The sequence below is a fragment of the Heloderma suspectum genome, chromosome 3 (assembly GCF_057233095.1).
Source record: "Heloderma suspectum isolate Gila_16-S chromosome 3, 16-S_ref, whole genome shotgun sequence".
In the NCBI taxonomy this organism is placed as follows: Eukaryota; Metazoa; Chordata; class Lepidosauria; order Squamata; family Helodermatidae; genus Heloderma; species Heloderma suspectum.
In genome coordinates this window covers 125,474,293-125,762,650 of record NC_139460.1, presented here as the reverse complement: position 1 = coordinate 125,762,650, position 288,358 = coordinate 125,474,293, and the positions used below count along the sequence as shown (strand labels likewise).

Below are 288,358 nucleotides of genomic sequence, written 5' to 3'. Positions count from 1 at the left end.
CAAGAATACTGGAGTGGGTTGCCATTTCCTTCTCCAGTGGACCACATTTTGTCAGAACTCTCCACCATGACCTGTCCATCTTTGGTGGCCCTGCCTGGCATAGCTTATGGCTTCATTGAGTTACGCAAGCCCCTTCGCCACAACAAGGCAGTGATCCATGAAGGGGATTGAAACAATATAGTGGTTCAAATGTCACTGAATTACAGTTCCCAACAGAAAGCAGGGAATTTTTTGTTAGCACATTTGTATTGGCCTTTCCTGGAAGAAGGTCATGTACAGAGGGCTAGTTTTATCCTTTCAAGTACTCCGTGGGGTCAATTAGGCTGAGAGACAGTGACCATCCAGGGGGATTTCATGGCTGAATAGAGATTTGGTTTCCCATATTCAGACCAAAACTCTAGCCAGACACTACATTACACTGGCTCTCGAACCAGTAGAAATTTCATAACATACAATAGCATAAGCAAAGAAACCCTTCAAGCAGGGTTATAATGCCCTAGATGCTTTCATTGAACACTCTAGTCTGTATCTCTGCAGGCTTGTTCACGCATGGTACCTACCATGCAAGTGCCTCATGAGAGCTTGGGAATTGTGCTACAGTAACGACAGGGCAACACACATGGGGTGGACATGCCAGTTATGTAAATCAGTGGTTCCACAGGGAAGTTGTAAATACAGCATCCATTATTTTTGCAATTGCACCCGCTCACAAAATTGCAGTGAGTGTGCAAATCATGGCAGCCCTTATGTTAAGGTGGCCACTTATGAATCTCCAAAGAAGAGGGAGCACATCACAAGAGAGAGAGGACAATATAGGACTGTGATTTGCATATACTAATTTGTATGTACAGATGCAAATTTAGAAGTGATAATTCTACATCTCACCACAGCTGGAAAATTGTGAACAGGTGACCTGCTTGAGTTGCTCACGCTGCTGTTGATGGGCAACCTCAAGGCTCCTCCCTGCTCAGGCTCACCCTTCTGATGGTTCTTTATCTTTAAACCAAACTTGGACTGGACAGCCCTTCAGAAGGAGTGTGCATGGGTCCTCTGGCAGGGGTACCTTAAACCCACCCTCTTCCATAGCCTCCATAGTTACAGGAGTCCACCAGTAAGTGCAGGCAGCTTTTATTTTGTAAGTCTTTTCCTCTGGTTATAGCACTGAGAACAAGCGAACATACAGACTTACAACGCAGGGATTACACCTTCCTCCTCCCCCTGCCCCTTTCCTGGCTTTAAATTACAAAAATGTCCAACTCTCCCCTTTTGCAGTACCAGCCTTTCAGATGGCCATCCTTCATAGTTTTCCTTCACTGGTGGTTGTCCGTTCCTAAGGAAGTCGCTCTTCAGACCGAGCAACAGGTTGGGCTCTTCAGGTGCTCGAAAGATGATAAGCCCCAGCTTTGATATGCCTGAGTTCTTCTTGGTGCTGCCCACTGGGAATTTCCAGGTCTCCCAGCCAAAGAAACCCTGGCTGGTGGTTGCAGGTGAGGCACGCCTCCAGTATCTGCCTTGGCAGAGCAGGTCTATCGGCCCTCTTGTGAGCCACTCTCACCAGCCTGTCTTCCCTTATCTTGCTCTTCCCACCAGCCTCCTTTTCCTGCTCCTTCCCAGGCCTTTATAGCAGCATCTTGATGAGGCCCAGCTGTTGCTCCTGAGGCTTCCCTCTCCCACAGCTGTGCTGTGCTACCCTTATCTGCTCAAGCTATCCCCAGGCAATGCTCCCTTGTAACTTTATACTCTGGCCCAGCTGCCTTCTGGCTCTCTGCCTGGGTGTTTTTGGCAAGAGGAGGAGGATAACTTGGTCCATTGAGTCCTGTTGGACTGTTACAAAGAGACACCTTCAAAATAGAAGCCAGTCCTCTGGCAGCTTTTCAAATAGAGGGCTGTTCTCTGTGAAAGAGGACACATGGCTACCCTACCTTAAGTGTAGGCAGCCACTGCCTCAAATGGTCCTTTGCATGAATACTTCCTTACCGCGACTCCACTGGCATCCCCTGAGCTCCAATATGCTCCGGGGAGGACCACCATTGTGGGAACACGCCCTGAATTCCCTTTAGCATGATGCAAGAGAAGGATCAGTATCATCAACAATTGTTACATGGCCTTCAATAGTTGCAAAGTTATTGACCACATTATCAGTTTCTGATTGGGAGAAGTGACATGTGAGTTATAGCACTGAAAGGTAGGCAGGTGTATACTTCCCAGTATCCCAGTATAAAGGAAACAGCAGGATCTTGAGTTCAAGACAGCAAAATCCTTCATTCAGGAGTGCTAAGGTTTCTCTATGTATGCAATTTGTAAAGTAGAAAAATAAATTTCTATCACTGGAAAATGAACCTGTACCCGTTGGTGGTGAGTAGCAACCAATCTGATTATCACTCTCAGGTTTCCCGATCCCCCCAGCACACATGCTCAAGCAATCTGACACTGGACACCCAATTCAGTGAGATTTCTTTATTGCAGGGAATCCCACGGCAAAAGCTTAATGGTTACACTCTTCAGAAAACAAATAGCTGATGGTCAGTAGCTATAGGCTGTATGTAATTCCAGAACAGTCCAAAGCTAAACACTACTGCCGTCGAGATCCTCAACATGGTTTCTCTGTTGCCATCTCCATGGTTCTGAACACAAGGGAACGGACTCTGGATTCCTGGATACCTAACCCAGACAATCCTTTCACAGGGCTCCAACTAGGGATGGACGAAAGGGACTTACCTCGTCCCGCAGCTTGCTTCGCGGTGGGGGGGAGGCGCTTCGGTTCACCCCCGAAGTTCAGGCGAGGGGGGGGAGGCGCCCTGCCTCACTCGGCCGAAATTCAGGCCGGGGGGGAGGTGCCCCATCCCTCGCCGGCGAAATTCAGGCCAGGTAGGAGCGCCCCGTCTACCCGGCCGCGAAAAAAAAAGTAAAACACACACACACACACACACACCCGTGATAGGTTACGTAACGATTTACGTAGCCTATCACGGCTAGATTTCCAAAGTCAGCCGTGATAGGCTATGTAAATCGTCACGTAGCCTATCACGGGTGACTTTGAAAAAAAAAAAAAGCGCGTACGCAAATGGCGGCTCCCATGGGGACCGCCATTTGCGTTCCTTATTTTGGCACGTCTAGTCTACGTAAAGATTTATGTAGACTACGGCGAAAATAAGGGCAATGCAAATAGCGTTCCCTTATTTTCGCCGTAGTCCACGTAAATCTTTACGTAGACTAGACGTGCCAAAATAAGGAACGCAAATGGCAGCGCCCCATGGGCACCGCCATTTGCGTACGCGCTTCTTTTTTTTTCCCCCAAAGTCACCCGTGATAGGCTACGTGACAATTTACGTAGCCTATCACGGGTGGTTTTTTTTTACTTTACTTTTTTTTTTTTGCAATGGCGGCGGCGGCAGCCGGTCAGGAGACCGGCCGCCGCCCCCGCCCCCGACGAAACGCCGCCGAACCACCGCCGGGACCTGCCGCCGAGAGGGACATTCGCCAAAGGTAAGTCCCATCCCGGGGGGGGCGGGGGGCCGGCGGAGAATTTCCCCAACACTTTTGGGGGGCCGAATGCATCGGCACTCGGCCTCCCGAAGATTCGTGGAGAAATTCTCCGCCAACCCTAGCTCCAACCCTGGACATGGAAAGGGAATGCTTCCTGGAATGAACCCATCAGGCAATCAGGGGATAACTTCTTGAATGGCCTAAACAACCCACACCCATAAAGAGTCCAACGTTGAATTTTTGTTGATAACTGTAGGCCCATCAAGATCAAGGGAAGGGCATACCCACACACGCAAGGAGTTTCAGGCCACCGCTTTTGCATTGGCAACTCCACGCTGCATGAGTTCTGGCAGAGGAAAGTCCAAAAGTCATAGATCAAACCCAGCCTGCCGTACACTGAGCTGACTACAAACACAGACACACAATCCGCAGCAATGAGAGTTCAAGTCTATGAAAAGCCTCACAGTACTTTTCATGGCAAGTCCTTAACAATCCAAAGTTCCAGTCCATGTGCAGAGTGCCTCCAAAAGCCCAGACGATGATAAATCCAAACAGAGAAGGCTTCAGGCAATGAAGACAAGGGAACGATCTACATTGCGCCCGCCATCACAATTAATTCGGTGTCCCGTCGGGTTAAACGCTCTCGCATTAAAACGTGATTATTCACACTCACCCATTTTCCCCGTTGCAGTGCTTCATCGAATGTGCAAGCTTGGTTCACAGTTGAGTGCTGTGCTCTTTTCCTGCATGCGCTTGTCTGATCTTGGATGCTAAGCGGGGTTGGCTCCGGTCAGTAGTTGGATGGGCGACCACCTGGGAATCAGGCTTCCTGCATTGAGCGGGGGGGGGGGGGTGTCCGTTCAAATTAGACTAAGTTTTACCCCCTCCTATCTCCCACTTCACAGCTTCGAAGCTTCAAAGATCATGCCTCAATTAGAAAAAAAAACATCGCAGAGAAGCCCCGATTCTGTGAGGATAACGCCTTAATTTTTTAAAAAAACATCCAGGGCGAGGGATAGGAGGGGATAAAACTTAATCTCATTTGAAGGGATACAACAACCCCCTGCTCAGTGCAGGAAGCCTGATTCCCAGGCAGTCCCCCATCCAAGCAGTGACCGGGACCGACCCCACTTAGCTTCAAGATCAGACAAGTGCGCGCACATCCAGCCCATATGCTTGTTGCTGAGGAAACAGGGGCTGCTGAGGAAGCTATGTGATCGGTAGCTGGAAGAAGAAATGGGGCTGTCGAGAGCTGTGATTGGACAAGAGGGAAATACAAACACCATCGCATATGGACAGGTGGGGGAGGGGACTACGACTGGATATGGCAGCGAATGCGGAAAATCAGAGTACATTAAGGGGAAATACCGGGATATTAGGGTAATGAAAGCAGGAGCACGGAAGTGGGAAATTCTGGTTCCAGTTCAAGGCGGCTACTGCGTAGTGTGAAAGGCGGGAGGTGAAACCTCACTGGAAGCGAAAAAAGGCGGTAAGTGTAGATCCAGCCAAGACGTTCCTAGCGAAGGTGCATCAGCTTAAAAGGGAAGGCATGGACTGTTGGACACCCCCTCCAGATCCCTTGACAGACAAGGGCCTTTCGCCTTTCAGCAAGGCCCCTGTCTAAACAGGGCATAACTGCTCAGCCCTCCAGCAGTGATGCTTCAACCTGGGTGACCCTTCTGCAAACCCCACCCCACCTCTGTCAGGTTCTCATGGACAGCTTCCAGCCTCCCTGCCTGCCAAGGCCAGACCAGCAGGCAGACAGGGAGTTGGGTGACTCCCCCTGGCTCTGCTCTGAGAACACCGACAGAGATAAGCTCACACAGACCCTGACATTCCAGAAACTGAATAGGCCCAAGCCCTTCCAGGCTACTTCTAATCACATCCTGGCTATAACCTACAAGGCCCACTGCAGTACTGAAGCTGGGCCCTGACGTTATCCCCACTCCCATAACGCCTCCTCACCCTAAAAATTTAGTCCCCTGCCCTTACAGTTTCCTGGCTTGGTTGCTCCGAGATTGCTGAAGGGAAGCGACGGTCTAACTAGGGAGCTTGCAAAGACATTGCCAGTGCTTCTGAGCTTTCAATAGGTCTAGCTGAAATTCTAAATCTAGGCTATTTTAAACACTTCCCCACGACTGCATACCTCAAGAACACCAGTAGCGGTGTAGCTCAGGAAGGGTCTTGTAAAACTACATGTCAACTGGGTGAAACTAATAGGGGAAAAGCTAACAGCAACACGATGTCAATGATCTAAGCTTTTCAAAAGGTTCTAATTTACAAGCATTCAGCATATGGCTAGAAACTTTAAAAGGCAGATTTGAGGCAACAAATTAACTTAACAAACAAATCTACTAGTACAAGGTGCGGGTATAACCTTGGAAGCAAGATTTAACAATAACAATGTCCATAAGCAAAAACTGCTATGGCCAGAAGGCCGGGTTCATAACTATAGAAGTCCTGTTGGGTTATCAAGGGTTAGCTGTATTTTGGGGGAGTATACAAACACATTAGAAACAACAAAACAATCTCTTTTGCAAGGAGAAAAGGAGGGCTCGAGGTTGGCTGTCATTCCTAAAGCTGTTCACATATATCTACACACCATACAGGGGGAGAAGTGTTTGCCAAAATCTCTGGTTATTGAATCAGAATGGGCTATGACCCCCTCCCCTTTGCAAAAGTAAACTTAAGAGTTACTGGGCAGTTTTGAACTGCGGGGCTCTTAACAGCAAGGGAACAACAATTGTACTTTTCAACGCTTCTCTAATGAGGACTAAGGAAACTGAGGCTTCACTGAGTGGAAAAACTCTTGGGGCCATCCATCACTAGATGGGCTAGCCAGGGATTCACAACATTTTCTGTATAGCCTGGGATTGCTGGGAGTGTGTGATGTTGCTCAATCTCATACCAGGATCATACTTAACTGACTGGAGGCTGACTGGGGGAGGACAGGAAGCGCTAAAAGCAAGCTCCCCCCCCCCCCGCCGAATAAGCTGCCTCTCCCCCTTGGCGAAAGGTGCTGCTCAGCAAATGAAAGAGGTTTGTTTCCCATCCCTGTCCGGGCTCCCCCTGCTACTGTGCTCTGAAATAAGGCTGCATATTGTGAATCATGAAAGCTACTACTGCGCAATTGTGAAGGCTAGAAACAGTGCTGTAGTGGTTTTATGAATTGGAAAGGCAACTTAGTTACTTCGACTGGAGAAAGCAACAACTGCACATTTCTTTCTTTTTTCTGAAAATACTTTTTATTCTATTTTTTATCTTTATAAATGAAATAAACAGTACCAACAACCTAGTCATTATCTACAGTTTCCAACAATACAGTATTCTTATGCTACGCTATTTGCGTTCCCCTTATTTTCGCCGTAGTCTACGTAAATGTTTACGTAGACTACACGTGCCAAAATAAGGAACGCAAATGGTGGCGCCCATGGGCGTCGCCATTTGCGTATGCGCGGTTGTTGTTGTTTTTTAACTCAGCCGTGATAGGCTACATAAACATTTACGTAGCCTATCACGGTATTTTTTTTAAATCTAGCCATGATAGGCTACGTAAATCTTTACGTAGCCTATCACTTTTTTTGTGTGTTTTTTTAAACTTGGAAATGGCGGCGGCGGCAGCCGGTCAGAAGACCGGCCGCCGCAGCCACCGCCGAACCGCCGCCGAACCGCTGCCGAACTGCCGCCGCCAGGGAGATTCGCCCAAGGTAAGTCCCGTCCTGGGGGGGGGCGGGGGAGCAGACTGTTTCGCCTCCGATTTCGGGGGGCCGAATGCACTGGCATTCAGCCTCCCCAAGATCCGTGGCGAAATTCTCTGACATCCCTACGGTAAAGGCAGCTACGCAAACAGCGGCCACTATGCCATTTGCATGGCTACCTTTACCGTTATAGGCTACGTAAATACTTACATAGCCTATCATGACAAAGAGCAGGGGCACAAATGGCGTAGTGGCCACCATTTGCGCCCCTGCTCTTTGCCGTGATAGGCTACATAAACACTTACATAGCCTATCACGGCAGCCTGAAAGGACGCAAATGGCGGCCGCTACGACAGCTGCCATTTGCAGCCACAGCAGCCGGCCAAGAGACCAGCTGCCACCGCTGGAGCCGCCACTGGAGCCGCCGCCGCTGCTTCCGCATCCGCCCCAGGTAAGCTTCGTCCCGGGGGGATTCCACGGGGTGGCGGGGAGTGGGAGGCCGTTCCACCATGGGTTTCGGGGGGCCAAATGCCAGTGCATTCGGCCTCACTGAAATCCATGGCAGAATTCTCCACCATCCTTAATTGCTGGTAGTTTAAATTTAGAGATGTTGTTTGGAGCTGTTTGTCCTTGTGTCTCCTAATTGCTTAGAAGTTTCAAACAGTGTGCAGTAGTTGACACTCCAGTGTCTGTTCTTAGATTTCAGCCCTTCTGTTTCTTTGCAGAAGCAGCTGTCCTTCCAAGATTTCATCCGGATGGTACTATAAGCTTCCCCTTTTAATTCCAGGGGAAGATAAAAAGGTTTCTCAACCTTTTCCCCACTGTTTGAGATAAGCAACCTGCAGAGCTCTGCAAGTCACTGCTGGTTGCCATGGCTCCAACCGGATGTCCTCCTCCTTGACAAGTCTGAATAAAGTACAGCAGTAGTTTTCACCAGAACTGGAAAAAATATATGATATGCCATGTTGCAAATTGGAGTTAAAAGGGGGATGTGTCAATTTTCGGCACTTTTAAGCTTGCTGTACTATTGGATCGGTTTGAGATTTTGCACAATTGTAGATGTCATTGGGTATATCATGGTTCCCAGGTTTCAAGTTATTCGCTCAATAGGTGTCATTTGTATAAGCAATTGAATTTTGTGGCTTGTAATGGCAGAACCCTTGTTGTGTAACTAAAACAGCAATCCCGTTCCTCTTAATGCGTCAGATAAAAAGGAAGAAGGAGCTAACTCCATTGTGCTTAGGCCACTCAAAAGCTTTTCAGATGTCAGGTTTATCTCCTACACAGACATTTCCTTTGTCCTTGGATGACACCCAAAGTTGCAGCTGGCGTCTGTCTTGTGTAACATTATTTTAAATAACTTTACTGTTGTTCTACAGTGTATCTCTCTTTATGCATATAATGTTGAGGAGGAAGGAAGATCACCTCCTTCTCCTGGCATTTCCTTGTAGACCATGTCAACTGTTGCTCTCTGTTTGTTTTTGCTGCTTAACAAAGGTGTGTTGTGAATTTTGGCCACACTCCTGCTCTGACTGAAATGCTTACGTATGGTGTGGATCAGTGTTTCAGACTGGTTCGCTTAGTGGATGACCTGGGAACAATAACATGCTTCCTGTAGCCTTAATGAAGAAGCCACACATAGGCAGGCCTGATCAGTAAACTGGTTGGGAGGCCACTGGGAGCCCTGTCTAAGATCAGGATATACATACAATAAATATTCTAAAAAATTCCAAACTATCGGAGAGTGTCTCAAAACCTCTAGGTAATCTATTCTAGGTAATATCATACTACCCTTATACAAATCTATGGTGCGACTGTAACCCACTGGTACATTTTTCTTTAAGAATTCTGAGTGGGAATATGTTTCACTCACAACTAAACCCCTTAGCAGGGGAGTTTGAACCAAATAGATATTCGCTTTCTCCAGAAAGCCAACTGCAGAATGAATTGGATTTATCACAGCTCTCCAATGAAAGTGAAGAAACTTCAGCTATGTCAGAGATACCTACAGAAGTGTCTTTAGAAACTCATAGAACAGAAAGAATTAGAACCAAACCCACTAGATTCAAAGATTATGTTCTAGACTCTGCTATTGTTCCACAAGATCAAGATCCTCAGTTAGTAGTGATGCAATGTCAGTATCTTCCAAATTATTGAAGGGAGTACATTTGTGTAACCAATATCTTTACTTTAAGGTATATCTTTTCTTTAAGGATTCTGAGTGGGAATATTCCTGCACATGCTCAGTAAGAGAGTGAGATAGGGAGTGGCCCCCATTTTAGGCAATTACCAAAACTGCACTGTGGAAGAAGCTTGTTTTCTCCTCTCTGTAAGACCCTGAACCTTTGAGACAGGTTAGTAGGGAGGTTTCCTTTTGATTTTTTTTTAAATACTTTTTATTCTGTTTTTTATCTTTATAAATGAAATAAACAGTATTAACAACCTAGTCATTATCTACAGTTTCCAACAATACAGTATTTTTAGGAGGACACAGCAATAATGAACAAGGAAAAAAAAACAGGAGAAGGAAAAGGAAGAAGAAAGCAAGAAAGAAAAAGAAAAAAGTATTAAAAAGTTACTTAAAAGGAATAAATTTAAACTCCATTACACACAAACTTCAAATATCATTCTACTTAAAAGTTATACCTATAACATTACCAATATTACAATTCAGTACAGCACAGATAATCAACCTTACATTTCGATATCATATCATCAGTCTTATAGCAAGGGAGCAAGCCTACAATTCATTTCCAATAACCATATATTGCCCTTCAGTTAACATATAATAGTAAAGCTTAACAATTTAACCAGCCAAAAATATTACTAATCAAAGTCTCATAATAATGATAGTAATAATAATAAAAAGGAAGGAAATTAAAAAGGATAATAATAACAAATCACTAATAAATTTTATGCTATCTATATTTTAGATAGTGTCATTTCTATATCTATATATGAATGTATACATATCTATACACACACAAATAGGAATTTTATTATACAGTATATCATGTCTAATGTAAAAAAAGAGGAAGCAAGAAAAAAGAGAGAGAGAGAGAAAGGGGATATATGTAAACAGTCTTCTGGACTGGTATACTGCCCAGACCTTATAACCCAAACAATTCCGAAGTACAAGAATAATTGAAAAGTTCCCAGCTAATGAGGCTGGGGAAGACGTCTCCCATGCCCTACTTGGAATGCCAGCTAGCCAAGCCTCTGCCATTTCATGATTTAGAAACTTTTTCATGTGGCCTTCAAAAAGAATGCAAAATATAGCAGGATATTTGATATGATATTGCAGATTCATTTGTCTTGCCTGATTTCTCGCCTTGGTAAATTGCCTTCTTTTGTCAGTGATTTCTTTAGTGTAATCCAGAAATAACATAACTTTGTCTCATGTTGGCCCCCAAAAAAGTTTTCCCACTTCTCTTGCCAAGCACAAAATATGATTTTTTGTAGCAACTCTTGCAAATTGAACTATAACAGTGTAGGCAGTCCCTTTGATGCCATGAACTGGACCTGGAACACAGTATGCATGCTCAATATCGAGTAAATAATCAGATGGCAGAGTGAGTAGCTCATGCAGAAATTTATCCAAGAATTTAGACAGACTTATATCAGCAGGCAGATCTTTGATACCAAGGATATGCAGATTCGCTCTACGAGTATATGCCTCCAGTTGGGAAATTCTCGCATACAGGATATTATGAGAGGCATGCATAGCCGTCTCTTGCACATACACCTGGTCTTGGAGAGCATTAACCTTCAATTCCATGTTTTGCAAAGAGCTATTAATTAAATCCACAGTGCCTTGAAGGTTAGTAATAGAATATTGGATTGTATCCAGCCTCTTAGCCTGTTCTGCTAATTGAGAAGACAAAGTTTTTATCAGAGCCAGCAACTCCTCTACATCTCCGGCATCTCTAGAAACCTTTGCCAAAGGAGGGGTTGAGGGAGTTGGCGGTGATCCTGCAGCTTTTTTCCTTCCCCTTGAGGCTGCCATCCTCCTCTTCCATAAAGAAAGCAAGCAAGTATAATTACAAACAGTCACTTCAACAGATTTTGCAGGTCCTCAGATATTGTTGGTATTTTTAATTCATAAATACTTTTGGAGCTCGTCAGCCCTGAAGTGTCCTAATTACATAGGAGTTTCAAGACAGCTTTGAGTAGATGACGCTCCGGAAAACTGACCTTAGAGTCCAGCTCTTTTGCTGCTCCGCAAAAGGAGTTGTTCTTCCAAGATTCCAGATGGTACTCCAGCTTCCCCTTTTAATTCCAGGGGAAGATGGAAAGGTTTTTCAACCTTTTAAAAGCTGTTTGAGGCAACCTGTGGAGCCTCCGCAGGACACTTGCCAGCAAGACATGGCTTCTACCGGAAGTCCTTTGGAATTTTTTTTTAAGTTTCTTTTCTTTTCTTTTTTACAAACACTATGAGTTCCATGTTTGTTTAGGTTCTTTTATATTATATACGGCTGTTTACAAAGTTGTTCCTGTGTTGCTAGATCCAAATCCATTTTGAGATGATTGCTGCAGAGCTGGAGTGAACTGAGTAGAGACTGTTCTCTGCTGTCCTTCTTCGGCCAGCAGAGAAATCAAGCTTCAGAGAGGCATTTTATTTATATTTTTGTTGTGGACTCAAGCTGAAAGACAGAACTTTGGGACGACTGTGCTCTGTTGTATTGTTTTGGTGATAAGTAAATTGTTATGCATGTAAAATTCTTAGAAGTGCATTATTATTTCTTAATAATTAAGAAATTAAAATGATATCTGTTAATTGTACCTGTACAAGGCCGTTGCTGTGAGTCCCTTTAGAGACCCTGAAGAAAAGTGTTACATGACCACACTTAAAATACCGTGTACAATTCTGGTCCCCTCACCTAAATAAGGATATTGTAGAATTGGAAAAAGTGCAGAAAGGGGCAACTAAAATAATCAAGGGGCTGTTTTAATTGTCTGTGAGGGAAGATTATAACAGCTGGGATTGTTTAGCTTGGAGAAAAAGCAAATAATGGGAGACATGATAGAGGGGTACAAATTATGCATAGTGTGGACAAAATGGATAGGGAGATTTTTTTAAAAAAACTTTTTATTCCATTTTTAACTTTATAAATGGAATAAACAATACCAACAACCTAATCAATAACTACAATTTCCCAACAATACAGTATTCTTAAGAGGACACAACAATAATGGAAAAGAAAGAAAAAACAAGGAGGAGAAGGAATAAAAAAAACATGAAAATAATATAAAGGATTATTTAAAGAAATTAAATTTAAACTCCATTACACAGAAATTTCAAATCCCATTCTGCTTAAAAATTATACCTATAACATTGGCAATATTACAATTCAGTACAGCATAAATAATCATCCTAACATTTCAATATCATATCATCAGTCTTATAGCAAGGAAGCAGGCCTACAGTTCATTTCCAGTAACCATATATTGTCCTTCAGCTAACATATGGTAACAAAGCTTAACAATTTAACCAGCCAAAGATCTTACTAACCAGTAATAATGGTAATAATAATTTAAAAAGGAGATTTAAAAGGATACATAATAACAAATCACTAATAAATTTTATAATGTTATATAATAATAAAGCTTAAAATCAACCTCAGAACAATCACTAATATATTTTGTACTAGATATATAAATGAGTGTATACATTGTACAGTATATCATGAAGGATTTAAAGAAAAGAGAAAAAGAGAGAGAAAAATAAGAAAGGGAGGAAAAAAAACATCTCTAGCAATACATGTTTGTAGATTCCAGTTCATGGTGCTGGAACAGAAATCTCACACGATTTTCCATTTAGCCACGCCTCCACCATTTCATGATTTAGAAACTCCTTCATCTGACCTTCAGAAAAAATGCAAAATGTAGCAGGATATTTTAAGTGATATTGTAATTTCATTTGTTTTGCCATATTTTTCGCCTTGGTAAATCAGGCAATTTCTTTTATCAGCAATTTCTTTGATGTAATCCAGAAATAGCATAACTTTATCTTGTTTCCAAAAAAGGCTTCCAGCCTCTCTTGCCAAATGCAGGATATAATTTTTTGTGGAGATTCTTGCAAATTGGACTATAATCGTATAACCAGTCCCTTTGGCATTTGACACACGGAATACCTGCTCAATATCAAATGAATAATCAGATGGCACAGGGAGTATGTCATGCAGGAACTTATCTACAAAAGTAGACAAATTTACATCAGTAGGTAAATATTTAATACCAATAATACATACATTTTCCCTGCACGCTAATGCCTCCAGTTGAGAAATTCTGACAGAATTGCTGAAATAAGCTTGTGATGTAGTTTCATTCCCTGCCAGCCGATCTTGCAACTCGTTAATCTTCGCCTCCATTTTTTGCCAAGAAATGTTAATTAAATCCACAGTCCCTTGCAGGGCAGTGATGGAATTTTGGATGGTATCCAGCCTCTTAGCCTGTTCCGCAAATTGCAAGGAAGTTTTTATCAAAGCAAGTAACTCCTCTGTATCTCCATTTCTCGAAGCCTTTGCCAAGGGACATGTGGGGTGGGTGGGCAGAGATCCTTTTCTTCGCCTTAGTGTAGTCATCCTTCTCTTCAAAGAAATCTTGCAGGTCCTCAACTAGTATTGATATTTCTTAATCCATTCCTCAGATGTTGTTGGCGTTTCTTAATCCAAAAACTACAATGGAGCACGTCAGCCCTAGTTTCTCCTAATTAAATAGGAGGTTCAAATAGCTTTGAGTGATGATTAAGCTCTGGCAGACTAGCCCCGGAGTACAGCCCCCCTGCTACTACGCCAAGAGAGCTGTTCTTCCAAAACCTCATCCAGAGCTGCTCCCACCTCCCCTTTTAATTCCAGGGGAGAGAGAGAAAGGTTTTTCATCCTTTTAAAAAGCTGTTTGAGATAGCGTCCCACGGAGACCCCACGGGAAGCTGCAAGGGTGACATTGGCTCTGACCGGAAGTCGATAGGGAGATATTTTTCTCCCTCTCTCATAATACTAGAACCTGGGGCTCATCCCATGAAGCTGATTGGTGAGAGATTCAGGACAGATGAAAGGAAGTACTTCTTCACACAGTGCATAGTTAAACTATGGATTTTGCTACTACAAGATTTAGTAACAACCACCAGTTTAGATGGCTTCAAAAGGCAATTGGAGAAATTCATGGAGGATAAGGCTATCGATGGTTATTAGCCCTGATAGCTATATGCTACCACCAGTATCAGAGGCAGTATGCCTATGTATACCATTTGCTGGGGAACATAAGCAAGACATTACTGTTGCACTCATGTCCTGCTTGTGGATTTTCTGTGGACAGCTGGTTGGCTCTTCTTGGCTTCTTGTGTTGTGTTCTAGGTGTACAATGTGGGAAGGAGCATCAGTTTCTACACCTTCAGGCCAATAGGATTACTTTTACAATAATGTGTATTTTCTTTCACTAAGGATGACATGCTGTAGACTTGTTCCATATTATGGTATGTGTTGCCTAGTAAGTGATGGGTCATGGAGCTCTGGGAAAATCACACCGTCTATTTCAGTGGGGATTGGAAGACCAGTGGTTGCTGCTATTTATACTTTGATGGGACAAAATATGTGTCAAGACTCAGGCCTTAACCAAGCCAGAATTAGCTGTAACACAGGGCCAAATGAGAAGTGAAGTTAAGCAAATCTTTAGCCCTTGATGAGCTGTTTTAAAACAAAAACATTATGTGTGGGGGCGAACTTTAGAGGCATTTTCTAACTAAAGTTTTGCAAGCTTTTGGACAAGGATTTTTAGACGTGTGTGCTCAGAATTAGATTGAGTTCTAGTTCTTTCCAGGCATGGTTTTTTTATCTCTCTGAGAAAAGAACTATGGAAGCATTCATGTATACTGTGTTGATGGCCTCTGGGCAGTGCCAATTTGCATTCAGAAACCATCTTTGCTCAGTTTGAACTTTTCTGCTCCAGTCAAGGAAATTACTTCATTGGTGTGGTTATCAAGCTAATAAAAGGAGCTTTGGGGGTCATATTCAACAATGAATATTTAAAGGTAGGTGCAAGGCGGTTGGATCATATGACATCTGTATTGTACTGGTTGCACTGGTGGTCAGTGCATTTCTGGGCCCAATTTAAAGTGCTGGTAGCAGCCTTTAAACTTTCACTGATACCAACCTGCCCATACTCTGAGATTAGCATTGGATGCCCTATTTGTGTGCATGCCTGTAAGGGCAATTAGGCTGGTGGACAAGAAGGATGGAGACTTTTCAGTTGTGGCCCCAATTTGTGGAATTCTGCTCCAAGTGATGTCTGCCAGACATGGGTCATTACAGGCATTCAAGCTGGTTCTAAAGACTCACCTGTTTACACCTTGGCCTAAGGCTGGGTTAGGACTCTTCTGGGGCTGTTTTGTATATGGTGCTATTTGGTTTTAGCTATCAATTATTGTTCTGTTATGATTTATGGTTTACAAGTGTACATTGCCCACAGGGTGGGGGATTACCCTATAAGGAAGCCTGTAAATCAAATGAATGAATGAATAGTATTTGGTCCCTGTAATGAGGAGAATGTCTCACAGCCTTCCATTTTGTGTCTTCCTTCCCGCTTAGCATATGTATATGAGTTATACAAAAATCATGGAAATAATGTGAGCAAATTTAGGCTCAGCAAATCCCAAAGGATCATGACAAATGATTGCTTATCCCAGTACAGGATATTCCTCATAGAGTCCCTCAGCATTCCACTCTGTTCTTTCTCCTGGTTCAAAATTTCAATCTACTCAGTGGGGCCATTCAGAGATTTGAAGATTAGTACCAGCTATTTCCAGCTATTAGTACCAGCTATTTCCCATTTGGTCTGGATTCTGTGGTTGTTCATTGTCCAGAATGGACTGGATGCAGGTGAGCTGTTCCACAGTGAATCCTGACACGGCTGATCACTAGGCCCTTGGCTTGGGGAAGGGAGGAAGACAGAGCTAGCTGCCCAATTTGTAGCCTTCGTATGCTCCTGGAACCATTACTCATCTAGGGCAACAGGTCATGGCTGTGTCCAGGAGCTATCAACTCCATCAAATGAGAAACGGATGGCTGTTTTTCTGATTCAGACCTAACAGGTGCCTTCTGTGCTTTCATAGCCTCAAGGGGAAGCCCTAACTACATATGACACTAATAACAAGATTAGAAATCATGTTGGTTTTTAAAAAATTAAATACTAGGCATGGACAGGGGGATGGTCATCAACATTGCAGCCCAGGGAGAGGGGAGGTTTACGTGATCTCAGAAAAATCATGCCCCACATTGCAGTTGGTATAGGGAAAAACCTCCCACTGGTGCCAGGAGGAGATTTTTCCCTAATGCCAGATATTATTAGCACTACAACCCCACACATCTGGTATTTATTATTCTTATTATTGTTATTTTATTTTGTCATGAAATTTTATTTTATTTCAAAATAAAGGCAACAAAATAAAGGCAACAAAAAGAAGCAGCATATGCATACTAATTAATCAAGATAACTAAAGAAAAAAAGGTATTCACTAATTAGAATTTGGAGGGCGCAATCCTATCCGGTAGGTGGCCATGTCCAAACTCGGAGGCCTATCCAATGCAGGGCAGAACCAGCGTGAAGGGGATTTCCCCGTCTGCACTTCAGCCACCCTGCATGCACAGTTTCAGCTGTCTAGCCATGGAAAGGCAGAGCAGGGGGAGCAAATGCCAGCCGATGCATAGGAAGCACTGAAACGGCACTTCCGCCCGCCCCCAGGAACGCCCCGTTTTCACTGCTCCTTGCTCCTCTTATGAGCGCAGCGCACAGGGCCGTTCCGCACTGCCTATGAGGCAGCACGGGAGGGGGTAGAGGTCAGTTCTCAGGGAACTGACCTATCCTATGGCCGTCCAGCCACTGACTAGTGTCCATAGGATTGCGCCCTTAGTCTATAACCAATATGCTTATGGAACATCTACAGTAAAGCACCCTAAGCAGGAGCTCAATATCTAATGAAAGAATAAAAATACAATTTATGTAGCATATAAAAGGAGTGTGTGTGTGTATTTTACTTGTTTATTTTTTTATTTTAAATGACATGATTGTTAACTACATTGTTGGCATCGCATGTACTTAGGCCCGGAGTATAGTGGTCCACTTTCTGTTGTGGGGTAGATGGCTTGCCAGGAGCAGGGGCATCTTACTAGCATTCATGTTATATTTTCATGGAGCCCACACTACCAAGGTGCATAGTCACTCATTACTACTAAGTAATGACTAAGGGGCTCAGGATGGTGGCCTCCTTTGAGAAGGCTCAGATCCCCTACAACGAGGCACAGGACCTTTTGGAAAAAGTAAAGGAAGAATAATGGACAAGATTATTGGACATGGAAATCAGCAGTACAAGAAGTTTGTCTGAATATCCACAGCCTAAAGCATGAGGGTGAGGAAGCCCCATGTTCGGCGCTCTTTAATGCAAGGCCAATTATTCATGCACATGAGAAGCCCAGCATTTCTCTAAAAAAAGGTAGTATCAGTAGGAAAATGGGAGAACCAAAAACTTTCTGGCAGAAAAAAATTGGAACAGTCATCACCTTATTAATCTCGTATTCCCTCTGCTAAGGAAGAAGTGGTTAGTTTCAGCTCTGATCTGTGTATTTTAATTTATTTTGGAAAACACATGTGAGAGTGACTTGAGAAACAATTCCCATAAGGAGCAGTACTAGATCCTATCCGCTCTTTCAGTGTATGCAAGTGCTATACAGAGAAAGACAAATAATTTCTTTTACTTACAGCTCTGCATTTCAACACAACACAGACAACAGAAAACAATTCTCAACTAGCAATTTGCTTCATTCAATTAATGAAGTGCTTATATCCTCCAGAAATTTTGGAGCAAAACCAGAAACTGTGGTTGGCAGACTGACAGAAAGTGTTGGTAAACCCAAGAAAGTTGTACAACATGGGTGGTTAACTCAGCCTAACCCTTAACATTTTCTGCTCTTCTGTTTTGCTGTCTCCTTAAAAGAAAGTCAGCTATGGCTTTCATTAAAGTTACGGTATCCTGTCACAAAGATGTTGCATGTTTGCTATTAAACTAGTACAATGGAGACCCACAACAGAAGTGCTCCTGTTCAGAGCTCCAGCCAGCCTGGAACCAAAGCTTCACATTTTCCATCCTTGCATCCCAAACACCTTCAGCATTCCATGCAGGAGCCCCCAACCTTTTTGGGTTGGTGGGCATGTGTGGAATTTTGTGAATGTCATGGGAGCTTCTCCAAAATGGCTACATTGGGGGGTGGGGCGGTTGGTCCATTCATAAAATGGCTGCCATTGCGGGCATGTCTAGTCACTAAACAATAATTTCCCAGAAGGCAAACTTGTGCAACTGGAAGAAAAGTAACTTGGCCCAGAATCTAAGTACAGGCGAAGGTGCGTTCTGAACTCCGAAACACAAAACTACTACCGAATAAAGATGGTTCTGGAGGGCAACCCTTCACTTTGCAGCCTGCCAGCTTCAAAGTTAAATGATAATAATTTAATAAATCTGATAAAACTTAATAGAAATCTGGATGGGCAGGGAGCTGGTTGGGCACCAGAAGAGGTGTCCATGGGCACCAAAAGAGGTGGCTGTGGGCACACTGGTGGCTGTGGGCACACTGGTGCCCGTGGGCACCATGTTGAGGACCCACATTCCATGGGTCCAGTCCCTACAGCCTTAGACTTCCTAGATTCACACAAGCTCCTCCCAAGCAAGCAACGTCATATGGAGAAATGGTGAGTTCACACACCCCAGTCCAGCCCTGCTGCTGTCACAACCCCCTGGTGTCCATACATTCTGGGAAGGTCTGAAGGGGGAAAGCCAGCTGAACATGAGGGTATCCCTGTGAGTTGTAACCCTGCACAGCCAGACCTGCAGCCCACAGAAACAGCCTGCAAGCATTTGTCAGGCTTCTTCTTTCCTGACCTCCCCCCAGTGCATGTGGGCTGTGCTGGCAGATGATGGGGTAGGACGGGGCAAGCAGACATGGCTCCGCTCTCACTCTCTCCACATGAGGTCACTGGCATGGAAAGAAAAACTTGAACAGTCAGAGCTTGATGCCCTATACCCAGTTCCAGTGAGAATACAATGGGAGAGAGATTTAATATTGGTGGAAGCTCCATGAGGTACAACTGTTGGGTCTAGTGTTTTTTGCAGGCATGTATACATGTTTTTGTGTGACTATGTGATCAGTGTGCTGTATGAGTAAATGCATGTGAGTCTGTGTGTGCGTTTGTGTTAAATGTGTTACCCCTTCATGGATCACTGCCTTGTTGTGGCGAAGGGGCTTGCGTAACTCAGTGAAGCCATAAGCTATGCCGTGCAGGGCCACCCAAGACGGACAGGTCATGGCAGAGAGTTCTGACAAAATGTGGTCCACTGGAGAAGGAAATGGCAACCCACTCCAGTATTCTTGCCAAGAAAACCCCATGGAACGTATCACAAGGCTAAAAGAGATGACGCCGGAAGATGAGCCCCTCAGGTCGGAAGGTGTCCAATATGCTACTGGGGAAGAGCAGAGGGTATTTCCAAGTAGCGCCAGAAAGAGTGAAGCGGCTGGGCCAAACCCGAAAGGACACTCAGCTGTGGATGTGTCTGGCGGTGAAAAGAAAATCCGATGCTGTAAAGAACAATATTGTTTAGGAACCTGGAATGTCAGATCAATGAATCAAGGTAAGCTGGAGGTGGTCAGACATGAGATGGCAAGATTGAACATCGACATCTTGGGAATCAGCGAACTAAAATGGACAGGCATGGGCGAATTTAATTCAGGTGACCATCATATCTACTATTGTGGGCAAGAATCCCTTAGAAGAAATGGAGTAGCACTCATAGTCAACAAAAGGGTGGGAAAAGCAGTACTGGGGTACAATCTTAAAAATGATAGAATGATCTCAGTACGAATCCAAGGCAAACCATTCAACATCACAGTAATTCAAGTCTATGCCCCAACCACTGAGGCCGAAGAAGCTGAGGTTGATCGGTTCTATGAAGACCTATAACACCTTCTAGAACTAACACCAAAAAAAGATGTCCTCTTCATCATAGGGGATTGGAATGCTAAAGTAGGAAGTCAAGAAATCATCGGGATAACAGGCAGGCATGGCCTTGGTGTACAAAATGAAGCTGGACAAAAGCTAATAGAGTTTTGCCAAGAGAACATGCTGATCTTAGCAAACACTCTTTTCCAACAGCACAAGAGGCGACTCTACACATGGACGTCACCAGATGGTCAATATCGAAATCAGATTGATTATGTCCTTTGCAGCCAAAGATGGAGAAGCTCCATACAGTCAGTAAAAACAAGACCGGGAGCTGACTGTGGCTCAGATCATGAGCTGCTTCTTGCAAAATTTCGGCTTAAATTGAAGAACGTCGGGAAAACCACTAAACCTTTCAGGTATGACCTAAATCATATCCCTGATGAATATACAGTGGAGGTGAGGAATAGATTTCAGGGATTAGACCTGATAGACAGAGTGCCTGAGGAACTATGGACGGAGGTCCGTAACATTGTTCAGGAGGCAGCAACGAAATCCGTCCCAAAGAAAAAGAAATGCAAGAAAGCCAACTGGCTGTCTGATGAGGCTTTACAAGTAGCTCACGAAAGAAGGGAAGCGAAAAGCAAAGGAGAAAGGGGAAGATATAGCCAACTGAATGCAGAGTTCCAGAGAATAGCAAGGAGAGACAAGAAGGCCTTCTTAAATGAATAATGCAAAGAAATCGAGGAAAACAACAGAATGGGAAAGACTAGAGATCTCTTCAAGAAAATTGGAGATCTCAAGGGAACGTTTTGTGCAAAGACGGGCATGATAAAGGACAAAGAAGGCAGGGACCTAACAGAAGCAGATGAGATTAAGAAGAGGTGGCAAGAATACACAGAAGAACTATACAGGAAAGATCTGAATGTCCCTGATAGCCATGATAGTGCGGTCACTGAACTTGAGCCGGACATCCTCGAGAGTGAAGTCAAGTGGGCCTTAGGAAGCATTAGTAACAACAAAGCTAGCGGAGATGACAGTATTCCAGCCGAGCTATTTAAAATCCTAAAAGATGATGCTGTTAAAGTGCTGCATTCAATATGCCAACAAATCTGGAACACTCAAGAGTGGCCACAAGACTGGAAAAGGTCAGTTTACATTCCAATTCCAAAGAAGGGCAACGCCAAAGAGTGTTCAAACTACCGCACAATTGCGCTCATTTCACATGCCAGCAAGGTGATGCTCAAAATCCTACAAGCTAGGCTTCAGCAGTATGCGAACCGAGAACTACCGGAAGTACAAGCTGGGTTTCGAAGAGGCAGAGGAACTAGAGATCAAATCGCCAACATTCACTGCATCATGGAGAAAGCAAGAGAATTCCAGAAAAACGTCTATTTCTGCTTCATTGACTACGCTAAAGCCTTTGATTGTGTGGATCACAACAAACTGTGGCAAATTCTGAAAGTGATGGGAGTACCAGACCACCTGACCTGTCTCCTGAGAAACCTGTACGAGGGTCAAGAAGCAACAGTAAGAACCAGACATGGAACAACCGAGTGGTTCAAAATTGGGAAAGGAGTACGACAAGGCTGCATATTGTCACCCTGCTTATTTAACTTATATGCAGAGTACATCATGAGAAATGCCGGGTTGGATGAATCAGAGGTCGGAATTAAGATTGCCGGGAGAATTATCAACAACCTCCGATATGCAGACGATACCACCCTAATGGCAGAAAGCGAAGAGGATCTAAAGAGCCTCTTGTTGAGGGTGAAAGAGGAGAGTGCCAAAGCTGGTTTGAAACTCAACATTAAAAAAACGAAGATCATGGCATCTGGCCCCATCACTTCCTGGCATATAGAAGGGGAAGAAATGGAAGCAGTGACAGATTTTACTTTCTTGGGCTCCAAGATCACCGCAGACGGTGACTGTAGCCATGAAATTAAAAGACGCTTGCTCCTTGGGAGGAAAGCTATGGCAAACCTAGACAGCATAGTAAGAAGCAGAGACATCACCTTGCCGACAAAGGTCCGTCTAATCAAAGCTATGGTTTTCCCAGTAGTAATGTATGGCTGTGAGAGCTGGACTATAAGGAAGGCTGAGTGCCGAAGAATTGATGCTTTCGAACTGTGGTGCTGGAGAAGACTCTTACGAGTCCCCTGGACTGCAAGGAGGTCAAATCAGTCCATCCTAAAGGAAATCAACCCTAAGTGCTCATTGGAAGGACAGATAATGAAGCTGAAGCTCCAATATTTTGGCCACCTAATGCGAAGAGAAAACTCCCTGGAAAAGACCCTGATGCTGGGAAAGACTGAAGGCAAAAGGAGAAGGGGACGGCAGAGGATGAGATGGCTAGATAGCATCACGGATGCAATGAATATGAACTTGAGCACGCTCCGGGAGAGAGTGCAGGACAGGAAGGCCTGGCGTGCTATGGTCTATGGGGTCATGAAGAGTCGGACATGACTGAACAACAACAACAAATGTGAGACGAATATGAATGCGGGTGTGGAAGTAATTGGGTGGTAAATTATGTGTACCTTCAAACAGGTAGAATGGGTAGGTAGTGGGTTAAACAGAGGAAATTCTCACATTGTTCAGTCCTACCCACTGCACAGAGCAGCTTTTCCCAACCTGGTGCCCTCCAAATATTTTGGACTTCAACTCCCATCAACCCTAGCATGGCCAATGGTCAGGAGTTCTGGGAGTTGTCATCCAAAACATCTGGAAGGAACTAGAGGCCTGTCTTCATGGGTGATTTGCTGTGAATTGAGACCGTTTGGAGGTCCTTTGCAGCACATGACATTGTGGCCAGACCACAGCCACCCTGAAGTTTACCTGTGAGGAAGCTGCATTTTTGTCTTGTTTTTCTTTAATTTGGCTCCCCTGTGGTTCAGCTGCTGTGTGCCCATCTCTCCGCTTTAAATTCGGTATGATTGGGCATTCCTAGGAGTGTGTCTTTCACCTGGCCATGACCTAGGTAACTAGAGTAACTAGCCTGCCTTTCCAACTTAACAAAGCACTAAAGCGCTCTTCTGTGCCTTCAGAATAAACACTGTACTTCCTTTTCGCCAGTGGGAGTAACTAGCCTCCATTTTCCAGCCCAGCCCCCTTGAAAGCCTTCTGTGATGCTTCTGTAACTTTGCCTCTCTGATGCTTGTCTTAGTTCACTGCTTCTCTGCACAGAGGGAAAGGGCTGGCTGGAGTTCCTCCCTCTGCTAGCGCTGTTAGTGCTGCTGCTGTCGCCTCTGCTAGCTATCCCCTCTCCTCCCCCTCTGTGCATTCTTTAGTTTCACTGTATCACCGTATGGATACAGTGAAATATCGGGGCTGCAGGCTCCCACTCCTGGCTGTCTCCTCTCGCCAGATAGCTAGTACTTGAAACAGTGCAGCTCCGATTTGCTCAATGGGATAAAGACGCTACAGATTCTCAATGGGGAGAAAGCAAGCAACAGAGGCTGTAGTCCGAGAATGGGTGAAGCAGCTAGATTGCTGTATTTACTCCCTGGAAGTGCGCAACTGAGGTTTTATGATTGGGAACACCAGCTGCAGACTGTCAATGGGTGAAGGGACTAGATCCCTGTATATACTCCCTGGAAAAGGAGAAAGGGGGTGGGAGCTCTGACTCCTTGCCTGTTGGCTGGAATGGGTGAAATTGCCCTGGTGGGGTGCTCTCATGGGGAGCCTTCAGAAGCTGTTGGGGATAATAATGTGGTAGCTGGGGGGAGCCCGGACAGGAGCAGGAAACAAGCCCCTCTCATTGGTTGAGTAGCACCTGCCAGGTTGATGACATTCAGTTCTACTCCCCTGACCCAACCCAGAAGTATGTTGCTTTCAAGCGCCGTGTGACCCTGAAAAGCGGATTTTTAAGGTACAGTACACTCGGCTTTCCTTGCTTCATGTGTCCCTGACGAACCAAAGCCGATTCCATGAAAATCCAGATAATATTCCAACGTTGTCAACGTTATTCCGTTGTCATGAAGTTCCCCCCTAGGTTGGGGAAGGCTGGGATAGAGTACAGCCTCAATATACTCCTATTCAGCCAGAGCTGAGGCCCAAATGACACACATTATAATGACTATGTCTCTTCTGCAAGCCAACATCAATACATCAATCTGTATCTCCCCAATGCCATTGGGTTCAGTGTTTACCTGTCTTGTAAATGGCCACCCATAAAGTGCATGCATGTTGGGGGGGAAAAGAAGTGCAGAACATTATATTTAATTAAAACATCAGTGGGAAAACAGCCAAATATGGGTGTCAACCATGCCCACACACCCATTTTGTCACCTGCAAGTTGGGCTTCAGCCATGCGTTCTGGGACTTTAAAGAACTAAAAGTACCTATCGAATAAAGTATGGAAGTTTATTACAGAAACACATAACAACACAGTACAATAAATTTTAAGGCAAGTCAGGTATACGATTTCAGAAAGAGGTGTTCTACCAAGACCTGCTTCATGTTAGGAATTAAGATTGCAGTACTGTGCACATAGTTGCCCATTGAACACAGTGCGAAGTCCTTCCTAGTAAATGTGCTTACTGCACATATACTGCAGTGAGAATTTAGAGCATATGCATGCATCAGATTGGATTTGGCTTCAAGTGTCAATTCCAGCGTGTTCAAATGTGGCAGGGAGTTATGTCTGGCCACACTATCCAAGCCATGTACAATGCACTGATAATACGAGTCAAGAGAAAAAGCAAAAATGTAACCCAAGCTCCAAAGCACCTTGTGGGGCCTTGTGCCTTTAAGATGAGAATGAGGTAGCATGTAGGGGAATTTTAAGCAAGGATATTTCCTCATATGCACTTCATTATATCCAGAAGGAATCACAGTATAAGCATGCTTGAACATATGCAAACAATCATTGGCAGATGATTTCTGAAACATTTCAATGCTTTTTCTTGGCATGAACTAACAAAAAAGCATGCAAATACTGTGGGAGAACATAATCTCTCTAAGGGTTCATATTTACTGTCTTTCCTTCCAGATTACAAAAGACCTATGACCGCATTCTCCTTGTGCCAGTTTTTTTTTTTTTTAACACACTTATAAATCTAGGCACTTCAACAGATTTAACCCTGAGTTTAACTAATATTAGTTCATTCTAGACTTCGGCTAGAATTCAAAAAGGAAGGCAGAGGAGGAAAGGGGCACAGTTAAGTAAACACACACACACACACACACACACACACATATATATATATATATATATATATATACACACACACACACACAGTCAGGGCCACAAATATTGGAACAAGGATAACTGTTTTGGCAGTTGGCCTCTGTACACCACCACACTGACGTTGAAAGGAAACACACCCAGATGGGAGCGAAGTCAATTCAAGGGGTGTGACAGAAGTGGGGCACTACCCATTCAGGAAGTACAGCCAGTGGCATACGCACACACCCATCCTTGGTGGCTCATAAGTAATGGAACAAATGGCTGACAAGCAGCTGCACGGCCAGGTGTGGCCTGTTTCCTGGATACCCCATGACCAATCAAGCAGATAAAAGGCCTAGAGGTGGTTCTGAGTGTTACATTTGCATTTGGTAGCTGTTCACTGGAACTCCCAATATGAGGTCCAAAGAGGTGTCCATGTGAGTGAAGGAGGCCATCATTAGGCTGAGGAAACAACATAAACCTATCAGAGATAGCAAAAACAGTGGGAGTGGCCAACACAAGTTTGGAACAGCCTGAAAAAGAAGGAATTAACTGGCAAGCTCAGCAACAGCAAAGGCCTGGCAGACCACGGAAGACAACTAAAGTGAATGACCGCAGAGTTCTGCTCATGGTGAAGAGGAACCCTTTCACAACATCTAGCCAGGTCAAGAACGCTCTTACGGAGGTAGGCATGTCATTGTCAACATCTACATTCAAGAGACAGCTTTATGAATGTAAATACAGAGGCTTCACAACAAGGTGCAAACCACTGGTAACGCTCAAGAACCAAAAGGCTAGATTAGCCTTTGCCAGCAAACACCTGAAAAAGCCTGCCCAGTTCTGGAATAAGATTCTTTGGACTGATGAAACCAAGATTAACTTGTACCAGAATGATGGGAAGAGAAAAGTATGGCAAACAAAAGGAACAGCTCATGATCCAAAGCATACCACATCATCTGTCAAACATGGTGGAGGCAGTGTTATGGCATGGGTATGTATGGCTGCCAATGGAACCAGGTCACTGGTGTTTATGAATGACCTGACTGCTGATAAAATCAGCAGGATGAATTATTAAGTGTATAGGGATATACTTCCTGCTCAGATTCAGCCGAATGCTGCCAAACTGATAGGACGCCGCTTCAGACTGCAAATGGATAATGACCCAAAACATACAGCAAAAGCTACCCAAGAGTTTCTCAAGGCAAAGAAGTGGGATGTTCTTCAATGACCAAGTCAGTCACCTGATCTCAACCCAACAGAGCATGCATTTCACTTACTGAAGACAAGACTGAAGGCAGAAAGACCCACAAACAAGCAGCAGCTGAAGGGAGCTGCAGTAAAGGCCTGGCAAAGCATCTCGAGGGAGGACACTCAGCATTTGGTTATGTCCATGGGTTCCAGACTTCAGGCAGTCATTGACTGCAAAGGATTTTCATCCAGTTATTAAAGGTGATCCTTAAATTTGAGATGATGTTGGTTTGTTCCATTACTTATGAGCCACCAACGATGGGGGGGGGGGTGTATGCCACTGGCTGTACTTCCTGAATGGTTAGTGCCCCACTTTTGTCAAGCCCCTTGAATTACAGCTGAAAGTCCTGACTTCGCTCCCATCTGGGTGTGTTTCCTTTCAACTTCAATGTGGTGGTGTGCAAAGGCCAACTGCCAAAACAGTTATCCTTGTTCCAATATTTCTGGCCCTGACTGTATGTATGTATGTGTGTGTATATATCTTGTGTATTAAATTTATATCCCATGTTTCCACTAAAAATAATGATCAAGGTGGCTAACAATACAGATAATACTGAATTATAATTAAAACATAAATATGTATCCCTTAAAAACATAAATTAAAAACACAGCCATTAAACACATCAATTTAAAAAAGAAATGAACAGCACCCACTGGATCAAAACCTACTTCAACAACAAGTTAGTTTAAAAACCAAAAGCCTGTCTAAATAAAAATGTTTTTGCCTGCTGGCAGAAGGGACAGCAGAGATGGAGCTAACCTAGCCTCCCTTGGCAAGGAGTTCGAGAGCCGGGGAGCAGCCACTGAAAAGGCCCTCTCTCACATTCCCATCCCATATGCTTCCATGTGGGCAGGCTCACATGGGAGAATGCGGCATTTCAAATAGCCTGGTCCAAAGTCATGTAGGGCTTTATAGGTCATAACCAGGACTTTGAATTATGCCTAGAAAAAGACCAGTAGCCAGTAGGGCTGTTTTAGCAAGGGGGTCCCGTGCTCCCTACATCCAGGCCTGGTCAACCATCTTGCCACAGCATTCCAGAACAGCTGAAGTTTCTCTGAATACTTTTTGAATCAAAGCATACCCATGAAGAATGAGAGCTTTTCTACACAACGCTGTTAATCTACTGCATCTGTTTTCGGCTTCATCGCAGAATTGAGATCCAAGCGCTACAAGAAGAGCATTTCCTTTCCTGCTTTGCCATTACATAACCTCTAGGTGGCACTGTATTCACTGTGTGAATAGAACAAATATAAAAGTTTTTTAAAAACCCTGTTTTCTTTCACTGTTACAATTTTCACACTTTCCCTGCTCTTAAAAACACACTGAAAGTGCTGTTTAAAAACAGAAGCAAAAACTGGGGGGCCATGACATTATCTAAAGATCCCATCTTTAGACATTTAAAAAACCATGAGTAGGAAATGGCGATTGTATGATAAACACCTTGTGTAGAAAAGCTCTGTGTTACAGTAATCTAAACAGGATGTTTAGACATGTGTTGCCGTGGCCAGATCTGACATCTCCAGGAAAGGGAACAGGGGGCACACTAGGCTTAACTGTGCAAACCCACTCCTGGCCACCACCAAAATGTAGCAGACTAATCAGGGTTGTTTCTCAAAGGATATGCCACATCTAGGTACCTGTTTCTTGTTATGTACCCAGATTCTACATTATGAACCCAGAATTCGTAGAGTCTGCTAGGACTTTTCAGTCAGACCCCTGTGAAAATATTTCTTTGGACTTTCTTACGGTCTGTGTATGCAGGAGGACATACCTTATGGCTATTCAGAGGCCTTCACTGAACTTTGTATTGTTAGCACAGTGGTTTATCTTGTCTTGACACAAAAATAAGGTACCTTTATGCCGTCTTATGAATCCTAACTCCACTATAGTGAGTGTAAGTTTTTTTCCCCCATTTTTCCAAGGCATGCTCATTTATCCACTTTCAGCCTACCCCTCAGACAATAGCATGATGTCATTATTTTAAAACACAGCTATTACTCTCAAATAAAAGCCCCTGAGGGCTGTTCAGACAGCATACACAAACACACACACACGGAAAGAACAATCAGGAGCACGCATGGTGCCTCCCACTCAATCTCCACACATCTGAGGGCAGATTACACAGTGGCCTGTGTTTCTGAAGGGTTGGGATTGGGTGTTCAGCAGCTGCCATAGGCCCCTGTGCAGACACTTTGAATGTGTGGAAGAAGGGAGGCACACAGAGAGGAGCAGAAGCATCAGCAGCAATCCCAACCTCATCCCCTACGCTGCCACCTGACCTACATTCATCTCTAAACCGTTTGGTTACCTGCATAAAGTGTTTGAGTCTTCTGAAAGGAATAGGTGATGGAGATGCATGAGCAATCATAGAATTAGGAATCAGAAAACAAGGAGAAAGCTTGAGACTCGTATCCAAGACCTGCCTTCCACAACTTGATACTTATGGCTGCCAGGGTACCTGTGGAGATGTCCCTCGGCCCCCGCCACATCCTCTGCCCCCAACTAAAAATATAATGAATTAACTTTGGGGGGCAGCCAGGAGTGCTACAAGATAAAAAGCTGCAGCCACAAGCTACTATCTTCATTCCCCCGGAATGCCTCAGCATTCTTAAGCATTCCGGTCAGGCATTTCACTTTACATTTTTTTGTCCACCCACAAAAAAGGCAAAAAAAGTAAAGCGAAATAAAAATGCCCCTACTGTTGCCTGATAAACTTTAAGTGGTGGTGAAGGCGGCGGAAAGTGTAAAGCTGGGAAAAGGAGAATAGAGGTGGGGGGGGCATGATTCTGTGTGAGCGAGACAGTTTTGGGGTGGGTAATACATGTGCCTATGGGTGATGATTGTGGAGGAGAGAAAGACTGGAGGGAGGGAGCTGGCTGGAAGAGATAGACTTCACCCTCTGTGAAATGGATGAACTGTTGGTTCAAAGGAGTGGTTTTGTGTTCTGGGGCTCAGACCCAACCTCTACTGTGTACTTGGGTGGAGGGCATTACTAGTCTCTCGGCCTCACTAGTTTGCCTTCTGGGAAATGGATGTTTTGTGACTAGCTATGCCAAAGTACTTTCAACATTCCAAATGTGCCCATTGGCCCCAAAAGGTTGGGGTCCCCTATCCTAGATTATCTAATCCAAAAATATTGTAAATCAACATTCTAAAAAACTAGGAATATATATCTCTTGTGCAAAGCAGACTAAGGATGTAAGCTTCAAATTAAAGTAAATGGAAAAAAACGTACACTCACTACAGCAGAGTTAGGATTCATAAGGTAGCGTAAAGGCTGTTGAGTCAAGACAAGATAAGCTACAATGTTAATGATACCGTTCATGTCAGTGAAGGCCTCTGAATACTTAAGGTGTACATAGAGAGTAATAAAAATCCAAAGCAGTATTTTTAAAATCCCAAACTCTTTTGCCATCTCTGCTGTGTTTTGTACTCAATTAACCCCATTTCAGATATCTCTGTTTTGTGGCCACTTTATTTAGACAGCAAGAAAGGCAGTTGTTTCTTGTTCTCATTTTAAGCTTATTAATTTTTTGAGGATATTGCCAATAATTTCAAAGGAAGAAAGGATTTAAAGGCAACAGGTAACCATGCAAAATGTGGATAAAAATACAGGTTTTAAAAGACAGGAGACTTTTTCTGAGGAAAGTGTTGATCTTTGCAGTATATCATTTCAAGGAGAAGAATTTTAGAGGGTTAACATTATGATTACAGCTACAGAAGGCAGACCAACTCTAGTAACATGGAGTTTCGGTGGCCCCCATTTTCAATGATCTAAACCGCCTCCTACAAGGCTCTTCAGAGAGTGCAAACTGTTGACACACCAATCCTTTGAAATTCTCATAGTCCAATCGTAACTCCCTAGGGAGCTGCCCCATAAGGCTAACCAGCCCTCCGGTCACTTGGGACCTCAGCACGCTCCTTTGGTCGCACCCCCTCACTCCCAGCTCTTCACAGGCCATCTCAAACAAGGGGAAGAAAGCAGCCACATCTTTCCCCTCCCTGTACGTTGGAAACTGCCTTCTACCAACCTTCACGGGAGGGGGAGGCAGTGGCGGGGCCAGAGCAGGGGCAGCTGCCCGCTCCCTCTCCTGAGTCTCCGTCACCATTAGATAACGGGACATCATCTGCATGTTATGCTCGTACATCCTCTGTATTCCCAGCTCTCGTTGGCGCGCTGTCTCTCCAGCGGGGGTTAAGCTGTCCTCCAACTCCGCCTCACTCCCACTCCCGGGCGAAGGAAGACGGCTGTGCTGCAACCCGATCCTCCTTCCCGGAACTCCTCCAGCTGGCTGCTCCCGCCTCCAGAGGGGCAGCCCTCGCCTCCGCTTCAGCACCCAGCACGAAAGACTCTTCTCCCCTCAGCCCCTCCTGAGCTGAGGTTGCCTCCACCTCCCAGTCATAGGAGATGAAGCCCACCGCCCCAGCAGTCTCCACTCCCAACTCTCGAGCAGTCACGGCTTCTCTAGCATTCTGCATTGTTACCCTAACAACTCAAAATAACAACCCCTGTGTCAGGTTTCCAAACAACCTAATCCCTCTCTTCCCTTCCCTGGGTCAGTGTCGCATCCCAGCACTGCCACCATGTAAAGAAAGACCGGCCCTCTGGGCTCAGTCAGCCCCCCTTGATCCACAGCCCTCCGGTCTCTCAAAGCCAGCTAAGCTTGGCCCGTGAGCACACCCCAACCCCCTCCCTTCCCAGAGGAAGAGACGGGAGCCACTGAGTTTAGCACTGACCCAGGAAAGAAACAGCGGCAATAGTTTTGAGGTAGGTATTTATTTATAAGTAAGGGGCAAGGGAATAAGAGGAGAGGCGAGACAAAGTACAATTTAGAATTTCCCCAAGTATCAACTCCCCATTTGTAACCCAACACAGCCTAAAACAATAAAAGACTACATAACCCTAGTCTACTCACACCTCCAAGTAGGATCCTTAGTTAATGCCAGCGCTCCAACACCTTCCACCTGGACCAGATGGAAACCAAAGGACCAAGAAGAATGGCTGCGGATCTCTTTTTATTCCATTCCAAACCCAGTCCCTCACTCTTTCATCCCCCCTCCCTTCCCTCAGGGAGGATGAGCTGGGGGTTTTCACACCTCCCCAGCTGTGCTGGCCTCTTGGCAGGCCAAGCTGTTTTACAACCTTGGGCCCCTGATAAGGCTTCCATCCTGGTGCCTTCGATCCTGGTATGCCCAGATCTCTTCCTCCCTCCAGGTGGCCTGGCTTGTAAATCGTTTTGCAGGATCTCACTCTCTCCTACCCTAAAACACTAAAACACCATCTAAAACTATGCAAGGTAAAATTAACTCTTTCCTACCACACCAGTGGCCCCATAAGGCCTTCTCCTTGACAATCGGTATGACTGTTTCTATACATACAAGTGTTCCTGGTGTCTGATGACTGACTGATGACGCCTTGCTTGGATGACATGGAGGGGGTTGGTGAAGAGAGGCCTGAACAGCCCTCCAGCCAAGTCTAGTTTTGCTAGTTGACAGGGGTGAGCCACTGCCATGATGTGGGAAAGGCCCCCAAGGGGCATTGTGGCCGTGCTTAGAGTCAAAGTGGCTCCCTCTTTAAAAACAGCGAGGACCACTCGTTTATCCTGTTACATATTGTGATACTCCTAGTGGTTGAGAGTGAGTGTAGTGTTTTTCTAGAGTGCTGGTTTGGGTAATGGAAGCCAAGTTTCCTTATGAAACCCCACCGGTTTCATATTACCTAATCAAACACTTCTTGAGTGGAGGCCATTCAAACATTCAAATGTGAGATTTTGTGAGTCACTGCGTATTGAATAACCAAGTGCTATAAATGCTTGTGGGAACCTTCCTTAAGGGTAAGTCATGGTTTCCTGATCTGTCACTGAAAACATTATGAGGGACTGAAAACAGTCTGCATCTACTCACGTTTTTTAGTCTATAATAAAGGCTTCTCACTTGATACATTTGTTCACTGAAATTCACAGACATATATGAAGATGAATGTATTTTGTAATGGGAGAGCGGCTGGCTGTACAAGATGTACTTTATTTTGTATTTTCTTTGGTTTTTGGTCCAGTCATGGCTGTAAACCATATAATTAAATTGAATTTGGATTTTGTTTTACTGAGTACTTTGAAATTTTGAAAGTAAAATATTCTCAGACAAAATCTGGGGTTTAGATCCAAATTTAGGCACATGATGCAACTGAGCTAGCAGAAGCATACATCTCCTCCCCACAGCAGCCTCTCCAACTCCATGAAAATGGTACACATTCGGCAAGTTCACACATAATGAGGAGCCACCATGGGCAAATTTCCCCGCAGGGCTTCTTGTTGCAGTGCCGGCCCCCATTTTGAAAATTCAAGGGGGGGGACCGTAGCATTGTTACATGCGAACCTGGCCAGGGTGTGTTGTTGGAGTGGTTAACAAGCCACCCAGAGCCCGTGGCCTGTTTTAGGGTTCCAGGTGGCTTGTCAACCACCCCAACAACCCACTCTGGCCAGGTTTGCATGTAACGAGAAGCTATGGTGCACCCCTGCTGTGGCTTGAATTTTCAAAATGGGGGCTGGCATCACAACAAGCCCCATGAGGAAGTTTCCCCATGGTGGCTTCTTGTTACATGCAAACCAGGTCAGGGGACCTTCATGAAGGGGGTGAGCTGTGGTGTGTGGGGAGGAAGGGGTATCTCCCAAAACTGGGCAGAGGCACCTTCTGTGAGCAGACTACTTCCATCAATGGAAGGCAGATCTTGGATCTAACCTCTAATCTTTAAAACTTTTAATGGACTGTTTTAAAGTTTCTGGTGTAAAAAAAGAAGAGAATGGAGCTAGTGTATATAGAATACTCAGCTTTCATGTCAGGATCCTAATTAAGGGTAGCCCAGTTGTCATAAAACAGTAACATCCAGAACTTACTGTTCAAATGAAGCCAACATCCTGGTTGACCTGGACAAGATCTATTAGCATTTGTAGATTCCAAAATGTGATATATTGTATTGTTATATTGGTATTGTTATATTGGTGATCACATCATTTCCTGGAACTAAGACAGTAAGTAGCAAACTGTTGTTTTTCAAAATATTAAACTTTCCTTCCAATTTCCCCCAGAAAGCAAGTAATTAAATGTTACAGCTCTCTTTCATTCCCTATCTACCAACCTCTGGTCTAAACCAAAACAAATTTATCTGTGGAATTAATTATAGTTACTTCTGCCTTTTCCTCTATGCAGAGTGATTAAAAGAATACTTTGAAAATGAAGCAACTCAGACAGAGGTCACCAAACAAATATGGAGAGGTCTGTGGAAAAGTACAGTCAATGTGTGGTCATTATGACATCAATAGCTGGCATGGAAAGAAGACCAGCTTCTTTCTTCTTTTTTTTTAGGCAAAAGCAATCATTGCAAAAGAGATTTTACCTTTTGCCCCTCCAGCAGCTACTTGGAACCTTTTAAAAAGGCTGTTAATATAACCTTTTCAAATAAGTGCGAGAGTTAGAGAAATCTCAGAGCCTCAGAATTCATTATTGTAATATAGCGATAACTATGTATTCAATCTGGTGCACCACATTTGCCATTATCCAAATTTTTAAAAATCATGAGTTCATGAAGACTTTAGACATGTTTTCCTTCAAACCTTAGCTTCCAATGCCACATGAAAAACTGCATTTTGGAATTGAGGAGAGATCCAAAGGCAGATTGTAATATGGCACAGGTTCAACCATCCTCCCACCCCAAAATAACAGTACTTTGCAGGAGATTAAACAGTTCTTGGGATCCTGACCTAAGTTTCCCTACCCCCTTCATTCTGCCTTCATATTTTAAGAAATGGGGCTTATAAGAAACGGCTTCTGGGTAGAGGGCTCCTTCTCAGGGCTCCAGCTAGCCAGCCTTGTCCTTTTTGAGGATACTCTGTTCCCCCTCCCCCTGAAGGAGAGTCAAGTCAACATTCCATGACCATGTCCACTCTGCCTGCTCAGTCATCCTTGGGCTCTTTCTTTAGAAGGTTTTTTTCCCCTTAAAATTTTTGTACTTTCCCAGCTCTTCGGGTTCCCCCAAGCCTGGTTATATGTCCCTGTTGTGCATGGATGGTGCCATTTTGGCTACATCCACACTAGGGGCGTGTTTCCACGCTATCGGCTTCACTTTGTGGTGATGTTTCCCCAATCGCATCTTCTCCTCTTCCAGTTTCCACAGTGCTTAAAGTCCCGGCTTATCATCGCTGTAGCCTGGGGCTCTGTGCGGTTTCCACTGAGCAAATAATTTTCTTGCTGGCTGGGTGGAGTCTGAGTGGAGTCTGGGTTGGGTCTGGTTACATTATCGGTGTTCCCACCTCCTTAGCTGTGTTTTCAGGACAATGGAAGGAGAAGCTAATGGAGGAGTACCAGATTTTTTAAAAGGAATCAGCTTTGCTGTGAAGAGAGGCTTCCCCCCTCTCCCCCCACCCTTTCTCCTTTCCCCTGAAAGTCCAGATGCACCTGCATTTCAGGAACAAGCTGCACTGAGCACAATGGGAGTTACTTCTGAGTAGACCCACATATGCTTGTGCTGGGAAATGGGGGGGAGAACACAAAGAGGGAAACTAGCCCCCATTTTAACCCACAGGACCTCATTGACCACAAGGGGGGTTACTTCTGACAAGACAGTAATGGTTTGTTGTGGGAAAGAAAGCAATACCAGTCCCCATTTTAACGCACAGGATCTCTATAAGGAAGCTGTGAATGAGTTACGTCCTAAGGCAATAGACCAAAACCTCGAGATTGCACTTACTTGCATTTAAGGAATTGGGCTTAAAAGTGTGCCATTTCAATTGAGGAGGAATCTCTGTAAGTTCTGATGTAGGCATTCAAAGGCAAGCCTCGTTAAGCACAATAGGCATTACTTCTGAGGAGACACTAATGGGTTTGTTGTGGGAAAGTGAGTAGTAAACACAAAGACGGAATCCAGCCCTCATTGTAACATGCAGAATAGCTACAATGAAGCTGCAATGTACTTTCTTCCTAAGGCAATTCATCAGAGCCTCGCTTGGTTGCTTAAACACATTTAAGGAATTGGGCTTTATGTGTGCCATTTCAATTGAGGGGGAATCTCAGCCTCATCCACTGCAATGGGAGTTACTTCTGAGGAGACAGTAATGGGTTTGTTGTGGGAAAGAGACTGAAACGAGCCCCCATTTTAACACACAGGATCTCTATATGGAAGCTATGAATGAATTATGTCCTAAGGCAATGGAATGGAGCCTCGAGATCATGCTTAATCGCATGAAAGGATTAAGGAATTGGGTTTTGATATGTGCCGTGTCAATTGAAGGGCTTCTCTGTTATTTCTGTGATCATTGAGAGTGCAAGCCTCATTCAGCACAATGGGAGAAAACGCCCCTTGACTGGGGTCATGGGCTGTGTTCTAGTGCTTATTTTCAATGTTTTAAAAGTTGACCCCTCCTACTCCAAAATGGCAATGAAACTTCCAGAAAACAGGGAGGGAAAGGGTTGAGTCACTGAGGTCAGACACAACCACAAAAGCTGGGCTACACACCCCATGTGCAGGACTATGATACTGGACCCAGTGCAATTGTGGAAACAGGTCGGTAATGGAGCCGTGGTAAGGTGGAAAAGTCGGACTATAAGCAGTCTCAGAAGAAGTGGTTTTTCAGCGATAAAATGTGGGGCTGGTGCTGAATGGCCACGACATCATGGAAACACAGAGACCTCACCGCACAGCCAGGTTGGAGTAAATCGCTGGTGGAAACACAGCCTAGGAGGGTGTGTTGGCTATCACTATATAGGATAAACTGAGAAACACACCCCACCGTGGCCCACCCCCTCTTTGTTTGGCATGGCAATTTCACACAGAGGTAGAATAGACATAGCCTAGCTTACAAAATCATGGGATAACAGACATATTACAACTGAAATTTCTATAACACCTCCAAAAATACTATAGGGCCAAACAGCAAATGATGGTGGCTGACCTATGTTTCATCACATGTGGGTTCTGCTCCAGTAAGATCTACTGCAATTTAAAGAGCCAGGGAGGCATGCAGACAGGGAATGCTTAACACTTAGCTTCCCCTGCCTGCCCTATTTCCTTCCATAGCCCCTCTCTTTGTGTGCTTTTCTTCCAGCTGGGCTAACTTCCAGTATCAGACCCTGGTTGAAGGATAACAGACAAGCAGGGATAAGGTACATAAGGAAGTGGAGGGTTCATCACCCCTACCAGTCTGCTGCTTTCACAGACCTATATTTGAAGACACCAGCCTGTCATTGCCCTGTTTAGTTTGTGCCTAAGAAACAGTAATTTGTGAATACCACCTGTGAAGGGAGGAAGGCGGTTGCCCTAGCTTCCAGCAGTGTAGGCAGAAATCAAAGATTGCTTGGGCTGAACACCAACCCAGCAAGGTAGGCTGGCATCACCCTTTACGTCCAACTTAGCCTGAGCCAGGGGACTCTCAGACTCTACAGGACACCCCTAGCACATAAGAAATAAGGGCACCTTTATTTCAAAGTCCTAGACCTGAAACCTTAAACAGTAGCAATAACCAAGAAGAAAGCTCTGGACTTAGTACTAAGGCTTAATTGGAGTAAGGCACACTCTTGCAATTTTGATAGGTGGTAAGTTCATTTACAAAATGGAAAAGGAAAAGGGACAACCTACAACAAAACACAGCAGTCTTTGGAAACGATAGTTCAGCCAGAAAATAACAAATGCTACCTAAACCTGTCTATATGTACCAAAGCACAGGTCTTCAAATAGGACAGGGTCCAAACTGTGATCATGAGAGTCACAAGCCAAAAGCATGACGGACACAAAACCAAACCAAATGAAGACAAAGGGCAGTTGTAGCCCCCCTTGCTTTATTCTCAAAAGCCTTTGACAAATGTGGTTGAGCCTATTTAGCCAATCGCCAGCTGGCTGAATAGCACTCCGAGGCTTTCTGTGGCGGGGGCAGGGGGAGTCCTCACAGCAGCCCAGCTGAAATCATTCAATCTAATTGGCAAGAGGTCTGCTCCAGCCTTGAAGGGCCTTGAGAACAGAACAGCACAAGATAATGCACAGAAGTGGTTTAACAAGCGTGTGCAGGCCCATCTTCACAAAATGAAGTTTTGACAAGCAGCTAGATCACCAAAAGGAAATGGATTATTTGGCACAGCTTGTTTTAACTAGCACCAAACTTACTACTGAGTTGTGTTAGGCAGCCATCGCAGGTGGTAGATGTCAGGGTACAATTAAAAGGCAACAAATTGGAATTTACTGAGTTTATATCACAGGAAATTGCATTTGAATTTTTCTGCATGAAGCACCAATTTTTGCCCACAAAAAAATGTTCCTTAGGATTGGGCCACAATATATCCCCTGAGAGATCTTCGCTTCTTCCAGCGTGTATACATATACACGCCTCCCACAATCACAGCCGCTAGAACTACAGGAACGGCTGCCAAGTACCAAGACAGATGTTGCTCTGTAAAAGAAAATTAGGTATCAAGCTTTGGACAGCTTACATCAGAAAACAGGGATATTATTTCCTTGACCTCCCTTGTTCCCTCTCCATTTCTGATCAGTGTTAGAAGCATAACTATGCAATGAGGTGTAACTGTTATTCTTGGCCTGTTCCCTCAAACACAGTAGTCCATTCCCAGAAATGTCAGGTTGCATTAAAAATGAGCAACAAGCAGGACCTTTTTTCTCTTCCATTCCTGCAACAAGGAATGTAGTATAAGAAGATAAAATAAGAGCAGTCCTGCTAGATAAGGTCCATCTTTTCCAGTGCCGTGTTTCCAACAGCGGCCAGTCAGATGCTGCCAAGAAGACCTTAGGCCAGCCTTGCCCAAGCTGAAGCCCTCCAGATGTGTTGGGCTGCAACTCAGTCCAACACATCTGGAGGGTGCCAGGTTGGGCAAGGCTGGCTTAAGCGCAGCATGAAGGCTACACTCCCTCTTTGCCCCCAGCATCTAGTATCTCAAGGTCTACTGCCTCTGACAATGTCACTCCCATGGCTCATAGACCCTCTAGGGCTGCCTTTACACTATAGAAAAAACCTGCAGTCCTCCTGTTGTGGAGCCTTTCCACGTTTACAGCAGGCTCCCAGACGGTGACCACGGCATCGCTTCTGACCGGGGAAGCTTTTAATTTTCAAGGTTCCATAGAGATCAATGAAACAGCGCCATCTAGTGGCTGTTTTAATAGCATAACCATCCTACTTAAATAAATAGTTGATTATTTCTGGATCTTTTCAAGATGGAATAACCAGGAAATACCTCTGGAAGTGCCCTGGAGGTTGATGATGTCATGAAAAGGACCCACAAACCTCCGTGAGTGAGCAATCCCAATAGCACGATAAAAGTTCAGTGTGAAGAAGCTATAGATGTTGTTGGACTACAACTCTAATTATCCACAGCCATAGGGTATGCTGGCTGGGGCTGATGGGAGTTGTCGTCAAGCAACATTTCAAGGGCTGCAGGTTCCCCACCCCTGTTTAAACCCTTAAAGACTATTCTAAGCTAGGAGCCCATCTTCTCATCTTGTGGTAGTCAGTTCCATCTGTCCATTATGCACTGTGTGAAATAATAAATGCTTCCTTTCACTGTACCAAATTAACTGGTGAGATAGGTTTCATTAATTGTTGAAGGGGCCATTTTTCCCCTTGCAAAGCTTCGCAAGGAATACTACGTCCTTCCTCAACCTGTTGCCTTCCAGGGGTGTTGGACTACAACTCCCATTGTCCCGAGCCAGCATGAATTCATAGTCTAATGCACCTGGAGGACAACTAGTTGGGGAAGGCTGCTCTACTATTTTTCATGGATTACACAACATAACATTTCTCAAGCTCATCCGTTTCCCTCTCCTCTTCTTATCAATGTTAGAAGCATGACTATATCCAGCAGTGAAGTGTAACTGTTATTCCTGGCCTGGAGATAGTACATATAATCACAAAGAGTATACCACATTTTGTTTTCTGAACTCGGGGTCAATTTAGACATTACTTCTTAAGCATAGTAGTGACTACTGAAAAATGCTAGCCCTTGGTTGGTCTCTAAATCCCATTGAGTGCTGATGTCATGGGTGGCCCAGAAACTCAGTTACTTCTTACCTAGCCTAATGTGAGTGGCCTCAGTGGATGTGTGGCATTGGTTACTGGGAAGAAACCATGTGACCTGGATGGCCCATATGATCGGCACTTTTGTAGATTACCAGTGTGGCATGGTGCCCAACTAAAGGGAAACACAGCTGACATAACACAAAGGCCTAACAGCTGGCATAACGCAGAGGTAATGCACAAATGGGCTCTTGGCAACATTAGTTGACTTCACACATGCATGTCCATCTCTCCCCTTCCCTTGTGAGAAGGCCAGGAGGGAAATGTAATAAATAAACAAGTCCATTATCATGGTGAGAAATCAAGCAATGAACTAGCCTAGTCTATTCTTCAGTCTTAATTTCCCATTTGCAAAATGGGAATATTCATGGTCACTCTCACAGGGTAGCTAGAAGGATTAAGGAAGTAAGGATGATAGACTACATGGTAGAAATATTACAGAGTAATAATGCCCCAAAATATTCTCCTTTGCAATGGTCTTATAGCGACTGTGTACAATCAACCTCGGATTGACAATGCCAATAGCATTCTGCTGAGCTAAACCACACAGTAACAATTAGGGCAACCATTCATGCACACAGACAGGTACCTTCTTGCTTGACTTGTGTCGCATGTACTTGATGACCACGACTATTCTGGGCAACACATCTGAAATCTGTATTGAAATCTTCTTCTTTGACAGAGTCAAAAATCAGTGGCACCTCAATATAATTGTCGTCATTTTCTACAAGTTTCCTAAGATGAGAAATAGCCATTTATAGGTGCACGTATATTTTAAGCGATGAAATTTCCAGAACACTGTCACTCCTACAAATTTAGTTTTATCAGTTTAGCACTGTGTGATTGTGGGGTGGTGGTGGTGGAATTCAACCATGTCTGCAGGAATTTTACAGCACATGAGAGTAAATTCATTTCACTGTAGCAAATTAATCTGTTTTAGTTAATATTTTGTGTTCAAAATAGAAAGAAAAATGGATTTGACAGAATCTCAGGGGTGAACCAATGTGGTGGAGTGGATAGAGGGTCAGACTAGGAAGATGCAGGTTCACATTCCCATCAAGCATGAAGCTTAGTGGGATGACCTTGGGACAGTCACTGTCGCTCTGCCAAATCTAGCTTGCAGGGCTGTTGAGAGGGTAACAGTGAGGGCAGGGGCATTATTGTATATGGCCCACCTGGGCATGGGCCCCGGATCTTGTGAGCTGTCCTAATTGCCATTTTTTTACATTTTCCCATTGACTTGCATTGGAAAACAAAAACGGCCATAACTTTTTTAGTTTGTAGGATAAACTTATGACATTTGGAGTCTTGGTAGCCCCCATGGAGCTGATTGAATGTGCCAAATTTCAAGCAGTTAGCTCCATTGACTTTTGTGCTAGTCATAGGTAAAATTTGCTATTTTCAAGAAAATCTGTCAAAGCAAAGAGCTATAATTTTTTGTGTGCTTCCATTTACATGCATGGAATTTGGGGACCTTACAGCCCCCATAGAATTTACTGAGCCTGCCAAATTTCAGACAGTTAGGCCTAGTGGCTTTTGTGCTAGCCGCAGGTAAAATTTGCTTTTTTCAAGAAAATGTGTCAAAGCAAAGAGCTATAATTTCTTTGTTCTTCCACATAAGTGTATGAAACTTGGAAACCTGCCAGCCCCATGGAGCTGATGGAATCTGCCAAATTTCAGGCAGTTATGTCCAGTGCTAGTCACAGGTAAAGTTTGCTATTTTCAAGGAAATGTGTAAAAGCAAAGAGCTATATTTTTTTTTGTGCTTCCACATACGTGCATGGAATTTGGGGACCTGGCAGCCCCTATAGAGATGACTGAGCCTGCCAAAGTTCAGACAGTTAGGTCTAGTGGCTTTTGTGTTAGCCACAGGTAAAATTTGCTTTTTCTAAGAAAATCTGTCAAAGTAAAGAGCTATATTTTTTTTGTGCTTCCACATAAATTCATGGAATTTGGGGACCTATCAGGCCCTATGGAGCTGACTGAACCTACCAAATTTCAGACAGTTAGGTCCAGTGGCTTTTGCGCTAGCCATGTGTAAAGTTTCCTTTTCTCAAAGTCTAAAACAAAAAGTAAAAACGGTTGAGTCACCCAGGGGATTAGAGATCCTAATCAGAAGGTGTTTAAGGTGACCATTAGGAGGTCACAATCCCTAATCTCTGGTGTGGGGTTTGGGTGCAAAAAACCTCTCTCCCCCTACTTTTCTTTTCTGCTCTTACATGCCCACTGTTGGGAGCTTGCCTGCAATGAAATTTTGAAGAGGGAGAAGGAAGGGAAGAAAGAGCTCCATGTGAAATACTGGTATTTCACACAGCACCTGATTTTACTGCCCCAAACTGGAAGCTTTGGCTTCTGCAGAAGTTTAGTAGTTCAGTACAGCAAAGGATCCAATCAGCCTCCACAAACTTTTTTCTCTCCCTTCACTTTAATTTCTCCTAAATAGCTGTAAGACTCAAATAATCCCAAAGGGAGGGTTAGGACTATGTGGCGTCATGATCGAGAAATTGCTAGGGCTTTTAAATAGGTTCTATGGTTTTTAAAAAGCTAGAAAAAGCCCTCTGCCACCTCACCTCATAAAGTTAATCTAAGAACGTGCAATCCTTACAAACCCTCCACAGCCTCCTAAATTCCTCTGAAGTACTACCTCTCTGAAAGGAGCCACTTAGCTTAGGGAATTCTCTCTAACCCCCACCCCCACCCTGCATTTCCAGTCACCATTCTTCTTTTCTTCATCCCTCCCTTATCCTGTTCTTTCTTTCTCTTCTTTATTCCACCCAGAGCATATCTTGGGGAATTCTTAAAAAGAATTATCTTCAGTGGGCAAGAGAAGTTCTGAACTGTATTTGACTCTTTACAAACAGACAAGAGGGTTGGGTTTTCTCCTCCTCCTTGCTCAAGTCTTTAAGAAGAGTGGGTTCTGGTTGCAAAGAAACATATCTGGGGCTGTCTTGTTTGTCAGTTGCCATTATCCAGCAAGAGGAAGGGCTGTAGCTCAGTGGTAGAGCACATGCTTGGCATGCAGAAGGTCCTGGGTTCAATCCCCAGCATCTCCAGCTAGGGCTAGGAAAGAATCCTGCCTGCAACCCTGGAAAGCTGCTGCTGCCAGTCACCATCAGCAATTCTGGGCTAGATGGGCCCAGGCTCTGACTCAATATGAGGCAGCTTCCTGTGTTCCTATGAACAGAAAGCTTTAATTAAAAAACAGGAGTTTTTGGTTTGTTTTATAAGTGGCTGGGAGATAAATATTGCTCATTTATGCAATCCTGTCTATGCCTACTGAGAAGTCCCATTATGTTTACCGAGGCTTACCCCCAGGAAATTGTGCATAGGATTCCAGCAGAAGTTACTTTTGCAGAGAAGTTTGCACTTTGATGTTCTGCATGTTTACTCAGGAATAAGTCCTGAGTTGTGAGCATGGTACTGCAAGCTTAACACAGTGCCTACCCAATTCCATCTAATGAATTGACTACCCTTTCAGCTCAGTCCTATGCATGTTTTGTTATTTGTGGGTTGGGGGGGGGGGCGTGCATGAACTCTAGCTTCAGTGGTGAGGGAAAGGCACTTAGTACACGCTCAGAGTTTCTCCATGACTTAGCCCTAGTTTTGAAAACACACCCATTGGCTGTATCCTGGTGAAGTCTTGGCACAAATGAAGTTATGGGGAGGAAGATACAATGAGAGCTTGTGCATCACAAGGAGGAGGTAGAGAGGAGTTGCACAAAACAAAATATCTGTTTTTATGAAGAGTTGCTGGAGGATGGTAGGATGAGGAGGGATGGTTGCATGGAGGGGAATAGAATTGGTAGGGGGAGAATGTAAGTGCTCAGTGGTGAAAGAAAAACATTCTGCACATGCTCAGAGGCATTCTATATTTAAGAACATAAGAAGAGCCGTACTGTATCAGACCAAGGTCCATCTAGTCCAGCATTCTGTTCACACAGTGGCCAACCAGATGCCCATAGGAAACTCACAAACAGGACATGAGTGCAATAGCACCTTCCCAGCCATGTTCCTCTGCTGCTAACATTGGTGAAATGTAAATAAATTCTAGTAATTCTAAATTTGCATGCATGTATATCCTTCAGAATCTGCAGGTTTCTTGCCTGGAGGATACCTCTAATTACCTGTGCATTTTCATACAAATTTACCCACAAACTATTGGGGAAGGGGTGAATGGAAGGGAAAGCAAATCCCTCCCTCCTCCCAAGTGGAGAACTCCCCTTCCACATGTATCCTTCTGAAACTTTGCTGGTTTCTTACTTAGGTACGCCTCTAGGCTGTCTGTACTTTTCAGAACAACAGTCCACAAGGAACATAGGAAGATAGGTATGTCCACTTTTGGAGACCTCGAAATGTCAAGGCCACCCTTGCAACAAAATCCTCATGGCTAACATTCTGAAATTTGGAGACATGATCTCCTCTGATGGGACAATGAATCCTGAAATTTGTATCCAATTCTTCCAAGGAATTAAAATGTTATTGGCAGTTCCCTTTAAAAGAAAATCAAAATATGAACCCTGCACCTATTTTTCTGACATTGGGCAGGTGTAATCCCCTTCTAGGGGGGCTGCTATGCCTGAAATTATCATCCAGTTCTGACCAAGAGAAAAAAAGTTGCAGTTTTTTTCTAATTTCCCATGGAAGTCAACAGGAAGCATATAGACTCAATTTCCAAACCTTGACTCAGGTTTGGTGCTGAGCTGAAGTGGTCCGAATACAAATTGGCCAGAGCAGAAGAGGGATGTTTTCCAAAATGCTGAATCGGGGTCTGAGGTGAAGTGGGGGGGTCACTGCACACTTCTTATGTACGTATGTATGTAATCTATACACACACGCAAGCACACTGCATGCACACCACACACACACACACACATATTAGACGTGTGCTTAAACCTGTCTCTCTGTATCTGTGTGTGTATATGTGTATATATATATATGTATATATGTATATGTATGTGTATATATATATATATATGCAAATTTGTGTTATGGGCCTGAGCCCCAGATCTTTTAAGAACCTAGTAACACCCCTGATTGAGAGTGGTGGAGAAACTTGCAGGTGGACCTGAGCTCCTTGGAGAAAGGGCATAATATGGAGCTCTGTGCAGGGAACCCTCCCCACCCAACTGCCTTGGAGGCTGCTTTGGGGTTACTGAGGCAGGCCTGGGATGCTTTGAGTCCAACCCAACCTGCTTTGGGCTCCAGGGCCAAAGTGGGATTTGGATAGCTGAACTGGGCTCTCCCCCTCCCAACCCCCCGATGTGCCACACAAGCCCCCTGTTCCTTACTTGGAGCCTTGGGACGTGTGCCGTCAGCATCTTCAAGAGAGACGTGATTTTGTCGACTTCCTCTATTTCTGGAAATGATATCCTGTGCAAATGACAGCCTTGCAGATTCCATCTCTGGAAACAGAGGAAGGCTGAATCTACACAGAGCACTTATACCGTTACCATACCATTATCATAACTATTGGTACACATGACACCAATGGGCACCAACAGTTACGATAATGGTATAACTGCTATGTGTAGATTCATCCGAAGTTGCAATGGCAACTCCCTCGAAGAGGCCAGTGGCTGCAGGCACATGTCCTGAGGGTACAAGGTACAGAGCCGGGGCATGCAGCTGAGCGGAGGGGCGGCTGGGCATGTGGCTGGGCGGCTGAGCTTCTGGAGCGCACCAAGGTGCTCTAGCATGACCCGACCCACTTCGGGTTGCTTTGGGCCGATCCTGACCCACTTTAGTTGCGGTCTGAAGCACCCTGCTTTGGCTTGGAATTTGGGTCTGGAGCCAAAGTAGTGCACAGCACTGATGTGATGGTGATGAATCATAATATTAAAAAACAGCTTTTTGAACTTCATATTGCAAAGCAGTCAATGTTTTAAAAAAAGGGAAGGCAACATATGACCCAAAGTATCAATTGCCTTGAATACCTTCAGGTATCCTGGGCACCACTGAACTCAATGGGTGGTTCAGGTGGTTAGCATTTGAACAGAAGCCACCTGTATACTCAAATGAAACCAGGGGCTGTATGCTACATACTCTTTTTACTTGGATAGCATTGCAACATATGCCATATTCAACCTACTATAAATATTGGTATAAGAGCATAGCCTTAGGATGATGGGGCTTGGTGAGGGTGAGGGTTAGTGTAGTAGGAGGCTGCTAAATCCCAAGAACTTCCCACTATGCAGAGTGGATCAGACCAAAGGACTATCTAGTCCATAGTAAGCCCACAAGCTGGGCATGAATGCAACAACACTGCTCATATTCTCCAGATTACTGCCTCTTATACTGGAGATAGCATATATCCATCAGTAACCCTTAATAGCCTTATCTGCCATGTTTTTGCTGCTCCGCGCTCCTCTTCTGAGCGCGGGGCGTGGGGACATTCCGAGCTGCCTATGAGGCAGCACGTGCGGGTGGGGAGGTCAGATCTCAGGGAACCGACCTCGGAGCATGGGCTCCAAGGTTGGTTCCCGGAGACTGACGTATCCTATGGCCATCTAGTTGCTGACTAGAGGCCATAAGATTACGCTCTTAAATATACATCCAGATTATCCCCCCAGTGTGTGGACAGGTCAGCCCTACATAGGGTGAGAGTAGACATGATGTCAGCAGTGCCATTTGTCTGACCATGTGCTTGTCCCCAATCTAGTGTAAAGTGGAGAGCTGAGGTTTGATTTTTAGAGCATTAGAAGATTAGATTTTCTCTAATCTTCTTTTAAAGCCATCCACATTGTGATACATCTTGTGATAGCAAATTACACAGTAGCTATGTGCTTTGTGAAGAGGTACTTCCTTTTATCTGTCCTCAGTCTCCCATTATTCAGCTTGATGGGATGACCCTGGCTTACTTCCTTAGAAACCTTCCCCTCCTGTGACACTTTTTTCCTCACCTGAGCTTCAATACTAGAGGTGAGCTCAACTAATTGAAAATAGGGTGGAGGGAGAGGCTACAGAGAGGTACCAGACAACCTTTTTGCTCTAAAAATCAAACCTCAGCTCTCCACTTTACACTAGATTGGGGACAAGCACATGGTCAGACAAATGGCACTGCTGACATCATGTCTACTCTCACCCTATGTAGGGCTGACCTGTCCACACACTGGGGGGATAATCTGGATGTATATTTAAGAGCGCAATCTCATGGCCTCTAGTCAGCAACTAGATGGCCATAGGATACGTCAGTCTCCGGGAACCAACCTTGGAGCCCATGCTCCGAGGTCGGTTCCCTGAGATCTGACCTCCCCACCCACACGTGCTGCCTCATAGGCAGCTCGGAATGTCCCCACGCCCCGCGCTCAGAAGAGGAGCGCGGAGCAGCAAAAACGGGGCATTCTGGGGTGGGGAAGGCGGAAATGCCGGTACGACACATCCAACGTGTCTCCTGGCAGCCACTTCCCCTGCTCCACCTTCCCATGGCTAGACAGCTGAAATCGGCCATCTAGCTGCAAATGGGGATGATCCCCTCCATGCTTCTCCTGCCCTGCATTGGATAGGCAGTTGCATCCGAGTTCAGTGCTCCCTAAAGCACTGTCAAACAACAGTACTTTTCAAGGTGGTATGACAAATACCACATTTTCCTTATTCTTTCCAAATGAGCTTTGCCGCCATACGTCATTGAAGTAAAGGGTGTACCTGCCTGATAGAAGAGACAGCCGAAGCTGATGACTTTTAGGTTTCTTCTAAAGATACTAATTTTAGGGGCAGGGTGGAATAACATGACATTTCAACAATACTTACTGAGTTTCTCCTTCAGAAACTCTGCCCTTTCGATAAGTCGCACTAATATGACTGTTGTTGGCTAGCCACCAGACATCAGTGTAGGAATGGCTGCTTGCTTCAACAAACACTTTACATGGGATGGTCAGGCGAGAACCTATTTTAAAATGAAATAAAGAGATAAACACACACAAACTGAAGGGTGTGTTGCGCAGTAATGAATATCACCAGTCCTTAATTCTTAAGACGTTTCCAGGTGAACTGTAATTCATTCTTCTTTGTACTGGCATTCTACAGCCAGAATGAAGTAGGCATGGAGTAACTTTAATTCAAGTAAAATCCACAATTGGGCAATACCTTTATTAGGACCAGCCAAAATGCCACAAAAGTGTACAAGCTCTTGAGTTTGGATTTTAGATTTTCTTTCTTTCTTCAGGGATCACAGAGACCATTTTTGGTGGCGTTTTAAAATTCAGCTGGGTATTTTATTTTTATTTCATGTGTTTTGTCCTAACTGTTACTTGTCCAGGTGCCTTGGGAAGGGTGTATGTTAGAAACTGAACTAAATGAGCGATTAATTCTACCCACTGAATCAATGAGCCATCAGTTTAACTGCTTTCAGCTAAACAGCAATGTATGCAATTCTACACAGCTTACATTGGAGTAGTCCTATTAGATTCAGGGTGGTTAAAGACTTGTAAAGGGGTCTATGTTTCCCCTCTTCCAACTGGGGATCTAGATGAGCAGCTGTGAGTATGGTATAGGGTTGACACCCAAGGTGACTGACTAGTCAAATATTGTCAAATATTCCATGAAGCCAACAATGTACCTGGCAGATCACCTTTTTAAATTTCACTGTGGTGCCAATTATGATCAAAGGCAGGACCAAGGGCTCTTTACCCCTAGCTTGCAGCAGTCAGGGGACAGCCATGTCAGTCTAGCAAAGCTTCTCCTATTGACCACTTACTTACTATAACTGCAGGCATCTCCCAAAAGGGACAGAAACACAAGCAATCATCAACAGCAAAGGTCATTGCCTAGGACCACCCATGACTCCATCTTGTGTGCTCCAAGCATCAGGGAGCAACCCAATGTGTGATCTGGCTGACTGTTCCATTACTATGCTTTATGTCCATCTTATTTTAATTTCTTTTTGCAGTGTAGGCTGGTGACTCCAATGTCAGTGGGGAGGTGAATCCACTCTGGGTTCTATTCAGAACTCCTTTAGAGTTCTGAGTGGTTCTGACTGAAATCCATAGTGAATTCAATACCTCACTGACATTGAAGTCACCAGCCTCCACTGTCTTTTGGTTCTCCCCCCCTTTCCTGGTGTTCTTAAATAAAAATCAAAAAAGAGAACTGTTTAGTGAATTGTTCACATTTATAGACATTTATTTCTTTATTACATTTATATGCCGCCCTTTTTCCTCCTTAAGGAACCCAAGGCAGCATACATAATCCTCTCCTCTCCATTTTATCCTCACAACAAAAACCCTGTGAGGTGCGTTGGGCTGAGAGTCTGTGACTGGCCCAAAGTCACCCAGTGAGCTTCCGTGGCTGAGCCTTACCTAATGTAATTAGAAGTTATTGTAGTCCTATGTGAACCAGTGAACTTTTCAAACTGGTTAACTGCTATTGTGCAACAGTGAAAATAACTAATTTGTTTTTTCCTATTAGTGTATCAAACCTGTTAATTATTAAAATATATTCGTATTGTTATAATAAAATCAGTGGTTTAATATTATTTGACTGATCAATTGACCAGTTCTGTTTTGATCGGTCAAATGCCCATTCCTAGTATAGAACTGGGGTTAATAGAAAAGAATGGCACTACTCAAGAGCAGTTGCACAAACACCCACCACACTCCCCAGGTGTATCAGTAGTACCGCATGGTTAAGGGAATCAAAGCACGCAAAGATCTAACTGGATCAGTAAAATGCCCCCTCCCCATGATCTCTAGACAAAGGTTGCAGATCAAACACACAGGCCTAATGGTCATGCTGGCTGAGAATGATGGGAATTGTAGTCCAACACATCTGTAAGGCGCCCGGTTGGGGTAGGCTGACTGAGGACAAAACACAGATTGGCAAGTGCCCAAAGAGGCCATGTTTCTGACGGGCACCGTAAGCTTGAAAGCAAACACTTGTTCAGCCAGCTTATTCAATAAGAAGAATTAGAGGAAAGAGCTGGGAAAACCAGCATCCAGATTTGAGCAGCTTCTGGAGTTGTGCTTACTCAGCCGTTATACAGTTAAAGTAATGGGGCTGAGATTATTTATCTGAACCCGCTCTCCCTTTGGTTTAACCACATCCTCCTTGAGTCAAACCTGCATTCCAGCACTCCAGAACCGTCAGGCGGTGTGGTAGCATGCGTGTGGCAATGTTTTACTGCTGCACAGCCATCTCTATGACATCAGCCTAATCTCACTGACAAACACAACAGCGGCAGGAGACAGGTCTCTTAAAAGGGCATCAAATGCAAGACGTTCGTCCCATAGGAAGGCCAAGATTCAATCAAAATATTTCATTTATGCCCAAACCTTCAAACACCACACTCGGCCCCCGCTGCCACTTGTCACTGGTGCAAACATGTCAGCAACATCACCTCCCCAACACCACTTTTGCCACTGAAGCAAATGTGCAGAACTGGAATCTGAACACAGCGGACCCTTTGCTAAGTGCCCCATCTAGTTCTTGCGAAAGGAAGAGGCGGAAATGCTGATCTAAGTGGAAGAGGAGGGGAAAGAGAAAAAGGGCATCTCTACACCAGCCTAAAATCCTGCATTTAAAATGGGGCTTTCCGCTTCCGTTTTAAATGCAGGATCACCACTGACTCCCTTTACACACACGTCCTTTCCCCCCTTCCCCTCGCCCCCCTTCTCCCCCTATCTGAGTCTTCCACTATCTTCCATTGATCTCGCTCCTCTTCTTGCCACTTTTCCTCTTTTCACGGAGGAAACTGAAGCGGAACACAACAGGGTAATTTGATAGCTCATTATCTGCCACCTATTTAAAAATGGAACAAAGGGCATTTAATGCAGGAGGGTCACAGCAGGGTCACGGCATCATGTAAAGAGCCTGCAAACTTCTCTGAAGGAGCAATCTCAGTCGCAGGATAAAAGCTCCATGTGATGAAGCCCAAAGCCTCATAGCATGAGGGGCCCAGATTTAATTCATCTTGCCCTGTATTTCTACATAGGCAGTGGCTGGTTCTACTAACTATGTTCCTGTTCTCAGGGCCATGGTGTCCATGCCCAAATCCAGATCTAGGGCCCCCAGCTTGTGGTCCCAAAGATCAATGATGGAAGAAACGGGAGCGTTCTTGACAGAAGGACAGCTGCCAGTACACAGGGAAACCAGGGATGGCTACAGTAAAGCAACCCGCTTCAGGTGGCATAGGGAGGCGGGTAGGAGAAGGCAGGAACTGGTATCTAAATGGTGCAGCATGGCCTATAAAATGTTGGCCCAAGAGGGGAGGGGGGCACACAATTTGGCCTCTGCTTCAAACAACAAAATGTCTTGGGCTGTCACTGCAAACAATTCTGGGAATTATACTTTGGTGACAAGTTTCTAAGAATTCAGTTATTTAAATATTTAAAATTATTTCTAAGCCATCTTTAAGTGTGGGAACCTCTCTAGAAAGAGTTCCCTAACGTCACCACTGCCTCCCCTCTACAGTTTCAACAGATCCCTGGACAGAGAGAATTACAGCCAAACGACATGTTCTGTTATTTCTGTGAGTCTTTGTTCCAGCTGTTTTAAAATGCAAAGAAATCATAGGCAGTGTTGACATTGAGGAGCAGACTAGCAGGAAGACTGCTTAACTGTTTTCTTGCCAAAAGTTCATCTAGTCAAAATCACCCCAAGCTGATTTTCTGCCCAAATGACTGGCAGAGAGTTCACACACCCCTGCCTCTCCAGCCCTTTGCTCAGCCTTGAAGCCAGCTATAGCTATTTTGCATTAAATGAAGAAACATTAGAAAAAAGAATAGTGGAATGATGCATTCCATGTAAGTCTGGCCCTTAATGTAAAAACAGTTCAAGGCTTTATTGTGGATATTCTCTTAATGTACTGCAGGTAGTATTAATTCTGCCATGATTATAGTGAAGCCGCTTCAACCATTATTAATTGTAATTGTGGTTGAAATTAATCCTAGAGTTTACTTGCAAAAGTGTAAACTGAGTTTTACTGGATAGTTTATTTACTGGATAAATTATTTAATTTAATGGATTGTCTCATTAAATTCTAATTCTGTATTCTGAACCTGGAAAAAGAATGAGTTTATATTAAGTTAATCATTACCATGACTTTGCTTCCAGAAAACCTCTTGAATAAATTTAAACCTCTTGACCTTACCGAGAACTGCTAATGTAATCGTTTGATTTGGATAAACGATTACAGGGATGCTTTTCTTCTTTTGGCCTAGGGAGAATTCACAGTGAAGAAATTGTAGGGAATCGTTAGATTTCTGAAACAAACAATATGTTAGCATCACAACACACACATTTTCCATTCTTTTTTCTTTTTTTTTTACTACCAGAGGAGTAGTGACCTCTTCAAGAGGACAAGACATAGTTAAAAATGAGCAGTCACACTATGGGGTTCTATCCAATGTTAGGCTAATGGAAATGGCACAAGTGGTGGCATTGTTCACTAGCAGTTGTGAAAGCACTAACACAAGCAACACCTCGCCTCCTTGAAGTTGCACCCATTTGTGCAATGTATGCCCTTGGGTCAATCACACACACTCACACCCTAACCTACCTCACAGGGGTATTGTGAGGAAAAATGGGGAGGAGAACCATATACAGAGCAGCATCCAATTGGACTCTACCGCTAATGTAAATTACATTGCACTAGTGTAAGGGACCTCTAGCACAGCTCCAATAGCATTAGCTGGCATGACGAGATTCCCCAATGTAATTTAGGTTAGCACTCATGTCTGCTGGATACTGCCCACAGTGTATATTATGGATTATGTTATACACCATCCTGTGCTACTTAGAGGAAAGGCCAGATATAAATATAATAAAAAACATATATTATGATTACATTTTTCATATATTTTATCTTCTGCCAACATTCACAAGTAAATCTGGCAATGAATGAAGAAATTTTACTCTAAAAGCATGCCCAAGTAATACAAGAGATAGCTAGGAGAGGAAAGAAAGAAAGAAAGAAAGAAAGAAAGAAGCCTGATCTGAGTGTTTGAAACATATAACAAAGTGCCATTATAGATCTCTTGCACGATTTGTGTCTGTGTGTGAACATGGGATAGAAAATGAAACATGTGCTGTGATGCTGAATTTCATATCAAGGTGAAAACTCTATGGTTACAAAATAATGAAAGAGAGCAATCCTATTGCAGCCAAATTATATGCTAGACACCTGCTGAACAAACTGGAGGATTGAGCCTTCATAAATAACATCCTTATAGAAGAACAAGCTGGTTTTCGAGTGGGTTATTCAACAATGGACCACTGTTTTGTACTAGACCACCTGGTTAATAAGTACAAAAATCTAAAAACATCAAAATTGTACGTAGCATTTATTGATTTCAAAGCAGCTTTTGACTCAATTAATAGAAACAGGTTATGGGCAAAACTGGCAGACTTAAATTTAGATTGACGTCTCTTGATTCTGTTACAACTGTTGCATGAAAACTCAAACATTCAGGTGAGATTTTCTACTGCTGGACACATGACGGATAATATTGCAGTATCTGGAGGAGTTAAACAGGGGTGTGTCTTGGCCCCTCTTCTCTTCAATCGATTTGTAAATGATATAGCTTTTAATTTGACTGGTGATTTCTATTTCCCAGTAAAATTAGAAGAAAGGGAATTGTCCTTTCTTCTTTATGCTGATGATCTGATTCTCATTTCATATACCCAAATAGGTTTAAGGAGATTACTATCAGCATTGGCTGAATATTCCCATAAAAACCCACTATCTATAAATTATGAGAAAACCAAAGTCATGGTCTTTGGACATAGATCCCCATTACACAAATGGAGAATAAACACCCACCCTATTGAGCAAGTATCCTCGTATCGCTATCTGGGTGTTCTTTTTTCAGCTTCAGGAGGCTGGAATGCTCATTTCAAATCCTTGAAATTAAAGACAAACCAACAACTAAACAGTTTACTAAAGTTTTGGCATACAAGGGGAGGTTACCAAATCCACCCAATGTTAATTTTGTTGAAATCAAAACTTATCCCTCAGTTTGTATATGGAGGAGAGCTATGGGCTTTGAAGTCTTCCTATAATATGGAAATGTTTCAAAACAAATTGCTGAGAACAATTCTAGGTTTGACAAGGTGTATTCCTGCTTCATTTTTACTTTCAGAAACTGGTGTAATATCAGTTAAATATATCATGGTCATCAGGGCCTTTAATTATTGGCTTAAGATTTTTTTCTCTCCTTCAACTAGATTTCCTAAACTGTGCCTTTTAGAACAAATGAGAGTTAACCTATCAAACACATTATCCTGGTTTCAGAAATTAATTTATTACATTAATTATTATGGTTTTTCCTTTAAATATTTTACCACTTTGAATGTTGCCCATAGCAAAGAGGTTTTTAAGGAGAGGGTTTATAGTGTTTCTATCCAAACGGATCTCTGTTGAGTGTCTAGTAATAAGATAGCACCTTGGTTTGCAAAGACCAAGCTTAAATTTGAATGTGAACACTATCTGACTTTAATTACAAACCCTTGTTTTAGATCCGCTCTCACACGATTGAAGATGGAGCAAATGCAAGACTCCCTATGCCTCGAGACTCTGCCCTTGCCGTACTGGCAAAGTGGAAGATCTGCCTCATTACTTATTCTACTGCCCTATTTATTCCCAAATTCATTCTAAATATTTGCATTGTTTTCTTGAAAAAAAGTCCAGCTGGTCCGATTTAGACAGAATACACTTTTTGTTTACTTCCAAAGAAAGACAGTCTTATCGGCATTGGCCAATTTTGCTCTCACGGCCCAATCGCATAGAGCTAATTTTATGACCTTGCAGGAAATTAAAAATTAATAGGATTTGTTTGATTTCTTTTATGTATGTTTTATCTTTGTTATTATTTTGCTTGTTGTAACCTCTGGTTGAAACAATAAAAGCTTTGATTGATTGATTGATTGATTGAGAGCGATCCTATGGCCGCTAGTCAGGGGCTAAGCGGCCACAGGATATCTGGGTTTTTGGGAACCGACCTTGGAGCCCACGCGCCAAGGTCTGTTCCCGGAGAACCAACCTTCCCCCCCTTCCACGCTGCCTCGCAGGCAGCACAGAACAGCTCCATGCTCCGCACTCACACGAGGCGCGTGGAGCGGCCAAAACGGGGCGTTCCAGGGGTGTTCTGGGGCAGGGAGGGCAGAAATGCCAGTATAACACTTCCTGTGTGCTGTCTGGCAGCCTCCTCCCCTGCTCTGCCCTCCTGCAGCTAGACAGACGAAATCGGCTGTCTAGCCGCAAATGCAGGGCAGGAGAAACACAGAGGGAACGATCCCCTCCATGCTTCTCCTGCCCTGCACTGGAAAGGCCGTTGCCTCGGAGTTCAAATGCAGCCGCCTTTCTGCATAGGATTGCACCCTTAATTAGCAGAGAGCTAAATAATAAGATGACTATCAAATCTATTATTTTCACAGTGGAAACATAACCTTGACACAGCTACAAGATTAAGAGCACAAAAGAAGATCTTGTAAAATATTGGGAGAATACAGGCAATGATTTAGCAAATGGTAACTTACCAGTTGTGTGCATGCAACAACTTGGTAAGCAAGTCATCCGTATTATCTTGGCAAGTGCTGAGAATAATTTTACCACACCCTTGTTTTACCAGATTTCTGATCGAGTACAGAATTGTGGTAAAATATTCTCCTCTTCCTTGGCAGCATAGTGCAGAGTACCATGAACTGCTTGCCAAGTGGTTACTTACAGCCACCACCAGAGTAAGCTACTAATTGTTGTCTGTAGACATTTATTACTGCACATTGGATCCGATGTACATTCACATTTTATACCAACACTCACGTACATATCTTACCAATATACCTTATGATGCAAAACCTGACTGGAGTATGTTATAATACCAGTCAAGAGTCTTACTGTGACTTCAAGCGACAAAGAGCCTTGTGGCACCTTAAAGACTAACACATTTACTATGGCATAACCTATTGTGGACCTATGCCATCGTAAATGAGGTAATCTTTAAGGTGCCACAAAACTAGTGTTTTTGTTATAACAGACTAACATGGCTACCCCTCTGGAAATTGTAGCTGTGTGTTGCTTCATATTATGTGTGGTATTTCAATTTCATTTTATTAACCTGCACATTTTGTATCTGATGTTATCTTACAGAGCAGCGCTCCCTGCACTGATAAAGTGGATGAGCTGTATGTGGACTGGACACCCATTAGGCCCATCTGGGGAGGTCGGACATGGGAGGGGTCTCTGCCTTCCCTTCTCTTTGAAAAAAATAGTGGGGTGCTGAAACGACCCCCACCTCCCCCAAACACCGCAAAAGGCCAAGGAGAAGGTTTGTACATATGGTAGCCTTCAGCCACCAGGACTAGTAGGGCTTTGAGCAGCTGACACAAGTAGTCTTCTACTCGCTTCCTTTCAGCTGGGAAGGCTTGTAGTGCCCCACCCCAAGGATCCTTTAAGAGGTGAGGCAAACTGCCCCTTCACCACTGAAAGGATAACAGGAACCAGGGCTGGGCTCTCTTTCCAACTTTCAGATGTTCCCACACTGTCTGCAAGGAATTTTAAAACTGGTTATTTTTAAAAATGCTGTTTACTTTACTGGATCTGAAAAGACATGAAACACACTACCACCATCTGCTGGCCAGTGTTGTACTGACAGGCCGATTAACAGAGCCCCGTTTATTTATCAGTGCGGCAGGCACAGCTATTTGTACACACTTTAAAAGGGAGACAGTGGGACAGAGGTCTTTGTCTACCTTCCTTGTCCACTACTAATTAAATATTATATCTTCCAAGCTGTTTGAAGCCATTTCCCGGGGGTCTCTTATGGGATAAATTATTCAGTGAGAGGCTTTTAAAGCACAACCGTTCTACTTCTGGGAATGGCTGGGAATTCCCAACACTGCTATGGACTATTAGCCAGCAATTATAGGTCTCTGTGAAACTATTTCAGGCTGTTATCTGAAGAAAGTAGCTGGAATGTTGTGCTGAGTAAGCTCATAGCTTTGGCAGTTGACAGCTGTAATGCTGAGAAACTTAAAGAGTAGGAGGGTGTATCTGTTCTCAACTCACTGCCAGAACACATTCTAGGGAAACTATAGTCAGCGATGTGCATATCCCACACATCTGCAGTTGCACCACAGAGGTGCAAGGCTTAGTAACTGGCATACAATTCTGGCCACATTTCCATTCCTTTTTAATATATCAAGTTTCTAGTCCTTAAGTTCCAAAATCTGTGATCGCTGACTGGTGAGCTCTTAAAAGACTAAGCTGGGGCAAGATTGAGCAAGGCTTCCAGTGGTCATGGTGGTGCCACTTGGGTGTCTTGCACAGGTCCCATCCAGCCATCCAGCCATAACTAGCAGAAAAAGAATATATTATCATAGAATCATAGAACAGTAGGGTTGGAAGGGGCCTACAAGACCATCAGGCCCTGTTACGCAAAGTTAACATAAAAAGCTGCGCTGAACCAAGTCAGACCATAGATCTATCTAGCTCAGTATAGTCTACACTGAGAGGCAACATTTCCCCAGAGTTTCAGAGAGGAATCTTTCTTGTCCCTATCTACTTCTGTATACAAAGTTTGTGCTCGTCACTGAGCTACACCCCCTTCCTGTATTCACAATACGCATAATTTTGCATAACTTTTTTTTCCTTTTTTTGCAACAATATGCACATTTTGCATCAACTTATCCTGGTGGACAACTCAAGTTACCTTCATACAGAATTTGGAATTTGCTTTTAAAGAAAAAAAAAAAGCAGAGTGAACACAGTACTGTTAATAGCGATGTACTTCAACACCTTCAGTAATAAACACAGTCTCATTACCAAGTGCCTGTAGCTGAATGGTCCTGGTGATGTTATATTCTGCCTTTTCATGCTCAAAGGTCATTTGGCAAGTATAGTAGCCTGAATCGTCCAGTGACACGGACCTGATAATGAGGTAATTTGTGTTGTTCAAAGCTACAAACTTTTTATTGTCTACATCCAGAGGTGTAGAGTCCTAAAATATAATAAATAAAACAAAATTAAAATAAAATAAAATAAAATAAATAGAGACAGCAAGCAAATACTTAAATATGGCAGCAGCCTTGCTTCAGTGCCATAAAGCCTTGGTTTTTGCGCTAACAGAGAATTCTACCTTGATTTCTGGCTACTTAAATATGACCGTACTGGTTTAACATCCAGCGATGCAGAGCTGATAGACTGAACCTCCTTCAGCTGCACAGAAGCTCAGAGCTTGAAATCCAAAACACAGAACACGAAGGTATTCATTTCCTAACTACCAAGGGACGCTTCCAAAGTATTGTATCAGTCACACCTATCCTACTTTTAGCTCAAGAATCCTCATCAGGCCACCATGTTAATAATAATCATAGACTTGGGTCTCTACATGGTGTCTGTGGGAACCAATGTTTCTCTCTTGGTGTCCACCAGGCTCGCTGCCCCGCCTGATTTTTATTTTGTTTTTAAGGATTTCTTTGATTTCTTAAAAAACTGGGAGGACTGCATGCATGCCGCAATGCACTGCCCTCCAGCACCATCTTTATTTGAGTTCAGATGAGTGGTTTTTTGTTTGGAGCTCAGACCCCACTGCTGCCTTGTACCTCAGTTCTTGGGCACATAACGTTTCCTTTAATCTCACCTGTTTTCCTACTGGGAATTTTTTTTTGGGGGGGGGCAGCCATGCCCAATGTGTTAGCCATATTATGAATGGGCAAGCCTCCTATGGCAACCATTGTGTGAGAGTGCCCAAGACACTCTCTCGAAATTCCAAATGTTTCCAGTGACCCATAAAGGCTGGGGACCCCTGATCTGATCCTTAAGCTTCCTAGAACTAGGCAACTTGGTCCTATGCAGAATTAGGCAAATCCAAGCAAAGGTGCCCATTTAATTTGATGGGCTTAAACACACCTAACTCTGCATGGGATCAGTCGGAGGTAGCAAACCTGTGTGCAGTTATGGTTGCATAAAATATTCTGCCTTTAATTCCTACTGTTATTTATTTATTTATTATTTATATCTAATGATGAAGGCAGTATACAAAATGTAATTTTAAAAAATCCTAATCTATAATAATAAAAGAGGATGCCTGCTTCTCTGTCCATCAGCACCATAGCACCAAGACCGTGAAACCTCGGCACCTGAAACTTGGCAGATATACTAAGGGGCCCCTAGGGGTGTGCACCTTGGGGTCATTTTGTTTTTAGAACACCTTAATTAATTTCAGTTAATTTAATTGTATCCATGTGGGGGTAGGCTTATAACTCTGTCCCTTGGCCTACGAATTTCCCCTGACTTCCAGCCGTAAGGACTACAATCTTCAGTACATCTTCAGCCACCAAGGGCAGACCTCCCTAATGAGTACGTAGTTTTGCAGTCCATGCAGTTGGAAGCCAGGGGAGGTTCGTAGGCCAAGGGACAGAGTTCTAAGCCTACTCCCTCGTCCCTGCTGTGGGACAACCCCCCTCAGGGGAATAGAGTGGACAGACCCCTCTCTGGCCCCATCTCCATGGCACCGCTTTGGCCCCACCCCACCCTGTCACAACTGCACAGCAATGCGTCTTCAAATCACCATGCACTGCGATACACTCACGTTGTACTGCGTGCTTCCCTAAGAGACTTGCTGTGCCCTTTTTGTTTTGCCATTACACTGAAATGCGCAGCTGTGCAGTCGTGTGGGGGTGCGACACTTCAGTGGCTGTTTTGTATTTGAGGGGCTCCTCCGTGTCTTTCTGACCATGAGTATTTTGTGCTTCTTCATTTCTGCAGCATCAGTTTGTCAGTTCCCCAGCTCGAGACTCTCGCGATGGTTCACACTCAAAACCGTGAGCGCTACATGCCTAGCCATCGCTCCGAAATGGTGGCCAGAGCAATGTTGTTCCTCCCCCAACCCCCCCCCCCCAGCCCCTGGGTACTGAGTCCAGAAGCAACCGCTGTGAAGATACAAAGCTGCAAAAAGGTGCGAAAGTGTGATTAAATAGATGAAAACGCCCCTCTGTAACTGCACAGCTGTGAAGGGATGGGGGAGCAAAGGGGCGTCACAGAGTGACACAGGCATTACACATGCCTACCACCCACCCACTGTAAGATGCAAAGTCAGTTCGGGGAAGGAACGGATGGCCCGCAACTGTGGGGAAACCTGCAGCACCCCCAAAAAATCGCAGTAGAACGACTCCTTGGAACTCCGCTTTTTCCAGGCGAGAACCACAGATGGCTGTGAAGTCGCGGCTGCATCATCTATCACAAGGGACCTTGCCTCGCACCCGCCCCGGTATAAATACCGCTCTGGTATTTTACCGGAGTAAAAGCCCGGTATAGGTGGGGCCTCTCAGGGAGCTACGGGGTTGCTCCACAGCGAGGGCCATGCTTAGGAGGGCCAGTGGGCATGGCTTCACTCAGACAGGGCGGGCACAAGGTGTCCAACTCTGACAGCTGTGAAAGCTTGCTTGAGGCCTTTGCTGTATCGAACTGAGGGCTGCTCCGACCTGTGTGGAGCCAGTTGCATTTGCTAGTGGGGTATGCAAGGAAAAAACAAGAGCGCCAGCAACATTGTGCAGATTATATTTCTATAGCAGAGCTGAGGAATCCGCTTCTCACAACTGACTGCTCCTGCTCAAAAGCCATGAAGAAATTAGTAATCATTAATACCTTATACCATCTGAGCACATAGCCTGTATCCTTTTGTATGAAATTGCCCAGGTCAGGACAAACAAGCTTCCCAGAACTGAATGCGAAGGCCTTCTGAAGATAGGAAATAACATGGGCAGAACTTTTCTCAACAACTGTCAGATGAACAGACGCATCAGCACAGTATGAGGAATTCCTGCAGGCAGAGGGCAAAATGGGGGTGGTGGGAGCATTCAAACACAAAAAGGGGGAACTGATCAATTTATCATTGCTTTTTATTAACCATATTTAACCATCTTAAATCAAATTAAATAGGAATACTAGACACTAGACTGTAAAATACGTTGGGCTGCATCCCGTGGTGGCTTTGTCTTTGAGTTTTTCTACACATGGCTGTTAATCACTGTATCTACTTTCGGTTCACACAAAGAGCTTTTCCTTTTCTACTTTTCTGCTACACAGTCTCTAGGTGGTGCTGTGCTATAGCAGAATATCAGAATGACATAAGTAGGAAAACACTTTTCCGTTTGCTTTCAGAAATAATACTCCATTTTCCCCACTCTGAAAAAAAGCGGCAGGGGAAGCGCTCTTAAAAAACAGAAGTAAACCTGGAAGATCACTACACTGTTTAAGGAACCAATTAACAACCATAAGTAAGGAATCATGCGTGCACAATAAATGCCTCGTGTAGAAAAGCTCTTTGTGCAAAGCATAAAACTCTGCTCACGCAGGTCAGGGCATCCAATTTTCACTGAATCCATCTCACTTGCCCTCTGTCTTTCCCCCACAAAAGCTGCTGCTTAGGGTTGGGGGACACACACACCCCATATGGCACAGAGGGTTGCTGTAGATATGGGGAGGAGGAAAGGGGAGTCAGTGAAAACATCAGGTGCCCCAACATGTACAGACGGAAGCACGTTCCACCAAGGCAAAACCATAATTAGATCCAACCCTATGGTTTGAATCCAGTTTTATTTATCAAGGCATAACTCACTTAATCCCCATTGATTTCAATGGTTTTACTCAAAATGTGACTAAGTTTGGATCTAACACAATGTATGTATTTTAGAAAACCCAGGGTGCGTCCAGAGGAGGCTTGTAACATGCCATCGTCCTGCCTCATTCACAGAATTTTATGGGGGCTCCAGAGGATGTAGTCTTCCACACATAACCCTCCCGTGTTTTGACACTGTTCCTTTCATATTTTTTTTCTTTACTACAGAAAATTTGTTAATGAAAAAAAGATGGCACCATGCCTTTTGAGTGGTAGCTCTAGCAACCCTCCGTCTGGAAGCACTCCCAGTCATTTAAAATATTTTATCTGTGAAAAAGATGAAACCAAGAGCTCTAGTTACAGGAAATATGATATTTGACCCATGGTAGAATCATGGGGTTCCTTTTTTGGTGTACATTTGGAGCAGTCCCAAATTTGTAAAATGACTGAAAGGGTACTAGAGATGAGAAGTGATACGGTTTTTTAAAAGACGTTTCCTAGTTTTAAAGCCACAGTAATAGTGCAATCCTACGCATGTCTACCTGGAAGTAAGCCCAACTAAGTTCAAGAACACTTACTCTCAAGTAAGTGAGAGTATACACGCTCTCAAGTAAGTGTGTATAGGATTGCAGCCTAAGAAGTACTGCACTGGAAAATAATAAGCATTCATTAATGTGTGTGAAAGTATCATAACATTTTGAAATATATACCGGAAATTACTTCTCTACGCTACTAGTTTATATTCGTTTACACCAATTAAACTGTCATGATTTCTCCCAAAGAACCCTAGGAACTGAATTTTGGTAAGAGTGCTGAAATTTTTCTCTCCTTAGAAGCCTTGAAAGAACTTCCCAGGTTGCCCTATTAAGCTAGCTTGAGTTTGTGATGTAGTTATTGTCCTCTATGTACCGAAGACCAGGGCCAAAGGAGTATTTTTCCTGCTCATTACTACTCTGGAATGATTTGCATGGATTAATAGGGGCTTCCAAGTATAGCTTTTTCACATGTATTTGTCCATGAGATTAATGGACAAAATATTATAACACACATGAAGTTATTTCAAAATTGGCCTCAATAGGTTGACTGTTTCCACCTAAAGTTTCATTCATATCTGCTTTGCAATAAGCGGCAATCCTCTCACCACCGATGATTGAAGCTCCCCTGAGTTCTGAAAGGAAGTCTTGCATGCTGTTCCTGACGCAGGTTTCGCTGAGCTCAATGAAGTAACTTTTGACATCGTTCAGTGCATTACAAGACCACAGGCTGATCACGTCCGTGTTTGTCTGTACAGCAGCCTTTGCAATATCCGCTCTAGGGACTGTTTTCTGATCCTGCAATACTGCTAGAATATTGCAGAGAGGATACTGGCAGCAGGGCTTTCTTCACTACCAAGGTACCTTCCCCAACTGGATTACAACTCCCATCAGCCCCAGCCAGCATGTAGTCCAAAATATCTGGAGGGCACCAGGTTGGGGAAGACTGTGGTAAAGATTATTTACAGGGGGATACGTTTTCCATTTCTCAGTAAGGCTATATTATAATGACCTCTTGAAAGCACTGGATGATGTAAATCCAAGCAGCTTAAGCATCACTCATTCAGCCTTCATTCTTCCTAACTGGTGGAGTAAATGTGGTGGAAATTCCTGGTGGGAATTTAGACACTTTTAGAGCCTTTCTATATGAGGCCTCTATTGTGCACTTGGGAGTCCTCACTCACTGTAGTTTGCAGGTGCTTTACATGACATCCTCCTCCTCCAGCGCCTCTCCCGTGCTTTGCAACCATTTTAGTGTGTTTTTTTCCTACCGAGGAAAGTCTGGTCTATGGCAGCACGGAACCCATGTATTTGTGCAATTCTGCCAAACCACAGCACCACCTGATGGTGGTGTAATGGAACATATAGAAAGACAGAGAAACAACCCCCCCCCCCGGGAGAAAATATGTGTAAAGGAGCAGATCTTAATCCCACAAAGAATCTGGAAGCAGAGGCTTTGGCAAAGTTGCAGATTAAAGGCCTCGTACAGAAAAGCCTTTAGCCTTGGAGTGCTGCAAGGACTAGGGCAGCTCCAGACACTTAACAAGCAGCAACAATGGAACCACACGTGGCCAGCGCCTGAGACAGGGTCCCAGTTCTAGGCAAACATCCTGAACTGCCCCATGGGCAGCTGAGGGGTGCTGCTGCTGAAATCCCCATACTCTCACTGCTCACAACTGACTGGTCCTGCTCAAAAGCTGTTGTGGCCAAACCCCACCACTTGCTGCAGTCTATTGCCCAGAATTTGGGGGACCTGCTTTTTTATTACACACAGTACAGGCACTAAGGGCGCAATCCTATGCAGATAGGCGGCCGCCTCCGAACTCGGAGGTGACCGCCTATCCAATGCAGGGCAGGAGACACACAGAGGGGATCATTCCCTCCGTCGTGCTCCTCCTGCCCTGCATTTTCAGCTAGACAGCCACTTTCAGCCGTCTAACCACGGGAGGTCAGAGCAGTGGAGGAGGCTGCCGTACGACACATAGGATGTGTCGTACAGGCATTTCCACCCTCCCTGCCCCGGAACGCCCCTTTTTGGCCGTTCTGCACTCCTCCTGCGAGTGTGGAGCACAGGGCTTCTCTGCGCTGCCTACAAGGTAGCGCAGAAGGAGGGGAAGGTCGGTTCTCCTGGAACCGACTTTGGAATGCGGGCTACGAGGTTGGTTTCCAGAAAGCAAGATATCCTATGGCTGTCTAGCCGCTGACTAGCGGCTATAGGATTGCTCCCTCCGACTACTATTTGAAGAGGAACATTCATGTGGAGTGGGCAGGGGAAGATCATGTGTGGGGAAGAGATCCTCTTTACCTTCCTAATTTCCCACTAAAAATCACTAAATTATTTAGTTTTATTTATTATTATTTATTACTGCATTGATATCCTGCCTTTCTTTGAAGGAGCTCAAGGCAGAACACATGATTCTCTCTCCCTTCCTCCACCATTTTATCCTCACAACAACCCTGTGAGGTAGGTTAGTCTGAGAAAGTGTGACTGGTCCGTGGTCACCAAATGAGCTTAATGGCTGACTGGGGATTTGAACCTGAGCCTCCCCAGTCCTGGGCCAACACTCTTAACCGTTATGTCACACTGGCTCTCTGTTTTACCACCCCCCGGGGGGAAAGATACAGGTACCCATATAGTGTAGTCCTGCTATTACAGTAGCCTTCTCCAACCTGGTGACCTAGATGTGTTCAACTACAACCCCCATCATCCCCAGCCACAGGCTGCACCTCCTTCAGGGCCAGTGATGAGTAGAAAGTAGCCACATGATCCAGAAGACTCAATCAATGCATTTAAGAATGATATAATCTGATATAGAGCTTTTCTACACGAAGCTGTATCGGCTGTATCTACCTTTGATTTCATCACAGAATTGACATCAGAGCACTAAATGAAGAGGGTTTCCTTTCCTGCATTCCTGCTACATAATCTCTAGGTGGCACTGTGGTATAGCAGAATAGGCCAAATATACAAGAGGAAATTGTGCTTTCTTTAACTTTCACAATTAAATGCTGCATTTTCCCTGGGGGATTATCATGGGAGCTGAAGTCCAACATATCTGCAGGGCAACTGGGTGGGGAAGTCTGCCCTGGAGTGTATCTCAATCTGTTGTCATTGTTTACTTAAAACCACAGCATGCTGGGAGAGGAGCTTTAATTCTCCCCTCCCCAGCTGTGACTCCTCCCCTGGTACAGCAGTTGGTGACAGGAAAAAAACTATCATTGCTGCCAGTGGGATCTTTTTTACTATAACTAACTGCTACATGGGGGAGTGCAGGGATTTGGGGGTCAGTCACAGCTGGGGAAGGAAGAATTAAATCTGTCCTGCCAGTGTGCTACAGCCCCAATCCGGACTGTCCTCCTGTACTTACTTCTGAGGTCTTTTTTTTAAAAAAAACACCCAACAGATAGTCTGATATACTACATTTTTAATGTAACATGTAGTTTGACCATCAGTCTCAACAGAACCGGAGTGAACTATTAGTTAATCTCATGTAAGTGGGTGAACATGGCCTCAGATACAGTTCAGCAAAGTGGACCATATGTTTAGTCTCTGCTGTATAAGGAGATTTACCTCCCAAGACGCTACTTCTCTGATAATAGTTGATAAAACAGAGCTATCATGTCAGACACATTACCAGGAATTCAATCGATCTTTTAAACTTGGCTTTATAAATGGTTATGTTTTCTAAGGTTGTTTTCAATGTTTTACTACTGTTTTGCTATGTTCTTTATTTGGTTATGGTTTTTCATTTCTGAACTTTTTGTAAGCTGGTTTGAGAAAGGTGGTGTAGAAATACAATCAATCAGTTCAATAGGTCTCCAGAGACTCTTGCAGAAGATCAGTCACATGCCTACCTTCGAGTGCAGATATACTGTCCAGAGTCCTCAAGAGAGGCTGGTAAAAACCAGAGAGCATCACCTTGTGAGAATATCTTTTCTCCTCTGTATCCTTCAGGGATAAGTGTTGCTGAACCATTTTTGTACCAGGTGAGGTTATGGGGCAGATTGAAACCATCTGTGTGTCTGTATCTGAAAGGAGGACATTTTAGGACCACAGGTTCTCCTGTCAGAGCAAAGGTAGGCCTGAAATGCAGGGTGCGATCTTGGCAGTTATCTACACAAAAACAGAATGACTTTGTATTAAAGAGAAGGAGGAGGAGGAGGAGGAGAAGACACAAGGAACAGAGAAGAAAGAACACTGGCATGTTCTAACCCAGGATTTTGCCCAGCTGATTATAGTTTTCACCTGTACTTTCCATGTTCTGGATTCGGAAGGCAGAAGTGTCCAAGGTATTAGCACTGAAAATATACAGGAATCTGGGCACCATGTTCCACAGAAAACAGGAAAGAGAAAAATGATGAATGGCATACTGAAACCTGCAAATGAGAAGAAGGGTGTCATGTTCTCAACTAGTGGCAACCAACCTTCTTGGCAAGTGTGCCACAACACACAAGTATGAGACAGTGTCACTCTTGTGAGCATGGAAGTATGTATGCAGTACCACTCACACTCTAAGCCTTGGACCTGGTTTGCCTCTAGTCTACTGAGCCAGGGAGATCACAGAATCATAGAACAGTAGGGTTGGAAGGGGCCAAAACATCGAGTCCAACCCCCTGCTCAATGCAGGAATCCAAGTCAGAGCATTGCTGACAGATGGCTGTCCAGCCTCGGTGATGATGGGCTTCTTGCTGTCCAGGCTTAACTCAAGGCACTCGTGATGATCTACAATGCCTTAAATGGCCTGGGCTGAATATTTCAATGGGATTGTAACATCCGTTATGTTCCAGTGCCATCATTTTTAAGATTGACACAAAATGCCCTTTTAGGTTTCCCATCTGTGTGCCAAGTCATGACTGCTAGAGTAAGCAGAGAGGTCCTTTCAATGGCTGCATATCAACTGTGCAATACCTTCCACTGGTGACTCATCAAAGCATCTTCCAGAAGTGGTATCAGACATACTTGTTCAAGCTGGCTTTTGGTTCCCCATGACAGGGAGGACTGGGGTGTTTTATAATTGGAGTTTTATTATTTTAACTTGTTACCCCATCCCCAAAGTCAGGGGTGGGCACCTTGTGGCCATACAAATGTTTTGGCCCATAACTCCTGTCAGTTCTAGCCAGCATAGCCAATGATGAAGGAGCATGGCAGTTCTAGGGCAAAACATCTGGAGGGCCACAAGTTGCTCACCATGTACTTAGAATAGGACAGGTTATAATAAAACAATCTGAATTAGTTCAGCTATTTTGACATGAACCGTATTACTAATACAATGAAAGTTCCAAGTCCTCTCAACATGGGGAACTTGGAATTTGCAAGGTTCTATCTGATGAAGAGGGGTGTGGGAATGTGTATCTGTATTTACCACCCTTTGCCATATATTTATATTATTTTTTATCTTAAAAGTCCTGTGACCTCCTGAACTCAGTTGACCTAAAGCCAGATGTTTCTGGTCTTGCTTGCCGAGAGGCTTCCAAAACACTGGCTTTTAAATTTGTCAACACAAAAGATCCTGTTACCCATGCAGTCAAAGTTATTCTCGCAGTTGTTATGAACAAGACCAAAGCTTTCCTTAGATCATGCACCACTTAAAACTATGTTTGGGGAAAGACAAAGAGGATCAGGGTCTATTTCTCTAAAACTAGTCTTTCAGCAAGTTAAAAGGTTATTCAGCATTTCTTGCTCACGAAAATGCTTCTTGCTACCTAACTGTGTTTTCCTAAACTCTGCAAGGAAGAACCTGCTAAAGGATGTATGAATTAGATTCGTTGTTACCTAATTTTTAGCTGCCTGAGCAAGCCCCTGTGCATCAGCTTTAACAGGAGGTTCTTCGGTGGATTCAGTTTTCACGTTCAGCTGTGACTCAAATAATTTGCGCACATGCGCGTGTGGAGTGGGCAGATGCCATCGAGGAGACTGGCTGTGCTGCTGTGCTCCAGGAACCTCAGCTGCCTGGTAGGCTGCTGCACAGGACCACATGAAAGCGATGGCAGCCCTTGGGAGTTGCTGACAAGGCCCAATAAACTGGGCGATGGCATCCGCAATGAATACGCAGGAGCCAAGACCGTCCCATTTGAAGAGGAGCTGTTCTGCTGCACATTACTGGGCATGCCAAAGGGGGCGGCAGAAGATGGAGGCTTGGAGCAGACAAGGGCTTGATGGCTACTGTGCTTTCCTAGCTGCCTGTGCTTCTGAACCATCTTCATTTATACAGGTTCATCAGGCGGGAGAAGAAATCAGCATGTGAACAAGCAAAACAAGACTGTGTGGCTATCTTCAGAGAGACTTTCGGTTTAGTGGCTGGTTTTGTCCTTTATATATGTTATTAATGAGGCATTTAATAAATGAAGGAAAAACAACAAGAAGATTTTATAGCTATCTTCATATAGATTTTAAGTAACTTTACTGGCTGGTTGCTATTGTTGTTCTTTCATTTCATTTATTAAATGTCTCATAAATAAATGGTACAAAACATAACACAAAAAATACAAATACAATCCCAATGAAAACAACCAGCAATATAAAACTAATAAGCATGCCAATACAACTAAAACATTGTTGTTGTTCAGAAAATTGTTTTCTAAGCCAAAGCGAGCCTAATGCTGGTCCTATTCAGTAGCAATTGCACATTATCTTGTTCCTGTTCAGTCTTTTGGAAGCATGGAGACCTCTCCAGCCTCAGTGGCACCTATCCTGTCTCCCACCAAGGCCACTGTTGCTCCTGCTGTTTCAAGGAGGGGACTTCTTTTTGTTCAAGGGTGCACGTGTCTCAGCACCTGTATACACAGTGAGCATTAGTGGAACTGCCATGGCTTTCCCAGCTTCTGCAGTGAGTCCAGAGAAACTTCATGAAACTGACAAGTGCAGGTGTAGAATAGTCTTTGTCAGTTTCACTGATATTCTTTCAAAAAGATGAACAGCAGCAGTAGCTGGGCCCAGACAGGTGGGATTATACATATTCACCGACAACATAGCCAACTGTCTCAGGTGAGTTAACAGTGCTACAATCACTTCCCTCCTAAAAGCCATGGAAGGCGGGATATAGATATTTATAAATAGATATTTAAACCCAGTGTATAAACCCTTGAAAAAAAAAACTGAGAAGACAACAAGGAAACCATGAAAATGCAATAGTTTGGGATGAATGTCCTCTGGATTATCAGGAATAAAATGCATTAGTGAATGGTTATAATGCCAGAGAAAAGAGCTAATGTGGAAGCACACAAGGAGCTGAGCTTGCTTGAGTGAAAACGCAGTGTGCAAATCTCATGCAGATGTACAACTGGAATTACACAGACTTTTGCTAAAATAAATACTTAGTAGTCCCCCATCCACATGCATAATAGCAATTCTGTGCTCCTAATCGGCACCCAAAAATTCACTGCAATCTTTTAACTTCAGAGGTGACCTTGATCCATCAGTCAGGAAGCCTGGAAATGGAACATTTACATCTCTGCTTGCAATAGCAAACTTGACGTTTTTTTCTCTGTCATGTGCATTCATTCCATCAATCAATTTAGGTGAAGCTACAATTTGAAAGAGGAACCAGCACTCAGGGATTTTTTGACCTCTTAAAATGGACAAAAACAAATAATTCTATCCAACGCTGAAAATTCCTAATGTCCTACATGAACAAAACAAAACTAAAATACTAGTGGAGACTTCCATTCCTTGGCTTAGATCAGAATTTAGAGTCATATCGATTTTAACATAGTTCCATGAAGGCTTCAGCATACTTATCATTATAGTTGTTAAATAGTGCAAGAAGCCATCAGCCAACATTCTCCTGGTCCTTACTTGATTTCTCTAAAAAGATGGCTAAACATTTGAACAGTCCATCAAACTTCCCATCATTCATTACTCAAGCTATCTCCACAAAGTTGCATTCAACTAATCCAAAAATCACATTTTCCCATGCCCACTTACCTGTACGTTCTCATTATTTTGTCTTGGAATTTTTCAAAGATCTGTAAAGTAACCTTGTGTTGTAATGGAAGTGGGTATCAGTAGATGGTTTTATATGGAACTCAGAAAACCCAATGGAAATTTTCCCAGATTGCCCAATCAAGTTTGTTCAGAAGAAGAAAAATGTGAAGAATGCCTTATCCAGGTTCTGTGGCTATTGGGGGGAAATCAATATGGACCATGTGCAAGTGTACTGCTCAGAACAAGGGGAAATGACTGCTAATATATATGTGACTGCAGTTCCTTTTTGTGACGCTGCTAGTTTCCAGTGCGGGAAATAATTTGCAACTAACCTCAGACAACTGAGTGGCTTTGCTATTGTCAATCAGGATTTCAATGAAGTTGAAGATACTCTCATTTGCAGGGCTGTCAAACAGTTAAAGAATGTACCAAGGTCTCAACAGAATGGTTGTAAATAAATGCCTGAAAATGTGCAATGCAAATTTTTGTCTGCAAAATGTTTGTTATGTAACCCGATACATAAACATTCCATACCTAAGCCCTCATAGAAAGCCATCTTCAAGCCCTGGAAGAGAAGAAAGAGCAAATGTGAACTCCCGCCCTATTCAAAAGGGTCATAAACGGTCTGCAGTGTGAACCAGAATTGAGAAATAAGTTTCAGTTTAAGGGGTTTGAGAAAGAGGATTCAGCTTAAAACTTTCCAAGGAAATAAATGTCATTAGACCCCAAATGACTCATAGGCCTTTGAAGTGTAAATGCCTGGAGCAATTGCACTGACAGAATAAAGACATTTTATAACGTTTTTCTCGCCACTTATGTTTCTGCAAATCATGTGGGAATTGTGCAGCTGATTAAACATCTTGTTTGCTTTGTCACGAGCAGTGACTACCTCTGGCACTTCTCTCTCATAAGCAATTGCTGTCATTGGCTGTTTTCTCATGGGATTGTTGGCACTAAGCTTTAGGACTGATAAGCAGTGTCAGACTTGGGAGAGGCCTCCAAGACCATCGAGTCCAACCTCCTGCTCAGTGCAAGAAGTCTGATTCCCAAGCGGTCTCCCATCCAAGTACTAACCAGGGATGGCCCTACTTAGCTTCCGAGATCAGACGCATCCAGCCCTTGTCCTTCAAGCAAAAAGGGGAATGAACAGGCACACATCTGGAAGGGGGAAGAAGCAAGGCCATGAGCATCAGCCTGCTCATCATCCATGGTACTATAGTACCTCTGGCAAACACAACAGGGAGAGCTGGCTCTGGGGGGCTGGCTCTAGAGGAGAGCAGGGTAAGAGGACTGAGCCCAATACAATACTACCAGTATGAGCCAGCCCCCAGTCAACCACTCCCGTTTTAAACAGAGGCAGGGTGGATGTGGGGTATTCAAAGTACAACAGGCAGAGGTGAAGAATCCCATTGAAATGCATTGTGTTGCTATTTATGGCGGGGCAGGACATGCAAATAGCTTAGTACCATGCAATGTCTCCCATGACCACCAAAGGCACTATAGGCAAGTTCCATTAATCAGCAGCAGGGGGAGTGCACAGGCTTAGGCCCGTGCAGCAAAATGGCAGATAGTGCATGAAAGGGATGCCATGCTTCGGACTTCCGAATCTGAATCGGTGCACAGGCCTAATTTTTATCAGCTTAGGCTACTTCACCAGCTGTGTCCTATCTGAAGAAGTTTGACTGTGTGATGTGCAGGGTAGACTGTTGTAATATGCTCCACATGGAATTGCATTTAAAAGTGGTTTTGGAAGCTTCGACTGGTGCAGAATGTGATCACCCAAGTATTGGTAAGGGCCAGGTAACCATAGCATGCAACACCTTTACTGCTCCATCAGCACCGGTTCCCAGTTCACTTCCTGGCCCAATTCAACGTGCTGATTTTAATCTTTAAAGCCTTAAACAGCTTGAAGTCAATTTAGTCAAAGGATCACCTTCACCTATATTAACCTGCCTGCATGTTAAGATCTGCAACTGAGGACCTTTGTACATGCCCATCAGTCAGAAAAACTAAGTTGGTGGGCACAAGGGAAAAGGCTTTTACACACTGGTAGTCCAACAGTTGTGGAATACACTTCCAACTAGGATTCAGCAGGTTCCATCTTTACAGGCATTTAGGAAGTCCTTAAAGACTCATTTATTTACCATGAGAGTGCAGTTTTTTGGATTGCTGATTGGTTTTAACTGCTGGTTAGTTTCATTGTATTTCTACTAGTTTTTAGTAACTTTGGGCTAGATGTTTTAAATGTATTTGTTTTAACATTGGATTCTCGAATGTTTTTATTGTATTTAAGTTTGTGATTTTAATATTTTTTTGCGGCAGCTGCCTTGAGAAGATTTTACCCATAAAGCAACATATAAAGCTGTTAAATAAAATACTCCATTATACAAAAACTGCCAGTGTTTTTATATATGGAACATACTTAATGTTGGTGTCACAGACTAGAAGTAGAGACTCATGTTTAGGTACCAAAAACACTTAATTCTAATCTTCCTATGCCATTTTTATTTTGCAGGAAAAAAAACTTGAGCACCGGAATTCTTCTTCCTGTTACTGTTATTTCCTGGCAGTTTTCCCCAGGTCGAAGTCCTCAGTGTGCTTGGTGAATGCATTGCAGAAGCCATCGATTGCACATTCATACACTGTAAGGGGGTTGGGTGAATTGGCCTAAAGCCTAAAAGGGAAAATATTAAGGAAAGGAAAGGATCTGTGAAGGATCCAAAAGATCCAAAAGTAAACCACACGAGGTATAGCTAGAGGAAATAAGATTGCAGCCTGGAAACATAAGGAAGGGGGGAACCCTCAAAGCTTGGTGACTTATGAAAGCTCTAAAGGTTTGTAGATCTTAATATTCAAAGCATGTTCAAAGTCCACTTTCCTATTTCCCAAAATAGGCATTAAAAAGCTGGAAAATAAGAAGATCCCTGCTAGATCTAACCAAGCCTCCATCTATGCAAATATCCTGTTTCAAACAGTGACCATATGCTTCCACAAGCAGGACACAAAGCCATTGTCTCTCCACTGTATGGTGCCTCTGGACAAAGAAAAACCCACAGCTTTAAGAGCTGGGATTGGGATGGTGAAGCTTTTGTTTTGTAGTCCAAAAGGCAGTGAAGGCAGTGGAACATAAAGTGATGCTGGCTTACTACTTCTGTCTATAATAATTTATCCAAGACTTCACAATGTGCAAAGCACATCACATCTATTATCTCTGTGGTTTCTCACAACATGTAAAGTAGGCCAGGATTTATTGCAGGTGAAGGACTGGGAAAAAATGGTTTGCCTGAGGCCATCCAGTGGGTACATGGACAAGGTGAAATTTGAACCAGCCACTACACTGCATCAGCTTTCACTATTCCATTCCACTTACACCCAGAATGCAATTATTTCCTCTGATCTACTCCCCACTGCCAATTCTTTGGTCTCTACTTGCACAAGGAAGAAAGTCCTTCTGCTGCCATTAGGCATCTTCTGTCACTTGACATAGCGTTGTACAATGGCCAAGATGCCTAATGAGAGAATTCAAATAAGGCTATCCATAGCTGCTAGTCATGATGGCTACCAGGGCTGGCCCAAGGCATTTTGTTGTCTGAGAAGAGCAAGACGGCACCCTCTCCCATTCCACGTACAAAACGTGGCTTGAATGGCAGTTGCATCTTACTTCAATTCTGGGGATGGGGCAGCATCTTCCACTGCCCCTGAAAGCAGTAGACTAGCTTAGGGGTTTCAGGGCAGGCCACATGACCCACAGCTCTTTCCTCCAACACCTTACTGTCACCTCGTAGCATCTGCCACCTGAGGTACCTCACTCTGCCTAATGGTAGGGCTGGCCCTGATGGTTACACATTGCATCCAGGATCAGAGGAAGCATAGCTCTGAACACCAGTTGCTGGGGAACAGCAGCAGGAGAAGGCTACTGACCTCATGCCTGCTTATGGACTTTCCACAAGCATCTGATTGGCCTCTGTGACAAACAGGATGTTGTCCTAGATAGGCTTTTGATGATCCAACACAGTACTTATGTTCTTGAACTCAAAGATACTATATTGGTAAGGCAGGACGTAGACATATTGCTAAAGCACGTGGGAAAGGAAGATCTGTGAGAAATTTGCAAGGAACTGCAAAGAGATTATGTCTTAACCATACAGAGAACTTGATGTGGAGTGCCTCATTTTTTATGGTCCCTTACAGTTCAGTGCTGAAGGGGGCTAGAAGGACGACATTGTCATTACCCTTCTTCAACAGTATCAGACATAGCTTTCTGCTCACTGATAATAGGAAACTACCTGTAGACTCACATCATTGAAATACCATCTTCCTTTTGTGCAATGCTTTCCACTCTTGGGGGTTTGAATGCTTGTTAGGTAGATCATTGTGAGACATCAGCTGCTAGACCGAATGTACTGTAGGCATCACTACATGATGTTCCAAACTTTTGCCAGGCTTTCCACTGGGTTAGAAGCTTTCCATTTCTGCTCCTGTGGCATGGAATTGCATCATTGCCTGAAGTAGATGCTCTGTCCACTCAGCTAGAACCCACTCACACCTCATGCCTTCAGCCTCTGATATTTGCCTTGTTATTTGCCCAGTTCGTTTAGATTTGACAGTGTTTCTGGTGCAGGCAGGTGACCAGTCCATTCGAATTATATCTTGCATTTCTAGCATCTCTCTTCTCTTCATGTGCAAGCAGGTTCTCTCTTGGGAATCTTTTGGAAACCCTGAAACTTGTACACTCTCTAAACATGCCTTACCCATAAGTGATACCAGAAATAGTGTCCCCAGTGAACTTTTAGAAGTCCCCAAAGTGATTCCTTCATGCATAAACAAGTTCTACCATGTGGTATTTTTAGAGTAAAATGAGGAGAAAAGGATGTTCAATTCTGCTAGATTGGGCTGGTAAAGAACTAAGTTTCCCACAGGATCTTTCTGTCTCTTTTCTTGGGTAACGTTCTGTGCAGCTGGATTCACTGGAAAACGCTTGGGCTTGCATGCTATGCAGCTTGACAACCTCTTTCGTCCCAGAGGACAAGCACTCTTGGCAGATCACAGAATTCCTTCATTATTAGAATGGACTTGGCCCTTCCTTTAAAGATTGGGTTCACACAAAGAGCAGCATAGGGACAGGCTACTTCTCAGATGCTTTCCCATATAACAAGCAGTTTATGTGAAAAACTTGCCCAGCTCTTGCTTCACACAGTCACATACCCTTGTTAGGAGGGTTTGCCGTAACAGGATGTACATTTCTGGAACCATACACTACACAGTTTCCAAGTTGAGTAGCATCGATGCTCCATCTCTGGGAGAGCCTCTTCCTCGACCAGGTTTTCTCCACTTGGTGCCCTCCAAATGTTTTGGACTTCAATCCCCATCAGTTCCAGTCACTGTGACCAATGCTTAGGAATCTTGGGAGCTATAGTCCAAAACATCTGGAAGACACCAGGTTGGGGACATCTGTCCTATATGAACTCTCACACATGTTATCCAGTGAAGGTCTGCTCCAAGTACTCGTTGTCATCTGTGGTTTGTTAATATCCAGCTAACAGCAGAGCCTTTTCTGTTGTGGTGCCTTCTTTACAGAAGATGGAATCTATTCTTGTCTTGAAGGGGCAAGTGAGACTCTGCCTACTCTCTAGGTACTTGGGGCAGAAGAATCACCATCTCTTTCAAAGATTTATAGGCCACTCCTTTCAGGAAAACCCCTGTGGTTATACTATATGGTTCAATATTTTATCTTATTGTTTTATTTTATGGTTATCGGTCATTTGCTGCTCTCAGGTTTATGGATGCTGAGAATCTGGATAAAATGTAAACAGAGTGAGTTCCTTGAGAATGCCTGTGAATATTTTCAACATTCTGAGAAAGTGATGAGCTCAGCAGGTCCTCCATTCCTTTCATGACTTGTGCAGTTGCAGACCTCTCATCCTTCCTTCTCCCTTTCCAAACCCATGTAATCAGGATGAAACTGATTACCTGGATTCATCTCAGAGACCCAGTGTAGTATAGTGGTTGGGGTACCGGACTGAAATGTGGGAGATCCGACTTCAAATCCCCACTCGGCATGAAGCTCACTGGGCGACTTTGGGCCAGTCACTGACTCGTAGCCCAACTTACCTCACAGGGTTGTTATGATAAAAATGGAGAGGAGGAAGAAGATAATGTAAGGTGCCTTGGGTTCCTTGCAAGAGGGAAAAGGCAGCAGGATGTAAATGTAATCATAAAAATAATTAAAAATTAAATAATGGGTTCAACCCTGGGTAAGAGACAAAACATTGCTGTGGTAGCACTGGTGCTGGAGCAAGCGACCCAGTGCCCTCCAGATGTTCTGGACTACAACTCCCATAAGCCCTACTTAACATGGCCAATGGTCAGGGATTATGGGCATTGTATTCTAAAACATCTGAAGGGCACCAGGCTGCCTACCGCTGTACAAGTGGATGGCCTTCACTGGGAGGTGGACAGGGAGTGCATGTCTGTGTTGATCCCCCTGGGCTTCTCAGTACCTTGAGATACCATCAGCTATAGCATGCCCTGAAGCACTTGCCAGATTTGAAAGTGTGTGGTTCTACTTGCCGGTGGTTCCACTTCTCCATGCCAAGTAAGTTCCAGGAGGTGATCATGGAGGACTGGTGAAAGTGTGCTACAAGGCTCTGCATAAAGCAACTGAGGGAGCCCGCAGGAGCTTCTGAAGCTGCCAGTGTTCCAATAAATACCCAACTATCATTTCTGGTATCACCCAAGTACCATTTCCTCAGAAGCTGAGGCCATGGAGTCCCTGCATAGGTGTCAGATCAGACCCAGCTAATACAGTACAGCTCAATCCAGACAGAACAGAAATGTTGCTGTTGGTGGGCCTGATAATTTGAGAGTAGGTGGGCAGCCTATTCTAGATAGACTGCAGTAGTAGTAGGTTCAAAGCTTGGAGATACTCCTCGACTTTGCATTACTGATTGATAATTGGATGGCAGCCTTGTCAAGGACAGCCTTTTCCCAGTTACTTCTTGAGCACCACCAGCTGCACCCTTTCTGACAAGATAAAAACCTGCCCTCTGTCATTCATGCCCTGGCAATCTCTAGATTGGATTACTGCAGTGCGCTTTATGTGCGAGACTGGAAATTACTGCTAGGGAGAATGCAAGCACACCTCAATGTAAAGGTCCCTAGAATACAGAAATGTGAATGAAAATGGTCCTGCTATTTTGTGATGTTATTTTAGTGATGTCTTTTGGATGTATTTTTAAATATTTAAAATTGTATTGTATGTATTTTTGTACTGCGTTTTATGCTTTGTAAGCCACTTTGAGGTCATTACTAGGAGCAGGGTAGAATTTTATTTTATTTTTTTTAAGTGTGAGCTCTGACTTATTGGTGTGTTTCCTATCTGTCATCTCTATAGACTTATGATCCACCAACAGCCTCTCTCACCTTCCAGTTGATGATGAATCTATAGGCTTCCAATATCTTCACCACTGGTTGTATATGCAGAGATCTGAGTCACCAAAGTCAATCTCACAAGAGGATGTTACCAAAGACACAACAGGGCAAGGACGACTACAGCCTTGGAGAAGATGCTTGAGGCTAATACACAAGATAAATGGGAAGGACCTGGTAACAAAGCAGAGGCACTGCTCGTGAACTGGGTGAAACAGAATATAAACGTAGGCCTTGCGGCCAACAACTGGCCCCTGCTGACAGCTCCAGTGATCAAATGGTCCTTGAACTGCTAGAAAACCACATGGCAACTGAGAGCAGTTAGGTCTGAGAGTGCCCTATCCTCATTCTTTTTGGTCACTGTCATCAAATAGAGCATGCCCTGCATCCACACTGGGGCAAGGACAGCAGTTCTATAGCCCCTGTGTCTTGGAGATGCCGAACAGCTGCCATTAGCTTGTGTTTCTGCACATTCTTGATCTGGGAGAAATTGTGTTCTTTCACCAACGTGCATTGCTGAACCGTGGTCAATACCCCTTGGTCATTGTGACTGAGAACCTGTCTGGCATTGACAGATTCTCACTAACACAAAGCAAAGCAAAGGCATCTGCTTTTGTCTCCTCCCAACTCACAGTATGGACTTAGTACACAGGGATTTGAAGCTAGTTGGCAGAAGGGGGCAAGAACAGATGTTCTTGCAGCAGGACTGTTGATTTCCATTTGTTCTTTTCTTAAAACATCTTGCTAAAGACACTGATACGTGTGTGTGTGTGTGTGTGTGTGTGAGAGAGAGAGAGAGAGAGAGAGAGAGAGAGAGAGAGAGAGAGAGAGAGATGAAATTGACATATAGAAAGATGAAGCCAGAATCTAGCGATTAACTTGAAATTATATATACTAACATGTAGGATGCTGGCATGCAATTCCTGATAAAAGAAATGTCACACTGCAAGATATTTAGGCTAGGCAACATGTTTTATTCATTCAAAGGGGAAAATCAGTCTTCTTTCTGGGGCAGGGTGGAACCTACTAGTATCAATTGATACTGGTCCTCAGCCACATTATCTACTGTTAACAAAATTGTCTTTTACTGCAGTTCCACCAACCATCTGGGGTGTCTGGTGCTGAAACATCTGCCTGGTTTTCACTCTGTACTTAATTCTCAGTACGGCTACTCTGAGAAGATTAAAGAAGCACTTTGGAGTACATTGCTTGACTGAGTGTTCTGTATGTTCATGTTGGCTCAAGCTCCACAAGATCAGGAAATGAGAAGCGAAGGCTGATGCCTTAACAGACGTGCCCTGTGATCAGTGGTGATGTTGTGCAATGTCACAAACTGTGCTTGCTTAGTTACAACATACCCTCCATGCACCCACACTTTCCCCAGGTCTTTCAGGCCCAAATCCAAATGGGGAGGATGGAATGCCTGGGACAAGTGAAGATGCACCACAGGCGCTGTATTGCCTTACCAAGCATCCAAACCTCACTGTATTGCTCGAGAAACCCTCCTGTGAGCCCCTGCTTGCTTGTTCGTAAGCAAGCACAATTTGTGACATTGCAGAAAATTGTTACTGATCACAGGGCACATCTTTAAGGCTCCAGCCTTAGCTTCCAATTTCCTGGCTTTGTGGCGCTTGAACCAACATGAGATAGTCTTAACTCTGGTCTTAAATTGTCAGGCTTTTTAATAACTGAATTTCCCTGGTTTTGAAAAAGGACATTATTACATTGTTCTGTAAAAAAAACAACAACCCCTAAATAAACATAAATCATTAACTGGGTAGATGTGTAGAAATGAAGAGATACGTCCCAGTGTGTTCAGAAAGGCTTCTTCTCAGGAAGTAGACACAGGATTCCAGCACAGCTTTTTCTTTTCCCTCCCTCTGTTCATCCGTGATCTGTTAGGCAGCTTTAAAATTTCTTTTTCACTGAAAAGTAAGTGCATGGGACCTAATATAGATCAGGACCCTAGAGTGGTGGTTTGAGGCCCTTTGCCCTATGCCTGCAATTTACATTACAACTGGATGCCTTTTTGGTAATGTAAATTGTGAGCAGGGGCTGAGCCAGATTTGGACCTGGGGGGGGCAGTGAATGTCCCCTTAGCTACCCCCCACACACACACACACAATGATCTCAGTCTGTACAGTAATGTGTAGCCTGACCTTGTGAGATCACATTCCTAACAAAAGGAAAAGGCATTGTCCACACAGAATACAGCAGCAACATAAGCCCTATCCAGCCATTCTGAAAGTGGTTATGGCAAACACATGAGAGGGACTGCACTAGCCCCACCCACTCCTCACCTGTTTCTGTTGCCCTGTACTTGTGGTGGGCAACTTTCTGAAGAGGAAAGCCTCCAATTTCTGTGGAGACTTTCCACACAATTGAGAATGCTGGATAGTCAATTAGACCATGGATGCCAGGTTTCAAGCTATTAGCTCAACAGGTGTCATTTTTAAAAGCAGTAAGAATTTTCAGTCTTATAATGCTGGAATCCCCTTTAATAATACTTTTCCAGCACATGCCACTCTAAAAGATAACTGAACTCAGCCTTCCATTCCCCAAGGAAGAGTAATCTATTTATTGGCCCGGTTGGAGTCCACGAGGAAAGAGCCTTTAGTGTGGTGGCCCCCTTCCTGTGGAATTCCTGCCTTTAGAGGTCAGGCCGGCGCCAACATTGTGTTCCTTCTGGCAGCTCCTGAAGATGTTATTTCGAGAGGCCTTCCTTGCGTGACCAGCCACGGTTTATTAAATTCCATCTTATTGGGATTTGTCTTTTTTTAAAAAATGTTTTAACTCTTTTAACCTGGGGTTTTATTCTTTGTTCACCGCTCCAAAATCTTCTGATGTGGAGCGGTATATAAATATTGCAAATAAATAAACAATCTATTTAATTTAGTTTAAAATCCAAAATGGGAGATTTTAAGGGCAAGTCTGGTTTCTTTATGAACACAGTAAACTCCTATATACCAGGCCAGACCATTAGCCTAGTACTGTTGACTCTGTATGGCAGTGTGTCTCCAGGGGCTCTGGCACAGATCTTTCCCTGGTCTGCTACCTGATACTTCAAGCTGGAGGTGCCAAGAACTGAATCAAGGGCCTTCTGCATGCTAGGGAGGTGCTCTGCTACTGAGCTATGGTCCCTCCCCTTTCACTCCTTCATGAGGACTGTTCACTGTGCAATGCAGAAGTGATGGCATCCTAAGCATTAGGAGGTTTTCAGTGACTTAAGTTTCATATTTCATATATTTACACACTCTGATACAGTTACATCTATGAGGAAACAATGTAAGGATACTAGTGCTGTGCTGCAAAATGGTTCCACATGTTTTAATTCAATTTGATAGAAAAATAAACTGCTTTCAAAAAGAAATTCCAGTGAGAAGAAATTTTGGGAGAAATTCTCAAGGAAGGGGTGTTCAAGGTTCTTGTGAGTACCTTACTTATGACGTGTCTGAGATGGGTGTGCATGTCCTGTCTTTCATTGTACAATATCTCTTGGTTGTCTGCAGCCCCCCTAGCTTCCCACAATTCAGTTAAAGACCAGAGGAAGATGTCATGAGGTAACTACTCCCCTATCTGGCTTTTTCAGATCAAGAAATTTGGGAAGCAGAGGCAGCTGCAGAGTGATGGAGAGTTATGTAACAGAAAGGAAAAAAAAACATACACAGCACCCTCAGCCACCTCACAGTGACAAGGTATCTCAAAAACACCAGCAAAAGAAATTCATAATAAATTCTAAAGTGCCCTGAGAATGAGGCAGAAAAACAGAAGCCTTTTTCATGGTGAAAGAAAATGTTTGGTAAACTGGATGGCAGATTTTGGCACAGCACTAGCTGCAACCCTTCCCTGAGCTGGACACAACACTGCCCCAAACCACAGCTAGTAGCGAGTCTCACCTCTGAGAAACTGCTGCTGGGAGAATTTTCCTCCCCTACAGAAATTCAGTGAAATGGTCCCAATTTCTCTGCTCACAAATAAGAGTGGATAATTTCAAGAGGCCATTTGTGCACGGCTATGCAGGATATATAATCTGTATAGGACTTATGCATGTCCCTGACAAAAAGAATTAGAGGATTTATCTGCAATATACTTCACAACTACAGCGATCACATTGTTACCATGGCTATCATATGATGTCATCCCATGTAAATTCAAAAAGTTGGATGAAGCTTAAGATAAGCAAAGCGGGTGCTTCCACAGCTCTAAGCAGCATGTTTTCTTCACACGAAATAGACCTAGTTAAGTCCCTAGTTAACTTAAGTCCCATTCATTTCAACGGGTCAGTTCTAAACAGGACTTAGGTTGGATTTTACCCGTAAGATTCACTTTGGTCCTTTCTTCCAGTTGCTGCAACGCAAGCCTTAGCTAGTTTACTCTGAAGTCTTACCTAAACTGGTAGGATTTACTCTCAAGCGAACAGTATTGGCACCTCAATTTTTGTTTTAGCAAACAGTTGTACTTGTGATCGGCTCAGTGGACCCACACAGGAAAAAGCTCCAAATGGTTTTATACTTGCAAGAAGATTGTTATTGTTTTCATATAATGTCCCCTATAAGTTTACCTATATTTTGCTAGTCTATCCCTATCAGGTAATTCATAGGTCCCCTCCTTTCCAGTTAACACCAGAACATCCTCATGCAGCACATAGTAAAACTACGGAATTCACTTGCACAACATGTGGAGATGGCCACCAATTTGGATGGCTTAGAAGGGGATTGGACAAATTCATGGAGGAAAAGGCTATCAATGGCTACTAGTCCCGACGGCTATATACTACTTCCAGTATCAGAGGCAGTACGCCTACGTACAGCAGTTGCTGGGGACCAGTGGGAGGGTGCTGTTGCACTCATGTCCTGCTTATGAGTTTCCAGCGGGCAGCTGGTTGTCCACTGTGAGAATAGAATACTGGACTGGATGGACCCTTGCTCTGATCTAGCATGACTCTTCTTATGTTCTCACGTTATATCCGTTCTTTAAGGCAAACTAGCTATAATAACTCGCTGGGAATTCTGACAGCAGTGGGTAGAGCAAAAAGCTTCTTTCCTTGCAGAGTATGGACTTCCAACAGGAGTTTCAAAACCCCTAACATGTTGAAATGGAACAACATGTCTAAGCTGTGGATTTGCTGTTACTCAGATGATTAAGAAATAGCACTTTTACACAATCTTATAACCAATTTCCCACCGTAAAGACAGTATCATCCACAGTGGATGGGTTCTTACAGGAAAAGAAAACTGCTATAGTTGCTAAAATAAAGTGCTGCTTACGGAAATCAGAAAGGCCTACAGACCATCACTTTAGGTTTTATCAGCACCTGAAAATGGGTAGATATACCAAGAAACTCAAATCTCAAAAATAATGACAATAAAAAATTCAAAAATAGTGAAAATACAATACAAAGTCAAGGGCAAGGCTCTAGGTACACTGCACAGAAAAAGTGTGGAATATGAGAAGGGCAGAATTTAGCTTCATAAGCAGAGCAAACTTATGGGGAGTGGGGAGGAACTGTGGTGGAGGTACTGCTTTCTCCAGTGCCCTGTCAGCTCATCCCAGCATGACAAAAGGTGTCAGGGCTTTCTCCCTTTCTCTTCCTTACTATTGACTCCAATGGGAGGGCTGTGAACTATGCCAGCTCCAGGGCTGGCGCAGTTCTTCCCCCATTACTGGGGCATGATGGGGCACAGGAAGACTTTGGATCCTGCAATGCCCAACCTATCCCATCATGATCACAGAATGCCATTTTGTGCTCTCTGATATTAGGGCGGAGAAGCAACAGCTGCAGACCTTTCTGCAGGGTCATGGAGGTGGCTTGTGAAGTTGGATCACCCTTTCTGAGGGCGGACTCCCCTCCCCCCCAGAAGGGAGATCCAAAAAATCCCTTCCAGGGACCGTAGGATTACAGCCTTACATTCAACTTTCACTATGCAAAAAAGCAAGCTGTTAAGCATTTGGACTGATAAAATATGCTCAACCATCTGCTGAAATCTCATAAACCAGAGATACGGATGAGTAAGGTTCAGTGGTTGGGACCAGGACTTTAGCAGTTCCTGTGTTCCTTCCATGATCAATTATTGAAGAATTATGCAAGAAATAATGTGCATAATGTATTATACAGCTGGCCATCCTCAGCTTTTCTTGGTGCAAAAGAATATATATTTTAGTACCAAGACACGCAGCCTTTGTCAAGAGTTCTAGGAAACTGCACCGCCACATCGCAGGAATACAATACAGAGAATCTTGTAGCTCAGACACAACTGTCAAACACTCAGTCACCCACTTTTAGTTTTTAGAAAAGCAAAGACAAGACGTAACACATGACTGTTTCTTCTGAAGAATTAAAAAAGCCAGAGTCTTGCTCAGGGCTTTCCATTAAGGGACAAGGTCTATTCAAGGCACAGAGCTCTTGGGTCTCTATCATGACATGAAGTGTACTCTGGTTGTATTTGTATTGTAAATTTTATGACTAGGTTTTATGCTTTTTTAGGCAAGATAACTTGTGCAAAGAGAGAAGAATCCTAGAGATATTTTGGAACTTGTACATCTTGCCACAGAAAGGTAAGAAGCAGATGGAAGTGTTATACATAAACTCTAGGGATGGCGGAGAATTTCTCCCCGAAACTTCGGGGGGCCGAGCACCAACGTGTTCGGCCCCCCGAACAAGTTTCGGGGAGAAATCCTCCGCACCCCCCCGGGACGGGACTTACCTTCGCCGAATGTCCCTCCCGGCGGCGGGTCTGGACGGCGGTTTGGCGGGTGTTCGAGCGGGGCGGGAGCGGCAGCCGGTCGAAAGACCGGCTGCCGCCGCCACCATTGCAATGAAAGAAAAAAAAAACAAAAACGCCCCGATAGGCTACGTGACGATTCACGTAGCCTATCATGGCTAGATCTGCAAAGTCAGCCGTGATAGGCTACGTCAATCGTCACGTAGCCTATCACGGGTGACTTTAAAAAAAAAAAGGGCGTACGCTAATGGCGGCCCCCATAGGGAGCCGCCATTCCCGTTCCTTATTTGGTCGCTGTAGTCTACGTAAAGATTTACGTAGACTACAGCGACTAAATAAGGAACGCGAATGGCGGCTCCCTATGGGGGCCGCCATTAGCGTACGCGCTTTTTTTTTTTTTTAAGTCACCTGTGATAGGCTACGTGACGATTGACATAGCCTATCACGGCTGACTTTGCAGATCTAGCCGTGATAGGCTACGTGAATCGTCACGTAGCCTATCAGGGGGCGTTGTTTTTTTTTAAAAAAGACTTTCGTGTTCGCGGCCGGGCGAGGCGGGAAGCCTCCCCCCCGGCCTGAATTTCAGCCGGGCGAGGCGGGAAGCCTCCCCCCCCCGGCCTGAACTTTGCGGGGGGAGCAGCGAAGCACCTCCCCCCCACCGCGAACATCCTTCGAGGACAGGTAAGTGACTTTCGTCCTCCCCTAATAAACTCCCTTACTTGCTTCAATCGGCTGGGGCCCCCTCCTGGTTATGCCAGTGTTTGGAGAGGTGCATTTCATCCCCTTGAACTCAGGTGCCAACATAGTTATTCTTTTGGTGCCTCTTGAAAACTCATTTCTGTAGTCAGGCCTTTGCTGGTGTTTAATCCCAGTGGCTAGTAGCTTATTTTAACTTGCTCTGAATCATGGCTGTGTTACATTATCTTAATGTCTTGTTTTATTTTAATTTTGTATGTTTTAAAATCTAAAGCTTAAAATCTAAAAGGTTAAAACTTAAATTTTCAGTTGTTTAGTTGTTCTTGTTTGTTGTACACTGACTTAGGACATGTCTGAGCAGAATATTCTGGTCTGTAAATAAACACACTGCATGAGAGAACAAACATTACGTAGATTTTATGTTTACTTGCTCCACTGCTGTTATTTGTTTCCATTGCAGAGTTTTGAACAAAATTACAAACCTTTTGTACAGGGAGTAGCTTTGCTTATGAAATACAGTTTTGTTATACAAACAGATCAATATGTTGTGTATAATTATGGTAGATTCCTGTATGATTTTTTATTTTTAAGTAACAGTATTTTCAAGACCCAATACCAAATTCTAGATCTTTAAAATCACCTATTAGCCCTCTTTCATGACTGTAACACATATATTCTGGATAGTCATATGGTTTCTTTAAAGGGTCACATTAAGTCTTAGGAGTAGACTACAACCTAACGAAGTATCAAGAGTGGCAGGCAGATATATTTTATTTATTTTAAACATTTTATACCGCTCTTCATTCTCTTGAAGTTGGAGGCTTATGGAACAGCGGCAGCTAGGTGTTACATAAGCTTTCAGATATCCATCAACAAGTGTTTTCTTCTATTGATACATTGGTGGATTTCCAAGCTGGTATGTGCTCTGGCAGAAGCAGTCAACTGGGTGGCTACCATGTTTGTACACTGCATTTTACTCATGGAGTTGTTTTGGCAGGGAATACAACAGATGTCATTTGTGCTATTTGCAACTAACATGCAGTGCACAGTTATGATGAACTTGGTTATGATTACACCATACCCTTTGACGTTCAACTAATTTATACTTTAATCCCTTCATTTTGTTTAAGTGTTTGTACCAGTCTTCATTCTGTATTGTTCTATTATCTTAGTTTGCATCATTTCACTTCATTCCACCCCCTGCTACCCCAACATTTTCTAAATAAAATGGCACTCTTTCATCAAAGCATTAGGATGAAAATTTGCTGCTTGTGAGCTCTAGTATAGTATTGCTCTTGCTTTTTACTAAGGCTATATGAACAGGATGGATAAATGACAATTTACACATGTACACCATTATGCTGATACCCATTTATAGGGAATATGCTACAAAAGGAAGTTAAGCAGTGGGCAGGATACAAGGTATGCAAGATAGGGCTTGCACTAGGTAAATAATTCAATGTGCCCTATAGTGATCACAAGTTGCTAAAAATAAATTCAGAATTACAGGGTTAATGAAGACAAGACACACAATGAGATGTAAACAGTGTAAGTTAAATGGTGAACACACCCTACTAGTCCAATTTGCAACCGACCCTACTGCAATATTTGGTGTTGGGACAGACAGTACATTCGATTCACTCTAAGGCAGGCTGTTGCACATTGCTTCAGCAGAGCTAAACATCCCTTCCCTATTGTGTCTGCATCTATCTGCACTGTGTGTGCATTTCACCAACAGTAAAATATAATTTCACTCATGGGCTTCCATGTCACTGCTGTTTCCTTCACTATGATTTTGAAGACTCCACTAAAGAAAAAAAAAGTTACCCAAAATACTTTCCACATACACATAGGTGTCATTTTTTACTTTATTTAAGGAAAAATGGGGTGGGGGACAGTAATTTTATAATACACAAAAGACAAATTAGACAGCACTGCAAAAAGGCTGAGTGTTTCATTGCCACCAGTCTGCTTTGCAGCTCTACAATTAGTAATTTTACTGTAATTTTGTCATTTGAATTATTGTTTAAGCATCTTTATAGTTGGCAGAGTTTGGGATTATTAAAAAAAATCACAAAAATGTGTACTGCTACTACTATGAAAAACCTAAACCCCACAAAATCACTTCGAAATAAACCATAAATATGTGATGCACATTAGTGTAACAAAACCATTTTTGTAAACATTTTCTCCAACATAACATGTGCATACGATAAAAATAAAGTCACTGCAGTCATACAGTTAGAATTACTTTGACTTAAGATACAGAAAATTATTACTTAAAGCTTAAAACTAAACTAAGAGTATTTTTATGCTTACCAACAGCACTGCTTTAAAAATGGACTTCAACATTTTATATGTAGTGGTTTTATAATACTGATTTGACTTGTAAAGTTAGCCACCTTGGCACTTGTGTGGAGTTTGGGGCAGCAAAACAGCAGTCCCACTGAATTAGTCATTCCCCCTATTCCCCTTTTGTGTTGTACAGAACTTCATCAGCATATACTGACCTAGGAGAATTCCTCCATATGACAACATTCCTACATTTATGAACAGTAGTCTTTTTTAAAAAATAAAATGTAACAAGGTGGCATGAGAGGAGGGGACAAGCAATAAATCAGTTTCAACCACACCGTGCCATCATGTTTTCCCAAAGGCACCTGGCCAATCAGGTCTAGTAAACTATGCTACAGTGCCAGTGCAAGAGACACCCTCACTGTCCGTGTCTGCACTGGTCTTCTGACTCCTGTTCATTTTCTGCGGTATGAAGCAGAGTTGCTGTTTTGGCTGTTTGCTAACAGGTACACAGAGAAGTGAAACCCACCTGCAACCTTAGCCCTGACATTCAGTGCTACCCAAAAGCCAAGCAATTTTTAAAAACAGAGAGACTTCAAAAGGTTTTCTGCCAGCAATTATAAGCTGCTCTTATTTGTTTTATACAAGCTTACTTTTGGGAGAAAAACCTTCTTGCTCTTCCAAAGAAAGCCTTTAGCAAAGAAAAAAAGTTGGTCAAAGAAAAGAACAGCACTTTGACTGGTGCGAAAAGAGCAGTTAATTGAGCAGGAGGCTCATTCAACTGGTGCTGTCCAACACAAAGCAAGTCATGTGATCAACCTCACTTGACCTACTGAAGCATCTTGATTGAAGAATCACATTTAAATCCCTACCTGTCATGCCATGAAAAAGGTAACCCCAGCAGAAGATATAGCCTATGAAACACTGGAATCCAGTTCACTGACTGAACAGTGAGCTTAAGGCAGCTGTCAACAAAAGTACCCCAGAGAGAGAGTAAAAAAAGTGTTTAAAAAACCATAATGATTGAATCATGACACTGTGCATTATTACATCACCAACAAATAATTACACACTCAAGTTTTCTCAAGTAATAAACACATGTAGCCTTTAAACCAAGTATTAGTCTTGAGACATTTATTACAAAGGCCAAAAACTTACTGATAAAACAAAACTGAGGTGTCTGTTTTTTTCCTTTAGGAAGGTGGGGCAGGGGGAAAGAAAAAGAGAGCCAAGAGTTTGGGTTTTTACATTGAAACACAAGTATAAGCTGCTCTAAAGAATGAATAAGCAGTATTAACTACATTCTTAAAATAGTTTTAGTGCATTGCATTCTTAGAAAAGGAAAACATCACTTCCCCAAAGGTTTCCTACAACATTTAACAAGTTATAGAAATAGCCTAGTTCTTTGTTACTTGCCTGTTACTAAGCCCCCCATGTTAAGAGCAAAACCTTCTGAATTTTAGACTAAATTCCTTTAATTTCCATTCATGATGAAACTGGTAAAAAATAAAGTGAAAAGCTTGCTTTCAAAAATTTAAAAAATGGACGATCTAAGTCACTGTGTCACTTCCATAAATCTAATTCAACCATCTCAAATGACTGCTGGTCTCTCCTGCTGAAACCTGATACAAAATTAACAGTCACACCTTTATTCTGCAAGTTTTGGTATTACAATTAATCTGACATTTGTTCTCCTAAAAAAAAGTATAAACCTAAACCACCTCTTTTATTGTATGCATTAGAAACAATGAGGTAGGCATAAAAACAAAACACGCTTGGAATTTTCTTTCCTCCAAAGGCTGCATGAGCAGATTGGTAGTAAGAGTTGTTGCACATTATAGGTTTAAACAAAAATTAAACCTTTAACTGAGGCAGTGCTAACACTGATATTACCAAGTTCTGGCCTAATGAAGAATCATTATAGAAAAATGAATAATTGTTTGTTTAGTTTTTAAAAAAACAAACAAAACCATCCACATATGGTTTTTAGGCAAAACTTGGTACACAGGGAAAAAAACGACTAAACTCTTGGCCAGGCCAAAACTAAAAGTCCCCCCACCTCCCTTAAACCACTGTGCCTTTCACATTTTATAAATATTAACTTTTAAAACCTGCATCTTCCTCTTTGCCCACATATTGTCACATTAAAAAAAGAAAAGAAAAAGAAATGTCAATTAAATACATTGTTAATATTACTATATTAGATTTGCCCTCTGCTTCAGCAACACTGGCTCCGCCTATGTCACCCTCCTGCCACCTTCTTATACCTGCCTCCTTTCAAAAATATGTTTCTGATCAGTCTCTTCCTTTTTTCACTAGGAAATCTGGAGCTGGGGAAGGGGAGGTGGAAAAGGAGAGAGACCTGATTCTTTCTCTAGTGGGATCCCAAATCAGATAGCACCTGATGGCAATATCTTTACAGCACCAGCTGAATATTGCAGCCTCAGTTTAAAAACAAAAAGAACCCAACACCAGTGATGGCTGCACACGCAATGGCATGTAGTACTGCATCACGGCAGGTCTGTACTCCAGTTTCAAATGATTCCAAGTTATGAAGACTCCAGACGACAGCCATCCCTTGCCAAACTATATCACTTCTACCAACTCAGAAGAGAAGTCCTGCCTAAGGTCATGAAATAAACTTGGCTGCTTCCTCCAGACCGTACAGAGGCAAAGAAAACCTGTGAAGCAAGAGACAAAGAGAAAAACAAACTAATTTGCTAATGAAGCTAGGTGGTAAACAAAGGCAAAAGTAGTACAGTTGGGAGGGACATCAGAGTAGAGGACAATAAAGAAGAATACAACATACAAAACGTTAGAGTAAAAGCAAATCGATCAATAAAACAGTGGTTGGAATTTACCCATCAGTCAGGAAATGCTAGCCTGAAAAGAAAAGCCTTCAGCAAACACCACCAACAAAGTAATATATGTGCATGCCTGATCTCAGTTGGAAGGGCATTCCACAGGGTGAGCTGCCACACTGAAGGCCCTACTCCCAATGGCTTCCAAGCAGATCTCCAAGCCATGTGGGATCACCAGGACTGCCTCTTCAGAAGGCCTCAGTGATTGAGCAGGAGAAGGGAGAAGGTGTGTCCTCATGTTCTTTGATGCTAAGAAAAACTTTTCTGCTCTGCTGCTCATAAAGAGAACAAGGCCACTCATTCTTCAGGGCTTTCAGGTATCTGATCCTTGTGCCCATCCCTGCACACAGGAGGACTGCTGGATTAGGCTGAACAGATTTTGGATTGATCACCTCAAAGGCAAAACTGAATGTAAAGTGGGAGAAAAATATATCCTACCTTGTCATTACGTTCACATAGAAACTTGAGTCTTTGTGCCCTTTTGTGCATAAATACACCATCCAAGTGTCCTGTTTCTACTGATCGTATCTCAATAGCTTTTTCTCCCCAGCCCATAATTTGATTGGATCGAATATATGCTTTACAATCAAAACAAAAAGATTAATCATCATCATCATATACTGCAACATAAAGAAAAGTTGTGTATTTCATCTTAAAATACAGCTTTTTAAATCATAGTATTTCTCACAAAACAATAAAATCAAGTAAAACTCATCTGCAAGACAGAATTAAATATTTTAATCTTTGTTGACACTGCAAGAATTAAGCTTTCAGTTGATTACAACTTATTTTCCCAACAGAAAAAATGTATTTGAATTTTAAAATTCCAAGTACAAACAGCACAATCCTATGCATGCCTTCTCAGAAGTAAGTCTCACGGTTCAGTGGAATTTACTCCCAAGTAAGGGTGTATAGGATTCGTGCCTAAGAATTGGTTTCCTCAGCCAATACACTCAAGACACCATAAAGGAAAGAAACTCTTACAATGATTTATAAATCTGAATTAGTAAAACTATTTAAAGCATCTGTTTGGATAACAGCTATCTTGAAATTTATTATTTTTATTATATGCTGATACTGGAGCTAATACACCAAATATGCATGGACATTTTGCCTATCTGAAATATTACTGAAAATTTTATGGCTGCAGTTCTGCATCCAGCTGTTGTTGTTGTTGTTTTCCTGTTGAAGTCCATGGCCCAGTTTGGATGTCACAAAAAGCCAGGGTTCTGTGGGAATGCTGGTTTATTGTGCTTGAGGCACGTGCCAGTGCATGCTGCCCTACTGCTCTAGCATGGCTCCTCCTGCAAACAGGAGTGGCAAAACAAACCGTGGATTGTTACATGTGAACTGAGAACTCTGGCTTCTCTCTCTGCAGACAAGCCACAGTCATAAGCCACAGTTTGCTGTTGGCTTATGACTCTGGCTTGTCTGGGGAGAGACAAGCCAAAGTTCCTCATTCTCCCATGATAAACAAACCATGGATAGATGGCCTCTGGTTTACTTTGCTGCTCTTGCTTGCAGGAGCAGCCAAATGGGAGCAACTGGGTTACATCCGGACTAGGCCAACAAATTTAAGTAAAGAAAATTGGACAAAGGACTGCAGCATATGATTCTGATATACAGAGTTACTTTGCAAGAGGATTTTTAAGCTCCCTGAATTTGAGGAAGTTATTAAAAGCAGGACAGGACACAGATGCCAAAGTGCGATTGTTAACACGGCTCTCCAGATAGGGGTCTGTGCTCTCCTAAAAACCCATCTGCAAGAGAGCACCTTAAAATTACAAACAATATAATTTTAGCCTAGCCATAAACTCACTCCATGGCTTTAAGACAAGCTGCCTCCCAGTCCAACCACTGGGAGTGATAACAATACTGGTCTACCAAACAGAGTAGTCAAACAGGCTTCTGAGAAGCACATAAAATATATAAACAGTAAGAATTGTTATTGTTGTTATAATTACAGGAGGATTCTGGAATATATACAATCAATTTATATTTCAGAATCCCCCTGTAATTGTAACAACAACTCTCACTGTTGATATACTTCATGAGCTTCTCAGAAGCCCTTTTGACTACTCTGTTTGGTAGACCAGCATTACTATCACAATATTATGGTCAGGCATGATGGACAATTGACAAGGTATTTCACCATTGTACTGCTCTATTTAATAGCTGAGGTGACTGAATTCCATATAAAAAACAAAATAGAAGAAACCCCTCTCTCTATTTGGCCACCTCACTTTCCTAACACTATAACAATTTATAAATCTTAGCATACATACCCACTGATGTAGGCATTTCTCCCCACTGCAAAACTACATCTTTGGTGATCCTTCCATATGTATTAACATATACTCCTTCATCCTCATAGCAAACAAGCAGCTCCATCCCATCTGTGTTTGGTAGAATGATGATTGCATGGGGCTGGATGCTACTCTGGATCTGCAAACACACATATATCCAAGAACTCTGAGATTATTCGGTTACTTCCCATATTAGCTTGCATATTCCACAAATTTGACAAAAGCTTCTAAGAAAAAGAATGGGATGGCACACATACTTTTTGCTGTGCAATGGCCTTAAGTGTGCCACATAGGAAAGAGAGAGATCACGCACTCAACAGAAACATAAAGATAGGAACTTAAGGATAAATCGCCTTCAAATAGGAATAAGATTTGAACATGCATTATTATTAGTTTATTGGAAACATTTATATACCGGTCTCCATCCTACTAGGATTTCAAGCAGGAGTACCTTACTCTTTATAAAACAGCACAGGCCAGGACACAAGAGAATAAAAAAGCTGGATTCTTACATGTGTTGGGAGGTAAATATCATATACCGATCCCGAGTCCACGTCAACTGCATGAAATCCAGCACAGGAGCCGTAGATCACCTTCAGTCTCTGGCCTTCTTCTACAGTAAGATCCACTAATAATGGCTTATGTACCAAGTCTCCAAATGACTGCAGCACAGTAATAAAAAATAAAATATTTAGCACACTAAACTGAGGGGGGGGGGAGAGAGAGAGAGAGAGAGAGACATATATGCCCCTCCCTACCCCTCTCTCTGTCGGTCTCTGTCTGTCTGTCTCATGCGCACGCACGCACGCGCGCACGCGCACACACACACAATTCTGTTGTGCTTGTTCTTCTATTAATGCAATTTCTCTCATGTAAAAAATGCTGGAAGCAGAAATGACTTCATTCAAAGTTCAAATGAACTGTCCATGTCTCCTTTACTGGATCAGGACCTAATGGATCCCAGCAGGATCAATGAAATTCTATGCTGTGGTTTGTTTGCTTTTAAAAATGGAATCACAGTTTTCCACAATATTCAGGACTCCTAGAATAAGCCTTAACTCAAAATATCCTAAGTCAGTTTCCCATACAAGTTGATAAATCAGCATAATCTCACCATAGCTTTTACATATTTCTACTCAGGGGAAAGCAAACCAAGACAAAACTATGATGGGCTTCAGGAAAAAAATGGTGGCTCAAACAAGCTCTCTCCTCCTCCAATTTAAGATGGGGCAGGGAGGCTAAGGCCGAGGGAGTAGAGGCAGATAGCATTTTAAGGCAGCATACCAGTACAAAAACACCTCCCCAGAAACAAAAGGAATCTTAGCTCTAGAATAGTATATGGTTGATTTGGGCTTTTTATTGCCTCCTGGTTTATGCCCTTCCTCTAGAACACCACATATCACCTAGGGCTGGTTCACATGATCAACAGTCCACTGGTGCGCACGGGCGGCCATTCTGAATATTCAAGCTGTGGCTTGTCGTGTTCTCTGAACCTGGATGGTGGGGGTTATGCAAGGGTTAAACAACCTTCACATAATCCATGGTCTGTTCTGCTTGCACAACCCCTACCGCCTGGGTTCAGAAAGCACAAGAAGGTTCGAATATTCAAAAAATGCCTAGCACGTGCCACAGCCAACCATGGTTTGTTTATGGCTGCAGTGATCGTGTGAACCAGGTCAGAATTTAAATTCTCAACAATCAGATCACACTCAAGTTTGAACACAGGCAACAGCTAAACACTCATGGCCACACGGAGCCCCCATGCAGCCCAGACTTGTAAATATGCACCCTTACCTTAAATGCCATAAATTTGTGATATGGTTTTGGTGCCCAGGCATAGACTTCCACAGAACTCTTCAGAGCAATTACTAAGAATTTGATTCTTTCATATTTTACTAAAATATAAAAAAAGGCAGTGAATGTAACATTTATATTACAGAACAAATTACAAGACAAAAATATACCAGTGTCTTTCAACTGCTATAAAATCACCATCACTGAAACAATAATGCATATTGATATATAACATATCCTTATGAGATAGAATACCCAATATTCAACTATTGAGTTAGCATGTGATCTATTCCAACAAAATTACAAACTGTTGCCATCCCTCAGAAAAGTAGATTTTACAGGTAATTCCCCATTTTCTTTTCCTTAAATAAGATACCTCATGTCAAATTTACAATTAATTCAAATACGCATTAACGCTTATATTTCAGTGTGTACGTGCATTAATTCCAACACCAATCAGAACATCGCTAGTACAAAGTCTTAGTATTAAGGATTACCATTTCTATCTCTGAAAGTTTTTTTAGGCATAGGAGGAAGAAGGCTGGTTATTTGACAACAACTAGAAATGGGGATGGGTAGAAAAAGAAAAACAAATTGAAAAAAGGTTATAAAGGATTCAGCCAAAGTATTGGTTTTAAGTTAAAAACGCTCAAAATCCTACAAGATAGGCTTCAGCAGTATGTGAACCGAGAACTACCGGAAGTACAAGCTGGGTTCCAAAGAGGCAGAGGAACTAGAGATCGAATTGCCAACATTCGCTGGATCATGGAGAAAGCAAGAGAATTCCAGAAAAACGTCTATTTCTGCTTCATTGACTACACTAAAGCCTTTGATTGTGTGGATCACAACAAACTCTGGAAAATGCTTAAAGAGATGGGAGCACCAGACCACCTTACCTGTCTCCTGAGAAACCTGTACGAGGGTCAAGAAGCAACAGTAAGAACCAGACATGGAACAACCGATTGGTTCAAAATTGGGAAAGGAGTACGACACGGCTGTATATTGTCGCCCTGCTTATTTAATTTATATGCAGAGTACATCATGAGAAATGCCGGGTTGGATGAATCACAGGTCAGAATTAAGATTGCCAGGAGAATTTATCAACAACCTCAGATACGCAGACGATACCACCCTAATGGCAGAAAGCGAAGAGGATCTAAAGAGGTGAAAGTGGAGAGCGCAAAAGCTGGTTTGAAACTCAACATTAAAAAAACGAAGCTCATGGCATCTGGCCCCATCATTTCCTGGCATATAGAAGGGGAAGAAATGGAAGCAGTGACAGATTTTATTTTCTTGGGCTCCAAGATCACCACAGACGGTGCCTGTAGCCATGAAATTAAAAGACGCTTGCTCCTTGGGAGGAAAGCTATGGCAAACCTAGACAGCATAGTAAGAAGCAGAGACATCACCTTGCCCACAAAGATTCATATAATCAAAGCTATGGTTTTCCCAGTAGCAACGTATGGCTGTGAGAGCTGGACTATAAGGAAGGCTGAGCGCCGAAGGATTGATGCCTTCGAACTGTGGTGCTGGAGAAGACTCTTACGAGTCCCCTGAACTGCGAGGAGGTCAAATCAGTCCATCCTAAAGGAAATCAACCCGGAGTGCTCATTGGAAGGACAGATACTGAAGATGAAGCTCAAATATTTTGGCTGCCTAATGCGAAGAGAAATGTCACTGGAAAAGACCCTGATGCTGGGAAAGATTGAAGGCAAAAGGAGAAGGGGACGGCAGAGGATGAGATGGCTAGATAGCATCACCGATGCAATGAATATGAACTTGAGCACACTCCGGGAGAGAGCGGAGGACAGGAAGGCCTGGCGTGCTATGGCCCATGGGGTCACGAAGAGTCGGACACGACTTAACGACTGAACAACAACAAAACCAGACCAAAATGGAAGGGCATCTTTTCTTTGCAAAATTCCAATTTGAATAAGAGCCTGCTGCAGAAGCAATGGCTCCCCCAAGTTGTGTTTGTATATCTATCCACAGCATTGTTCCCCAACCTGGTGCCCTCCAGATGTGTTGGACTAACTCCTAATATCTCCCAATCAGCCATGCAGAGTGCACCAGATGTGGGGATGGCTGCTCTGCAGGATGAGAGTCTCCTATCATTTTCTTCAAAAACTACCTACCGCAACTCGGCTCATGTGGTTCTTCTGACCCAAATAATCTCAACCATGTTTGGATCCGCTCAAAAACAATCTGAAGAACAGAACCTTATTTCTCTCTACACTTGGAACTAGATCTGAGAGCATGCTCAGAAATGCAATGATGCCAAGGCAAGGGGAAAATATGTGCATCTTCCCCAGCCTACACATGTTCCTGTTCACATGTGTCTCGACAAAAATAAAAGCAACAGAAGAATACACTCATCCTCAAAGATATAAATACAGGGGCAGACATTTATTTATGCCATGTAATTAGTACATGAGGCAAGACCAAAAGCTAAGCAGATTCGATTTGAACAAACATATATTTTAAACAGACTTCTCTATTACATAATTGCGTCTCCAGTGACTTTCACAATGTCAAAGTAACAATCAGTTACTTACCAACTTTATAGTGTACACAACCTTCCAAGTCACCTACAGTTGTCCAGCCTTGTTTCTTTTCTACCTCAGGGTCATTGTGAAGGATTTTGTTTCTTAACCATGACAGGTAATAAACTCTCAATTTGTTTTTCTTACCTAAAAACAAAAGGTTTGTTAAGAACAGGCAATAAGGCGAACTAATAATACAGCTGTTCAACAAAAAATAGCCACAAATTCAAACCATTTTTTCAAAGGCATAACTTTCCTTCTAGTGATTATTACTGCCTGTTATGTACAAAAAGCTATACCTGAAGGAAATAAGATGGACCCGGTTATGCCTCATGTTGAGTTGGTTCATGGTTTGTGTTCATTATGCCTTGTGATTTTTTTTTCCACACGCTCATCCTGCCAATCTAGACTCAGGGCCGGTTCAGGTGCAATGATCCCAGCTTAATAACCATAGTTTATTAAACTGGGAATGACTGTCATGCTCCCCTTCCCCCTTCCTCACACTTTAATCGTGGTTTCATATCCTGGCTATTAAGCCAGGATTAAACTACAGTTCCCTGTTTTCAATGTAATAGGGAAGTGTGGTTTAAAACAAACAATGACTGAAGTGCTGAAGTTGGATGAGGGAAGGGAAGGATAAGAGTGAGCATATGGTCCTGGTGCTCATTCCTGGCTTAATGTTTATTAAGCCAGGACCATTACATCAGAACCGAATCTTAGTTGCTTCCTGGTTTAGCTTGATTTGAAGCTGATTTCTAAACCTGTTTAGGAGGTAAAATGCACACCTTAGTTTGTCGGTTTGGATGCATTGGCAAACTATAGTTTGCCTGCACCAGGAAGTAATTAATTGCCTTTGGGTCAGAAGAAATCATGCAAGCACAGGGCTCATTCCCCACATTCAGACCACAGTTTGCGTACTTTATGTGGGAACTGACCCAATGACCCAGTTTGCACAAAATGGCAGATTATGGTGGGTTAATTAATTAACCCGCGGTTAGCCACAGTCCATGTGTGTGGGGTCGCAGCCACTATTTTGAATATGCTAGCCCCAGTCAAGCCAATTGGGGGTTGCACCATATCATCACAATTTGCAACAGAGGTTAAGCAAAGGTTGTTCAACCCTCAAATAATCCATGATGACTGAGTTCAGATGACACGCACACACACCCCCGATTAGGGTTTGCACAATCAAAATGGTGGCCACATGCACTACAGCTCATCCTGGGTTAAACAACCCAGGATGTGTTGGCCATGTCATGCAAACCAGCCCATCATTTGCATTCATCTCATAACCCTTCAGGATAATTCACACATTGAGGTAGTACTGGAACCAATGCTAAATGGTTCTGTCCCAGGCCACTGTACTTCTTCTCACAAATGTACTTCTTCAGCATTATTAAAAGTAAGTCTTTTTCTGAAACAAACAGTCATACTTTCCAGCATGTGATTCTTTGCAACCACATGACACACCCAAAGAAACTTCCTGTAAGCAATAAATTATATTTGTTTGTTTGAACAGGGAAGATACACACACGCGCGCGCGCACGTGAAGTACAGGCTGAAGGGGCAGAATTGCAGCTTGAGATCGATAGGCATATGGTCAAGGAACACCGAATTATTTTGAATGAGTTCAAATCACCAGGGTCAGCTGAACTGCATCCTAGAGTGATAAAGGAACTGGCAGAAGAACTCTCAGAACTGCTGTCTATTCTCTTTGAGAAATCATGGAGGACGGGGGAAGTGCCAGATGACTGGAGGAGGGCTCATGTTGTCCCTATCTTCAAAAAGGGTAAAAAGGGGGAACCTGGGAACTACAGACCAGTCAGTCTGACATCAATCCCTGGGAAAATCCTGGAGCAGATGATAAAGCAATCCATCTGTAAGCACCTTGAAAACAAGGCAGTGATTACTCAAAGCCAATATGGATTTGACAAGAACAAATCCTGCCAGATGAATCTGATCTCATTTTTTGATCAAGTAACCTCCTGTCAGGGTGGAAACTGAGCCCAGAGAGCCCCAGAGCAGTTCTGATTCTGAGGAACAACAATCCGTGGGAGAGGAGCCAGCTCATCCCTCACAGGTTCAGCACCTGGCAGAGATTCCTCCTGCCAGCATTCCTGAGATAGATAGTGACCCTGGTAGTGAGGGAGTGCAGGAGGGGGGCTTCTTAGATGCTTAACGCAGAACCAAAGAGTGACGAGCGATGGAGGGTGCGGAAAGGAGGCGTAGCGCCCGTTTGGCACGCAAGCAACGGCTGCCTCCCATGGACCCAAGTGAAAGAGAGAGGATCTCTCCTAGCCCATAAGTTCTGGGTCTTCAAGTGACTCTCTTTCAAACAGGGATCAGCTGCCTACTTGAAGCTTAGGCCACTCTGCTGTTCCTACCTTTAGTCGCTGGTGATTAGCATCTGAAAGAGTCATTAAATTGTAAAAGGATTAAACCTTTGAAAAGAAATCCTTTCGTTTGTGTCTTGAGTTGGCTATTGGAATCTACTGAGAGAGGCCGCCAAGGCACTCCGGACACCTCCCTTGTGGACTGTGGGAATGCTGTAGACATCATATACCTCGACTTCAGCAAAGCTTTCGACAAAGTGCCCCATGATATCCTGATGAACAAACTAGCTCAAAGTGGGCTAGATGAAACAACGATCAGGTGGATCCACAGTTGGCTGTAGAATCAGACTCAAATTGTGCTTATCAATGGGATCTTCTCAAACTGGGGAGAGGTAATGAGTGGGGTACTGCAGGGCTCAGTCCTGGGCCCAGCACTCTTCAACATTTTTATTAATGACTTGGAGGAGGGAATGCAGATCAGATTTGCAGATGACACAAAATTGGGCAGGATAGCTAATACTTTGGAAGACAGAAACAAAATTCAAAGTGATCTTGATAGACTGGAGTGCTGGGCAGAAAACAACAGAATGACATTTAATAGGGATAAATGCCAAGTTCTGCACTTAGGAAAAAGAAACCAAATGCACAGTTACAAGATGGGGGATATGTGGCTCAACAACACTACAAGCGAGAAGGATCTTGGAATTGTTGTCGATCACAAGATGAATATGAGCCAACAATGTGATGTGGCTGCAAAAAAGGCTAATGCCATTTTGGGCTGCATAAATAGAAGCATAGCTTCCAAATCCCAGGAAGTACTAGTTAGGCCTCATCTGGAGTACTGTATCCAGTTCTGGGCACCACACTTTAAGAAGGATGCAGACAAACTGGAGAGGGTTCAGAGGGGGGCAACAAAGATGATCAGGGGACTGGAAACAAAGCCCTATGAAGAGGGACTGAAAGAACTGGGCATGTTTAGCCTTGAGAAGAGAAGACTGAGGGGAGATATGATAGCACTCTTCAAGTGCTTGAAAGGTTGTCACAGAGAGGAAGGCCAGGATCTCTTCTTGGTCATCCCAGAGTGCAGGACATGGAATAATGGGCTCAAGTGACAGGAAGCCAGATTCCAGCTGAACATCAGGAAAAACGTCCTGACTGTTAGAGCAATACAACAATGGTACCAATTACCTAGGGAGGTGGTGGGCTCTCCCACACTGGAGGCATTCAAGACGAGGCTGGACAGCCATCTGTCAGGGATGCTCTGACTTGGATTCCTGCATTCAGCAGGGAGTTGAACTCGGTGGCCTTGTAGGCCCCTTCCAACCCTACTATTCTAGGATTCTAGGATACACTCTAGCATGTTCCTCTTTACTCACTTTTTTTCTCAACTTAATATCCCCAAATGTTTTTATAGGCTGTTTATAGAATTGTTTAATCTGTAACAAAGAAACTATACTTTCACAAAAGCTCCTCCAGAGAACATACTAATTTTAACATGAAGGAGTTAGCTTCAGGCAAATGCTCAGGAATTAGCAGAACTACAGAAAGAGCATTTTCCTATGAAGTATCATTTAACTCTTTAAAATCATGCCTTTGTTGTTAAAAGCTCTCTTATGATCTCTCATAAGGCTTACAGGCATGGAACAACTCTTTAAGGTGTGCCTCACTAGAGGATTACCCAATTAAAGGGTTAACCTAACGTGCTTCAAAAGAGGAAACAATATTCAAGGAGGAAGCAACTAGATGGGGCAAGGAGTCCAGGACTTCCAGTGACGCAATTACAAATAAAAGATAACACACACGTTTTAACCACAGACTTGCGCCATACACTACATTATGCTAAATTAAAAAAAAAAATTACAAGGTCAAATGGCATTTTCTTCATTACGCCTGTTATGACAGAATTATGCCAGTGACATAATTCAAACGATGTTCCCGTGCATCTGTGCCTGAGGACGTACTACGTATCATTAAAAATTTCTACTGATAATGGTAAGACTACAGCAATAAGAAAGAGCCACACGTCAATTGTAATGATGACCCTGATCACAAATCTTAATGAACGCAGGGCAGTATCCAGTACTGTTGCTGCACTCACGCTGTTTTTACTGCACCAACAGGACCCACCAGTGCAACAGGAAGCTAGCGCTTCCTAAAGCAACCCCAGAAACAAGCAAAAATGCTTGTCCCTGGAACAGGACAGCTCTCTTCTACAAGCTCCGCTGACCTGCCCTGTTCTGGAAACAAGCATTTCGGTTCGTTTCCTTCAGGATCAGCTGGCTACCCGTTGGTCTAGTGGTGTGTACCTGAGAGTGTACCTGTAGTGTGTACCTGTAGTGGTGTGCATTGGATACTGCCAATGTTGGCATAATCCTTCCTTCCTGCATCCTTGCCTTCTCTCACATATTGCTCTGCATGTGGAATTCCCCTACATGCTGTTCTTTCTCCCCCTTCAGCTCTTCTGCTGTGCACATGGATCTGTGCAGGCACACAGGACAGGATAATCTCCTAAACTATTAACTCCAGTATTTTAGAATCAATTATGTGTTTCTCATTACGTTATATCAGTTTTTAAATGTGTTGTTTAAACATTATCACCTTGTATTCCAATATTATGCTTAAAACATAAGGAAACAATTAAATGAATTAAGAAAATATTTAACACTGCTTGTACAAGGTGTGGGCAAGACCCAGCCTTTATGTGTGGGAGTCGCTGCACCTTGCTCTTGAATAAGCAAATAGGGGCTGGATCATTTACTTAGTAGATTTCTGTTCTATAAAAACAGGTGGTTGTTAAGGGCAAAATAGATAATTAGATCAGTTCTCTTAGACAAACGAGTGACACATTCCCATAAACGTGCATACACCACACAGTGCATTGTGCACAATAATTAGCTAATCAAACAGAATATCACAGTAGACCAAGGGAACTGTTGGTGAATGCAAACATTATCACAGAATCACAGAAGACTAGGGTTGGAAGGAGCCTACAAGGCCATCGAGTCCAACCCCCTGATCAATTCAGGAATCGAAGTCAGAGCATCCCTGACAGATGGCTGTCCAGCCTCATCTTGAATGCCTCCAGCGTGGGAGAGCCCACCACCTCCCTGGGTCATTGGTTCCACTGTCATATTGCTCTAACAGTCTGGATGTTTTTCCTGATGTTCAGCCAGAATTTGGCTTCTTGTAACTTGAGCCCATTATTCCATGTCCTGCATTCTGGGATGATCGAGAAGAGATCCTGGCCTTCCTTTCTGTGACAACTTTTCAAGTACTTGAAGAGCGCTATCATATCTCCCCTCAGTCTTCTCTTCTCAAGGCTAAACATGCCCAGTTCTTTCAGTCTCTCCTCATAGGGCTTTGTTTCCAGTCCCCTGATCATCTTTGTTGCCTTCCTCTGAACCCTCTTCAGCTTGTCTGTATCCTTCTTAAAGCGCGATGCCCAAAACTGGACACAGTACTCCAGATGAGGCCTAACCAGGGCTGGGTAGAGGGAAACTAGTCGTTCCAAATTAGCTGTGATGTGCAGCACTAGTGACAATATAATTAACTTCAGTATCATTTTGTTTTAAGGGATGTGGTGAGTAGCCCACACAAGACATTACGTAGGAACATATAACAAAGTATTGACAATCCCAGCAGTATTCCAGTTCAGTGCATCACATATATGGCAGTATATGGTAGAAAATGTGGATCATGATACCAGAAGGAGGGAAGAAAATAATACGTTCCATGGAATGGATGTAATTGCGGCTATTAAACCAGAGGTCAAGCATTATAAGGAAGTGTCACAGGTACATGTTACACTAGAATAGGGACAGGCAACCCACTCCCCTCCAGATGGTTTTGACTACAACTCCCATAATCCCTGATCACTGGATATGCTGTCTGGGACTGATGCAAGTTGTAGTCCAAAGCATCTGGAAAACATCAGGTTGTCTACCCTTGCCTTAGAGGATGTGACTGCACTTGGCTCTATTGCTACAAGCTCCTTCAAAGGACCTCAAAATGGACTGAATTTCATGTTCTATCAGGAATAATCACACCACGCACAATAACCCCATTTGGAAACTGAACCTGCTATGGAAATTCTCATGGCCGTTATGTTTTCCAAGACCTGCATGATCTGACATGATGCAAACCATACCACACCCTGGCAAGTCTTTCATATTTCATAGAGATTGATATGAATGCTACAGATAGGATGTGTGTGAGGCCTATGCTATTTCTGGGGTGTAAAAAAACTAAGCATCGCTTTATGTCCCCAATGATTATTTTTTTAAAATATTGATATACTGCAATTCACTACCAAATCACAGGACAGTGTACAAAATTCATTAAAGCAACAATTAAATTAAAATAAAATACAAAAATAAAAATAAACAAACTTAGCTTCTGACCAAACTCGATTATGGAAAGCTGAGCTAACTGTACACAGCAAGCCTGAAAATACTGAACTATGCTAAATTGTATTATGCCTAGACAGCGTCCACACAGGGTAAGTTTTTTTTAGATCCACTGGCCATTTGATGCTTGGATCTGAACTACAGGAAGTCCTTGAACTGGTTTATGCTAATAGTGTTGTGCATATGTTAAGAGGTTAGGCCATAGTAGGAACAGTAAAATCATCTCTTGATAGGATTACATAACTATGGTGCAGGTGAATGCATCTGTTCCAGTCATGAGTTGGAATGCACAGCCATTGACCAGGTTTGGACAACATGCCACAGCTTGGGTTAACTCATGACGAGCTATGGCGCCCACAGGTGCCAGATTGCATATATAACCCTGCTCAGGGATTGTTGTGTCATGTGAACCCAATGAGGATGGCTTATGCAAGGGTTAAACAACCCATGCTCACCAGGTTCACACTACACATGGGATTCAACCTGGATCCAAAAAAGCAAATGGATCTCTATGTACCTATGTAGTTCCTACCTTCACAGGATTATCTGCATTAAGTGTCACAATTAGATCTGCTCTCTGTAACGTGGGCTGTGAAAAGAGTGGCCAAGGCAACTGTAGAAATGGGACTACCATGCACAGTGGCACATGGATACTGTTCTGGTGTCAGCCATTCTCAGTTCACCAGCCCTTCCCAAATCAACTGGTCAGGTGTAATGCAAACCAGTATAAAGGAAGGTAATAGGAATTGGCCTGCAAAAGAGAAGGGAGTGGGTGAACCCGTAAGCCCATTCCCAAACTCCTAACTCTACGTGAAGAGATCAGGAGCTCATCCTGAATTACTTCTGCATTGGCTTAATGCAGGGGAAGACTTGGGTAACAGAAAAAGAGAAATAAAATCTATACAATGTATGTTACAGACTCAAGAGTTAATATAACCAATGTGTTTTTGATGCAAGGAAAAGGGGAAAGCATTAGTAAAAGGAGAGAAGTATAAAGTAATGGTGCAAGTAATTTTGTTATTTGAAGAAAGATCGAAATATAAGAGAACTTGTATTTACCCGATATTGTCACCAAGACATTCAGACCTTCAAGTACATCCATTTGCTGGAACCTTCTTCGATTTATTAGTGGATATACCTTCCCTTGGCCACTCCTGTCCAGCAGCATCAGGCCACTCTCTGTCCCCACTAACAAATTAACCCCTAGGACGAATAAGACTAAGTCAGAACACAAACATTTCTTTGATCAGGCAGAGGATTTCTTAATCTACCAGTTCTGCAGATATCTCCAGTTTTATGGCAAACTCAAAACCTTTTCACACAACAGGATGTGAAAATGCAAATGGAACATGGGATAGAAATTATGCACTAACATTCCAAAAATGCCCTTAAATTAGACTTTACTTGCCTGGATATGCTATTTCTATGCCTGCAACATAAAAATCTCATCCTGAAATTTCATGCAAACTATTGCCAATAGGAAATCTTTACTATTGTGTAAGTTGGCCCACAGATTTACCTTATGTAAATTTCATGCATAGATTAGGTTGGATCCAAACTTAGAGCAGACCCATTGAAATAGCTAAATCAGTCACAACTAACTTAAATCCAATGGATTTGAATGGGTCTCCTTTACCAATCCATTGAACCTTTGCCCAGTGAACATACTGGGCAGTATCCAATACTGCTCGCTCTTTCTCTTGCGCCCACCACGAACATTACAGGAAGCTAGCGCTTCTGAAAATAACCCTGGAAAGGAGCTGAAATGCTCATTTCAGGACAAGTCAGCGGAGCTCCCTTATGCAAGCTCCGCCACCCACCACTGTTCCAGAAACGAGTGTTTGGGGTAGTTTCCTATTATTTTTGGAAGTGCTAGGTAGCTTCCTGTTGCACTAGCAGTGGGCCTACTAGTGCAGGGGCAGTGTTAGATACTGCCCAATGTACCTAGCATACCAATTTGGTAGCCATTTCCAAGAATCACTGATCTCAAATTCCCAATAGATTTTTTATATATATAACAAGCATAAATTTGTAACTTTTTGACAAATATAGGAATGAACTAGCAACCAGTGTTGGATTCTATACCCCATAAGGCAGCACATAAGATCTCAGAATTGAATCTCTTCTTATATTTGCGGATCTCCGGGGTGTCACTCTGTGGCCGTGTATTTGTAGGGTTCACATTAACAACTGATCCTTTCCTGGTTGGATCCTGCCTTATTGCCTCTGACCTCATTGCTTCACTAGGGAATCCTACTGCAGGGGGATTGGGAGTGGGAGAAAGACAGAGAGTAAACAAAGTGATCTTTTATTACATATGCATATGCACACCATGTTACAGAGAAAGATCAGATACTAAATATGTAGATTTTTTCATTTACATAAAAATGTAAATTGAAAGATAAAATAAAAGCAAACTCAGGATAAACATGGGAACTTTTCAAAGTATTTTATCAAATGGCTTAAGTTACTATACGGCTTATTCACTGCTGTTTATATTACTTACCAACAGAAGTCACAGTTGTTCCACTAGATGGAGATATCTGTAGTAATCTGGGGTCTATAAAAGGTGTAAAGGAGGAGGAAGATTTGTGTTTCTGCAGTGTGTTACTAGCGGACTGAGTCTGCAATGTAAATTTCAGATTCATTAATGATCATAATATAAACAAATAAGATATTTAAAAACAAAAACATCATTCCAGATGCTACTGCACAGCACTGTTTTCAGAAGCCTTCTCGTCCCCTTCCCCAAGTGCTACCTACACATAAGTAGCATGACCGACATCTTAAAATACGCTAATTTTCTAAGCACTCCTATGAATGTTTAGTCCTGTATCTAGCCTTTATTTAGATGTTTACAGAATGTTTTCAAGGAATGTGTACTAAAACCAGCATAAAACAAGGATGAATCTCCTCTTGCTAAAATATGAGGCACCTATACCATAAACACTTCATTCTTACCTGTCATAGATCTGGTTCTCATGCAACAAATAACCCACAGCTTGTTAACCATGGGATGTTTGAAAGCATGTGGAAGCAAGTGAGCTGGCTCTCAGCCACTCACCCGCCTCTGTTGTACTAAATAACTCAGGGATGTCCCATCCCTGGGTTGCTCTCTGTGATTTGCAAAGCCAGAACTCTGGGTTGTTGAGGGAGAAACAACCCAGAGTTTTAACCCAAGAACAAACCATGGGTTCAAACTATGAGTTGATTTTCCCTCAAAACCCAGAGTTCCGGGTTCACACATCACAGAGAACATCCCTGGGTGTTTAGTGCAGCAGAAATGGGTGAGCGGGTGGGAGACAACATACTTCCACAGTCCTGTGCGCTCCCAGACAACCTATGGTTTGTTAAATGCTGGTTGTCCATTGCATGCGAACCGAGTCATAGTCTGTTTTCCAACATCCCACTATAATACTCCTTGCTTTGTTGTTGCTGTGTGTCTTGTACACACAGCTGCTGCCCAACCGGGGAATATGATTTCCAAGTGCAACAAAATTTGAGTGATTATGAATCAGGCGCTCAGTTCTACATTTGATACTGGGTTTTTTGCATCCGATCAATTTTGGGATGATTCTTACTCTCATCATTCTCCCTTTTTTAAACTGAGCCTCTTGCCAGAAAGCTGCAGCAGTTTCTTCCACCATCATTTCTCATGGGAAAATATTAAACCTGTGTCAAACAAGGGTGCTTATTAGGGGGAAAGGTGTAAACAATGATATGAAGGCATCAGTTCATCTTGTAGTTAAAAACACTAAACATGAAAAACACGTACAAAGGAGAAAAGTGAAATGATGAAGCTGTTAAAAAGGGGAAGTGGTATGACTTTAAAAATTCCTTGCCAGACCATGTGAGTTAAGTGTCATAGGGACAACACTGCACATTAAAGCAGAATGACAGGGGTTAAAATAAGTATGTGACATATAAAGTTTTTACAGACAAAAAAGGGATGAATTTATGTTCTTTTAAACTTGTTTTATGCCTTTTTCATACAATTGAGTGCTGGCTCAGTTCTGTCCTCTACAGAAACTCTATTGCTGGAGAACCTTTACTGCCAAATATACTGGTAGTTCCTCACACAAGAATTTTGCTTCCACGAAGTTCTACTACTCTATTACTCTACTATAAGCACTGTGTTGATTTTTAAAACATGTTCTTTAGAACAAAGGAACAGGTGGACTTTGACTTTTACGTACAATAGTACCCTCAATAAAGGACATCACTTACCTATTTTTATACCTATTTGGAAAATACTGCCTTGGCTAAAATTCTATATCCTTCTATGATAGAATTCTTGCTATCTATATATTCTATTACACTTCACATGATCAAATCTTTCCTAATTTGAAAGATAGTCTACTGCATTAACATTTGTTAATTGTACCCCAAATACCACAATTATGGGGAAATGAAGACAACACCATCACCATGACTTTAGTTTTGTTCTAAAATATGTAGCATGTAAGAGGCGCTTAATTGTATTTTTCTTTCAAGGTGCACCTATAGAGAGGCTGTGGTTTATAAAATTGTCTCTTCCTTCCAATGTTGGAATCTGAGGGTGAAGACATAACTCAGAATGAATTCTCATGCTGCAGCTTGAGTCTGGTTTCACAAGTGAAGTGACAGCTATGCCTATCAGCAAACTAAATACTGACTCAGCTGTCAGTTTTGCCCTGCCCCATTACTTCAGGTGGCCTGTCCACTAATTTTTTAAACATCCCATGAATATTCATGCAATTAGCCGTTAAGTTGTCACTAAAGTTTTCTCTTTTTTAGAATGTGAAACTGCTCCAGGGATGGGGTAAAATTTCCTGGTGAACTAGCCAATCAATGCTGTGCATAGCTAGCTTCTTGTAGGACCATTTTATTTTTAAGAGCTCAATCCTGGAAAGAGTAGGTACATCTGAACTGAATGCTGCTAGGGCATTTCCAAAACAGCCCCACTGCTGTTGGATAAGGATTCAGTTTGAGTCATGTTTTGTGCTCGCTCCTGTTAATCAATAAGAGGTTCTGAAAATGAAAATCTACCTGTATTAAATTTTGCAATCCTTAATTTGTTATGTAAGTGCAAACTGTTCCTCTTTAAGATATATTATCTTTACAAGAATTCATTTAGAGGAGCTCAGCACATGCTCTTTCCTACCACCAGATGGGACTCTTCAAGCGTGTTACCAGTCTGCAAACTGAAAGAATAGTGATGCTATGGAAAAACCGCCTCTCATTTTACAGATGCCTTTCAGAGCGGTAATGTTAAAAACTAAGACAGTTGTCTTTTTGTCCAACATTCCAAACTAAACAATAAAAACAAACCTAATAATGCAGAGCGCAGTTTTCCTAAAAATTAATTTCTTATTCCTTGTACCCATCAAGAAATTCTGAAAAGCAGCTCCTTGCGGTAAGGCTGGAGAAAGCTTCCTTTCTAATACAGTGCACCATTTCCCCAAAGCAAGGGCCCTCTACATGCATAGTTACTCAGCACTATGCTAAACCAGGCATTATTGTTATTATTAATTTGAAAAAGCCAGATTACCCTAAGATGACTTTTCAAAGTATACATTCTCCCCAAAATAGCGTTTAAACAAATACCGATAAAGCAATCAGTTTAGCTTATACAAAAGCCATGCAATTAATGACTTGTAAAAAGCAAGAACAGTAAACTGGCAAGTCTGAGGTAAAACTGCGCTAGAGTTAAGGGATTTGGTACATAAGAGCTGAAATGTGTTATTCTGGGGGAGTGAGGGGGTAAGTGACAGGAAGAAGAGCAGCAGAGGGGACACTGGCTGGAGCTCCTCTGGAAACTAGCTATTAGGCAATACGTCTATAACCCTATGAAAGCAGCCAGCTGTGGTGCAAGACATACCTCATTAGTAGTTAGCTTGTCCTGGGGTGTCTGTGGGGACATGGTGGGTGTCGGCTGGCTGGAGGATGGGGAGGAGGAGGTGGAGGAAGTGGAGGAGGAATGGCTTTGCTGTAAGAGATCTGGCAAGAGGTGAATGCGACCGGCAAAGCCATTGCTCTCATGATGGCTGGCACGCTTTGTGTCAACTGTACTCTGCAGAAAAAACAGGCACACTTGTCTTGCTCAAGTGCTGCGTAAAAGTCTATTTCCCTAGCAAACTGATTGACTTTTAATGTTTCAACCCAATGCATTAATCAATGACGCCTTGATGCCTGAGTTACAAAGGCAGGCAGTGGTGAAAAGAACAGCCACACGCTACAAGAATTGGGCTTACGATATTTGGGTTCTCTGGCAAAACCAGCTTTGTTACCAGCAAAACTAAGTTCCCACTGGTCAAATATACATGATTGCATCAACTTACATGCTCCCAATGGCTCTTCTTCCTATCCTGTTTGCATTTAGTTCTGGGTATTAGACATGATCCAATAAAGTGCTTGAAATGTCTGGTGAATGTCCTAATTTAGCTATTTGTACAATATGCATGACATCTTAATAAAACCTAGGGGCCCAATTATGGAACTGATGTTCAACTGCCCAATTAGTAACTGTAATTGGGAAACTTCATATCCTATGAACTGCTGCAATTAACAGATCAGCAAGTTCAAGACAGGGGAAACATTATTGCAACAGTTCTGTGCATAGCATTTCAAACAGAAAGACTGTGACCTTAAAGATAAGCAAGCTTGGCCTCACAACTTGCCTGGAAGAATGACTTCTTGGGAAATCTATTTAAGCTGTTCTGAACTGGTCAAAGGGGCAGCGTGGTGTAAGTGTAGTTGGTTTAAAACAAACTAGATGATCCTTTCTTCCACTGTCTCCAGCACTGTCTTCCACAATTATCTTTTACCTTCTCTTAAGATCCCAACAGAGGAACAAAAACATAGACAACAACAGAGATTTCTTCACAGTGCCTGCTGCAAGAGCGACAGCTCTTTAACCCTCATTCTGGACACAGACTAAAATAAACTCTGCGCAGTGCTTCAAAGTGTCACTCCAATGCATGCAACACACAGTGGAAACAATGTGTGGAAACTATTACTCCCTTTGCATTCTCCAAATGTCTGCTCCTTCACAAGAGGCTACCATCTGTGTCTGTAACTCCTGCAACTGGTATTATGTAGGAAAAGAGCATGAGAGAACGAGCGAGTTAATGAGGAGGGAGCACATTACATATTACAAGAATGCATTACCTGTCGGACAATTAAAGTGCCCTCCTTGGAAGGAGTCATAGCAGGCTCACTCTCCACATCATCATGCACAATCATGGTTTTCACTGACTCCGTTTCCCCATTGCTGAGGTTTAGAGTGGATCTGTTTGTCAAGAAAGATATTTTGATTACACACTAATTTTCTTCAAAATCCACAACAATAATAAAACAATACCTGTATGGAATTGTTTTAATAGAAGCAGAAACAGTTGCAGAAAAGGTCAACTGAAATGATCAAGGGGCTGGAGCATCTTCTCTACAAAATTATGCATGGTGTGGAGAAAATGGATATTTCTCTTCCTCTCCCAAAATACTAGAAACTGGGGTTATCCCATGAAGCTGACTGGTAGGAGATTCAGGACAGATTAAAGGAAGTGCTTCTTCACACACCACATAGTTAAGCTATGGAATTTGCTACCACAGGATGTAGTGATGGCCACCAATTTAGATAGCTTTAAAGGGGGGTTGGACAAATTCCTGGAGGAAAAGGCTATCAATGGCTACTAGTATTGATGGCTATGTGCTACCTCCAGTACCAGACTGAGGGAGCCTATGTAAACCAGTTGCTGGGGAACATGGGTGGGAGAGTGCTGTTGCACTCGTGTACTGCTTATGGGTTCCCAGTCGACAGCTGGTTGGCCACTGTGTGAACAGAATGCTGAACTAGATGGACCCTTGGTCTGATCCAGCAGGGCTCTTCTTACGTTCTTATGCACTAGGATGAGACTACCATAGGAGAACAGAAGCTACAAGCCGTTAATTCTGGAGAACCTTTATTTGCAAACAGCGATTCACCTAGATGCTGGTGGCGAGTAAGGAATGCCTCCAGATGACCAGGCAGGGAAGCTTTTGTGAGCTTAGTTGGTTCTTTTCTCTTTCAAGACTAATAACCTCAGCAGACATATTTGCAAGAAAGTGATAAATTTTAGAACTTTTTAGTGCTTTGAAAATGTGCATTTTTCAATCACTATTTATTCACCTTACTCTACTACCATCTTTCAGTGTTTTATTCTATATTCATTATCCAATATTACGGGGGGGGGGGGGGGAGTCAGTCCTGTATGCTTTGGGATCCTAGAATTAGAAAAGAATCCAAAGGTGTAGAAAAACCTTCAAGGAAAGACATTTATTCAACAATCTGTTGAAGAAACACAATTAATGTCTGGAATGCCCTTCATCTCCTTCATGTTTAATCTATATTACATTCTTGTCATTTAAATCAATCACTTATCCTATGCTCAAGGCTAAGCAAATCTTCTTCATATTCTCAGAAATTTTAAAATTGTCAGAATATCCTTCATCTTTTCTGTAAGCATGTTAAGTTGCTTAGAAGCTCTTTACTGTCATCCTCATACTTACCCCTGAATCCTTTCCAATTTGTTAAACACTTCTCTCAAACTAGTTTTGAGGACTGAACATCGTAATGGAGTTCTTGCTAGAAAGGGGAGAAAGTGAAACTGACTTGAAAACAAAAAAAATCATCCTTCTGTAAACTTGCTGGGGATGATGGGAATTCCAGTCCAACACTAAGTAGGAAGGCTGCATTAATACATCACACCAGGAAGAAAGGGGGAAAAACAACTAACACTGCTCTAGCATCTTCTGGTCCAGAAGTAGATTCATCAACTTCTTCTTGCTCCATGTCATCATCATCTTCATCTGTTGTCCCCGACTCTTCACTGGATGATGAATAATCTGTCACTTTATGGGGAGGTCGCACATCCTCCACTGCCCGCAATTCCTTTGCCAAAGCAGTTAAATCCTAGGAGGAGGAAAAAGCATAAAATAATGACAACTGCAGAAAGGAGAGCCAGTGTGGTGTAGTGGCTAGAGCGTTGGACTGGGAGTCGGGAGATTCTAGTCCCCACTCAGCCATGGAAGCTCACTGGGTGACTTTGGGCCAGTCACAGACTCTCAGCCCAACCCACCTCACAGGGTTGTTGTTGAGGATAAAATGGAGGAGGGGGAGGATTATGTATGCCGCCTTGGGTTCCTTAAGGAGAAAAAAAGGTGGGATATAAATGAAATGGATGAATGAATGAATGAATGATTGAATGGGATGCAAGTAGATGGACAACATTCCAACATCAGCAACATGTTTCAAGAACAGAATTCATTTAAGTTAACTGATGCTTTTGCTTCAAGGTGTGTACTATTATTTTAGAAAATATAAATAATAATAATATAGGTACTACTTTGGCGGGCACAGAATAAAACTTGTTTGCATCTTAGTATTTCCACCTGTTATTCCAAAACTCAATTCCAACAAAAGTATCACACTTCTCTTAAAAAATAGGTTGCAACGATACATAAACATTAGAATAATGGCTTGGATCCCAAGTTGTTAATTAAGGAAGTTCAAAGAAGGATCATCTACTATCCTCTTCTCCCCCGTGCAATCATCTGTGTCCCCTAAAAAGCCTCTCCAGATGATCAGGAGGCCCTCGTAGACAATTTGGGATTGGACAATTTGTGGGGGGGTTGCCAGGAGCATTGAGGGGATGGGGCACTTTCTAACGGCAAGCTTCCTTCAGTTAACTTTATCTTAGGATCCAAGCCTATGTCATCAAAATATAACTGTCATCTGCTTACCACTTCTCCCTGAAGATCAAGTCACATGAACAGGTTCAGGAAATCAACATTGGATCAAGAGAAGGAATGGAACATGGTTTGGGGAAGAGCAAACATTAAAATACAAAATTAATACAGGAATAAAATTTATGCAGTTACTTTGTGCCTTCAAAACGCAAAAATTATAGCACTAGCTTGTTTAAAAACTAATAATTCAGGAATGAAGGAGCAGAGCATGAAACCAGAGGCTACCATGGTATTAAGAACAGGACATGGACTAGTAAGGGTAGACAGAAGCTTCTTTTTACCAGCCATTCCCCTTGCCCCCAGTTTTTAGGAGAAAGGACATGTTGCTTACCTGTAACTGTAGTTCTTTGATGATCTGTGCAGTCAGATATATGAGTTCTGCACTTGCACATATCTTCCATCAGAACCATCTAGACCTGAGACTTATCCGGACGCCCGCCCTACACCCCTCCTGCACTTGCTTAGGGGTGGCGCTCCTGCCTTTCCCCTCAGTTTCTTTGAAGATGCCAAGGTGACATCCCTAAACTAAGAGGATAGTGTAATACATACCAGAACACCTGTAGCGGGGTAGGTGGGTGTGTTGTGTGACTGTACAGATAATCACTTGAAGAACTACAGTTACAGGTAAGCAACCTGTCCTCCTTCTTCGTGGTCTCTGTGCATCCCACATATGGGTGATTAACAAACTGACTTACCAGAAGGAGGAGGGAACAGGAAAGCACCACCCATCCAAAGGAGGTGTCCTTCCACACTCAAACTTCAAGGCAGTAATGTTTAACCAACAACATAGGCTGGAACCATGTAGCAGCTCTGCATAAGTCTTGGAGAGAAATACTTATCAAAAAGACAACTGAAGACTGTACTTCCTCCTCAATAGCAGATAAAGAGTTTTGGGGTCTTTCTGAAGGAAGCTGTCTGGTGTAGGTAGAAGGCTAGAGCACTCTCTACATCTAATGAGTAAATGGAGGACTCCAAAGGTGTAATCGGAACCAGAAACACACAGGGAAGATAATGTCCTGGTTGATATGGAAAGAGGACACCACCTTGGGTGGAAAGGTCAGATCTGGGCTGAGTAGTGCCTTGTCTCTGAGAACAGTAATGAATGGTCAGGACGGAGAGCAAGCAATTCACCTCGTCCAGAGGTTATGGCAATAAGGAAAAGTGTCTTAAATGTAAGGAGATAAAAGTCGGATGTAGCAAGAGGCTCAAACAGTTCAGACATCAGGGTGGTCAAAAAGACAAGAGAAGCTCCAGGTAGGAATGGGCTTGGAAATTAGGGGGTATAGATTCTTAAGTCACTTGAAGAATCTGTGTAACTGGGTAAGAAAAAACTGTAAACCATTGACGCTGACAGTGGAATGTGGACACAGCTGCTAAATGGACTTGCAAGGATGACAGGGCAAGTCCCTTCTTGCAAACTGTCAGGAGAAACTGTAGAGCACAGTGAAGAGGACAGTTGATGGTATTGACAGGAATTGAACTTGCATATTGTAGGAATGCTTGATGCTTTAGAGCATAGGATCGGTGAGTACTGGGCTTCCTGGGTACCTTTTTCTTTGTGTGTGAATCTATATTTATTTTATTTTTTATAAGTGAAATAAACAATACCAACAACACGGTCAAAATGTACAGTTTCCAACATTACAGCATTCTGGGGAAGAAAAAAAATGAGTAAAGCAAAATGAAGGAGGGAAGGAAGGAAGGAATCTAAGCTTCAATGAAAGCAAACCAAATATCCATATATAAGTCCAATTGCAAATTATACCTATACAGCACTCTTCCAAACACTACAAGTATTATTAAATCTTCAATCCACTGCTCCATAAACTGTGAGCCTTGTCCTTCAATGTTATAACCTCAGTCTTACAGCAAATAAACGGGAGCAAACCATCCATTTCCATTAACCATATATTACCATTCCATTGACACATATTACTAAATATTAAAAGTTTAACCAACAAGAAATAATAATAATCATAATCCCATAATAATGATAGTAATATACTAATATTAATGATAATTTAAAAAAGAAGAATTTTTTTAAAGGATGAAAAATAAAAAGTAAAAAATAAAAACAATTTATTTATTTTAAGTAATATCATATCTAAAAATGTATTTATATGTGTACACCCACATACATACATACAATATAACACACAAAGGAGAAAGAAAACAAAAATATGCAAACATTTAATCTGGCAAACTTCCCAGACATCCTATCAGCTAAACCCCAAACAAGACTTCAGAGGAACAGTAAAAATGGCTAAGTTCCAACTCAGGAGGCTGAGAAAGTTGGCTCTCTTGTTTTAATGTTTACACCAGTGAGAAATGATTCGGCCACGTTAGGATTTAAAAACTTTTTCATCTGACCTTCAAAAAGAATGCAAAATGTAGCCGGATATTTAATATGATATTGCAGGTTATTTTTATTTTCCAGACTTCTCGCTTTGGTGAATTGCCTTCTTCTGTCAGCAATTTCTTTAGTATAATCAGGAAAGAGCATAATCTTGTCATTTGCTGGTCCCCACCGTAGCTCACCCCGTTCTCTTGCCAGGCGCAGAAGATAATTTTTTGTAGAAACTTGTGAAAACTGAACAACAACAGTCCCAGAAGTCCCTTTAGTGCCATGTATTGAGCCAGGAACATGATATGCCTTCTCAATATCCAGTAGAAAATCAGATGGCAAAACCAATAACTCATGCAAAAGTTTATCCATAAATTCAGCCAAACGTACATCAGCAGCCAAGTCTTTAATACCAAGAATACGAAGGTTCGCTCTGCATGTAAAAGCCTCCAACTGGGAAATTTGAGCAAAGAAATTTGAGCAAAGACGCTTGCATAGCAGTTTCCTGAGCAATAACTCCATCTTCGAGCACATTAACCTTCACTTCCATTTTTTGAAGAGAGATATTAATTAAATCCACAGCCCCTTGGAGGGCAGTGATTGAGTCCTGGATTGTTTCAAGCTTCTTTGACTGCACTGATAGCTGAAAAGACATAGTTTTTATCAAAGCAAGCAACTCTTCACCTCCAGCATTTCTAGAAACCTTTGCTGGGGGAGCAATGGGGGGGGTAGATGGCATTCCCAGACCTTTTGTTTTTCCCTTTGATACTGCCATCCTCTACTTCCAGAAGCACAACAAGCAAGTATAATTGCAGAAACAGAAAAAACAAATGTTTAGTTAGATTTAAGTGCCGGTCCCCAGATACTGCTGGTAGTTTAAATTGACAAATATTGTTTGGAACTTGTCAGTCTTGTAGTCTCCTAATTACTAAGAATTTCAAACCGCATTCAGTAGATAATACTCCAGCCACTGACCTTAGATTGCAGCCCTTCTGCTGCAGTGCAAAAGCAGCAGTTTTCCCAAGATTTCAACCGGATGGTACCATAAGATTCCCCTTTTAATTCCAGGGAAATTTTAAAAGGTTTCTCAACCTTTTCATAGCTGTTTGAGATAAGTAACCTGCAGAGTTCCACAGGTCACTACCAAGACGGCATGGCTCCAACCGGAAGTGGCTTTCTGGCTACCTTAAGACCTGTTCAACATTCATCAGGATGATGTCAAATCCACCAGACTGTGAGCTGGAGTGACCTGAGATCTGGGTCCCAAACACAGTTGTTCTGCTGGATTAGGAGGAATAGTGAGTTGGACAGTGAGAATCTGATGCCCTTCAACACGTACAGCAGGGTGGCAAACAACACCCGTCTGGGCCAGTATGATCAGAATTATGTCTGATCTGTCATGTTGGAATCTTGGCTGCTCATCAACCCTTGTAGATGACTGGAATCAAAGGGAAAGCATATATAGAAAAAGCGCATCCCAAAGTGTGTCCCACTGATAGAGGAAAGCATCTCAAAATGTGTCCCATTGAAAGGAAAGCACCAGGGAAGACCGACTGAAACCTGCTCTTCTGCAGAAGAGGTCACAACAGGCATTCTCACTGGTGGCAAAGAGGTTGATGCACGACATACTTTGTAGATGAAAAAGATTGTGCACGATCATCTGGTATAGCATCAACTAGTGTGATGTGTGTTCCATAGACTTAAAGCATCGGCCAATGTGTTTTCCCTCCCCACTAGATTGATGGCAAATAAATCGATGTCTCACGATATCACCCAGTCCCAGAGATTCAGAGTAAGCCACAGTAAGTCTGTGATCGGAATGCCTCCTTGTGTACAAAACAGCGGTGGTGTTGTCCATTGCAATTTGCCCAACCCAGTTGTGTAGAATGGTTTCAAAGGCAATTAGTGCCTTCTGGACAGCTAATAATTCGAGGCTGTTGATGTGATACTTTTTCTTCTCTGGAGACCATTTTGCATGTACTTGATATGGGCATTGGTGGTCATTATCTGGGGCGGTTGTCTTTTTCAGAATGGGAACCCCTGTTGTAGGTGGGAAGAGATTATCCACCAGTAGAGGAAACATCAGGCTGAGCCAGCTAGCAGTAACCACATCCAAGGTCAATCCTGTTCTGGGCAGATGGCAGTGAGAAACCATGTCTGGAACAGTCACATTCAGAGTCTTGCAAATGGGGTGACAGAAGTGGTTGCTGCCATGAGTCCAAGTAGGCACTGGATAGCAGAAACAGAGATGAAATTCCGAGACATTATGGAGTGGCGCATCAATATCACGGTGTGTGTCCTGTCAGAAGGAAGGAATACTCTGGCTTGTTCAAAGTCCAAAATAGCTCTAATGTCCTGGAGCCAAGTGGTAGGGATGAGATGGGATTTGGGTACATTGACACAGAGGCCCAGGCGTGAAAGGAGAGAAGAGTAGTGTGAAGATGGTTAGAGATTAGCAAATGGGATGGAGCCACAATGAGCCAATCATCGATATATAGGAATCCCATAATGCCCTACAAGTGACGGTGAGCAGCGACCACTGCCATACACTTAGTGAAAACTCTGGGGATGGTAGCAAGACCAACAGCAGTACCTGAAATTGGTAACACTGCTCTCCAACGGCAAACCACAAATATCGACAATGGGAAGGATGAATGGAGATGTGGAAATAGAGATCCTTAAGATCCATAGAAGCGAACCAGTCCCTCACCCCTTGGAGCAGAGGGAGGATGGCAGCCAGAGTCACCATCCAAATCTTTTTGATCAGATAAAGGAATTAAGGCGCCGTAAAGCTAGAATGGACCATAAGCCCTCAACTGTTTTCTCTACCATAAAGAACAGGGCCATGAAATCCATGTTGCTGTTTAGAGGGTCAACTTGGTCAGTAGTCCCTTTTTTGAGCAAGGTGACCTCCTATTCCAGAGGAGCAGTGGAAGCTGTGACATATAGGAACCCTAAGGGGTGAAGTGAATGGAATTTGATCATGTAACCATATTGTACAATGGCAAGGACCTATTTGTCTGTAGTGATGTGTCACCATGCATCAGAACACCTGTTTAAATGAGTACCAAAGACTGGCAAGTCGTTACCCTCAGGCCCCCGGAGATTAAAGATGCTGCCTTTGTTCATTACCCTGTTTCTGATGTGATCGTTGTCTATCGAGCAGAAGAAACAATTGTTTGGACTGCCAAGATCCTGCCTTTTGAAAGGAGCGATCAGTAGATGAATATGCTGGTTAATGCTGGTGTGGAGCCCTATTCTAGGGCCCAGTGTACAAATAGTAAGGTTGCTGTGCTGAACCAACCAACACCCATCTTCTCTGCTGAGGTCTTTATGTTATAGACATGGTCTAAAGTATCATCTGTCTTGAGTTGAATAGACCCTGTTCATCAAAGGGCATATCTTCTATACAGGATCAAGCTTCTTTAGTGAGGCCTGCTGATCATAATCATGTGTGTCTCCATACAGCAATAGCTTCCGCCATAGACTTCACCCCACCATCTGCTATGTCCTTATCTGTGTTCGCTTGTTGTTTGGCTAAGGCAACAGCTTCATTCTTAAAGAGGTGCACAATTTTCTTCTTGCCTTCTGGCAGATATTCAAACAGAGAGGCCTTCTGCCACAAAAAGAACTGGTAACAAGCCATGCAGGAGTAGTAATTTGCAATGCAAAATGATAGTGCAACTGTAGAATTATTTTTGAATCATATCCCATCCAGCTTGCATCTTTCCTGGTCGACTGGGGCCGAGTGAGGCTTTGAGAAGACCTTATTATGACCAGACTCAACGATAACAGATGTTGGGGTAGGTGTTGAATGTGGTAGAGATTCTCCATGCCTTTGGACATTGGTGGAACAGGGGAAGGCTTCTTCCAGGACTACCTCGCTGCTCTGAGAAAGGGAGGACCGGAAACTTTGGTCTGGACAAAATCTATTACAGGATCATCAACTGGGATATCTACTCATTGAATGTTTAGTCATAAAGATGTAGCCATATGGATCAAATGGTCTGTATAGGGGCAATTTTCCTCCATCAGTGATTGTGGTGAGCAGCCTCTGACTCCTTGATAAGATTCCAAGGGAGGAGTTGATTCTGATTTGGATAAATCCAATTGATAGTCATTGGGGTCCAATTCTAGTTGTATTGGTAGAGATAGTGGAGTAGTTGTGGCTGGAGGGACAGGCGCTGTTCAAGGAACAGGCAATGAGGCAGGGCTAGTCATGGTCTGAGTGGTGGGAATCAAAGTTTGTATTCCCCAGGAACTGCATGATCCTTGTGCCAAGGATTAAAGCCACTGGAAGTGATACTACTGGTCTAGTTGGAAATGTAGTAGTTGGGACCACAGGAACCGAGGCATCAATTATATTGGTTCTGATATTCGAGGCCTGGATAGACTTGCCATGATGGAGTGGATATCAAGTGCAGCTGCTGGTGTATGCTGTGCAGGCCTTTTGGACTCTGGCAAAACTCCTTAAGCCTGAAGGAGGTATGGTTTGAAGTATCATAGATGCTCTCTATGGTATCTTGGTGGGGAATCTCTCCTTGATTACTTCCTGTCCCAAGCGCGGGATGGAGAGTGAGACTATCTGCTGTAGTAATGCTCTCGCCAGGAAGATCCCCATCCCCTTCTTTCCAAGTGGAATCGGTCAGAGTGCCTTAAGTCGTATGAGTCAGGTGAATTCCTTGTGGAGTCTAGTGAGTGACTCTACTGTGGAGATCATGAGCGGGCTGTGACCCAAGGTGGCATTTGACGGGTAACAAGAACCTCTAATCAGGTGCAGAACATGCAATGCAGATCGATGCCACTGGAGATACCCGTGGATGATTTTGCAAGATGGGGATGTGTAAAAGCAACAGTGGCAGTGGGGGTGGCTGAAGTGGTCCTGCTGGGGAATGGCACTATCATTCTGTAAAACGGGAGGGCATGAGTTTCGGTGATCATACAATCCTGTCTACCACCTTTGACTTGTTTTTTTCTTTTTCAGCTCAGCTGCCAAATCGGTAGCTAAAGAGCATTTGGATTTAGACCTTTTTGGTATAGAGCCACCCAGAGCTGCTGACAGATCTCAAGGAGCAGGTACCAGTTGCAGTAATGCTGATAGGGCAGTTGGGACCAATGTTTGGGATGGGACCGATGGGGATAGTCCCAAGGCCATTGATGATGGCGCCAGAGCCATAATGAGGGACGGTCTGGATTGGGTGTGATCCAGACTGCTTTACCAGGTCCGCTGTTTGAAAAGCATGTACCCACAAAACTGCACGAAGGTGGGAAGAGCAATTCCATTGTGCTTGCTTAGTAAATCCTTGGTAACGTGTATATGACTCTACCACATGCCCTTTGTCCAAGCAGAACTGGCAGAGATCGCCGTTGTCTGTTGGTGCTAGCTTACTCGCACAGTCTGCTCATTTACGGAAAGGGGCCCAAAGGGACATAGGCTGTTGAGAGGGGGAACTGCAGAGGTGGCAACATGCTACAAGAAAAAATGCTAAAATGTTGTAAAGGCAGAAGGTAACAAAAATGAGAGAGAGAGAGAGAGAGAGAGAGAGAGAGAGAGAGAGAGAAGAAAAGAAAAGAAAAGAAACGAAAAGGAAAGGAAAGGAAAGGAAAAAGAAAAACTAATACTAGTAGAAGGACTATCTCAGCTTAATCACCAGAAGATAAGCGATTTAGCTGACGAAGGCTGTCAACGCTGCTGCTGTGGTGGCGGACAAAGAGAATCCAAGGGGCAAGGCGAGAACACCACTTCTAAGCATGCACGGGGGGGGGGGCGGGGGGATGGCAGACTTCCCACCTATAAGTCCCACCTCTAGAAGGTTCCATACTTGTGATGCACAGAGACAAGAAGAACAGTTACATTTTAATGGGATAACTTGAAATGTTCTACCAGATCTTTGGATCAAACAAATAGAAACTCAGTACTCTGGGAAAATGACAATTCTAGGTACAATTGTAGAAGTTGTCACTAGATACCCTTGCCATTTGCTAAGAGGAAATGCAGCATAGGAAATGGAGAAGGGAAGAGACTTCTCACTAGTAACTACACAAGGCAGTAGAAGATATGAAAGTTCTCCAAATGTGTGTAGTTACAAGGAAGCACCCTTGTAACTGATATTGCCACATGAAGACTTCACAGCCTGACAAGAGCTTTCTGCTACTGGTCAAAGGAGGACCTTGGAGGGAGAGATCTACAATATCCTGTGGCCCTTGGGATACCTTCCCAGGGACCGCAGGATTGCACCCTAAAAGTAAAATCCTACTTAGCATTTACAAAGCACTTTTTGTGCATTTGAAGCCCTTCACATGGAATGCTTCAGTAATCTGTATCACAACTGTGTACGCTAGGTCAGTATATCGAGAACGGAGGAGTAAGAGAAGGAATCATGACTCAACCACAGAAGATTCAACTAGGGCTGTTTAGGTTCACGCTCTTAGCCATTCTACCGCAACAAAGGTGGATTATGCCAGCATATCCTACAAACATTTGTTTATAGTTGTAATCTCCAGTTACCCACATTTTCCATGAGGAAATATGGTAAAATCTTCTAGTATATGGAAAATTAGTAGTTCCCATAGTTGGACAATAACTAACAAATGAGGACTGGCAATATAATAATACTGCTTTTTTACCATAGTTAGCTATGATTATTACTTATAGCCATGCTTACTTTAACAAGTAGCGTTTTAAGCAATGCAAGGAAGGGGTGGTATATACAAAGCTTCTCTGTGGACAATATTTCTATACCCCCATTTGGACTGGTTTGCACATGGTTTCCAACAACTGTACTAACACTGAATCCTTTTATTTTGTGATGATTTATTGGTAATTAACTCAATTTCCCATACTGGGCTGGAAAAGGTTACTAGAAATTTCATGAAAATAATTTTGTTCACACTAACTGCAAACCATATTTTTCAATAAGATTTAATTCCAACATTTTGCAAAAAAGTACAAAAAACTCTTTAAACTCATCAGTTTCACATAACAATCTTTTATGCGAAGTATCAGACCACACATGCAGAGGTAACACACAATGGGATAATCTCACCACAGGTTTGCTAGGTCTAAAGGCTTCCTTCTTTTCTTCAGTCTTTTTGGTTGCATTTTCATTACGTTGTGATGGTGAGCCTTCAGATTTTGATGATGCTATATGAATGAAAACCACACAGGATAGGAGAAAATATGTTCAGAGATTCATTGCTTAAATACACTCATACACACACTGCTGGAAGTAGTTCAAAACAAGACAAATAAGGGTTGTGGATGCTTTTGTAGTATTTTAGTACAAAAGCAGACTTTATTAAACGCTCAACAAAATTCACACTCTAGACAAAAAACTAGGCTGTATTATCCCCTCTTATAATATTGGGGTATACCAGAGTCATACTTAGGATAGTTCATCACCTTGATCAAATTCACTCTTCTCAAACCACATTACCATTCTAGTCCAACTGGGGCACAAGCATGCAGATTTCTGCAATTTAAACTGACTGCTTTTCTTTGTCTACACCCACAATTCATTAAAGTTGCAATCAATGGTCCTCAGGATGGTGTCTCAGGGGCCATAGGATAAATTGCTCTCTCCAAAGTTGAGAGATGGAGACCCACCCTTGCAAGCCTCCCCACTGCAAGTGCAGAAACCTCCACAGCCTTCAATTCTCTGACATAGATACTCCAACCTTGAAGAGAGGGAAAGGGGTGAGTGCTAGAGATCAGAGGAAGGACTGGATCCATAGGATCCAAAGCTCTCCTGTACATACACGGCATCCAAACTGGCTGCAAAATTATGCCATCCTTGGAGCTGGTGTAGTTAGTTTATACTCCACTGGGATGAAGGGGGGGGGAATCACTCCCCTGTCCCCACACACACACTTTCTGCCCTGTTAGTGTAAGCCTAGTTGGGCATAGGAAAATCTGAGGCAGTTTGTCTGCCTCAGATTCTCCCTCCCTCCCTCGCACCATAGGATTGCTCCATAAGTTATCCTCACTGTAACTCAATAGGAGTAGTTCTTAAAATACCCCCTGTGGTAGAGATGGGGTTCAAATCCAGGTTGAATAACTGTACGTAGCATAGTGGTAACTACACAGTTCAGACTTTGCTATCTCACTACTCCTGACCACAGAGCAAGTGGGTCCAATTAGAGTGTACCCAGGTTTTTGGTTACTTTCTTTTTGTGATATACATGTTTATTTTTTTATCTTTTTAAGAAGTCTACCCTCCTCTCAGCCCCATTTCAACTCATATATCTAAAATTATTTTAAGTTAGTGGTTAAATGAAAAAATATATATTTAAAAAACAGCGATTAATCTGGAGACGCCTAATATAGAAGAGGTTCCCCCCTCCCCTTACATCTCATCCGGAATCTCTCTCCAGATCCACTCTGGGATCCAGGGTGTGACCCAGGCTGTGAACTGGAATTGCTTGAACCAGAGGAGCTTCCACTTCCAGGTCTTGGCACCAGCTTCTCCACTCTTTCCCAGAGCAGACGGGGCTCTATATTGCTATATGGACAAAGAAACATTTTCCACTTAATATTTTATTTTCTTACTTTAACAGTGCTTTGACAACTATATTTTTAGTAGACATCCTTAGCCCTTGTCACTGTATTTTAAGCCTCCTTTAAGAATCCATATCCCCCTAAATAGTCAAACTGAACACATGAAACTGAAATTGAACAAAGATTTGAAAGTCCACATACAATTGCGTTCAGACTATTTTAAACTAGAGATACAATCAGACAAAACCTGTGAACAATGCCAGTGTCAGGGATTAACAGCTGTTAATGTTAAACAGGTCATGTTAAACAGGGATTAACATGAGGTCCATGCCCTAGTAGGGGGCTCATTTCTAGTCCCTGGAAACTGTTAGTCCTGCAGCTCCTCCTCTTTGTTGTAGTGCCTGTTTACCTCTCCTTTTGGAGAGGAGGCTCTCCTCTGCCACAGCACTCACTACACTCCTCAGCCACTTCACCAAGGCTCCCTCAGCTGCCTTAATCAGCCAAAAAGGGCAGGGATCAAGTGCACAAGCAGCTGTCTTACACTACCAAGGATCCTGCTCATATCCTCAGGCTGTACAAACTGAAACCTAACCAACATGCAGATGCCAGAGCAGAATCATTAGGAGCTGGGGCTATTTAGCTTAGGAAAAAAGGCAAATAAGGGGAGACATGATAGAGGTCTATAAATTATGCGTGGTGTGGAGAAAATGGATAATAAAGTCTTATAACACTAGAATGCAGGGTCATCCAATTAAGCTGAATGGTGGGTCATCCAATTAAGATGAATTCAGGACAGATAAAAGGAAGTACTTCTTCACTGAGTACATAGTTAAACTATGGAATTTGCTATAAAAATATAGTAATGGCCACCCACTTGGATGGCTTTAAATGGGCATTAGATAAATGCATGGAGAATACAGCTATCCATGGCTACTAGTCCTGATGGCTATATGCTTCCTCCAGTATCAGAGGCAGTATGCCCATGCACACCAGTTGCTGGGGAACATGAGCAGGATGGTGCTATTGCACTCATGTCCTTCATCAGACGAAGGCCCACCTATCCAGTGTTCCCACAGTGGCCAACCAGATGCCTGTGGGTAGCCTACAAGCTTGTAGGCTACCCACAGGCATCTGGTTGGCCACTGTGGGAACACTGGATAGGTGGGCCTTCGTCTGATCCAGCAGGGGTCTTCTTATGTTTTTAGGTAACTACTACAACCACGACAGCAATGTCAGAGTGGATGCGGGCGATTTTATCCACAAAGTGCCTAGCAAAATTGGCACAAATTTATTTATTTACAATATTTATATATTACTCCACATCAGAAGATTTTGGAGTGGTAAACAACAAGGTAAAAGAATAAAACATGAGGTTAAAACAGAACATTTTTTAAAAAACAAATTCCAACGAGGTCAAATTTAATAAACCGTGGCTGGGCACGCAAGGAAGGCCTCTCAAAATAACAACGTCTTCAGGAGGCGCTAGATGGAATACAATATTGGCACCTGCCTGACCTTCAAAGGCAGGAAATTGTACAGAAAGGCGATTGTACAGGCAGGCGATTGTCACACTGAAGCCTCTTTTCCTGGTGGACTCCAACTGGGCCATGATGGGTCCATGTGGAACCACCAGGAACATGCCCTCTGATGACTTCAGTGACTGGGCAGTTTGGTAAAGAAGAAGGCCGTCTCTCAGGTATCCTGGTCCCAAGTTGTTTAGGGCTTTGTACTCTAGTACTAATACCTTAAACCTGGCCCGGTAGCAAATAGGCAGTTCCCTCAGCAAAGGAGTTGTACCCTGAAAAGGGGAAGCTCCCGACAACAGCTGAGCGGCTGCATTCTGCACTAGCTCTAGCTTCTGGACCAGCCTTAAGGGCAGCCCCACATAGAACACATTGCAGCAATCCAGTCCTCAGGCTGCTAGTTCTCACCACTGAGAAAAGCTCCACTAGACAATGCTGTGCAGATGGCAATGTTAGTGGGAAAGTATGATTTATTTGCTGCAATCATCGCCACCATATGGGCCTTCATATGGGCTGTTTGACTGAATTCATCCTGAGTTTTCATCCACCATCGCTCTAATTGTTGGCCCAAGTATCAAAATCAAAGACATGTTGGCTCTAATGCAAATTACTCACACATGATAACATTACACAATTTAAGTAGTCTTTTAACTGGAAGTTAATATGTATAGAATTGTTTCAGGGTTTTTTTTAACAGATATAAGGGTAAATGTATACAGTCATTTAAGATATGCATGTTACAAAATTGATACTTTTCCCTATCGTTCCCCAATGGCAAGACCTCATGACAGTGCAAGGGCACTGGATTCCAATTTGTTTCTCCCAATAACTGAAGTGAAAGAACACAGCATTACAAACCTTGTGGAGTTTCTTTGACCTGGTTGGTTATTTTGCTGTCCACTGCTCTGCAGTGGAGAATCTCTGCGAGATAACACAGGTGACCTGGATGTTGTTCTCACAGGTACCTTACATAGAAAAAAATCCAAACAGTTAAGATAACATGGCATGGCAAAAACTAAGTCTATGCTTCCATAGGGATGCATTTGGATATGTTACTAAAGCACTGACTATTTTAGTCAAAATATTTCTATTAACTAAGATGTTCATCAACTACACAGCCCATAAGTTCAGTTGGACTGCATCTAAGATGCTGAAAAGAATATAAAGTTTAGTAGGTAGCTAGCATACAAACACATATATAGCCACTCACAGACTACCATGACAGTTAGAACACAGAACTTTGAAGCAAGGGATGCACTAAGCAATTTGCTGTAAGAGCATAGGAATTTAGAAAATTAAGCTCTAAGGAGCCAACAAATGCCTAGTAATGAATCAGTAGAAGGCAGAGACTGGGGGAAAGCAAGTTATATTTGAGAGAAGTAAATCAAGCAAGACAACACATTTTTGTTTATGTGGTCAATAACATCTTCAAATAGCTGATTTGTCTGACCTGCCAATTGGAGGCAGAAAAATAATTTTCAGCTATGAATGTTTATTAATGCTTTCTTGACTACTTAGCTTTGCATAATAAACAATTCATTTCTATACAATAGCCACAGCCCACAAATATTTTCTAGTATTAAATAAAGGGGGGAATTCTTGTAACAATGTGGATTTTTTAAAAGGGCAAATTCCTTGCCTAAAGTACTGTTCTTGATACCGGTGTCATTCTACGGGTGTGCATTCACTAGTTAAAAACCTAGCACATGCCTTGTTACTTTTTTGTTTAAAATAGTTAAACTTCTGTCTTTCTACTTCTTACCCTTGGAGGCACCTCGTCACTGTCTGATCTAGCCCAAGCCTTTTGGGTGGGGTCAGGTACCTCAGACTTAGAGTCAGAACTCTGACTTATCACTTCACTGCGTGAAGGTGGATATGGGTCCTGAGAGCGCAGGTGGTGATGTGCAAATTTGGGAGAAGGGTCACTGAAGGAATGGGACCGCGAGACAGGGGAAACATTGTTCTTGAGAGATGCCAGATGGGACCACTGTACCTTACGAAAAAACAAAACATAGAACATTCAATGCGTTCTGTACAACTGGCTTTTTTTCCCAATTAAACACAGAATAAAAAGGCAAGAGGGTTTGGGTGGCAGGATTAGCACAACTTGGATATGATGCAAGGCAAGCATGTGGTGAAATCAATGGGCTTAAAGCAAGGAAGGTGCCCAGAGAACATAAAGGACTGTGAATACAGTATATGGACATTTTGTGAGGCATACTCTGAACACACATATTAATGGGGAGGAATGAGAGAAAATCCCATCTGGTGGACTTGCTTCAATATCCAGTCAAGTCCATGCCTTTGTAGGCTCCAAATGGGCCATACAACAGATGAAAATTTTCAACACAAGTATCAAATTGGAAGAAAAAAGTATAGAATTATATTGACAAATATATTCGCTTCAAAGCAATTTACTGATATCTTTAGATCATGCAGTAAGTTGATTTTAAGGCATTATGAAATAATTAAATGGAATGAAAAATAAGATATCCTTTACTTTTCTACAATCAATATATTTATATATGTGCACACTGGTGTGTGTGTGTGTGTGTGTGTGTGTGTATAAACATTCACTACACTGTATAAAATACAATATATGTATATTGCATAGATCACAGGCAATGTATAATATATATGCACATTAGAGCCTACACAGAGATGACAACACACTATGGAAGCACAGCAGTATACCCATAGTTAAGCTTGAAGTCTCCAAGGTAAGTCTTACAATAACCATTCACTGTCACCCTGTTTAGGGCTATATAGCACTTTTCAACCTAAATACTTTTTTTTTTTAAAGCAGTCTCCACACTTCAATGAAGATGACTAGAAATAATTAAATTCATGCACAAGTGTAATTTTCTCTAATATTTGGAATTATACAGACAACTTTGTGCTTCACCCCCTCTCTTCTTTAAGCTCTGAAGCAGACCAGACTTGAAACTCAGTCCTCAAACAAGTAATCACAGAACTCTGAGCACAGTGAAAACATGTACCACAGCTACTTATCTGTCCCTTTGCTAAGCAAAATTAAATACAGCTCACTCCCGCTCTCTCTGTATGTGTGCGTACATATGTGCATGGTCAGCACAAGTAAACATATTATATTGTGGCATGTATATCCTGTTGTGGCAATGATATCTCTAATAATTTGGAGGAGTTGGTGGCATCAAATGCTTAGTTGAGAAGGCGCCACACTGTTTGTTGTGGAAACCTGGTCATATACTAGCTATCTAAGACTGTTTTGCAGAGGAACTAAGTCTGCTTGGTTGGAGGAATTATCAGTAAAAATGGCTGCTGCTGTATTATTTGTATTTTGCCATAGGCAGTTTGCTATTAAATCTTGCCATTAGAAGCTCTAGCTGCTACTCCAATGGATTTAGGGGAAACCAGTACTGAAAAAAAAATAAGATTCTGGGTTAACTACTACTGTTCCCCAAATCTGAAACTGAATAGGTGTCAAGGGCTCCTTGGAGGTCTCCCTCTGTCTAAACCAGTAGCCAAGTCTAGACACAGACAAAGGAATTCCTTTCAAAGCTTTATTCTTCTTTTACAACTTAACAACTATACCGATTGCAACTAGATCTGAGCAGCACAGTACCTATGCCCTAAGTTGGAACAGTTGGTCCCCGTTTGAAAGGGAATTACTGGCAGACCCCTGAACTTAAGGACTAGGGAGAGTCCCTCCCCTTTTCCCTTGGAGCCTCTGGGCACAGCCGTTGTTTGCGCGCCAACCTGGCACTTCGCCTCCTTTCCGCGCCCTCCATCTGGCGCCGCTCTCTGCATCTGCGTCGCGCATTTACCAAGTCTGCTATCTGTGCTTGGTCACTCCCTGGACTGCTAACTAAACTAGGAATGCTGGTGGGAGGAATCTCCGTCAGCTGTTGGTCCTGGGAAAGAGGAGCGCGCTCCTCTCCCTGGAGCGACTGCTCTTCCTCAGAATCAGAACTACTCTGGGATTCTATGGGCTCAGTGTCCACCCTGACAATAGGTAGCACGCCATTCTCGAAATGTAATAGTCTCTAAATTTCCTTGCCAGTTTACCAAGGAATGTGGTAGAAACCTCATATATTTCTTAGCAACCTCTACATTTTAAGGAAAACCCAAGGAAGACATGATGAGTTAAGTTTTACCAGGAGTAAAGAAACAGGTATCTGTAAATGCAGCGTTCGCTATCTTAGAACAGAAATAACAAGTCATTCACACGCTTGAAAGTGATTGTGTTTTCTGCAATACAGTCATATTTATGTTAAGGTTTATTCTATCTGTTGGCTTCCACAGCCCTCTGTCAGCCCCCCACCCCCACATACCTTTCACAAGGACCTTTTCTGCTTTTACCTGTGGTTCCATTGGCTTTTGCAGTGAAGGCTGAACAGGCTCAGAATTTCCATTTGAAAAGGACTCTGATCTTGAAGGCACTGGTGGCTCCAACACTTTGCTTGTCTGTTTAGACAGTGCTTCAGGAGAGCCTTGATTATTCTTTCTATATCGATCATCAGCCTGAAAGAAATATTGAAGTATGTGAGCTGAACAAGCATAGTCACCATTACATTTGATGGAAAGGTTTTCTACAGCTTTCATCCAACGAAAACCAGACAAGACAGAAGTACTGTTGGTAGGTGGATCGCTTGAGCTGGGTTCAGATGTGCAGCTTGTCTTGAATGGGGGGCTGCATTCCACCTATGAGATCAAGTCTGGGTGTGCTCCTTAATCCCATGCTCCTGTTAGATACGCAGGTTGTATCAGTAGCAAGGGGTGTCTTTTTCCAACTTAGGCTGGTTCGCCAACTACGACCCTTCCTAGTGAGGTTGGATCTTGCCACGGTCATTGTAATTACCTCCAGATTAGACTACTGTAATGTGCTCTATGTGTTGCTTCTCTTGAGAAGTGTTAGGAAATTACAACTACTGCAAAACACTGTAGCCAGGATGTTGACTGGTGCCAGATACCTTGACCATATCGCACCTGTGTTGTTTGATCTGACTAGTTGCTCATTTGTTTCGGGACTCAATTCAAAGTACCGATGATAAACATTAAAGCCCTAAAAGGCTTGGGACTTCGGTATCTTAAAGACCTTCTTCCATATGTACCTCCCTGCAAGCTCCACTCATCAGAGGCTCTGCTTCATGTCCCTTGAGCCTGTGAAGCACGATGGGCAGCTTACAGGTATAGGGCTTCTTCAGTAAGGTCTAGCCTATGGAAACCCTGCCAACTAAAGCTCACCAGGCCCCATCACTTTACTGTTTTAGATGGCTTACAAAAATATGGTTACTTAAAAATGCATTTGGCTGAATATTTTCCTGTTTTATTTTTCATGTTTCCTAGTTCTGACTGCTGTCCCTAGAAATTGCTATTGTTGCTGGTCTGTTATATTAATATTTTATCTTCATTACATTCTTATTAGGAATAGAAACTGCTAAGAAATAAAGCTTTCATAAGATCCAGCAAATACCAGTTAAGCCAAAACTGAATAGTTGTAGCAATTACCCAAGTAGAGTTACAATACTGCCTCTTAATAACTAATAATACTGTTTTCTCCTTGACAAAAATGTAAGTGATTTTAAAATTACTTGTTTTTTACAGCAGCATTTTTTGTCATAATGCTCTACTATAGTGGCTTTCAAATGGTGTGGCAGGGAAGCCTGGAGCTCCTCATACAATTTTATTAGGAATTCTGCAATGACAGGATCACTAATGTGCAAAGTGTTCTCTAAAGGTAAGCAGAAAACCTCTGGCCTACTGTATTAATTATCCTTAAAACAGTGCAACGGAAGTTCTGGCACTGAATTATTTCCATCCCATTATGGACAATCATTACTTCCTGTCTCTTAGTGTGTGTCTGGTCCCCCCTTTGAACATTAAGATGAAGCAAGCAGCACATGACACAGAAAAACGTTAACTGGAGTGTCATGGCAGCATCCACAACACAATGGTTAAATAGATTACATGTGTGGGAAATGTAAGGAGCTTTACCATAGGTCTGAAATACAACTTCCTGACCAAATCCAACCCTGGGAGTACTTGGAAAAGGAGGCAGAGCTTAAGATTCTACCAGAGTTTTGATGTCATCCTCCATTGATCTAAAAACACTACAAAATGTATTTCTTCAAAGGCCCACCTGAAAATGTGGTAGTCCTTCCTTGTGGTAATCCTGCCATATCTGCTTGGGTTGTGGGGAACATGATAGAAACTTATTAAGAAATATAAGTGATGTGGATGAGTGAAAATAAATTGCCCGTCTTTAAAAATGACGACAACCCACACTGTGTAGCTTATTTTGCAGGGTGGGTTGTCCTGTCTTGCAAATTCACCCAATGCATATGTAAGATCTTCTGGAAAAACACTGTCTCAGAAGTCAGGAAGAAAGCAAACAATTTAAGGAAGCCATTCAAGCCTATTGTAAACACTACAAATGGGAATGATTACCTATCTTTTTTCAAGGCTAGAGTTAGATGAGCAGGTAAAACTACTAAAAAGAGCAGGTAAAACTACTTGGCTTTATCTGAGAAGGGACAAGGTTTTCACTTCCCACTTTTTCATTGGTAAAGCTCCCTCCCATGTTTTGTGGGCAAAGATCCAAAAATACACTGTCTCCTATTCAACAACACTGGTTATCAGTGTGATGGTAATACTGAAACAAGGAAATCAGATGTCAAAATCTTGAGAGAGAAGTTACCTCCCGTGGTTTTTCAGTAGGCTCATAATGGGCTTTAGGCTCAGGTGTATGATAATTTTGTTTATTCCTTTCTTGCTGCTGCTGCTGCTGCTGCCGCCTGTGGTCATGCTGAAGTGACAAAAGATATGCCTGCTCCTGTTGCAATTGACGCTGAAGCCTCTCTGCTTGCCGATGTTCTTCCATCTCTCGCCATCTGTATTCCTTTGAGAAAACAGGTCAGCATTCCAGATATGAACACCAGGCTTATGGAAGGCACTTCCCTATCTCTCCTGGTGAATTATACATTTACTTCTGTTAGAATACAAGGAAGTGTACCAGACATTAAAAGTAGACCCAAAATAGCATGTTGTTGTTTTTCTTAGTAAAACGTTTCAGGCTAACCTTAGCAAGTTTAATGACCTACAAGTACAGTGGTATGTTAACATTTAAAAAAAGACTAGTGTATTGCTGAAAAACAGTGTGGTTTGGGCGGGGCAGGTGGGGGGGGAGGAAGGAGGCAACAACCTGATATTTATATCCAGTGTTTAATAAAATGTATTATTGTCTGCACCCTCATTATTCTGAGAAGGCTAAAGGGCTGTTCAAAAAACTTGCCTACCAAACCAGAACTGTTCCAAGTTTTTTAAAAAATAAAACAGAGAAATCTACTCTTATTGCACTGTGAGATCACCATACAGTATTTTTCACATGTGCCTGCCAGCCCAATGCACTATCGCATGAATAGCTTTTGTTCCAAGCTCTATTGTGCATAAAGTTCAGCTGTGTCCAACTGAGGAAAGCCTGGGACGCTAGCCAGAGAAAGGAATCCTATAGCTACTGAACAAAACAGATACAGTGTGTTACCAGTAACATGGCCTGCTCCTGGAGCAGCTGCTGCTGAAGAATTTCCAAGTGCCGCTGCTCCTCTTCTAGCTGTCGCCTGATATACTCCTGTCACACAGAAATTACCCAGCAATAAAATTGTTCACAACAGCAATGCATCGAAACCACCTGAACAGTACACCAAAAACAAACCAACTACCCCGCGTCACCTTCAGGTGACAATTCGCTTATGAATTTTGTCAGTCCCTAGTGAACAAGTTAAGAAAAACCTATCATCTAAAGTAATGGCTGAAAAATATACCATTTCAGACTGAAATTGGGGGGGGGGGGGTCAGGAGGAAGTGCACAGCTTGTCTGATGAATTTTGAAAATGTTTTTTTAAAACAAAAAACAAGCAAATGTATTTTAAAAACAAGTTGAGAGTTAAAACACAGCAAATCTTATCAACACAGCCAACACAAAATCACATGCAATTTTTAATTAAAATAATTAGTTTTAGGCACTGTGTGATGAACCGTTAGCAACAGCTAGAGCCAGGCTTAGTTAAGGCATCCCTTTTGCAAGCTTCCCAACAGAGAACCTCTGCCAAACACAACTCTAACATCAACTATAGATTTATCCTAGCCTCCATCATTGGAACAGACAATGCCAATCTTACTGAAGTATGTGGTGGTTATGACAAAACACAAAACAAACATCCACTAGAGAACAGGTATAAGACCAAATGCATCTTAATCTGAAAAACAATGTCTACACTTCAGAAGTTAAAGACAAATACATTTACTCACTGCTTCATCTGGCCTACTAAGCCAAGTCTTAATATGCAGCACCATTTCCAAAGCTAAGAATATCCTACCATGCAAATTAAAGAGTGTAGGTAATATAAACACATGCGCTCAAACACACAGAGAGACAGTGTATGCAAAAGGAATTAATGATTCAGTGCAATGACAAAATGGGAGCTACTTGAAATCTTATGAAAGGAAAATAAGATGTATACTAGCTTGTTATATGTACCCCTGCAAACCCAGAGTTTAGGTGAAGTGAAGAGGGATGAATAATTTCTTAAATCAGCCATAAGGATAGAGTTTGATGAATGTTTGTTTCAGTTAACACTGTAATTTTGAGATACGGGGATTTGTGGCCCCAATCCAGCTGTAGTTGCATGTAATTAGATGGGCATGTGGAGCACCATCTACATCAAAATCCCATTCAATGGGGCCCAGATGAGCACTGCAATGTGGATATACATCTGGACCTGCTACACACAGACAAGCCTTCTTCTGCAGGCAGATTTCCCTCACTGAACTACGGCAATTAACTACATTTCATAAGGCTAATCTGGGACACAATATCTAACACAATAACAGAAGTATCTACTATTTATGTCATTATATGGTCTGACGGGTTTAGTTACTTATTATACGTTTTTATGACTTCAGAAATCTCAAAATACACATCACAGCAGGAAAACATATTACACAAAGTATAATAAACCACAGTAGCATGCACTTACATTTCTGTATATAAATTTCAGACCCAATTATGTGGCAAACTTACACTGAGCATTGTTTTCCTAGTATTGTCATCTATGAATATCCTATTTTATATTATATATAAAATTGTAATTTATTTTAGGCAGGCAAGATTCATGCATAAGACTGATGGAGTAAAACCACTATTTTGAAAGTAGGCCCATATTTAAGGCATTTTATAATATGCATACCTATAAAATATACATAGTCTGAACGGGCATTTAAAAATTATAACAGCACAAAATGTAGGGTCTATTTTGCCTCAACATAATCAAGGTAATGATTTAAGTTAATTTAAGTAATGTGACTCTGTGTAAGAAGCTTCCAGACATGTGATAGCTAGTCACCAAGCAAGAGAGAAAACATTAAATGTTATACTATAATTTGCTGGCCTTCTTTAGGTTTCTTTTACAAATATTATTTTATTTTTGAAGCCATTCTGTGTGGCATATTTAAGAAATAATTTTATATGCAGTCTGAATGCCACTTAAGCTTCCAACTGCTGTACACATCTTATCTTTAAACCAGTGAGCCATGAAAGACTTCCTAATACTTCAATATTTTTCTCTACTTGTGGGGGGAAAATTCCAATTAATTAATTTCTATTGTTTCAGACTTACCTGCTCTCTTTCTACTCTCCTCTTTTCTTCCTCTGCTCTCCTCCTCTCTTCTTCTTCTTTTCGTCTCTTTTCCATTTCCTCCAATCGCTTCTTTTCCTCCTGTTCTCTTCTCCTTTGTTCCCGCTCTTGCTGTCTGCGAGCTTCTCGTTCTCTTCTTTGTTGCTGCAATTTAAAAAAAAAATGTAATTAACTTCCTTCTTTGCCAGCCTCCAGAACCTATGGGCTCTCCAGATGTTGTTGGAGTCAAAGTTCCATAAGGCCTCAGCCAGCATAGCCAATAGTCAGGGAGGATGGGAGTTGTAGGGCCACAGGCTGCCCACCCCCATGCCCTAAAATGAAACTTCACTATTTGTTGTTGTTGAATCAAGTTAAAATACTTGTGAGCATGAAGGGTGTTTAGAAATAGGCTTCTACAATGAGAATCCCAAATGTTTTAAAATGACAGGCAATATTATAATGGAAGCCACTGGAAATATTTCCACATGTAGCACATCCACACATCAACTAATATGTGAGAACTGTTGGCAACACATGGATATCCTAATTGCGTATAGACTATCCAGATCAAAACCAAATGCCACCAGAAATGTGTGCTATTGGTGCAGGAACAATGTCCATAATTAAAGTGGATCAGATGGTGAGCAGCCCACAACATTACTGGTGAAGTATAGGCCATGATCACACAATCATTTCAGCCTCTTCCGTGTGGCAACTAATGCAAGAATTGGGAATAAACGATTTGTAAGATCATGGATTCTGGATATAAGAGACTACAGGGTGAACAAAACAGAGGAAAATAAATACTTCCCCAGTTTAAAGATTATAAACTAAAAGAGAAGCCACCATTTTGTTCTAACATCATCTCATTTAGCAGTGAAGGTGTGTTTTATCAGAGACATGAGCAAGTATTACCCAAGGAAACAAACAAGATGTTAAAAGTGGGAGGTGCTTCCTAGTATAGCCCAGAGTCAAGTCTTTCTTCAAAAAAGTCTGCTTCCTAATGGATGGAGTAGAGAGCAGCCCAGTGTTCTGGACCGCTAGATGACGCCAAGAGGAGAACAAGCTTTTTTATCATTCAGGCCCGAAACGACCATTTACAGGGACTGACACCATGACGGCATTTTTTTAAATGAAAAGTTAACATGGCAAATCTAGAAGGGCATGTACCAAAGACCCTTCATAGTTACATTCAGTGCACAGGTCTCAAGTTGCTTACCTGTTCACTAGCTAATTTGGATGCTCGCTAATCTGTATGGTCATGAAAATATTTCCCCAGTCCTATTAGTTCCTATGTAGAATCTGGTACACTTAAAACTTTTGAAAAGAATACATGGTAACAGACTCAAACTATTCTCTCATTTAAAAATAAACATTGTGCATGTGTGTCAGTGAAAGATAACATGGGATATGGCCAATTTCTTTCTCTGTATTTTGAATGCTATTACCTCCATAATCTGATTCTGCAGACCTAAATTTCCTGAAATCCATCAACATGAAAAATTATCTCCTCAGAATCTAGATTTTGCCTATCCGTAGTTCTGAAGGATGTTGAATGACCTGTTTGTGCCTGTATTTATTTATCTAAGAACCTTTATCCCATTCTTCAGGTAGCAAATACCCAAAGGAGCTAATAAATATGAAACCAAAACAAACAAACTCAAAATAATAAAGGACAAACGAACACAACCAGATGCAGAAATCAAAAAGTGGATTAAAACATCGTACAGAGAAATTGTGAGACTGGAAGCCCCATTTAAGTTTCTTAAACATCCTTTTTTCACACTTTTTAAAAACCTGTTTCTGTGAATTCGCTACAGGTTTCCATCAGCTTTTGAAAATGACCTCTGTTATGAGGGCCGGACCCACGTGTATGTTCTGTTAAATACTGTTGTCAGGGTTCCCCTTATGACCTGGACCCCCCAAGCAACCCCTTAAGGTTCTCTTGCCTCCTTAAGAGTCCTACCTTCCTTCTTTTATACTTCCCAATCCCAGTTATGCAGAGTTTAAGCTTTAGACATCAGGTGACTAATACTCTAGACACAGGATTTAACCACAACATTTTACTAGTGGATTTAAAGCAAGAGCTGAGTAATACAAAAGGCATTAAAAGAAAATAAAAGAGCAAAACGCAAAGTTCCTTTACCCTAGCTGTCCTTAGACTTTTCTAGGCTGCTTCTTCCTGCTCACTCTTCAGACTCTGCTCTCACTTCAGGCAATGGCTGTCTCTGCTCTTACTGGCTCTCTTGCTCTCTTTATATACCCTCCTCCCTCAAAACCAAAAGTACTGCTTCAAACCTGAAGAAATGAAACTTAAGTGGAGAAATGAAACTGACACTTAAGCAGAGAAATGAAATTACTCCCCTCAGGGTTACCCCCCCCCAAGAGAAAACTCCAGGCCTCTAAGCCTGACCGTTTTTTCCCTTTGCCTCTGTAGGACTCAAACCTCCACAACTATATATACAGAACATTTGTATATGTTGGATAGGTCTGTTCTCGAAACAGCCTGATGCAGTCCTTAGTTAGTGAGGCTTTTTACCCAACTTCTCTACCCAACCTGATACTTCCATTGCAAGCAATGACTACACTCAGACAGCACATTAAGTTTAGCCTGATGAAAACAAGCTGTGTCTGCCAAGCCTTGGGTTCACATGCTCCCCTTCCTGCATTTTCCTCCAGTACAGTCATAAGGAGGCATTTGGAAGTTTTCACTTTGTACAGTAATCCTAGTCTACCATACCAAACCCAACAAACGCAATCTTAACTACAGTTAGTGGAAACAGGGCAACTTCAAACTGTTGTTTACAAAGCTGGCTTGTTTTCACTAACCACAGTTAAAAATTTACCAGAATTTCAAGTTCATACACAACACTAAGCTGGTGTGGTTAATATAAAATGGATGGTTCCAATCTTCTTCTCAGGGTCACACTGGAGGGGGAGGGGCAAAGCGTCAGGCTTGATGTAGTTCACTCTCATAATGTTAAAACTATGGTTTAGTGACATGTCTGACTGTGGCCAGAGTCAATGATGGAATAGACTTCTAGAAGCCTGATGAAAACAAATGACACCTGATTGCTCCTTAATGCATTTCAACAAGTCTTGCTCCTTAGATGTATTAATTTCAACAAGTCTTTAAATATTTAAATAATATCTAAATTACTAGGTGCAATCCAAAAAATGTGAGTTGTAAGCTCATTCCATTGCTTTCAATGGGACATAGATGGGGCTGTATGTTACAATAAAGGTTTATTCAAAGAGTAAAATTATTATTAAAACGTTAGCACCTCATGAAATAATCTGGTGTAGGAGAAATACAAGATCTCACTTATTCAGACGTACTACTTTTATCGGGGTGGGTGGGGCAGAAATGCACAACAACCAAGGCTCACCATCATTTTCACTTTGGGTACAATTTGGAGGACAAATTAATATGCCCCAATTAATAAGGAAATTAAATATTAAAATTTATAGCTCAATGATCTATTTGGTTATAGATTAACCTTTATGTCCATCTGAAAATGCAAGATGTACAACATAAAAAGACAGCTAGGGTGGGAAATTAGTTCAGCAGCATGGGCCACCCTTGAAACATTTTAAATTGGAGAACAGCAGCTAATCTCTCTATTAACCAATGCACAATTAACATAACTTAAATACCATTTACACATACATGCTGGATGCCAAGCTATGGCTGGCAGACACAATTTACTTATTTTGCACTTTTTAAAAATCTTAAACCCTTATGCCAACTCACAAAACTGACTTGAGTTAGTGTCTCAAATCATTAAATGCATTTATGAATTTCTTAAGAAACATCACATTTTTCCAGTTTAGTAGGCACTTGTTTCTTTCTATCTGTATTCTGAGGCTTGGATGCAGGATTTGAAGTGGATGTCCACCACCATAAAGACTACAATTTTACAAATCTGAACTCTAGAAGAATTTTAAAACTTCTATCAACTACTAAGGGTTTGCAGGGATTGCTCAGCTCTGCCATAAATAAATTTCATCTGACTCTTGAAAGAACAGTTTCCCCCTCTGCTAGCAATACGTTTCAGTTAGCAATCAATCTGGTTACCAGGCACTGGTGCTGCTTTTAAGAAGAGTAACACTAAGCATGGGGAGGACGTATTTAGTCCTATGAAGGTTTCTGTTGCTCTGGAAGAGATTTGACTGACTAATGAGCTTTGGGGAACTCAAAAACTTACTCACTACTTTGTGACATTTTAGTTGTTCCTAATGAAGGTGGACCCAATAAAGGAACCTCTAGGTGGCTCCTAAGGGATGGGTTGCTGTAAACATATTGCAAATGTACTACAGCTTTTAAACACGTCTTTAAACACTGCTCTGTTTTCTGCATCTATTCCCAATACAAGTCTGCTATCATTTCTATCAAGTCGATCTAGGATGTGTGCCAGTATTGGGACGCTGGCAGCGGGGAGGGGCGGATATATTTTTATATTGCTGGCAATACATCCCCAGAAACTACTTAATGTAGAAAGCTTTCCTTAATTCCCATCTCAAAACATCAAGTGGAAAATACCGTACACGTATCCTTAAATTTACTAACCAAAACTGACAACCTAGAGCTTAGGTCACTGAGGAAAATACTAAAAGGGATTTCAAATCTTGAAAAGCATTTCATTTAACTTCCTTTGCTTTGCTTTCTTAAACGTCTTTTTTGCAATACATATGGTGATTTAAAGACACAGTCCTCGAATACTTTGACTTTTTTCAGTTTTTTATTTGTTTCCTTGTCCCTTAGACTCAAACTACATGTTACTTGCAATACTGTTGGTGCCAATAGTAGGGTTTTTACTATTCCTAATTGCTATGAGAAGGGGCTGAATTTGTGAGGGGGGTTACAGCTGTGGAGGAACGATTACCCACTCCATGCACTGCAGTCCTGATCTGTACTGTGGCCCCTATGCTTATTTTTGAATAAGGAAGAAGCAGACATAGCTGGACACTATGTATTAGAAAATAGCATGTAGTTTCCCCCTAATCAACACTCTTCTAAGAGTATGAGCCAAAGAAGACATTACTTTAAAGACATAGCTAGTTTAAGCAGAGGGAGGTGATCCAGATCAGGAGCCTAGTATGTGGGATAGGGGCCTTTAATCCTTCCCCCTCAACTGCAGACCCCCAAGATCTAGGGTCCACCCCATTTTTGGAGCTCCCCTTTTACTGCAAATGGGAGCTCCGAAAATGGGCTGGACCCTAGATCACTCTAAAAACCAACTGGGGGAGACTCGGGGACAGGGAGAATGGAAGAGGGGATCCCCAAGGGAAAATCCCACACTTTAAGACTTAAGGATAACATTGCTAAGGGGCTGATCTGGCCCCCTTACCCTGTGACCTGTTAGCTGTCAAAGGCTGTCAAACTAGCGTATACGCAGCCCTGTCTTGTCAATTACCTTGTATGTTTCCTAATAAACTTTATTCCCTTTCACAACTGAAACATACAAGGCAATAGATAAGGCTATATAAAGTTTGACAGCTGCAATTGCACACCTCTGCAATTGCAAAAAACGACCCTCCCAAAACCTTACAAAGACATTTGTGCGCATTCCTGGGGAAAAAAAAAATGTCCCTGTCTTGCGTAAATGTCAGGGCACAATTGGGGGTGGGGACTCCAAACACGATCAGGGTTGCGATCAGAGTGAGGAGGGGGACGTGGCAGCAGAACCCGTCTCGTTTACCACCAAGTCCCCTGGCATACATCCTGGAGTCAGATGAGGACTGAGGGAGAGAACAACCCATGGTAAGCCCAACCATCCGTCAGGCTCACCGTGGGTTGTTCCGACGACAACCCACACTGTGTAGCTTATTTTGCAGGGTGGGTTGTCCTGTCTTGCAAATTCACCCAATGCATATGTAAGACTTTCTGGAAAAACACTGTCTCAGAAGTCAGGAAGAAAGCAAACAATTTAAGGAAGCCATTCAAGCATATTGTAAACACTACAAATGGGAATAATTACCTATCTTTTTTCAAGGCTAGAGTTAGATGAAAGCAGTATCAATAATAAAAAGGTGAAATTATGTTACCTGATTTGGAAGATAAATGGCTTGTTACTTTGAGCATTTTCACATAGGACGATTTTTTGTTATTACTTTTACCATGCTGTTTGGTGCTACTGCTCAAGACCCTGTCCTTATTTTATAAACACCCTGATAGCCATCAAGCTTTAGTGCCAAATTCAAATACTGCAGTATAGAAAGGAACTTGCAAAACAGCCAACTAAAATGTCCTCTTTGGGTCAGTTATTCTTAATACCTAGACCTACTGTCCTATTGAAGAATGCTGGCATTACAAATGCTGGGCAGCAGGTGTTGAATTTTTAAGGGAACCTCAAAGATTCAGGAGCTCTAAATGTGAAAAATGTCAGGCAAGAATTCATAGCCTTAGGCCCTTTCACCAAAGGCAAAAAAGAGCAGCCTTTTCCATTTTGTCCTATTTCTACCTCTTCTAGTCTCCTCCTTTGCTCTTTCTGCTGTTCAATGCGTTTTTGTCTCTCTGCCAGCAGCTGCCTCTTGTACTCCTCTTGCTCTCGTAGCTGCTGTTCCTGTAGCAGCTGTTGTCGCCGAAGAGCCTCAGAACGTTCCTTGTTTTCCTGCTGCAATCTCAGGAAATCACGTCTGAGGGTAGATTCTCCAGGCACATTAACAATAGAACTGTGAGAAGGGAAAAGGGTATTAAAGCCCAAACATAAACTAGTAGGTAAATAACTGAGTATGTTGTGAACTTTTCCATTTTGGATCTTTGTTTTCCCCACGAGCACTGAAAATATACTGTTACAAGGGTGGGGGGAACACACAGAAATCAGAATCCAGTCAATTTAGTCCAGAACTATGGGGAAAAGGTCAATTTTTTTTTAAGTCTAAGGAAAAGCGATTACACACACGTGTGCACACAAGCACGCACACGCACAAACAGCTAGATCAATAGTTGTTTCGATATCACATTCATTTCATTATCTCAGACACAATGGTGCCTTGAGGTGTTTATCAAGGAACAAGAAACATTTTCCATGCTGCAGTATTAGAGCCAAAACAGACATGACTTTAAATCTATGTCTAGCACTGACATCTCTTTTTTCATTTTTACTCTACAGTAAGTACAGAGGCCTAGACCTGAATCAGGATCCCTGGGGCAGGGAGAGCGGGGAGGGTGGCTTTTAAGATACAGATCAGGGGCCCTGCGCCTAGCCTAGAATAAACATGTTGTTGTTGTTCAGTCGTGTCCAACTCTTCGTGACCCCATGGACCATAGCACACAAGGCCTTCCTGTCCTCCGCTCTCTCCCGGAGCATGCTCAAGTTCATATTCATTGCATCCGTGATGCTATCTAGCCATCTCATCCTCTGCCATCCCCTTCTCCTTTTGCCTTCAGTCTTTCCCAGCATCAGGGTCTTTTCCAGAGAGTTTTCTCTTCGCATTAGGTGGCCAAAATATTCCGAGCTTCAGCTCCAGTATCTGTCCTCCCAATGAGCAGTCAGAGTTGATTTCCTTTAGGATGGACTGATTTGCCCTCCTTGCAGTCCAGGGGACTCGTAAGAGTCTTCTCCAGCACCACAGTTCGAAAGCATCAATTCTTCGACGCTCAGCCTTCCTTATAGTCCAGCTCTCACAGCCATACATTACTACTGGGAAAACCATAGCTTTGATTAGACGGACCTTTGTCGGCAAGGTGATGTCTCTGCTTCTTACTATGCTGTCTAGGTTGGCCATAGCTTTCCTCCTAAGGAGCAAGCATCTTTTAATTTCATGGCTACAGTCACCGTCTGCAGTGATCTTAGAGCCCAAGAAAGTAAATTCTGTCACTGCTTCCATTTCTTCCCCTTCTATATGCCAGGAAGTGATGGGGCCAGATGCCACGATCTTCGTTTTTTTAATGTTGAGTTTCAAACCAGCTTTGGCACTCTCCTCTTTCACCCTCAACAAGAGGCTCTTTAGATCCTCTTCGCTTTCTGCCATTAGGGTGGTATCGTCTGCATATCGGAGGTTGTTGATAATTCTCCCGGCAATCTTAATTCTAACTTGTGATTCATCCAACCCGGTGTTTCTCTGCATATAAGTTAAATAAGCAGGGCGACAATATGCAGCCTTGTCGTACTCCTTTCCCAATTTGGAACCAATCGGTTGTTCCATCTCTGGTTCTTACTGTTGCTTCTTGACCCTCATACAGGTTTCTCAGGAGACAGGTAAGGTGGTCTGGTACTCCCATCACTTTAAGAATTTGCCACAGTTTGTTGTGATCCACACAATCGAAGGCTTTAGCATAGTCAATGAAGCAGAAATAGACGTTTTTCTGGAATTCTCTTGCTTTCTCCATGATCCAGCGAATGTTGGCGATTTGATCTCTAGTTCCTCTGCCTCTTCGAAACCCAGCTTGTACTTCCGGTAGTTCTCGGTTCGCATACTGCTGAAGCCTAGCTTGTAGGATTTTGAGCATCACCTTGCTGGCATGTGAAATGAGCGCAATTGTGCGGTAGTTTGAACACTCTTTGGCGTTGCCCTTCTTTGGAATTGGAATGTAAACTGACCTTTTCCAGTCTTGTGGCCACTGTTGAGTGTTCCAAATTTGTTGGCATATTGACTGCAGCACTTTAACAGCATCATCTTTTAGGATTTTAAATAGCTCAGCTGGAAGACTGTCATCTCCGCTAGCTTTGTTGTTATTAATGCTTCCTAAGGCCCACTTGACTTCACTTTCGAGGATGTCCGGCTCAAGTTCAGTGACCACACTATCATGGCTATCAGGGACATTCAGATCTTTCCTGTATAGTTCTTCTGTGTATTCTTGCCACCTCTTCTTAATCTCATCTGCTTCTGTTAGGTCCCTGCCTTCTTTGTCCTTTATCATGCCCGTCTTTGCACAAAACGTTCCCTTGAGATCTCCGATTTTCTTGAAGAGATCTCTAGTCTTTCCCATTCTGTCGTTTTCCTCGATTTCTTTGCATTGTTCATTTAAGAAGGCCTTCTTGTCTCTCCTTGCTCTTCTCTGGAACTCTGCATTCATTTGGATATATCTTCCCCTTTCTTCCTTGCTTTTCACTTCCCTTCTTTCCTCAGCTACTTGTAAAGCCTCATCAGACAGCCACTTGGCTTTCTTGCATTTCTTTTTCTTTGGGATGGATTTCGTTGCTGCCTCCTGAACAATGTTACGGACCTCCGTCCATAGTTCCTCAAGTACTCTGTCTATCAGGTCTAATCCCTGAAATCTATTCCTCACCTCCACTGTATATTCATCAGGGATATGATTTAGGTCATACCTGAATGGTTTAGTGGTTTTCCCTACATTCTTCAATTTAAGCCGAAATTTTGCAAGAAGCAGCTCATGATCTGAGCCACAGTCAGCTCCAGGTCTTGTTTTGACTGACTGTATAGAGCTTCTCCATCTTTGGCTGCAAAGGACATAATCAATCTGATTTCGATATTGACCATCTGGTGATGTCCATGTGTAGAGTCATCTCTTGTGCTGTTGGAAAAGAGTGTTTGCTATTGTCAGCGTGTTCTCTTGGCAAAACTCTATTAGCTTTTGTCCTGCTTCATTTTGTACACCAAGGCCATGCCTGCCTGTTATCCCGGTGATTTCTTGACTTCCTACTTTAGCATTCCAATCCCTTATGATGAAGAGGACATCTTTTTTTGGTGTTAGTTCTAGAAGGTGTTGTAGGTCTTCATAGAACCGATCAACCTCAGCCTCTTCGGCCTCAGTGGTTGGGGCATAGACATGAATTACTGTGATGTTGAATGGTTTGCCTTGGAGTCGTACTGAAATCATTCTATCGTTTTTGAGATTGTACCCCAGTACTGCTTGTCCCACCCTTTTGTTGACTATGAGTGCTATTCCATTTCTTCTAAGGGATTCTTGCCCACAGTAGTAGATATGATGGTCACCTGAATTAAATTCACCCATGCTTGTCCATTTTAGTTCGCTGATTCTCAAGATGTCGATGTTCAGTCTTGCCATCTCATGTTTGACCACCTCCAGCTTACCTTGATTCATAGATCTTACATTCCAGGTTTCTAAACAATATTGTTCTTTACAGCATCAGATTTTCTTTTCACCACCAGACACATCCACAGCTGAGTGTCCTTTTGGCTTTGGCCCAGCCGCTTCATTCTTTCTGGCGCTACTTGGAAATACCTTCTGCTCTTCCCCAGTAGTATATTGGACACCTTCCGACCTGAGGGGCTCATCTTCCGGCGTCATATCTTTTAGCCTTGTGATACGTTCCATGGGGTTTTCTTGGCAAGAATACTGGAGTGGGTTGCCATTTCCTTCTCCAGTGGACCACATTTTGTCAGAACTCTCTGCCATGACCTGTCTGTCTTGGGTGGCCTGCACGGCATAGCTTATGGCTTCACTGAGTTACGCAAGCCCCTTCGCCACAACAAGGCAGTGATCAAAGTAATGCCTGTTTTGACCCTTAGCAAATTATTCTTGCAAGATCTTCCTATTGAACAAGCTAAAATTTCCCCTCACAATGGGGAATGAGACCACTACTTCTTGTCATGTGACACAGGAATATCCATGTACTGTTACTTTTTATGCTGCCCTTCCTTACAGTTTAAAACAGCATTTTATCCTCAGCCTTGAATGAAGAATTAAGCCAAGGCAGAAGTAATGAGCTTCACAGCAAAGCTTTAAATGCTCACGCTGCCACACAGTACATTCAGGGCCAAGCTATATGTTTACCGCATAGCATGCAGCTTCACCTTTTGATTTTCTTTGAACTCTACAGGTGCAGTGAGGCATTTGGGGGAGTTGCCGCATACAGGAAGGGGAGGCTTATGCCTTCTCTCCCTGGCTGCAACACCCCCTGGCTCTCAAAAAACACATCCCCACTAGTGATAGGTCACTTGTGCCTGTAGAAATTAAAGAAAATAAGAAGGTAAAGCTGCTTGCTAAGCCATAAGTGCAACGTGTAGTTTGTCCCTCAGCTCTAAGTTAAAGAAAATTCTAAAAGGAGCCCAGGACAAAAGACAGGATAGGTCCCCTCACAGATTACACTATATCATGACTCCTCATTCCATACCGGGGCTAATCAGTAGGTAGACTGGGGCCTACTGGTAGATTACTGTGTGATTTCCAGTACAGGATTTCTGATTCCCAATATATTAACAATGGGAATGGCAAAATGAATCCACCCCACACACACACACGCACGATAATTTATACTGCTGAAATGAAGACAGCCTGGGGTAATCAAGAGTGAATTTTGGTGTGGAAGGACTGTAAGTTCTTTTCAGTCCTGGTACTCGAAACATTTTCCCGGGCTCAGAATTCTTTAGGTTTATGTCTTTCACATCAGGCTCCAGTTGGTAGATCTCAGGATTCTAGCATGAAAACAAAGTAGATTCTGAAAGCCTGAAGTTTTATTGCCCTTGTTCTTTATCAGTCATCATTATATTGAGGATTTTAGCCCTGTTTTTCAAGAGTAAGGCCCTAGATCAGATGTTCACAAAATGTAAACTGACTTGTCTAAATGTATGATTGGTCCATCACCAGGATTACATTACCTTGGCTCTCCTTCTTGTTCAGGCACTTCCTCCTCCTCTTCTTCACTTCCACTATACTCATATTCAGTTTCATCTGTTGGGAGTGGGAGAGGATAGTAGTCATGACAACAATTCTCTTAAAGTTTAAACACAGATTCAATACAGCATGTAAGAATTCTATGCAAAAGTTGTTTTATTAGTAGAATTATCTGGAAAGCTGATAAAATAGAGAATTTCAGCATTAATTTAGAATCTTCCATTATAATGTAAAAAAAGGTCACTGACACTCTTCCCAGTGAATTTTAAAGAGTCTGCTTTAGATACTCATGCCAACTGTTCATACTTGGGAGACAGCCATCATTGTGTGCCTTCATTCTCAAAAGAAAAATATTTTGCTGCTGAGTGTACAATACCTCTCACTTTACTGAGGAGTATGGAATGGGTATATTTCAAACCAAATGTGTTAAAACCAGACATTCAACTTAAAATTTTAGATGCACAATATTACCATTAAGATTTTTCCTACCCTACTCTTCAAAGGACTCTTGATCCTCTCTCAAAATTACCGTTTCAGTGCTTGGATTCTAGCATGAGCAGGGGGTTGGACTCGATGATCTTATAGGCCCCTTCCAAACCTACTATTCTATGACTGGGACAGGACAAAGATAAATATTCCAAAGTGTTATTTCAGGTGCAACCAGTGCAATTTTTGACACTCTGTAGCTAAACAGCAGGCTGCTATGCCATATCATAAGAAGCTTTTGCCATTCCTTTCCATTTCAAAAGTAGTTGCCATGTGGTGTGAGCAGTGGATACTGCTGCTCAGGAAACATGCTCAAGGTGTATTGGGCATGCAGAATTAGTTGCGTGCTCTTTGGATCTTAATCAAAATATTTCTAAATCCTCAAAGCGGCAAGATTTAGTAATACTGAGTTTTTATACATTCTTTAAATGCATGTACTCATCTTGCCTTGTGAGAAATTGCCAGGTACAAATTGAATGCAATGGTGAGTGTTAACAGACCATACCATCACAAAACAACAAATTCCTTAGAATGGTGTGATACAAAATAAAATCCTTCCAACACCATTGAGACTTATGACTACGCAAAGTCTTCAATATATCTGGACTCAACTGAGTCACTAATTTACTAATTATATATAGATATATAATATCTATATCTTAAATAATATATATACATTATTTATATCACACACACACTCTCTACTCTGAATGCCAGTTGATCTTTGACAGCAGAGATAACAGCAAGATCATTCCAGCTCTTGTCATCAGGCAGAGGACAAGGGCCACTGGGTTGCTGCATAATTTCCATAACAGCAAAATCACCAAGTCCCAACTACATGCCTGTTTACTCCTCACTTTTGGTGTTGTCAAACTGATCTCCACCCTTTACTTTCTCCTTCTACTCCGTTTCCCTTGTATGCTCTATTTTAGATCAGGGTGGGCAAAAGGTAGATCTCTGGATTTTTTGGACTTCAACTCCCAGAAGCCACTGCCAGAATGGCCAGTGGTCAGGAATGCTGGGAGCTGAAGTCCAAAACATCTGGAGATCTACTTTCAGCCTACCCATTTTAGATTGTAAATCAGACCTTGTGTCTGATATTGTTTTATGTACAGCACCCAGTTAATGTAGGTGCTCTAAAACCAGCAATACTACTACTATACACACACACACACACACACACACACACACACAAATGTGGCTGTAGTTTAAAATGATCACATACCCTTCTCTCCTCTCTTCTTCCTGGTTCTGTCTATATGATCTTTAAGCTGGATTCGGACTTGCCTTTCATTTGGCTGATCACGTATAAATGGATGTTTTAAAAGCTGCTCTGTAGAAGGTCGTTGCATATAGTTCTTCACTAAACAGCCCTCTATAAAACTAAAGAACTTTTTTGACCTAAGCAAAAATAAACCACACACATTCAAGTCATTTGGTAAGATAGGCGTACTTGGTAAGAGTCCCTTGTATCCTAAAAATTGGCAGGAGCAAATTCTGATAAACAAATATGGCAAAGTCGCAAAATGTAACAGTAAACGTGAGGACCATTACTTCACAAACTATAGCAAATTATGGTTGTATATACCTGGATAAGTGAAGGAACATTAAGAATTTTATGGGAATAAGTCACAAAAATAATTATTTCATTTTTCTGACTCAATATTAAATGCTAACAACAGTGCTACACGTATTTATAGAATAATCCTTCTACCAGTAGATGGTAAAGAAAGCAATAAGGGCCTGATTCAAATGGAGCTCATTTTTGTGAGGAAGTAACTGAGCCCCTGTTTCAGGCAACCAATTAATATTGCTCTTGTACCTTAGGCAAAAACAACAATAAAATCATTTCATTTCTTTAAAGGAATAAAAACTATAATTATTTATATGGTCTTATGTAAAACAAGTATTTCAACCATCAGCACAGAAAGCCCACACTTTTGAGCTGGAGTCATCTTGATGGTCTCAGTGGCTGTCAAATAATCGATAAAAATGTATTTAGGCCAAGAAAGACGTTCAAAATCGGTAATCCAAATTTCAGAGGAACAGGTGAATCTACTGCACTCAAAGCAATTTACTTCCTGGATCAGTCTGAAAAGCAAAACAGGCTTAGAGCTGTTTCTCATATTAGTTTTGTATAAAATGAAGTCATTATAAAGTGAACATACCACATAAATATTCTGTGGGAAATATTGTGGTAAGAAACTGTATTTTCCTAATCAGACTGAGCATGGAAAATTAGGTTGGTCTAACATGTAGTTAATGCCAGGAATTGTTCAAACAATGTACAGGCACCATTTGAAATTTAGTACCTTCAGAAGCAATGGAAAAAATCAGCCCTCTATCAGAAGGAATTTGGTGTGAAAGTTGGACTATGCCCTTTTCATGCAGTTTTTATACATTACTGTGTCCAAGAAATGCATAGCTACTTCTTTATAATCCAGTTCAGATTATCAAACAACCCATGGTTAAAAAACTATGGGCTGTTTGTGAATGTGTGGGAGCAAGTGAGGTGGGTCCTACCTGCTTCTGCTTTGCTAAACAACCCAGGAATTTTCCTGGGTTGTTCACCATAATATTCAAACTCAGAATTCTGGGTTATTGGGGGAGAAACAACCCAAAAAATTTAACCCATGGTTTGTTCTTGGGTTAAAATACTGGGTTGTTTCTCCTTCAACAATCGAGAGTTCCAGAGCCAGATTAGGATGTCACAGCAAACGAAGAGGAAAGTGGAAGCAGCCGAGCGGGTAGGAGCCAGCATGCTTGCTTGCTTCTGACCAGTCACAAAAAACCACGGTTAATAAACCATGGGTTGTTTGAGCACCTGAACAAGGTCACAGTCTCAATCTAGGTAAATACATACATGCTGTGATAAATCATCAATACATAATGATTATTGTGGAATAGCGTTTGCTAACTAAAGCAATGGAATTAGTTTTGTTAAGGAGCAGCATAACTGGCTTGGTAGGATTACCGATTTATCTAACAGGACTTCAGAACCAATATAGTATATAGGGTGAATGTGTTGGGTTGGGATATTAACAATTGAGCATTGGGCAGGTATAACTCTGCACAGGGTCAAACTATATTACGTTAACTGCATAGTGTGTAGCTCAGGATAATCTTTTATTTTACTGTAGAGTAAATGTGAATGGCCTCAATTCAGATTGGGACAATTGTCCACCAGGAGGGGAAGTTAAACTCTTCCCCCATTGTAATATTCCCACCGTCCCCAGCCTGCCCCCCCAGCCCCTCCCCCCGGAGGTGTTAAGAAAAAGGAAAAAAGCTTCCATTGACACTGATGGAGACTTTTCTCTTTATTTAACCGGTGGGAGGGGGTTTTCAGGGTACAAATGGGTGGGGGCAATTAATGTACCATTTAGTTTGACCCTTAGCCAAACTGGATTACTGGGTGTGGATTAAAACATATGCCACACACACTGCTCTAAACTTATTAAAGGAAAGCAGGATCTAAATGTGGCGACTGAACATTCAATATCATACATTTTTCATTTCATCACCTAAAACATGAAGGTAGTATTTTCAATATGAGATGAAAAATTATCAAACAATTACTTATATCAGTACTGAGGGCTTTATCCAACAATTCTGTGTGTCTTAAAAAAAAAAAAAACCCTCTGCATATACACATTTCTCAGTGAAAATTATGCATAAGAATAGCTCTCCTCAAAAACATTCTAGTAGAGTTAATTAATCTCTCTCAGTTAGTGAAGGGCAACCAAACTATCCATCTTTTACAATTATTACAGTGAACGTCTTCATGAATTTTAACATACACCTTCAATATGAAAGCTAGGAGTCAGTGGCATTGTCCTGCTTCCTTGTTATACTTCTGTCAGAAATTAAGGCCTATATGGGGGATAAAAATTGACATTTTCACTTTCAGCAGCTGCACAATTTGTCAGCTTAATATGATGCTGTCAAAAGTAATGCCTCTTTTTCATCCTATGTCTCTGAGCATAAGTCTTATTTAGCGACAAGTAGAAATAATAAATACACTTCTGATTTTGGGCTTTGATTCAGTGACAGGAGACTGATTTCAGCCAGCTGAAAATTATTTTCAGGTCTGTGGAAATAACACAGACTACCCTGTGGAAGAGAAAATGCTATGTCATAACAAAAAAAATTCTGAATTGAAAAGAAAACAAACTGAAGTAGCAACCACATACCATTTCTTGGATTTTAGTCGTGGAGGAGGGTTTCTGGGAATAAGGAATAGGGCTCTCATTGGATGCATGTCACAGAGAGCTAGAAATAAAAAAGGTATTGCATAGTTGATGCTCAATTTTATCATTACTGCTGATAGAATGTCTACAGGTATTTCACAACTCCAAATGGCAAATGGTGAGACTATGAGTGACTACAAAAACATTAGCAAGCACTAATATTCATGACACCTCTTAAACTGAGGGCGAGTCAAATCTCTGTCTCTCTCTCTCTTTCACACACACACAGGGAGACACACACACACACGACTGTAACATGACCCCTGAGAGTCCATCTGTTTCAAAAATGCCAAAGATCTGAGAATGAAATTGTCATTTCATAGAACCCATAGAAACTAGAGATGAAAAAAGATTTAAGACCCATTTTTTTGGCAAGGTTGTCATTACAGATTTTCCTTTTCAGTATTGCCTTGTAACATTTTGTATGCATATACTACAGCATATCTGTTCCAAGATCAAATGTCTCTCTCATCAGAAAGCTTATATGGATTCAATAATTCTGTATTACACGGTTTCTTCTATTGCTTTGTTTCTATTGCCTTTGCACAACCACAACCACTGCAAAGTAATGCTTTGGCACAGTAATCTGGCAAATAGCACTACTATATATAGCATTTTATATTTTTGCTGCTGGAGGGGGTTGGTCAGAAACCCAAAAAAACAAATTCATCATTGTGTTTTCAGAAATCTCAAGTGTACGTTTAGATTACGAGGAGTATGTCAAAATACAGGTTTCAAAGTAAAATCAGGCCAATAGAAAATGGATACATATCACTTACGGGGAGCGCCTTCTGCCATCTCTATGGCTGTAATGCCGCATGACCAAAGGTCACTCTACAAAGAGAGACCATATGTTAGCAAACATATTATCCATTTTCCCTTCTCAGTCACTTACAATTTCTGATGTGCTACATATGGAAGACCAGAATTGCATCAACCTAGTGTTTTTAAAATTTGCTTATTTTCTTTACAGCTTGCCATGGAGGGGGAAAATATGCATTATCTAGCTGTGAACACATATACACTAAAAATTAAACTGAGTTATTAAGAACTCTTTAGCATCTCTGCAGGCAGTTTTATATTGCCAAATGCAGTCTTTACCATTTCAAAGGAATTTTCTGTTTTTTAAATGATTGCATATATTTTTATTTTTTCTCCATGAATACCCCACTGAAAACATACACATTCTCCCCTCACCATACCCCCTAGGAAAAAAAAACCACATGGTTCTTCTCTCCCCCTCCCTCCCCCCGCCTCCCAACTGGCTATAACATTACTGGAAATTTTACATCTATCAAAAGCCATTTGCTATCAACCTTTTTGCTACTTTGTGAAGCTCTGAACATGTAATTATTTAGAAACCAAAACTGAATTGACTGGCATTGACACCAACAGGAAAGGAAAGACTGAACAAATTGAATCTGTTGGGAGAGGTCATCTTATAAAATATGCATTTGAAGAGGGAGACTCAGAAACATTACTCTAGAGAGGTCACAGCCCTTTAACCATATGTTGCTTATTTTTTTCTAAAATAAACATAAGAATGAATTTCTGATTACAGGAAGCAAGAATATGGAGGTGCTACTGCTCTTCAGTGGACCAGTTGTCCAACGCTCCAGGCCCTAAGAATTCCAGCAATATTTGTGAATGATGATTCCATTAAAAGAAAATGTTTTCAAGACATCTTGCCGATTTGAGACAATTCAACACTCCGTTGTTCCTAGAAGAGACAATTATATCTCTCTGACTAGCAACAGACAGGAGATGACAACTTCTGAGCGGAGACAGACTTTGATGAACCAGAAGAGATTTATTTGATGGCAACTGATGGACAATATGACATCAGAGAAGACATCTCTCTTCGTTGCAGGACTACCAAGGCAACTTGAAACTCGTAGCATGGTCTATGGCATAATTAATCCACTTCAGCAAGAAGCAACTGTTTCTGAAAGTCAAGGTCAGATCGCTTTTCTTTTATGAGATCTACCAGGTAATCCATAACGCAATACAGAAAAATTATTGAATCTAATCAGGTGCATGAATTTCTGGTGAGGACACACCAAGAGATTATCAGACTCTGCACCTTAAGAAGAAAATATCATGGCAACTATGCCTCAATTCTCCCACAATCATAATGACATTTGTTTCCATGCAAATGCAAACTTCATCATACACTCTGCCATGTTAGTGGGCTAGATAAAGACCATAGCTTCATTATCACAACAAACATCTCCCCCTCTCTTGCAAGTGTGGTGGTCGTAACCCTTCTCCCAAGCTTGCAGCTCTTCTTCCAGGACTAACTCACCAAGGCCAATCAGAGACCCAGGGCAGGGATGGAGGAGAAGAGAAGAGGTTGATCCATCCATCTATCCTGAGCCTTCCACAGCAGGAACACACATTACGTGTTGCATAAACTTTTGATAAACTCAAGTGTTACTCCACTTGCCCCGTTTCTCTAAACTGAACTAAATCACCAAGTTAGAACCCATCTATCCAACTGTAACTTGACTATTAAGGTGTTCTGTTCACAACCTAGAATTAAGCACAAATGCCAGGCACCATCCATTCCTAGAGGCCTAACTGCAAGGAATGGAACAAGCACCATGAGAAGTTGCTACCTATGGAAAGTTAGCACATTAGGGGGAAGTTCTCTTTGACAGTTACTACTTTATTATGCTGACGTATCCAAACATGTGATTCCTCTCTCTCTCTCTCCCACACACACACGCACACACACACACCTGCAGTCATAAGTGATACAATTCTGGAAGAACTATGCCATGTGTTATTTCTGCAATCTTGATGTAGCCCAAAGTAAACCAATCACATCAGAGAAGTAGCAGGGGAAAATTGCATATCCATCCCATGCTCTTCTCTACTTCTCTATTAGGAATCTACTCCTAATCTTAGGGATTAGGTAACTCATTTTACCTAATCCCTAAAGAAGTTCCCTTTCCACCCCTACATTACTTCCTCTTTTTCCCCTCTCTTTTATAAGGCAACCATTCACAAATGAAATGATAATTATTCTTTCCAAAACCATTCTTTCTCTAATGCTGTCCTTCTCTCTCTCTCTCTCTCTCTCTCTCTCTCACACACACACACACACACACTCAAATTAACCATCCTTCAACAGAACACTATGATATACTGAAGAAAATAGCATCTAGCATCTAGATGCAAGATCTAATTCTCAAAGGCAATGAAGGTTTTCAATTTCCTCAACTGGCTCTGACTTTATTTAAACTAATGCTTTGCTTCTAGCATTCAAGGTTTTAAATATTTTATTCTTTCTTCTCCTTGTGGTTGCCTAAAAACAAGCTAAGAGGTGCTTAGAGATCTCCAAAAAGCTACTTTAAAAGAAACCTAGCTTTAAGGAACAGGGAGGAGACATATTCCAAGAACAACAATATCATTTAATAGAGATAGCCCTTGCAATTTGATGTTTGTTGTTGCTATGGACATTCATGTGAAAAATCAAACAAGAATAAAGTATATTGTCACAAACTTCTCCTAAGATGGGTTTCAGATGACCACCTAAACCAAGGTATAAGGTAACTGGGAAGGAGGCACAAATGAATGTCAGGCTTCCATCTCCTTCCCCTCTGTATGTAAAGGGAGAAAGCATCCTATTTCATTTTAGAACAAACCACAGTTTCATGTTATGTCCGAACTCAAGGAACCGTACTTCTTCCCAGACAACATCTGGGGGGACACAGGATTGTTCAGTTAGTGGGCTCCAAGAGTAGAAACAGGGCTCTAACCTTGGAACCCAGAAACCACGCTCCCTGCCTCCTCCCCCTCATAGCCAGTGCAGTTGTGGCTACATCTCCGTGGCTACATCTCCATGCTTGGAAACAGAGTGAGGAGACAAGAAAAGGGGGCATTCCTAGGGACAGGGCAGGGAGGAGAGAAAACGACATCTCCTATGGCCACCCCAGCCTCCTTCTCCTCCCTAGCGGACTGTCCTATTATGCAGGGAAGAGAGAGGAGGGGCAGTGCATGAACCAGAGGGTCTTTGTGGCTTGGGGCTCCTGGTTTAGGTGATCATCTGAAACAAGCCTATGCCTGTAATAAGTTCTTGCCTTAGGTATGACATAGCTTTTCATATGGTAACTAAGGGCACCTTCATTTTTTCCTAAACCAAAAGAATTCCATAAATAAAACAGAAGTATCAACTTTGACTGCACATGTATTTATTTCACTGTGTGTGCACACAAGTGCTGGTAAGTTGCACGTACACACACACACACACACACACACACGTACACACACAAATATACATACATGTACAGGGAAGGTTTTAAGCTCAGTGGTCAAGCATATGATTTGCATACAGAAGGCCCTAGGTTCAATCCCTGGCATCTCCAGGTTGTAGAGCTGGAAAAGACTCCTGTCTGAAACCCTGGAGAGCCAATGCCAATCAGTGTAGACAATACTGAAATAGATGGGACTATGTGCATTAATTTTTCTGGTAATACTGTGCCTGCCTGCTACTTTACTTAATCAACTGAAGAAGAAAATTTGTTTAGAAAACAGAAAAAGTTAAGACTTTCCCATAGAGCATTAATGATAAATAAAGAAATCATGTACACAACTCACAGCCAGTACAACAGTAAATACATCTTAACTACTATGTTAATATTTCTCTTACTCTGTAGTCATATGTAGCATCTGGATTTTCATCACAGGCAATAACTTCTGGGGCCATCCAGTAAGGCGTTCCAATAAAAGTATTTCTTCTACCAACTGTCCTATCCAGCTGAGCACTAACACCAAAATCCACTACATTAAGAATAGGAAAACAATCAGAACACACTGAAATTAGTTCTTCAAAATTACTGTAACATAAATAGACGTGCAGGCATGATTCACATGTAACAAGCTTATACAATTCAGGCAATCAATTAAAATGAATGTTGAGACAGATGGAGCCTTCATGCCCCATTAATAATGTACTCAAACTCATCTGTACAGCATAATATTCAACTCTTTAGTACTTCTCACCTGTTTTCCAGCAAGAAATTTCTCATTAAAATGTAGTGTCCTTATTAACAAATAGCTGCAAAGAACACTGTCCATCCAGGCAACTGTCCTATCAAGCTACAAATACAATCCCTGGTATTTTAGTTTTTTTAAGACGGGAAGGATGATCATATAAGGGCCACTTCACACATTCATTTCTCTGCGATTCAGAGATTGTAGTACAAGTTCTTTTTGGCAGTACGAACATTCACTGGACAGCCAATGCACACATCCTCTTTACCTATTACCAGACACAAATACCACCTCCCCAATAATCTTTATGTTGGAAAATACAGTGTAAAGTGCCTTAATGACAGATAAGAAATAAAGGAACTAAATAGAGATTGAGTAGGATCAAAACACAAATGCCACGCTGAAATCCAGAAATGAATCAGTGTCCTTAAATGAAGGGAGGAAACATTTAGCTATTTAGTTATGCCACAAATAGTATTTGTGGGCCCTTCTTTTGAAGACCTGACACCAACATGGGCTGAAACTAGATAGTGGAATTCCCTTCTCAGGGAGATTCACCTAGTGCCAACATTACCATCTTATGGATGGCAGATTAAGTCCATCACCTTTGCCCAAGCTTCTCATATTAACTAGCAGTGTTGTTTCATTAGCAATGCTATTTATATTTTATTGTTGCTTTTATCGCTTTAACTGAAGTTTGCTAGCCTCTTGAAATCTGTATACATCATTACTAGCTAGCAATAATTTTAATTGTTCAAGTTATCCCTCTCCTCTGCAGCCAGATAACAAACACTACATCATGCTATCACTTGTATGGAAGAACAGCAACAGCAGAGACCATACCAAAAGAAAGTGAGTAGATTGGAGTAATTAACTTACCCAGTTTCACCTCTGCATTTTCTGTTAACAATACATTCTGCCCTTTAATATCCCGATGAATCACATGATGGGCATGAAGATGGGCCAATCCCTGCATTAAAAAAAAGGCAGATCATAGGGTCTTTCCCCCCTTCATGTTAGAAACTATATAGAGTCCTTAACTATATTTCAGTGCAATTCCATAACCCAGGCACCTTAGAATCCTTTTTGTCCAATGTAATTTAATATGTCCAATGTAGTTCACCTGTATGATACAGACTTTAAATAAGGAAAGTTGTAAAGGATTGATCACTCATTTTACATTGGTGAAATAGAACAGCTGTGCTTCACAGTATCTTTTCAGTATACGTAACATTTCTAAAACATACCTGATGAGAACGAATCTTATAAGGCAAAAATGTAATATGACAATGAAATCAACCCACCCCAGAACTGGGTGGGGAAGTACTGGAAGGTAGAAAAAGCAGAGCAAAGTACTTTTGCCAGGAACAGAGAATGCTTATCTGTACAAGAAAATGCTAGAAAGCAACGAAATATTCAGCTTAGGAAAGGAGTGGTTAAGAAGAAATATAACATAAGGAGTAATTAGGAAAACTTGTTTACCACTTTTATATACTAGTGCTGTGTGTTACTATTTGCCTTGAGCCTCCAGAGAAGGATGCAAACTAGATGCAACAAATTTAAATCACGGTAACATTGAGTTATTCCTCCAAATTCTAGATGCCTTGTTTTTCTTTTAGCTTGCACTGTTACACAGATAAGCAAATATAACACTCTATTCTATATAGATGGTGACTTTAAATATCACAAAATGTGCTGGGGGGTGGGGAGAGGAGAACAGGAAGTACAAGTGGTTTCTGCTTCCTGTTCTCTGAAGTTCTTTGTAATGCCTGAAGTGTTACTTAATTATTTCATCTTGTAGAGAAATGCATATGCTGGCTTTCCATTGGAAGATTTTACTTCTTACTGTGTGGGAGGTGGCAGCAGGGGACTAGGAGCGGTGGGCAGTGAGAGAGAAGAGATCTGTAAGTTTCAAAGAGCACAGAAAAGAGGAAGCATGAATCATGCATGCTTCCTTTCCCCAGCATTTGGTAACATGCAAAGCTGGTTGAAGAGACAATGTTAAGTCTCTGTGGGGCACCTACTGAACTTTTAGAACTTAATGTGTATTTTGATTTTGACAAATTACAGAGCCATATGATTTCAGAGCTCTGAAATTCTATGAAGAAATTATTCAGGCTTGAAAATAGAGATTTTCCTATTTTCCTCTGCCCAGTGAAAATTGCCTCAAGGAAATTTGGCAGCAAAGTTTTGCTGAAGCAGATCCATTTTCTTCTTTTAGGTATCAATGACAAAACATAAGTATGAGTGGACCGACAGGCTAGTAAAAATGTTTGTGGGCCAATAACTTTAGCAGAGTTGTAAGGCTGCAATAAATCTTGTACAAAGGCTTCTTTTGTTAGGCTGTCCATCAACACACATATAATTGCTGGGGGGGGGGGTCATTTTCTTTTCACGAAACTACATCAACATGACCCAAGGCTTATTCTAAATGCTGATAATTCCAAGCCAATGGCCCTTTATGAACACCACACCACCATAGTTTTTGCTATAAGAGCAATTACTTGAAACAGGAATTTGGAGCTTACTAATTTAAACTGCAGAGTATATTTGTCTGCATTCTGCTTTACACAGTTTAGGCCCATAATTTAATATACCTGAGCTGCTTTCATGCCATGAGCCTGCAATCTTCTCTCCAAGATTGCAGGAACCTGCTTTCATACCAGTTTGTATAGGCCCAGCACCGGCATAAGCAGCACCACTGTCAGATATTGCCACTGCCACCGCATCCGTCCCCTTCCCTCTCCCTCGTTGCATCCATTTCCTTTCAAGGGAGAATGTGATCTTATCTAGGGGTTTGAAGCACAAAGGCTTTACTGGACCTAACTTTGGTTCTATAGATGGATGATAAGATCAGATGGCAGCCCTGGAAAGGAGTGGTTTGGTTTGGGTTTTAGCATGGCACACACACACACACTGCAACTTCTTTTGAAGGGAAAGGATCTATCCACTGTCACACATGGTACAATAACATCTAGGATTGATTACCACACGGCAGTCTACATGGGCCTGCCTTTGACCAAAAACATCCAGAAATGTAGACAAGGAAACTCACTCCAACCAAGTTACTTTCCAGAGTAAAATACAATTTGCATATTAGTGGCACAGATAAGATTCCAGTAGTTGCCAGTTATTTCATGGGCATGAATCAAGATGTCAGTTTTGATCTTTAAAACCCTAAGTGGTTTTGATACCATTCCTCTCTACCAGTAAGAACAGTTTGTAAAGCCCTGCTTTACATGCCTCCAACATTAGAGGCAAGAACCCAAAGCGCACATTCAGATTTATAACGCTGGAGAATACTGACTTGGATTGTTATTTTGTATTTACTGTAATTGTGATTTGATTATAGATATTTTCAGGCAATTATAGTTTGAATTGCACTTCTGAGTAGATTTTAAAATAAATGAACACATTATTGGAAGGAAGAATATCAAAAGATTTTTAGGTGGGATTCCAAGTAGCCAGCAAACTTGCCTGTAATGCTGGAGCAGTCAAAGACAGGCTTTACGTTCAGCCTGAAAGTGGCGAAAAAGGCAACAGAGGATCTACTAGTACTCTTCACAGATATACACACTCAGCAACTCAGATCTGACTGGTGCTGAGATATACGTTTGGGTTGTCCCTATGTCCTTAGTAAGAATGTTATTCTCAAAATCTTAGTACAAACTTTATTAAACACCAAAAAATATACCAGAAAATAAACACACAGGAAAATGTTTTGGGCCATTACAATTGGATACTAGTAAAACAAAATTACCATATTCTGAAGGTAATTTCCTTTTCCTCTTCTAAATTAGAACCTTAATATTGCTTTGCGGAAAGGACCACATACAAAACAGAAAGCATTTCTGGTGCTAAAATAAACAAAAGCCAGTGCTTTTTATTGGCCCAAATTATCATATTGTCTATACTAGCCCTGTAGAGCAGATGAAGAAAACCCTAGAAAGGTAGGGTACAAATCAAATAAATGCATACATACATATCTTGCACTTTATTATCCATTGAAATTTGCAGCTAGATGTGAGCAACCCTAGCTGTATATTTTTATTGTATTTTAGCAATCAGCTTTGGAAAATTCTCTACTCTTGATGGTATTCAGGCTGCTGCATAGTCCCACAGGTATTTTTTTCTATTACAAGTGAAATATCCACCCATGGCACACAGTTTCTAATGCACATAGACTGTGTTAAAATGATAATTTATCAGTTGACTTAAGTTTATGTTTGTTTGTTTTTTAAATGATTAACATTCAAGAACTGCTGTTCATTCTTTTCCCATCTCACAAGGTTAAAGCTATGGATGTCATTGCCAAAGTCTACTAAAAGTTAATGCAGAGCTTAAATCCTGTATGGTTAAGTAAAAATACACTGAAGGGCTTTCATTTTCCTTACCCTGAGGATCTCTCTGGAGATGTATGCTATCCAGTCCTCCTTCAAAGTATTTCCTTTTGTATTCTTCACAAGGTCTGTAATAGAGCCTGCACCACAGAACTCCATAACAAGCTGGAAAGGCCAGAATGGAGAAGCAGTCATTCAAAATATCTTAAGCCCATATATGACACAAGTATTGTACTGCAGCAACGCTTACTGGAATAGTAAGAGAAAGATCACACAAGGACAAATAAACATTTCAGCATAAGTAGATCATAATCCAAATCCCTTTACCATCTATAAAGTTTTATTTCACATTGAGTCATTAGGTTCAAGAGAATAAGATCTACACATCCATTTTATAATTGCATTCACACATGAAGATAAGCCAGACTTCTGGAGAATCATAGCTTAGTGTTTATGAGCAGTATCTTGCTGTATGTTGCCTGGTTGCTCCTACTTGGCTCCTCCCACTAGTGAAAGTGGTTAAGTAATCAGAAATTTACCAGGAAGCAAAAACGAGTATTATGTCTAAATCAGAATTCCTGTTTTTTTGCTCTACTAACAAGTCAGAATCTGATTCCTGGCCTCAGGGGAGTAACAAGCCAGGAGTCCCTGCTGTTTAGTTTCTGATTACTTTAGCCACTCCCTCTGGCAGAACCAGCCAAACCAGGATTCTCCATCTGGCTTATCATTACATTATTATTTAATGTATTGCATGAGAGCACTGCTATGCATGATCTACGTATAGGAGTAACAGGTGACTAGTAATAAAAGTGCTGGACTAAGGACTGTTGGCATGTTTGGATGTAGAAAGTCTTGCCACAATGAAGAAAGTTGAAGTAAAGCACCTTCAGATCATTTCTGGCACTCCACTTCTGTTAATTCTGCTGCTGCTGCTGCTGCTGTTTGGAGCTTATAGAGCTAGGCCTGTGTTTTCAAAATCTGAGAGCCAAGAAACACACTCACCCTTTCCTGAGGAATTAAAATTAGAAGCATACTTCACTCTTGCACCATTAGCCTACAATCTTATACTGCTTACCTAGGTGCTACATCACACTGAATTCAATGAGACTTATTTCTGAGTAGACATGTATAGAAGTGAGCTGTAAAAGGTTTACTTTTACAATGTGCAAGAATAAAACAACAAAAAAAATGCACTCTCAGAGGAGTTCTCCCTTTGTGTTTCTGTAGGAGTCACTGATCCGGGTGTGCCCCAGTTGGAAGGAAGCAAGCCCAGAAAAGTGGTTCATGCAGAGATGCAACAGACAGCCATTTTCTTCGTAAGGACATGATACACTAATGTGCAACTTATTAGTCCCTTTAAAATAAGACAATACTCCGTTATTTTCTACAACGTGTTCATTTACCCCGATTCCCTTAAATTATAACCGAGGTGGGAGGAGGCATGTTTGTAAAGGATATACTTACCCACAATTGGTCATCATGTCCTGGAGGACTTTTCTTAATGAAAGCACCATAGTAAGTTGCAATATTCCTATGATGGGAATATTTCTTCAGCATGTTTATTTCCAGTTTGATTTCTTCTTCTTCATCCTTTGGAGTAGGGGAAAAATATGAATGTATCTACTGTAGCATTTGTATCCACTGTAGTTCGAGTTCTCTGAATGAGTAAGGGTGTTACTATGATTAGCTACATGCTTAGTTGTGTCTGTTTTTTCTTTATACAAACTCGATCTGATCAAATACATTACATAAAATTGTTCAAAATAAGGAAACTTTGGGCAGAATCCAATGGGATGCTTACACTCCCAATTCCCTTACACCCCACCAATTCCCTTCTGCAAGTAATGGGTCCCACCAATTCCGTTGCGCAAGCAGGACCCATCACTTACGCAAGGGAGATTTAGTGCTTCCTAGGGGAAGCCCTGAAATTAGCAGAAATGCTCGTTTCTGGAAGGAGGCAGATCAGCGGAGCCCCCTTATGGGAGCTCTGCTGACCTGCCTCCTTCCAGAAACAAGCATTTCTGCTTGTTTCAGGTTGCCACGGAAGCACAAAATCATCACTTTACAACAGAATTGATGGGATGTGGGAGAATTGGCAGGGGCATTGGATTCTGACCTTTGGTTCACCAGATGTAGAAAGTAAACAGAAAAACTGAATGGCAACTGTACAAATGGGGCAAATGGTTAACAATTAGGGTTTACATATTCAGAAAATATTAGCACTCAACCATCTAAATCTAAATAATATTTGCTCCAAATTATCACCCATAATGTTTAATACAGAGGTTTATTTTGTTAATCCCAGGGTTGCAATGTCTACTTATAACACAAAATCCCAAAGATCAAAATTCTGTCCTGTGCATTATTTATACTCTATATTCTAATTCTGTAGTTATTTCAATTCACTTTGCAATTGCTTTATGAACTACTGGTTTAAACAAATATTGGGTTGGATCCAGACCCATTGTCCTGTGAACTGAACAGCTCCTTCCATTCACAGAAGTGAGTCAGATCCAGCAGAGGCTCCTGCTCTGCTAATGGGATGTTTCCACAAACAGGACGGGGAAGGCAATTTTTACTGATTTCCTCTTCCCCCTGCAGCCTCCAGCACCACCTCCAATGCTGTTCAAGGATCTCTCAACTCACTGCAGCAGATTTCCAGGGACAAAGATGAGGGGGAACTGGCAAAAATTGCCTTCCTCCCTTTATGCCTGTGGGAGTGTCAACCACTGAGGTCTGCTCCATGCAACTATGGACCCAAAAAGCGTACACTGACAAAACAAATCCTTTCTCTTACACTTCAGGTTCATTATATTGCTAATTTAAAACTTAGATCTATGACTTCCATAGTTAAAGGGTGCAATCTTATGCATGTTTGCATGGCTGGCTGGGGAATGCTGAGAGTTATAGGACTTTTTTTCTGTCTAAAGAAGCATATAATTGTGCCCTAAGCATTTTAAGTGTTAAAAAGGCATAGGCAGCATTATAGATGTGCTATATTTCTACTACCGTTGGCTGGTTCAATTAGACCAATGACAAACACCCAAAAGCAGTTGGTCTAGATTTTTGTCTAATCTCCTTGTAGGACAGAGATTGCAGCAAAATAATATCCTCCACAATACACTCACCACATATAGACCGAGTTTGCACAACATGCCAACCCATTGTGGGTTGTTGTCTGGAACAACCCACAATGGGCTACCTGGACAGGGGTGGGTTAATTTTTTGAAATTGACCCTGAGCGACTCGAAATTAATTTTTTCAAGTCGCTCAGCAAAAGTGGAAAAACCCTCTGTTGCTCTTCCTGATCTCAGGCACAATAGCATTCCCAATCACAGACAAGCTACCTCAAGCCTCCGTCATCAGTGGCAGCCCCTCTAATGGTGCCCAAACGGTACTTTGAAGGTTCTGTCACTGATTCTACGCTTTTTTTAAAAAAGAATGATCATGTTCCAGCTATTTGTGCAAATGGATTTTTTCAATTTATTCTTTCTCTTGTTGGTCTTTAGCTATACCAGAATAGTGCTATAGCACCATGAAGAAATTAAAAGGGGGGGGAAGCAGCCCCCCCACTTTTTTCGACTCCCACTTGCAGTGATCGTAACCACAAAAAGGGGGGATAGTATAGATCTCCCTTACAAAGACTTGCTAGAGACTCAGGAATGTGTGGAATGGAAGCAAGACACCCCCAACCGTCAGTTCAACACTTAAAACCCTGGGGAGCACCTTGCTAAGAGGGTGATCTGATCCCCTTTTCCCAAACTCTCAACTGTCAATGGCTGTCAAGTGAGCCTATAAGCATTCCCAACTTGTCAATTCCCTTGTATGTTTCATACCACGGTTACCTTTGACAGCTGAAACATACAAGGCAATAGTCAAGACAAGGCTATATATATTTTTGACAGCTGCAACTGGCAACTTGTGCAACTGCGAAAAACTGACAAAAAATAATAATAATTTTTAAAAATAATGAAGACGTTTGCGCAAATTCCTGGGGCTGAAAAAATAATGTATATTGCGGCCCCATTTACAAAAATGTCAGGGTCTGGTTTTGTGTGGTTTTTTTAAGCACCAGAGAATAAAAACAGGGTTGTGATCGGACTGGGGAGGGAGACGGGACAGGGAGACAAGACGGGTTCTGCCACAAAGTCTCTTGCGATACAAGGCGAACCGAGGAGGAGAACAACCCATAGTAAACCCAATCATCTGTTGGGCTCACCATGGATTGTTCCATGAACAACCCACACTGTGTAGCTTGTTCGCCAGGGTGGGTTGTCATGTCGTGCGAACTCACCCAGTGTGTGGGTTCACACAACACAATAATCCGCACTCATGGTTAACGTGTTGCCTGAATCCAGCCACACTAATAAACTATGGTATAAACAACTCGATTAACAACATGATAACTCACTGTCAAGGTTCCACTTACGACCTAGACCCCTTGAACAACTCCTTAAGGGTCTCTTGCTTCCTTAAGAGTCCCACCTTCCTTCTTCTACCTTCCCCTTTTCAGCAAGGTGGGATTTAGGCTGTAGATATGGGGTAACTGACACTCTAGACACAGGGTTTGACCACAAGAGTTTACTAGTAGATTTAAAGCAAACAACTTACAACTAAAGATAATTACACAATACAGCCGAATGGTACAAAAGGCATTAAAAAAATAAAACTTGCAAAACACAAATTCCTTTGCCCTAGCTATCTTTAGACTTTTTTCTAGACTGCTCCTTCCTGCTCACTGTTCAGACTCTGATCTCACTTCAGGCTGTGGCTGTCTCTGCTCTTACTGGCTCTTTCACTCTTTTTATATACGCTTCTCCCTCAAAACCGAAAGTACTGCTTCAAACCTGAACAAATGAAACTTAAGTGGAGAAATGAAACTGACACTTAAGCAGAGAAATGAAATAACTCCCCTCAGGGTTACCCCCCCAACAGAAAACTGCAGGCCTCTAAGCCTGACCTTTTTTCCTTCACTTCTGTAGGCCTCAGACCTTCACAGCCATGTTTCAACAATAACCCATAGTTCAACGACAACCCACACTCAACCCATAAGCAACCCTTGAGTGTGGGTTATCATGTTGGGTGAACTCAGTTAGTGTCTCAGATTGAAAGAAATATTCTTTAAAGTGTCCGCTAGAACTTTAGAAGCTAAATGTTGGTAACAAAGAAGCTAAATGTTGGTCTACTTGGATACTTACTAAGCTGCAACAGTAGAAAGTCTTTTTATATTACCCACTTATAGTATTAATATTAGTGCAAAATGGATATTTCTGACCATAGTTAACTTTTGACGAGTTTGAGGAGTTAACAGTGTCTAAATTTTTACAATTAGAGTAAACAAATAAAACGCATTCCTGCGAGACAGAAGCAGCTGGTAGACGCTCATGGTGATTTTAATGCAGCTGGCATCAATTACCACTTAAAGCCGTTACTGCTGGACCTGAAATGATGCAACGCAGTCTCTCTACCCATGACATGACTGCTGCTTTTACTTATTTTGTGATAGTGCACCTGATTAATGAGAATTACAGCAGCAAGCTACATTTTCTGTTACAAAAGATCCTACTGTGTGTATTTCAATACTGAATGTATGGTATTGCTCTACAAAAGGAAACCATTACATAGCCCATACATTTATAAAACCTACATATCAGGTGCTAAGAAAGTCACTGCAGATGTCTGATCTGGTCACAGTCATGCATGCCTTAGTTACATCCCATTTGGATGACTGTAATGCACTCTAGATGGGGCTGTTGACCAGAGATGGTTACAGGGAGCGAGCATGTGACTCCCCTGTTACAACAGCTTCACTGGCTTCCAGTCTGTTTCTAGGCAGAATTCAACATGCTGGTTATGACCTTTAAAGCCCTATATGGCTTGGGATCAGGCTACCTGAAAGACCAACTTTTCTCAAATGAGCCTGCCCAGACAGGTTTTAAGATAATCAGGGAAAGCCCTTCTCTCAGTGCCACCACCATCAGAGATGTGTCTGGTGAAGGTGGGAGAGAAGGCCTTCTCAGTGGCTGTTCTCAGGCTCCAGAACTCCCTGTCGAGGGACACTAGGTTGGCTCCCTCTCTACTGCCCTTCCACAGCAAGCAAATACATTTTTGTTCAAGCAGCCCTTTGCCATTAAGCTGATCTGTTGGGTTGGGTGCTGTTTTTATTCTTTTATTGTTGCATTTTGTTTTGAATTGTGTTTTTAATGCATCTGTTCTATGATTGTTTTAATCATGTTTTATTCTAAAGGTTGGCTTTTATTGTTGTTAGCTGCCATGAGTGTCATTTCCTAGCAGAAAGGCAGGGTACAAATCAAATTAAAAAATACATAGCTAGCAAAGTTGTGCATATAGAACTGGTCTTGCCCAAAATCACACACACAAAAGCACCAACCTCAAGGTTGGATCTGTTGCAGTGCCATCTAGTGGCTACTTGATATTACTGCACCTTAGTGTTTGCAATTTTCAAAAATACAAGTAGATTGTAATTCATGAATACTTCTTTGTCTCCCTATCCACCTTCACCCTCTCCCTCATATAAGATCTCATGTTGAGAATCAAAGCTCTTGCTCCCCTATCAATTGTTACACACTTGGCATAACATTTCTCTTTGACTCCTGGATACCATAAGAAGAATTTAAAGTGTCGCAGCTGTACCAAAATAAAAACTAAGTCAAAACACAGTGAAAGAACTAGAGGAAGAGGTCTCTAAAACAAGATGAAGTATGATATTCCAATTTATTTGGAAAAGCTTCAGCACTACAGTATAAAACAGCCTTCCTCAACCTGGTGCCCTCCAGATGTTTTGAACTACAACTCCAATCAGCCCCAGCCAATATGGCCAATGGTCAGGGATGGTGGGAGCTGTAGTCCAAAACGTCTACAGGATACCAAGTTGAGGAAGGTTGGAATAAAATATCTTCAATGGCGCAATCTAAGAATAAGCATTTGAGAAGCTACTTGAATTTGGGAAATATTATTTGTCTTAGCATGCATTGACACAGAACAGATTTTATACAGAAGTCCTAGCATAAGCACATGATTATAGTTAATATGGCTACTCGAACTGAACAGTGCAGGCTTTTTGTATATTATAGGCATTTCAGTATACAGTGATAAAAGGAAAAACCACAGATTTATGTTCTTCTTTGAATGGTTTGATGCAGGACCAGCATCTCATACATAGTCCATATGCAAACCCAGCAATGCATTCAACCCATGTTTTCAGTACACCTGTATCATGTGTGTAGGGGGGAGTTGCTTCAGTGTAGAAGCCTCTTAATCAACTTCCCATATAGCAGCTGTAACATTAGGAAATGTGGTGGTCTACAGAGACCAAGGAAGTTAGAGTAGGGGCTACAACATAATTTAAGTAGCGTTAGTTACTGTATGATCATGTATTCCAGTTTCCAAGTATAGCAGTTTGAAGCTTCAGGCAGATGACTATGTCGGGCCAGTGGTAATGCCTGCACTCTGCAACCCCACCCATCCTTTTCTCTTTGGACCCAAGAATGTTCTAAAGGTCTCTTATATAGCCCACCCTCTCTAAAACAAAGCAGACCTACAAAATCTGGACTCAATGTGCTACTGCCAGGAACAGATCTCTCTATGGCCACCCTCATTTAGAGTACATTCTGCCAACCACACACACCATAAAAAACGCCACCACACATAGTCACTTAGCAGTGCGTGGATAAGGCCTCAGAAAGGGTGGCTGCTGCTTGCTCCCTCTTCTGAGCTCTTTCCAACAACGCTTGCTTGCTTGGCTCTTGAGTGAGCTCTCACACTGCACAGACACTTGAGGAAGCTTTTAAAAGCAGCAACGATAGGATTGGGTGGGGACATTCTTTAGAAACACTCTATTAATACAAAATTAGGTTAAAAGCGCTATCCTGATTGGTTCCCCCAAACCAAGTATAGCAAAAAGGGGTATCAGGCAGCGTGTTCCTCCTGGAACCCCAGCCTGGGACTCTTTTTGGATTTGCTGGTGGTCTGGAGTGTGGGAGGAGACAAGCAGAGCATGTGCAGACTGACCAGCAGACACACAGCCTACAGGAGGCAGGAGAAGAAAGAGGGATGCATGCGCAGCTAGGGCAGCAATGGAGACTTGAAACTAGGTACCTGCCAAGCAAGCAAGTTGTGCACACTTGTACGAGGTTGGTGGGGCCTGGGGAGTCTGGCAGGTGCAGTGCCTTTAATAAGAAATCACCCCTGCCAGTACCTGGGTAGAAGAGACCTCCCAGGAACCCCACTGTCTGCTGGTCTGAGTTTGTTGGATGAAGGGCAGGAAACAAAACTACAATAAATTTTAAAATAATTCCATGGAACAATGTGCCCTGGGAACATCACACTGGCTAGTCAAAGGATGGGATCCAAAGAGTGTCATGGGCAAAGAAATCTGGGGGGGCTCTCCAGAATATCTTCCAATATAGCATAAGGAGCTCCAGCCAGAAAAGGAACACCAGTTTTCATGTCGACACACTTGGGGACTCTCCCTGTTGTCGCTCTGACCTTTTGAAGCAACAACTTGTCTAGCTGCTTTCAGAGTGCTTTCAAACCAAGCCCTGGTTAAATAGAAGACCACTTGGTAGACTAAAAGCGGCAAGAACATTTGTGGCCTAGTTTACCAAGAATCAAGCCAACAGTATAAGAAGAACGTAACAGCCCTGCTGGATCAGACCAAAGGCCTATCTAGTCCAGCATCCTAGTTCCTACAGTCACCAACCAGATGCCTAAGGAAAGCCTACAAGCAGCACAAGATAACAAAAGTCCTCTCCTGCTTTATGTTTCCCAGCAACTGGTATTTAGAAGCATGCTGCTTCTGATCCTGGAGGTGACATATAGCCATCATGACCAGTAGTCATTGATAGCCTTAATCTGCCATGAATTTGTCTAAACTCTTTTAAAGGCATCTACGCTGGTGGTCATCACCACATCCTGTGGAAGTGGATTTCATAGTTTCATTATGTGCTGTTAAAGTCATTTCTAAAATGACTGTGCTACAATTCCCTTATCATGAGATGTGAGTAAAGTTAAACATTTCCCAAACACCTTCTGTCTTGGGACTATGTGTGATCTAATATGTGATGACTACACATGGATGCACACTCAATCTTATGTGACTATATCAACAAAGGGAATCTATCCAGGTTAGAGAAACACAGAACAACTAATCCAACAGTAGCAACAAAATATGGCTGCACCTCACCCACTTTGCCAAAATACTACATGCTCCTCAATGTAAACCAAGGACACTAAAATTCTGAGTTTCTAAAGATGTATTGTTCCATAAAATTAACTGGTAACACAATGAATGGATACCAATACAGTACGAGTCAGAGTGGGCAGTTTTAAGGCTGTAATTAAAGTGTGTGCGTGTGTACCTGTGTGCTAAAATCAGCATGTTAACAGTTTTCAGTGCCTTTTTTCTTAAAACAGGGGTGGGAAACTTCAGGAAGTCCTGAGGCCATTTTGAACTCCCAGCCCAGCCCCCTCGCGGGTGCCAAAAACATAGTGAACTAATAATAATGATTTTAAAAATTGAAAACAAAATGGCATCCATAGCTGCTATGGAACACCAAAAGGGTCAAAATTAGCTTGTTTGCAAACTAATTTCGACCCGTTGTGTGCTCCATAGCAGCTATGGATGCCATTGTGTGTGTGTGTGTGTATAAGTGTAATTTTTTGGGGGGAGGGGTGTTCCCTGAATGTGAGGGGGTGTCAGGGCATGCATTGTGGGGCTACAGGGACTGCATGCAGCCTAAGGGGCACATGTTGCCCACTCTTGCTTTAAAATGTAAACATTACAAGAGAACTGTATGCTATCAAGTTGTTATGTCTTAAAATTAATACCAGGTTTTGAATTTGTTTGAATAAATATGAATATAAACTACATCACATGTGCTTTTTATTTATTTTTTCCTAGTCAAATATTTTAAGTCAGCTACTTTTGAGATGTTCATGCAGCGTGCAAAATTAATATGGTCTACCTTTTTAGTTTTGTTCACTAAATTTAAGTGAAACTTGCATATAAATTAAGTCCCAATCAATTTAAGGAATTGAAAATTTGGGTGAAACTACAACACAATTTATAACTTGCATATTGAAGCTAAGAAAAAGAATAGTAAATGAATCACTACCACTAACCAAGTAACTTGCCACCTGTAATAATCTGTTTTCTCCAAGTGGTTTAAAAACAATAGTTCCTTATTTAATGCTTTTAAAAGGACATTGTACTGTTTACCGTTGGAAAAGCACTCTCTTTAGGGTGTAAAGGCCAGACAGAGTATAATGCAACCCTTTGTAAAGAAAATTAACTACTTGTAACCATATCACTGGGAAATGGCAATAAAATAAGAAGATAAAAGGGAAACATAGAACAATAGGCAGTTAGGATTTTACAGGACAAGAAGCAATGCCTGAAGCTAGAATTATACAAACTCTATTCTGGAACCATTTCTATGCAGAGACAAAAAAACACTTGTACAATCCTTGTCTCCTGCCACTAACTAATAAAGCAACCACCTGCTGCAGTTTTCATAATAGTAGGATTTTCCCCTTCCTTTTTTGTTCTGTTTGGCTCACTATGCCTTAATGGCAGTGGCTCTGATATGGATGGAATATCGTTCTGTGAAATATAATTAATTCTTTTCGAAAACAAAGCCATGCCTTATTACAGAAACGATGTTCATCTTTCCCCTTGAGTGATCCTCTAGATATATTGCCCAAATGATTTATAGCACAAACTATGGGCACAAATGAACCAAAATCAAGCAAGTGATTTCAGTGTGAGAGATTCAAGCGTGCACTTAACACTGCCAATCAGTGGCACTCAGAAGTGCTTAAATTTCACTGGATTGTGGCCTGTGTAGTTGCTTTTTTATACAGGCACAAGATGCCTACTTCACTTCCTGAAAGGGAGAATAAAAAGATGGAAAATATGGACTTTCCGTCAATCTTGACAGGTAGGAGAGAAAACTAGCAACAAGTACTCATGCATCTTAATGCTCAGTCCCCGTATCTAGGAACAGTGATGGCAGCAGCAAATTGCTCACCCAGCAAACTGCTCTTGGGTCACAGAATGGGATGCCTGGAAAAGGATGTGTGGATAACACTTACACTGCCTTATCCCTGATGGCTGGGAATACCTCTCCCTTCCATTCAAAACTGAAGTACTTTGTTTTTCATTCTAATGTTCAGAAATACATTCCCTATACTGTATAGAAATCAACTGCACAAAGGCTTCAATTTAGGTTGGATACATCTAATTAGGTAATACTTGAAACCAACATACTGAAGAATATCCATTTTAGATATTTCAATTACACTACTCACAGGCTTGAACTGAATTCATGGATTGAGTGTGTGTGGTAAATGGCAAGAAATCAAGCTATCAAGCTGAAGTCTTTGATTTCCAAAGTTATTACAATGGCTTTAATTTGCTTTCCTATCGTGAAGCAAAACCTATAATAATTTCACTTATAATAGCCAAGAAAGTTATTATGAATTAAGGCTTGTGGGGTCTGCTTTGTTTTTCAAAGCAAGGTCCACCAATTAGAGCCAGGTGCTAAATAGTGCACATGGGAAGACTGACATAGAATTGAGGAACACAGTGCCTCTGAGCACATGCTCAGCCCAGGAATTATATTTCTGTATCCTAACTGGACCTTGCACACAAACCCTCTTAAACACAAATCTATTCCTATTTTCCCCTAAGGTTTCTTGATTCTAGGAGCCTAATTTAGGAGTGTGGGGGTAGCTTTTTGTTTTCATTGTTGTTAAACCACTGAGAGTCAGAAATCCTTACTACCAATCACAGGGACATCTACCAAAAGATCCCAATATACCGTCCGCCTCCCAATTCTCAAATGGGAGACAAACCTCCCTATGGAAAGGTGACAAATTGCTATGGGAGGCATAAGATCTGCCCTGAACTCTCATGGCCTGTTTGGGCAGAAGCCAATTTCTGGAACTGCCTTCAATTGTAGGGAGACATTTTCAGTGTGGAGTGGCTTCTGTGCTACTTCTCATTGACTGTGCCAGCTGGCAATACGGGGGGGGGGGGGTACCCTCTTTCTTGCAGGGGGCTCTCTTTTCTTCTGCATTTCCCTGAGCACATTCACATTCACATGTATTCGCTTTATTTTCTGAGGATGCCAGAGGAGCATTCTTTCTTTCATGCTAATTTTGTTTTGTCTGAAAGCCTTGCTCATATTTCAAGCAACAAAATTTAAGATTCACCAAAACACACACACACACACACACACACACTTAATGCAATGGCTTGTTAGAAAAAGAAAAGAAAAAAGTACGGATGGGGTAGGGAATAATTCAAGATCCCTTTAACTGGAGATGCCAGGAACTGAACTTTGGACTTTATGCATGCAAAGCATGTGCTCCATTACTGAAGCTATGGCTCTTCTCCCTATTCTCTCATGTCCTAATTTATTCTGACAATCAATGGATTCAATTCTAACATTCTCTCTGCTGCATATATTAGAGGGTGATGCAGGCAGAAGAAAATACCGTATCTGCTAATTACAAAAAAATGGGTAATGTGAGAAAAGCTTTTGGAATTGGTTCAGATATGATAAATCATGATTTAAATGACAGGGACAACCCAAAAGGAGCACTGAGGTTGCACGCTTCCCACTCTGCAGTGCAGTTGTGAGGAGATCAGAAGCTTTCACTTCCACTTTCAATTAGTCGTAGCTTGCCATTATGTCCAAACCTGACAAACTGTGGTTAATTGTAACTATGGTTGGTTTGAAACAAGCCAGCTTCATAGTTAAGAGTAACCACAGTTTGCAGGTTCGGACATAATAAGCTGTGGCTAATCAAAAACAGAAACAAACAATTCTGACCTCCTCCTCACAGCCATGCTGAAAGAGAAGAGCAGAGGGGGTGCACAAGCCCAAAGCTAATTGCAGCTCAAGTGTGGCAATCCATGGCTAGTTTTACTTGGGTTAGCCTTCCACATCATGAAGTCTGGGATGCTTCACATTGGGATGCTTTGCGCTGCTCTGCTGGTGAAGGAATTACAAGTTTACAATTAAACCTTGCAAAACTGTGAACGCTGATCTATAGTTCCCTACAACCCCACTCAGTTCTGAATATTATTTTATACTATATTTCATGTCCCTGATATGTCTGGATTAGTAGAGACCTGGACCAGCAAAATGTACTTCGCAGAACTATTGTGTACAAAGCTACTTTCATACAGCTACAAAGGCTATATTTCTGGACCAGATGTTTGCAGCAGCATCGCTGCCAGGCATACATGTAAACCTTGCAGCTGAGATGGGAGGGTGATGAACAATGAACACAGTCACAAGGTGTTCATGTTCATCTATCACAGACATGACATCATACAGACAGGAGAGTTGCTGACAGTCAGCAATCATTTACAATTACTATACCTATTTAAGAACAATTGCACAAAGAGGAGGCTTTGATTATTCAGGAGAAAAGTCACACCTGTGGCCAAAGGTAGGTTTGTCACAGATATGCTCATTTAAAAAAAAATGTACAGAAAAACACAATCTGGACAGAGCTGATTACTTAAGGCCCACTGATTTCCATCCAGGAGTTAAAAGCAGAAGCTTAATTTTCTCCTATCAAAGTCAATGGAACTTAATCATGTTTTAACTTCAGCTGGGTTAAATCCAGAGATTTTTAACAAGCAAGCTGAACTGTCATAATATTTAGGGCTTAAACATTAAGCTATATTTTGAAAAGTATAACTGTTAACCTTTATTCCAGATACAGAGCCTCTGAAAAGTACTGAACAGTTCCCAATGTAAGCATCACACTTTCAGACTGTAATGGGCCTGTGGCTGTTTTTGCCAATGTTTTTCATCTATGAAGATGTTCTTTCATCTAAACATTTTACTTTTGAGTTCTGTGCCACCTTCCTGTGCTCAGGACCATACAGCATACAGCTAGTCAATACTTTTGTGTCATAACACTTTCAAAAAAGGAAGGGGCAAAACAGCTCTACTGATCAAATATCATGGCCAAACTGTAATTCAGCGATCTATCCCAGGAGAGGATAGCTCAGTGGTAGAGTAAATGATTTCCATGCAGAAGGTCCCAGAGTTAACCCCCAGCATCTCCAGATAGGATTGGAATAAGCTCCTGTTTGAAAGCCTGGAGAGTTCTGAAAGTCAATTTTGACAATACGAGATGGCCACGGCACAGGCAATCTCTAAGTCCTTTATGTATTTTATTGCTGTAAGCTGCCTTGGGAGGGATTCTGCCATGAAAGGCAGCCAAGAACTATTATGAATAAATTTATATAAAGCTTCCTGACTGTTAGAGCAATATGACAATGGAACCAATTACCTAGGGAGGCAGTGGGCTTTCCCACACCGGAGGCATTCAAGACAAGGCTGAACAGCCATCTATCTGTCAGGGATGATCTGATTTGGATTCCTGCATTGAGCAGGGGGTTAGACTCGATGGCCTTGTAGGCCCCTTCCAACCCTACTATTATATGATGATGATAGATAGATAGATAGATAGATAGATAGATAGATAGATAGGCCACCTAATTCCTCACAATGAGGAAGGACCCCTCACAGTGAGGCATTTGGGTGGCTGCTGCCAGGTGGGCTCTTTGAAGAGCCTCCACAGTTACTCTTCCGCTATAGAATTTGCTTCAGCAGGGAAAGCAGCCCTCTCCAACTTGGTGCCCCCATATGTTTTGGACTTCAGCTCCTAACTGCACCTGCAAGCATGGTCAAGAATGCTAGGAGTTGTGGTCCAAAACATCTGGAGGGCACCAGGCTGGGGAAGGCTGCTGTAGATTCTTCAGAGCAAGAAATTCAAACAAATTCAGAAGGACCATGTTGGATGGAGCAAGGAATACAGATGTGAAAACCAAACTACTGAAACCAATTTCTATTCACTACTATCTTTACTACCTTCCCAACTCCAGAACAAAAAGGGCCTTACACAGGTCACCTCGTATTGGCCACAGCCTCACACATACCACACCATGCCATATTGCCAAGGCTTGCTGCAAGAACCAGAGAACAACACAAAACCAAAATCCCATCAGAGCCTTTGCTACAGAACAGAATAAGATTATATAACTAGGCCTACTTCAGTTGACAGGGTATGACTCTGCATGAATACCCAACCCTTTTGATGTAGGAAGCTGGGTTTTCGGTCACTGTCCTAAGTAGTGAGATACTCCACCCTACCCCACATTGGAGTGGAACACAGAACCATACTTTTCAAAACAAATCCACACACTAGCTGGCAAATAAATGTTTCAAATATCTACCTCCTCTCAGAAGCAAGTGTTGCCCCTTGTTTTCTATGAACACTAGCAAGCACTTTAACAAGTCCATGAAGAGGCAGAGTTTGGCTAGACCATTTCTATTCTCAATCAAAACTGCATGGAAACAATTTAGATCTTATGAAAAGGAAAGGGGTATTTTAATAAGCTTTAGAACAGCGTAATATAGGACAATCCTGAAAGTGGTTTGGGACATGTAAACTATGCAATTGTACACCAAGTACACTGGAGAATCAAAATGGTGGACGTAGACCAGAGTGTGCTGTGTTCTAATCCCTATTCAGCCAGCAAGCTCACTGTTTATTTGCAATTTAAGAGCTATGTTGTTGATTTTTAGTTTATTTTAAACAGTTTACATGTATATCAAAATCCAAAATATATACAACTTTATAAAATCTTAAGGGCATGCTTTGGGACCAGGCAGGCTGCCAAAACCATCTAAGCCTGGTGATTTGTTTGGCCTGTTCTTCCACACTAATTTGAGCTCCCTCAGTTTACTGTTCAAATAAGGCACTTTTTGTTTTTAGCAGACATTGCCACTGATCAATTATCTTTTTGTTACCTTTTATACACACATAGTAAAAGCTAAAGCCTTTTTTCCTAATAGGCTTCATTTAATGTCTCCATTTCCTCAATGCCATTTCCAACTGGTTATAAAATTGCTGCTGAGAGTCTGTTTAAAGCTAAAACTATATGTACACTTACTTACCTGAGCATAAGACCCATTGATCTCAGCAGAACTTAATTCTGAGTTAAAGATTCACAGGATTTTGCTGCATGCCTGATTTCTAACTTTCCATCACACGATCCTATGCCTGTTAACGTGGAAGTAAATCCTACTGGGTCCAATGGGATTTACTCCCTAGTAAGTTTATTTAGGATTGCAGCCTCAATTCCTTTGATTGATTCCAAAGTCTCTTTAATGGGTAATGGCCTGTTAAATGTCACTGGTTGATTCAGAGGGTGCCTGGGGTTGGGAGAAGAAGGAAGAGTGCTCAAGTCCTTGTATTTCACAATTTCACACTGTCCTATCATCTTCCTTGAGCTTCCTACACTCTGGAAAAGTAGGCCTGACAATGTACAGTCAGTGACGATGACTTCAGTGATGGATAGACAATGGGAGAGGGGTTTAGGGTGGAACCAGGCCTGTTCTCTCTCACCTTACCCTGCTCTAACCTCAAAGAAGCAGTGGCCACAGCCTTCCAGAGATTTAAGTAAGAAACACCTCACCTGCTTCCCCAAACAAGGAGCTAGATTTGGGAAAGGAGGAAGAAGGTAATGCACCTCAAGCCTACTCCAAGGATGAAGCAGGGCCAGAATGGTGATTCTCTAACATTTCATCCACCTCGTAACTCAGAGGATGGTTTGGCAGGGAGCTAATGTATCTGATAGGAACACTCTCTTCTACTTCAGAAGCCAGCAGCTGGGTTGTTTGGGATAAACCACGTATCATGCCCCTTCCTTTCTCCCAAAATTGGTTGCCAGTATTCCTCCAAATGGGTATGACAGCTCAGTGTACAACGAAGATAGTATGTGGGGAACTAACTATTATCTATGCATCTATTTTAAAGTCAAAGGAAACTTTTGACAGCTGGATGAGCTATTCTGTCTGGGCGAAGGTTGGTGATTCAGCGTTTGAGATGAAGCTCCAGGCTCCAACATTACAGCAATCACATCCATGGAAACTGCAAGAAAACACTTCCCTGTGGCAGAAGATTCATGCACTTGTGGGTAACACAAACAAGAACAAGGTATGAGCAAGACATGGGGCACAGCCAGTGTGGTGTAGAGGTTGGTGTGTCAGACTACAACTAGGGAGACCCAGGTTCAAATACTCACTCAGCCACGTAGCTCACTGGGTGACCTTAGCCCAGTCACTATCTCTCAGCCTAACTTACCTCACGGGATTGTTGTGAGGATAAAAATGGACAGAGAGGAACCATGTACGCTGCCTTTTGTTCCTTGGAGGAAAGGCAAGATAGAATTCTAATAAGCAAACACACTAATAAAATACCTTCTCTAACATCAGTAACAGTATTTACAACAGGAATGATAGGTTGGGGGTGGGAAAAGCTAGCTATGGGCAGGGCTCATGCATTTTCACACAGCTAATGTGTTCCGCTGTTTGGAGTATTGGACAGGTTCAAATGTCTCTTCTGTCATGTGGTCCACGTGGCAAGACACAATAATCCTACTTCAGTACCCATCCTATAGTAGTGGTAATATGAAAGATAAACTCCACACAAGACTTTGCTAAATCAGACACGCAAAATAGGCATCTATGGTGAATTAAATCCCACATCATCTCAGATTCCCTTTGTGTGAACATCTACTCCCCACCCAACCCCAGCCAGTCAAGGCAGCTCTTTGTGATATATTGTGTCTGTTCCAGCTCCTTCTGGATAGGTCTTATCAGCCACTGTATAGGATGCTTTGGGGAGGAAGGAAGTTGAGCATGCTTGTGTTCTGTTTGGGGTATGAGGAAATGAAGTCAAAGGAAGAATTATTTCCTGTGAGATGAGAAAGTGGCAACTAGGGATATGACATGTTCATACTAATTCATTACCTTTCAATATAAGCAGAGGGAGCAATTTGCAATAGTGTTTGTTTTTAACATGAACGTAACCATTTAGAATATCTAAAGCTCCTCCCCTTGCTACCTCATTTTAAAAGTTCATATCCAAAATCATTAAAAGCTTCCATAAATAGAATTAAAACATATTTTTAAGAAGGATAATGCAGAAAGTGGTCTAAGATTCACAACAATCATTCTAATACCACAGACTAAAGGAAAGAATTCTCAGGGGGTGGTGATGGTTTTAAATGTCTAAAAGTAGCTTCTTTGTGCTTTCGTACATAGGTTCCCATAGCTACAGCTTCTACTGTAAAAAGGAAAGTATTGGGCTTGTTTTTTTAAGGGGGGGGGGAAGAATCTACCTCTTGCCATTTCAGCCACAATTCTCCAAGACATCTTGGCTCAAACTGAATGCTACTGTGGATGCAAAGCTGAAGGGAGAAGCAACCATTTAACCCTGAGAGTCAATGGGAATTTCTCCTCTGAAATATAACAATATACAGAGAAAGGAGAGGAAGAATGGGGAGGGAACTGCATCTTAAAATGCGAAAGCACTGTTTATTTTTATCCCTTTGTTGGGTCTTTTTGATAATTTCCATGATAATTTTTTGATAATCAGCAAAAGAAACTTAAGTTCTGGAAACATGAGAAAGTAACTGGAACATTATACACATCATTAAAGTGCTCAGGCAATGCCCAAAAAAGTGTGCGCTTTCCTTAGAAGGGGGGGGGGAGAATGTTGACTGAATTTCAAGTAAACATAGTTCTTGCTTATTTAAGCATTATGGCTTTTTTCTTCTCCCCCCCCCCACCCACCCCTCTATTTTAAAACTAAAATTAAGCATTATCTGCCTGGAACTTAGTTCATGGCTTAGTCTTACCTACGGAAACAAAAGACTCTTATAAGGAAGCTGGGAGTGGGAGTAGTTGTGCAAATACGTTTCCAGAACTGGCTTACAAAGAGTAACTGTACCACTTCTGCTGAGATCCACAGTCACACATTAAAGGCTAGATGCTGCCCAGATTCAACATCCCTTGGAACTTGACAGAAAGCTATCAAAGACTTCTTTTCATCCATAAGGAAGTTCGGAACAGACTGCAGCAGCTGAGAGAGATTAATGGATTTTAGCCGAGGATATTGCTCAGAGAATGCTGCTCTCCCTGCCCTCTTCACTTTATAAGTCTATGAAGCTCGCCATTCAGCAGCAATCACAATATTAAACTTTCCAGAAGAGCACCAGTGTTAGCCTGTATCAGCAAAAACATGCAAAGTGCCATGTCACCTTTGAGACTAACCAGTATATTAGAGCATGCACTTTTGTAGGCAAGAGCCTTTCTCATCTGATTCACTTAATGCTGTCGCAGAAAACAGCTTGGCACCACATAAGCCCATCTTCACATGCCCCAACATTTTAAAACAAATTTAAAAGGTATCTCTCACCCCATTATATAACAACAGAAGTGGTTGTTACATTTCAGAAGGAAGACAGTTTAAAAACTATACTGGAAGGAATGTGGTTTTATGCAAAGAGCCAGAGAAGTATCAGCAAATTCAGATCTAAGTAAGGATAGAAAGTGGGCTTTCCCCCACTTTGCCTACAGACTAAGGACTAATGTTGCCTTCTGAAAAACATGTGAATGCTTGTGGCAGATAAAGACATGCCTAAAATCTCGGGAAAGTTAGTTGTGATAATCAAGTCCCTAAAGTACACAGTACATTTCTAAGTGTCTGTCCAAAATTCATCCACCACACAAAAAAGTGAAGGACTGCAATCCCAGGGAACACACTGCACACAAGGTAAAGGCACACACAAACCTGAGACTCACTGTCATTCCCCATTCGTGTGTTAAATCTACAGACTGATTTGGCTTGTGAATCAGCACCTTAATTAAAACCAACTTTCACTGAATGAAAGTGAAATAGCCCACTTCTGGATAGATATATATTTTAACTCAGATACCAATTTACTGTATGGACATAACAGCATATTGAATTACTGAATAGGGTTTCCATTAGCATGATCGAGGATAGTGTCCAGACTCAGTACTGCAACCTTCAAGAAGAGTAGATACGTAACCCCCGTTGTTACAAAGGTCATCTTTAAAAGGTAAACACGTATGTCCAAAAGGCCTAAGAAAGTTTCAAATCCCCATGCTTGCTGAAGATTTTTCATCATCACAGTTCCCTGTTCCTCCCCAAAAACCTCTGTGTCAACTCCCAAACCTTTACCTGCTGCCTGGCAGTGTCTTCGTATCCTTCCTTTCTATCACAATACCATTTTGTGGCAAGGATCAAGCACTCGCAGGTTGTACTTAAATAAGCTATTACCAGTTTAATTCTGCCTGTCATTTTTTCCACCCATATATCAAACCTGATTTACTAGATTAGATAAACACACACTTTGCATAACCTTTTTCATCTGTCCAAGACAGGTTTAGACCTCTTGCCAATGGGGAGTTTGGCTTATGTGGATTTTAACTGGGATTAATCCCAAGTCCCTGACTATAACACAAGTCCCTTCCTCAGGCAAAAAGAATGCATAGTGCAAATTCTGGAAATGATTTTGAAGACTGAGCATTTTCTCTCAACAGTACACACACTGACAGATTTAGACATGGGCATGACACCTGTTCTCAAGTTAGGCAAGAATAACAGCCTTCATCTAAAGAAAATGGTATTACTCTAATCTGATTGCAGGCTTGTTGAGACATAATAAAAGTTATGTAGGACTGAAGAACACAAAGTCACAACAAAAGTACACGAAGTACAATACTGGAAAATTTGGAGAAAAACGAACCTTGCTTCAAGCAACAAGCATTATGTCCTCATTATCCGTAGGCAATATGAAACAGGCTTAATATATTGACAACTTTTTTAAATGAATCTCACTGCAAGACAAGCAGACAGAGTAGAAAGGCAGGGAAAAAGGCACAGGGGAAGCAAAAGCGAGTCAATGAAAGTAATCCAATTATTCCTTTACAACCAAGCAGTGTATTGTAATCAGTTGTTTACTTAGCACTACTTTTATATGAACTAGATTTGAAACAAACTGCCAAGCAAAAAAAAGGGAACTTAGCAATATTAGGAATAACACAACTATGCATCACTACTGTAAAATCACATTACAAAGATGTTGGCACTACATCACAACCTACTAAAAAAAAAAAGACTGAAAATTCCTATCAAGGCAGAAGTGCATGGATTTATAATCATATGCCGACACCAAAAGCTTAGATGCAAACTTTGGTCCACCAGATGTTGCTGGACTTTGAGTCCCATCATCCCCAGCCAGAATGGCCAACGATCAGGGATGAGGAGAAGTCCAACAACATCTGGGAACCAAGACATCTTTCCTGAATAGCTTGAGCAGCACCAGACACAAAATATTTGAACCAAAGTTTATATCCTCATGTAACAACTTTAGTAGAGAGAACAAATTGAGTCCTCCAAAAGGGTTCCTTTTTTCTTTTTCATTGCCTGCTTTCTGTTCCTTCCAAACTGTTTTATTTGCTGCTATTTTAATGTTGTTACTTGCTGTTGTATTATTTTAATATTTTGGATTTTTGTTTAGCACTGTATTGTATTGATATACCGTAACCCATCTTGGGACTCTGAAAGGCAGGTTACAAATCTAGTGATTGATTGATTGATTAATTAATTAATTATCTAGATTCTTGTAGCAATGAGAAAGTTTGGTAGGTCCAGCATTCTCCACTGTTGTGATACATATTTCTCTCCCAAGTGGGTGTATTAACCAATATTTATATGCTACAGCTGAAAGGAAATGGGGAACATAAGAAGAATTGTTGTGCTTCTAGCTGCTGTGGACTTCATAAAGGAATAGGTTCTGCTTTCAATTCAGAGAAGGCCAACGTTTAGGTCCCAAGGAAGGTACCTTTGCACAAAGAAACTGTACATTGCTATTGGTACACATTTGTCACTGACAAATATGAGTACTGAAAGTGCAAAGCAAATCCATTTCCAGTAAATCCATTAAAATAGTTTGACAGAATTGCAGGGCAACATAATGAAAATACACTACAAATAAAAACAAACAGTTCAAACAACAAAGCTGAAAAAAATCTAATATTATCCTAAGCATCACCCTTAAATCCAGTTTAACACACAAATCATTAGAGTGCCAAAGGGAGTATACACATTTTGGTCAAAAACCGATCTCACCATGTCATGATGTCAGGTGAACTGAAATAAGCCATCCTTGTACACCACGAATATGGTAACTTGCACAGACTTGATTATATTCATTAAAATTAACAAGCTATACATACCACTGCAATTTCATGCAAATGTGAATGTTTCTTTCAAAAGAAAAAGAGCAGTGTCAAACCAACTACTGACTACCAATAGTGAAAATAAACTTGATGGAGTTAATAAGCTGACCCATAGCAAGAAGTTTTTGCTAAATGGGCAGTCATTTAACTAAGATGTTCCTACATCTGATATGGAAAGATAAGATACTTCAAGTGTTTAATCTGTTTTTATGTGTGCAATTTCAAGCTCACATTATTTGAATGACACAAATTTTCATAGTTTTTGCACCACTGCTTATGAATTCTGTACTAGCCTCTTCCCTCGCATCCCCTTAACTATAGGTGCTTATCCTATCACTAGAACCTGTGATTAATGCATTGGGGGGGGGGGTATTATCCAGATGAAAAAACCCTTTGCATTAACTTGACTTCTCAACATCAAGTCATCCAAAATGGGTTTCATTCTTAAGACAAAAATTCCAGCAGCACAAAAGTTTGCACTTGTTTTTTAAATAGTACTTCATAAAAATAAAATTAGAAACTAGTATCTTCCCAAAAGAATCTTGATACATCTACTTTTTTGTCTAGAAATCAGTCTTTCTATTATAGCTCAATTATTGTATTTTCAATCAACAAATGGATTCAAGACAAGTATTGAAGAATTTTCTACATAGCAATGTTATACCAACTATTTATTTACTTATGATTTATTACTAACATTTATATACCATCTTATTTGCTAAAAAAAAAAAAAAAGCCATCAAGGCAGCACACAGCAATTGAAGACAATACAGCATTAAAACAATAAAAATTAAAACTAATAATTTTCAAGGTTAGGTTAAAAAGATGTGTCTTCATATACACTTTCTAAAAGCCAAGGGAGCAGGGACCAATCGTAGTTCTTGAGGGAGTGTATTCCACAGTTTGGGAACAACACAGAAAAAAAGCCCTTTCACGCGTGTCTGGTCAACAGGCCTCTGAAAATAATGTTGTCCTCAAAAGATCTTCTCCTGCAGATATTAATACCTGTAGGTTCATAACAAAACAGGTGGTCCCTTAGATAGCCAGGTCCTGAGCCATTTTGGACTTTAAAGATTAAAAGCAACACCTTGAATTGAGCCTAGAAAGTAATTGGCACCCAGTGAAGTCTTTCTCAAAAGGTATAATATGGTCCCATACAGCGTACTGGTTAGCAGCCTAGCTGCCACATTTTGCACCAATTGTAGCTTCTAGATGCTTTTCAAGGGGAGCTCCACATAGAGTGCATTGTGACAGTTTAAATGTGATGAAACCAAGGTGTGGATAACTATTGCCTAGTCAGACCGACTCTGGAAGGGTCACAGCTGGAGCTCAAAGCGTAATCGTGTGAACACACTCCTTCAAGTGTGCCGACCTTTTAGGTGACAAAAAGCAACAGTCCTGGGTGTCATCAGCATATTGGTGCCACCTTACTCCAAACCTCCAGATGGCTTCTCCCAACAGTTTCAACAGAGGGGACAAGATAGAACCCTTTGGGACACTAAAGGCCAATGCCTGAGCAGTCAAAAAGTAATCCCCAGCACCACCTTTTGGACAGAAAGGACTGAAACCACTGCAAAAAAATGTCTACAATGGCAACCATGGACCTGTCAGGCAGTCCAGATGGATACCATGGTCGATGGTATAGAAAGCTGCTGAGAGGTCAAGGAGAACCAATAGGTTTGTGTTCTCCCCATCGAGTTCCCAGTGTAAGTCATCCACAAGGGCAACCAAGCAGTCCCAGTCCCATATTCTGGCTGAAAGCATGACTGAAATGGGTCCAGATAATTAGGATCACCCAGATACGTCTGGAGTTGCAACACCAACATCTTATCAATTACATTAGCCGAGAATGGTACATTTGAGACTGGCCTACAGTTAAGACAAATCCCCTGGGTCAAGTGAAAGTTTCTTTAATAAAGGCCTTTTTTAAGCAGGAGGAAAGAGCAACCCACTCCCACAAAGAAACATTAATTACTTCCCATTGCCATGGCATCAGTCCCACAAAGAACAAAGCAAATTGTTCACAGTGAGGTACCAACTGCTCTGGCTCCCCTTCTCCAGCATTCTAGTGAAGGAGGCCTCACACAGTACAGAAAAGCATTGCCAGTCTTTTCTGCGTGGACATGGTGATGGCAGAGTCCTCACCACTACAACATAGGTGGTCTTTGAAATGGTCTTTAATCTGTATTCGGTTGACAGTGTCCCAAGTTTTTCTCCAGTGACGCTCTAGCCGATGTCCCTCCTATTTCATTGCCCTCAACTTCCTGTTACACCAGGGAACTGTCTTGGCTCTAACAGGATGGAGGGGATGCTTAGGAGTGACAATGTCAACAGTCTAGGCCATTTCTGTATTCCATTGATCAGACAGGGTTTAGTCCAGAGGTGGACAACTTGTGGCCCTCCAGATGTTTTAGCATGCAACTCCCATGAGCCCTATCAGCATCTGATTAGCAAGAAAGAATTCCTATAGACTGCTGCCACTCCACCTCCCCATCCCCTAACCCTAGCCTGCTGTACCATGGAATAACCTGGTGGGCAGAACTGGGTGAGACACACATACCCCTCTTCCCTCAGCCAAGTCTCCATGATACATGCAGGTCAGCATCGTCATCCAGAATTAAATCCTGGTTGAGTGATGTTTTCCCAACAACTGACCTGGCATTAAAAAGCAGGACTTTCAGGTGGGAGGACTACTTTCACAGTCACCATGACTTCTTCCATTAGATAACAACCTGAAAGGAGGGTAAGGCTAAACAGTGGCCTACCCTCCTTTTCCCGCAATTGCCAGGATGTAATCTCCCACCATATTTTCCCCTGCTGATTATCACTTGAATAGTGCTGTCCCAGGAGGCTGTTCCAAGTGGTCCGGAGCCTGGTTGGTCCTGTGGCTGCGGAACCACTGGAGCATTCTAAGGTCTCCTGTGAGGCTTTGGCAAGGCACTTTGCAGATAAAATTGATCAGATTAGGTGTGTTACTCTGCACGCTGTGGATACAGTTAGTGAGCAAGAGGCGGCCTGTGGCAAACCGGTTTTGTGGGATCGGTTCCAGCTTCTTCCTCCTGATGAAGTGGACAAGGTGCTTTCATCTGTAAGGCCGACCACCTGCTTACTTGATCCTTGCCCATCTTGGCTCATTATGAGCTGCAGAGAGAGACTGGGTGAGGGGATCAAGGCGGTGGTGAATGCCTCCCTTGAGGAGGGAGTGATGCCATCAGCCCTCAAGGAGGCAGTGATAAGACCGCTCTTAAAAAAGCCCTCCTTGGATCCTCAAGTTCTGAACAACTTTCGCCCAGTCTCAAATCTGCCATTTTTGGGCAAGGTGATTGAGCGGGTGGTGGCGGTGCAGTTGAAGGCACACTTGGGAGAAACTGATTATCTAGACCCATTTCAATCGGGCTTCAGGCCTGGGCATGGGACAGAAACGGCCTTGGTCGCCTTGGTGGATGATATGAGGAGGGCTCTGGATAGGGGTGAATGCTCCTTCCTTGTTCTCGACCTCTCAGCGGCTTTTGATACCGTTGACCACGGTATCCTCCTGGACCGCCTGGAGGGGTTGGGCATTGGAGACACTGTATTGTGGTGGTTCCGGTCCTTCCTCTCCGGCAGGTACCAGAGGGTAGCACTGGGAGAGGAGGTTTCGGACCCATGGCCACTTACTTGTGGGTTGCCACAGTGTTCCATCCTCTCCCCGATGCTATTTAACATCTATGTGAAGCCACTAGGGGCTATCATCAGGAGGTTTGGGGTGCAGTGTCATCAATATGCGGATGACACGCAGCTCTACCTCTCATTCAAATCTTCACCAAGGTTGGCCGTAGAATCCCTGTCCAAATGTCTGGAGACGGTGAGTGGCTGGATGGGGAGGAATAAGCTGAAGCTGAACCCTGATAAGACCGAGGTACTTTTGGTGGGAGACAAGAGGAGGCTGGGGGATGTTGACCTGGTGTTGAATGGGGTACGGCTACCCTTGAAAGACCAGGTCCGCAGCCTGGGGGTCATTTTGGACTCCCAGCTGTCCATGGAGGCTCAGGTGTCAGCTGTGAGCCGGACAGCGCTGTATCAACTCCATCTGATACGGCGGCTCCGCCCCTTCCTTCCCGACCATCTGCTCCCATCGGTAGTACATGCCCTGGTCTCCTCTCGTTTAGACTACGGTAATGCACTCTACGTGGGGTTACCCTTGAAGACGGTTCGGAAGCTGCAGCTGGTACAGAACGCGGCGGCTCGCCTGATTAAAGGCAGCCGCCGGCGAGATCACATCACTCCAGTGCTGAAGGAGTTGCACTGGTTACCAGTTCTTTTCCGGGCCAAATTCAAGGTGTTGGTTTTGACCTTTAAAACCCTATATGGTTCCGGCCCAGCCTATCTTAAGGAGCGCCTCCAGCAACACCAGACAGGCCGCTTAACAAGATCAGCCTCGGATGGCCTTCTCTCTGTCCCATCAGCCAGGACAGCTAGACTGGTGGGGACGAGGGAGAGGGCCTTTTCTGTGGTGGCCCCCACTTTGTGGAACTCCCTCCCTAGGGAACTCCGTCATGCCCCCTCTTTAATGAGCTTCTGTCGTGCATTAAAAACGTGGTTGTTCAGGCAGGCATTTGGGGTGGGTTAGGGTATTTTAAAAAAAAAATATGGTAGAATTTTATTGTTTTAAACTGTTTTATGGTATGTTGTACATCGCCCAGAGTGGCTGGGTGACCAGCGAGATGGGTGATTAATAAATTTAATAATAAATAAAATAAATAAATAGTCACTCCCAACCTGTTCCCATTTCCCCACTCCTTAAGAGATTTCAGACATAGCTCTTAAAGCTCACTATAGTAGCATTAAAACCACCTCCAGATTATCTGGAGATTTATCCAGATTATAAATATCTACTCCTTATGTTTGGACAAATGGATTCTAGAGGTTATGTGTTGTTTTTTCACTTTTCTTTACAGTATCTCAAGTTTCCTAATTATTGTGTCTGAGATTTTTCTTATATTTATCAATGCTGTACATGTATTTGGTACCTGGTTGAAGATACTGGGTTGGACCCCAACATTCCCTTCCATGAAGGGAAGGAGGAACTGTCTTGCTGGAGGAAGGGAACCTTTGGATATAGCCCACTACCTGGTCAGCATACTAGTTTTACCGGTGGGTCATTCTGAATGCAAGACTGATGAGCGGATACTGTCCTGCAAGTAACCTATCAGTAGAATCCAGTACCACCACCACCACTAATTTGCAGAGAGGGAATGAAGGATACCCCTTGCTAGTGTCTATGTATTGACTTTTGCTCTGATCTTCCTGCTAGGGTGGACTAGTTGAAGGCCTTATGGCATCATGGCCACATACACCATTGAGAAAATTGTTCCTCCTCTCATTCATGAATGGATTTAAGCTAGCCATTTACTCTGGGAGAAGTGCCTTACCCTCTGTGTTAATTATTGTGAGTTTAATGGTATGCCTTCATTAACGTATCTTATGGAATGGCTTTTTCTGCTGGGGCACCCCAGTTGTGGAATGAGCTTCCCAGAGAGGCTCACCTACATTGTGCTCTTTCCGGCGCCAGTTGAAGAATGTTTTATTTTCCCAGGCATTTTAGTTTTTTAATTCTGTTTTAAATCTGCTATTATATTTTAAATCTCAGGATTGCTACTAGGTTTTATCCCAATTTTTACTTTTATTTTATACAGCAGTTTTAAACTTTTACATTTTTATAATATATCTTATGCTGTGTTTTCTGGTTTTAATTGTTATGAACCACCCAGAGAACTTCAGATATTGGGCTGTATGGAACTGTAATAAATGAATAAGCAAATAAAATATGACAAGCTCTGACCCAGTTCACACAATCAAAACAAGCCAGATATTAAAACAATCCACTGTGGCTTCTTTTAGCCACGGTGGCTTGTTTGATCGTATGAACTAGACCATGATGTCCAATCTATGTACATATATTTCCTATATGTGGGAAGAATGTATACTTCTTTCTAAAGTACACTACACCATGCTTTGGCAGTCGACAGACTTGTTCTGTGATTATACAGAGATTCAGAGCCACTGAGGTACTATGCTGCTCACCTATCCTTGCTTCCTGTATTCTTAACAATGTTAACAATTTTTAACATTGTTTATCCACAAGCTCCTAGTCCTGCTGAAAGTTCAGTTGCATGTACACATACGAAAAATAAATAAAATAAATGGATGTCAAAACCAGAAAGAAACAAAATTCTGGATTAACCTTCTGAAGCAAGTGAACCTGAGATTCACTAAGAAGTACAATTTAGCATAGCTTAACCATCCTGCCAATTAAAGTCCCTTCTCTGTGAAGAACAGAGAACGAGCTTTGATACTTCAGAGTGAATCATATGAAGTAAATAGGTTTTGGAGCAGTAGGCTATTTGATTTGAAGTGCTTTAGACACTGCTGAGCTAATAAAATACAGCTGATGAATAAATCTTGCCTAATTATAAAATATTAAGTCAATGTGATAACAGTAGATACACTATTCTCAGACTTACCCTTCCATTTTCTGATGTTTAAAATACTTCTCAAATGAAAAAAATAACCTGATCTATTTTTGAATACCTTCAACTAAAGCTATTAAAGATAAGGGTTTAACTACAGATAAATATTTTTATCTCTCTGGCTGGGTTAATTTTTCCCCATTCTCATATAAAGCTCCACAGTAAATCCTCCTGGGTCCACTGCAACTACTGCTTTACACTACTGAATTCTGCCAACAATCTGCTCAACATTTTAGCAGATGTTTCTGCATTTAGGCCTTTGGGACCTTTATTGGGTCCATTTCCTTTCCAACCTAAAAAGGGTATACAATTATTGTGATGAAGCTGACATTCTCAGACGAGTGCACATTTCTTTTCACTTTGGCCCTAATCCAGAGATCTGCATGCATGCTGTAGTGCACAGATCTCTAATACTGAAGAGAGGAAGGGTTCAGGGTCAAGGCAATTCCTTTCATGTCTTCTTTGAAAAATTGAAACGCATTCGAAACATACCTCAGTAACATCCATGACCTTGATAGCTGCCAGTTGACCTGTCTTGACGTGTCGACCCTATGAAATGAAAAGACAAAATAGTCATTTGTATATTAAAAGACTAAGGAAAAGTTATCAATTTCCTACAACTTTGCTTGCTCATTATCTTCCTCATTATTTTCATATAAAAGGCTCAAAACATGGTGCCATCATAGCCATAAGACATAGATTTAAAATACTTGGAGCTAAACACAAGTAATTCATCCTTAAGTCATTTAGCAAGATTGTAACTGTATTTTTTGCTCTATCCCAACTCCACAATTTAATTGATACATATAGTTTAAGCATTTGTACAATTTTCATTCAGAGTTAGGTAAACAACATCCCCTTCCTGGGCAAGGCGCTTGAGCAGGTGGTTGCAGGACAACTGCAGGCATTCTTGAAGGAAATGGATTATCTAGATCCATTTCAATTGGGCTTCAGGCCTGGTTTTGGAACAGAAACTGCCTTGGTCGCCCTGTGGGATGACCTCTGCCGGGAGAGGGACAGGGGGATTGTGACCCTGTTGATTCTCTTAGACCTCTCAGTGGCTTTCAACACCATCAGCCATGGGTTGTCTGGGCTGGGAGCTGGAGGCACTGCAGTGGTTCTGCTCCTACTTGGATGGCCAATTCAAGAAAGGTGGTGCTAGGGGATTATTGCTCTGTGCCTTGGCAATTATGCCATGGGGTTCCACAGGGCTCTTATTTTATCCCCTACGCTGTTCAACATCTAACTGCTGGGGGAGGTTATCCGGAGGTGTGGGCTGAGGTGCCATCAATATGCGGATGACACTTAGCTCTACCTCTCTTTTTAATCAAACCCAGGTGAGGCAGTGGCTGTTCTGAATCAATGCCTGGGCACGGTAATGGACTGGATGAGGGCCAATTGAGACTTGATCTAGACAAGACGGAGGTACTGTTAGTGGGTGGTTCATCTGCCCAGCTAGGTGATGTTCAACCTGTTCTGGAGAGGGTTGCACTTCCCCTAAAGGATCAGGTTTGTAGTTTGGGGGTGCTCTTGGCCCCAGAACTGTCACTTGAGGCACAGGTGAACTCAGTGGCATGGAGCACCTTTTATCAGCTTAGGCTGATATACCAACTACGCCCTTATCTGGAGAGGTAGCCTAGCTACAGTTATCCATGCTCTGATAACCTCTTCTCTGGATTACTGCAATGCATTATACATGGGCTGCCTTTGAAAACAGTCTGGAAACTTCCGCTGGTCCAAAATAGAGTAGCAAGATTGTTAACAGGGACTGACCAACAAGATCACATTACACCAGTGCTTTTCCAGCTGCACTGGCTGCCAGTCCATTTCCGTGCCGGATTCAAAGTGCTGGTGTTAACATTCAAAGCCCTTAACGGCTTGGAGCCAGGTTATCTGAAGGATCACTTCCTCCCATATGTGCCTGCCCAGGCCTTAAGATAATCTTCAGGAGTCCTTCTCTATGGGCCCCTGCCAAAGGAAGTGAGGCGAGTGGCTACCAGGAAGAGGGCCTTTTCTGGCACTCTGGCTGTGGAATGAGGTCCCTAAAGAAGTTTGTCAGGTGCCTACGTTGCACTCTTTCCAGTGCCAGGTGAAGACCTTTTTATTCTCCCAGCATTACAGCATTTTAGGTTCTTGGTCTTTTAGCTCTGGTGTTTTAAATCTGTATTTTAAATCTCTGCATTGCTGCTAGGTTTTATTCTGGTTGTACTGTTATATTGTGGTTTTAAGCTTTCAGATTTTATATTGTTTTATGCTGCACTTTGTGGTTTTATTTTTGTGAACAGCCCAGAGAGCTTTGGCTATTGGGTGGTATAGAAATGAAATAAATAAATAATCAAGCAAGCAATCTATTAAAAACACTTTTTGGTCCATTTTCTTCAGCCTGTTTGAATTTCTCCTTTGCTCAAAAAAACAAAACACGAACCCAGTACAGCAACAAGTGGTGACTTGGATATGTGAGTGAGCTAAAGATTGAACATGACAGGTCATACCATTTCAACACACACCGCTTTTCTATGGTATCAGCTAACAGAACCACATGCAAGTTATCAACTGCATGTATGAATGGGCCCAAAAAGAAGAGAATTTAGGGTGACATGTTTGATTCTACTAATGAGGGAAGAAACAGTACGAACACCTGTGCAAATATGACCCCTTCTCTCTGTTTATGGGAGTAATACTTTTACTTTCTGCTAGAACACTGCTGCTCAAACCAACCAAAATACAATAATTCTAACAACTATTGCACCAACTGAAATATTTTTAGTATTCACTTAGATGGTATCTTTTTGTGTGCTGTGATTGCCACATTGGGAAAGAGTAAAGCAGGGGTGCAAAACCTCAGGCCTGGAGGACAAGTGCGGCTCTTTTGGGGTTCCCCAAATAGCCATGCCCCCTTTCACCAACTCAGTTAGCTTGATGACCACCCAAAATGCAGCATGCTTTCCAGGGTGAACTGCTGAACCTCACTCAGTCACAGATCAGAGTACTGTTACTCCAGAACAGGCAAAACAGCCTGTTATGCACATGACTTAAAAGTGAAACAGGGAAAGATGCATTTCTGTTTGCTTATAAATTGCTCTAAGAGATTACTGAAGACAGAAGTTATTACTCTTCAAGGAGCCCCCACTGATCCTGCTAGCCTCAAATCCTACTTTAGTTCCTCAAAAGCAAGCAATGCTCTTTGAAGCTATAACATTTGGAGAAAAGCAAATGTTTAACACCTCTTATTTGCCTGCAAGGTTATTTCTACAACTGGGAGCAATAGTTCCAAGTTGCTGGGGCATAGCAGTGGGGGAGGACAACTGCCTTCATGGCCAGTTTTGTAGCCTTCCGACCAGAAGCATCTTCCTGTCCAATGGGAAGTTTAACTAAAGACACCTTTTGTCTGATCCAGCAGGGCTATGTTCTTCAAACACACTTTTTACTGAAATCTTCATTTCAGACATTAAAAAGGTGGCTATGGGCTACAAATATTATAAGGACTGTGGAACTTTCAAGCAGTAAATCACACGTAGTTCTTGACCACAGAAGAACTGATCCTGCGACCACAACCACACACTTTCAGAGGAAAACCCTTTCCTCTTTCTGACTTGAAAACCTGACAAAGCCAAGCCCTGCAACCTCAGTTGATTGGGTAATTTAGTTATCAGAGTTATTACAGAACCCTTCATTTTGTTGCAGGAAATATAGCAACAGACCATAGTGACTCATGCTCTCTTATCTTATTACCAGTCATGGGGAGGCGGGGGGAGAGAGACAATCAGAGAATTAAAGAAATGATTAAACCAAGGGCACAAAGCATGCACTCAGAAGAGCAAGAGACTTACTCCGAACGGAAGTACTTGTCCCTTTCATTCTTTACTTGTGCTGTTTATATCCCCATTTAATTAAAAGTTACAGTTTGTGCTTTAAAAATAGCATAAATGAGGAAGGCAACAGATAGAAAAGGAACACTTTTAGAAAGGGAAAGATAAGTAAACCAAGAATTTCAAGATAGGAATCTGTTCACTGCCTTAGCTCAAGATATAACTTTCCGTTTATTCAGTTATTCACACCCTTTGGTATAATTAGAATCTGTAGTCATTCTTCCAGGCTGGGAGGGGGGGTGGGTGAGAAGTGTCATGAGCCAGCAGCTCCATGGTTTCTATAAAGCAGCAAAGTGCACCAAAACAAACATTTCATTCTGCTGCCCCTAAGAAAATGATGTGAAGGGGTTTGCATTTATTCTTTCTCCTGCCCCCTGCAACCTAAGACCCTTGGGGAGAATTATGTCAAGCTGTGGGTGGGAAATGAAGACTGTGGGAAGTGTACAATTCCCACTGTCCCAAACTAAAAAAAACACACACATTAAAGACCTTATTTTCAAGGCATGCAAAAATTCTTTCACTATAACATATGGAATATTTGAAGATCTTGGGAGCTAACTGCTAGGAACTATGCAGCATTAACATGGAATAGTCACTGAAATGTTCTATTCTATCTACTACAGCACACAGGACTTCGCACACATACCCACGACACACAAGCAATTGGCACAAAAGGTGTTCCCCTTACAAAAAACAGCTTATAAGGATGTAATCCTGTAACCTGCTGAATTTTGTTGGCCTACTAACATCTTTTGTTTTTAAATACATCCTCTCAGACCCACATCTGTGGAAATACTTTTGAAAGCCAACAAGCACTGCTGCACAAGTTAATCATACTTTGGGAGAAGAACTTGTGTGACCTGTGTGGTTACCGACCTCTGTATAAATGGTAAGTTATGTAGGTCCCATTTTTATTTCCTCTTACCTACATACTGTTGGTAATTACAATATTGCTTTACCACCATTGCAAAACATTCCTAACTCTGGGAAAAAGTACATATGGATCAGTGTAGAGAAGGTATGTGGAACCTCCAGCCCTTGGAGATTATGCATCCAACCTGCAGAGCATCCTTCGGTTCTTCCAGAGGAATCCTTCCCCAGAGGAATACCTGCTGTTACCTCTGATCTCAGATCAGAAATAACAGTGGGGATGCAGGCAGCAGGAGATTTGGCCAGCACTGAGAGGTGTAACCACTCTTTCCAGAGCTGGCCAAATGGCTTCGTACAGCATGCGCTGCCACATCCTGTAAGTATGCACATAAATTTCACACACATCTGAATAATTGTCTGAAAGATGAGTACAGAATTTCACAGTTTTGCTCTCTTTCACACAAAGAGAGCCGCTTCACTATTTGTTTAGGGAAAGTGCTCTAAAACCAGACACCAAAGATCATAGACAATGGGCCAGGGAGCCCAACATAAATTGATGCTTCGAAGAAAGAAGCTTGCAGAGGCTGTGGCTCAACTATACTGAATAGTATTTATTTGTTTTTATTTTATTTACAGTATTTATATACTGTTCCACATCAAACATTTGAAGGGGTGAACAACAAGATAAAACAATAAAACACCATATTAAAACTATTAAAACATCTTAAAGGAAACAGATTCTGAACTTAATAAACCACGGCTGGTCACTCAAGGAAGGCCTCTCGAAATAACAGCATTCTCAGGAGGCGCCAAGAGCAACACAACGATGGCGACTGCCTGACCTCCAAAGGCAGGGAGTTCCACAAGAAGGGAGCCACCACACTGAAGGCTCTTTTCCTGGTGGACTCCAGCTGGGCCATAGGTCCATGTGAAACTACCAGGGACATGCCCTCTGATGACCTCAGTGACCCAGCAGGTTGGTAAAGAAGAAGGCGCTCTCTAAGGGATCCTGGTCCCAAGTTGTTTAGGGCTTTGTACATTAGTTCAAGTGCCTTAAACCTGGCCTGGTACGAATAGGCATCTAATGGTATCTAATAGTAAATACCATTAGCTCTTAACAAGATTTTTTTAAACCTGGAGAAGGTTAGGGCACGAAATAAAACCAAGTAGCAGCCCATGGCCACTGCATTGATCAAGCAAAGGTGAATGAGGAACACCCAAACAAAATCTTATAGCCAGTGCTCACTGTATCATTTCTATACAGTAATGCTGTTATTCCATAATTAGATTTTCCAAGATGCTACTTGCTTAAGTAGATTCTGATATGTGGAATCCTGTCAGCCTTAGGCAAAATGCAAGTTATGCACTTCTACATTAAAGGTAAAGGTGCCCCCAACCAGTCGTGTCCGACTCTAGGGGGTGGTGCTCATCTCCATTTCTAAGCTGAAGAGCCAGTGCTGTCCAAAGATGCTTCCATGGGTCATGTGGCCGGTATAACTGAACACCGAGGTGTGCGGAACGCTGTTACCTTTCCCGCTGAAGTGGTACCTATTTATCTACTTGGAATTTCCTGCTTTCGAACTGCTAGGTTGGCAGGAGCTGGGACCGAAGATGGGAGCTCACTCCGTCCGGTCTGCAGTTCAGCATCTTAACCACTAAGCCACTGCGGCCCCGCTTCTACGTTACTAACATACTAAATTAAGATAGCAGGTTGCCTTCAGGCAACTTACTCTATTATTCCAGATTATCCTCACCACTGAGCTCTTCTCTGATGTCCTTCCCAACAAGTTTTACCGTAGGTGTCTCCCCCTCTTCACCCAAAAAATCCTCCCTGAAGTTTTTTTTTGGCGGGGGTTATTCAAGTCTTTCCAGATTGGCAGTTCTGCTGGTTATCTACCCTGTAATCCAGGGAGGGTAACCTGTGAACAGGAAGACTGAGAGAGTCTAAGTGAAAGAGAACAACATGGACCCAAAGTTAAGGCTTATGCAGTATGAACTGGATCCAGATTTAGTCATACTTAAGAGTAAACCTACAGTTAGTAAAGTCCCATTAATTTCAACTGGTCTACTCTAAGCATGACTAAGTCTGGTGCCAATCCAGTGCTTCCAACACTAGCTTTTATCTTCAGTGCTTACAGTGTTTGCTCATTCATTTATTCCTGAGGAACAAGATACTTCTCCCAGATCATTGCATTCCCATTTTTCCTTAGTCATCATTCCAGGTTTTTTTAAAGCATCGGTTTGTAGCCATTTTCAGAGCTTTTATCTCAATTATAGTGCAATCCTTTCAGACTGTGAACTAGTTCAGTACTATTGTTGCACCTAGTTTGGAGGTGTGGCTTTTGTTGTGCTTGATAACCCCCTATCCTTGGCCGTTATTTGGCCACCCTTCCACCATTACCTGTTCGACAACACCATCCCTATGTTACAGAGTTTCTGGGTTTGAAATGGTGATAAATCCTACTGCATTTTCCCCCTTGAAATTTAAATTGACAAGGAGTTATGAATTTCATCAGATTCGTTTGCTCTGAAAGTTAGTGGGCCTGCAGCAATGAAAGAGCTAAGTTTTTCAATATCACTTTTTAAAATTTCAAATGTGTAGTGTGTGCCGGAAAATTTGACATGGATAAAGCTTTCTTTCATTCACCTCTGTAGCTAGTTCATCTACAATATCAATGCAAAAGAGGTGAAATTGATAAGTGTCACATTCACCCTTTCCCTCTCTTTCTGTCCAGAGAAAAGCAACAGCAGTAGTACTGGCAGTATTCTTTACTGGGGAGGGGGTGCCTTTTTAGGTAAGGAATTCAGCCTAGGACTTTATTATCTTTCCCCAGTGTAGCGATCCCTTCTGAATGTGGCAATCTATTGCATCAGGACTATATATTGTGCACACTGAAGTCTAGTACTTGTATAGAATCAACCGAAAATGTGTGTGTGTGTTGACTGGAAGTATACCAAACTCATTGCTGGTTGCAGGAGTCATCTTTTTCAGAGCTCTCTGCAGGAAACTGATCCCTGAAGAAGGACCATACTCAGGGCCAAAACACATAGGGATACTTCTTGGAATAAAACCACATATATTTTTTCAACATCCTTTTTGACTTTTTCAATTTCATTTCTTTATTCCATTGGATCATTTTGGATGTTTTCCAGTTTTGTTTTACATTCAAACAGCCCATGAAACTTCTACTCTTTGCTCAATGAAGGCAACACAAACTGTAGCAGAAAACTCAGTTCACACTTTCAACACACATAAAGAATAGCTGTTCTGTAGGTCAAAACTGTGACCTACAGAGGCTCGCACTTTGGAACTTCCTTTTAGCAAATAAAAGCTAGCCATCACTGCCGGATGATTTTTAAAAGGTATTAGCAAAAATATCCATTAAGATATGCAAGATCAATAGGAGATCACACATCTCCCATAAAACTGATGTATAATGCAAACAAAGAAAAACCTAGCTAATAACAAAGGCTGGCTTTCATCCAACATGTAATTGACAAAAGTAAAAGTGCTTAGCAATGTATTTTAAACTCTTAGGGCACACATGCCATGTGGATAATCATTTCTTTTCAACTCCTTGTTTACAGATAATCAAGCACCAACTCTTGAAAACTAGTAGCAAAATATTCAGAAGCCAAAATTGCTGCTTTATTTCCAGGAACCAAAAGTAGCAAAGTTACAAAGAGTACCACAACCACCTTGACCTATAGTCACTTGGTTTTTGATAAATGCATTCAAAACAGACCATCTCTCCAACCCGCCAAATAGTTTAAGAATGGTATCCTCTCAGCTCTTAACTGTAAACTGCACTGTGAAGCTAGCAGTATCCTGACTTTTCGTCTTAAAAGCACAACCATACATTTTTATTTGTGATACAATACAGAAACACCACAGATGCACAAGTCACTTGATGTTAGGTTTAATACGCATAATATTTCAAACCGTACTTCTCTGTAGTATGTAAAGCAGACCAGAAGTGAAAAGCAGAAAAAAGTATAGGGTTGCACTGGCTACTGTAGGTATGTGTTTAAACATCTTTCCAACAAAATAAAAAGAATTAATGCTGTGTAGTACTGCCATGGTAACAGCTCAGACCAGTAAAGCATACAGACCACTGCCATGTGACAGGATTGTAATGTGTAGACCCTGCTAGAAACAATCGATGCTACATTCACAAAATTCATCAGAATCAAGATTTGGGAGCAGACCAGGAGTGGGTCATTCTGGGTCTTCTGCGCCCCTCCCTCCCACCACGTGTATTGGCCCCAGGAGCGTAGCCAAGTCATTCGTAGTGTTAGAGGGGCCTAGAGATCCATAATGCTTGCTTAAGTTCATTGCTGGTGCAATTACCATGCTAGTAAGCCTCTGAGCATGTGCAGATGAGTCAAAAGGCCGATCACAGCTTCTTGGTGCATTCCTTGCTAATGAGGAGAGTCTTTATCTCTGATGTGCCTGGGAAGCAAAGTCTGTTTACAGGTGGCTGTGCCTGAGAACCAAACACTTCTAGCCTATGCTGAGAATGAAGGCTAGGGGTGCTTGCTAGTGTTGTGCTGCCTCATGGCTAACGGGTATTGTATAAAACCCATTTGTCCCAGTGGCTCGGGGTTCAGAGAAGCTGTCTGATCCGACCATTGGGTACTGTGTGCTGTAAGTTACCCAATAAAGTACTCCTTGTAAGTAAACCTTTGAGTCTTACTTATCACTATCTTGGCACTTCTAACCTAAGAGTTCAACACCCACTGCAGGGGCGACATACCACATCCATCTCCCCCGCCCCAGCACACACACATGTGCCCCATTCTCCTCCACCTCTCCCCTCTCCCCCCTCCCATCTACCTGTCACCCTCCCGCCCCATCCACTCACTCTTTTGGCACCACATCTCCCACTCCACCGCCACTCTCTGAAGAGCCAAGTTGGCTAGAAAAGTGGACGGCGCAGCTCTTCAAAGACCTGGCCAAGCCCAAATGCCTGCCTCTGAAGGGGTCCCAGGAGATTGCCTGTACTGCTGTGTCCAGGGACATCCTAACCTCCTGAAAAGATCCACAGAGTGGGCAGTGGCAGCAATGGAGCAGGGAGGGAGCGTGAGGTGCGGAAACAATAGGTTAGGTGGGCAGCAGGCAATGGCAGCAGGACTTAACGGTGGGGCAGGGAGCACACAAATTGATGCACCTCCTGCTCCACTATCGGAGGCGTGGTCAGATGAATGAGAGGGCCAAGCCCTGTGAACAGCACAAAAAAGAAAAACTGCAGCTGTTAAGAAATAAAGTGAGGTCACTCACTTCTAAGTCAAGAATGGTACGCACTGAACTTCAAGCAACTGCAGCCACTGGGGTTCAAGGAACCAGGAAGGATTCACATCTATGCATCCAAATACAAGGCTAGCGTTGCCATCACTCCATCCACAGATCAGTCCTCTCAAATCCAGACAATGTTGTGTCACAAGCAGAATGCAATGAATTGCAGGGTGCAAGCAGAGCAGATTGATCAAGCAAGTGTGCAGCTTAAAATCCACAAGGGACGACAAAGCGCCTTTAAGACAAAGAGCCATTACAGATTTCCAATGATTTAAAAAGCAAGTTCACCTGTTGGGTTTCTTGGTCACAATGAACTTCTGTTACACTACAGACTACACCAAAGGGAAGGAACCTTGTGCCCTCGACTTCTTTGGGACTACAAGTTTCATCAGCCCCAGCCAGCATGGGCAATGGTCAGGGATTACTGGGAGTTGTAGTCCAAAATATCTAGAGAGCACCAGGTTGCTTACTGCCTCATTACACTATCCTGACCACTACAGGGCATTTACATAATGCTGCTTTCGTGTCAGAGAAGTAAATCACTCAATTTTACCTTAGCGAAAGAAAGTAAAAGGGCTGCTATCCCTGATACTACTGAGGCGAAAGCAAACTCCCCCCAAGACTGAGTGGCCTGATCTTTACTTGCATAAACACTTACAGGAGGATGATATCACAATGTGCAGTTACCCACAGGCATGTCACTAGCCTTTAATAATCTCAAGAACTTCTTCAATGAGAACCTTGAATCTTGGTTTAAAAGGAAAAAAGCACACAAGGAGTCAGTAATTCACTTTTTAAAATGCATGTTCATAAGCAGGTTGGTCTATCCAACTGCTAAACAAACAAATCTATTTCATGGAGACAAGTTTAAAAACCAAGAGAGAAAATGAGATTAAAACAGATTTGTTCTGCTGCTGTCTGAAATACATAAACAATTCTGAGTTTAAAGAAAAAATCAAATGCAAGAAAAACAAAGGAAATGGGTGTCTGGATGATGGTCTCTTTTAGTGACTGCATTTTTCTTTTTATAGTTCTGCAGTTAAGTATTAGAGTGATGAGATGACTCATTTAAAAGGTTATAATATTCATTAACTTCAGTTCTTTTAAGTGTAGATAAAGACCGATAAAATTGATAATATACACATAACTGAAAATATGCTTTTCAAAATACACCATGTACAAGCACCAAGTTAAAAAAAAAAAATCAAAGCATTCTCAAAGACTATTCCATTTCTATGGAACTATCTTCAGTGACCCCTTCATGGATCACTGCCTTCTTGTGGCGAAGGGGCTTGCGTAACTCAGTGAAGCCATAAGCTATGCTGTGCAGGGCCACCCAAGATGGACAGGTCATGGCAGAGAGTTCTGACAAAATGTGGTCCACTGGAGAAGGAAATGGCAACCCACTCCAGTATTCTTGACAAGAAAACCCCATGGAACGTAACACAAGGCTAAAAGAGATGACGCCGGAAGATGAGCCCCTCAGGTCGGAAGGTGTCCAATATACTACTTGGGAAGAGCAGAGGGTATTTCCAAGTAGTGCCAGAAAGAGTGAAGCGGCTGGGCCAAAGCCGAAAGGACACTCAGCTGTGGATGTGTCTGGTGGTGAAAAGAAAGTCTGATGTTGTAAAGAACAATATTGTTTAGGAACCTGGAATGTCAGATCAATGAATCAAGGTAAGTTGGAGGTGGTCAAACATGAGATGGCAAGATTGAACATCGACATCTTGGGAATCAGCGAACTCAAATGGACAGGCATGGGCGAATTTAATTCAGGTGACCATCATATCTACTACTGTGGGCAAGAATCCCTTAGAAGAAATGGAGTAGCACTCATAGTCAACAAAAGGGTGGGAAAAGCAGTACTGGGGTACAATCTTAAAAACGATAGAATGATCTCAGTACGAATCCAAGGCAAACCATTCAACATCACAATAATTCAAGTCTATGCCCCAACCACTGAGGCCGAAGAAGCTGAGGTTGATCGGTCCTATGAAGACCTACAACACCTTCTAGAACTAACACCAAGAAAAGATGTCCTCTTCATCATAGGGGATTGGAATGCTAAAGTAGGAAGTCAAGAAATCACCGGGATAACAGGCAAGCATGGCCTTGGTGTACAAAATGAAGCAGGACAAAGGCTAATAGAGTTTTGCCAAGAGAACACGCTGATCATAGCAAACACTCTTTTCCAACAGCACAAGAGACGACTCTACACATGGACATCACCAGATGGTCAATATCGAAATCAGATTGATTATGTCCTTTGCAGCCAAAGATGGAGAAGCTCTATACAGTCAGTCAAAACAAGACCCAGAGCTGACTGTGGCTCAGATCATGAGCTTCTTGTTCCAAAATTTCGGCTTAAATTGAAGAATGTAGGGAAAACCACTAAACCGTTCAGGTATGACCTAAATCATATCCCTTATGAATACACAGTGGAGGTGAGGAATAGATTTCAGGGATTAGACCTGATAGACAGAGTGCCTGAGGAACTATGGACGGAGGTCCGTAACATTCTTCAGGAGGCAGCAACGAAATCCATCCCAAAGAAAAAGAAATGCAAGAAAGCCAACTGGCTGTCTGATGAGGCTTTACAAGTAGCTGAGGAAAGAAGGGAAGCGAAAAGCAAGGGAGAAAGGGGAAGATATAGCCAACTGAATGCAGAGTTCCAGAGAATAGCAAGGAGAGACAAGAAGGCCTTCTTAAATGAACAATGCAAAGAAATCGAGGAAAACGACAGAATGGGAAAGACTAGAGATCTCTTCAAGAAAATTGGAGATCTCAAGGGAACGTTTTGTGCCAAGACGGGCATGATAAAGGACAAAGCAGGCAGGGACCTAACAGAAGCAGATGAGATTAAGAAGCGGTGGGAAGAATACACAGAAGAACTATACAGGAAAGATCTGAATGTCCCTGATAGCCATGATAGTGCCGTCACTGAACTTGAGCCGGACATCCTCGAAAGTGAAGTCAAGTGGGCCTTAGGAAGCATTAGTAACAACAAAGCTAGCGGAGATGACAGTCTTCCAGCTGAGCTATTTAAAATCCTAAAAGATGATGCTGTTAAAGTGCTGCATTCAATATGCCAACAAATTTGGAACACTCAACAGTGGCCACAAGACTGGAAAAGGTCAGTTTACATTCCAATTCCAAAGAAGGGCAACGCCAAAGAGTGTTCAAACTACTGCACAATTGCGATCATTTCACATGCCAGCAAGGTGATGATCAAAATCCTACAAGCTAGGCTTCAGCAGTATGTGAACCGAGAACTACCGGAAGTACAAGCTGGGTTTCGAAGAGGCAGAGGAACTAGAGATCAAATCGCCAACATTCGCTGCATCATGGAGAAAGCAAGAGAATTCCAAAAAAGCGTCTATTTCTGCTTCATTGACTACGCTAAAGCCTTTGATTGTGTGGATCACAACAAACTCTGGCAAATTCTTAAAGTGATGGGAGTACCAGACCACCTTACCTGTCTCCTGAGAAACCTGTACGAGGGACAAGAAGCAACAGTAAGAACCAGACATGGAACAACCGATTGGTTCAAAATTGGGAAAGGAGTATGACAAGGCTGCATATTGTCACCCTGCTTATTTAACTTGTATGCAGAGTACATCATGAGAAATGCCGGGTTGGATGAATCACAGGTCGGAATTAAGATTGCCGGGAGAATTATCAACAACCTCCGATATGCAGACGATACCACCCTAATGGCAGAAAACGAAGAGGATCTCAAGAGCCTCTTGTTGAGGGTGAAAGAGGAGAGTGCCAAAGCTAGTCTGAAACTCAACATTAAAAAAACGAAGATCATGGCATCTGGCCCCATCACTTCCTGGCATATAAAAGGGGAAGAAATGGAAGCAGTGACAGATTTTACTTTCTTGGGCTCCAAGATCACCGCAGACAGTGACTGTAGCCATGAAATTAAAAGACGCTTGCTCCTTGGGAGGAAAGCTATGGCCAACCTAGACAGCATAGTAAGAAGCAGAGACATCACCTTGCCGACAAAGGTCCGTCTAATCAAAGCTATGGTTTTCCCAGTAGTAATGTATGGCTGTGAGAGCTGGACTATAAGGAAGGCTGAGCGCCGAAGAATTGATGCTTTCGAACTGTGGTTCTGGAGAAGACTCTTACGAGTCCCCTGGACTGCAAGGAGGTCAAATCAGTCCATACTAAAGGAAATCAACCCTGAGTGCTCATTGGAAGGACAGATACTGAAGCTGAAGCTCAAATATTTTGGCCACCTAATGTGAAGAGAAAACTCTCTGGAAAAGACCCTGATGCTGGGAAAGACTGAAGGCAAAAGGAGAAGGGGACGGCAGAGGATGAGATGGCTAGATAGCATCACCGATGCAATTAATATGAACTTGAGCACACTCCAGGAGAAAGCGCAGGACAGGAAGGCCTGGCGTGCTATGGTCCATGGGGTCACGAAGAGTCGGACACGACGGAACGACTGAACAACAAAATCTTCAGTGAAGTTCAGCCAGATTTCAAACTCAAGCATTTTCTGAAGACAAGAGCTGCACGATGGAAAAGTGTTTGATAGCTAGTGTTAAAGGAGGAGGGGATTTACAGAGCTTCCCATCTCCTCTACAGATACTATGCTATCTGCTACCTAACATATATCAAGTAGTCTTCAAAGAGCTGGTATTAGCACTTACAGCCCTTAACGGCTTGGGGCCAGGTTATCTGAAGGATCGCCTCCTCCCATATGAGCCTGCCCGGACCTTAAGATCATCCTCGGCGGCCCTTCTCTGTGAGCCCCTGCCAAAGGAAATGTAGGCGAGTGGCTACTAGGAGGAGGGCCTTTTCTGCTGTGGCACCCCGGCTGTGGAATGAACTCCCTAGTGAGGTTCGCCTGGCGCCTACATTGTATTCCTTCCGGCGCCAGGTGAAGAACTTTTTATTTTCCCAGGCATTTTAGCCTTCTAGACTTTTAGCTTTGCTGTTTTAAATCTGTATTTTAAATCTCTGCATTGCTGCTAGGTTTTATTCTGGTTGTATTGTTATATTGTAGTTTTAATGTTTTTATATTTTATATTGTTCTACTGTGTGCTTTTTGGTTTTAATTTTTGTGAACTGCCCAGAGAGCTTCGGCTATTGGGCAGTATAAAAATGAAATGAAATGAAATGAATAAGTAGTCCTGAAGCAATAAAAGGTCACCTAACCAAAAGGTATGTTCATAGAAGCAGGAAGACACTCATACAAGGATTCCTTCCATTCTGACCTCTTGGAATGTTAAACAGGTTCAGAAGTACTTAAATTATGCATGTTAGAATAAGAAGCTTAATAACTCCAGTGGATTCAAACTGTATTTCAAGTAGGCTCCTATTTGTCCTAAAGAAAAATAGGTCTGATTACTGGTCAACTATTGCAGCTATTCCAGAATAGCCAATGCTACCTCAAATTGTTCACAAGCCATTTTTATTGTAACTGAAACAATGATCACTTATACTTGCAGGAACACATGAATGTGCCAAGTTGTTCATAAATCACTAAGAGAGAATGTGTATGTAACTCTACAATACAGACGATTTCAATTATTTAGATAGCCCATTTCACCCAAGTTTGAAGTAGCTTACAAGAAGCATACTTCTAGATCAGGCAACTTGCTGCACTCCAGATATTTTGAACTACAATTCCCACAATCCCTAACCATAATCCATATTGGCTGGTGTTGACAGGAGTTGTAATCAAAAGCATCTGAAGAGTACCAGAGTAGCCTCCCTTTGCTATAGATTCAAGTAGTGTACTCCAAAGCTCAAAAGTGGGGATTTTTTCTTTACTGTGGAGAATTCTTTTTAACAGATTTCTTAACAGAGATTCTAGCTCACGGGCTTCAACCTCCTGCTCTCTGCCCTCTCAAACATTCCTGCATGTTTTCTTGCTATCACCACACTTAGTGGACCCTGCAGAGGAGCAGATGCAGACCATATCTACAATTATTGTTGTCTGCACAAGTAACAAAGGAGGACTAGATCCTAGGAGTCCCTGCCTTTCCCTTGCCTCCTCAAAGTCTCTGCAAACCAAGCTTTAAGAAAAAGCAGGACTGCCAGTTCTCCTTGCTAAAATTATTATAAGGCTCTATGCAGTCAAGAACACTAGCTTGTTTAGAGAAAAGCAGTATTCCCTGGATGAAAGCCTGTGCCAGAGCTCTACAGCATCCGAAAAGGGCCCTTTTTCTTTACAAAGTGAAAAGCAGAGCAAAGTGCGCATGCACACTCAAGAGACCTCAAATATCATATTGTTGTTATGAGACAAGAGTCATCATTGCTGCCAGACAGAGATTGGACGATGCTATGGCATTCAAATGAGACGGTGCTACCATGCACACAGTCTAGCAAGAAGAAAAAGGAAAGAAATCCAGCTCTTGTGATCAGTGTGCTGTGACTGATCCCAATGAATGCACAGCCAGTGAAAGCTGGCCATTACCGACTTGCAAGGAACAAACAGTGAAAGCACACATCTGGGGATTTGGAAGATAACAACTCTCTGTTATTGGCCAAATCCATTCAATACCTTTGAGTGGCTGCTTCTTACACATTACTCACATAGGAAACTCATGTAAGAGGAAGGGACGGGGTGTAAGAAATCTTAGCCAAACAGATAGAATGGATGAGGACTAAAACAAGAAGAGATACAAAATGCAGATACTAGTCAAGCTATTCCTCAAAAGGAAAGGAAAGGAGAAAAAAGGAAAGAGGGAAAGGGAAAGGGGGGTAAGGAGAGCAGAGCAGAGCAAAGTGTGTGTGGGCGATGGGGGGGAGAGATGGAGAAATAACTGAACAGTACTTTCTGGACATTCAATGTTCCTGATTTGCCTCTGTCTTGTTTATTTTAAGCCTGTTGACACCCAAGATGTTGACATCTACTGAGTCCTCATCAAACCAGCCCTCAGTCAGCATCACTGCTTCCCACAATGCTGCTTACCAAACCAATCCCAATAGTGTGAGGCCTCTCATATCTCACATCCAGGAAACCCACTCTTCTTTAGGCCCCTTAGGCCTAATGGCGCCGACATGATCAGTTGAGGGCCCACAGGGGCGGGGGAGGTCACTCAAAGCATTTTCTAAGGGAATCCTCTCCCCACATGCAGAGCTGGGAAAACCTTATCCACATATTCAGACCAGGAAAGAAGCACTGGACAGACATCATACAGATATTTGTTGTTCAGTCGTTCAGTCGTGTCCGACTCTTCGTGACCCCATGGACCATAGCACGCCAGGCCTTCCTGTCCTGCGCTCTCTCCCGGAGTGTGCTCAAGTTCATATTCATTGCATCGGTGATGCTATCTAGCCATCTCATCCTCTGCCGTCCCCTTCTCCTTTTGCCTTCAGTCTTTCCCAGCATCAGGGTCTTTTCCAGGGAGTTTTCTCTTCGCATTAGGTGGCCAAAATATTGGAGCTTCAGCTTCATTATCTGTCCTTCCAATGAGCACTCAGGGTTGATTTCCCTTAGGATGGACAGATTTGACCTCCTTGCAGTCGTAAGAGTCTTCTCCAGCACCACAGTTCGAAAGCATCAATTCTTCGGCGCTCAGCCTTCCTTATAGTCCAGCTCTCACAGCCATACATTACTACTGGGAAAACCATAGCTTTGATTAGATGGACCTTTGTCGGCAAGGTGATGTCTCTGCTTCTTACTATGCTGTCTAGGTTGGCCATAGCTTTCCTCCCAAGGAGCAAGCGTCTTTTAATTTCATGGCTAGAGTCACCGTCTGCGGTGATCTTGGAGCCCAAGAAAGTAAAATCTGTCACTGCTTCCATTTCTTCCCCTTTTATATGCCAGGAAGTGATGGGGCCAGATGCCATGATCTTAGTTTTTTTAATGTTGAGTTTCAAACCTCAACATTTTGCACTCTCCTCTTTCACCCTCAACAAGAGGCTGTTGAGATCCTCTTTACTTTCTACCATTAGGGTGGCATCGTCTGCGTATCTGAGGTTGTTGATAATTCTCCCAGCAATCTTAATTCCGACCTCTGATTCATCCAACCCGGCATTTCTCATGATGTACTCTGCATATAAGTTAAATAAGCAGGGCGACAATATGCAGCCTTGTCGTACTCCTTTCCCAATTTTGAACCAATCAGTTGTTCCATGTCTGGTTCTTACTGTTGCTTCTTGACCCTCGTACAGGTTTCTCAGGAGACAGGTAAGGTGGTCTGGTACTCCCATCTCTAAGAATTTGCCACAGTTTGTTGTGATCCACACAATCAAAGGCTTTAGCATAGTCAATGAAGAAGAAATAGACGTTTTTCTGGAATTCTCTTGCTTTCTCCATGATCCAGCAAATGTTGGCAATTTAATCTCTAGTTCCTCTGCCTCTTCAAAACCCAGCTTGTACTTCCGGTAGTTCTCGGTTCACATACTGCTGAAGCCTAGCTTGTAGGATTTTGAGCATCACCTTGCTGGCATGTGAAATGAGCGCAATTGTACGGTAGTTTGAACACTCTTTGGCATTGCCCTTCTTTGGAATTGGAATGTAAACTGACCTTTTCCAGTCTTGTGGCCACTGTTGAATGTTCCAAATTTGTTGGCATATTGAGTGCAGCATTTTAAAAGCATCATTTTTTAGGATTTTAAATAGCTCAGTTGGAATACTGTCATCTCCGCTAGCTTTGTTGTTATTAATGCTTCCTAAGGCCCACTTGACTTCACTCTCGAGGATGTCTGGCTCAAGTTCAGTGACTGCACTATCGTGGCTATCAGGGACATTCAGATCTTTCCTGTATAGTTCTTCTGTGTATTCTTTCCACCTCTTCTTAATCTCATCTGCTTCTGTTAGGTCCCTGCCTGCTTTGTCCTTTATCATGCCCGTCTTCGCACAAAATGTTCCCTTGAGATCTCCAATTTTCTTGAAGAGATCTCTAGTCTTTCCCATTCTATTGTTTTCTTCGATTTCTTTGCTTTGTTCACTTAAGAAGGCCTTCTTGTCTCTCCTTGCTGTTCTCGGGAAATCTGCATTCAGTTGGATATATCTTCCCCTTTCTCCTTTGCTTTTCGCTTCCCTTCTTTCCTCAGCTACTTGTAAAGCCTCATCAGACAGCCACTTGGCTTTCTTGCATTTCTTTTTCTTTGGGATGGTTTTCGTTGCTGCCTCCTGAAGAATGTTACGGACCTCCATCCATTGTTCCTCAGGCACTCTGTCTATCAGATCTAATCCCTTAAATCTATTCCTCACCTCCACTGCATATGCATAAGGAATATGATTGAGGTCATACCTGAATGGTTTAGTGGTTTTCCCTACGTTCTTCAATTTAAGCCGAAATTTTGCAATAAGAAGCTCATGATCTGAGCCACAGTCAGTTCTGGGTCTTGTTTTGACTGACTGTATAGAGCTTCTCCATGTTTGGCTGCAAAGGACATAAACAATCTGATTTCGATATTGACCATCTGATGATGTCCATGTGTAGAGTTGCCTCTTGTGCTGTTGGAAAAGAGTGTTTGCTATGATCAGCATGTTCTCTTGGCAAAACTATATTAGCCTTTGTCCTGCTTCATTTTGTACACTAAGGCCATGCTTGCCTGTTATCCCGGTGATTTCTTGACTTCCTGCTTTGGCATTCCAATCCCCTATGATGAAGAGGACATCTTTTTTTGGTGTTAGTTCTAGAAGGTGTTGTAGGTCTTCATAGAACCAATCAACCTCAGCTTCTTCGGCCTCAGTGGTTGGGGCATAGACTTGAATTATTGTGATGTTGAATGGTTTGCCTTGGATTCGTACTGAGATCATTCTGTCGTTTTTAAGATTGTACCCCAGTACTGCTTTTCCCACCCTTTTGTTGACTATGAGTGCTACTCCATTTCTTCTAAGGGATTCTTGCCCTCAGTAGTAGATATAATGGTCACCTGAATTAAATTCGCCCATGCCTGTCCATTTGAGTTCGCTGATTCTCAAGATGTTGATGTTCAATCTTGCCATCTCATGGTTGACCACCTCCAGCTTACCTTGATTCATTGCTCTTACATTCCAGGTTCCTAAACAATATTGTTCTTTACAACATCGGACTTTCTTTTCACCACCAGACACATCCACAGCTGAGTGTCCTTTCGGCTTTGGCCCAGCCGCTTCACTCTTTCTGGCACTACTTGGAAATTCCCTCTGCTCTTACCTAGTGGTATATTGGACACCTTCCGACCTGAGGGGCTCATCTTCCGGCGTCATATCTTTTAGCCTTGTGATACGTTCCATGCGGTTTTCTTGTCAAGAATACTGGAGTGGGTTGCCATTTCCTTCTCCAGTGGACCACATTTTGTCAGAACTCTCCACCATGACCTGTTGGGTGGCCCTGCATGGCATAGCTTATGGCTTCATTGAGTTACGCAAGCCCCTTCGCCACAACAAGGTAGGGATCACACTGTAATTTATACCAAAAAAACTATCTGTACAACTAAAGGAATTCAATGTTATATATGATTGTGGGAGATTGTGCTCAGCAAAATATTGAAAAAAGGTTTAAATACCAACCATGACAGAGTGGGAATCAGTATAGGAATATGCAGCAATGGGAATATGCAGCAATGGAAAAACATACAAGTTATATGTGGGAAAAAGAAGGAAAAAATTAACAGAATTGTGCATAACTGGAACACGTATGTTAATTACTGGAATATTAAGGCACATACTGCAGAAGTTTTTATTTGACACACTAACAAGAAATGCAATGTGAAGGAATGTTTATTCAATGTATAAATATACCGTAATATGATACTGTTGAACAGCCCTTACTTATTGCTGAATATAGCACAACATAATATATGTGTGTATATATTCAAAGAAACCAAGATCACAATAAGCAGCTAACAGAGGATAAAGATACCCAATACAAGGCTTACAGTACCATACTATGCATCTGTCTCAACTTTGAGACATTACTAATTTTTTCCTGACAATTTATGTAGCCACGCCCTTCCAACCCGCTATTCAGGAGCCACCCTAGAAGAGCTTCAATCTATAGTCTTCTAAACTTCAATACACTTTAATAAAATGTAGCCTAGTTCATTCTGCAAAACACACACACACACACAACCCCACCTTTTTTTCCTCCTGCTGTTGCTGTACCCAGAAAGGTTGTTAAGACAGAACAGGAGAATATTCCAGCAGTCCTCTTCCAACCCAGTTTTATTCAGCTCTTAACTTATTTAAAACAGTTTTAAGTTAAAACTGTCTTCAACCAAAATGATGGCATGCCTGCCACACAGTAGCACACACCTGTTTTCAGGCACCCTGCACCTCTCTCAAGGCGTGTATCCTAATTTTGACTACCCCAAGAAAGGGAAGTGCTGAGTTCTCACTGCATATAAGATACAAAAATTGTAAGCCAAGAACATGAAGTCGATTTACCTTTCACACCAAACTTATTAAAAGGTATAAGTATGTATGAGATATGGCCCAATGACAAACTACATCACACTTAAATGTCTTTTTAAAAAAATATGTTTCAATTATTGATTTTTAATTACAAAATTAATACAATTAGGGGTGCAATCCTATGCATGTTTAGACAGTAGCTGGGGCATGCTGGGAGTTGTAGGACTTTTTTCTGTCTAAACATGCATAGGATTGCGCTCTTAGTAACACTGTGTGATATACAGGGAAATCCTGTAATGTCTACTGTCACTGTATTCAATAAAAGACTTACTCCTAGGTAAGTGTGTATAGGATTGTAGTCCTACTATTCAAGATTTTGAAAAAGAAAACTGTTATGGTATGTTTATTAGCACACCATATATTAGTAGATGTCGAATAGTGAGGTGTGGTCCTGAGATAGTGATTCCTTGTATGATAGTGTTCTACAAAACTTATATTTACCAATACCCCCTTATCCCTTCTTTGTTGCTACTTTTGCCTTAGACACATTTTATAGATGGTCCCTGAGCTTCTGAAGTTTACCCTCTAAATATTCTTATACATCAAAAAATAAGGATACACATTTTAGCAACTATTGCAATTTCCATTTGTGCATGAATTACATAGAACAAAAACTATACATAGAAAAATGAAGAACAGATACAGAGGCTCCAGTCTGGATTTCTTTTTTATCAGCTTCTCTGGGGTGTGCAAATAATGCACACAAACAAACCCCAACAGCCACCACCAAAAAGTGACTCTTTCCTACTCTGAAAGAGAGAGACAGAGACAGAGACAGAGGGAGATCTAGTAAGCTGGCCAGAGAGGGGAGATCCTCAGCTAATGGGATCTACAACACTATACCATTAAACTGGACAAGGAAGGGTTGTAGCTCAGTGCAAGAGCACATACTATGCAAGCAAAAGGTCCCATGTTCAATCCACAACATCTTCAAGTAGGGGTAGAAATTATTCCTGTCTGAAACCCTGGAGAGTTACTACCAATCAGTGTAGACTTTACTGAGCTAGATGGACTAATGATACAAGTAAGTATATGGCAGCTTCCAGGAAGAGCAATCCTATGGCCCCTAGACAGCATCTGGGGGGCGATAGGATACTTTGGATTCCCAGATCCATGGTCAAAGGTAGTGCTCTGACCTCAGAGCCAGGAATGTGCTCTCCCCAACCTCTCCCAGCCAGCACAGAGAGAACCGTGCCAGCTGCCCTCCCAGGTAAAAAAAAATGACCTCTGAGAGGAGGTAAAGGGGGGTGTTCCAGTGGGCAGGGAGGGGACTGGAGAGGTTGGAAGGCCTTTCCAGACTCCTTTCCTCTCCCTTTGGAACGCCCCACCTACATGGGCAAAAAAGCCTGTCCAGTTAAAATGCAGAACAGGAGGAGCAGTGAAAGCAACAATCATCTCCACTGATTGATTCTGCAATCATCTCCTGTCGTTCTGCAATGGATGCTCGTAAGCCTCCACGTTCGGAGGCTTACAAGCATTTGGCGCAGAAGTAACAAGATTACGTCTTATATGTGTTCCCATCTGTCTTGTAAAAGAGAAAGATGGGGAAATCAGCTAAGACTCCTATATATGCACTAGGATTCAAGAGCCTTCAGCATCATTCATGCCATCTTTTAAAAGTTGATAATTATATATTTGAGCAAGGCTGATGTAGCCTTCTACATGGAAAACCAGCACTTTAATAACAAAGGAATACTTGTAGTTTTGTCTACCCTCATTTTTAACTGCAGTGCAAATTTTCATAAGATAAATTCTTCACTGTAGCAAAGTAATGACTATATTTTGCTTTTTAAAATAATTCCATTTTTAAAACTGTCTGCCTTTTTGTCTTCCTTTTCTCAACTTCAGCAGGAAGGCACACTTGAACCCACTGAAATGGAAAGACTTAAACCTACCTAACTGTGCTGAATTGTGACAAAAGTTAATTTACAGCTTAAACAAATCTTTTTCAGTGGTTCTTCCTTCATTTTTACTTCGTTGCTTTTTCCAATCACAAGTATTCCAACCATTTTATAGATGGGCTAAATACAATGTAATGTGAATGGACAACCACTTATGCAGTGGGAGTTTTCCCCTTCTCCCCTGCAGCCCCACACACACACTCTGATCAGAGGTTATCAAAGTGGAAGTGGCTTGCACATGGTATGCTACCCAGCAAATCGTAGGTTAATTAACTCATTATTTACCACCATTATGTGCGAAGTGGGTCAGAGCTTATTTAAAGCGCAATCCTATTGAGATAAACAGTGAACTCCAACTTCCTCTGAAGTTGGAGGTGACTGCCTATCCAATGCAGGGTGGCTGAAGCATGGAGGAGAGGATTCCTTCCATGCTCTGGTTGCCCTGCAGTTTTCCTTAGATGCCTAATCTTGGACATCTAAGCACGGCTTCAGGGAGGGGGTGGGAACGGTGCTAGAGACGACATAGGAAGCTGTCTAAAACAGCTTCCATGGTCTCCTCCCTCCCTGCCCCCGAGAATGCCCCCTCTTCATCCTGTCCACGCTCCGTGTTATGAGCACAGACAGGCACGGCGGAGCAGCTGCCACGGTTCTCTCTGCCCTGGCTACAAAGGGGAGTGGAGCATGGTTTCCCAGCTATGAGCTCATACTGCTATCTAGGAACTTGGAGCTGGGAAACCAAAACATCCTATCTCCCCCAGATGCTGTCTAGGGGACATAGGATTGCTCTCTTATTTTATTTATTTACTACATTTCTATACTGCCCAATAGCCAAAGTTCTACATGCTTTAGAGCAGGGTGGGCAACCTGCAGGCCTCCAGATGTTTTGGCCCACAACTCCCATCATCCCTCATCACTGGCTATGCTGGCTACGGCTGATGGAAGCCCTAAGCCAAAACATCTGAAGTTCACCCCAATTTAGAGAAATCCCCTTTTTTTAACAATTATTTTTTCAAACTGATTCAACTATTGATTAAACCCCATAAAAGCTATGGAGTTTTTTGTTCATAATCTCTTGTAAGTATCACAGGATAACAAACTTTATAAGTGCATTAAGTTCTTAGAAAACTGCATACTGTATAAAACTGCAATTAAAAATTAAAACGGGATGGAGGAATTCCACTGTTTTCAAAGGGACAGGGAAAGGAAGGTAAATTTCAGTACACACGCTGGCTAACCCAGAAATGAATGTGCTTGAAATGCTGCAAGCTAGTGCTAATTAAAGTAAGAATTACACTCTGACATTAATTTAAGACAGAAACTTTAGTGCAACTTTCATGGCAATTGTTTTTTTTCCTAAGATGCTGTTAAGCATAAAAGGATGCAGCAATGAGTGGGTAACAGGCTCATTAAAAAAAAAAAAAAGCAGTCAAGGGGTCATTGGGAAGGGGAGGGGAGGGGGAGTTGAAAATAAGGATCTCTTCTACTGTGTCTATGTCCAGCAGTTATTACTTCACTAGCTCTGGTCAGATGATGCCAGAAACATGCTCAAGGGAGAACAAAAGGCCTTTGCTAGGCCTCTACAAGGAGGCCTTTAAGAATTTAAGCACAGCATACAAAGTATCCTTCCAATTAATCTTGAAACTGTGACATCAAATAATTTTTTAAAAACATCTGTCATGAAGCAAAGTTACCCCTTAAACCATTCAATAAAAAACAACATGCCTTAAAGGAACCCAGATCTAGAGAGAGAACGTTGACTCTGCATCTAAACCTATGCAAGGCCATCTTTTCTAACATCAAGAAAACTTTTTTTTTTGCTGTGCGTAGCTCAGAATTAACTTTCTATTCCATTTAGAAGAACACCTCAGTAGCATTTCAAAGACTGCATACAAAAATTATTTCCATACAAAACGGTTACCAACATGCTTATTTTTTATCCCTTGGTATTCTTCTTCACAGAAGCAATTTTTATTAATATTTTGCTCAATTAGCACAATGAATTAAGACATGGAATTAAGCAGCACATTTTGGCTTAACTACCCATTATGACTGAATTCACATCATCCTAACCCTAAGAATTATTAGGAGGAAAGATAACCTGTTTATTTAGGGTTAGAGATTTTGAGAAATCAAAGCAGAGCTTAAAACTCTGGAAAAACTATAAAGCCAACCCATTTGGGAAGTTACAGGGAAGCAGTGAGAAAAGAAAGGAAAAGAGACTTAGACTGAATTTGCACATCACAGTTCCCAGGGTTTTAAAAACCCTGGGTAACCATGAACGAGCAGGAGCAAGCATGACTGCAGGTTCCCAGCCACCCGCCTACCACCGTTGCTATAAACAACCCAGGCACCCCTCATCCCTTCATTGTTTATTGCAATGCCCAAACCCACGATGAACAACCGAGTTTGATCTGGGTTATCTGTCCCCCAACAACCCAGACTTTGTTTTCAACAGTGTATTTTAAAGTGATTTTTTATATTTATATGTGAACTGCATAGAGATTATATTAAGTGGTATTTAAGTACTACTAATAAATAAACAAGCAGAATCAACACCAACTCTCCAGTTCATCAAACCACCTACCAGCAACAGTATCTCCATTTGGGGGGGATTAAGCTTCAGTTTTTGGCCCTTAACCAGTCTGTTATGTATGAAGCCTGAGCCCAGGCAGAGATACAAATGGCTCACTCTCTGTGACACTGAAAACATACCCCTGGGTTACATGGAGACAAGTTGGGTAAGCTCTACGTTACAAGTCTGGGTCACACAAATAAATGTTCTTTACATTTTCAGTAGGCATCAATTTGTATATGTATGAATAGTGTGCAGACATAACCTCTTTCTATCCTTACTCTGATGGCCTTTGGCCAGGCTGACATAAGGAGAAAAATCATCAGGGAAATAGTGGTGTATAATAAACTAGTGTCTTGAAAATAAGTTTTCAATTCCAAATATTGCAAGAAGCTAAAATGGGTTATTCATAATGCAACTGTAAACATTTTGGTTCTACGTTCCAACATACATATTTACAAAATCAAGCATTACAGTTAAGTAAAGGTATGCCAATTTAGTCAAATGAAGTTTTGGCTCTAAGAATCTGTTTAATCAGAAATATGGAGAACAAACAAATATTGTCAAACTGAAATAGGTTGGATTTGATCTGCATTTTGCAGCAGATGCCCAAGAGTCCTGCCCATAATTTCTCACATCCAAAGTGTGACCCCTACCAGAATTCTATCCCAAATGATCACATTGTAGCGGTCACTAACATTTGTAAGACTTGGATCCAAATCTCTACTCAGATATAAACCTCTCCTTATACATGGCAGGGAGGAGGGGAGTGCAAATTCCCCCATCCCAACTGCAGCCTACCATTTTGTCAGATGGTTCCCCAACTCTCTGAAGCACTTGTGGGTGGCACAAGGGACTACAGACAGAGAAGATATCAGCAAATCTCTATCAACCTGGTGGAGAAGCATCCATGCAAAATACAAACCAGGCCAGAAATTGTTGCATAATTTGTACGAAACATTAGTAAGGGTAGTGCTGAACACATTGCAAAACTTTTAAAAGCCTGATAAGATCTTCAGGCCTCACAGTCAACAACCCTATGTGAGAGAATCAATCTAAGATTCAGAGCAAGCTGAACCTAATGTAAGTATTTGAGTTTGTGCGCACATACATTTTACTGCCCTCGGTGCGTTCGAAATGAAGCAGGAAGGCAGCTTATAAGTATTAAAGTTAAAATAAAAAGTACTGGTTGGGTATAACACACTAGGATGTAGAGCCAAAGACCAATTACAAATCCTTAGTGAATTATGATGTTGCTTAAAACTGACATAAACAAGCAAGTTATTGGCCCACAATTTAAAATGCCACCTTCTATTAATGCCATAGACTGTTAAATCTTCTGCCCTGGAAAGGAAATAGAGAAACAATATGTGGTGCAGGCCCTCCACACCAACATGTGCTTAATTCTACCAAAGGATAGAACAAGATGAAACATCTGCTTGGCTGGGCTAAGAGACTAAAGACACTGTAACTAAACTGGCGTCCAAAATCTACATGAAATTATAATGGGGGGGGGAGGCAATGGTGGGAGGAGAAGGGGAATTCTAGATTGAAGATCTGCCTTATAGTGAAACAAAATAAGCCACTGATCCAGGATGACTCGTAACAGTGAGCAATATCTTCCAACTCGTCACCAGAATACCTGCAAAAGGTGTGTTACAGAGTCATCCACCCACACAATGCTTTCTAACCTTAAGTGACGGGCATATATTTCATGTTCTAAAGAAAAATATATTATATCCACTTAAAAACAAAACAGAGTTTCAACACAACCCTGCATTCACATTAGGTCTGTAGGTGTAAGGTTGATTTCTTAAAACTTAACACATGTATGTCAAAAACAGAAAGCATCCATAACAGAAAGCTCTTAGATGAGGATAGCTTTGTGTCTCAGTCTCCCAAGAATTCTAGCTTGGGTGTACTGCTCACCCCATATTTTAGACGCTATGCACATGCCTGCTTCCCAACCAGTGTACGCGTAGACTGCTTCTGCTTGACATGTGCCTGGAAAGTTGCTCATTGGTTAACATTAGTAGTGGTGGGAATCCTTATTTGCCTGACTGCTGAACACTACAGCCAATTTCCTGACAGCCAAGTCTGAGTAACGAAAACACACACACAGCAGCAGCAGCAGCTATGAACTCATCCAAAATCACCAGGTGTCCAAGAACCACAGGACAACAGAAATCTGAAGCCCTTCTCCCTTACCAACACTCACCATGCCTTGCTAACACCACTACTTTTTCCAACAGCCTCCTGCCTACAGTTATTTTCCTCTCTTCACTAGCTTCACATTTGAAGCAGATGGCATCTTACTATCCAAAGCTTGCTCCCAATCCCCACATGCCTGCTTTCCTGAAGCCCCAAGGACTGTACTGCTTTCTCCTGGTCTCCAACCCTCATATATGGCTGGCACAGGCTAGAACACACTCACCTACTGCCCTCCAGATGTTATGGACTAGGACTCCCATCAGCCCCAGTCAGCATGGCCAATGGGCAAGAATCCTGAGAGTTCTGGTACAAAGCATCTAGAGGGCACCAGGTTAGGGAAGGCAGAGCTAGAAGCTTCTCGAGTGTGAGGGAAATGTAGCTCACAAGCAAAAGCTATGGCTACGCCCTTCATTATGTCACTAAGATAAGAAATCCATTACCTTCTTCAGAAAATTACTCCCAAAAAGTGATATCACAGAACAGATATAAATCAAGCCAAGGACAGATTCACATGTAACACTAAACCATTAGTTGGTGAGACGTGCATGAGCAAGAAGCAACCACTGTCAACCTTGGTCTCATCCACTCCTGCACTCCCACACCATCACCCTCTCCCACACAGCCGGTAGGGTTACTTGGCTAGCTTATGTTGGCTTCCCTTGAATTTAGTTTGTTGTGTGGTCCAGTCCATGAGTCATGCTTACAATGAATTCTGGTCAGTTTCAAAATGAAACAACTTCAAACTGTGGTTTCTGAAGCAGGCTTATTAATCTAACCAGAGTTTCTCATAAACACAACAGGCTGACTTTAAAGGAAAATGGAGCTAAAACATGCCGCAGTACTCGTTCCGGCCACCCAGGAAGAGGAGAGGGAAGGGGGGGTGAGCCAGAGCCTCATGGTGACTCCTTCCTGCTTATGCACATCTCACTAAACCCTGGTTAAAGCCTAACATGCTCACTAGGTCCAGGAGTTAAATTCAGGTTGTTTGATTGAATCAATCTACACAAGCTCAACTGACAAGTCTAGAGCTTGTTGAAAGACTAGAGGTCAGTTGTTTAATGTAGTTGTGCTAGAGGCCATGGCGGGGAAGGGGGGACGATTGAACTGGGTAAGGAACCTGACTCAGTCTAAGGGAGGTGTCAGGAGCACCCTAGTGGCCTCTTTCAGTATACTCCAACAGCCAACTCAAGACACAGACGAAAGGATTCTTTTCTAGGCTTTTACAACTTAATGACTCTTTCAGATGTTAATCACCAGCGACTAAGCAATGAACAGCAGAGTAGCCTATGCTCCGGGTAGGCAGTTGGTCCCCGTTTGAAGGAGAATCACTTGAAGACCCTGAACTTAAGGGCTAGGGAGAGATCCTCCCTCTTTCCCTTGGGTCCACAGGACGCGGCCGTTGCTTGCACACCAAACGGGCACTACGCCTCCTTTCCGCGCCCTCCATCGCTTGTCACTCCCTGCGTCTGTGTCGAGCATCTAGCAAGCCCCCCTCCCGCACTTTCTCACTGCTAGGATCACTATCTATCCCAGGAATGCCGGCAGGAGGAATCTCTGCCAGCTGCTGTGCCTGTGAGGGATGAGCTGGCTCCTCTCCCACAGATTGCTGATCCTCCTCAGAATCAGAACAACTCTGGGGTTCTATCGGCTCAGTTTCCACCCTGACATGAGGAAGGACCCCTCAATCCTTTCTTTGCTAGGATGATGATGATGCACTTTTAAAAGGTAAGCCAAAACCTACCTTTGCTTGGCTTCATGGAACATCTGATGGTTGTCGAAGAACAACTAAAGTGTCATAAGTTCCAACCTTAAACCAAATTACATTACAAACTATAGAGAATAACTAGAATTAAGACAGGTTTATATTCACTTTATAAAAATCCTAGCTACAGAAACTTGAAAAAACAAAATGGGGTAGGAATTGTTTAAATATCTCATTCATAAGGTAGAAATTACTAGAGATTTTACTCAAATATTCTGAATTAGAAGTGATATATTATTTTACATACTAAAACGAATGAATGAAAATACATTTCAGTCAAAAGACCCTCGAAGCTGTGTATAATACAAACCTTTAAAAACACTACAAGATTCTAAACCATTAAAACTATAAAACTTTTTTAAAAACCAGAGCCATACAGTACAAAGAAACAAGAGTAATGCCTCTTATTTTCAATGGCTTGAAAGGTGAGCAAAGAAGGAAACAATCTAATCCTTCTGGGAGGATAGTTCCATAAGTGGTGTGCCACCACCGAATAGCCTCTGTACCATGTTTCCATTTAGCCTAACCTCATTTGGTGGTGCGACATAAAGCAAGGCCTCAGATGATGAACATAAAGTCAGGCAAGCTCATATGGAAGCAGGAGGTCCTGGCCATATCCTAGTAACTATTTAGTAAATTACATTAAGAAATCATTATGTTTAAGCAACATCAATGATGAAATTGTAACTACTACAGTTCTCATTAATTTGTCATTTATGTAGGCAAACAACTTCAGATAATCCCAAGAAATAGCAAATTAAAAGTAGAAGCACAACAACTTTTGTTCTGTATCTGAAAACTCCCGCTATGCCCTCTCCTCTGAACTGGCCTATATGGGGGTAGGTCGGAGTACTTTCAGCTTCATTAACACCGGAGTCACAACAACATTAATTCCTCACCATCCTTCATTTCACTTTGAGTAACAATGTTATATTCTTAAGTAGAAGGACTTGAAGCTGTAAGAGAAACAATACCGGGTATGTGGGTGGCACAAATTCAATATTTAAAATACCACACTATCTCCAAATCAAGCTTAAAACACAATTACCACTTGATTTTAAAAGATTGTCAAGATCCTTTTGGCTTGCATTACAAATTGCTAAAAATTATTCCCCTATAAGTTGTACTATCAAACATTAGGCATCTTGCCACAAACAGCAATGAAATATGCTAGTAGAATGCATCCCCCACCCTTGCTACATAGAGCCTGGAAACGATCAAATTTGCATGGAGAATAACTCTGTATTGAGACCATCCATCGCCCACAAGGCATAAAACATAAAAGAGGGGCAGTGACCATTTTTGTACCATACAGTTTGCTTCAATCTGTAGTCATTCATAGTACAGTCCAATAACTGTTCCCTTTTTAATTACATAGGAAGGATCGTCTGTGTACTCAAAAGCCCTTTAATTAACTCTTAGCTTGTTCTACATGCCCTTCCCTCTGCTGTGCTGACCAGTTTGGCTTTCAGCCCCCATCCCTTAAACATTCTTACATACACACAGCACTACAAGATCTCTTGAAGTGTGCATCCTTCATCTTTAACTGAATTCCATCAGCACTGTGTGATGGAGAAACCCTTTTTGGATAAATTTTGATACACCAGCCGTCTGTGCATACATAAGTGACATTGAGAGCATGCTGGATTAGCCAACTTTCAAAAACCAATCAGTGTGTTTCAGCCACACACTCTTTTGACAAACACAGTACCCATCCTACCCACACAACAAATGCCCTGTTAAGTGATGATGGTTAAGAAACATCTGTCTAGACAGACAGGAATTTCTTTCCCTGGCCTATTCCAAAGCTAACTTCCCCATTGGCTGGTCCTACATCTGCAAATGACACTAAGCCTGAGTCACCTAGAAGGCCCTGACTAGCAAAAAGACCTAAAGGAAAACTTCATCCTTGGAAGTGCTCTTTCTGAGAAGCCTTTCCCATGAGGGGAGAGGAGAGAGTAAAAAAACAACCCTTCCAGGGAATATGCGGTCTAACATGGTGCCAACCCAATTGGGCACACTAAGCATTCTTCTAGTCTAATCATGAAGTTTTAGAGCCACGTCTGATTTTGTAGTTTTGTAACATGGAACCAGAACAGGGAAGTATTTTCACCATTTGTTTTTTCTTTCCTAAACTGCCTATTTTGCTGATGTCTTTGTATTTTCTTTCCCCAATAAAATACCTTTTTGGTTTAAACAAAGTTGAGGTGCAAAAGTTAGGAATGCAAGTTCTTTGATAGCACATCAGCTAAATTGCTACTTGCTCAAACCACTTTTATTGGGGGGGGGGGCCACATGAAGTTTAGACTGGAGTAATACTGCAAGCTCAGTACCATTGAGCTCAATACAACATGTCTAGATGTGTGTGTAACATTACTTGACTGAGTAACAGTTACTAAGGAGACTGGAAGAACTTTATATGAGGGTGCAGAGGTCACAAACATGCCTTTAAAGTATAGCCTCCTCACAAGGACGTTCATGACCTTAGGAGGAAACCCGTTCCATAGCAAGCAATAATGGCATTGCAATAATGCTTTGGAATCTCCAGAGAAGGTGTTTCTAGTCAGATCCCAAAGACCATGTATGAGAAAGAAGTGCTCAGTTAGCTCCCCAAGGTGAGCAGGTTTGTGACAACTGCAACTCTGAAAACACTACAGGCCAAATACAGGAATGAATAAATTCAAAGTAGTCTAAACGTCTCCATTCATGGAAAATTCATTTGTTTTGAATCTGCGGAGGCATAGGATAGTTTGGTTTCCTGGCTCCGAGCTAAGAGCCAAGAAACTACGTTCCCCACCATGAGAGAACCGTGTCAGCTGCCTCTCTGCGCTCAGAAAATGGAGCATTGAGATGGTGAAAATGGTGCATGGGAATGGCATTCCCAGGGGCGGGGAGGGGACCAGGGCAACCGCATTATGCCATTTCCTATCGTCACCCCAGCCTCCTTCCTTCCCCCTCCAAGGTGCCACTCACTGCTAGAAGGGCAAAATCACCCATTTAGCAAAAATGCAGGGTGGTTGGAGCACAGAGCCGCCACTCTCCTCCCACCTTCCACTGGATACTTGGCAGCCTCCAAGTTTGGAGGCTGCCAACTATCTGGATAGGATTGTGCCCTTCATAATCAGAGGCAATAAAGATCACAACCCAGCATTCAACAATTCAAGGTTCAGAGCAGTTTATTGTCCTAAGCATAATAAACACTATGATGGACGGGTCTTTAGGATGTCTCTCTCTATCTCAAAATATATGTACATGAGAACAAAGATGCTGAGTGAAGAAATCAACACATACTTGCAAGGGTTTCTAAAAATCTTTAATAACCCCTGCTTCTGATGCCGTCATCTCACCATGTATAAGAATGCTGAAGCATATGAAGGGGAGAGAAAGTATGGCCAAGTTAATATTTTTAAAAGTACTTCAGTACAGTATTTTGCTTTAACTGAATAAAAACAGGACATGGTTTGGTGGTTCATGGTGGCTGAAGAATTAACAGGCAGACTGTGGGAATCACAGAGCTCAAATGTCGGAAACTAGTTCAAATCACTATTCAGAAAAAAAAGCTCACAGAGGTTCAGTATATATGGTAAACAGAGCCTGATCCACTAGCCATCAGTAGGAGACACAGTGGCTGGGTTCAGACGACGCGATAACCCATTATGGGTTAAATAAGCCACCATGGCTTATTTAACCCATTGTTAGTTACAGTGTCGTCTGCCAGGAATTTTTAACTCCATGGTGGCTTATTTGGCCAAAATAAGCCACTCCAATAATCATGGTCTGCACAAAGGGTTATTTAACCTACCGTGGGTTATCGTGTCATCAGCATGGCTTATTCCAATCGCTGACAGAGTCGCCTGGCAAGAGCAGTCAAAAGCATTGTGGTCACTTTGCTCCAGCCTGCAGAGCTCTTTTTCTGAGATGTGATAAGCAGCTGAGGGACAACTGCAGCCAAACAAGCACAGCCTTCCCGGATACCGCACAACAGTAACAAATGACAGCTTTCCCCAAATACGATGACAGCCTCATGCTATCATGCTACCCCACTACAGCAAAGTTACACAATGACAGGCTTCCCTGATGGCTACCTTGAAACTGCACAACTTGGGAAATAGGGGAATAGGGAAAGAACTGCTCACTTTTCCATGAAGAAGCGCAGTTCCACAATAAAGCGCAGTTCCACAATAGGGCACCCACCTGTGCAATTTCACCCTATTCAAGCAAACTGTCAGGGAGTTCTAGGTCCTATCCCCTTTTTCCTTCTCTGGTCAATTTTCCATGAAGAAGCAAAATGGCTAGGCGGGTGGTACACAATTGCGCTTTTGTGCAAATTCCATTTTGCACAATTTCACTTTAGCACTGAAAGGCTATAGCGGACAGAAGTGAGGGAGCAGCTGACCAAACAGGCAGGGTGGGCAGGTGGTGACTCCAGCTGCGGCCACCCACGGTAGCAAGAAGTGGCAGCCCCTCCTGGCAGGGGCGGAGCAGGGAGAGCAGCACAATTAGCCACTCTTTCCTGCTCCACAACCTGATGCAGGCTCATGACCCCACATAATGGTAGGGCTGGCCCTGAGAAGGGGAGAGAAATAGAGCCCACTCAGTGCTCCCAGACTTCTGATGAGAAAGACTGAGCAACATTCAATTTGCACTGGACGACTCACTGCACTGAGTCATACAAAAATATTCAAGGAAGAAAAAGGTGAAGTTGTTGTGACAACTTCATTGCCAGCACAAAATTTTATGCAATCTTTATTGAGGTTGCAGAATCATTATCCATTATGCCTATATGAAAGCTGAAAGGAATACTTATTCCAAAAAGAATATTTATTCTGAGTTTATTTATTTCCTTCAGCCTATACACTCCCCTTCCCAAGCTCTCAACGCTATTTATTACTGTTTAGGTCAGAAAAGACATGAGTCCTTATATTTGTCTCAGTGAACCCAGATCCCATTCAAGTAGTAAAGAACAATCAAGTCTTACCAATACAAAGGCTGCAATTATATACATATGTACCTGGGAGTAAGTCCCACTGAAGTTGATGGGACTTACTTCTGACTAGACATGTATAGGATTGCACTGTAAGAAGAGCAGTAATTTTATTTCAGGACAGAAGACAGTAAGATTCTCCTCAAAGAAGAGGGAGGGAGGACGAATACAAAGAACAACAAAAGGTTCACCAGATGCTTTTATGTCAGAGAGTTTCACACTGAAATACTACATTTCCGAAGGACACATATTCCATTGGCTCCAAACAGTTGTCAACACAATACATGAAGAGACACATATACACACCTATATATTTACACTTAACACAATGAAACTGAAGAGTCACAGATTAATTTATAAACACCACAAGAGGAACAGAAACTTTTAGACCTTTCCCCATCAATGTAATTCCTACCGATTAAACATATTCAGAGGTGGGATCAAAGAGTATAGAGTGCTGGGGTACAGATAGGAGGGTTTTCTTTAAATTGCTGTAGAAGTACAACAGGAAAAAATGCCTAATTTAAGATGCAAGGCTAACCCAGGAGATGAAGAGAAACGCATGCACTTGGTTTACAATCTTTGTTCGTGTTTCCATCCCAAAGCACGTTATCTCCCAGTTCTTCTTGCAAAATAGTACAAAATACCTGTTTCAGGACAATATTCTGTGTGGGTTATTTATTATTTACACACTTTGAAACACAGGCAGAATGGGAAATGAAGTCTGGAGACTAAACGACTTCATCTTCAATGACAAAGAGGTTTAAAAGTATGGTTTCTATATATCCAAGCTGGTGGAAAATGAAGACTGGAAAACAATTTATGTACACTTCTCCATTACCACAAACTTCTCCATGGATATACAACAGAAACAAAAATGTAATGCCTTTAACCATAAAGCAGACAGAGCATGCGTTCCCCACATTTACATTCTACGGTTCTCTTTTTTATCATTAGGCATGGAGGAAAAACAATGATATCCTTATGCCAAAACATCAGTTACTGGAAGTTAGTCTGTGTTTATTCTACAGGGCTGTCTACACAAGAACTGAATTAGGCTTTGGAAACACTATAACCTAACATTATGTTCTTACCACATCATAAAAAAGGACATCCCCTAAACTAGATCCAGTCACTGTTGTAATTATTATATTCTTCTGAAGACACAATATGTAACACGAGTCTTCTGAATCTTTACTGATACTGCAATAGGTTAAAAAAGGATCCCAAGAGAAAGTTTATACAAGGGTAACATACAAGTATACATGAATACTGTTCTATCAAATAAACCTCATTATCAGATTTATAAACTTAATAATTACCCAAATAAGCACAAAACACGTTCCTGCACACCAAGGTTCCAACAGTGTAGTACACAACTGGGCATGAGGAACAGCTCCCTGGAAAAAATTTAGTCTCTTCTCCCCAACCCCACATTCAAAGCCAGGAGCCAACCATGCACAGCGCATAGCCCCTGATAATCACTCGCAGAAGGGCAGGGAAACCAATATCAACCCCTATATATGTATACTGCAAGGACTAGAAGCACCACAAATGGGTGCATGTACCTGATTTCTCCGCATGCCCAATCCATGGCCCAATGCAGACAAAAATAAACTAAGGTTTAGTTAATTTTATGGTTAAGACCACTTCACATTTGAGAAGCTTGGGATTACTCACTCTTCTCAACTAGCCAAGTAAACAAAATGTGTAAAAAATTATATAATACTTAGAGCGGAACCAAAATAGGAGCTTTTCACAAAACGGTTGAGCCCATGTGAAGGACCCTCTATTTCAACCACCTTTTGGTGAGTGAACAGGGACATAAACGTTCACCTCTTTTATAGTGGAAACTGCCACTTTTAAATAAAAGAAGGCAATCATTTGAAGCACAATGTCCTTGGCAGGTGTTTTGCCAAGAGGGGAATGCGATACCAACTTTACAGAACACAACGGAACATTTTACTAAACCCCGGTACTATCTACAACACTGAATGGGTAAAGCAAGCACCATTTTATTTAACCTTCTTAGTGTTTATTTAACTTTCCTAGATGGCCCAATGGTCTGACTCAGTATATGTCAGCTAGTTATATGCACAGAACTGGCAGCAAACTCCAAGACTGAGGCTGCTTGAAACAGGCTTTGAAATCTACTATAGTGTTATCATTCTGATGTCCTTTAGGTCATTTTAAAAACTATCCATAAGCCACTACTGATGAAGTCTGGAACACTGGTGTTGACATCCTAGAGCAGCGGTGCAAGTAGTGTGGCCCATAGGCCTCAAGCAGCCCCACTCCGCAAGCCCAGTCTAGGAGCCCCCATACCCTCAAAATCTGCATCTGCCCAAAAAATGCAGTGGGAGAGCAAAGCAACACTCTAGAAAATGGCTCCATGGTTACTGCCAAGGAGCAGGAACCTCATTTCTAGAGCATCTCAAGAAGCAGTGGTTGCAGATTCCTGCCTGCTTCTTGGGAACCTCTAGAAATGAGGGTGTGTCAGGAACCACAGAGCCTTTTCCTACAGCAGTTTCCCCCTTTTTTATTTTGGTGATTGAGATATGGCAGCTGGGGCGAGGAGTGGGCTTTAGTACTTTGATGTTGTCACTGCAAGATGAAGATGAATTGCTGCTGGGGTAAGTGAGAAGGGTGTGTGTGTTCTTTGTGAGTGCATGTATGTGCACATGTGTGGATGTCCACACCTGGTGCAGCCCTCTGAACTGAGATGTTTGTGCACTGCTGTCCTAGAGAAAAACTGAAAATGATTCACAATGAGTCACTGTAGCAAGCGGTTGTCCCACCAGCATTATTAAGGAAGTGCGTCATTTCTTCACATATTGGTTAATTAGCAGTTCTGCCAAATTAAACTAAGAAGTTGCAATAGCTCCCTTTCACTTAAGGGAAGATAGGTTCCTTTCTTGTGGTTGACTGAGAATTCATTGCCCTTTCGTCCTGAATAAAGTTATAGTAAAGGTATAACTGAATAATAAATAACTTTTCATTATTCAACTATAACCAGACAGTGGCCATCCTTAAATTAGCACCTTAACCGTCCATTGATAGGTGGGGTCAAACATATCAGAACAGTGCAGAAAAAGATTACTATAACTTCTACAATTCCATGCATTTTCAATATGGCTGGTCTCCAGATATGGTTCCATATGCACAATCCAATGATGCCCACTATATTAAAAAAAAAACACCCTTCAACTTTGTTTAAATGCCAATATTGTTTGGACGCTGATCTACTCATGAGGGAGTGAACATCCTAAAAGAACTTACTTTCTAGTTGATCTGGGCTGAATCTAAGAACATTGCCAGCTTGCAGGAAAAGTTCTTAATAAAGGCATTTATTTATTTATTTATTTATTTATTTATTTCTAGTAAATGGTGTTCTCATTAATAACAACCCCTAGGTGTTTCATTTTTATGGCTTTGTTGAGGTGCATCTGAGCAAAATAACAATGGGGGGGGGACACATTATGCCCATAACAAAATCTTCCCTTCCAAGATGCTTAGTATCTTAGTACAGTTTACTCAGATTTAATTCAATATCTACTCAAAGTGTGCCATTTCAGGATACTTTTCCATTTAAGCAAGATGGTGATTTTTAGATGGAAAAACAAACTCCTTGTCTTTATTACAGATTAACTAGCCATCCCAGCAGCAAAACAAAGCGAGCAGCTTAGCAAACACTTAACTCAGCAATCTTTAAATCTGCCATTGCTTGTGCCCATGGAAGTAGCTAAGCTGAAGAGATCCAGCTTCAGATCTCTTGAGTGTTTACATGCCTGTTTATCAGACAATCACAACAAGGTTAATACTGTACCAGATCATGTAACACATCTACCTGCTTTTCTCCCTCTTCCTTTCAATTCACTGCATACAACATCGTATGTCTTCTCTGTATCTTTTTTTCCCTCTTTTAGAATTACGATGGCAAACTCTTAAGTGGTGTGTTTAATAATTTTCTACCCAATTATAAGACTCAAAAGATGTTTCAGTAGAACTTGGTAGTCTGCCCAGCATTGCCAAATTTGTAGTGGCAATTCACTTTTAAAAAAAATCAATAAGAATAACTGAAATCAGTTCCTACAAAACAGGGTAATGCAATATAACAAGATTTAAACACAGCAACTAGAGTTCTTGTTGTTGTTCAGTCGTTGCGTCCGACTCTTCGTGACCCCATAGACCATAGCACGCCAGGCTTTCCTGTCCTGCGCTCTCTCCCGGAGTGTGCTCAAGTTCATATTCATTGCATCGGTGATGCTATCTAGCCATCTCATCCTCTGCCGTCCCCTTCTCCTTTTGCCTTCAATCTTTCCCAGCATCAGGGTCTTTTCCAGTGGGTTTTCTCTTCGCATTAGGTGGCCCAAATATTTGAGCTTCATCTTCAGTATCTGTCCTTCCAATGAGCAGTCAGGGTTGATTTCCTTTAGGATGGACTGATTTGACCTCCTTGCAGTCCAGGGGACTCATAAGAGTCTCCTCCACAGTTCAAAAGCATCAAATATTTCCTCAAAACGTGCTTCTCACACCACTGCTTGCCTTTGAAATGACTTACTTGCTACTCAGAGTTGCTCCAATTCCTCCACAGATGTACTTATTAATCTGAATCTCCCAGATATTTTCCCCTAAAAATAATTTCCAGAAAAGCAGTGCTCTCGGTCTAGTTCACCTGCCCACTCATACTTTCTGAAGCTCTTTATAGCACCCACTGGGAATGCACAGTTTTAAAATGGTATGATATTTTAGTTTAAATATTTTAAATTAGTACAGAGCAATGATTCCAGATTTTTAAAAAATTACCCTCCTCCCAGGTTATCTAAAGTCTGTTCTATGTATCAAAACGACTGCTTCACACACTAAAAATGTTTTTAGAACTAGGCTGCTGAGCACAGGAGATCAGGAATATCAACTATTGCAGCATCAGCAGTGCAGCGATTCCACATGTACAATATGTAAATAGTAAAGGTTTGTATATATGTATAGTGCCTGGTAGGTATCTGAAATGATTGACAGGTGAATGTGAGGCAGGGTTTGGCAGAGTGTGGGCAGGAATGACAGCCTGGCAAGTGGAAGAAAGGGGGAATGGCTGAGAATGGAATGCAGTGTGATTGGATGAGAGCTTGTGCATAAAAGGTAGAGTGATTGCTTCTGTGAGAAAGATAAATTTGGGAGTAAAATAGATTGGGAACAGCTAGATAAGTCTGGGATTATATTGGGAGATAAAAATGAGAACATCTGTAGTGAGTGGGTTAGAGAGAGTGTGTCAGATAGTGTGTGAGAAGGTGTGAAGGGTTTTGAATATAGAAGTAAAAACAAGTGTTATACTGTGCAGTTTATAGCGTTGCTTTATTTTAATCATCATTCCTGATATCCTTTCCTCACCCCAACCCAATTCCTATTTCCAATCCTGTTGTGCCAAATAAACCTTCTTTGTTTTCAGTTTTAAAAGACAGTTTCCTTTTTATTTATTAATAAGTGTTTCTTGGAATAACTCCCACGTGCTGGCTGCTTGGTCTGTGCTACCAAAAAGGAAGAAAGCAGCTCTAAACGGGTGATTGGTGGCAGCAATTGAGAGAGTGGTGAAGCATCACAATACACTAACAGAACGTTGTGGGTGAGAGCCTAAAGGTGGCCGTGTGAGGGGAGACACTGACCAAAGCACCTGATCTGGTGACTAGGAAAGGCAGACCTAGTGGCAAGGAGTTCTGTAGTCATCCAGGGGTGTGTGTGGAAAAGAGGGATTTGGGGGAGAACCTCACCAGAGCAGGAGCATAGGTACTGGTTAGAAGAAGAGGAGGGAGAGAGACCCATCCCGCCCCCCCTTAGGTAAAGGGAACCCCACAAGTGGTGACTAGAGGTGGAATCGTGAGGTAGTTCAAATAAAATAAAAAAGGCCTCAGGGTCCTACAAGCAGTATCAAATGGATAGTTTGAAGTTTCCTACTGTCATGCCAATGTCATGTGTAGTATGATCAATTTATGCAAGAAGCTGAAGTTGGTCCTCGCATAAACACTGTGGGGAGGGATGCTACAAGATGGCAGCTTGGCACTTTACCACACAGCAATTGTAAATGCATGAAAAAAGTAGCTATCCACAGCCTCTGACCAGACTAATAGTTCAGCATTCCTCCTTCACCGTGATCACTCAAACCTGGAAATGCATGGAAGGACTATGTAGCAATGCTAGGTTTACTACATGTTCATAGACAACTGCCTCTCCATGGGATTACAGCCATGTCTCAATAGATTTAAAATAGCTACTATGTAGCACTCTTCCTGGTCCCTGGCCCAATTGCCTGTTTCCACACTAAATAGCAATGAAAGCGGGTTAAACAACTTCGCACAACCCACCAAGCAAGCCTCCTATCTAGACCTACACTCAAATTATTAGTATAGTGCTGCTGTACCAAGCTGTTCAAAGAATCTTACTATGACACGGTTCACACATCACAACCAATTTGTTGTTTAAACCAGGAATTGGTGGGGCCACGTGGGAGCAAGCATGCCATTTGCTACTTCTGTTTACAATTAACAACCCAGGAATTCATGGCATCTGAACCCAGAACTCTGGATTAACAATTGCCCATAGTTTGCTGCCGGCCATGATTATGGTAAAAGGACTTTTTTATGAGCATATACAATACAGTTTAAGTCTGAAGAAATTTATAGTTTCTTCAATGAGAAGATTAATAGGAAAATACGACTTATTCCAAGTCAGACCACTCTTCAGTATTGTCACTGACTGGCGGCAGCTTTCCAGAGTTTTACATAAGAGTCTTTCCAAGCCCTACCGGAAGAAGCAAGTGATTGAACCTAGAACCTTTCTGCATGCAAAGCAAGCATTCTCCCACTGAGGTACGACTCTTTCCTATGAGCTTTCTTGAAGAGCAGCTTGCTCACTGCTCCTGAACTTGCCCTGCAATATGCCCCAAGGGAGTATTCGCTGACCACTGGGTCAGACAAACTATTTCATAAAACAAGCCCCAAATCAAAATGTTAAGATTTCAGAAACCAACAGGTTGCTCAAAGAAACAAACACCACTATTTCAGAAAATAAGGTAATGCCAGCACTGATATACCATACTCCTGCATACACTGAAGCAAAAAAAGAGGTAGCACAACAAGTAGTTCTTTTTTAAACAAGGTCAACATGGCGTGGGGTAGCCCCAAAACATAACTGAACAATGCGGATACAGATCACGGCAAACTGGTTTAAAGTTCTTGGTCCTTGGATTTTCCAACCTTCTTTGCTATCTCCAATTTGTAATCCTAATATTTTCACACAAAGTAGAAGCTTCTTTCATCCTGTCAGAACCATCCTTGGTCAAATTTACTTAACCTAGGGTACAAGCTTTAAAATTATGGGGGTTAAATGTATTTTAAAAGAGGACAGTTAGTCCATGAAGCTGAGGAGTTCTGGGGACAAGATCAACTATGCACAGGCTAATCTCATGGTGAGTATTCAGGTAAAGCTTCCAATACTACATCTGTTTTAAAACTTTGTGGAATATAAGTGGCAGGATTCATTTACGCTGCTGCATTTTCCCATTCTAAAATAAGAACTCCAACAGGCATTTACTTCTGGTAGCCAAGAAAGGAAAAAAAGACAAGTACTATAGTACTATAGATTATAGACAAGTACTATAGATTATAGTACTATAATTTACAGAGATACATTTTTAGATGCAACTAAACCAACAGCTACCCAACATTCCCTGAAATCTATGTACCTTTCAACTGAAGCTCAAAATTACTGGCATGCTGGAAGGCAAACATGAGATAATAAAATCATAGATTAACATGTGCAAGGACTGTTCTAGCAGAAGACAAGTGGGAATGTTTGACGTTTCTAGTATCAAGATTAAATACAAACCAAACTGCTCTGCAAGTCAAGGTTACAGAGCAAGTAGCAGGAGGTGAAGCGAGTGCAACAGGGGAGAAGGAAAAGAAATGGGTAATGTATATTGCTCTAATAAGACCTAAATATTGCTGCTGGCTGAACAATTAGCAACATACATACGCCCTGAATATGCTAATCCTTCCTTCTACAAATTCCTTCCAACGCCTGAAGCCAGCAGTCACTTCACCCATGGATATTTAATCAAAGATGAAAGACAGAACCTAAAAAGGGAGCATTCCAAATTAAGAAGGGAGCATGTAAAAATCCATGTTCTTCGGAAACATATAAACAAAATGATCTGGAATATATTCACAACTCTAGAGCAGAATCACAAGTGTGAACAATTAATGTTTGTTTGTTTGTTTGAAAAAATATCATTTTCTTTTGCAACTTCTGCTGTTTGTAGTTTATCTGTTTTGTTCTCTTTCCCATGGTGCGGTAATCTACTGCACATCACATTTTCCTTGCCCCCCCCTTAATTTCTACCTCAAATTTCCTCTTATGACTACTGTATCTTCATTCATGTACATTGGTCACACTATTTCACAAACTCAACAAACAAAGTATTCTCCTCTTCACATCAGCCACAACAGAAATCAAATGATTCGTACAGCACTTTGTTTCATTTCTGCTCTCTTCTTGCTAAACTCTTCATTCACCTTAATATGAACTATCAAAAAAAAAATCCTCCCCTTTTCCAAGTTCCAATTAGCTTCGTTAGGAGAAAACTGTGTAAAGATTATGTTAATCATCGCCTGTACTTGCATCATTCCCTATGTTTGCCTTAAGTTCTTGGAATACTACCACTTCAGCCAGCTGTGATGTAGCTGTCCATGTAGATCACTGGTCCAATATTTCAATTTAAAACAGATAGGTTTTAGACATTCAGAATTACAACACACTGCAATCCGAAAATCACATTTTAGTTTATAACGTTAAGCTATTTACCGTTCAAACCTCAAAATGGACAGTTTGTAATCAAATTTTGAGGGGAAAACCCACAACAAAATCGGAGTAGCACCGCTGGTAAGCAACAAACAGAAGGGGGGAAACTCGAAGTGGTAGAACTAAAGTTTATTCCAGATCCATCGTGCTTCAGAAAAAATCTTTCTTCAGGGGCACGTTTCTGGCTATTGTTCTAAAATAAAATAATTGTTACTAGAATCTTTTATCCCTTTTAGTAACTAAAAAGCTAATCACTTTGAGATAAAATGCCAATCTTTCCTAGCCAGAATTAGAAAACAAAGATTTACATAACAACGAGATGAATATTCATGAGTAAGCATTGAACTGAATGTGTACACTTCCGACAAGATTAAAACAATATATTTCAGAAATCCAGCAATTATCCTAAGAATCAATTATTTGCCTGACAGTTATGGCTGGGTAATGATACACCTAGCCTTCCTCTACTTGAGTACTTTCATTAAGATCCAGGATGAGTGAGAAAAGGAACTAGGAATTGGCAGACTCCAAAAATGGCAGTCACACTTGAACACACACCACAACAATAACTATCTTGCCACTTAAAAAAAAAAGGATTAAAATGCCCTGAGTGAAGCTGAACTTTAATATTTGTTATCGTTTCCCAGTAGTTAAAATGCTGAATACAAGCTCTTTGGTAAATGGTTTGGAAAACTGAAGTTTCTCTAAACACTGCATCTTTTTTGATGTTATCAATGTATTTCCAACTAGAGAGAGGTATTACAAGTACAATAGAATAGTCTTGTTTAAGCATTCACACACTACAGCTGTAAAACCTGATGTCCAGTGACATATCTATGAAAGCCCATAAAGTCCCAAATCTCCTCTACACACCTCCTTGAATGCCTCCTAATTATTTCAAACTCTATGATATGAGAGATTATAAAATCTCTCACACACTTACACAAATAGAATGCAGAATATATGTACAATAATTCTTAAAGGAAAGTTTAGTTGGCGTATACTTGCTAAAACAAGAACTGAAGTAAGCAGTTACTAATTTCCACAAAACATCTGAACGAAAACTCTGTGTTATAGCATTGCCATGTACACCTCCATAACCCCTCCAACCTACATGAGCAAGCATTATTAGCCAAGAGATAACTAGAAACATTTTACTACTCGGAACCAGTTCTGGGAGAACATTTCACATTTCAGATATAATACATTATTCCTCAGATTGCTTACCTGCAGCTGGAAAATGCTTTGTGCATGTGTACTGTTTCTTACCCATGCCCATCACGAGTCACAATTACCCACGAATCCTACGTATAGTTACCCTGATTGCACATAATAACAACCCATGATTTTAAAAAATAAAATAAAAATTCTAAAGTTTTATTTTTTAAATTGGATTATTATGACAGCCAAGCCACTGGACCGGTTCACACAACACTCTGCAAAATGCCACAGGAGCTGCACAGAGACTCCTGAACATGTGAAGTTCCCATCATGGTCTATGCACAACATATGAGAACAAATTTATGCTCAGCAACACAACCTAGTGCCTTCCAAATATGTTGGACTTCAACTCCCATAAACCAGCTAGCATAACAAATGGTCAAGGATTATAGAAGTTGTGCTCCAAAACATCCAGGGAGCACCAGATTGTCTATTATCAATGCATGATAGAAAAACACAACACGACATGAGAAAAGTCTTCCCTTCCTTTAAGCTATTGTGACACTCCCCTGGAAAAAGGTGAACAAAGGTCCATTCATCTTTCTCCCATGGATTGGGGCACATCCCTATCTTACTCAAGAAATTTTCCAAAGCACTCCCTAAATAATTAATCATAGTTGTTATCAAGACAGCCAAAGCAACAGAAGACATCAGTAAAGAATTTTAACAGGATTATGGGGAAAGATATGGGGAGAGATAAATGTGGGAGTTTCACTTACTTGCCACCTCTGGGCCCCGCTGTATGAAAAACAAATGATACATTTGTAACCACTGGGAAAGTGTTACAAGCAGGAGCTGGAAACGCACATAAGTTCCATTCCCATACATTCCAAGGGGTAATCAAAACCAGTTATGCATTTTACACAGCCCAAACGATTATACATAACACTCTGATAAGGGATGTGGAAAACGTTATTTTCCAGACACAGTGAACTTCTGAAGCAATGCTATAGCCATTGCCAACTGCAATATCTAAAACTTGTAACAGTTGGCAAAAATGTGGTAATCTCTTCCCCATGTTAAAAATAATACAAGTGCCTTACTGGATAAGTAAGACCTAGCGAGTCCAGCATTCTATTTCCAACAGCCTCCAGACAAATGTCTCCTGGGAACTCCCAAGCAAAGCATATGGTAGGAGGCATCCCCAGCATCTCATACTCAGAAATATATTGCCTCTGAATATTTAGTTGGAATTGATGTTTTTATAGAATAATGATATTCTTATAGACAAACTCAGGTAGGTCTTATCAACAGCTATTAGCCATGATAAAATGCTACTAATAAGAACGTTATTATTCCAAGACCGCTACTTTAAGAACTGATGTTTGAAATGGAACTGCCTTATACAAACTACTGACCATCAAGTTCCGTATTGTTGGCAGCTCTCTAGGATTTAAGGCAGGGCTCTTTCCCAGTGCTATCTGGAGATGCCAGGGACTGAACCTGCGACCTTCAGCATGCAAAACATGTGCTCTACCGTCAAGCTAAGGCCTTTCCCCTAAAACATTCTAGTCCAAAGTATTTTCAAATTACAGAGCATCTGACATTTAAAACAATTGTCTTTGTAGCTTTTTACAGCCAGTACGCACCCTTTCTTCTTTTTTAGGGTGACTTTTTTAGGTGCTGCTGAAGTTGCAATACAGTCATTACGTTTAAGCTTCTAAAACAAAGCCAAGACGCCTCACCTTGAACAGATGGAGCTTTAAGACACTATGCAGTCAGCATGTAATGGCAGCACTTCACTTTGTTCCCTTTCAGCACTGAAGAACACACCTCCCCCCATCCCCAAAGCTCCTGTCAACTTCACTATGCAGAATAAATATTTCTCAGGCTGTTATGTATTGTTTTCCCTATGCATTCACAGACCACACTGTAAACTGCTTCTCTACAGGAATGAGTGTTTTGCAATGCATCATTCATGCCACTGTGACTTGGATTCCCGGACAACTGTATTTCAGTCATGCAGTACAAGTAAGCCAGAACATGGTAGAACTGAGGGCCAGCCTGACCTAGCATGGTCTTATTCACTACAAACACTTACACTACAATTTGCATTTATGACCCACAAAAGTCCAGAACTATCCCAAAAACACAAATGCGACCAGACTGCATTCTAATACTTTTCTTTATTCATCTACATTTCTGCCAACACACCACACTAAAAATATATATTTACAAAAAAATCTACATCTTGCACACAGTATAAAGTCTTCAAAAAGTAGCAGACTTGACGCAAACACTGTTCAACCTTTTGATTAGAGAAAAAAATATTACTTCTGACGTTTATTAACACCTTAATTTTAAGCACATTTTCCTCCAACTTTTCTTCACCCCATTTTGGGGGCTGTTTGTTTTTTTAGACTGGTGGATCTTCTAACTGCATATAGCCATTAAAAATATATATAAAATCGAAAAACTTCCAGAGAGACATCAAGCCTGGAACATCACAAACATCCAAGTAAGATTTCTTCAAGAACATGCCCTTCACTTGATTAATTGGTTTTATATGAATGGTTAAAGCAACATACACTGATACGAGAGAAGATAAATAAGCACACTACCTTAGACGTATATTAAGCACACTTATACCCAAAGGAAACCCTCAGTATCCCTGTCCTTTGCTTGGAATGTACACAGAGAGACAGAAAATGCTTGACAGGAAAGCTGGTGGGTGAGATGAGTATTCCTGAAAAAGCAAGGTTCAAGAATTATGCTGTTCATTCACTGGCTACATTTTCCAGCTCATTTTGATGCTCTAATGCAGCAATTCCATTTGTTACTTGAACTTGCTGCAATTTAAGGAAAGGAGTGAATATCCCTTATAGTATGGGAGAATGTCATGTTGAGATTGTTCATTACAATAAGCCCTACACGGGGGGGGGGGGGGGTGGAGAAAGAGAGAGAAGCTTAACTCCATCCATCTCTCTTCAGACCACAAGCGGGATCGACTCTACCATAAGACAAAGCAACTGCCTGGCACATCAAACGTAATTTAAATTTCAAGCAGCACCACTACATATACACACTGCTACTTTCACTACAGTGGGCATTGTAGTCTAATGCATCTGGAGGACACCAGGTTGGGATAGGTTGAATTAGGACACAATCCTATTCAGATAGGCAGCCGCCCCCAAACTCGCAGGAGAAGCACGGAGCGGATCATTCCCTCCACACTTCTCTTGCCCTGCATTTTTGGCTAGACAGCCGATTGCAGCTGTCTAGCCATTGGAGGGCTGAGCGGGGGAGGAAGCTGCTGTACGACACGTTGGATGTGTCATACAGGCATTTCCACTCTCCCGGCCCCAGAATGCCCCCCTGAACGCCCCTTTTCAGCCACTCGGAGGCAGCACAAAAGTGGGGGAAGGTCGGTTCTCCAGGAACTGACCTCAGAGTGCAGGCTCCGAGGTCAGTTCCCAGAAAACCAGATATCCTATGTTCATCTAGCCACCATCTAGCAGCCATAGGATTGCTTGCTAATTGTGTCTAGAGTTTTCAATACCTTTTTTCCCCCTACATTTAAACAGTGTAAGGAAAGTACATGCCATTATCTTTAAATTTTTAGAAGTATTCGAATAAAAATTTCTACATAATATAAATTTTAAATCGCATTTAATTGGGCTTTAATTCCCCCCTCCAAAAAAAATATTTCAGACCAAATACTTCTGGTATGCTGGGACAAAAATTAACATTGGGGTACTTTTAAAGCATTGTTGTTTACTAAATACAAATAAAATAAACATGCTAAATTAGACCACTCTCTAGGACATCAGAAAATTTTCCTATGCAAATGACCCTATGCAAGTTAGCCATTCCAATTAAAAATTTCTGGAAAACCCACATCCCTGCACAATATAGTTGTCTGTCACATAATTATGTTGCTATGATGATGATTAAATTATATATTTCTTAGCTGACTTTCAAGATCACAGTCTTCCCAAGGCAGCTTAAAATATAAAACAATAAAATTCAATATCAACAAATTCTAAAACCACCTTAAATTTAAAGAATTTAAAAAGACAGTTAAAATCAAATATACAATACAATTGTATTGTTTGTATATCTTATTTTATTTTATAACACTGCAGAGTGCTCAGGCTGAAGCATGTACAAGGGACGTCCTGAGACACAAGGTTCCAATCTCTGATTTGAGAGCAAAATATAGTTTGTAGTAACCAGAATTACAGCAGTTTAGATATCACAGTATGCCATGGTCACTGGGAAAAGACAAGGAGTGAGAGTGTAATCAGGGTGTTCCCAATCGCAGTGTTATAGATCATCGATTGGAGTGTGTGACACGTGAACTGGCCACTCTCAAAGTAATAGAATCTCTCTACGGTGCTGGTGGTTTATATTTCTGAATTTTATTTCACGTCCTATGTCCCCCAACTGGCAAAACTATAGTACTTTGGGGTACAGCAGCTTGTACCTCCATCTCAGATCATCAGCTTATTTGCAATTGCTGTTAGTTTTCTTCAAAGGCAATTATATGTTTACATTTCATAAGTGTATCAAACAATACCATTTCATATGCTTAAGTTATTCATAATGCATTTCATGTTCTTAACAAAGTAAAGTAAGTTTAGATTTGGCTAGAAACCAAGTATTCCACACATTTCTATTTTTGCTTCCAAAAAAGCTGTAAAAACTAGCATTTTCCCCCTATGGTTTCAGAGTTTCTGGATGTTTTATAACTCTGAGGAGAATTAACTCCCATTATTAATGTACAAAGATAACACTTCACTGAAATAAATAAATAAATAGACTTGTAGAAGTCCCCCACCCCCAAAAAGCCAGAAAAGGGTATTCGGAATGAAACACAAAATAATTCCAGCAGTATCAGTATTGGCCTTTGAAAAACTGCTACCAGGCATTTATTTTACTTTTCTCCACAGCTTTGATTGTCGGTGTTTTGATAACAACCTAGTTCTGGCCAATGCAGACAACAACAATCAGCAATGGCAAAACAGCGATCTGTTCAGTAAAACTGGACTGACCCAAGACGATCCAAAAATACAAGTTCACATAAACAATACCTGGAAGGCAGAAGTCTGTCAGCCACTGCTCAGCAGAAATTAACTGTAAACTCCAGCCCCTATGCCATTTCTCACAGGTGCTTGTCTCGGAAACACAAACAAGAAAGGAAACAAGCCAACTATCCTGATCTTATCAGGAACATAGAACAAGTTTTCAGAAGCCTTCATACAAGTTACGTCATTATAAAAACATACACTTGAAAGCTCGTCCATGAAACAATAGAATGAGGATAGGAATAATGCTGTTAGCTACTTCTAAAGGAAAGCTGTCTTAAAACCCCACACACTTATTTAAGCATACTGATCTCGAGTGCTTTCTCTAGTTCTGCGAAATTAGCTCTGTGCACCTCTGTATTAGAGACCAGCGTCTGCTCATTCCTAAAGTAGCCATTTTCATATGACTACGAAGTTCATTATTTTAACTACATGTGATGTGAGCAAAGTGTTTCTGGAAGGTGCAATAAGCACCCTTATAAAAATGGATTAAGTTTCACTGTCAGAGAAAAAATACATCATATCCCTTTAGGCTTAAAAAATGTGACTAGTTAAGCCAGTCACGTCTACCATAGATTTATCAAATACTTTAATGTTAAAAACTCTGCTTTCAGAGAGTGCTTAAAATAAGCACGTTTCTTCCAAGAATAGAGAGCAAAATAAAAACTCCCCTAGGATGCATTTCTGTGCATAGATTTGACATGAGGATTTAAAAACACTCCTTTCAGACAAACTCAGTAGCCAAAATATTATGACCCCGATCCAGCTGAACTTAATCGTGGTTAAATTGTTCCACTGGCTTCAAAAGGATTTAGGGCCAAAGCAAACATTGTATCAAAGACACAGAAAGCAGCTACATCTTTTGTTTTGTTTTTTACTCTAGTGTAAGCAAAGGGCCCCCCTCCAAGAGGCCCGTACCTGCAATTTATTGTGCCAAATCAATATTGGGTACTCTAAATTACAGGTGTAGGGAGGCCAATCCGGATCAGGACCACAGTGGGGGGAAAGGGTTAAAGCCCCCTACCTCCAACACTAGGGTCTTCATTCAGATTGGGGGCCCTGTGCTTATATTAGAATAAAGAACAACAACAGAGATAGCCGTTCCCTACATCATTAACAAAATCTCTACTTAGGCCCTTGATCAGGACATAGATTTGTATAGTGCCATTTACTTGACTGGGACTACAGACATAATACCATTCCCATGCAAGTATATCTTGATGATCATCCACATAGCTCCTTAAGTAGTCCCAGAACTGAACAGCCTGTTAACTTCAGAGCAGAATAAAAAAATTGTGTTAGAGGACAAGAATGAACACATCTTCAATCTGTGCCGGTGAGCAAAGCACTCAAAATATGTTTTGTAATTTAAAAATTCCCCTGAATTTAACAAAAAACAGGTATAACCTACTTGGGTAGATACCTCTGTCAACACACATCAAAATACAGCTGAGGTCCTGGCTACAGTTACACAGGGATACCTAGTACTGATTTTCAAAAGACTTACCCATACAGAATTATTGGCATGATAACAGCTTTAAGAGGGGGAGAGGGAGAAAGAAATAGGGAAGGGAAGGAGTTCAATGTCCAAAAGCATACATTTGATTACCGTCTTATATAGAGGCAACTAAAATTGCTGGCTTGCTCTACTCATCACACCAAACACTGGCTTATTTTATTTGACTTTCACAGATGCATCATTTCAGTGCAATACCTAGGAACCAATCTGAACACACACAAAAAGCTCAAGGAACAACAAATAGACACACACACAAAGGAAGTTTTCAGACTTGCAGTCTCTTATATTAACAAAATGAATCAGTGACCAGATGGTGCCTCACAAAAATTCCTTTAAGTACCACCTAATACCTCAAAACACACAGAGTATTTCATCAATCCTTAAAACAACTCAGAGGGTCTTTTTAACAGCCAAATAGTGGCAAACTATATCTACAATATAGTGGAAACCATCCACTATGGATGTGGAAACAGACCATCCTCTCTGCAATGAACTCCGCATATATGCTCTGGAAACTAAAACTTTACTCGAGTATGTCTAGCTTTGTTAGATGGACTTCATTTGATTTGGAATTCTCTGTGTATATGATTGTTGATTTTCTCTGTTTGTTTCCTTTTTTTCTTTTCCCCACCAAATGAAGTCCTTTTGTACATTTACGCTGTTTAAAAGGGAAGTCTCACTAAACCCGGAGAGCCAATGTGGTGTATAGGGATGGTGGAGAATTCCGCCACGGACCCCAATGAGGCCAGATTCTAAAGAATCCAGCCTCCGGAGTCCACGGCAGAACGCCACTACTCACCTCCACCTCCCTCTGGACCCATGCGGAGCTGGATCCTCCTCACGGCGACTCCGCGGAGCCGCCGGCCAGCTCCACAGAGCCAGCGATACAGCCCCCACTGTCGTGCCGTATCGCTGTCTGAGGCTGACTCCAGACACAAATGGCATCCGCTATGCCATTTGCGGCAGTAAAACTCTTAGATTAAGCTAAATGCAGCTGTAAATGGCTGCATTTAGCTTAAACTAAGGTCTTTACGGCCGCAAATGGCATAGCGGATGCTATTTGCGTCCGGAGTCAGCCTCAGCCAGAGATACAGCACGGCAATGGCAGCTGTACTGCTTGCGCTGTGGAGCCAGCGGACGGCTCTGCGGAATCGGCACAAAGCAGAGCCAGCCAAAGAGGATTCTGGGGGGAGGGATGGATCACCTCCCCTCAAGGGCGGATTCCCCACCAGAGCGGCAGGTAGGGAATCGGCCCATCCCTAGTGGTGTAGTGGCTAGAGTGCTGGACTGGGAGTCGGGAGATCCAGGTTCTAGTCCCCACTAGGCCATGAAAACTCACTGAGTGACTTTGGGCCAGTCACAGACTCTCAGCCCAATCTACCTCACAGGGTTATTGTTGTGAGGATAAAATGGATAGGATTGTGTACACAGCCTTGGTTCCTTAAGGAGAAATAAGGCAGAATATAAATGTAATTAAGTAAACAAACTCTTTCCCATATGAAGGGCTGTACAGTTGCAAAGCTACCCCTTCTGTTTTTAGAATTTGCGCAACGTTTTGTTAAGTTCTGTGTTTCTGGGCTTTGGGCAAGAAAATCCAAATTGCCTTTCTTTTCTTTTTTTCCTAGAGCTGGGCTGAAGGGATGGATCTTTGGAAACAGGGCTCAGAAACACCCCAAGCAGCTGGACAGACTAGGTTGTATCAGAAGGATCATCCTGACTGGTGGAGCCTATCAGAAATTCCTTTTTGGGGAACATATGTAAAGAAGGGGGCCCACCAGTAGGGAAAGTCATCCACCACATCCCAGTCTATAGCACTAGCCAACTGCATTTCATTGTCTGTAATCCAGAGACACCAACAGGGTTGTTCACCATCTTGCGTTTGGCAAGACAGCACAGACCAAAACACAATTTAACATCAGACCAGTTATGATCTGCCACATAAGATCTTCCCTTGTCCCAGTTCCACTTTTACAGTTACACTAGGCATGCATTCCTGATTTAATCATAGCCTGAGGCAAGTGAAGAAACTTGGACAGATAACTAACACTCTTTCACCTGGTTAACCAGTGAGTACAAGCCAGTATGCTCCAGCCATATGGTTGCCTTCCACTTCCTCCAGTTTTACACACCCACTCATTTCCTATCAAAGGAAGGCAAAAAAAGCCCTAAGTATGAAGCATAGCAAAGGGCACGCAACTCTTAAAGACCACTTTCTACATTCTCCCATGGTACACATGACCTTCTCTACCAGTGTGTAGGAAATGCGAGGCAGCCAAGACAAGAAATCACAGTTATGAAGGCCACATTTCACATACGTTTTACTATATATAATCTGTGTAGAAAAAATGGAAAAATATATACACTCACTTGTGAAGCACAGAACTTTTATTTTGCCATGAAGACATGTTTCAGGAACCAGAGACATGCAGCAGCATCGATGACCAGTGGTGGCTGGTCCCCACCAAAATTGGGGTGGTAGAAGTCCACCAACTCTAATCCACCCCTGGCAGGTCAGGAGACAGAGACCACAGAAAACATTTTATTCATCTAAGGTGTATAACCTTTGCCTACTCTCTTAAGTTCTCCATCACCAAGCAATACCATCACACACAGAATCAAGGTCATCAGATATCAACCAAACCAATTAGACTACCTAACTGAACTGTGCTTCAATGAAAAATCAGGGGCAGAAACCAAAACACAGAAACGACACTAGAAGAAAGTGAGACAACTCACAGAATTCAGGTCAAGCCACACATTTTCTAGAAATTACATGTCTATTTTAGACACTGAAGCCTGAGATGATCACATGGATACAGCCCTTCTCTCTCATATGCATATACTCTCTCACACTGAATACTAGTTGCTGGGGGCAACCAAGGGAACTCTATTGCCCTCATTCCCTGCTTGTAAGCGTCTCAAGGCCATTGGGCTGTTCACAGTTGCCAAAGAATGGTGGACCAGAGACAAATGACTTAGCCAAAGCCACACACTGAATACAAGGCAGATCAAGGTAGAGATGAGTCACTCACAACACACTAAATCAGTCCTTTGGATTCACATTCTCTGATGCAACGGACACCCATTCCACTGAAAATAAGTCAGTTAACTGCCAATACAGATCACTCCTCCAACAGAAATTTCTCCTTTTTTGCTCTGTTGACAACGTAAATCTGATTACCCCTCTGTCCCTTTCAGTTGCTTCACTTGTACTAAAACAGCCTCTAGGTGAAGAGTGGAGGAAGCTGGAGAAAAATGGTTTTGTACTTTGGCCAACAGTCAATCAGCCAATCAGCCAGCTGCACAGCAGTGCACCAACAGTGAGCTAATCCTTCCTCCACAATCCATGTGGCATTCCAATGCAATTTACAAGATCAGCAAGGAGAGAGCCCTGTGAACTACACTTTCGCTGGCATGCTTGCAACAGCCTTAGACCATGGGTACCATCTTGAGAGCAAACAAACAAATACTGTAAAATTCAATATGGATCGATTCTGTTTTAGTGTGGGTTTTTTTCCACGCACAAAATGGCAGTATCATCAATGTCTGCAAGGCAGCTTTCAAGAAGCAGTTGCCTGTAGCAGACTCTCTCTTCTCACAAGTTGTGTCTCTGCCCTCTGTTGCCTGGGGTTTATTTCAAGATGTAAAAGCATTGCATGGACCATCAAGCTAGACAGCTTTTCAGGAGCTAATCCGTACCCCTAACCAAGTCAAATGTATTTAGTATACTTGCTTAATACAATCAAGGCCATTATTGAAAATGTGTTCCTAAGAATCCTGGAGTCCTTCAGATGTTTAACTGGGGTAAAGTTTGGAAGAAACTTGCCTGCAGTTATCAACAGCATGTTCACCATTAATCTATAACCCCTACAATGTGCCACTGCAGGAAAACATTAAATCCATTCAAACACGTGCACTCAGTTTGTTAGCCAACATGGGAAGAGATCCCCAAGAGTAGTAAGGTTAAAATCCACAGCTCTAAAGAGAATAGCAGCAAATGAAAAAAGTTTTAAATTGTCAGTGCCCCAGCAGCAGTGGTGTAGAGGAGCCAGGGCTCATAAGAACGTAGCACCAGTGCTTGTTTATTAGCAGTGACGGTGATGTCACCTGCCCCCCCCAGAATTCCATATCCCCTCTAAGCATAGCTGCACATTTCACAGTAGTGGGGGGGTGAATTTTCCCAGCAATAATATATTTTTGTGAGCTACCCCTGTTGTAATGCAAAGTATTTTGCGGTGGCTTGGTCTTGAATGGGCAATGAAAACCCACCAGCTTTATAAAAGTTCTGATATGGATCAACACAGACGCCTGAATTTTTGGACTCTCCTTGGAAGCATAGCTATTGGGACTGTCACGGTAAGTGCCTGCACTTCAAAATTTACCCCTACATCACTGTCCAGCACTTAACATTTCATCTTTCCTCAGACATGCTAGGTTGCTAATATGTTAGGAAAACCCTGAGTGGGCAACTAAGGAAGACTCAAACAGAAAAATACCCAAAATTTTGTGTGTGTTTTTCATTTGAAATATTCACCAAGGATTACTTTGTGCGAGCAACATGTTCACAAGTGTAAAATACTAAGAACATAAAGAGAATATCCAGCTAAGCTTCATATTAAATATGTATAACCACATTTCTTCAGAAATGGGTTTTCAAAATCATAAGATAACCAGAAGGAGCTTTACCTCCCTGCTCCACCTTCAGCCTCCAACCAAATACCCAATAAATGATTGCCTGGCAAGGCAATATGAAGATAACAGCAAGGTCCCTGGCTTGCAAAAGCAGACTTGTGGAAAATTTTCAAAAAGCACAAGAGATAAGTATTCCAGCCATTTATCCACACAGTTAATGTTTGCTCTTTGCATACTCTGCTTTATGTGTTACCTCTTCTCCCTACCCATCTCCCACGCCATATGTGTGTGTGTCTATGTGTCAGTGTCAATAATGGCGACAACACTGGCCTTGGATGAAGTGGTAACAATTGAATGATAAACTTTAGGTAATGGCTATTATTTGTTCAAAACAGCAAATATGCTTCTTACCAGCATTTCTAGCTGAACACTGGATCAACTCCAGCATTGGAGAGAGCCCATTACAAACAGCTGATGAATCAAAAGGAACCATGTATTATCTTTTCTTTTTTTAAGTTAAAAACAACCTTCCCCAACCTGGTGCCCTCGAGATATTTGGGACTTCAACTCCTATCAGCCCCAGCCAGCATGGCCAATGCTCAGGAATGTTAAGAGTTGTAGTCCAAAACATCTGGGAGGCACCAGGATGGGGAAGGTTGATGGTAGATGTACTTTTAAGTATTTATGTTCTAAGTATATTTGGGGTTATGTATATTTTGTTTTACAGCACTGTAGCCAGTTAACAAAAATTCCCCCACCCCAAAAATAAGGGATGAAACCACACAAATGGCAAATTAAGGCTCCACTTGTGTTTTGTCATATGTTTTAACATAAGTTGTTTCTGAAGGAAAAGTTAAAAATCAGAATGTTCCCAGAATAAATATGAGAATACACAACACGTAGCTTATTTGTTTTTAAAGGTATAATTTGTGGACTTCGGACAAAAACAAAAGTGCAGCCATTTCAAATGTTACAGATTTAGTGCATGCATACCATGTAATATAATATATATTCTTCTACTAAAAAAAAAAATAAACATTTGAAACACCCCAAAGAGGTTGTAAAATGTTTGGAACTGCATTTTAAGCTCTAGCTAGTCCAAACAGAACTCTACCACTTTCTCTGTGGGACGAATGGGTCTGCCAAGACTTTAATCCTTTCTGCAGACATTGGTGGATATTTCCCTGTAAGTCCTTGTTACATTGCAAAGAGTGTACTACTAACTTACCCCTTTTGCCTTTTCCTGCCAGCCCAGCCCACACGCTTTCAGGCTATGCCATGTGGGGCTCTCCAGATGTTGTTGGACTACAATTCCCATCTTACCTGACCACTGGCTGGAGCTGACAGTGAAACAATATGGCAACTTCGAGGCAGATATATAAATAGTGTAAAGAATATACATACAGGATCAAAAAATGTCTTTAACTTACAGGAATAAAGAATTATCCAGCACAGCTGTTTTAGGTAATTGCCAAGCTTCACTTATCCAGTATTTCTCAGCCCTCTACAATTGCTTCAATTGAGCATCATGAGGCATTTGCAACATTTTTGCAAAAGAAAGAATACCTCCTGGTGAGATTTTCAGGGCCTGCCAACCCAAAGGGCAAAGGGTTTCCAGCTGTGTTTTCCTGGCAGACCTTAATGAGGTTGCAGGTGAGAAGGTCACAACAAGGCTCACTATGGTTTACCACCAGCTGCTTCTGCCCTTGACTGAACTATTCTTTAGCCACAAATCGTTCTGTTTAACTTTCCTCCAGTGCAATTTACTAGACATACTAGGCCTAAAACACATACTAATTACAAAGCTCCTGTATGCCTTACTTTTTATTTATGTAATAATTTGTATCATTCAGCAACCACCTTCCCACCCCAGCAAAACAACCTTCAATGGCTAATATATAAAACACCAAATCACCAAATTAGAACAGTAAACAAAACTAAAAATTGTACAAGATAAAAACGTAAAGCAGCAAAACTTTTTGTATTGGCATGCACAAAAAACAGGCGCAGAGAATTTTCTAAAATGCAACCTTGCAAGTAAATCCACAAAACATACTAGCCCACCGACTACACCAACCTACATTAAATTATTTGTGATATATGGACAGGATGAAAAGCAAAATAATGCTAATAATCCACTTTGACATAAAAAAATTTGCATCCATTCAGTATAATATAGTATACTATTTTAATTTGAAGTAGGTATGAAAAATATGCAATTGTTGAGCCATCAAATGCTTTCAGTTAAAAAATTAAATAGTATTGTTTATAACTTACTTTTCTATCATGCAAATTCTTCTGTTGGTGCCCCCCCCCCACGATATTCACATGTATAAATTACACATTTGTACATTACATATAATCCATTAAAGTTGTAATCCCCATAGTCTGAGACCAAAGCAGCACCAACTTCATTTAGAACATCCCACTATTGGAACTAGATGTTTGCTAATGGGCCATTAGATTCAGATCCTCTCATGGGATTCCTGTTGAGGTAATGCAAATTCCTACTAAAGCTGTTTGATTTGCTCCAATAGGGCACCCAATTGCAATTCAGTTGCAAGTCCAAAACCAATTTCAGTGTGGTTCATCTCTGGCATCTTCCATACACACACAGAATTCCATATTACACAAACGCCACACAATTTACCTGATAAACATAACAATAACAGTGCCTTATGGTCAGATTATGAAGCACCACACATGAAAGGCATCTGTATGTGACTGCTGACATACATGATATGTACACTCCATGTAAGTAAAAAATGGAGCCCGCAAGATTTATTCCTCCCCTCCCCCAGCCCTGCCCCACCAGACACACACTATGCAAAATGTTTACCCGAGCACTACAAGACTTGCATATAAGTGACAACATATGGCAACACAGCTAAAGCCACATTGGCTCCAGGAAAGCATGTTGGAGGGGCTGCATACAAGAAGTGGGCAGGGCCAAAGCCCAAAGCAGAGGGGGCCACTGTAACTCACTCATTCTCTCTCTCTCACTCTCACCATTCACATACAAAAGCATGCATCCCACTTGTTAATTCCATCTCATTCTCACAAACACACACACAAGCCCTATTCAGGCATTCACTACCAGGTAAATTTACCACACGAGGAGGGAGAGCACTCCAGCCCCATTTCTCTCCCTCGTCACATCCGTCACCCTCTACTCATGGTGAAGGTCTGAAGAGGAAAGCCTCCTGTATCAGTGGAGGGTCTCCACGCGGATTTTCCAGTGTTCTAGCTCGCACGAAGAGCCTTCACAGACACAGGAGACTCTCCTCTTCAAACCATTGCCCTCCAAGTGCGCAGGTCAATGGATGCAACAAGGGAGAGAGGCGGTGTTAGAGCATTCTCCCTCCTCATATGTCTGATCTATCCAATAAGTGAATGCCTGAATAGGCCTATACACACACCAAAATCATTAACCATCCTAAATCCTTTAGTTTCAATATATTCATCCCCCCCAATTGGCACCTATCCAGAGACCACTCCAAATTATTTTCCCCCTTCCCCAAAATCGTTTCCACCTTCCAGCACTGGTGTTGCCCTTTTTTAAAAATATCCTTCGGTTTTCGGGGAGGGGGGGTTATCCCAGTCTTTGATAGGAATTGCATTTACCCCCAAAGCTATTAGGGTAAAAACAACTGCGCTTTCTCTAAAATAAAGGGGTTCCTCAAAATACCACATGGCAATTCATATCTCATCATATTTAAATACTATCTGCACCATGGAGCTGTGGAAGACGGACAAAATGTTTAATGATTTTGACTCTAAAAACTAGCAAGCTTCCCCCCTTCCCCTCCCCCCATTGCTGGTAGACAAAACTATCCCTCTTGAGAATATCTTACAATTATTTGCATATGTAAAATTGGTGCAGTAATATTGCTTCCTACAGGTTTGGGAAACTATTCTCTGAAAGCTCCTTTTGATTCCTGGAAAGTGTATATACTTAAGCAAACATTTTCATTACTGAATGCTAATAAGCATAATCAGGCAACTCTTAAAAACTAGGCTTCAGTTCTTGAATCTAACAAGTGCAACCAATTCCATTCCCATAGAGTTGACATCCAACATGTCTATGCAGGTCTTAAGCAAAATATTAATTATGCATAAGTAAAATATCAATATTAGCTACAACCCTCTGCTTGACATACATTTTACAAGGCAATAAAATGTCTCATCGCAACAGCGCTGAACACAATGCTCCTTCCTTGATAACTAGGTAGTAAGCAGCAAGGGCTTATTAAAATTATCTTGGATGGACACCTTGCTGAGAAAATGAAGACTCAGGATAATTTCACATGACATTAAAAGGCATAACTCCTCTAGAATATGGCAACTATTGTCAAGAAGGAATTATCATGAGGCTGATTCACAAAACAGTTTTGTTTGCAACTTAGCACCTTCTAGCTGGAGCCACATTTCATAAGGTAGCAAGAACAGATCATGTTGAACCAATTACAAAACCCAATCACCATGCCAGAAAGAAAGAAAGAAAGAAAGAAAGAAAGAAAGAGCTGCAGTACATTCACAACCGCATCAAAATGAGTGCACGAATCAGGAGCTGGAGTAATATACTTCATTTATAAAGTAAAATCACACAACTGTCATGGTGCTTCAGTGACAACCAAAAGTCTCTCTGCATCCACTCACACTGATTTATTGTTAAGCTGCAATAAAGCTATTAAAATACTCAAAAGCCGTGCCTCATAGATCACCATCATCTTTTATTTATATCTTGCTTTTCCCCTCCAAAATGAAACCCAAAGTGGCTAAACAACATTCAAGAAGTTCCTTGAGCCAGATGTACAACTCCTTATACTCCTTGCAATGTAAGAGTACCATTATTGTGTGTGTGTGTGTGTGTGTGTGTGTATCACCATCTCTTCACATTGTATACCATTCAGCCTACCAAACAAATTTGATTTCTTTAAAATATTTTCCCTGTGTTAACACACTCCCAGAAGACAACTTAGTTCTCTCAATACATGAAGATTTAACTAAGGTACATACAACATTCTCCATTGTCTCCAATAATCTCACCTTACATTTTCTTTTGAGCTCCATGTGATTTTCCTTATTAACTATTTTAAAATTAGGGTTTCATTAGTCTGTTATTCAAAGCATTCCTAAAAGGTCTGCCATAGATTGGGAGGTGGGGTGCAGTACTGTACTGTAGCTATTCATAAGCTTCTATTATTTTGTTCATTGCAAAACTACACTAGAAACACATGAGCTAGCAACAGTTTAAATTAAACAAGCTAGGAGAATGCATCAGCCTGACTAAGTATAAGCTGATAGCCAGCATGTTACAAGCCTTCACAGCTGTATTTGAATCCTTGTAAGCTCATTTAAAAAAAAAAAAAAGACGTTCACATGAGCAAAACATGGCGCTCCACATTAAACCTTCAAACCTAGATCCTGAAGCACATCTGTGCCTGTGGGCCAAAATAGACATTACTTTAAATGCGTGTCTAGCAGCTATTAATTTGTTATTAATTTGTGCATTAATAATTTATGAAACATTAGTAGTCCCTTTTGTAATGTTTCCTCTGGCTAGTCACCTAGAGGCAATGCAAAAGGAATGAGTCAAGTAACCATTTACAAACCGGTCTGTAAACATAAAGGTACAAGTTACTCAACACAAGCTATCCTTGGAGAAAGGAAAAGATGCAAACACAATTGATATATAAACAAACAGCAATACTGATAGCTTAACTGCTGGCACCACATGGGAGAGATTCATGAATTTGGTGTGATAAGCCAAGATGTTTGAGGAAAGGTCCATCTCCACTGAAAAGCACAAGAGGTCATATAACAGAATGATTGGACTTAATCTCCCTGCCACCCCTACTCCCTTCCCAAGCATTCCACAAACGACTTTCACCATATGGTGTAATATGGAATACACAGGTAGAAGCTATATACTGTACTTCATTTTGCAAATATCAAGTATATAAGGTATATCATAAATAGGTGAAAAGACAGCTTATGAGCCATTAACATGCAAGAAAGCGCATGGTACAAGAAGCCACAAGGCTAGGGAACCAAAGAACAGGGCTGAAAGCTAATGTATATTCCCTTGTAATGCTCAAAATGTTTAGCCCATATGTACTAAGAGGCTGCCATCACAAAATACAGCATTTGATGAGATTCACACAACTATGGAACTGGTTTTCCTTGAAGTTTCATTAAATTCTTTTTGCTAACTAATTTTATTGTGACATTTCAATGAAACAAAACAAAAAAGAAGAAAGGAAAAAAATGTAGCTACATAAATTTGAATATATCAATTTCAGTGCATGCATATGAAGTGTGTGTGTATGAAAATAGGGCTAAGAATTATACATAAACTTCAATAAAAGCAAATCAAATATCCAAGTAAGTATCCATTTGCAGGTGGCATCTATACACCACCTGTTCAAAAGCTGAAAGCGTTGTAAGGTCTTCAATCCATTATAGGTGTGTGTCCATCCTTCCAAAGTTGTAATGTAAGTCTTTTAGCTAAATTCCAGAGGCATTCTACAATTTTAGAACCAGCTTTTAGAAGCCACTGTTAAACTGACCTACTTGGATTGTTGTTAAGATTTATTGGTGTATGCTTTAGGTTTTAATCTATCTTGTTTTACATGATAACATATCTTGAGCCACTGTGATAAGCCAGGACCAAAATAAATTTTGTAACTTTTAAAAGAAATTATTCAAAATATTCCTTTAAACAGATTTGTGGTGGTAAAATGACTTGCACGACTCGTTAAAATTTTTAAAATCTCTAAAAAATAAAAAAATAAAAAGTAGCAGCAGAAAAGGATTTAGTTATATTTAAAATGGTGTTGCTATTGAGCAGATTTTAACTTTAAAATACAGTAAAGATCTGTACAGTTAAATAACAGTTATCTAAGAAATAAGCGACTGGAAACCTATCACATGAGCTAGAAAAATATTTTAACAGATAAGCACCAACATCATGTTTGTGCAATGTAATCCTAAACATGTTTACAAGTAAGTGTACATAGTATTGCAGCTTTAGTCACCTGTCCAACAGGGTTTTACACATCTCTGAAGACAGATAAAGGAATTAAATTACCTTTCGCCAGCTAGTGGGCAATTAAATCGAGATCTACACTTGCATATAAATTCCTAGCATAGGCACACAAGTTAAGTTCACACCATCAAGCAGCCCATAGTACGCTGCGGCATGTGCTGAAGTGATAAAGCTAAAATAATCTTGTTCTTAAGATGATGCAAGCAAGCTCTTCACCACCAACTTAGATTCAGGGACACTTTCTCCACCTACTCTACAGCAAGTGGCATTTTTTCCAATTTTCATTTACTAAAGCATTTTCATTTCTTTCTATTGTCCTTAATAGAGTACAAACACAGTCAAAAGAAACCCTCATGGCTAAATGTGAAAATACATTGCTCTATACTCCTGAAACTTCCCCAATGTAGACAAAAAACATTGCAAATTAATGAGCAGACATTTCAGTGCAGCTCTTGGTCCATCGCCCATCTTAAGCACGTTAAGGCAACGCACAGTAAATAACACAGCATTACATCCGTCTTTAGAGATCACAAAGAACTGCAATTAAGCTTTGTGTTCTTGAAGATACATTATGGAGATGCATTGCATCATCAGCCTTCTCAAGGGGTTTGTGGAGATTACTGCAACAATAATGTGTCCACCCCTTTGCTATCAAATGCCAGCTTTTCCATAATTTATTGGTATCTCTATACATAAATTTCAGGCATAAATACTCCTAAATTCTGACAAGTTGGTATGTAAATAATTGTGTACAGACATTTTAGCCCATTTTGTAACGATGCAAAAGACAAATTCAGATCAAAATCAAGGGTGCCTTTTTGTCTTTAGATTTTCTTCGATAATCTTTTAGGATGTAAGCCTGAGGGCAGGGACTGTCTTAATATTAATTTTTGTAAGCTGAGAGCCTGTCTTGGTTGAAGAGCGAGGTAAAAATGCTATAAATAAATAAATCTGCATACCCAAACTGCTACATAGACTGCCTATGGCTGTACTGCATTCCACCACCACCAAAAAATAAATCAAAATAGCAATTTGTAGGGCTGCAAACGCTAATGCAGTCAACGCAAAACTTCGACAGTAAACCATAACTTTGTCCAGATTAATTCATGGCCCTGAAAGCAACCAGTAAGAAATCTAACGAGGGAACCTTGGAAGGCCCAAAACTATACAGACCACACAGGTGCACTGACTCTGCTTTCCTTGTGCCAAAGCTGATGAACAGTAAGCTTCAACAAGTATTTTCTTTCTCAAAAGACAGTTTAAAATTTCAAACGAATGCTTGAGAGCTGCTTTAAGGAGTGATTCAGAAAGGTTATCCCAACTAAAGTTTTGCAATATGTAGATAACTATAGTGAATCAATGCTAAAAAGTATTGTATGTCAGTTGATATATCTTTTATCTCTTAACAACCCTAAAAACAAAGTGAGATAAGAAAAAATGTGCATGTAGTTACTCTAAGCTGCCAACTGATTTCAGCCTGTGCGTCATTTCACAAACAACGAAAATAAGTGAAGTCTGCCTTAAATACAAACATTTTCTTTTCAAAATGGGCAAGCCATTTACAAGAAATTTTTCTATTAATGCATTTAATAAATGTTTTAGTTCGTTGTGTGGATCGTGTCATAGTTTAGTCACTAGCGGGCACTCAACTTTGTTGCATCTTGGTAGAGCCAAGAGTTTCCTACGTCTGTTCTGTTCTTTTTTGAGACAAAGTTCTTAATCTCCCTTCTTGACTGTTGTTTGCACTAAACTTTCTATGGCATGTTATAAAATTTCAAATTAAACAATTGTTTTAAAACTTGAAACTTTGTTATTATACATGGTATAAAAATTAAAACCTGGAAAGATTAAGTACCAGTACAAGAAGAAATATAACACTAGAAAAATCCAGCAACAACCATCAGAACTCTTAATTCTCTGTACAGGTTTGGTAGGACATGAAAATCTGAATGAATTTCCTGAAGGGAAATAGATTCCATAATCATTTTGGTACAGGTAAGGCCCTGCTTCTGGCACCCACAATTCAGACCTTAGATAGGCGCATGATCTTCAGCAACAGTCCCAGAGCACTCAGGTGGTTTTTAAATACAGGTGTTCCTTATAGGAAGTCTTCTCTCTATCTACTTTTTCCACACCATGCATAGTTTTATACATCTCTATCATATCCCCTGTACTCACCTTTTTTCTAAGCTAAAAAGATCCAAATGTTATAAACTTTCCTCATACAGAAGTTGTTCTCCAGCCCGTTCATCATTTTGATTGCCCTTTTTCTGCACCTTCTCCAGGTCTACAATATCCTTTCTGGGGAGTATGGTAAACAGAACTGTACACAGTATTTCAATTGCGGGCATACCATAGAACTGTATTAAGGCATTATGATATTGGCATATAAAACAAGTGTTCCATCCACAAAATGTGTCAGTTTGGATGTAACATTCGTGACTTAAGAAACCACAATTTATTGAGCTAGGAACAAGCATCTAGCTCACACATACACTGGCTTCAGTATTTCAGTCCTGGTCTCTTTAAACCACAGTTTTCAGTCATGTTCGAAATAGATAACTGTAGTTTAATGCTGATTTACTAACCAAGATCAACACCATTAAAATCATAGCTTCCTGCTTCAGATATCAAAGAAAACAATGGCTTAAAGAAACGAGGACTGAAGTACTGAAGCTCATTATTGTTGCCCTGTTATACTCGTGCAACTCTTATGTATAACAATGCCAGAACATTTTGTTTTATGTCAGTTAGACCCCACACAACATTCTTGAAGATTTATGTATCTGGGGACGGGGGAGGTTGGCTTACAGAGAATCCTCTGGCCTCCCCAGCCTCCTTCCCTCCCCCTCCCCCTCCCCCAAGCCCCAGTTAGATGGGTGAAAATGCCTGTCTAGCTAAAATACAGAGTGGTAGGAGTACAGAGGTGAAGATCACCTCCACACTCCTCCTGCTCTGCGTAGGATTCCTGTCAGCCTCCAGGTTCGGGGGCTAACAGGAATCCTGATAGTATACTATACTATGATTGTATATAGGTAAATAGGTTTTCAAGATTCTACAAGTCTTTACATGTTGCTACAACTATTGGAAGGAAGCCTTCCTCCTGCTACTGAAGAGCAGCAAAGAGTTTCTGGACTTTTCTAACTAGGAATTGCGTTCCGAGCCTGTTTCCCATCAAAATCTTATAAACGTGGGTCTGTAACCCTTTGCCAAGGAAAAGCAGCCACCGACTGTTTTAGTGTTTCTTTTCTCTTGCTGCTGCTGGTTTGATTTAGGACGCTTTATCATTTTTTAAAGCTTCTTTGATCACCGAAAGTGGGATACTAATGTTTTAAATAAAAATAAAAATGGCATGATAAACCCAAACTCAAGCCAAATACTCAAAGCTACTTTTTACATTACAACCCAAGCTACATTTTACACTGTACTCCTCTTTTCCTCCTTTAGCTCCACCCTTACGATGTTTAAAAAGCCGCTTCAAAGCTCAGACTGGCAATCCCTTGGAGACAGAAAAAAATCTGCTTAACCTCAATGTGTACGTTTTGCTACCTGCACTTAACACCAAGAACCCTGTTGGCATTGGGAAGTGCAGGGGGGGGGGGGATGTTTATCTACTATAAAGATTCTGAAAAGTCTATATAACCCTTTCCATCCTCTACATTTATATTTTCCCTGTCTCTACACGGCATGGAGTTTGACTCAATACATCTTTCTGACTTAACACTGAGCACTTTCCTATTACTCCTTCCTTCCATTTCCTGAACTAGAAGGGCTCCACATCTAAGATCCCAAATCTTCACAATGACAAAAGATGCTGAACTGGATATGATATGGGTGTGCTGAGAGGGATGGTAACACAGCGAGAGCCATCTGGTTGCCTATGATTAGCCAGCTATATAAATACGATATTCCCTAGCTGTCCTTTATTTCCTCTATATTATTTTGAGATAGACAGTTTTCAAAACAAAAATTGTTTTTGCATTTAATGGATATATGTAATCTCATAACTACATATGTGCAAACTATGCAGAAGTAATTAATCTTCCATAAATAATCACGTACTGAACCGCAGAATTCCTAAAGAAAGGATAAAAGCACTTCATACTTGGATTAACTAGTCTGGCCTAGTTCCCAAGATCAAGTGACCTCACCGATACTGACATAGTTTGCCTTTGCACTGATAAGAATAAATTGCTCTCTCATGTTTTAACAAAATAATGTGAAAACACAACTGTCTCTGTTTTCTAGGAGGACACAAAAGATAAAGGGGTTAGAGGCCAATAACCAAGGCTTCTTTAAACCATATTCATTAAGGTAACAACAGATTGCTGGTAGTGAAGAAAATATTTCCTTGAGTCTCCGATTATTTTCACATCAGCATGTAAGCCACCCCCTATTACATCATTCTCTTTTTCAGGCCAGAACTTAGATAATATGAATAATTTACATGTTGCTTTGGAAGGCTGAAATATGAATCAAACAAAAGAAGTCTTCACTATGTATTAACTCTCACAAGGCTTCTAGAAAGCAGCAGTTATGAGAACTAGGGACAGTCATCCCTGATTCTAATGACACATTTCCTGTTATAGCTCAAATCTAACATGCCAATTACTTCCTAGTCATTAGCGTGTGCTGGGGTCTCTGAACACACGAGAAGTATTTAACAGCAGCTGTTTTTGGTATGACACTTTTCTCTGTAAGGCTCAGTTTTTATTTCTGTGTTTTAAAGAAGAAAGAAAGCAAACAATCATATCCTTTATTCAGTTGCCTTTTACAGAGTTTGGATGTCTTGCCATCACTGTCAAACTCGTCCCTCCAGGTTATAGTCACTTAAACGAAACAAAACGTAGCCCAGAATACTTGGTTTGAGCTTATCACCCAAAATAAAAGTTGCTCAGCTTACAAAGAAAAAAATCAGAATCTCCCTAGAGTACATAGCAGAGATGCAATTTGTCACTCTACAACAAACGGCAAGACAAGTACTAACGTCCCACCTACCCTTCCAGTGTTAAAATGCTGGGAGAGGCATATCGCCACAGCACCACAGTTTTTTATTGAGCTGAAAATTATACTGTGGTAGCAGTGGATAGGGAGAAGCCAACTGGGAATAGAGAACTGCAATGCCTGATTTCAAAATAATATGCAAAGGTAATACAGAGCAGGAGAGGCTAAAGAACCATTGGGAGCTTGCAGACAGTTCAAAAGTATTTCTTTACGCTTCTACACATTACATGTGCAGAGAGTTGCCCTCTTGTCCTCTGTCTCTCACTGAAACAAAAGGAGCCCAAGAACAGGGAGAGGCAGCAGCACAACCTGGGAGTCAACCATAGCATAGCTCAATGGTAGAGCACCTACTTTGCATGCAGAAGATCCCAGGTTCCATCCCCGGCACCTCCAGGTAGCGTTGGTAAAGGATCCTGCCTGAAAGCCAGGGCGGTGCTAGACAGTGTCAACAGTACTGGGCTAGATGGACCAATGGCCTGACTCAGTATGAGACAGGTTGCTATGTTCCTAACCTACAGGATTCAACAAAAGGTGCTTCTCAGGACTGTGAAAAGGGTAGGAGATGAAAGCAGTAGGAGATGTGTGATGTGGGGAGAGATACAGTAATGGGCGTTTCACATTTATTATTATTAATTATTATTATTGTTAATAATAATATTATTATTATATTATGGGAGCCAGTGTGGTGAGGGTGTTGAACTGGGAGCCGGGAGATCCGGGTTCTAGTCCCCACTCGGCCATGGAAGCTCACAGGGTGACTTTGGTCCTGTAACAGACTCTCAGCCCAACCTACATCACAGGGTTGTTGGTGTGAGGATAAAATGGAGAGGTGAGGATAATGTAAGCCGCCTTGGGTTCCTTCCAAGAGGAAAAAAGGCAGGATATAAATTCAATAAATAAATAAATAAACAAACAACATTTCTATACCGCCCCATAGCTGAAGTTCTCTGGGTGGTTTACAAGGATTAAAAATTATTGAAATACAGTATACAAAGTTTAAAAGCCATTTACATAAGAACACACAAATAGACAGTATACACAGAGACAACATATGCCTAAAAACAACTTTTGAGAATCAACCGTAACTATAAGACAAATCCAAGAAAACCATAAGATTAAAACTCATCATATGCTGCCGCATGCCTAAGAGGAAGGTTTTAACATGCCACCAAAAAGATAACTACATTGGTTCCAGGCAGGCCTTGTTGGGGAGAACATAATTGGGGGGCCACCACCAGGAAGGTCCTCTCCCTTGTTGCTACATTCTGAGCCTCCCTTGGAGGACACACCCAAAGAAGGACCTTAGATGCTGAGCATAGTGTACAGGTAAGTTAATGCTGGGAGAGGCACTCTGTCAGGTATTGTGGTCCCAAGCCATATAAGGCTTTATAGGTTAAAACCAGCACCTTGAATCGAGCTTGGAAGCATATAGGCAACAAGTGGGCCAGAGTCAGTCTTTCTTATTTATTTATTATTGCATTTATATCCCGCCTTTTTTCCTCTTGCAAGGAACCCAAGGCGGCTTACATTATCCTCCTCCTCTCCATTTTATCCTCACAACAACAACCCTGTGAGGTAGGTTGGGCTGAGAGTGTGTGACTGGCCCAAAGTCACCCAGTGAGCTTCCATGGCCGAGTGGGGACTAGAACCCGGATCTCCCGACTCCCAGTCCAATATGTTTGGACCTTCTAGTTTTATTCTGGTTGTATTGTTATACTGTGGTTTTAATGTTTTATATATTTTATATTGTTTTGTGTGCTCTTTGGTTTTAATTTTTGTGAACCACCCAGACAGCTTCTCCTATTCAGCAGTATAGAAATAAACAGTCCCTCTTATCAATCTGGCCACCCCATTTTGAGCTGCAGCTTCTGAGCTGTCTTCAAAGGCAGACTGACATAGAGCACACTGCAGTAATCTAACTTGGAGGTTACCAGAGAATATACAACTGAAGCCAGGTTATCCCTGTCAAGATAGGGGCATGGCTTGGCCACCAACCAAAGTTAGTAGAAGGCAGTCAGAGCCACTGAGGCCACCTGACCCTCATGTAACAAAGATGGCGCCAGAAGAACCCCCAGGCTACAAACCTGCTCCTTCAGGGGGAGTGCAACCCTTTCCAGAACAGGTTGAGCACCCTCCATCCAGACAGGAGAGCCACCCACAAACAGCATCTCAGTCTTGTCTGGATTGACCTTCAGTTTATTAGCCCTCATCCAGCCCATTGTCGCAGGCAGGCACCGATCTAGCACATCCACAGCCTCGCATGATGAAGATGAGAAGCAGAGCTGCATGTCATCAGCATACTGATGACAATGCACTCCAAAACTCTGGATGACCGTACTCAATGGTTTCATGCAGATGTTCAACAGCATGGGGGACAAAACATGCCCCCCCAGAACCCCATACTGGAGAATGCACAAGGCCAAGCAATGTTCCCCAAGCAACACCTTCTGGAGCCAACCCTCCAGGTAGGAGTGAAGCCACTGCAAAGCAGTACCTCCCACCCCCAGTACTTCTTCATTTTACACAATTAATGAAATTATTTCCCACAAAGAATGACTCATATGTCTTTTAAGACACTTTACAAAATTGAACAGGACCCCAAAGATAATCCAATCCCAACTATCTGCCCCATGTCATGATCTTTCATGCACCAATCCACATTCAGCCAACACAAATCAATGCACCTCTTTCACACCACAAGCAATCCATCAGGTATTATCAATGTACTCCACAACAGAAGTACTTGCACAGTTTAAGCCACTTATGAGTCTAAGATCTTATTTAAGGTACTCGATATAGAATTGCTTAACTGGCACCACATTGTTCACACAAGTTTCTTCCCAAGTGGAGGATTACCAAAACCATATGATTTTATTGGAACATTCAAAAAAGAGTTGGTTAGCAAAAGAGGAAGCAGGAAACAACCAAGTAAAACCACAGATAATCTTTCTGCAAAATCCAAGTCATTTACCTAATTTTATCCTCCCATTCCATGCTAGTTTTACTGCCCTAAGCATGGCCAACATTAAGCTACTTCACATCTATTTGTTCTATTGTCTTTTAGACAGCAGAAAGACTACACAATATAAACACAGGAAAACATGTGCAGCAAAACATTTCAGTCCCAGTCTGCAATGAGAGAATGAACACTGATGGGCAAGTCTGTACATGTCATTTAGGTGAGAATCAGTGGACCTCAGCTCAGCGAAGAAAGACTGCTCTCTCCACCTTCTAACAATACCCTACTTTCTAGACAACACATTTTCTCTTAACCAAAACACAGCTTTGCTCACTGTGCTTCAGCCAGACTTAACCACTTGCATCACCTGAACCATAAAACTTCTGCAGGAGGTTTACAGCTACTGTAAATTTAAACTCAATTCACATTCCAAAGAACAAGCTTTAAAATTCTAGCTTGCCACAAGACTCATTGTTTTCACTTTGCCTTGCTATTGCTCCAACAACTCCCTGGTTATCCATTATTTCATCCTTCTTGTCATTGTTCCAACAACCCCCAGGTTATCTATTATTGGCCACCCCTTGCTCATTTTGCCACCCTTAAATACTATGTGGCATATATCTCCCACCGACCCTGAGCCCCATTTGTAAACCGACACTTTTTCTTTAGCAACAAAATTCATGTAGATTTCTTTGACAACAACACTAACAACAATGGTAAAATTGCCCTTGTACATCTCATACAAACGCCTTATCATGAACTGACACACATGCTTTTAAGATTTACTACACAGTTTTCTTGCCAATATCTGTGGACAAGTACCTGTAGGCAGAAAAACCATAGGCATTGACACTAACTATATCCTCAAGGTTGCCCAGTTTCTTTCATATCATGGAGCAAAAGCCAATCTGCCATGGCCAAATGAAGATACTGAAACTGAGAATATTTGTGCATAGTTCAGTACATAACAGAGTGATCGTGCAATTGCTTCATTGTGTCCCCAATCTTCAGCTGAACTGATTTTTTTATATTAAGACACAAGTGCCAAAAGTGAGATTATCAGTAGCATAGTAAGTGTGCTGTCAGCTGAGTCAGGCATACCCTGAAGTAACCATAGCACTGGTTTGCCACATGCCAAACTGCATGGATTCACTCAACCACATGCACCAATTTAGTCACAGGAATTAACCCCAAGGACTACTTCCAAGAGGTTGTTGTTCTTTAATACAACCTCATCTTATTGTATTGCTGTTGAGCATGTCCAGCTCCCAAACTTTGGATAGATGAGAGGAACACCCGTCCATCTATCCAGATTCTGCCACACACACACACACACACACCAAGCATGAGAATTTCACCCAACATTTCCGATGCAAAAGTGGTGCATGAATAGGGGGACTCATAACACATTGATCCAGCGTATATGCGCTACCAAATCAGAATTGTCTGTATCAGAGGTATTCTGCAGTATATACGATTTCTTTCCTAGTTGTCTATACTGACAGCATATTACTGGCAATAACAAAGCCTGCTCTTTACACAACCAAACCACTTTTTCTGTATACAGGGCCCAGCAGCAATTGTTATCCATTGCTTCATTCCATATAAATCTATAGTACTCAAACCTAAATGGTTTAATAAAACTGTAGTTAGACAGACACCCCAGAAAATGTGCTAATCAGCTCAAGGCATTGTCAGATACTGATTTGACTTACAAGGGGCTATAAATTCACACAACTCCCCTTTTGAGGGGGAGGGAGCAGGAAGGGGACACACCCAAGGTGATGCAAGCTTCACAAGCAAAGATATTACAGAAAAATAATAATGAAAGAGGTACGAGACAGGTATCAAAGGGTCGGATATAAATCAGTCTCAAAGTCAGACATATATTGAGTCATTTTAATATTGCATAGGCCTGGCTCCTTTTGTTTACAGCAAGGCAAAAGCCACTTCATTTCACTGGTGCTCACACAACAGCAAAGTTCTTCAAAATGTAACTTGAAGATTAGTGTACACCAAAAAAATAAAAAACGAAGGCTGAAGGAAGATTTCCCTACAAGGCAGCTTCCATGTAGGAAACAGCATGTACATGGTTCTGTGTGATAAACCACATGCCTCTTTTTCGCTGTGTATACGTAAGATGGGAACCCATAACTGGCCATGTAGGAAAACTCATGTAAGCAACAGCCTTCAGGACTGGTTAAAAGGCAGGCTTATTAGGATTGGGTACACACCACAATAAATGCACCTGGTTACCTCATGTTGGTTTTAGCCTATTATCTGTACAACACTTCTTTAGGCTGGGCCTTTATATTTCACTCTTACAAAATGCATGATGGAAAACTTAGTCATGTGGGTGACTAAACATTACACAGCCATGAAAGCCCAATATTTGTTTCCTTTACATAACAGAAGGGAGGGGGTATCTTTGCTTCTAAACCTTTGAAAAGAGCAACACCTTTCTCAGCATCTTACCTGCCCCTCCTCTGTGTGTTTCTTCCCCCTCCCCCCACAAAAAAACCCCAAAATTATTGTCTTGTCAAACAGGTTATTCTACAAATGTTGATTTTCTGCTCTTCAGACAGACAATAACCTTTCCTGCTCTTCTTTTTTGCCCACTTTCTCCCCACCCTTTTGCATCCACACCCTTCTACAGTTAATGACACTGAAGGCAATATAGTGCCACTCTCTACATCTTAACACACCTTGATGTATTCGTAACAAAAGAAGAGAGTGACTTTTTTTTAAAAGAGCTATTAGACCAATTTCACTACAGGTAGGAACATTCCCAATTTCCCCATCCCCACACCAGGATACTGACAGGGCTTAATGTATAAAAGGCTGAACTATATTACTGGCGGCGGGGGCAGGGTGGGAGATTTATGATTAGGTTTCCAGACCTAAAATTTAGGAGCAGCAGCAACCTAGCTCAGTAGGTTTCTCAAAGCCCTTAGGAAACCCTGTAGGTTTCTTGAAAAAGGCAGAGCTCAACGTGTTGACAGCTGTGTCACAAAGCCTCAGATTTATTTCCATTAACTTCTGTCTGCAAAGCAGGGTGGCCTACCACCATCAGAGCATGCAGGAGGAAAAAATGTGCATTTATTTTATTTACAGGAGAAAAATCTTTGACACAAACCTTATAAACTTGTCCATATGTGCCATTTCCAACCACTTCCACCAGCTCAAAAATCCCAGCAGGATCCTACACAATGAAGGTGTGGTGGGTGAAGGGAGGGGGTGGGAGAGGGAGAGAAAGAAGACACAGGGGATTATATTTATAAGAAATCACTAATGGCTCAATGTCTCCCTAAAACACACACACACTGGAGAGGAAGGACTGTGCAGCTGTTGCGCCCTGTTTTTTCCACGCACATGCCAATACATGCAAACAAAGGAAAGCAGCCCAAGACTGAACTCATCTCTCCCACTCTCTCTCTCCTCCCCGTGGCTCTTACTCTCGGGGGAACAAGATGGGGAGCGGACAAGCTGACTAGCAAAGGTCTCCTAAGCTGCAGCAATTGTGTACTTGCGTGCAAACCCAACAGCTTCTTCTCCCCAGCAACACACAGCCACAACTCTCCCTCCACCCCGTCCTCCTCCTCCCTTTTCTTTCCCCTCCACCCCAACCCCGCTCTCAACAACAAAAGCCACGCCGGGGAAAACGTCGCCCGCTTTTGTGTGGATAGCAGGAGAGAAGAGGAAAGGGGTCGTCTGCAAGCGGCCCCCCGCCTCACCTCAGCCCCAGTCACACTCACCCGCAAAGAGGAAAGGTCGATGTCCCCCAGACTTTTTGCAGGAGAGTCGTTCGCCATTTTTCCCTTCGATTTTATTTTTTATTTTTTAAAAAAAAATTGCCCTCTATAAACAAAAGAGGACAAGCGCTACCACGCCAGGGTGAAAATGTAAAGCGCCGCCCCCTTTACACACACAAAAAGCTACCCCACCACACACACAACAAAAGCCTCTCTTCTCCTCTTCCTTTCTTCACTCCAGGATAAAACTCTTCTTCATTGGAGGGATGGAGAAGGAGATGGGAGGGGGCGCTGCTTGACTTCCCGGTGAAAGAGGAGACGGAGCAGGTTATTGTTATTATTATTTATTAAAAAGAGTCCCTTTCAACCTCTCCCCCTGGTTCGCGCGAAGGTCGCTCCGAAGCGGATTTACGCCATCGCGAAGAAAGCGCGCCTGTTCCCAGGACGCGTCTCCTGCCTCTCGCGCGCTCAGCCAGCCGCATCCAACATAGCACAGGACCCCGGAGCCGGCGGTGGGAGAAGGGCAGGCGGCGGCGGCTCCTCGGCTTGCGCGCGCGCAGAACAGCTCGCACCCACCCACCGGGGCACGCGAACAATAAAAACGCCACCCGGACGCAGTCAGTCGCGCCTTCCCTCGCTCCTCTTTCTCCTCCTCCTCCTGCTGCTGCGCCCAGAGCGCAAAGAAACCGGTCGCTGAAGGGGAGCTTCCTCGAGCGTACAGCGCTGAGTGAGGGAGACAAAGCGAGCCGAGGAGGAAGAAAGAGGTGGAAACGGATACAAAATATTCTCTGGAGTCAGAGAAAGCAAACCGTTCCCCCTTTCCTTCTCCGACAGGAAAACTCAGCGGAAACACACGCGCACCAAAGCACTTCTGGGTAATGAGCGAGGAAGGCGGGTGGGAATCGTCTGTTGCTCCGTCAAAGTCTTGTGTGGGGACATCTCTAGGTGAAGATATCGACATGCAACCAGGGCGTGGCGGAGAACAATAGATGAAACTCCGCTCAAGTTAGGCTCAAAACGGGGCCCACATTCACCAGAAAATACCCGCTTGCTCATCGCCTCCCAGAACAATGCAAACGCTGTGGAAGTGCTTTGGAGAGAAGGAAGGGTGTAGCAGAATCGATGGAGAAGGGCGTGCTAATAACAGTAAAAATGAATGGATGATTTACTGAAATGGCATATTCACGTAAAGTTAAGACTGACAATCATTCTTTTGGGAGGTAAAACAGCAATAGGCTGCCTAAGAATAGTAGTTGTTAAGTGCCTGCAGTGAACTGGATGCACTGCATTTCATTCCCTGTTGCTAGGCGGCCATGACAGCATTTTGGTCATATCTTAAAATCAATTATTAAAAAAAATAAATATTAGCAGGAGCCAAAGGCTGCAATTACTCTGTATGTTAGCAGAAATCTAAATCTTCCTTTCTTCCACAGGTGCCCCCAGTTTATTTCCCAGAGACTGCAATTGGGCTTGGGCCTAGTAATACATGGCACTTTGGATTGCCCAAACAGTGGACAAGAAGTTGCATAATCATTCAACTACTATCAATACTTAATGCAGTAATAATGCTAATGATCTGACTTGGTAAAGGGCAGCATCCTGCTATGAATATCCGTATATTCTGAATGTAAACTGGGGAGTCCTTTGATGTTATTTATGTATTTATTTTTAAACGTTTATATCCTGCCTATTCTCTAAAGGGTTCTAGATAGAACACCACAAGCAAATATTTAACAATTCAAGATATCCCTCTATAACATAAAACACAAAATAGCAGCAGAAAGGCACAAGGCAGCACAATGAAAAATATTTTTAAGACCAAGCGAATTCAAACAGCAAGTAAGATTACCCACAGAAGGCCTTCCTAAAAAGGAATGTCTTCACCAACTTCCAGAAAGTATTTAGTGAAGAACTGCAATGACCTTGCCTTGGAAGGAAGTTCCAGAGCCTAGCTGTATTGAGATTATCTGTCTCATTCAGTGAAGTCATTCAAGCATACTATTAACAAATGTTTCTTCTTGGTCTTACTATAGTGTGGTGAACACAGGAAACTATTCTAGGTCAGACTATAGTACAGTACTATAGTCGGACTGGCAGTGCCTAGCCAGGGTCTCAGGCAAAGTCTTTTCCTGGCCTATTGTCTAAAGATTGTTTATTCCTTTTAAATTTAGATAATAAGGATTGAAGCTTTCTTCAAATAACTGGACTTATTTGTGCAGTCCTAAATAGACATGCAGTCTAATCCTCTGCATAGTTAAGCACAGTAAAGCCCATTGAAATAAGTGAACTTGAGTGTACCTAACTCTGTATTGGATTATAGCCGTCACTGGAAATAAGTCCTACTGTAATCAAAGAAATGATGCAGAGTAAACATGATCAGGATTGTGCTGTACATGATTTGCTCTCATGAAGTTATTTTGAGCCATTTGCATGTATTGAGTATAAATATTTTCCATACTGCAAGAAAGGATCTTAATTAAGAAGATCTGTTAATACAGATAATGTAACATTGACATCTAGAATAATGAAACAAGAAGAAGCTGGAATTATAGTTACTATAAGGACCTTAATATTTCTGATTGCCTGAGCTAGCTTGCATCAGGGCAAAAATGTACTTTAACAGTTCACAAATACCTTGCATTGTAGAGCAGTAATCTGGGAACAACTTGCCCCAAATCTTGCAAGAAGCTTATCCATAAATGGAGCACAGCACACTTTTCAACCATTAATATAGTAACTATATAATTGTGTGTACGGTTATGAACTTTTTCAGTGGCTGTGCTACTACCCCTTTAACAGCACCTTACCGCTTGGTCCTATACATAGTTAGCCCGTTGATTGGAATGGGTGTAGGCCAGGTATGTTTAACTCTGCATAGGACTGGGCTATACCATGCCCAGACTTAGCAAGGGAAGCTTTTCCTGGCATGGAGTTACAGTGATGGGAGAGAAGCTTCACCTGCTTAATTCCTGTATGGCAGGCTATTGTTAAAAGGCACAAGAGTGAGAAAGGGTAGCCCTACTTAGTCTTCTAGTTTTATGACTCATTTGTGCTTGAAGCATTAAGTTTCACCTTCTTAACATTATTGCCTTAATTGTTTGGCTGATAAATGAAACTAAAGGCATACTGACATAAGTGAGTCCTTTTCCCAGTTACACAGAGGGAGCACAGGGACTATCTGCAATGTAGCTGCAATGCTTCACATTGTTAAGACTTCACATTGTTAAGGATGTAGCAATGAAGGCCAGCCAGCAATGGCATATGCATGTTTCTGCTTTTCTCCACCAGCTTTAGATTACTGTAACACACATTATGTGGGGCTTCCTTTGTGCTTGGTCTGGAAGCTGCAGCTGGTGCAGAATGTGGCTGCCAGCAAGGTGAGTGGGGCACCTGGCCATGCACATATTACACCAGTGCTGAAGCAACTGCAGTGGCTACCTATGAGCTACTGAGCCAAGTACAAGGTCTTGCTGTTGGCATATAAAGCCCTGAACAGCTTGGGACCAGGTTACATGGCAGATCACCTTCCCCAATACAGACTTCTGCAATCATTAAGATGATTGAAGGAAGCCTTGCTGGTTGTACCCCAACCTGCAGATTGCCATCTTGCAGCACCCCGGAAGAGGCCTTCTCCATGATGGCACCTACCTTATGGAATGTCCTTCCCCCCTGTTATCCAGGAAGTCCCAACTATGGCATGCATCTCTTTATCCAGGCCTTTCCTGAGTGAGTGTGCTGCCCAGTTTGTTTGTTAATTATGGTGTTGTGGTTTATCAACCAAGGTTAATTAAAACGGTGGTTATAATGTTTTTGTCTATATTTTATATAAATGTTTTAGCAATTATGTATTTTAATTGTATTTAAAGTATATCACAATGTATTTTAATGTATTTCAATATCCTTGTAAACTTCTTAGATATTTTTAAAATATGGTAAGCGGTATATAGATCTATTAAATAAAAATTACAATCCTATCTTTGAAAAGGTGGGTGGAAGGAAAGCCCCCCCCCTCTCTGTTTTAACTGGTTAGCTGTGGGGGAAAAGAGGTTTTCAGAACCTGAAAGGAGTGCTAAGCAGTATAGACATATCTTCAGGTTCACAGACTGCTTGAAACAAGAACAAAGTATGAAATCCTTCCTATCTTTCAGCTGGAGTTCACATTCAGATGTCGATGATAATGTAACTTTCAACTTGTAACTTTCAACTATTATGCAAGCAAGCAAGGTGAGGGCTTCTGAATATTGTTTGGGAGTCAATTCGGTATAGGTAAGGTAATTGGTCTGTTAATTGTGATTCTATCTGAAGTACACTGCCTGAGAAAGGAGCCTTTTGGAGGCTCGATAATGTAATGCTAGTGGAAGCAAACACTTGTATACAGTGATGCTATGTTACCACCAGAGCCACATTTGGGTTTGTTTGAATTTTGCTACTCTTACACTTTAATAGCTTCTCAAGAAATTAGGAGGGTGCTACTACACTTGTGTCCTACTTGTGGGCTTCCCACAGACACCTGATTGGCCAATGTGGGAACAGAATGCTGGGTTAGATGGGCTTTTGGTTTGATCCAGCACAGCGCTTTTTATGTTCTTAACACAGTGCAAGCTGGAGAATGGGGCTACCCATTTCATTTAGTGGTTTCTCCCCCCTCCCCATTAGTAAGAGATAAAGAGCAAAAAAAAGAAAAGATGAGGAAAGGAGCTTGTTTGCTCTGCAAGGCAAGGGTGGGCAAAAAGTAGTTTTGGGTCTACTGGTAGGTATCTGGATAATTTGAAGGATTTCTGACTCCCAGTAGTTTAACAATGGGAACAGGAACAACAAAATTTCTCCACAACAAGGTGTGTGGAAGGATTGTGGGTTCAGTGCAGGTTTGTTACTCAAATTCCTGTGCTCAGAATCCTTTAATCCCAAAGTCTATGTTAAAAAAAACCAAGGATAGCCATGCTGCACCATGAGAAAGACACCTCAACTTGGAAGCTTTTGGTTGGTCCTAATAAACATACTGCCCAATGAAAGATTTTGGATTTAATTCTGAGTGCATGTCTTTTGTCCCTGACTCAGTTTGGTAGAACTTGGGATGCTGGTTGAAAACTGAAGTATACCCTCCCCTGCTGTAAGGGTACTTCTATTGATGTGAACTCAGTTCACCACATTTGGTTGGGTTCCCCCAGGACAACATACATGCAATCTCTTGCTCTGTCACTGGACAGATACATCCTATCTGTATGTAGTTACACTCAGTAGCATAGTGGCAACTTCAGAAGTGAGGTGTCCCTTCATGACAGTCCCAGCCATGCCCCCTTCTGAGATTATACAACCTTGTAAGATATACAGCCTTCAACTGGGATCCAGAAATAGTGCAGCTGAGAGTGAGGCAGGGGTATTTCAATTGGACATCTGAGAAAAAATGCAGGGGTGTTAAAATCTTTCACCCACTCACTCAAATACAAAGATTTTAGGTTTTCAAAATATGATACTCTATGGAAGCTTCACCCTCTCAACTCAGCCCTTACGGACAGATCCCTTCTCTTTTAAACAGCCCCCTTGCACACTCCCTTAGTGCCCCAACATTACCCACTAGCCTTCCCTAAGCTCCTTCATTATATCTCCCCCTCCAACAGAAACTTCCACACACCTAGCTAGATTGAACTACACACTCACACAGTGGCGTAGTGGTAAATTTGGAAATGCCGGAGCTCATTGTGACAGTCTCCAAGGGCAGTCCAAAAATTTCAGGCAGCTGTGTCAATCCATGTCAGCAAATCAGTTCTGGGAGTTTTCATCTCCACCAGGAGCACGTCTTTGGTAAAGCAGATAGGTCTTACTTGCCCATTCCAGACCAAGTCATCCTAAATACTTTGCATTCCAACATGCAACAATATATTGCTGCTTGAAAATTCATTCCCCCCACAGCTGCAGTGAGGATCGCAGCTAAGCTCAGAGGGAACAGGGAATTCTGAGGGGGCTGGCAGATATTATAGCCCCTGCTAATGAAAACGTGCTGGGGCTGCGTCCCTGCAGGCCCTGCCTCCACTACACCACTGGTTGGACTGCTCTGGGACAACCAGTCTGCATCTAACGGTATCTGGTTGGGGTTTCTGGTTTTAGTTGTCCCTGTATATCTGATGAGAATTGTTCATACTTCCCTTTTTTAAATCATCTATATAAAATGATATATCAAATGATGATTGGAAAAGTTGATTTTCAAAGTTTTGTCACACCAAGAAATTGAAACCAGGGTTGAGATATATTGATTAAGCCCAGCGTCCGAGTCCCTAGCTTTGCACGGCACGAATCATCCCCACAAGGACAGCGTGCACTGTGCAAAGCCACTCAACTGGTGCAGCGAAGAGCAGCCACTGTTCCCAGTGCCTCCCAAGGCCCTGGCTTGGGACAACTCACAAAAGGACTCAGCAGTGCCAGGAGGACAGACATTCCTCCCAGTGCCAGCAATGCGCATTGGCCCAATGGGGGCAGTGTGCAGCATGTGCCATGCAAAGCCACTTGGTTGATGCTGGGAAGAGTGACTGGTCATCCCAGTGCCAGCTGATCTCGCACCTGCCCGTATGGGGATTCTTCCATGGGACACGGCTTGGACGCCAAGTCTTCCCCCCTCAAGGAATCCAAGGAGGCCCCATGGGCTGGATGTGGAACCTCCATGGGCCACAGGTTCTAGATGACGGAGTGGTGCCATGCCTATAAGGGCTAACTCAGTTATCAGAGGCTCCTACTGAGTTCTATGAGGCAAAGTAAATGGACTGGGATCTGGGACTCTGTTTAAAGGAGGCAAAACCTAACTCTCATTCAAACAGTGGAGTTGTCAGGGCAAGGAAACATTGCAACAACTATCATCCCAAGAGTATTCCCAAGCACACAATTTGCTTTTTCTCATGTTGCTGAATGGCTGCCATTCAGTTGTGGAGAATAATAAAGTCCATCACTTCAGAACCATATTGCAGCAGAGGGATCAACCCAACCCCTGGACAGATAATGGCCCAGCTGCCACTGATCATGAACCTGTGTTATCAATCTGAATTATACTGCACAGATGCATGGCACAGTGTAGACCCAGAAGATCAGAGGTATGCAAATGCTTCCAGTTGACAATGACCCATGGTAAATATATAGTATCATTAAAATGATATCTCCCTGAAAACCGTCAAGTCTCAAATCAAAGTCCTAGAAATAGAATTTGTCCCAGAACCCAATTTAATTTCCTTAATGAAACTTCAGTGAGTGGAGGCCACTAACATAGTTTACCAGTCTCAAAGGTGGATTAATTCTGCAATTACTTCAGTTCAAGTATTTTGTGTAAAGATGTTTGCCCCTGGAGAAACAGGATGTGTTCATTTTACTTTGGGTTGCAGTTTTAGTTGCATATTCCTCTCATATGGTTGCAGAATACCAGTAAGACTGAGATAACCCAAAAGCACTTGGAATAGAATACAGCAATTTTCAATCCGCCTTATAGTACTTCTATAGTACTCCCAGACTTGGAAAAAGTCCTGCAATCCCTTATTAATATTGTTAACAGTTAACATATTTATATAGTAAATAATACCTGGGTTTACTAGTTTTTGTTCACAAGTACACAAGAGCTTAAGATACTTCCAGTCAGAAATACAGGAAGGCAACTTCTTGGGCCCATGGGCACATTTGGCAATTTGAGAAATTGTCCTGAGCACCACCACAAAATGGCTGCCATTGGGCATGACAAAGGATAAGTAACCTGCCTGAAAGACCAAGTACAAGACAGAGGTGGGGTCTGAGCCCCAGCACACTAAACAACTCCTTTGAATGCACAATTTTCAGCACCAGCAGAAAGCCATTTCATAGTAATCCCAGCTGCTAATAAGAAAATGTATTATTTTTTCAAGTAGGAGGGGTAGAGTACCTTGGTGGGTATGAAGAAAGGTGTCTAGGGGCACATTGGTGCCCATGGGCACCACGTTACCTACCCTTGGCTTAAAGTGTCCCTTGACTCCATAAGGCTCAGCCCACTTGCAGTCCACAGTGTGTATGCTAATGTGCAAACCATGCATGGCCCCCAGACAACCAGTAATAGATGTCCCATTTGGCACAAGTAGCCGGAGATTTCACACTTAACAATTGGGAAGCCCTACCTCTATTTTTTCCCTTCTCTATTAACTACTTCAAGACACAACTCCCATAAGCCCCAGCTAAGTTTAATGCGAGTTGTAGTCCAAAGCATCTGGATTGCACTAGGTTGCCTACCCCTGCAGTAAAGGAACTGCCCTATTTACATAGAGAGAATCCCAATGGTAGCCCTTGATGCTACTTCCCAATCATGGGATAATCTCCCATTGGGTCATTCAGACATACAGCAGGAAATAAATCTCCAACTCCCAAAATTTGAGTGACCAGGCTATTCCATACCCCCAGCCCCACTTGCATCTAGTGGAGCTAAAAAGAGACTGTTCGCCCCCTATTGTTGGATTTTTTTTGGAAGAAACCCTGCTCCTCACATATGGGGTGCATCAATAAATTGAGAATTCACCTAGATTCTGAAATGTATAATAAAGAGAGTATGAATGCTTTGATTGCTTTTTAAACTGCCAGTCTTTGAACCCTTTTTTCTCCTCTTCCTCTTCCTCCTCCTCCTGTATACTAGAATAAACTAAGTAATTAGAACTACTTTGGTGAATCTGCAGCCAGAATTTTTATTTATTTATTGCATTTATATCCCACCTTTCCTTGAAGGAGTTCAAGGCAGGATACATGGTTCTTCTCTTCCTCCTGCACCCTACTTTCATTTTATCCTGTGAGGTAAGTTAGGCTGCAAGATAGTTGACTGTCACAGGGTCACCAGTGACCTTCAGGGTTGAGCGGGGATTTGCACATAGTCACATATGTGCTAAATATTATTTATATGCGTAACTTGCATCATTATTTCTCAGCTTGAGTATGGAATTATGTTTTTAACAGTGCAATCACACACATCTTTAATATATTAGCTCTGCGCTGTTTAAAATTGTTTTTTCCTGCTCTTAATTCTGTTATGTGATACATTTTAAAGTTTGTCCATTGTTTTGAAGTTTTAAATTGTAAGTCACCTTGGTGGCTCTGTCTGCTGGCTCAAAGGGAACTCCAAAATAATTTTATAAATATCTACTCACAAGTCTCATTGTTTTCAGTGGAGCTTACTCCCAAGTAAATTGTCTTAATCTGATAATTGAGTGCACGATTTCCATGTGAGTGAACTGGGGCTGGACTGAGATCTTGCCTCCAGGTATAAATGCTTGCCTCCAGTTTCCATAAAGGGTGGGCCACTGCTTAAGAATGTGGACATACTACAATATTGGTACTAGAACACCAAAGAATCCAAAAGGTACCAGAAAACAAAATTAAAAACAGAAGAATAACAAAGATTAATTGGTTCAGATATAAGGCGGGCTGCACTTAAGTTCAGGAACAGATAGTTTCTTGGCATCCTTGCTGCTTCTGGGATATTAGTAACTGAGATAAGGAACAGCTTTGCAAATTTGAGGATTTCAGGATTCAAATCGGCAGGATTCGAGTTGACATAAGCTTCCCTTTTTCTTTTCATTAGGCATATATTTCCAAATGTTTGATGAGGAGCTACATGTGGTTTACTGAACCCTTTTGGAGGCATTTCCTCTTTGCTGGCAGAACAGAGCACAAGGATGACAGATGGTACCCGAGAAGGTTGCAATGGTTCACTTCAGATGCTTAAAAGAGTGCCACCAGTTGCCAGAGCAGATACTTAATTTAAATGTTTCAGGTTGTTAAACAATGTTCAATGATCTGGAGGTGTATTATTCTATGAAAAAGGGAGCTAAATAGGTTGTTCTTGCTTTTTTTCAGCATGCATTTATGCTTTCCCTGGGAGCATTTATGTAGTTGGGCAGGAGACCTACAGCCCATTCCATACATTGATTAAACCAGAATGCATGGGAATAAGTCAATTTTTAGTCCCAGTGCTCTGGCTGAGGTTTGGCAGCTTAGTCCTGAATATGGAGGATAAAGCTATCAATGGCTGTTCATCTTGGTAGCTATCTATTACCTCCAGGATCAAAGGCAGCATGTCTCTCAATGCCAGTTGCTGGAAAATACAAGGAAGAGGTAGGGGGTGTTACTGCACTTATGTCCTGCTTGTGGACTTCCTATACGCACCTGGTTGACCTCTATGGGAACAGAATATGGGACTTGATCAGCCTTTAGTCTGATCCAGCAGGACCCTTTTTAATGGAAGTCCCATTAACTCCAATGTAAACTACTTCCTAGAAAATACATGTACGATTGCTTCCAACATTACCTTGCTTATTTATCCCACTTGTATTTCACCCTTGCTCTAAGGATTCCAGGGCAGCATACTTGAAGGTATCTCTGTTTGTCACAAAAGAGCTGTGTAGTAAGTTAACCTGAAATATCTTGATTTTCCCCAAGACCTCCAATGAGATTCATAGCTGTGCAGGGATTTAAACCTAGAGTTTCCTGGTCCAAGCCCAATGTTATTCCCAACTTTGTCTAAACCCAATTACTTCAGGTTTAACTGGCTTATGGGTCTGACTGTAAATGACTGCCACCAGAAGACATGAAAAACAAGCAATGGTGGCCATCGAACAGAGCCAGTTTGTAGAGAGCAATACACAAAACTATGGTAATGCAACCACCATTCCTCCAGATCTTCTCCACCTATCTATCTTGGAAATGAGGAAGAAGAGGAAGAATCTCAATCCCACACCAGAAACACTTGTATCTTCTACTGCTGTTTTCCAATAAAAAGTGCTGATCTCTGGTTTAAAAAAAAAAAAAGCAAAATTAAAGGCCAATCTATGATCACCAGCTCTCACCTAGCTGTTAAAAAAACCCACCTCCAGCATCTCTTTCTCTCACAAGGGAACCACTGGAAAGTGTGGCCAAGCATCATGCATGCACCAAACCTCATGACTCAGTTTAGAGGGAACATAAAAAGGACTCCAGAAACATTCACCTTCTGGCTATTGGAGAAAAAGGACTGTATTCAATGTAAACCCTGCTTAGAGTAAATCCACTGAAATTAATGGCATTTGTTAGAGTAACATTGGATACAACCCACACTATCTGCAATCAGTGGCCATGCTCTTAATCCAAAGAACCAGAACCCCTCATTCCTACAGCAGTGGGAGTTCCAGAATAAAGCACTTTCTACCCTCACTTGCTGTCGATGGCTGGGTTCACACAACACATCAATCCACACTCGGTCCATATCCACAGTTGAGTGTGGGTTATCATTGAATAATGGATTGTTGTGTTTACCCAACCATACTAACAAACACGGTTTGTTAACCACAAACAACCCATGAGGAGAACCCATGGTTTGTTATGTTGTGAACTGTGGGTCGTTTGTGGTCAATAAACTATGGTTTGTTAGCACAGCTGGATTCACACAACAACCCACATTTCAATAGCAACCCACAGTTCAACCCTTGAATATGGGTTGAGTGTGTATTGTCTGTTGTGTAAACCAGTCTCTAAGTGTTGCCTTTGGGCCAACACCCAAGGCACAGCCAACAGGAAGTACAGCTGGTACATGGCCAGGTATCAGGTATGGGAGGCAGATTGCATAGAGCATCCTTCCCCAACCTGTACCTTCCAGATGTGTTGGACTGCAACTCCCAAAATCCCTCAGCCAGCTGGCTAGGGGTTTCTGGGAGTTGTATTCCAACACACCTGGAGGCCCTAGGTTGGGGGAAGGCTGGCATAGATCTCTGAAAGCACTTAGAAAAATTAAAGCTTACAAACTGCCATACAAAGGGAATCATAGAACAGTAGGGTTGGAGGGGCCCCACCACCTCCCTAGGTAATGACAAGATTTGGAAATGGGGAGACGAGAGCAAAGAAAACTAGGATCAACAAAATTTGTAATTTCTTATGGACAGTTTGCATGTACTAGACCATTTTGTTTTAAAAGGCCAAGTGAAAAGTGCTAATCAAATTAAAGCTTAATTGGGCCCAGCCATAGCAAGAGTGCTTCTACAAATATAAGCCTAGACGTTTCTAGCATGTTCACAGAATAATAGTGCTAATAGGTGCTATATTTTGCAAAGATAATTTTTGCATGAAAATTAGTATATATTTAGGAGAAATGTGTCACCCTTCTGTGTGTTCACCCCTATTTTCTTACTTGAGTGACAAAAATAGATTTTTAAAAATTCTTTGTTGCAAGTGCTGCAAATCAACACTGTGCTAGGATATTAGGAGGGGTGTTGACTTGTTCACACAAATGATAAGCAGAACCACCCCTTGAATTCTGAACTGAGGCCCAGCTGTGGGCCTACCTACTAGTCGCCTACAGCACAACTGACCCCCACCCCAAGGCTGCATAGTGTGATTTAAGGTCAAGGGGGTTTGAAGAGAGCAGGCTTGAAGAGGAGCATGTCTCCATGGTAGTGTTGTAAGAATCAACACAGTGGTGTATTTTTAACTGCTCATCTTAGTTCAGTCCTGGAAGTACTGCAGTGGTATGAACACCAGGGAATTTAGGTGTAAAGACAGATTTAAGATAATATGTAGTACAGGTCTGCACGAGCTGTGACCCACAAGGCCAAATGTAACCCAGCAGCCATGTATTGTAGACTGTCACATCTCAGCAAGGCCCCTGTTTGTTGCAGCCCAAAATAAAAATATCAGAACAGGTGGCTTATTGAGCTCCTGGTGGGTTGCATTGGGCTTTAGAGTCAGTAGTTGTGGAGGTCTGACATGGGTAGTTCTCATCATGTTTTGTGCGTGTAGCCAGTCTAGCTGTTCTGCAATTAAATAAAGTGACACAGTCATTTTGCCGCACGAAGCAGGTCTCGCATCATGTCTGTTGCAGCACTGGCTAGCCTTGCCCTCTTCCAGTTGTCAAGAATTAGGATGTTGCCAGTGTATTGTCCATATGCTGCTAATGTCGCTCTGCTTATGCTGATGCATTATGAGAAAACCATGCAAAATTTCCTAGACAGATTCTAAGGCGCATTTGTGGCTGCACAAGCCTGGTTAATGATAATAAATAGTTGCACAGTGGGGGACAAAAGGTGTTACACAGACACAGCAGTAGCTTTCTTTTAGAAACTGTTAAGATGAGAAAATAATCAACAGACTATGAAAGCATCCCACTACATAGAGTAAATCAGAGTAGCGATCAAGAAGAACCAGGATCTTCTTTAGCAGGGTGATCTTTAAAAACAGCACAGCCAAACTAGACCCTGTGGTTAATTGCATCAATACAATTAGCATGCATTTTTGTGTTATGCAAATAGTAGCCAAGGGGAATCCTGAAGTCTTGTTGCTGTGATGGTTGGAGAAGAGTGTTTAACTTCTCTCCTTGCCATGGGCTAAACAAAAAGAATCTTTCCAACGTTAGTTTCATTTCACAGGGAAGCTTCTATTGGCAGGGCTGCAGCTGGTAAAAAATCAAAACCTTCCCCTCATCCTAGTCCTACACAGTTCTGAGGCTGCTTGAGCTTCCCCATAGCTGTTATTTACATAACAAAAAATTTACACGTTAATTCCATTCATTCATGCAATTAAGGTCATGTCTGGTTTGGATCGAAGTTAGTTGTAAATAGTCTTTTTGTTGCAGCAACATGACAGAATAAAGATATCATTGTATTACTAAATCAGCATAATGGCTGCAAGATTCCATCTGTGTGTTAATTTTAGGATAGAGAGCAGACCTCAGTCTGAAATTCCATCAGGCCATTTTTACTGTAACATTTCAGTAGATTTGCACATATGAGTAAATAGTAATAAATGAAGTTAAATTAAATATCAGGTTTGGAGGCCAAACTATGCTATTGATATAATTTTAAGAAAAAGCAGATGAGTTGAAAAAAATTATACACTCGAAAGCTAAGGACAAAGATAGCTGTGCTGGTCCATGAACAAAAATTCAAAATGCAGGGAGGAAATCCAAAATTTGCAGTTAGGCAATGCCTTTATGAGGACCAACTAAAATGTCATAAAAGATTGTGCAAGCTTTTGAGTCCTCCAGAACTCTTCCTCAGGTCAGGTCAGGGATGCAGAACTATTTTAGGATATAGGGCCAGATTGTACCCCACCCTGCAAGGCAGATGATGTTAGGGCTCTTTTTTCTTTCTTTGTGCTGGAAGGAGGCACAGAGGAAAGCCCAGAGAAAGCCCAGGCCGCCCCGCATCCCCACTTCTAGCTTTGATCTAAGATAGCAGCAGAGATCTCCTCTGAAGGGATTCAGAGGAACCCCAAGAGGCAGGATGGGCCACAGGTTTTGCACCCCTGAGCTAGGTAGCATAAGAAGCAGGGGATGGGGGAAGAAACAGAGAAGTTCAAAAATTAGCCCAGGTCTTGTGGCCATGCAGTCTGCAGCGTAGGCTCAGTTTCAAAATGGAGACTGCCGAGTGAATGAATTAGTGATTAGTGTCAGGGTGGACACTGAGCCCATAGAATCCCAGAGTAGTTCTGATTCTGAGGAAGAGCAGTCACTCCTGGGAGAGGAGCGCGCTCTTTTTCCCAGGGCCAACAGCTGATGGAGATTCCTCCCACCAGCATTCCTAGCTTAGATAGCAGTCCTGGGAGTGACAGAGCGCAGGAAGCAGACTTGATGGACGCGCGACGCCGACACAGAGCAGCGCCAAATGGAGGGTGCAGAAAGGAGGCGTAGTTCCCGGTTGGCGCGCAAACAACGGCTGCGCCCAGAGGATCCAGGGGAAAAGGGGAGGGACTCTCGCTAGTCCTTAAGTTCAGGGGTCTGCCAGTGATTCTCCTTTCAAACAGGGACCAACTGTTCCAACTTAGAGCATAGTTATTCTGCTGCTCATATCTAGTTGCTAACGGTAGAGTTGTTAAGTTGTAAAAGAGGAATAAAGCTTTGAAAAGAATCCCTTTGTCGGTGTCTGGACTTGACTACTGGATTAGACTGAGAGAGGCCTCCAAGGAGCCCTTGACAATTAGTAGTACATGTTCCAGGTATCAGATTACACCTAATATTCTGGGACAAAGCAGCAATGGCTGAATCCCATTCCTGAAGACATAAAGGCCAGATGTAACTCAGAGTTTAGTTATTTATTTGGATTTTTATTCTGCCTTCTCCAGAAGTATCAGGAAGTTGAAGTTTCCAGAGCATTTCTATTATGCAGGAATTCCCTATTTTCTTGCATGAACCAATATACCAAAGACTTGTGTACACAAAGTCTCCCTGTTCTGGTCTATGAAGGGAAATCCTGTCCATTCAGGAATTCTCTACAACTTGTATGGAATGTTTACAGATTATTACATTTCTATCCTGCCTTTTTTCCTCTTGCAAGGAATCCAATCCTCTTCCTCCTCTCCATATTATCCTCACGACAACCCTGTGAGGTAGGTTAGGCTGAGAGTCAGTGACTACCCCATGAGCTTCATGGCCGAGTGGGGAGTAGAACCCAGATCTACCAAGTACCAGTCCAACACTCTAACCACTACACCACACTGGCTGTCACTATGTGTCACATTCATCCAGCCTCCCCTTCCTGGTGTTCTTATACAAGGGCCTCCTACCCCTCATCTAAAAACATTTCATCCTCCAGGAAGCAGACAGAGTGTAGAGAGGCATACCTCCAGTTCCTTCACCTTTTCCAGCAGAGCTACAAGCTTGCACTGACCGCAAGTGTAGCTCACGTTGTCCTCAGGCAGAAAGACAAACATGGTGAACACACCCTGCAGGTAACTGGAACAGCTCCCTCAACATCCATGGTACTAGACTCTCTAGATGACTCTACCATTTCCCTAGAGTCCCACATAAAACTCCCCTATTTGTTCACTCCCAGGAAACAAGAGAGCCTTGCTAAAGAGCTCATCTGCCCTGAACACCTCCAGCTGTGGAATGTGGCCCCACCCACAAGCTTTTGTAGGCTGAGTCAGGTGACTCACCAGCCAAAGCTCCACCCAAAGTTTTTTTAAAAAGCAGTTTGAAAAAAGGAAAAAACAGCCACAAAATAGCAGGCTGTGTCAGGTGATCCAGCAGCTTAAACAGAGAGAGCAGACACTGAAACAAAAGAAAGCTTCAAACAAGCCACAAATTCCCCTCAAAGCCCACAAATCCACCCCCCACGTAACACTCCTATTTGCTCACCTTGGTTGCTCATTCCAACCACTCACTCCCAAGAAACAGAGAGCTATGGAGCTTACCTGCCCCCTCTTTTTAGTGGATAGTGGCATTTTGGCTACATAAGGATTCACGCTACATAAAGATTCATGCTAACTGCTGAATTTTAGAAATAGAGAGAATGATAATTGTGCATTTTGCCAAAACCTCAAGACAGGCGCCTTTTTAGGTGTTTGAAGAAAAGCCATCATGAATTGTTAGTAAAAAGGCCTTCTTTAATATATTATTTTTCTCTCCCTCTTCATCATGGATTCCTCTGCAACAGGGGTGTTAAACCTCTGGGCTGTGGGCCAAATCCAGCCCATGTGGGGTCCTAATCTGGCTTTACAGAGTTTGCCAGATGGCCATGTCCTCCCCCCACCCCACCCCGAGCGCCTGTTGTTTGGTGGGTTCCCAGCTTTTGCATGTGTGTTTTTACCATTCAACAAGGCTAAAATGCTTAGAGGGCACAGGGCGGGCTATGTGGAATACACAGCTCTATCCTCCAACAACCCACCCCCATTCCTCACCCACCAGCATCTATTGCCTGAGGCAGCCACCTCACCCTGCCTAATGGTAGGACCAGCCCTGGCAGCAGGATAGAAAACGTGGGCCCCGCTCTTCCTTCATGCAATGGTAATTGAGTTACTATGAATCCCAGCTATGCTTGGACCAATGTAGGAGAAGACTGTAGGAGAGCATTGATTCGTTGACTTTATAAATCCTTCACCATTGGCTTGTCTTTTTATTTCCGTTCCCTTTCCTAACAAATGCTTTCTTTGTCCTTTAGGATCCCCAAATACAAGTCAGTAATTGCTTGGCATTATTAAATGAAGTGCTCAGTGAAGAAACACATTCTCCAAGGTACCACCACTATTTGTGTGGCCCTGTTAACATCGCATGATATATCAGTTATTTTCCCCCTCCCCTCTTGAATTTTCCAGTCAAGAGCAAAAACCACTTGCTATAGCTTGAATTTATCCGAACTAAACATATTCTCTCTTCTTTTACCTGGTGGTGGTATGGAGGAGGAGAGAAATTTCTAAAACACAAACAATGAATGTGGCATCTATGAAATTAGGCTGTATTCCTACTATGTCACATCTGGGAACTTTGGCTTTGTTTTGCTTTTCAAATCCAGTTAGCTGTAACTGTGGTTACTATAGTGGTTCTAAATCAGTCCCAAGAGAACTATTGCATCAGATAATAACATAATGCAATTACCAACCCGAGGGGTTCTCTAGAAGGTTTGACAGCTATGGTAGTTTTCCTCTAGGAGGAGAAACAGAAAGGGGATCTAGATTTGTGCACTAAAGAGAATATCCACATTCTGAGTCTCATTGATTTCAATAGGAGAATTTTAAAATATACATAAAGTTCTGTATATCCATAGCAATGAATACATGTTAACTATATGAACGCATGCGCGCGCGCACACACACACACACAACATATATATATATATATATATATATATATATATATAAATACAACCTACTAGCAATTATACATAGGCTTCAACAAAAGAGGACCAGATAACCATATAAGTATCCCTTTGAAGGTGGCATCTACATGCCACTCATTCAAATGTTGAAACAGTTATAAGGTCCCCAATCTATTGCATTATAGGAGGCGAGTGTTTATTTCTCCGATGTTGTCAGCTAAAAGACTAATATTACAAGAAGATGCAGAGAATCAATTTATGCTGACCATTCGTTAATTTCCATGTGCATTATAGAATATGCATTATAGTGTGTGAAATTGAAAAGACAGGATATGCATTATAGTGTGTGAAATTGAAAAGACTGTACTGTGCTTTGTACACATGATTAGCTCTGTGTGTGTGGTTTGAGCTTACTGTGAGTATTGGGAAGTATTCTTTGAAATGGGGCAAAAAAGGTTGCCACTAGTGGATGGGTTAATTATTGGAAGTGAAAAGCTTCCTGTTTTAGGAGGGATACCTTCATTAAGTTGCTTCTGCAGTCAGTAGTAAACCTGGCTGCACTGGGAAGCAGTCCTCTTAGGTGTGGATGCTAAAGCTAAGTACAGGAGTAAGACCCTGTTTGATGCTTTGGTTGAGGTCATCAACATCGAGGGTTGGACTTGATGGTCTTATAGGCCCCTTCCAACCCTACGATTCTATGAACATTGAGGTTATAAAAGGTAAGGGCTTGATCTGGCTGGCAAAGAGATCCTGGGAGAACAAGAAACCCACCAAACATGCTTCTGCTAACTCTTTCCACCATGCCTTCTGTTTAGGTAAATATGAATGTTGATATTAACTATTAGATCAAGAGGAAGTTAGAGCTTACTGTATTAACAATATGCTTGCTATTACTTCCATTATGCTCTTGGTGATTATAACTTGCATGTATTTTTGTGATCTACCTTATCATGATGAAAGCATGTTATTCTCTTTGTCAGGGTGGAAACTGAGCCGATAGAACCCCAGAGCAGTTCTGATTCTGAGGAGGATCAGCAATCCGTGGGAGAGGAGCCAGCTCATCCCTCACAGGCACAGTAGCTGGCAGAGATTCCTCCTGCCAGCATTCCTGAGATAGATAGTGACCCGGGCAGTGAGAAAGTGCAGGAGGGGGGCTTGCTAGACGCTCAACGCAGACGCAGGGAGTGACAAGCGATGGAGGGCGCGGAAAGGAGGCGTAGCACCCGTTTGGCGCGCAAGCAATGGCCGCGTCCTGTGGACCCAAGGGAAAGAGGGAGGATCTCTCCCTAGCCCATACATTCAGGGTCTTCAAGTGATTCTCCTTCAAACGGGGACCAACTGCCTACCCGGAGCATAGGCTACTCTGCTGTTCATTGCTTAGTCGCTGGTGATTCGTATATGAAAGAGTCATTAAGTTGTAAAAGGATTAAAGCCTTGAAAAGAGTCCTTTTGTCTGTGTCTTGAGTTGGCTATTGGAGTGTACTGAAAGAGGCCGCTAGGGCGCTCCTGACACGCTTAGACTGTTTGAGCAATAAATATATATTCCTTAATACCAAATTTGTGTTGTCTGGATTGGGAGAAGCTTCAGTGACCACTACCCATACAATAATTCTTGAAGCCCAAAACACTCAATGAGGATTTGTAAATCTATCACTCACTGAGTGCGGTCTGTTCTCAAGCTGCTGTATGCTCCCTTGGTCCGGCGAATCACATACACACCCATTCAAGTTGGGGAAACACACTAGTTAGATGGAGTGGGAATAAGTTACTCATCTTACATGGAACAGGTAAATAATTTAAAAGAGCATGTACATCAGTAAATATTAAAGATTGTTCCAGTACAAAATTCATCCATATAATAACCTCCTCCCAAAAAGAAGCAACTACATTGCCAAAACATATGTTTAGAAGAAGCATTAGCTGCATTGCACTGCCAGCATTTAGTCAAATGCAATCTATTAAAGAGAGATTGCAGTGTCCAATAATCATGAAACAAGCATTTTTGTTGAATAAGAAGCAGCCTAAGATCCATAGACGCAACAGGTAAAGATGCAAAAGTGGCAATGCACTGAATAGGAGAGCTACAGTGCAATTCTGTACCCACTTAGAGAATTAGTGGAGTAAGCCCCACTAAACTCATTGAGAGTTACTTCTGAATAGACATGAGTAGGATTGCACTATTAAGCACACATTTAAATAATTCCCATTGAAATCATTGTGACTTCTAAACGCTTACCTTTGGGTGGATTGTGCTCATATCGAACAGGAAATTACAATACCGCAAATTAAAGCATTGCACTGCTTTTCCTAATCTGCACACTGTATGAGGCAGGCAGAATTTGGATCCAACCCCCATTCCCGAAATATCTCCATGATACATTGTGTGGATTAGGAAATTTCCTGATCAGTATGGGCACAATACACCTAAAGTTAAGCCCTTAGAAGTCACATTAATTTCAAAGGAAATAATTTAAATATGTGCTTAATTCTTCTATTGCAATCACAGAGACTAATGCTGCAATCCTAAACACAGTGTAAACTACACTGAACACAATGGAACTCATTTCTGAGTCAATATGGTTAGGATCGCATTATTAGAGGTGTGCGATTTTGCTTGGATCATACCTTCCATTTGTATAATGTTGCATTTGTTTTACTTTATCTGTAAGCTGCCTTGAATATATGTTTGAACAGCCGGGCCTTCAACTTTTAAAATAAATGCATGAAATTTAATTTCTAAACATCTGGAATATAGCTGGAGTACCATTTTCCCCTTTACCTCAGTTTGTCAGTTCCTTCCCCACTCCTCATGACATCCACTTCGCTTAACATGGATTTGTTTTTATCTGCTGCTATCTTAAACTGTTCTGATTATTACTACGAAGAGTCTTGTGGCACCTTAAAGACTAACACATTTATTCTGGCATAATCTTTTGTGGACTTTAGCCCACTTCATCAGATGTATGGAATGTTATGGAGAGCTTCAGGTTTATATATAGTATGTATGTGTGGGGAAAAGAATTGCAAACAATTAACTTGGAAGAAATTAAATGCAAAAAGCGGCAATCACATTATGAAAAGTGGTCATTCTCAATGCAGTTACTGCTGATAAAATAAATACCCTGGCAATAAGGAAGCCAACTAACACATGCAGTATCCAACAATGCCATTCCACTAATGCAAATCACGTTGTGCTAGCATAAGGGAGCTCTAGTGCAACACCAATAGCATTAGGTTGTGCGATGGGTTTTCCAGGGAATCCCGGTGCACAAGCTAACACTATTGGCATTACGCTAAGAGGTCCCTTACACTAGCACAACGTAATGCATTAGTGGAATTATATTGTTGGTACGGCTCTTAGTATAATTTTAAAAATCATTTATCCCTAAACAAGCTTCCGGCAATAGAATTAAACCTGTTGATGGATTCTAACTCAGTTTCTCTGCTCAACAATGGCCACTTTAAGGTGAGTGAAAGAGTGTCCTGGGAGGCAGGGCTGTGCTTTTTCAAAGCAACTGACCATTTCTGAACTTCTCTCTGCTTGGTTCTTTAATAAATATATTGAACTGGAAACTGGAGTTGATTTAATTCTCTTGCCTAGGCTGAAGGGTGGCCTTACTCATGCACTGTCCTGCTTAGCAAACATGCCAACCTGGTTGTTAAGGAAGATAAAATAAGCTCTCAAAGGAGCCTAACTGTAGCCATATACAGAAGCCATAAGGGCACAATCCAGTGGGGATAATCTGCCGCCTCCAAACTCAGAGGCCACCGACTATACAATGCAGAGCAGGCGGAGTGCAGAGGAGATCTTCTCCTCCATGCTCTGGCCACCCTGCATTTACGGCTAGACAGCTGATTTCGACTGTCTAGCCAGGGTGCTCCGGAGCAGAGGGGCAGGAGGCCGGACAGCACATAGGAAGCGTTGTAACAGTGCTTCTGCCATCCCCTCCCCCAGAAACACCCCTTTTTCAGCCGCTCCACACTGCTCTTACAAGCGCAGAGCCAGGTACAAACTGTGCCGTCTACAAGGCAGCAAGGAGTCAGTTTTCTGGGATCCAACCTCGGAGCTCTGGCTCCGAGCTCAGTTCTCAGAAAACGAAAAATCCTATGGCTGGCTAGCTGCGGTCTAGCGGCCATAGGATTGCACCCTAAACCTGTCTACTCATGTGGGCAGGATAAGGGATATTAAAAAAAAAAAAAAAGTGAGTGGTATTGGCTCTACCTGTCAGGGTGGACACTGAGCCCATAGAATCCCAGAGTAGTTCTGATTCTGAGGAAGAGCAGTCGCTCCTGGGAGAGGAGCGCACTCATCCTTCCCAGGGCCAACAGCTGGCAGAGATTCCTCCCACCGGCATTCCTGGCATAGATAGCAGTCCCGGGAGTAAGAGAGCACGGGAAGAAGACTTGCTGGACGCACGACGCCGACGCAGGGAGCGGCGCCAAATGGAGGGCGCGGAAAGGAGGCGTAGTGCCCGATTGGCGCGCAAACAACGGTTGCGCCCAGAGGATCTAAGGGAAAAGGGGAGGGACTCTCCCTAGCCCTTAAGTTCAGGGTCTGCCAGTGATTCTCCTTTAAACAGGGACCAACTGTTCCCATTTAGGGCATAGGTACTCTGCTTCTCATAGCTAGTTACTAACAGTAGAGTCGTGAAGTTGTGAAAGAGGAATAAAGCTTTGAAAAAAATCCCTTTGTCTGTGTCTGGACTTGGCTACTGGATTAGACTGAAAGAGGCCGCCAAGGAGCCCTTGACACTTATCTTTGAGGAATATAGACAAAACGATGTCTTGCTGCCTGTCCTACTTTACAGTGTTGGATGTGCAGACACACCAGTTTGTCATCCTTTCCAACAACACAAATTCCCCGTGCGGTTCAAAAAACAAATATAGCATTAAAATAAAACATAAGAACTATTAAATCTAAACACAATTAAAACACAAATGTATCTCTTTAATGAGATCTAGGGTGCTTCCAGACAGATGTCGCTTTGAGCTACCCATCAAAAAGACACTGAACCCTTCTATATGAGGCATTTATTATGTGCTTGCGATTCCTCACTCACAGTAGTTTGCAGGTGCTTTACACAATGTCGGCATCCTCCAGGTCCTCCCCCATACTGTGCAACCATTATAACGTTTTTTCCAGCAAGGAAAGTCTGATATTTCTGTGAATTGTCCCTTGAAACCCTTGGTTGTTTGCACAATTCTACTATACCACAGTGCCACCTAGTGGTTGTGTAATGGAACATATAGAAAGATCCCCCCCCCCCCGAACAAAGCACGTGTAAAGGAGCCGATCTTATTCCCATAAAGAATCTGGAAGCAGAAAGCTTCGTAAAGTGGCAGGTTAAAAGCCTCATGTAGAAAAGCCCATTGTGCAGGGATTCCATCTTTTCCTCTTTAACGTATTTTTTGTGAAAAGCGACAAACACAGACGTAGTGGTGGGAAAATAGAGGAGGGCAACATTGTCCATACCCCCTGTAAAATTCTGTGAAAGAGGCAGGGTGATTGCACAATAAAAGTGTCAACAGGAAACACCCCTAGTAACTCGGAGTGTTTTCAGGCAGCGGGCTCCTATTGTTACTAATTAGAAGAGATTGTGTAGCTATTCCATCTTTTTCTCTCTTTAACCTGTTTTCAGTGGTAAAAAAAAAGACAGAAAAAGCAGGGGGGAACCATGGGAGGCTTATGAGTAGAAGACAATGACATCTCCCCCAGTCCGTCTCCTGGAAAATTCCATGAGACAGGTTCATGGCATGATAAAAGCCTTGTCTGGAAGCACTCTTCTGAGTGCCCGGTGTTTGTTTGTTTTAAAAATGAAAGCTGAGATTCTTTGAATACTGATTAAGACACCAGACCAGTCTGATTCTACATCCACAGAATGAACTCAGCCATAATTTTAAGCTCCGCTAGCTCTATGTTTCCATTAGTAGAAACCCAGAAGCAAAAAACTGTCATACTTAATGGAAAAAATTAACATCTGTTAATTCCCACTCTGTAATATTAATCCCTGTAATATACTAAGGTAGTTCCCATCTCTGAGAAAGTCATTTTCTTTAGTCTGAAAATCTACTCCACCCTTCCAGAAAAAAAGAAAGGGGAGGACTCCCCATAATAAACACTTGAGAAAGGTCATTCGGTATTTACTTATGCAAATATTTGTGGGTCACCAAATGGAAAACACATTGTAATAAGTTGGCAGATTTCTGTTATGCTGCCCCACCTAGGTAACTGGTGATAGAACCCTGCAGGGAGCTTCAGGATAATTACTTTCTGGTCTAAGAGTGAGTGACTAACTGGACCCCACCCAGAAAACAAGGAAGGTGAGAGTAGCTCTGGGCCAGAGAAAGGTAACATGTGCAACCAGAGTCATGGTGGAAGCTTTGCAGTAATAATAATAATAATGATAAAAATGAGGTTCCCATCTCATGCAATGTTTTTAATTGTTCTAATAATAAAATTGACTCCCCGAAGTTTTATTTGGCCTATTTAGACTCCAGTTTCCCATTTATGACGATCATCCATTTTTATGTTTACAAAAATGGTTTTAATTTTTGTGAATCGCCCAGTTGGTTATTGGGTGGTATCAAAATGTAATACATAAATAAAATATAAAAAATTGTGCCACATAAAAACAACTCTTGTCATGCGCAAAAAGAACTCTTCAAAACTCTCCAATATTGCAGTAAACCAGGGGTGGGTAACTTATAGCCTCAGAATTTGGCCTACAATCCCCATCAGACCTAGCCAGAATAGTCAATGGTGAGGACTGACAGGAGTTGTAGGCCAAAATATTGGGAGAACCACAAGTTGCCCATCCCTGCAATAAATCAAGGTTTGCTTG

The 288,358-nt window shown here is 42.0% G+C and overlaps 2 protein-coding genes across 3 annotated transcripts; both read right to left on the bottom strand.

Annotated features, from left to right (window-relative positions):
- Positions 1–37,379: 37,379 nt before the first annotated feature.
- On the bottom strand, positions 37,380–69,881 carry IL1R2 (interleukin 1 receptor type 2). Its single transcript, XM_084841787.1, has 9 exons — positions 69,657–69,881; positions 65,979–66,109; positions 65,588–65,846; positions 60,227–60,401; positions 57,404–57,578; positions 51,734–51,799; positions 47,398–47,533; positions 40,241–40,386; positions 37,380–38,016 (listed from the first exon to the last, which is right to left on the bottom strand). The coding sequence occupies exons 1-9, from the start codon at positions 69,668–69,670 to the stop codon at positions 37,886–37,888; spliced, it is 1,233 nt and encodes a 410-aa protein (XP_084697913.1). The 5' UTR covers positions 69,671–69,881; the 3' UTR covers positions 37,380–37,885.
- A 15,029-nt stretch (positions 69,882–84,910) lies between these two features.
- Positions 84,911–264,850, bottom strand: MAP4K4 (mitogen-activated protein kinase kinase kinase kinase 4). 2 transcript variants are annotated; one of them, XM_084844424.1, is made up of 32 exons: positions 263,977–264,850; positions 263,358–263,423; positions 189,609–189,665; positions 161,903–162,028; positions 160,493–160,603; positions 156,978–157,068; positions 155,755–155,885; positions 151,880–151,934; positions 151,044–151,122; positions 148,079–148,254; positions 146,352–146,424; positions 141,287–141,497; positions 134,826–134,987; positions 132,692–132,778; positions 131,849–132,049; positions 129,511–129,672; positions 126,932–127,162; positions 126,028–126,134; positions 123,499–123,650; positions 122,178–122,293; positions 111,794–111,969; positions 110,190–110,310; positions 108,901–109,092; positions 105,547–105,664; positions 105,126–105,296; positions 104,100–104,243; positions 96,314–96,448; positions 93,759–93,859; positions 92,477–92,626; positions 91,944–92,103; positions 90,097–90,236; positions 84,911–89,478 (listed from the first exon to the last, which is right to left on the bottom strand). In XM_084844424.1, exons 1-32 carry the CDS (start codon positions 264,031–264,033, stop codon positions 89,395–89,397), a joined length of 4,143 nt encoding a protein of 1,380 aa, XP_084700550.1. In that variant the 5' UTR covers positions 264,034–264,850; the 3' UTR covers positions 84,911–89,394. The 2 variants fall into 2 exon arrangements, with proteins under 2 accessions (XP_084700550.1, XP_084700552.1); XM_084844426.1 differs by lacking the exons at positions 126,932–127,162; positions 132,692–132,778.
- Between the last annotated feature and the right edge of the window lie 23,508 nt (positions 264,851–288,358).

What these genes read in the sequence shown, in the direction of transcription:
- IL1R2 (XM_084841787.1), bottom strand. An exon ending in CCAGAACATGGAAAGTACAG is followed by an intron (nt 65,847 to 65,978) that starts GTGAAAACTATA and finishes GTTTTTGTGTAG; the next exon opens with ATAACTGCCAAGATCGCACC. An exon ending in GACACAAGTCAAGCAAGAAG is followed by an intron (nt 38,017 to 40,240) that starts GTACCTGTCTGT and finishes TTTCTTTTACAG; the next exon opens with AGCAACATCTGTCTTGGTAC.
- MAP4K4 (XM_084844424.1), bottom strand. Translation starts at nt 264,033, where the DNA reads ATGGCGAACGACTCTCCTGCAAAAAGTCTGGGGGACATCGACCTTTCC. An exon ending in CGACTAAAATCCAAGAAATG is followed by an intron (nt 148,255 to 151,043) that starts GTATGTGGTTGC and finishes ATTTTTGCTTAG; the next exon opens with GTCAAAAAAGTTCTTTAGTT. An exon ending in GGAGAGTAGAAAGAGAGCAG is followed by an intron (nt 132,779 to 134,825) that starts GTAAGTCTGAAA and finishes TCTGTGTGACAG; the next exon opens with GAGTATATCAGGCGACAGCT.